At 51.9% G+C, this 224,577-nt stretch overlaps 2 protein-coding genes and 1 long non-coding RNA gene across 5 annotated transcripts; 1 reads left to right on the top strand and 2 right to left on the bottom strand.

The window, feature by feature from the left end:
* Positions 1 to 24,261: 24,261 nt before the first annotated feature.
* CEBPG (CCAAT enhancer binding protein gamma) lies at positions 24,262 to 34,434 on the top strand. Of its 2 annotated transcripts, none has more exons than XM_045442524.1 (2): positions 24,262 to 24,378; positions 30,842 to 34,434. In XM_045442524.1, the coding sequence occupies exon 2, from the start codon at positions 30,938 to 30,940 to the stop codon at positions 31,379 to 31,381; it is 444 nt and encodes a 147-aa protein (XP_045298480.1). In that variant the 5' UTR covers positions 24,262 to 24,378; positions 30,842 to 30,937; the 3' UTR covers positions 31,382 to 34,434. The 2 variants fall into 2 exon arrangements, with proteins under 2 accessions (XP_045298480.1, XP_045298482.1); XM_045442526.1 differs by lacking the exon at positions 24,262 to 24,378 and adding an exon at positions 27,175 to 27,574.
* Positions 34,435 to 37,626: 3,192 nt separating this feature from the next.
* On the bottom strand, positions 37,627 to 149,216 carry PEPD (peptidase D). Of its 2 annotated transcripts, none has more exons than XM_045442523.1 (15): positions 149,110 to 149,216; positions 140,441 to 140,624; positions 138,328 to 138,455; positions 130,343 to 130,406; positions 124,466 to 124,513; positions 122,799 to 122,860; positions 114,837 to 114,881; positions 105,797 to 105,872; positions 104,814 to 104,860; positions 61,001 to 61,069; positions 59,271 to 59,348; positions 49,410 to 49,558; positions 41,653 to 41,837; positions 38,495 to 38,686; positions 37,627 to 38,129 (listed from the first exon to the last, which is right to left on the bottom strand). In XM_045442523.1, the coding sequence occupies exons 1-15, from the start codon at positions 149,124 to 149,126 to the stop codon at positions 37,992 to 37,994; spliced, it is 1,482 nt and encodes a 493-aa protein (XP_045298479.1). In that variant the 5' UTR covers positions 149,127 to 149,216; the 3' UTR covers positions 37,627 to 37,991. The 2 variants fall into 2 exon arrangements, with proteins under 2 accessions (XP_045298479.1, XP_045298478.1); XM_045442522.1 differs by lacking the exon at positions 149,110 to 149,216 and adding an exon at positions 141,451 to 141,601.
* Positions 149,217 to 211,078: 61,862 nt separating this feature from the next.
* Positions 211,079 to 213,400, bottom strand: LOC123578381. The gene is made up of 2 exons (XR_006702348.1): positions 213,267 to 213,400; positions 211,079 to 211,991 (listed from the first exon to the last, which is right to left on the bottom strand). It is a non-coding gene; the product is annotated as an uncharacterized LOC123578381 (long non-coding RNA).
* Between the last annotated feature and the right edge of the window lie 11,177 nt (positions 213,401 to 224,577).

Below are 224,577 nucleotides of genomic sequence, written 5' to 3'. Positions count from 1 at the left end.
CAAAGACTACACCTCTCATGATCAAAGGAACATTACGTTGACTATTCTTAGAAAGAGGAGCTTAGATGAGGGAATACTTTTTATGATGGCATTGAGGAGGGATTCGGGAAAGAAAAGAGCTTGGGTAAACAAGACGAGAATAGAGTTCAACAAATTTACCCAGACAACGTCTTGATCCCCGAAGGATCTAAAACTCATTTTCAGCTCAGATCCCTCTTAAGGGCTTGGATTCTTTATTCCCAACTGATTATTCAGCTGAATTTGGGCATTAGGTGTCCCAAAGCTGGCTGAGTGTGCCGTTTCCAAAGCCCTCTCTTCCCCACCTCTTTCTGGGGCCACAGGGCAGAGCTGAGCGCTGGGAGCTGAGGCTGTCAGTGTCTCTAGTTTTGATGTAACAGGATAAACAACAACAACAACAACAACAAACCGAGCTAACTGGAGTTACCTTTAGAACACTTAAGATTTGGCATCTGTGTTCCTCATGTTGATTCTGGGAGGGTTCTATATCAAAACTAGAATTATTTTCATAATAATCTCGGTTTTATGAATATCCCAGTAATTGCAGGTGGGGATTTCCTTCTATGCTGGTGCCTCCTTGGCCCAAGGCCATGACTCCTGCTTTTCCAGGTTAAGGAGAGCAAAATCCTGGCAAGGGTCAAGGGTGCCTTTGGAAATAGGGATGATGGGTCCTAAACCCGTACAAGAGGACAATCTATTCCCAGGTGTATCCCACTCACTCTTGTTTGGACACACTTTGGATCAACAGGCCCCTTGTAAAACAGAATTCATTAAGTATGTAATTTGGGGGGGTTTACTTAAAATTTCAAAATTTTACAAAAATCTCCCCGCAGGAACAAATTTCATGTCAAGAGGCAGGAATGTGCTTTTTTCCTTAGTATAAGTCAGGCTGCCTCTCTGAGCACATATCCATATATAATCCTTGGGAAAGAGGGCTGGGAGGAAGGGGGAAGACATTTCCCCAAAGAATGACTGTAATTACATCCACGATACCACGTCCTAAGAGGAAAAAACGAACCTGGCAGCTTTCAGAGTAATGTGACACCTGCAGAAAGCCATTCTAGATCATTGTTTTCTTTTGGCACATTTGGGGGGGGGTTTGATTTTCTTGATTGATCTACACGTCTGCTCCCACATGGCCTTCTCACCCAGGCCCGCCTTCACCATGTTACTTAAATGTACTCAGTGCCACAACCTTTCCTCCTTACGCTGTTCCTCTTCCCACCCACAGTATTTACCACCTTTTACTACAGTGATGAATGTGACCCCAGGAAGGCAAGGACCTCCTTCCGGATTGTACATACTGGTACATACTAAATGCCTAGGAGTGAGCCTTGCACACAACGAGCGCTCAGTAGATGCTTGCGGACAACTTGAGAATTCAGTACCTTCATTAACCGAGTGCCATGCCTCCTCGTCTTCTTGCCTCATCTCAAACTGAAAACTTTGATGAAAAACTCTTTGCTGGAAAGCAGAAATAGACCCATACATACAGAGAGCAAACTGATGGTGGCCAGAGGGAAAGGGCGGGGGGGGGGGGGCGGAAATGGGGAAGGGGAGTAGGAGATACAGGCTTCCCGTAATGAGATGAGTCAGTCACAGAGAACGGAAGGTACAGCATAGGGGACATAGCCAATGGTACTATAACAGTGTTGTGTGGTGACAGACGGTAGCTAGACCTGAGGTGACCATAGCATAACGTATCGATGTGTCCAATCACTATGCTGTACGCCTGAAACTAACATAACATTGTATGTCAATTGTACTTCAATGAAAGAAAGAAGTCTTTGTTGTTATCCAAAGGATATGGATATTTTCCAGATACAGATCAGGTTGCACTTCCCCCCTTTTCCAATATCTTTTAAAATATTTTTTTAATGTTTATTTATTTTTGTGAGAGAGAGAGAGAGAGAATGGGGAAGGGGCAGAGAGAGAGAGAGAGAGAGAGAGAGAGAGGATCCAGAACGGGCTCCATGCTGACAGTAGCAGAGAGCCCAATGTGAGGCTCAGACTCATGAACCACGAGATCATGACCTGTGCTGAAGTCAGACACTTAACCGGTTGAGCCGCCCAGGCACCCCTAAAATAAATTACTAATAAATGCTAATCTCATATTAAGGTATAAAAATCTGGAAATTAAAAAAAACCTTATGTATGTAATACATACATCCTCTGTGATGTAAAGCAAATTTGGGGTTAAACGAAGATTCTCTAAAGACGAGCTCAAAGACACAACACATTTGTCTTTAATCACGGCATGAAGTGTCTGTTTGAGGAACACCATATGAAACAGCCCATATCCAATTATCATTGTTAAAATTGTGCATTGGATGCCTGGTATGTGCCAGGCCTCACATTTCCCCAACACCCTTCAGGATAGGTATTATCATCTATAGGTGAGGAAACTGAGGCCCCCAAAGAAGAAATAACGGGCCCAAGGTCACGTGGATTTCAGACGATAATATGGTTTGTTCAACTCCAGGGTTTACCCGCAGACACTGGCTAGCTCTCCAGAAAAGCGCTCAATGCCCTTTCACGTGATATTCACATATGTCATTGGTTTCATATTCTTAGTCAACACATATGTTTTGAGTAATTGTTGTGTTCTCAGCACTGTGCGGGCTTCCTTGGAGATCACTGTAAGAAGCTTGCCATCTCGCTGGGAGGCACTCACGAACCCCGGGGAGACCATGTGAACGGATGGATGAGTGGGACCCACGTGGATGCTATAAGAGTTCTGAAGAGGGAGGAGCCCTCATGGGCCGGGCTCCCAGCCTTAATCATGGGGTGCCCCTTTGCCATCTCGGCCAGGCAGGGCCATGGGTTGAGTTTGGAGCCCAGCTTCTATCCCCCCTCACAGTGGCACCTCAATCCTCATGGGAAGTGACCTTTCCCACCGCTTAGTCTCTCCACGGGGGTGACCCTAGGTCACTGCCTCCTGCTGAAATCCTTCCTCTCTTGGATACTGGTGGGGTGAGGGGGCATGGGACAGCTGACAGATCTTGAGTGAGTGACACAAGGATGGCAGGCCACCCGTAGGCAGCAATGACTGTGGTGGGTAGAAGTTAAACCCAACCAGCCACACCTTGATTGGCTGCTCCGGGGATGAAACAGTGACGCAGGCACCCCCTCCCCCCCGCCCCGCCTCAGAACAGGTTCATCCCCTATCAAGTCTGGGAGCCCACGAGATCTTCCCGCCAACCCCTTTGCAGTTGTCCTAAATTTATTGTCCATTCTTTACTGGAAAGGAGTATTTTTCCGTTATCCTTTGTCCTGAACTTAACATTGATGGTTATGGTTCACGAAAAAGAACATTCTAGAGACGCCCATCACTGAATCAGAGGGTGAAGCCTGCTTTTAGGAAAATTGTTGGTCACTTACTCAGATGCTTTCTCCACCAGTTGAAGTGTGTCTGATTCTTACTGAATAAAGCTGAGAAATTTCAGCGTTTTCTTTATTCCCCTGAAGTTACCTGAAGCTTGGTGAGCACGGAAGAAGCCACCAGGAGTCACGGAGTCATGAGGGCCCTCAGGCCCTCCAAGCGGACCGGGGCACTGGCTGAGGTGGCAAGGAAGGTAATGCCAGGGCCAGGGTGCCGGGGCGGGGGGGGGGGGGGTGGGGGGAGGTGCTGCTCATCTTGCCCTGTCCGATAGTGCAGGGAGAGGCTTTCCTATATTTTGGGCCCAGATCACAAGATCTTATCTGCAAAACCATGGCACTCTGCCTGGTCTTGAAACCATCAAAGAACTAAGCCCGGAATGACCCACTTACTGGGTGAATGAAGGCTGCTTGCCCTGGCACCGTTCATTACCTTCCACGGTGTGATGTGTTCATTCACAGAGTATATTTTCAGAGCACATCTGCCCCTTTAAATGCTCTGTACCCGTAACTACAGCGTGGAACTATAATTTGAATTCATCAAAGCCAATTATTCCAGTTCCTTTTTTTTCAACTCAGAGTTTTTTCTTTTTTATTTTAAGTTGTCATGGGAAAATAATTCTTAATAAATCCCTTTAAGCACAGGCAACTAGGGCAATTACTGACATTTTAAGAATTATTGAAACATTTTAAGGTTTTATGATTTATGTTCCAAAAGACATAAGCAATCCTTTCTTCTTCTTCTTCTTCTTCTTTTTGGAAGAGCTTCAGTTAATTTCAAGGACAGACACTGGGCACACAGACTGTTCAAATCTAATTAATTATCTGGCTTTGCCCACAATAGTCACACCTTCAAAACATTGAGGTTGTAGCTAATCATCTGAAATTCTCCCACACTGAAACAATTGCACACACCCTTTTGGGTCATGACAGATATATGTACTGGGTGAATTACAAGAAGGAAAGGCACACCCCCAGAGGGAAATCAAGTTTTGTTTGTTAGTGACTCATCAATTTAGTCATGTATTAAATATTCAATATCTGATGTAAAACATTTAAATCCTGAGGTAGTACCTTGAAGCAAAAATATACAAGTCTGGGTGTGCCTGGGTGGCTCAGTCGGTTGAGCATCCAACTCTTGATTTCAGCTCCAGTCATGATCCCAGGGTCATGGGATAGAGCCCTGCATTGGGGGTCCGTGCTGAGCATGGAGACTGCTTGGGATTCTCTCTCTCTCTCTCTCTCTCTCTCTCTCTCTCCTCTTCCTCCCCCTCCTCTGCCCTTCCCCCTGCTTGCATGCAGGTGCACGCAGGTTCTCTCTCTCTAAAATAAAAGGAAGAAAAAGAATATACAAGTTGGGTTATCCAACTGTATTAGTTTTTTATACCCTAAATTAGATTAGAAAATCCCACATCTGGGGAAAGCAATGCTGGAAAGGTCCCACGGATGGCATGACTCAGAAATCCATGGGTGACCAAACCCGGTGAGGCTGGATGGTGGGTTCCTTTCAGTTTCTGATCAACAGGAAGCTGAAGGCCAGTGACCATTGACCATCGAAGATATCTACCCTATGCCCAAATGGCATTCACTTGGCGTTAATTTACTGCATTAGAATGTGCATCGAGAAACGAACAGGTTATGACTCATACTTGCATTTAACCTAAAAAATACTTTATTTTTCCATGCATCGAGACATTTCAGAAATAGAATAAGAGAAAAACAAAATTGACCGTGAAACCTAAAAACTAGAATGTGGCAGCCATACGTTAATCACTGTTGACAGCCAAACCCTTCCAGTCTACCCTGTGAAAAGACAGTACACCAGGCTAAAAAATATACCATAAATTCTGTCAGAGTCACAGCTGAGTGGTGGTATGTAGGTCTGGAGTACAAATACAAAAATAAGTGCTAGAACAGGCCATGACATGCCACGTGCACTATCAGAGGCCTCTTTTCTTTGGCACAGAAGTTTGGAATCCACTGCTCCACGGAAAAAAATGCCTGTCAATCCAAACTCTGGACACGGATACTGGATGCCATCTCAGTGATAACTTTCATGTGCGAATCAAGTGGTTTCTAAAAGGCAAGAGAGCTGTCCCTGTGAGGCTTAGATACTGCTGCCAAGGGGGCATCGTCCAGCCCTGTTTCCTACACCTGTCAGCTAGAATCAAGAGAAGCTGGTTTCCACTGACGAGGATGGTCAGGCAAGGGAGAGATGAGCAGCTAAGGTTAGGCATATTAATACAAAAGCTGGACATAGCAGGCAAAAGACTGAGTTCCACCTGATTATCACTGATGATTCAGGAGAAATCAGTGTTTGGGTCCGCATGGCTGAAAATCTGCCATACTGTCTATAGGGCTTGGGACTGCCTGGGGCCCATCTTCCATTTTCCAGTGCACGGTGGGCCAGGAGGCCACCCCAGCGCCAAGCCCTTCTGGTGGGGGGCCAGGGCAGTAGTTAACTGCATCTTCGAGTTGTTCCCCTGGTCCCAAAGTGCCCCAGCCTCTTGCCTTCACCTTTACAGCAATCAGAACTTCACACTAAGCAACCAGTTGTTGAAAAAAGGTTCATTTGTGGGAGGGCCTCATTATCCTAGGATAAATAATACTACATGAACACGAGCGCGCGTGCGTGCGCGCGCGCGCGCGCGCGCGCGCGCACACACACACACACACACAATTGGAGTGAATCTACTTAAGACAGGAACCAATATTTCATAATATAGTGAAAAAAGATATGATGGGGCTTTGCTTTGAAAATTAAACAAGCATTACAAAAGTCAATTTTATTTTACATTTCAGAAAACTTGGGGTATAATTGCAATTATGCACAGTTCTTAAAATGTTGATGGGGGAGGTTCCACTTATGGTGCGTGATGGTACTGTTTGGATTTCCCCTTAGACTGTCTCAGCGTGATGACAAAGGGGACACTTTATTACTTTTCCCAAGAGCTTCCCTTTGCTTTAAACTCATTCTCTTCCATGCCAGTATTCTTTATCTCTCGGTTTCCCTTCCTCAGTTGGTAACCTGCCTGAATTTTGCCCCATCCATCCCGGTTGTGGACTCTGCTTGTGATACAATCAATATGGCTTTCACAGACTGTGTGAAATCTGGCCCTTTTCTGCAATGTCACATCAGGTTAGATTTGTTGTATGTGTATACCAGTCCATTGCCAAGGAGACTGACCCTTCGAAATGGTCACACGAAAAACAAGATCACTCCCCTGTTGGGTCAGGAGATGTGTAAGGGAAAATTCATTTTAACCATGGCAAACTCATCATCCGTGGCCATTCATATTTTCATGTCATGATTATCTTGGATTCTCTGAGCAACTTTGTAAATATCGGGCTTCGGATAAAGAAATCCCCTTTTACTTCCCAGAACTGAAAGATGACCCATTTATTCTTTTCCAACAATACAAGCCTAATCTTGAACCAAAGCCTAAAACTATAAATTTTCCTGAGTAACTAAAGCTTTGGCTCTATCATCAAAATTTATTATATACTGTTCTCATAATTATTTTCTAAGCATAACTGAAATTGCCATTTTTTATTATATCCAAAAGACATATTCTACCCGAAAGATTTTTTTAAATTTTTTTTTTCAATGTTTCTTTATTTTTGGGACAGAGAGAGACAGAGCATGAACGGGGGAGGGGCAGAGAGAGAGACACAGAATCGGAAACAGGCTCCAGGCTCTGAGCCATCAGCCCAGAGCCCGACGCGGGGCTCGAACCCACGGACCGCGAGATCGTGACCTGGCTGAAGTCGGACGCCCAACCGACTGCGCCACCCAGGCGCCCCCCGAAAGATTCTTTTAAAGACTATTTTTCTTTTGATTGGTAAGTTATTTGATTATTTTCTTGGTTCTTTTATTTAATATCTAGTTTTATTGCATTGTAGACAATAGAAGTTCTACTTTTTTGGAACATATTCACATTTACTTTCTTGCCTAATGTAAATTTTTATGTGTGTGAATGCTTCATGGGTATTTGAAAAGAATGTGTGTTCTTTGACCAGTGCAGCACTGATACATTTTATGTGTTAAATCACAGTTATATGTTGTTATTCAGCCTTCCGTGTCTTTTTAAAATAATATACTTCTTGAGACACAATTCACATACCATCCCATTCACTGATTTGAGGTACATAATTCAAAGTTTTCTGGTGCACTCACAAGGCTGTACAACAACCACCATATCCTAATTTTAACCCAACATCAAAATCTACTTCAGATTTATAATGACTTAGTCCCAATGAAATAGAGACATTTTAATCCTAAAAAGCTTCATTCTGTCCCCTCTTTATGCTATTATTATTACAAATATTATGTCTTTATATGTTAAAAGCTCAATAATGCATTGTTAAAATTAATGCATTATGTTGTCTCATGCATTTGAAAGAAACAGAGAAGAAAGAAAGCAAGTACACTTGACCCTTGAACAACTCAGGTTTGAACTGCACGGGTCCACTGAGAGGCAGATTTTTTACAGTACAGTCCTGAAAATGTATTTTCTCCTCCTTATGATTTTCTTAATAACATTTTCTTTTCCCTAGCTTACTTTATTGTAAGGATATAGTATATAGAACATATAACATACAAAACATGTGTTAGTCGATGGTATATGCTTTCAGTAAGGCTTCTGGGCAACAGTAGGCTATTAGTAGTTAAGTCTGAGAAGAATCCAAAGTTATATGCAGATTTTCAACTGCACTGGGGTCAGTGCCCCTCACCCCTGCATTGTTCAAGGGAAAGCTGTATATATTTGTAGAGTTGTTGTATTACCTTCTTATTTCCCCTTTCTGGTTCTCTTATTACTGTAAGATTTGGATTATCCCCTTCTGTCCTTTCCTTACCCCTATATAGCTTTGCTCCCACTTTCCTTCCATGTAAAGTTATTGTCAAGTATATTCTATTTCTATATCTTGTAGACTAACAATACAATTATATACACATTGCTTTACAAATCAGTTTAGGGAAAACAGGAGAAGAAATATACAGTTATATGCTGTCTTTTGCAATTGCTGAGTAATTACCTTTACCAAGGCTCTGTGTGTGTGTGTGTGTGTGTGTGCACATGTGCACATTCAATTTACTGTGTGAAATCACTTACTTCTGTCTGAATGCTTTTTGTCAGCCAGGTGTGCTATCAACAAATTCTCTCAGGTTTTGTGTATCTGGGAATGTCTTTATTTTGTCTTCATTTTTTTTTTTCAACGTTTATTTATTTTTTTGGGACAGAGAGACAGAGCATGAACGGGGGAGGGTCAGAGAGAGAGAGGGAGACACAGAATCGGAAACAGGCTCCAGGCTCCGAGCCATCAGCCCAGAGCCCGACGCGGGGCTCGAACTCACGGACCGTGATATCGTGACCTGGCTGAAGTCGGACGCTTAACCGACTGCGCCACCCAGGCGCCCCTTGTCTTCATTTTTTAAAGATAATTTTACTGGGTATAAGATTATTGTTTGACAATATTTTACTTTCAGCACTTCGAATATATCATCCCACTTATCTCCAGCTTCCACTCTTTCTGATTAAAACTCTGCTGCTAATCTTCCTAGGGACTCCTTGTACATGATGAGCTGTTTTCTTTTGTTGCTTTAATGATTTTATCTTTGTCTTTGTCCTGCAACATTTTTACTCTGATGCGTCTGGGTGTGGATATCTTTGTTTATCATACTTGGATACATAGATTCATGTCTTTCATCAAATTTGGGAAGTTTTAGCCATTGTTTTTACAAATACTTTTAATATTCCTTTCTCTCTATTTCAGCAAATTCCTTTATGTGTATGTTGGTGCATATAATGCTGTCTCACATTTTCCCAAGACTCTGTTAATATTTTTGCTTTCTTCTTTATTATTATTATTTTCTTACTCTCTGTGGATAGATATTGATCTATCTTTAATTTTGCTGATTTACTTCTGCCAACTCAAATCTTTTGTTGAGCCTGCCTCTCTAGAGAAGTTTTTGTTTTGATGATTGTACTTCTCAACTCCAGAATTTCTGTGTTGCTGCTTAAGTAATTTTCTCTTTATTGCTGTTCTCTATTTGATGAGACATTGCTATCATCCTCTCCTTGAATTCTTTTTTTTTTTTAATTTTTTAATGTTTACTTATTTTTGAGAGAGAGACAGAGTGTGACCGGGGGAGGAGCAGAGACAGAATGGGGGACACAGAATACAAAGCAGGCTTCAGGCTCTGAGCTGTCAGCACGGAGCCCCACTCAGGGCTCAAACTCATGGACTGCGAGATCATGACCTGAGTTGAAGTTGGACGCCTAACCAACTGAGCCTTCCAGGCACCCCTCCTTGAATTCTTCAAGCATGATCTCCTTTAGGTCTTTGAACAGATTTAAAATAACTGCTTTTAAGTTTTTGTCTATTTCACCATCTAGGCCCCTTCGTTTCTGTATCTTTTAAAATATTTATCTCCTTGACCTGTCCAAAAAACAAGAGGTATACTAAAATATCCCACTAAAAATGTAGTTTTGGATTTTCCCCTTATATTTCTAACTTCTAGCTTTACAAATTTTGATCCTGTTACTGGGGAAAAAAATATTTTTCTTTTCATTTTGGTGTTTATTATTATTATTTTAATGTTTATTTATTTATTTTTAGAGAGGGGGGAAGGGGAAGAGAGAGAGAGGGAAAGAGAGAATCCCAAGCAGGCTCTACACTGTCAGTGCAGAGTCCAGTGTGGGGCTTGAACTCACGAACCATGAGATCATGACCTGAGCTGAAATCAAGAGTCAGATGCTGAGCCAGGACTGAGCCACTCGGGCACCCCTCTATTTTGGTATTTTTAAACACTGAGCAGCTATAAATTAATATTTGACATAATGAATAGCAGACTATGTACCCATCAAATTTAAGGAAAAGAACATTTTTTTTTCTAATTTTTTCACTTTTTATTTGAAAGAATGATTTTGGAACATTTATAATACCAGATATAAAAACATTATTATGCTACCATAATATATCATCATGCTATTAGCACAAGCATAGACAAACAGACCAATGGAACACAACAGAGAGTCTGGAAATAAATCCACACATATACGGACACCTCATTAATAATTGGGGCGCCTGGGTGGTGCAGTCGGTTAAGCGTCCAACTTCAGCCAGGTCACGATCTCCCGGTCCGGGAGTTCGAGCCCTGCGTCGGGCTCTGGGCTGATGGCTCAGAGCCTGGAGCCTGTTTCTGATTCTGTGTCTCCCTCTCTCTCTGCCCCTCCCCCGTTCATGCTCTGTCTCTCTCTGTCCCAAAAATAAATAAACGTTGAAAAAAAAATTAAAAAAAAAATAATAAAAGCGACACATGCCAAGTAGTAGATTTGATTTATAGAAGCTCATATATTAACAGTCATCCTGTGTGTGTTATATACGTTACAAATATTTTCTCCCAGTTTCTTTTCTTGGTTATACATTGTTTTGTGTTTGTTTTTTTTTAGTTTGTACGTGGTCAAATTTATTGATATTTTCTTTTTGGAATTCTAGGTCTCATGAATTATTTAGGAGAAACTTCCCCGATCTGTGTACGTAGGAAAATATTTTACTCTATTGACCTGGAAAGTTTTTTCCAACACTTGGATCCTTGATTCGTCCAGAACTTCTTTCCTGAATAATGTGTGATAGGCACCTAACAAATACCAGTTGTCACTTCCACGTCTATTGGCTGATCCTTTTCTCCCCTCAGGAGCTTAAAGGGCCACATTTTTCGTCTTCTAAATTCCCACATGTAACTGCTGCTTTGGAGTTTTCTATTCTGTTCCACTGGTCTATCCGTCTAGTCTTGGGCCAATATCACACTGTTTCAGTAGCTACGACTTAACGATATAGTTTGATTTTTTTTAGTAGGACAATGTCTCTTCAGTACTTTTTCCTAAGCCTGTAGTGAATCCAGAGGGTACCGTCTACGGTCTCCTGAGTCTAGATACACTGAGGCCAGGCAGAACACGTAGATTAGATTTAAGAGAAATATCTTTGGTGCTGGCCTTCATAGCGATGTGGTCCCGCGCCCTCCCTTCCCCTCAGGGAACAGCTCCTGTCCGTCCTGTGTTTAAACATGCCTGTCCCTCTCGCTCTCTCACACACACACCCTCTCACTCCAGACTTCCCTGCAGCAATCCTGCCACCACCTCTTCCTCAAAGTCACACTTGTAGAAAAAAGTTGTCCAAACTCATCGTTTCTCCTCCTCCCACTCATTTCTCAGTCTGCTGCAAAAGTCACCTGTCACCTGTTTAATCTTTACTAATATTCTTGCCTCTGATCTTGCTTTCCTTCGATCTGCTTCTCACTGTAGCAGCCAGAATAATCCTTTTAAGATGCAAATCTGGACACATTATCCCCTTCCTTGAAATGCTTTCATGACTTCTTATTAATCTCAAGATAAGATCCCGGGTGCCTGGGTGGCTCAGTCGCTAAGCGTCGGACTTCAGCTCAGGTCGTGATCTCAAGGTTCGTGGGTTGAAGCCCCACGTCAGGCTCTGTGCTGACAGCTCAGAGCCTGGAGCCTGCTTCGGATTCTGTGCCTCCCTCTCTCTCTGCTCTTTACCCACTCACTCTCTCTCTCTCTCTCTCTTAAAGATGAATAAACATTAAAAATAATAATAATAAAAGATAAGATCCAAACTCCTTGGCAAGGCCTCCACCATCAGTCTCGTTCATCTCCTCAGCTTTCTCCAGCCCTGGACTCTGATCACACCTTGCTTCTCACTGTCCCTGACACGCTCCCTGTGCCTCATCTGGTCTTTCATTCTGCACCTGTGCCCAGCTAACCCACACTGACCTCCTGCACTTCAGCAAGAAGATGGGAAGACTTTCCTGATCACCACTCCAAGACCAAGTGACGCCTCCTTTTTTGTGTCTCCCTAGCACCTCGTACTTATCCCTTGTACTCATCCTTACCGTATCACACTGTTTATTTCTCTCTGCCTGCAGCAAGACTGAAAACTCTAGAGAGCAGGGATCATTTATTTCTTAACCACCATCTAATACCAACAACTAGCAAAGTGTTTAGCACGTAGCAGGTGGACTACAGATATCAAAATAAATGAATAAATAACTCCTGTGATAGCTTGGAAGGTCAACATCATCTGTGACCTTTTTTTTTTTTTTTTAAACTAAAGATGGTTCTTTATTTTTATTGTGGTGAAAAACACATACCATAAAAGTGTACCATCTTAACCATTTTTTAAAAGTTTTTATTTATTTATTTTGAGGGAGAGCAAGCACGAGTGGGGGAGGGGCAGAGAGAGAGGGAGGGAGAGAATCCCAAGTAGGCTCCCTGCTGACAATATGGAGCCTGAGGCAGGGCTCGAACCCACAAACCGTGAGATCGTGACCTCAGCCAGAATCCAGAGTCCGACGCTTAAGGGACTGAGCCACCCAGGTGCCCCAGCCATCTTAACCATTTTTAAAGGTACAGTTGAGTAGGGTGAAAGAATATTTACATTGTTGCAAAATAGATCTCCAGAACTTCCTTACACAACAATTACTCTTTTTCCTCTTCTGCCAGCCCCTTGTAACCACCGCATTACAGTCCTGTATCTATGAATTTGACTCCTTTAGATACCTCATGCAGTGGGATTGTTCAGTATTTGTCATTTTGTGACAGACCTATTTCACTTAGCATCATAACTCCAAGTTTCAGCCATGTAGCATGTTTATAGGATTTTCCCTTTCTTTCTTTCTTTCTTTCTTTCTTTCTTTCTTTCTTCTTTCTTCCTTTCTCTCAAGAGCAAGTGGGGGAGGGGCAAAGGGAGAGGGAGAGAGGGAATCTTAAGCAGGCTCCACACCGAGCACAGAGCCCGACTCAGGGCTCGATCATGACCTGAGCCAAAATCAAGAGCTGGACGCTTCAATGACTGAGCCACCCAGTTGCCCCTGGATTTCAAGGCTGCACAGTATTCTATCGTATAGATGTAACACATTTTGTTTATCCATTTATCCCCTGATGGATATTTGGTTTTCTTCCACCCATTGATGACTTTTTATGATTTTCTGCAGTATTTACAATTCTGTTTTTTAAAATAAGTTTCTGATCCTGCAACATTCAAATATAGTACTTTAGAAAATATAAGCATACATATGCCTTCTAGATATACAAAAGGCTTTATTGAATATAATATTTTGTTATTGTTATAAAATTATTCATGCTCTTTCTAATTAGAATATTATCACTATAATGCATATATTTTAATATATATTTCACTCTATACATCCTTGTTAAAAACAAGAACACTTAGATAAGATTAGGTATCAGGGGCGCCTGGGTGGCTCAGTCGGTTGAGCGTCTGACTTCGGCTCAGGTCATGATCTCACGGTCAGTGGGTTCGAGCCCCGCATCGGGCTCTGGGCTGACAGCTCAGAGCCTGGAGCCCATTTCAGATTCTGTGTCTCCGTCTCTCTCTGCCCCTCCCCTGTTCATGCTCTGTCTCTCTCTGTCTCAAAAATAAATAAACTTTAAAAAATTAAAAAAAAAAAGATTAGGTATCAATCAGTTAAATTTACATAGAAGAGTGAATCTACAAAGATTTATCTTTATAAGGTCAATCTAACTTCTTAGAAGTATAAAATTCTTACCTGAGAATCTGCAACTATATATATAACTATAATATAAATATATAATATATAAATACGTGTATAGAAAATCATTCAATAATTGGGACATAATATCACATATGATATACAATACATTTGTAGATATCTTCCAAAGCTAAGTGTGTATCTCTTTTTGAAAGAAGGAACACACGTAATTAATCTTGATTTTGTTCAAACAACAGACAGCCCAGAGGAGAACATTTTTAATCAACACCTGAGATCAGGTGGGGAAGGATAGAGTTCCGTGCACTAATGGTCAAATTATAGTGAAATCCATACAAATAGGAATTCGGTTCCTCAAGGGATAAAAAGACAAAAGAAAGAAAGATGACTTAAAAAAAAATCCAGTCACAATCCTGTTCCTTTAAGGCAATTACCCACATTAGGCATATCTCTTTCCAAGCATCACCTTCATTTCTTCTTGTTGGTTTTTGAGAATTTGGTCACCACTGGTTGGGGCTAATTCAAATGGACATTTAGATCAGTTCTTTATCTGCTGTTGTAAACAATGATGTAATGTACCTCCTTGTACCTTTGCATGCATGTGTAATGATATTCTTAGAATAAATGGCCAGGTCAAAGGGTATGTGCACCTCTAAGATTTTTATCGCAAATTGCCAAACGGCCTTCCAGAAAGATTTTTAAAAATTACTTTCCCACTGACCATATTTGAAGTGCCAACTTACCTTCTCACTAATGTGATTTATTAATATTCTTTTTGATTATTTATAATCACAGATAGAGTATGATATCTCATTGATTTAATTTGCATTTGCTTAATAATAAGATATTTTTTCGTGTCTCAGGCCATTAGTATTTCTTGTGAAATGCTTGTTCATGTCGCCTACCTTTGTTAATATCAGGGTGTTCATCTTCTGATGATTGATCTTCAAGTTTCTGGCATGATTAGGAAATTTATACCTTGTTATATGCTGCCAATACTGCTCCAGCTTCTCAGTGGTTACTAATTTTATTTATAGTATTTTTTTATATCTGGAAGTTTTAACTATTTTGATAAATTTTGTCAATGGTTTCCTTTGTCTTTTTTTTTTTTTTTTTTTTTTTTTGAACTGGGAGTCAACGTTAAGCAACCTCCATGTGGTGGGTGCCTGTCCCATAGGGAAGCAACTTGCTGGCCTCTAAGAGAGCTTTGGGGCAGGAGCTGGGTGCTAATCAGGGAAATTTTTCTTGCTGTCTTTTGCGCTTTCAGAAAGTCTTACTTCCTGCTGGCCAATTGGCTCCTCTCTGGCAGCGATAACCAGTGATATCTGCCTAACAACGCAGTGGGTGGCACAGGGGGTGAGGGAGGGGTACCTGTCTCTTCAGTACAATGGCTGCTTCTATTCCCGAACCCCCAGCAAAAGTTGATCTGACCACGGAACAAGGATCAAAATTAGAAAATTAACACTGACAAGGTACTACTAACAAATCTATAGATCCAATTCCGTTTTCCCCGGTTACTCCACTAATGCTCTTTTTCATTACTTCACTAATGTTGCACGATTGAGTCTAGCATTCCATATTGCCTTTAGGTGCCATGCTCCTTAGTTTCCTCTAATCTGGGAGAATTTCTCAGCTTTTCTTTGTCTTTCATGACGTTAACATTTTTTAAGAGTCCTGGGCACTTATTTTATAGAAGACTCCTCAATTTGAGTTTCTCTGGCATTTTCTCATGATCAGATTGAGGTTATGCCACAAGAGCCATATGCCTTTCTCAGTGCATAACTTTGGGCACTTGGTTAAGAAAGTATCCTCCAGGTTTCTCCAATGTAAGGTTATTATTTTCCCCATTGTGATTAATAAGTATCTTGTGGGGAGGTACTTTGAGAATTGGCAAACATCTTGTTTCTCATTATATTTTCACCCATTGATTTTAACGGTCATTGATAATTCACTCCCACAGTGGTTATTACGGTGGTGTTTGTCTAAAGGTGATTTGCTATTTCAATAATTCTTTCTACATTTACGAATTGGAATTTGCTGTAAGGAAGAGCTGTTTTTTTCCTGTGATTTATTTGGCTATTCAGTTATTTATTTATGTCAGTGTGAACCATAGCTATTTCGTTTACTCTGCAACTTATAATTCATTACTATTATTTATTTTGTTAGTCACGTGCCCCAGATTTGGCCATTGGGAAACTCCTTCAAATCAACTCCTATAATTCTTGTGATATATGCCTCCATCATTTTTTGAGCATTTCTTTACTTCCTGGCACTACAAGATGTTCCAGATTCTTCTTGTGTTTTCCCTGCCCAGTTCTAGAATCAACCACTTTACCGATGAACCCTAGTTCCTCTCCTTGAAGGAAGATATTTAGACACCATGATTTGGTCTCTAGGTGGGATCATTGCTACCAGGGTGTTTTTGTTTTTAGATCCTTTCAGTGGACAAGGCTAGAGCATATACATAACTATATTCTCACATACACCTATACACATCTGTATTTATTTCTAGATCCTTCAATCTGTATATATACTACAAATCATGAATTCATTCTGATAACCTCAGATTCCAGCCCCACACCAACCGGATTCATTCTAGCTTTCCTTTCCCCTTATTAGTAATTTCTTTCTCCAACGGTGAGAAATGTGCTCTTGTTACTCAAATGTATTTACGTGTTTGCTCAGTCCAAGCATGTACATAAAATAGTTTCACAACCGCTACCATGCCCCTTTGAAAAATTTAGCAACTAGTGAATATTATTTGCATACAGTTCTTTTTGTATTTAGCCTTATCCAAAAAAATACTACTTTCTAACGTTATTCAGGTTAGTTCTTTTCTTTGCCACAGCATGGTTATGTTGTTCATTGGTAGTGCAGTTAGGTTCATTGGTTACTATTTGTATTTTACTTTGGGTTCTTCCCTCACCCTGTTTGGTGTTGACTATCTTTTTATTTCTAGGGCATGTGAAACTTTACCATGGCTCTCAGAATCAGAGCTATACAGAAAGGTACACTTACTCTCCCCCTCATCTGTTCTACCCCTTTTCCAACTCCCATCCACCCTTGTAGATAATCCATCTCATTAGTTTCTGGTTTATTCGTCCTGTATTTCAGTTGCATAAATGATCCCCTCCCTAATCTTGATGGCAAATGGACAAATATCATAGCCAAGGCTTAAAAGGACATGCCATTGAAGAGTACACATTTCTCAAGGTAGAAGGTGTGGGTCAGTTCAACAGGTAAGCTACTTAGACCAGAAGAGGTGCTAGGCAAGGGTGAGGAAACTCTAGGATGGGTGGTAGGGGAGGCAGGTGATGAACATTGATGTAGCTTTGAGGTCATCTGCAGCATTAGGAACTGTAAATCATCTACTAGCTCTCTTCTGGGAAATTCTTCCAGAAAATGAGACCATCCAGAATCCTAGAGAAACTATTCACAGGTGAGATTAATGTATTATTAGTAATAAGTGGATTCATGCCATGCAACAGGTGGACAATAGCAGGAGTCATGGTGAACTCCCAGGTTTCAGGTTCTCCATTCAAGACAGAGACACTCATTCCCCCGGCTGTGTTTTCTAAAGCCTCCTAAGTACCTGGCAGAGTGTTATGTACATAAAACAGAATCTTCCCTTTCTATAAGAACAGAGTATAACAGACAAGACAATAGCTGAAGGCACAAGAGTGTGCATGTTACTATTACATCACATGCCACCGAGAAGAAAAAGGAGGGCCAGCAAGAACTTGAACGGCCAGCACAGTTGAGACGTGGCCTTGGGGCTTGAGGGGTGGGGAGGATTTGGACACATAGGACTGGGAAGGAAGGGCCCACTGGGTGGGAACCAAGATTAGGGGGCATTTCTAGCTCTCCTCCATCATTTTCCACTTCCCTTCCCCTTTGTTCTCTGCCCGAGACACACTCTGACCTCATAATCTGTTCTGGCTGCTGCACCTTTGGTTTCACCTATAGTTTAGTCAAGAGAAATCCACAATTTTTTGAAAGGAAATGTACTATTCTGGCTCTCAAGTTTGTCTAGGCCCTCCCATGTATAGGTTCATTTGGGTCTTTTTAACAGTAATAAAACAAATCTCCAACCTCCATCACCAAGATTTCTTAGCCAGCTCCCGGAACCTCACCATCAACATCTCCTATCATCAAAGTCTCTTGAAGACAGGCCCTTGAGCACAGCCTCTGCTTCAGCCTCTTCTTTGCAGAGTTGATCCCACAGGCCAAGGGGCTTGAGTCCTGACCTTTACAAGAGCACAAATTCTAGAGGCATCAAAGTAGCTCCACTGGGCTGAAGAAATGGGGTCATTCACAGAGGTGGGGGGAAATGTTCCTCTCTTCATAAGGACTGTGAAATAGTGCTTGCTTCTCCAAATCTCAGATTTCCCCCCAGAAACCTTTGCAAAGAAAAAGGAAATGACAAATCCCGCCTTCCTCTTCCAGCCAAAACCTTGAGATTTGTGTGCATGGATGGATGCTACTGGCTCCACCCACCGAGCCCAGGCAAATCTGAATCCCAGTTTAGGATCACACAGGAACTGATTATTACTACAGGAATCTAAAAGAAAAGTAAAATGAAAATGGAAGAAACAGTGACAAAGACCTAGCAGCGGACACAGATTCCTGATTCTAAGCCAAGGAATATGGCCTACAAGCCCACCTAGCCCGGCTTGTGCTTCCTCGACCTTATTCTTGTCTGTTGAGCACCAGCCCCCTGCCTCCCCAGCCCCAGCACCTTGCTCTGTAGGATGGCCAGCACTGGCACAGAGTGGGGACTCTTCATCACTAGAGACAGATGAGAAAGAGGGAGGAACGAGTCAACGAGGGCAACCGCATCCCTCTGTCTGGTGGCTTCTCAGCTCAGCCTTGCGGCTTCCAGTGATCCACCTGGCATCTGGACCTTAGCGTGGGGATGGGGCTTCCTCGCTAGCCCAAAGATGGCTCCCAAGGCTTCAGCATGATCTCGCAGACCCCAGGTGGTCTCCCTCCACCTTGTCTTCCCTCTTTCCCACTTTCCTCCTCTCCTGGAGGAGCTCCTATAATTCTGTTGACCCTCTGGTTCCATTTCTCTGTACGTCTTGGGTTTGCCAAGCAAAAGCACAGTCACCATTAGTGGTCAAAGTAAGAAGTGGGGCTCTAGGATCTTCCACTGAGTTCAACTTCTTACCCATTTGGCTGAAGTCTGGGCTTAATCTGATGTTAATGTTTTCAAGTGTCCTGTTTTATGTTAATATTAATGCTGCAGTGTACCACAAATGCTTTTTTAAAAATCTAAATATTCTTTTTTTAGGATAATTTTAGATTTAAAAATATTGAGAAGATAGGACTGAGATTTCCCATTTACTCTGAAGCCAGTTTCCCCTATGATTAACCTCTTACATGAGTTTTTGTTATAACGAACCAATTTTGGCAAGTCAGCAAATAAATAAATAAATAAATAAAGTACATACTTATTGGGATTTCCTTAATTTTTACCCAGTAGCCCTTTTTGGTTGCAGGATTCCATCTGGGATATCACGTTACATTTAGTTGTCATGTCTCCTTAGGATTCTCCAGACGTCCTCTTTCCTTTTTTTTTTTTTTTTAATTTTTTTAGGAACGCTGCGGTCTTTCTGAGATCATGATGGGTGACTTTGTTTCTTTTTTTTAAACTTTTTTTTTCAACGTTTATTTATTTTTGAGATAGAGACAGACAGAGCATGAACGGGAGGAGCAGAGAGAGACGGAGACACAGAATCTGAAACAGGCTCCAGGCTCTGAGCTGTCAGCACAGAGCCCGACGCAGGGCTCGAACTCACGGACCGTGAGATCATGACCTGAGCCGAAGTTGGACGCTTAACCGACCAAGCCACCCAGGCGCCCCTGACTTTCCTTGTTTTTTGTGATGTTGGCAGTTTTGAGGAGTATTGCTTAGGTATTCTGTGGAATGCCCTTCTGTTGGAATTTGTCTGGTGTTTTTCTCACGGTTAGACTGAGGTTGTGAGGTCTGGGGAGGAAAATCGAAGAGGTCAAGTGCCATCTTCACCTCATTATACCAACAGAGCTTACGACCATTGATGTTGACCTTGGTCACCTGGCTGTAGTAGTGATTGTGTTTTCTCTGCTGTAAAGTTCCTCTTTATTTTTCCTTTTCACGCTCTACTTTCCAGAAGGAAGTCGCTGTGTGTAGCCCACTTAAGGTGTCGGGAGTTACACTCCACCATCTATGGGTGGAGTATTTCTGTAAACTATGTGGAATTCTTCTGCATGGGAGATTTGTCTCTTCTTTGACATTTATTTGCTCAATCACTTATTTATATCAACATAGATATTTATTTTATACTTTGGATTGTAATCCAATACCACGTCATTTATTTTGCCACTCAAATTGGCATTGGGTCTCTTTGGGCACCGGGGCCTCTTTCATTTGGCTCCTGTGACCTTTGACATACTATTGTGGAGTCAATGTTTGTGCCCTTCCCCATGTAAATGTTGGAGCCCTGCAGATGTGATGGCATTTAGAAATTAGGAGAATTCCAAGGAGGCTCCATACTCAGCGCAGAGCCCAATGCAGGAATTGATCCCATGACCATGAGATTGTGACCTGAGCTGAAACCAAGAGATGGCCACTCAACCGAATGAACCCAGGTGCCCCCGGCAGATGACATTCTTAAATGCACAAGTGACATATCTTAACTCACATGATAATGAAATCTGACATGTGGTAAAGTGCTTTATAATGGACATTCATACTATGTACTTACTAACTGTTCAAGTTTAAATTATGTCAGATTTTTCTCTTTTATGAACTGGGCCGGTTATGAAAGTTAGGGTGTCCTAAGGATAGGGAGCATATCACATGGGAAAGAACGTAGCAGTCAGCCTGAGTGACTAAGACTCCATCAGAGTGACCACAGTTTGATCTGCCATTTGAAGTGGATATTGATGGATTTGTCTGCTCAACACACCTTTTCCCCAAAGGAAGTGCCTCTTCTACTCCCTCCAGAGCCATCATGTTAGTAGATCGTGACCTGTTCCTGGCCATTTGATTATTCCAGGGATAAGCACTAGACCCAGCTGGGCCAATTCCAGAGTCCTTACTTAAGACTTTTGTAACAGGAACTTAAAAAGAGAGTTGGCTTTATTTTAGTGACCAAAACTGTGGACATTGAGGCTGTCAGTGATCAGGTGAAGAAAGCTGGTGTGCAAGCAGGAAGAATAATAAAACCAACAGGCACACACACACACACACACACACACACACACACAGAGAAAGACAGAGGCAGAAATGAAGACATTTGATTATTTGAGTTCTTGATTCTGATATGGCATGGGTATTTCATGAAGTATGCCCTCAAATCTTTAACCAAGTCCTTCTTTATGCTCAGGCTAGTCAGGGATGGTTTTCAGTTACTTTCAATCAAAAGAGCCCTTACCAATGCGGAATGATTGACAATCACTGTCATATTATTGCTAATATACCATGATAAACATCTACTGAGATGCAACCCGGTGACATTGTTTCAATATTCAAAATACAGATATGACCCAGATCTCCTATCAAAGACAGTTAATTTTGTATATTATTTTTCAGAAAGTTTCCAAATATAAATCTATGATAAGTACTTAAGTATTCTCATAACTACTTAAGACACATTTTCGATAAATGCTAAAGTTTACATAGCAAACTTTTATTGATCTGGCTTTCTAAACAGTAAGAGATTTGGAATTATTAAAATTGTCCTCACTCTACTTTATGGAAACTAATGAACTAAGATGTGGTAACTAAGGAAAAAAACATTCTAAAAAACACCTTTTGGGATACACTATAGGGTCAACATCAGCACCTTTGATAGTATGTGTATGTCAGTGACTGAATCATCAAAGCTGTATTAAGCACAGCTTGCCCTTGTTTTGAACTGTATTTTAGTGTACTATAATTCTACACTGTAACTTGATAATTCATCATGGTAATAATAGCTACCGTGTACCAGACAGGCACTGTTCTAGGGGCCAAACACATATTAACTTTTTAACCCCCCACAGCAATCTTATTGGGTAGATACTGTTGTTATGCCCATTTACAGGTGATGGAGAGGTTACGTAATTTACCCAAGGTCACACAACCATTAAGAGGGTAAGCACAGGGCGATCCCGGCAGGTAACTAAGATAGTTAATCACAGTCGCTGTCAGGTAAATGGCGTAATCAACTAACAAGACATCCTACTTCTAAGGTCCTTTAGAGGAGATTTTAATGTACTACTTGCTTACAAATTCTTTGGGTTTGTAGACTACGACTTGGGTATCAGTGAGGCAGAGCTCTGTGCAGGAGATCTTTTGTTATGAGAGCTTAGGGCCCTGTGACTTGGAAGAAAGCCCCACTGTGGATCTCAAGCCAGAGACAGCCTCCACCAGGCTCTGTTCGTTTCCTCACAGTGAGAGCAAATCTTTCCAAGGCCTTCCATCTCTCCTAGGGTAGAAATCAGAACCTTTCCTGGGCCACAGGCTTTATCAATCTCACCAGTCTCCACTGGGACACTGTGCCTCGGCCACTCTGGCTTCACACTTCTCCCATCATAAAACCTTTAGAGAAGACATTCCCTCTGATTGGTCTGTCCTCTTCATCCACACCCCACAGCCAAATCCAACTCGTCTTTCAGGCCTTCCCTGCCCCACAGACCACATTTGGTTCCTTTCTTTTGATCTCACAGCATCTTATTTATGAAAATAGCAACAGAAAAATTGTGGAAGTACTGAATGTCTGTCTCCTTGGCTGTAAGGGTGAACTTCATGTAGGCAAGGGCTATGTTTTGCTTGTTCGTTGCTGAATCCCCATCACTTAGCCCACAGCTTAGCACGTAGTTGGCACCAAATAAATACTTGTAAACTAAGGAGACTTTCCAGCCACCACCTGAAGAGGAGATAAATATTAGAGTCTCCTTGGCATTGACTAGACCTGCTCTGCTGAGTGTGGAAGAAGGCCTGCCCAGAGAATGCTAGAGCAGCTTGGCAGAGTGGTTAGCAAGCCACAGGAAAATGAGTATATCTATATAAAAAAAAAATTCTCCCTGTATAACTTGCGATTAACAAATGGTGAGGGTAAAAATTATGATTTTTGTGAGCAATGAAACAATCCAGTGTTCATAGTGCTAACATCTCAATCAAAGAAATTTCAAATCAGAACACTGAGGGTCAAAGTAAAAGAAACAGTGGTTTTGGTGATACTGTGTCTTGCCTACCGAGGATGGTTCTATGGTTATCGCTGTTCACTTTTTAGTTGCACCACTTTTTTTATCTTTTTTTTTTTCAAGGGTTTTATCATCTCTTTAACTGATTCCTCGAAACAATCTTGTGCGGAGAGCCGGTGCCATGGCCTGGGCGATGAAGAAATGTTTCCTCTTTCAAAGACTCTTATTTTTTGGACGATAAGAATTGCTAAAGAGGAAGCAATCAAACCTATCGCGCTGGCTCTGCCCTCCGCCCAGCGCGCTGCTGCTTCCTGGTTTTAAAACGCTTTCAGATCCTCCTGTGAAGTGTCTTGGTTACGTTAAACTGGACTGCCCCGCGTTTTTTGAGATCCCGTCTCTCATCCTGTCCACCTGGCACACGGCACACGGGAATCGATCGCGTAAATCCGATCGTTCCCTGGTGACAACGAACCTCGGTCTGCCGCGCTCACCAATGTGATATCAGCACTACCCCTACGCTGGGAAAACGCCACTTCACTTGTTTCCCGGCAAGCTTGCAGCTGCCGTCAGTGCTGCGAAGTCCTGCCCTGTCCTCCAAGCTCCGTCGGGCGCCGGGCGTCCCGGGAGGGCGTCTCGGGGGCCGCTCTGGGGACCGTTCAGGCGAGGGGCGCCCAGAGGGCCTCCCAGAGGACTCGGCGAAACCCAGGCGAACGTCGGTGATTCAAAAACACCTCAGGAAGTCGTGCTTCCCAAAGACAGGTGCTGCCTTCGCAAGGCTACAACTCCCCAGCGCCTCCAGCTCTCACAGATCTTCTCTCGCCTCTGGCTTCCCACAGCCCGGGGCCGCCGCTCCGCGCGAACAGCGAAGGATGCGGGCGGTGCCAGGAGCTGCTGGCCTACCCCCGCCACACCCTCCGGCCTTGCCGCGGCGCGGCCAACGCCTCCGCCACGTGCCCGCCTTCCGCAGCCAGGACGCCCGCGATTGGCTGGCGGCGCTGCCCGTCGTGAGGGGAGGGCGTGGCGCCCGCAGGCCGGCGCGCCTATTGGTCGTGGCGGCGGCAGCAGCGCGCGCTGTCGGCGTGAGGAGGGGAAGCCGGTGGCGGCGGCGGCGGCGGCGGAACGGGCGGAGGCTGCCGGTTTCGTAACCGTCGCTCCTCCTCGCTGGCTCGCTCGCGGGCTGCGAGGCCTGGGTCCATCGGGCCGCGCCGCGCGGGGCCGCTCGGAGTGGAGGCCGCCTGGGGGCGGGCGGGCTGGAGGCGCAGGTAAGGAGGCCGCGGGCGGGCGGGATGAGGGAAGAGGAGGAGGCCGCGGCGGAGCCGGCCGCTCGCGTGGGCGCCGGCCGGGCCCGAGGAACCTCGGCCCGGCCTGAGGAGGCCGGCTCGCCGGGAAGGCCCCGCGCGGCCCGCGGCGCGGGCGGCGGCCCCGCGCGGCGTCTGATGCAACCTGCCGGCAACACCCGGCGGGGCCGCTGAGCTCATCCCTGGCCGTGGCCCAGGGCCGCGGCGCCGCCCGCCGACCCCCGCGCTCCTCCCGGGCGCCCCTCGCTGCCGGCCCGGGACAGGACGGGGTGGGGGACGAGGTGTGCCCCCTCCGGAACCCGGCCTCTTTTGGGGAAACGGGCATTGGTGACAAGCTAGGCTCGTATTGGCCCCCGAGGATAAAGGGTGTTCCCAGAATAGCAAGAGGAGGACCGTGCCTTACCGTAGCGCCACTTCGGAAATTGCCCGCCCCTCCAGAACTGCTTGGCCAGGGGTAGGCGAGACTTCTGTTCAGAAGTTAGGAGGGTGATAAAGTGGGCAGGGAAGGCGGCTGATTTTTATTAAATACACGACTTTACAGAAATGATCCTGCGCTTACTTAGGGAGCTGTAATTTGAATATCCTGCAGTTGACTGCTGAATATAGGTTAGATGAACGGGCAGCAACCACGAGTTGAATAGAAAAGAGAAGGGCAAGGAATGAAGCGCTTCATTAGCATGTTGGAGGGAACACAGTAAAGAAAATCGCTAGCAGAGGTGTCTAGATGAACGGAATGGAAATGCGTATTTGGGGGGGAAGGATAATCTGTTCTTCCAAGGAGGCTTGTATGTTTTCATTTTTGAGAAGGTTTGTTTCGTTTTCCTTTTGTCTGAGGTTTGTGCTGTAATCTGGCACCTTAAAATGTGTCAGTTTCAGAAAGGTTTTAAGGTTAGTGGGTTACACAAAAATTGGTAGTTTTCTCTCCCGAGCCTACACTCAGGGAATCCTTATGTGAAGAGATTGTCCTAAATTCAGATAGGATATGCGACTCCCAAATAAAGTTTGGAAAGAAAATACTACAGGGGTTTGCTTTCCTAAGAAATTGTACCTCTAAAAGTTCTTGATATTGAAAAGTTAAAATCTGGTCACTGTTACCACTTGATTAGTATTTGGCATGAGCTATTCCTAAAGTCGATTCTCTGTTTCTGGAAACACTTACTGTAAACATGGCTAAATAATTACAGGATGCTAGTGAGCTGAAGAATTTCTCAGTTTCTTGGTTTCCTGCTTCTGGTGGGTCTACTTGGCTTAATCAGTCACTTGTAAATACCTGCCTAAAAAACAGGTGAAAACAAAATTTCATTTTTTTCATAATATCCTTTAAATTCTCAAGAGCACATCATTGACTGTCAGCAATTGTCTGATCTTGGAGAGGTGGGTTCGTCTGTAGGGATTTGAACAGCACATGGTGAGGTCCTGGTAAAGGCAACTAGGACCTCATGGGGCTGAATTAGGTCTTATGGTCTAGGATTGCCTCACCTGATCACAGTAATGTAAATATAGGTAGCCACAATTCCAAATTTATTGGGTATTCTTGGGAGGGAGTGCTTCCATGGGTTCATTGGTTTCCTACCTTTTTGGCTTTCCAGCCCTGTTGGTTAAAAAAAAAATTTTTTTAAGCATGATTTCCTAATAGAGGTATATTTATAAACAATGTGTGTACTTTTTTTTTCTTTGTATGTTGTAAACCATAACAGAAATAGATTAAAAAGGTAACGTTAAAAAAAAAGACAAGTGAACATACATTTGCTCCATATTCTAGTGGACTGCTTATGTACCCCCAAAGGGATGTACCCTCCTTCGTGGACCCCTGTTTTGGGTCATGAAGCAAGCAGTGGCAACTAAATAGAAATCCTGCTCCTTTGGGCATGTATGGACTTTGCTTACCTTTACATCTCTTGCAGTATGGAGTTGTCAGACCCTGGCAACAGATGCCTAAGAACTTGAGATTATTAATTGGAACGCATAACTGGGCTAAGTAGAAAAGCAAGTTCTCAACTGAAATAAAGCAAAGACCAGACTAGAAATGATGTTCACTGCATAGACTGGGTACTCAAAGGAGCAAGTGGAATTCTATTTTTATTTTCATGTACACCTTTAAGAAAGACCAAGAACCTAAGGAAGTAAGACCATAATATCTTAACACTCCTGATTTAATTGTGGTTGTTTTAAGAGATTCCAGTACTAGAGAACCTATCTCACTTCTGTATATGATGTTTATAAAAATAAATATTTTCTTTTAGCCTCTGAGCTAGTATTTGACAAGTGTTTCCCCTTTTTAAAATTATTTTCATTTTATTTTATTCCTTTTTATTATTTAAAAAAACTTTTTTTTAATGTTTATTTATTTTTGAGAGAGAGAGAGAGAGAGAGAGAATCCGAAGCAGGCTCCAGGTTCTGAGCTGTCAGCACAGAGCCCGATGAAGGGCTCGAACTCATGAACTGTGAGATCATGACCTGAGCAGAAGTCGGACGCTTGGTATGGTTTACAACATACAAAAAAAACCCGACTGAGCCACCCAGGCGCCCCTCATCATATTTATTTTAGGTAGAGAGAGAGTGAAAGTGGGGGAGAGGCGAGGAGGGAGAGGGAGGGAGGGAGGGAAGGAGAGAGAGAGAGACAGAATATGAATGAATGAATGAATGGATGAATCTTAAGCAGGCTCTACACTGAGCGTGGAGCCTGATACAGGGTTCGATCCCATGACTCTGGGGTTAAGACCTGAACTGAAATCAAGAGTGGGACACTCAGTCGACTGAGCCAGCCAGGAGCCCTTTGACAGATATTTCTTGGGCACCACCACTATATGGCTCACCCTGCACTACTAGATGCTGAGCGTGTGGACATGAAGACAGATCGCTGCCTCTAGCTTAGTCTCCAGGGAGAGCTGGCATTGACAGAGAAATGGGGGAACCACCTGGACAGCAGCACAAAGAAAAGAGAATGCAGGACCATTTAGGGGGTTGATAGTGGTTCCGTGTTGTTGAGGTGTGAAGTGTAAGGGAGCAAGGGCTGGAGAGAGAGTTGTTACCTTCAATCTGATCCTATACACTGGAGCAGGTCGGAGTGTTCGATTGCTCTGGAGGCAGTGGTTGGAGGGATCACAGCTAAACCAGAGGCTGGAGACCAGTGCCCCTTGAGAGATGATGTCAGCCTGAGGTAATTAATTCTGTGGCATTCGGATGGAGAAGGTGGTGGGTTGTAAGTTTTTGGGAGCTGGGTGGGTAGCCATGTCACATACCAGTGATTGTAAAGATTTGGTGTCAGGGAGAAACATCTATAGTGTTTTGGAGTGTGGACATTCACTGAGGAGATTGGAGTTAAAAGTTTATTTTGGGGGGCATGGGGAGGAATATCTGGTTGTACATATGTGAAAAAAGATGACAGGAGGATTAGGAAAATTCTTGATAAGTTTATTTTCCCAAATGAAACTTGAGAGAAATTTGTTTTACTCATTCTGGCTGCTCTGCGTTTTCAGTGTGTTGCTGATTTGAATGAACACTCCTTGAATTAAAAAATTTGAATTAAAAAAAAAATGCACCTCCTCATTGTGAATCTGAGCAGTGGCTCTCACACTTCATCACTTCAGGGTCCCGTTGAAACAGGATTGCCTGGGCCTATTTCTGGAGCACCCAATCCTTCTGTCTGGGCAGCCTGAGAATTTGCATTTCTCACAAGTTCCCAAATGCTGCTGCTGCTGGTCCGCACTTTGAGAATTACTGCTCAGTTTTTCTGCTCCTCCCTGCTCGAATGATTCACATGTAAGGAAATAAGGCGCCACCCTGCTTCCTGTAGAATGAACTTTGGAATAGTATTTGTCTACGCAGGAGCCAGACTTTCATTTGGGATTGAATATCCAGGTTTGAAATAAACTAGTATTTTTTTGCCCATTGTAGGTGCTCAATAAGTGTTTGTGGAAGGAACAAGAGCGTAAGTGACAGTGTAAACTGGGCAACTTTTGGAGGCAGCTATTTTGCTTGTGTAAAAACAGTTGATACTCTGGAGTCAGCTTTTTTGGACCACTTGGCTCTGACCCCCTTTACTTGATTCATTTTCCTTAATGGATATTTTTTTCACTTAAACTTTCTTGGCTTTGGTTGAGGAACTTTAAAACAACAACATTTTTAAAGTTCTTAATATTTCTAAGTTTCCCTTGCTTACGTTTTTACCAATTTGATAATTACTCTTTGTTTTTCAAGCCAAAGGGCACATTTTCAAAGTCCCCCCTAGTATGTTCAGCCTACTATGTTCAGCCCCTCTACTGTGAGTCAGACTGAGGTAAAAAGAGCTCTTCTCTATTCCTGTATCTCTGGGTACCAAAATGGACATGAACGTCACTGAATTTGGAACCTGTGTTAAAATCTTTTAGTGATTTGGGCATAAAAAGCCGAGCATAAGGCAGGAAGAAAAGACTTTTTAGTACTGAAGTTCGTGGTATATTTTCAGAGTCAGAAGGCATCTTACCATTCTACATCCCTCATTTGCAGATGGGGAAATCAAGTCCCCAAGAAGGAAAGGATATAGGTTCCGAGCAAAAGAGGAGAGCCAGAGCCAAGACAGTATTGACCTGGTTCCTCCTGGTCTGTACTTCTTTGGATCACTCTTATCTTTGTGTTGTCTATAGATTAGTTGTAAAGATTAAAAACATAATTGGCATATGAAAAGTTAAAAAGTTAAAGAAGATGACCATGATTATGATAGTTGAAACAATCCCAGGAGAAGTGTTAAACATGTTTTTAAAAATTGACTAAAATATTATGCCCACTTTACACCAAATAAGCAATAATGTTGATGGCCACTAACACTTTTAGTGGTAAGGTGGCTCAAATTAATACTGAACTGCCACTGTTTAACTGGAAGAAAAATAGGCAACATAGTAAATTATCAAAGGAGATTGTGAAATGTCCACTACTGAAGATAGACTTGGAGTAGATATCGTCCATGGTTTGGAAGGAAGCTTTCTTTTTTGCCTTATATTGGAGTGAGAACAGATGGCTCACTAGCTCAGGGCTGCCTGCATGGCTTTGGAGACCATTGAAAGTAAGGATATAGCAACTTTCTAAAAGGAAAGATTTTTAAAAAGCAGGCCAGTAAACAGTGTTTTATACGGAAGTGCCCAGCTAAAAGTTTGGGTGAAGCTTCTGGTGTTTACTAACTGAGCTTAAGAACTATGAGATGTACTCATTTGAGGCATTTCAGAATTCTGGCCCCAGGTTTTTTCCACTGATGTAGTTTTGGCAGTTTTGTGAAAAGAAGACAGGATAGTTTTATGGTTCATAACATCGCTTTCTGAATTTCCAAGAGTAATTTGATTTCTTGCTGGACGTGGCTCAGCAGCTTAGTCAGTTTGTCTTGAAGTGGCCTCAGGATAGGATAGGTATCCTTTTGACACCTCTTGAGGCAATTGTAGGGGCCTGGTTGGACTCACAGTCATCCACACACGACCAGTTTCCGAAACTGTGGCTTCATTTCTACGGGCGGCACTGCCGTGGCACTTGGAGTCGGCGTTTCCCCTGAGCCCCTTCTTCAGTGGGCCGTGGGTGTGGGCACTGCCGCTGCTCGGCCTCTGTCTGGCCTCAGCCCCAGGCTTGCTCTGCCTTGGATGCATCTTTAAGGCTTTTATGTCTTTCGTTGCTGTTCAGGTTGCCCATGTTTAGATGTGTTTATTACGTCAAGAAGAAAAAAAGCACTGTTAGAAGAAGCATGGTGGGGTGGGACAGCAGACTGGGTGTCTCAGAGCTCCTAAATCTAGGATCCAAGAAACAAACTTAGGAAATCTATGTAAACTACTTCTCTTTGAGGCAATAAAATAAATAAATAAATAAATACAAGCCAACACCGCCCGCCCCCGCTTTTCAGAATATCCCATAAAGATGTACTCTGGGAGGAGAGGCAAGTCCTCGATGACTCCGTCCCTGTATGTCGGCAGGCCCTGTGTGTGGCGGCCCTGATGAGTAGTGGGGACCGGGCGCTGCGCTGCAGTACGCTCGTTTGACGTGAGCCGACAATCGAAACTTTTCTCCCCTTCTTTGCAGGTGTCTCTTCTATCATAATTGAACTCAGGTTTTCCATGTTTAACCCAAACATCTCATTTCTCTCTGGCAGATTGCCAAGTGCTATTAGTTCATATGTGCTACCTAATTAGCGGTATTCTTTTGTTTTTCCTTCCATTTTTGATAACAGTCACAGATGGGTAGTACCCTCAGGGGTTCAGGTGGGCTGGATTTGGCCTTATGGTGCTTCTGTACTAACTCACCTTTCTAAATTAAATGATTTAGACTTCTGAAACATTGGAACAGTTGGCAGTTGCTGTAGACTTTTCTCAGCATAATCAATTAATGTTGGCCTGCTGTTAGGTACTTGCAAGTTTAATCTCATTTGATCTTGTCATTTCAAACATTTTAATGCAATTTATTTTTTAACTAGGTACATGTGAAGATTTCTTGGCAGCTTAGTGTGGAAATCATTGATCACCTTGCCCTCATTTCTACCTGTTCCGTGTCAGCAAGAGAGCGTGCCCAAATGAGCAAGATAGCACAGCAGAACAGTACTCCTGGAATAAGTGTTATTCATACTCAGGCTCATGCCAGCGGCTTACAGCAGGTTCCTCAGCTGGTGCCTGCAGGCTCTGGGGGAGGGGGCAAAGCCGCGCCTCCGAGCAAGCAAAGCAAAAAGAGCTCGCCCATGGATCGAAACAGTGATGAGTATCGGCAGCGCAGAGAGAGGAACAACATGGCTGTGAAAAAGAGCAGGTTGAAAAGCAAGCAGAAGGCACAGGATACACTGCAGAGGGTGAATCAGCTCAAAGAAGAGAATGAACGGTTGGAAGCAAAAATTAAATTGCTGACTAAGGAATTAAGCGTACTGAAAGACTTGTTTCTTGAGCACGCACACAACCTTGCAGATAACGTGCAACCCGGTGGCACTGAAAATACAACAACAACTCCTGATAATGCAGGACAGTAGACCTCACCCCTTCCAAGTTCACGGTTTGTGGCTTGAACGTTAAAGGTGTGACTACTTACACCACTCGTATCAATGGCCGAACGTTGTCTTGTTCCATTATTCAAAGATCCATTGAAGGTTGTTTTCTAGGATCATCAGCACTGAAGAGTTGATTAGCTAAAAATGTTAGCCATGTAATTTGAATATCTAGTTTTAAATGATACGGATTTTTTTGTGGGGATAAAACAAAGTTTTAAGGTATATGGTAAAAAAAAAAAAAAAAATCCTGGACCTCGATGTTCTTAATAAATCCTCACTTCCCAAGAAATGCTTCTTTTCTAGGTTGATAAAAGGAACAGGGAACCGGCAGGTCCTGCAGGAGGTTCTTGGTTTTATTGGAGATGGTTAATTGGACTAAGAAAGTTGAATGCCATTTGGTTGATCTATTTGTGATTTTTTTTTTGTTTCTAAATTATGTACTAAAATTCCTTAGGGCTATAGAAATCAATCACTTTGTGATTTGGAGTGATTCTGTGTATAGCATAACCCTTGTTTTAGCACAATTAGTATTGTTTCCCCAACAAGTACAAGTTTCTGAGTAGCAATGCCATGTTAAATAAGCCCCATTGTGTTTTAAAGGCAGTATACAACCAGTTGGCTTAAAAATACAAATAATTAGGAGGTGAATAGGTTTTTTAAAAATAAGAGTAAAGCATATTAGAATTATGCTTTTGGGACACCTTTGGGTTATTGGATTGGTGTTATTTTGTTTTCTAACAACAACAATAAACCGAAAGACAGCTCTGGTTTAGAGAAACTTGTGCACCAAAATTTTTGTTTCTGTAGATGCTAGTCAAGTAAGCATTTTTAAGTTACCATTTTGACAGCCAGGTTAGTAGACAGAATGCCTTGTTTACCAATTGAGATTTAGGTAGTTTCTTCTATGTCCAAATATCTGCAATGGGGCCATGATTTTTAAAGGCAGAAATGTCTTGGTAAGGATCATTTGGCATTTGATCCTAACCAGGTGATTATTAGAAAAATACATCATCAACTCTAGGCCATCTCCCCAAATAGTATAGTCTAAGAAAACTTGAAAATGTAAGGTTTAACCTTTAATTTATTTCACATAAATACATCTTTTTATATTGTTCTTGTGACATTTCTTTTTCTAGTTAGTGGGCTATTCTAGACTTTTTGTACCACTGCTTCTGTTTGTTTATTTGTATGCTTTGTGTCCCATAAATTATTTTAGAAAGAAAATACCGATAAAACTCAGGATATTGACATTTTTGTCGAGACTAAAAAATGGCGATTACTAAAGTTGGGGAATCTCTAGAGTTTGGTTTGTATCAGTGTTGGTAGTTTTGATTGTCCGTGTTGATTTCTCTTCTTTTTTCTTTCTTTCTTCCTTTTTTTTTTTTTTTTTTTTAGCACAATTCTAGCTCAGATTTGTTGGTGTGTGTGTGTCGGTGTGTGTGTGTCAGTGTCAGTCTAGGCTGGTGACAAGAGTCTGAGTCACCTCTGAGTCACCTCTGGTTAAAACATTTGTGTTACCAGGTATCTCATTTGAACATGGTCACCTTTTGGCCACATTGTTGTTTTGCGCTAGGACTTGGAACAGTTTAACCAGGATGTAACTCAGGTCGCACCCTTAGGTTGGTCTGTGCTCTTTTGGGCAGGCGAAGATAGCACGGTGACCTGCGATTCAACAGAGCCATCACTGAGTCCATGGAGCCTCTTCCGCATGTGACTAGGACCCAGTGCTGTTCCAGGAGAGCCACCGTCCCCGGAGGCTTCACTCCCTGGACAGCCAGGAGACAGGATCGGGGTTTCTATTAGGGTCCAACCCCAATATACTTTGGCTTGAGTATCAGTGTACTTACAGGTTGATGGATTTTTTTTTTTTTTGCCTAACTAGGAGATAGCCCCAGAATCCTACTGAATCTATAATAGCTGACCCATGTTCTATAATTAACCTTATTAGAGGTACAGTTAGGCCACTTGAATCTTTAAGCACCTAGAAAGGTGTTACATTAAATCTCTTGTTTACTAAAAACTGTGTTTCAGAAGTTGATGTCCCTATGGAATTTATGGTTACCAATTATATGGATTGAGTTAACTTGGAAAAAGAAGTTGTAGGGAAGTCATCAGGCGTGTACACTTGATATTTCAAATCAGAACATAAGATTGAAACTTTTGGAAAAATTGACTCAAGCTGTTACCTATGCAAACAAGAACTTTAGCACAAACAGTCATTTATTCGTAGAACAAAAATGTTAACTGTTGTCTTGACTGTCTTACTGAAGTGTTTGGGATTGGAAGTTTTTAGTTTGATAGATTCATTAGTGTAAAATTGAGGGAAACCAAGTATGGGGAATGGGTACGTTTAGAGCTTTGGGAATTGTAAAATGACTTCTGTAACTTTTGTTCTGTAGGTTACATATGAACCGTTAGGATTTGATCTGCCTTTGCAGGCGGGTCCAGTGGTTTAGGAATTAGGCTTTCGTGTAAATTTCTAGCTGCGTCTGAGTCTCCGGAGATAGGCGCTCTCTGGCCGGTGTTGGCTGCAGGTGGGGAGATCGGAGCTCTTCTGCTGTCTGGCCCCTTTCAGTTATTGGGATGTGAGCTTAGATACTTAGGATTCTTACTAAGAAGTAGTAAGACGTTAACAGCATATGACCAGATTTTTGAAATTCGGGTCATGAGTGTGAAATTCTGAAATTTACGTTTAAAAAAAGGTAGTATGTGCAATTTAATATTTGGTATTAAAAGAAATCAGCTTTTGATGTTTCTTAATCCTCATTAGAGGCTTGAAACTTTGTACCTGAACCACCCAGTTAGCACTCAGAGTGCTTTTTGATGCCTTAGAAATAGGAAGCAATTTTTTGTTTGACAAAAGCTAGGGAGGAGAAAGTTCATTCTATAGCTGTTAGATCTGCCTCTCAGGAAAAAGCCCTTAACTTGTTCTTTTGTTCCTGGCTTTCCTCAGTTTGTGAGATTACTCTATTTTTTTAAATATAATTTTATTTCTTTCAATGAATATGAAATAAAAACACACTTTGGAATAATGACGGCATTTCACTGTGGGTTTCTTTATGTTCGATACCAGGGAAGTAGTCCTCTGCAGAGCAGGCGGAGCGGTCTCTCCCGTTTCCAGCCCAGGGCAGGGGTGAAGGCAGGGGAGCGTGGGGGACAAGCAGGGGTGCTTCTGTCCAAGCCTAGATTTCCCTGAATGGCCAGGAACATCATCTCCTGCGAAGATGGAGCGCCTCTCTAGTCACATGCTTTGTCGCATGGTCTAATCCCCGCGAGTGTGCTAGACTAGGGGAGGCCGAGCTGGCGTTTCCTGCGCAGACACCTGGTGTCTCTGTGTGTGGTTCCCATTCACACAGTGGTAGGAAGTTCGTTCTTCAGGCTCTGAGGTAGACGGGGATGTCTTTCCCCTAACAGTGCAATTTGTGGTACGTACACCGTCTTCATTTACATGGTGCCAGTGTCTACAAAAGTGAATAAATACTGAATCCATGCTGACTTGAGTGTCTCAAGGGAAGATGTCATTTAGATACGTCTGTGATCCTTCAGCTGTTCTCAGGTCTTGGGAAATAGATTTCCACTCACCGCCTCTTAATGAAAATTGTAGTGCAGTAATTATTTCTGTGGGTAGGACGTCCTGTCTTGAGTTTTATATAGAGGTGATTTGTGAAGGTGCCAGCTGTTTTTTAATAAAAGCACTTTTGGACCTGCTCGGTCAGTGTGTAGAGTCCATATGGCTTTTACTTGTCTTCAGACCACCAATCCTGAATGTTCTTTCACTGCCACACCCACTCCTCCAAGAGCTCTAGGCCTGCAAGTTAGGCAGGGGTGCCCCGGGGGGGCTGGGGTTGCAGAACTGGGCTTCGAGGCAGAGGGGGTTGTGCTGGTTTGTAGCTCAGATAACTGGGTCTGGCCGCACCCTCTGAAGCAGCTGTTAGAGCCAGGCGCCTTCCCACATCCCCGCCTCTCAGTCCTACCCCCTAAATGTGCCTCTCGAACCTGTCTGCTCCCCTCCCCTCCCCCGCCTTCTGCAGAGCCAGCATCCGCTCCTGTCTGAACTTTGTCTCCTTGGACCATTGCATGCTCTCCAGAACCTTCTGTCATTCCCCACTGCACCCAGTGAGGCCCGGTCTCCTTGCGATGTGGCTCCATTTGGTCTTGTTGACTTAACATCCCTCCATTTTCTAGCCCTCGTTTCTTTGCTGTGGCTGCAGGGCTTTTCCAAGCTCTCTTTACTCCTTGGAACAGCTCAGGTCTGGATGCCTCCTCTTTGCCTTGCTTTTCACTTTGAACCCTTCCTATCTCAGCCCCACCCTGGCTTTCTAGACAAGGTCAGTCCTGTTACTTCCCTTCATGGCACTTTCAGTGTATAAGATCATGTATTTGCAGCCTCCTTGGGATTCTCTCTCCCTCTCTGCCCCTCCGCTGCTCGTGCGTACTCTCTCAAAATAAACAAACTTAAAAAAAAAAAAGATATTTGTGCTTGTTTGTTCAAGGCGGCAAAGTCTCTCAGTAAACTACAGGCTTGGAGAGCAGGGAATCATGTTTTTATACTACACTGGCACATAGTGGATGTTCAATTATTTATTTAATGAATACCTAGACCCTTCCAGGGTTTCAGAAAGCCTTGTTTAGTGCTGTTCAGCTTTTTGGAAGCGTCTCTAATGCATTTCTGAAGCTGTATGGATTTTTGCAGAGGTTTGGAGACTTGAGTTGGGTGCTCCCTCCGGAACACGGGGTGGAGGGGAGATGTTGCTGCCCCCCCCCCCCACCCCGAGCCCTGCACCAGCAGAGAATGCCCTTTGCCTTACTGACCTGGGCAAAAGCAGTCATACTATGCTCCCAGTGTCCCTCTTGGACAAAGAACATTCAGTGACTGAGATTTTTCTTTATGCTTTTTACCTTCTTGAGAATCATGGGAAATGGGCAGTTTGGAGAGGAGATGTCCCAAGGAAAGGAAGGACAAAGATATATAATACACTCAGCTATGTTTTTTAGTGAACACCAACTAAACTATCCATTTTCAGTTTCCACCTAACCGCCACTGATTCTGTCCTGGCGGTGGGCGAATTGAAACCCTGTATGCCACAATGTGTCTCAGGTACAGCTGGGCTGGAGAAACGTTTGGTGAACTCAAACTCCTGACACTAAAGACTGTCGTTACTCAAACCGCTCAGCGTCACCAAGAACTTAGGGGCTGTCTGTGCACCAGCAGAAAACCTGAAAAGGTGGTTACAAATCTCAGAAGCAGGGTGCCTGCGTGGCTCAGTCGGCTAAGCATCTGACTCTCGATTTGGGCTCAGGTCACGATCTCACGGCTGGTGAGTTCGAGCCCCACATTGGGCTCTGCGCGGATAGCGTGGGGCCTGCTTGGGACTCCCTCTCCCTCCCTCTCTGCTCCTCCCCAGCTCACACATAAGATAAACTTAAGAAAAAAAAAAAGTCTGAGAAGCAAACAGGAAAAATGGTTTCGTTTTAACTTGGTCACTTCATGAGCACTTTTGCGTGCCCGTCGCAGGAAGAAATCATCTGTACTAAATGCTTCAGTGACTTTTCAAGGCATCTAGCTTGGGCCACAGAGTTTTCCACCCCATGGTGGTTTCACCTCTGGTGTCCTGTCTTCTCATGTGCCCTTCATCTTGGCTTGGAAACTCCTGGATGACGGCACCGTGAGGAGACAAACCTGGACCGGTTTGGCACAGAATCCCCCAGCCCCGGGTTCTGTGGGAGCGCGGAGCTGGGCCAGCAGAGGTAAGGACAGGCATTCTGCCCTCGGCAGGGACCAGGCCTTGAAGTCTCCTTGCCGGAGAGGAATCTGGCCCGTGGGTTTACGCTTAGGGAAGACGTGGTCTCAGCAAACACGGAGGCCACGAGAAAGCTCACCTCTGCCGTGGAGCTGAGCTGGGGGGCAGTGTCTCTCGGGCAGATGCCGGCTTGGCCAGCACGTCCGGTGTGAAAAGGAAGTCAAGGCAGGGAATCTCTGCAAGTCTCAAGTTTTAACTATGCCTTAAGTGCCCCCTTCAGAAACGCAGCTTTGAGGCCGTAGCCGTATCAGAAAGGCTTCTTCCTCTACCGCTTCACCTTCTCCCGTGCAAAGGCGCGTGGAGGCCGGCCCCAGCTACGCGCCCAGCACCCGGTGCTCTGCACCGTCAGCGCCCACGTCCTAGGTCCGGCCACGCGTGCTCATCTGCAAAGGGAGAAAGGACAGAGAGGGAGCCGCGCACAAAGGCCCATTTTTGGAAACTTTTTATTGCAAGTTCCATTCTGCATATTGATTTTTGAGAGAAAACACTGGAAATGGATCTTCCCTGAGCAGAGGAATACAAATGACAGCAAGACACATTTTAGTTGCCATTAAAGAACAGAACTGTTTTCCATTAGCATTTCAAAAGCCACTGTCATTCAAGCAAAGTAATAGCAGACTGAGGTGTGATCTTGCAGAAGGTTAAGAAAGATTTTCCCCCGAGGAAACAGCATGATCAAACACGGACCCAGCCACGTGATTTCCGAGCGCCCATCTGGCCGCCGGAGGGCCCGTCGTGAAGAAAGGTTGCCAGGCTGGGTCCCTGGTCCCACTGGGTGCTCCCAGCTGGCTCTATTTGGGGCCAGAGAAGGGAGTAAAGGCCTTGTCGCTGCCTGCCATGCACGCTTCGATCTCCTCCACTGTGCGGGGCACACAGGTCAGCAGTTCCATGCCGCTGTCGGTCACCACGACGTCCTCCTCGATACGGACCTGGCTCGGAACGGCAGACGCTCAGTATTCCTGAGCTTGGCCTCGTGCACCAGATTAGAGGGTCAGAGGGGCCCCTTCTCAGGAGCGGTCTGTCCTGCCCCTGATGGAAGGGGCTGGCCTCCGGGCTTCCGGGGGAGGCCGCCGAGGGGAAGGCTCCTCCCATGGGGCCATCTGCTCCCGCCACCTGCCCACCCCGTCTGCGACAGACCAGGAGAAAGGACGGGCCCGGGTCCTTGTCAAGTGAGGAAGCGAAGATCATCCCTCCTCCCGCTAGGGCTCCTGTGTCAGGACAAAGAGGTGACCCGCGGCAGCGTGCGCTAGGGGGATGTTCTGGAATCAGAGACCCGGGGCCTGTGGGCACTCACCCCGCCAAATCCGCGGAAGCGCTGCAGGACCTCACGGTTGAAGAAGCAGGCGCGGGCCGGGTCCGCCAGGGCCTCGTCCAGGAGGTGGTCGATGAAGTAGATGCCCGGCTCCACGGTGAGCACCATGCCGGGCTCCAGGTGCCGAGTGGTGCGCAGGCTGCGCAGGCCGGGCTCATCGATGCGCTCCACGCCCTGCGCGGACAGGAAGGCCACGGGGGCCTGAGGAGGGCTGGCTCCACCCCGAGCGTCTGCACTCCCCGGAGCTGCGAGGGAGGCTTTGTGCCCCGGAGGGGCTCTGGCCCAGGCTGCTCCTTGCTGGGCCGTGCCCCGAGCGCTTCGGTAAGACCCTCTACTCCCTGCAGACTCTGCCCGCCTCCCCCCGCACCCAATACCCCCGGAAGCGCCTGCGGGAGCCCCGGGGACAACCGGCGCGCACACACCCAGGGCCGCCCGCCCGTGCTGGCCGTGCGGCCGCCTGGGGTCCGGCTGCCTTCACGCAGGCCTCTCCTCGCCAGAGGAACGGCAGAAGCCAAACTCGTGAAGCCAAAAAAGCTCTTAGGGAGGCTGCGAGGCTTCCCGCGCCACATCTTTTCCTTCCAGGCGGCTCACTTGGAAAGCGGCCCCGGCGGTGCTGGGCGCTGCTCCCCCAGGCCCAGGTCTCCCGTGTGGCCTTCCAAGGAGGGGGGCCAGGTGCTGTCAGCAGGATGGCCCCACGCACATGCTCAGATGCACGTGGAGGAGGCCACGTGGGCGCCCCTAGGGAACGGCTGCCCGCCTCCCTGCAGAGGCACCCTCTCCCCACAAACGCACACCTGGCCCGGGCCTCTCGACTCTCACGGCGTAGCCAACACCCGTGTCCCCGGGTCCCTGAGGCCCGGGGCCAGGGAGCAAGCGGGCAGCGAGCAAGCTCTGGGGCCGGGCTGCGGGCTTGCCCCGCCCCGCCCGCGGCTCTTCCCTGGAAGCCCAGCTGCTGGACACGGAGCTGTCATTTCTGACTGTTTAGGGGCCAAGAACATCAGACTTCAATTAGCGGTTCATGTAAGGTAACCAGAAACAGGCTGGCTCGGCCTCCACAGCTGGGCACAGCAGGGAAGGCTGTGACCGGGATTCCACGAGGGTGGGGACAGAAATGCGTGTGCAGCCACTCTGGCATGAGCTGGGCTGGGGCGGAGGTGATGAGGGGACGTTAAGGCACTGTGACCCCTGATGAGTCATGCTTTGGGTACAGATGCCTATCTGGTGTGGTACCGGGTCCCGTGACACTTTTTGCCCGGATGGGCTGGCGACACGGAAGGGCCCAGCCTGGAATGTCGGTCCCCGTGCTCAGGTGAGAGGTGCTTGCAGGGCAGGGCCTTCTGCCACCTGAAGTCTGTGGCTGCCCCCGGGCACCCTCTCCCTGTCCCTTACCTTCGTGCCACCCGAGCACCTATCCCTTTCCCTCCACTCCAAGGGCGGCAAAGCCAGGGCCCTGGCAGAGACAGAAACCTGGCCAGGTCGTGTCTCCCCGTCCTCCTTTGGTCACTGTGTGCCCGCACCGAGCCACTCCGTGGGTGTGCCCAGGGGAGGGGCCGTCTACGCAGGCCTCCGGAAAATTCCAGGACCACCACCCAGACTGCAGGTGAGGGGGGGGAAGGGACCCTGGGGGCAGGAGACTATGCTGGCCCTGACCTCTACCCCTTCAGAGCACTGGCTCTCAGGAGTCTCCCCACAAGAACGCCCGTCCGAGCGGGGCCGGGAGAAGCATGGGGGCTGGGCAGGGGAGAGCAGGCCCCACGAAGGGGAGAGGCCGAAGCCCCGGCCCCTCCAGCCCAGGGACCCGAGCCTTGTGGGGAGCGGGGGCGCCTGCCCGTGCCGCACCCACACCGGCTTCCGCTGGGGCAGAGGGCTGGATGGGGCCTCCGCTTTGACTGGGCTCTGAGCAGAGGGGACCCAGATGTGTCTGCAGGCCTGAAATAAAACAAATGACTTTTATAGGAAAAGCCATATTTTTTCTACAATGTTTATCTGTCAAAAGAATAGACTCTGTGAGCACAAAGGGCTGCTTACTGGAAAAGATAAAAGCAGTTTGCTGCCAATTTTCTCTGGTGGAAAAAAAGAGTCCTGGCGACTAATGAATAACGAACCTCAGTTAACAATGTCTGGAAGGCCCTGCTCTTGGCTCCCTGTACACAGTGTGATGGATAGAAATTAGGAAATTAAAACTGATTTTGTTTCTCCAAATTTAACTGTTTACACTTGAGGAAAAAATAATTGAATAATAATGCTTCTCTTGAGCAATTTTTCCCCCCAAAAATCGTTCTTGGTGCTTTCAAAATACCCTGCAGCCAACAGGCCAAGCCTAGTCTTGGCTAACTGGCTGGTGGGCCCCAGGGTGTGCACCGATTGCATAATCAGCCCCCTGCACCTTGGGCACCGGGCCAGGCGGCAGGGCCGGGCTCACCCCCACCCACCCGGGGCCCGGAAAGACCGCAGCCACCTGCCGGGCAGGGCCTCCCCAAGGCTGGCTGCAGGCACCCTCTGGGTGGTCCTTTCGAGACTCGGTTGGTAGGAGGGGGAGGGGAAAGCCTCGTCTGGAAATGCCCACGGAAGCCTCCCTCCCCTGCCAAGGGTGCCTCGAGCGCCTGCAGACGAGGAGGCCACGGGGTGTGCTGGCCCAGGGGCTGGGTCTGCTGCTGGGCTTGTGAGGGGTGCTGGGCTCTGCTAGTCCCAGGAAGGTCCAGGGCCAGCCATGGTGCCTCACCACCCCCACCGAAAGAAGCCAGAGGCAGGGGACAAAAGGGCCGCAGCGCCAGCCCCATCACTAAGAGCCAGCTCTGGGGTGCCCACTGCTCTCTGGGGACCCCGCGTGCTGCACACTGGCCACCTCCCACCCTTCGGGGCAACTGTCACCCCCAAGCGCACAGCCTGGGGCTCACCAGGCAGGGCACACCCACCTGGCACTAGGTCCTGAGGTGGCAGCCACCAGGGGAGGCTCACTCCGGGAAATACCCCCGCAGGGCCTGAACCAGGACCGACCAATGGGTGGAGGGACAGGAGGGGTGGGGGGCCTTGTGGGACCCACTACACCGCAGCTGATCCCAGAGCCCCGACCCACCGTGGGCAGGGCCAGCTCAGCTACCGCTCACGGGCAGGCCCCTGGCTGACGTGTCCACACTGACCTCGGGGTAGCCTCCCACGTCGTGCACGTCAATGCCCAGGAAGTGGCCGAGCCCGTGAGGCATGAACACAGCTCCCAGGTGGGCCTGGACCATGGCGTCGACGCTACCGCTCAGGACTCCGATTCGGGCCAGCTCCTCCAGGTGGATGCGGTCAGCCAGGCGGTGCATGTCAGGCCACCAGACCCCTGCGGCTCCAAAGGAGGCTGCAATGAGCTGCGGGGACTGGCAGTCCGGCTGGGGCTCCCCAAGGGAAAGTTTGGGGCACACGTGGAGCCCTTGCACTGGCTGAGGCAGGACGGCCGGAAGTGAGTGGTGAGGGTGCCGCAGCTGGGGACCCCGAGACCCTTCCTCTGTCTCCGTTGTGCCCTCAGGGGCAGGCTCCTGTCACCCGTGGCCGGGCGTCCAGCTTAGGTCTACTCCCCAGCCCGTGGCGTGTCTGCCCGCGGCCAGTGCGTGCTTCCGGGGCCAGCGAGCCCAGAAAGGTTCCTGAGCATCAGGAGGAGAAAAGCACATGTCCCCCACAGATGTGGGTGGGGCTGCCTCAGTGAGCCCCAAATCAAAGCTCAGGGCCTCAGGCTGTGGGGCGAGGGCATGGCTGCGCACCCCCAGGCGGGGCTGAATCACCCCTGGAGCCACTGTGGGGAGCAAAGGTTTCGGGGTGAAGGTGCAGCTAGCACGAGCTAGCACGGCCTCGTGGGCTGGCCGGCAGGGGTCTGTGGCTCCGCCTGCCACGAGCCAGGGTTGACCGTCTCCACGGCAGCCCAGACATCCAGGCCCCAGACTGCTAATCCAACTCATCTTTGCCCCACGCTTCTGGGGCAAAGGTCACCGGGGAGAGCATGTCCCCAGGCACTGAGTTTCGAGGCAAGCAAGCTCAGGGGCTCTGTCCAAGGTTCTCAGGCAGCCACCCTCAAACAGCCTTGGCCATCGCGGGGGTACGCCGGCCCTCCCCACTGGGCTGGCGGGGTCCCACTCCAACCTCACTCCAGGGCACTGGGCACTCCACCTTAGTACCACACAAGGACTGAGGTTGGTGAAGCTCCCTGCCCCACGCCACAGGGCTGATTTGGGGGCAGGCCACATGCTGGCTGAGGCCGTGGGCCAGGACACGTGGGGCCAGGCAGACGTGGGGGCGTACACCCCTCAGCAGTGATCCAGCCAGAGGGGGCCAGCGCCAACCCTTGTGGCCTCCTCCCTGTGGGGAGCGACACTGGCTCCCAAGTGGCACCCCCATGACGCCCTGCCCTCCACATCCACCAGCACGGATGATGGCAGCTGCAGAGGGGCGCCCTGGCATCCCGCACCATTGGGAACCTGCACGGACCCCGCGCCCGCAAGGGCTGGACCAGCAGGTCTGGGCTCAGGGCTCCGAACCTCTGTGGCTGGCAGAAGGTAGCCCAAGGGCTCAATCCAGGGGTACAGAGGGGGGCCCACTCTGGGACACAGGGCATCACCCTTCAGGCACTTGCTGGGCACCAGTCCTCCACCTGGGCCCCCTTCCCCGCCAGGGATGGAGACCCCACAGTTGGGGTCTTGGGCTGGCTGGAGGCACAGCGCTGACCCATCCTCCTGGATCCCTGCGGGCCAGGCTCTGAGCAGGTGGCCAGGGCTGCACCCCAGCCAGTTCATAGGGCGGGAGTCGGCCCAGGGCCCAAGGTGCAGGGAGGCCGAGGGGGGAAGCTCCGTCTCTAGAGACAGACAGCCTTCTTGGAGTCCAGCTCCTGAGGCCTGACCTGCCTCGGCCCACAGAGTGCCAGGGTAGTGGCGGCATCCTAGGGTCTGGCTTTACCCACTCAAGCAGCGGGGAGAGCCCGGTTCAAAGCCCTGACGGCCGAGTCAAGGTGGGCGGCTTTCCTCCGAAAGTTGGACATCCTGAAATGGAGGGCTGGGTACTGGATCCCAGCTCAGCTGCTAATGCACTTCTGGGAGCCTCAGATGCCTCCCTTTGTCAAACAGCTGCAATGCTGGCCCTAGAAGACTGGCCACAGAGACTCTGGCATCTACTGGGGGACCGGGTCAGTAACCCCCGCAAACTGTCGGCCAATATTCATCTGTTGCTTATGGCCCAGCCAGACCCTACTTCAACGCTGGATGTCCGCCGTGCTCCTGGGGTACCAGCCAAGCCTGCCCCGGCCTCGGCTCCCAGCTCCCCCGAGGCCGACGCACCCCACCTCGCCCTCCCCAGGCCGGGCCACCTGTTACAGCCGCACACAGGCCGCTTGGAGTGAGACCCACTGCTCAGGTCTCGACATATGTGGGCCCTGCCCTGGAGGGACCTTCCCGAGCACTCTCTCCACCGTCCTGGTTATTGGCCTCCTAGCACCTTGTTCCCTGGACGGGTCTGCCTGCTGGCTCCTCGCACCTCAGGACCAGAGAGCTTGCTGGTTCAGGGGCAAAAGCACCGCAGCTCTTCCGCAAGTTGTGCTCCCGCCCAGATCCCCTGGGCCTGAAAGTGCCCCCAGGCAGCTCTGCAAACTCTCCCGGCCCGTCTGGCCCTGGGGCTGAGGAAGGGCATCCTGCACCCCGACTCCAGAGCAGCTCCGTTTCTCTTGGAAAGGGGCCTTTTCCGGTGGCCAAAGGGAAGCCCCAGGAAGCGGCCTGACGTCAAGCCTGGCTGGCTTCCAAGTGGGCTGCGGCCTCGGCAGAGCGGAGTCAGGTATAAATCATGCTCGGCCGGCAGCTCGGCTCCTCTCCTGTCCTCTTGGGGCCAGACGCGAGGGCCCAGGCGGTCCCCACGGCGCCTCCAGTCTTCTTCGCCTGTGTCCTCGGGGCCGGCCCTGCACACGCTCTCGTGGCTGGCAGTGGGGCTGCTGCCTGTGTGTGGTTAGGGTTGTGACAGTGATCCAACCTCCAGCAACTTGGCCTCAGCGTCTGGCCCGGATGGTGGTTACGACACCCTCCGCCAGGACAGGGGCCCTGAAGTGTGTGAAGGTTGCCGTCCTTGGGCTGGGTCGGAGGAGTGGATGCAAACCAGGGGACCTCAGGCTCCCCCACAACCTCAGCAGCTCACAGGCACCTCGGGGCCCATGTGGCCAGCTCGAAGCTCAGCGGTCCCCTAAGCCTGCTCGGGTTGGGGATGCCACACTGGGGACCACACTGCAGACTGGGCGTCGGTGGCCCTGCCCGCACTCCCACCTCCGGGAAGCCCCAAAGCTTTGTCCCACCTTCCCTGAAACATCTCTGGAATCTAGACCCTGACCTTTCCTGGACTCCTGCCTGTTTCCTCCCCAACCCTTGCAAGGCCTCATTTCCCTGCATCCTGCTTAGAACGCGGGAGCATCCTGCCCTGAGGACAGAGCCACGTACGTGTACCTCAGCCTGGCCTTCTCCAGGCTCACTGCCCTCCACCCCTGGGCCCACGACCCTCGTGCCGGCGCTTCCCTGTGCTTTCCACCTGCTGGCCCCTCAGCTGGTACCACCTCTCCAAAGTCCTCACCTTCTCACACTCTCTCCTGTGAGCCTCTGTGTTAAGGCCTTCTCCAGGAAGCCCTCCCTGACTGCCCCTTCCTGTGCTGTCAGAGCTCTTCCCACCAGTGGACAGCACGCTGGCCAGCTGTGGCTTGGTCAAAGCCTCTGAGCCCTGGGAGGAGGGCCCTGTGTCCTGTTCCATGCCTGGCAAATGTGTGGCCTGAGCAGGAGCCCCGGCCCCCCTCATGGCTCTCTCCTGCAGCCAGTGCTGTGACCTCATGGGTCCAGAATCCAGGTGTGACCCCCCCCCCCACACTGCTCCTCTGTGCACTCAGACCCTGGGGTGCCAGGGTAGCATCTAGGTTTGTGCCCGTAATCTGGCCGTTGGCTCAGAGAGACCAGAGAGCCCTGGGGCCCGGGCCCCAGGTCACAGGCTGATCTGTGCCCACCTGGCCCCCTTTCCCCACACCTTTCCCCAACGGGCCAGGGTCCAGGTTGGCCCCTGGGAGCCTCAGCGGCATCCCTCACCGCCTGAGGCCTCCCGTCCAGAGTGCAGCAGCCCCAGGGGCTCGGCCAGAGCTCAGCCAGGAGGGCCCGGAGAGCTGAATCCTCACTGCTACTTCCAGACAAAGAGCTCACTTCATCCAAAGACAATGGCCCTCGGGAGACCACGTGTGCGCCAGACCCTGGGGGTGCCGCAAGGAAGGCGCAGGGCCTGGTCCCAGGGCAGGCCCCGTGGGCTGCAGGGAGCCGTCTGGTGGGCCAAACTGGCGCAGGGCTGAGGGCCTCCAGCCCACCCCACCGCAGACCCGGCTGCTGCCAGGGCCTCCGGGGACCCATTCACCCTGCGGAAGGGCAGGGGGCGGCATGCGCCCTGGGGCTGCAGGCGCCTCGATGCTGAGTGGAGCGCGGTTGCCTCTCAAAGTCTCCACACGCTTCCCCTCCCCGCACCCCCCAACCTTGGCCAACAGCCTGAGGGAGTAAATGAGGCCAGGGAGGGTGGGAACTTGTCCACCATCCTCCAGCCAGCAGGGGGGCCTCTCAGGGCCCTCCCCAGACAGCCTCCTCTGTCCGGGCTCTTGCCACAGAGGGCGCCCGCAGACTGGGAGGCACACTGTCCCCGCACCCTTCCGCTCCTAGCCATCTCCAAGAAGGGGCCTGAGGGGAGCCCAGCCACTCCTGACCCTGTTCCCACCCGGCAGGGAGGCAGAGCTGGCAAAGGCACCCAGACCACAGGCCACAGCCGACACGCGTTGTGCCACGCGGGCCGGCACAGCTCTGGGTGCCCTCCTCCTGCTTGGTCACCTGGTGGCTCCACAGCGTCCTCTCTTGCCACCTGGGCTGCCCTGGGGGCAGTCTGCTTCTGACTCTGTGCTGGCTGCACCGGCCCCCGCCCCCAGGTGGCCAGAGCCCGGACACCAGCCGGGCCAGGAGCTGCACACAACTGCACGGGCGCCAACGATGAAGGGCTTGTTCATACAGACCCGCCGCTTTCACAGCCGTGGGCAGCGGGGCCCAGAGCTGAGCGAGCAGTCTACACTGCCTCTGTGGGGCCCTGTGGCGGTGCGGGCTCAGGAGGGCGGACCTGTAGCCTAAGCGGGGGAGGCCAGGGCGGGCAGGTGAGCACAGAGGGACATGGAGGGGAATCGAGTGCTGGAAGCGGCAAGAAGTGCCCTCAGCGCTCCATGGTGGCCGGAGGGACGAGGGACGGAGAATGCACGATGGACAGCAGTCTTTCGGGCGCTCCTGCTTGGGTTCACCCCAGGCCTCCCTCACGGGCACCCATGGAGACTCCCTGGTACCCATGGAGACAGGGTGGTCTGCACGGGGTGGGCCGCTTGCCCCAACACAGGAGCCAGGGAGAGCTTCAGTTCCACCCAGCCATGGCGGCCAGGCCCCTGCCGTAGGACTGGCGTGGGGGACACCTTCCCAGGTACGGCCCCTCTGAGTGGGCTCAGCCACCCTCCCCTGGCTGTCTGGGTGACAGGGAGGGAGGCCCCGACGCTGACCCGGGGTTCTGTGTGTTCTGACACACAGACGCCTTCGGGGTTCTAGTCCTTCTGCGCTTCTCCTCTGGGCATCTCACTGCTACTCTGGTGTCTTTATTTCCGCTTCCCTGGAAGGTCGTCGGAAGCAGCCGTGCAGTCTCAGCGGGTGTGTGTCTTGGCCCAGCAGCCGGACCCACAAACCAGGGGCATTTCCGCTAGGACAGGACATGGGGCTGACCTGGCCACGGCCTCCTCGCGGCTCTGGGGAGATGAGCTGTCCCCAGGTGAGCAGCTCTGTGGGCATAGCTCGGCCTGCCTGGCGTGGGAGCCGACAGAGTCGGCCCTCGGGCACTGTCAGTTGTGTCGCGATCCCCAGTATCCGTGGGAGAGGTGGGGGCTACAGCAGGGATCCGTTCCCACCCCGCACCCAAGGGAACCTCCAGGCCCCGGCACAGGCCCAGCCCGTGCCCCGCTGTGCGCTGGGGGAGGACCACCCCACCCAGTCTGTGCAGACCAGCTCCGCCGAGCCCAGCCTTCTGCCTGCCCCCAGAGGGACACGGCCAGGCACGTCCAGGGCACAGAGCACCAGGCCTTTCTCAGTGCAACTGGCTGGGGGCCCTGGGGACAGCGGGCCCGACTACTTTCTAGGCAGAATGAGGACCGATTTGTCAGCCGTCGGCCAGGACGCCTACCTGGGAAGCGCTACCCAGGTGTGAGCAGACTTTCCCGAGGGTGGGGGTGCTGCCAGGTAGGCTGGGCTGGGGGCACAGTGTGGGGAGCACAGCAGAGGGAGCCCCTGGCCCAGTCCTGGAGGTATGCCCAGGGGCTGCGGGCGGCTGTGCTCACAGACGCCAGGGAGCACACCGCAGCCCACGGCTAGTGTTGTTCAAAACTGAACAAACCCTTCTCATTGTGGTGTAGAGGGAGCAGGAAGGGCCATGCCCCTCGGGGTGACCGGTGACCGCTTCTTGAGGCTGGACCTCACTGGGAATAGGGGATGTGTTCCCTGGTTTAAAGGTCAGAAACACCCCGCGCCCACCAGCACACTCTTCTGCTGCCCGGCTTCCAGCGCCCCTCCTACGCCTCCTCCGTGGGTTTGCAGGCACTTTTACACTCCCTTCTTTTACACAAAAGGGGGCCATTGGCCACTCCATCCTCCACTTTTCTGACAACTCAACAACCATCCTGGAGGTTCCCATGTTAATACTCAGTGGCCGCCAAGGCTTAAAAAAAAAATTTTTTTTAAGTAGGCATCATGCCTAGCATGTGTGGGGCTCGAACTCACGACCCTGAGATCAAGACCTGAGCCAAGATCAAGAGTTGGACACTCAACCGACTGAGTCACCTAGGTGCCCCGTGACCTTGGCTTTTTCAAAAATTAACAGAAGATTCTGCTTCCTTCTGCAGCTGCTGAAACACGCAGGTCCCATCACCTCGTCACTCCAGCAGGGGCTTAACTTTTAAGCTTTCCTTTCGGGTTGAGCTCCCCGTATTGGGACCACCGAGCTCTGTTCTTGCTGGATGAGTGTGGGGGCCGGGCTGGGGTCTGCCAGTGTCCCTCTGTGGTTCCCTAACCTCTAGTGGGGTTAGGTGGGGGGCTCTGCGGCCAGACGGGGGCCATCCGGAAAGGCCCGCTCAGTTTGCCTCCGAAAGTGACAGTTGCCGAGGAACCCTCAAAAGCAGCTCTTGGCCTGATGACCGAGGCTGTAACTCATCCCAACAACGGGCAGTGGGGGCCCCGGGGCCGTTTAGCCAACACAGGGCCATCAGCCTCAAGAGGCCACATCCTGGGGATTTTATAGTTTGGGGATCTTTTCTTTTCCTGAATAAAGGCTCCATGGAGGGATGCCAGTCTGACTGCCATAGTCCCTCTGAGTTCAGAATGAGCTGAGAGTCCAGCCTTCGAGGGTGTCATGGCCAGGTCCCCAGAGGGCTCTGTGGCAGCCACTCACCATTCCCCAGACACTGGGGAGACACTCGGCCCACGCCAGAGCCAGCTGCGGCCTGAACAGAAGGGCGCCCTGACGTCCAACCAAATGCCAGTGTTGGCATTTGCTGATCAAGCCCTCTCTGGAGTGGACCCTGCTCCAGGAGAGGACAGCGGACATGCTGACATTCCAGTGGCCACTGCGACCAGGGGTTCTTGCTGGTGGAGAGTAGCAGGTGGGACTTGGGGTGACCTTGGGCTGAGCTCCCCGATTCCCAGCTCTGTCTCTCCTTGCTGGCCGGCCCCCTTTCCTAGGACTGCTCCTGGGGATCTGACACCGCCTGGAGTCTTGGCCAGCTGAGCTCCTCCGGTGACGGGGGACCGAGTCAGGCTGTGCAGTGCAGGACCTGCCCCACAACCGCCAGTGCCCTCACCTGGCTTCATGGCGCTCATGACAGCGCGGCAGCTCCGCAGCACCGCCTCATAGATGGCCTTCTGGTCTGCGGTGAACTTGCCGTTGGCGGGGAAGGAGCAGGTGATGTCGGAAGAGAAGCAGTAATACTCCCCACCCATGTCGAACAGGCTGCAGGGAGAGGAAGGTGTGAGGTAGGGGGTCCAACTCTCCACCGCGCGGCTCAAGGGCAGCCTGTCGGACCCTGGAGGCGCCGGGCGCTGAGCCCGAGCCATCGTGCTGGGTCACCAGCGCAGGAAGCAGTATGGGGCCTCCCACCCCAGTGCATCCTCACGGTGCCATCAGCAGAGACCCCTGACCCCAGAGCAGGGAAGCCTGGAGTGGGGCCGATCCCACACACATATCCCTGCCCTCCAAGGCCTATGGACGCCCAGCTGTGGGGACTGACTTGGAGAATGAGGAAGGGACAGACAGGTCCCCAGGCCCTGATGCAGCATCTGGCCTCCATGCACTGCTCATGGGAGCCGTGCAGAGGCCGTGGGGAGGAATGCCCCCATCCAACAGCACCACCCAGCTCTCCTGGGCCTTGGTGTCTGAGTGAAAGCTCAGCCAGTGGCTCTGTCCCAGCACGGAGGTCCCCCGACTGGAGGACCCTGCTGGGATAGCACAGATGTGCTCTTCCAGGCCCTGAGGGAAGAGCAGGGAGGACCTGGCAGAGGACGGTCCTCACACGCAGCAGGGTGCCCTGGCATCCCAGTGGCAGGGGAGGGACCAGGGGCCACAGGCAGAGGTGGAGAGTAGGAAGGCTGCAGAGGCCCTGAGCCGGGGTCTGTGAGCCAGCAAGCAGGATGGCCAGAGTCCGGAGGACAGGCCGGCTGGGCCTGCCCTCTGGACCCCCTGTGACAGGGCCCAGTGTGGCAGGGCCAGGAGGGGGTGGGGTGGGCCACTCCACCACCCTTGCTGCCTGCCCGGGCCTCAGGGCCCTCGCGGGTCACGGGCAGGAAGGAATCCTGCCCTGCACCCCCATGGCGGAACGCAGCAGGTCATGCGAAGGGCTGCTGGGTCACCACGCCAGAGGGGCCCCGGATGAGAGCAGTGAGGGGGGCACAGACCGAGCCCCCCTCCACATCCCATCCCACCCGAGCACCTCGGCAGGGTGTTTGGCAGCAGGCACACAGGGGGCCCCACCAGCACCCCCAGCCACTTCATCAGCCAAGCCATGACGCTCATGGTGACAAAACCGATTGAGGGCCACTGGTCTAGCCCCAGGCCCAGGATTCTGCTGAGTCTTCAGTGCCAGGTGGCCACAGAGTCGGGAGGAGCTGAGGGGTGGTGGGGCTGCCCTCTGCGACAGTGCCCGGCTCTGTCCTCAGCTTCTCCTGGGGGTTGGTCTGCAGCTGCACAGGTCCTGGCAAACCTGAGCCAGGGGCAGAGCTGTCCCTTCCACCAGGGCCTCTCCCCAAAACCCAAATCCTCGGGGTGAACACCACCATCCACAAACATTCCAGGGGCTGCCTGCGAGCCTGCCTTTGGGGCCCTGACCCCAAATGACACAGCAGGGGGTCCCTGGCCCTGCTGGTGGAGCAGGGGGTCGGGTCATGTGGCCTGACAGGAAGCACCAGCTACTCCAAAGAAACAGATCTTTGGAGAAGAAAAACTTGAATGCTCAGGATCCCTGGACACTTTGCTGGAATCCAAAGTCCCCAGCCAGGCACTTTTTAATCTCCTGTCTTTTTCCTATTGCAAAACACCATAAACAGTGTCAACAGTGCAAAAAGCAGGAGATAACACCTCAGGTGATTCTCCAGGAGTGGGGGGAGCCGCAACCAGGATGGCACAGGAACTTCAGGCTGGGTCAAAGTCATAGACTCCAGCAGACTCTGCTTGGGGCAGGCTGATGGGGAGGACCTGGGCCTCACTAGAGGTGACTTGAAGATGAAACAGAGAGGCCTTGAGCAGACACGCCCAGGCATCTGCTCCCTGGGAAGCTCCAGATGCAACAGGGTGTTTGGGCCAACAGCTGCCTGTAGCTTTACTCCTGCCAGGGGCACACTCACAGAGCTGGGTGGGAGGACGGCTTAGCCCTAACCTGCTGGGAAAGTGAGGCTCTGAACACTGATCCAGCAAAGTCCCATGTCGGGGTCAGAAGCTCAGAGCCCAGGGATGGGCTCTCTTGTCCTGGCTCCAGCACTGGGTCTCAGGGCCTCAGCTTTGCTTCCTTTAAGATGAAGATGCCTCCATGGCTGCAGGTTTGTGTCCTTTTAGGGCCGATGTATGGAAAGGCGTGGGGAGCAGGTCTGTGTGGGGCCATGGTCCAGTTTCACTCGGGGAGCAGAGTATTTTCATTGGGGCCCCTCAGAGGCAAGAAAAGAAAAATCGTTTGTGGTTTGTGGATTCAGAACGTCCAAGAATGGCCTGAGCAGACAGGACAGAGCTGGGAGCTTGGGGGACACAGACTCCTGGGGGCCACCACATCGGCAGCACCCCCCCCCCCCCCAGCAGAGGGCTCTATTGGTCCGTCTGGTCTCAAACAAAAACAGAAATTGAACTATTTAAAAAACGAGGAAGCCCACAAAAGCGCATGGAACACTGGAGTCATCTAGAGCAGCAAAAACAAGACGCTTCTCCTCGGCAGACAAGACCCCTGACCAAGTTTTCCAAAAACTCTCCTCAAAAACACAGAACATGGGACAGTGGGTGCTGGGAGCTCCTCAGCCAGCCTGGCCTTACTGTTCAGATTCTAGAAGAAGACTTTGCTTGTATTTTTTGTTTGAAAATCATCTGCTTACTGTAGAAGGAAGTATACGCCCAGTCGGCCAGCTCCATCCTGCCCAGCGACGCGCGGGGCACGGGGCTGGAGTCTATTTTCGTGTTCTCAGTTCCCTATCTTTCTCTGCACCCCCCTTTTTTTTTCTAAACCCCCCTCAGAGTTCCTACACACATAAGTTATTCACATTCAAGCTGCTCTGGAATCCAGGGACGAAAGCTATCTCTTTCATAAGTCATCTCCCTCCAGCTCCTCTGTGTCCATTTCATCCGCCCTCTGAGCGCAAAGTGACAATGGGGAATTCGGTCATACTTTGGCTCCACCAAGCGCTCAGGATCCCTCCTCCCCGGCTGCCTGGGGACACCCACCAGGGCCGCTACCATCCTTGGCCGAGTGAACGCGTACGATAATCTAAGACATCTGGGGAGATATTACACATCTCTAAGCAATACGCTGGCGTCTCTTTCCTCACATGTGTTTATCTGGTTCTATTTCTGGCCGGGATGAGAGGTTCTGTCTGCCCTTGGCTCCTCCCCAGCAGCCTCATGCCCGGGCTACCCGCCACCATTGGCTCAGCCAGACCCTCCCTAAGCCCCTACCTCAGCTCCCCTGGCCCCACCGCAGAGGCCGGCCGGCCTACAGGCAGAAGGCCTCTGAGATGGTTCGGCCAGCTTGGGCCGCATCTTGGGGGAAATGCTGCTGTGCACGGACAAGGCTCCCTGCGCTTAGTAGGGAGCCTTCACTTCAACCTCCCGAGCTGTGGCCCAGCCCTCGGCCACCTCTCACTCAGGACCGGCACTGTGCATGCACACAGGCCTCTATGCGATGGCAGGAGCATTTCAGATCCCAATTTGCAGTTGCCCCAGCCTGCGTTCCAGGCGAGGCCAGGGGATTTCTGAGAAGTCGGAAACTCCTGCTTCCCTCCAGGCCTCAGGGTGAGAGAGGAAGACGTACTAGTCGCTTTCCCGCTGATGTACTCCAGCGGGCAGCCCCTCCAGATGAAGCACACGGGCTGCCTGCCCGCCTCCAGCCCAACCTTCTGTGGAGTGCCAAGGCCCTGATGGGACCAGCGGGGCAAAGGCCATCACTTGGAGGCCGCAGGCTGACTCATCAAGCAGACCTCTCCCACACCTTCTAGGCATCCCTGCTCCACACCCTGCTCCACGGGGCGACTGCTCCCATGGGGCCCAGGCAGACAGGAAAGTTGCCCAAGCAACCACCCCCGGGAACCCAGAGCTGGTGATCCCTGGTACCCATGGTAACAAAAGCAGGCACAGGCTGGGGGCGTCCTGTGTGTCTGGAGAGAACTGCTATTCCCATTCTACGGATGACGTGGAGAGAAGCAGAGCACTGGTGAGGGGTCAAGTCCCCAGGAAGGACACTGCATGGCACCAGGCCTGATATGTGGGCGGGACACAGCGCCCACCCAAGCCCTTGCCGCCACCGAAGCACCGTGGACAAAGCCTGGGCGTCAGGGCAGCGGCCTCCGCCAAGGAGGGACTCAGTCGGTGTCACGAGCACAGCACATGGTTCATTTCACTTTTTTGGAGTGCAGTGTCCCATGATGTGTGTGAGCACCCAGGCTGTCTGGACCAGTGCTTTTCAAACTGTGGGTGGTGAAGTCAACAGAGTGTGGGGTACAGGCCAGGATGTAACAGACAGAAAGCATGTGGTAGGGGGATCTGATTATAACTGGGGCTGGGTTAGAACATCAAGGATACATCTAACTGGGCGGAAGGCTGAAGGTTACAGCCACCGGTCTGGCTGTCCAGGCTAGCAGGGCCTGTGCCCTCCTGACAGTGTTCTCTTGCCCTGAGGCCTGGGCACGTCCGTAAGACCATCAAAAACTCAGGATGGGGCTGCCGGCTGAAAATCAAGTGTTCCCCTGTGCAACCAGCAAGGGGAGAGGGGTCTGGGCTGTGCCTGGCACCAGGGAGTAGGCCCTGGAGGTGACACTTGTTCTCTGAGGTCAGCCAGGGCATCAGGCACCAGGACAAGTGGGGCCTAGAGCCCAGCCCAGACGTTCCACCAGCTGGGGAGGAGCCCCCAGGCACAGACTCACCCCTCCCTGTGGCCGCAGAACTGTCCGGTCAGCCTGTGGGATGCCAAGGGGGCTGCTGGGGCCCTGGATGAACGGCAGCCCCCCTCCCCCATGGCCTGCAGGGTGTCCCATGGAGGCAGGCTGCTGCCCATGGTACGGTGGCCCAGGATAGAGGGAGCGAGGTAGGGTCACTTCCGCAAGCAGTTTCACGCCTAGCCCACATCTAACCTGCGGGACTGACTGGGAATGAGACAAGGGAAGGAAGGAGTTGGCAGTAATGGTGCTGGTGGCAGGAAAAGGTGGCCAGGTAGGGAAAGAGCCTACCTGGGCCATGGCCCCTCACAGGCCAGTCCCCTCATCTATGGAAGGAAAGGACGGGGCAGCTTGGGGCTGTGACATGGGCAGCAGGAGCAGTAGCATGTGTCACTGACATGCCAGCAATAGGTCAGAGGTCTCCAGAGGCTTCCCTGTGAGGAAAACCCTGGTTTCTCCAGGCAAAAAGAAGGGGGCTTTGGCCACTGTGTGCTGTGTCCCCACCTCTGCGTTAGCAGGGTAAGGCAAGAGAGAACCAGGGCTTCAGGCTGACCATGATCAGGGCAAAGAGAAACAGGGGTCCCTGTCTGCTGACAGGAGAGGAGGCGGGGGGGGGGGGGGGGGGGAGAGGATACTGCATAGGGCCGGACAGGCCTCTCTCCCTGAAAGTGGGCTGGCTCCCATGCCCCAGGGGCACACAGAACTGCCGGCAGGGAGGAGGCCCGCCCACACATCCTGAGACAACACTGCCCTCTTCTGGCCAGTGCTGGGAGATCCGGCTCGGCACCCACATGCTGCCTGCAGCTGGGCCACCCAGGCCTGGTGATCCTTAGGTGTTCTAGAAGGTTCTCAGAGGGAACACAGGGCATGCTACCTCAGGAACCATTGCTCCGCTCCCTGATCAAATGGACGGAAGCAGCAGCTGAGGAGGGGTGTCCTGGCCGTTTTCCAAATCAGAACCCACTGGAGGCACAGCCTGGCTCCCTCCTGCTGAGGGCCCCAGGGGAGGTGGGAAGGCTGCCAGGCCAGCCTCAGACCCAGGAGTTCAGCACAAGAGAGGGTCCAACCCTGGGTGTACTGCTTCCGGGCAGACTTGAACATGGACAGTGGTGCTCCCTGGGTGCACCTCCATCCACTTTGGGACTTTGGTTTCTGGGAAGCCAGTGCAGTACATGGGAGCTATGTCTCTCCTCACACCCACCTGGCAGGGGCTGATTTGGTGAGAAGGGGTCTTCTGGGGATCCCCCCCAGGATGGGTGTCCAATGACAGTAGCCACCACCCCTTGTGTGAGCATGTGAAGAGCGTTAATCAGCAAGTTTCCCACACTCCTGCCACCCTGGTTTATAAGGTCTGCCACTTGCCTCAAACTCCAAAACAGAAAGCAGCTAATGGCTCCTCTGGGATAGTGACGGGGAGATGGGGTTCCTGGTGAAAGGGCTCTAAGCCCAGGGCAAAGCCCCAAGAGGTCCCACAAGAGGCCTCACGGTTCTGAGTGACCTGAGTACTAGGGCCCCAGCGATCTGAAGCCACATCAAGGTCATGCAGAGCAAGCAGGACAGCATCTAGCAGAGAGAAATGGGAAGGGGCCCACGGAGTCGGCAGGCCCTTACTTCTCAGCTCTGGGTGACAAAGATGATGTGCAGGGAGAAGCAGCATGCCTAACCTATAAGCCCCAATTCACAGGGAGACGACGGAGGCCAACAGCGGTCATGGCCCAGCTCCTAGGAAGGTGCTGGTACTGGAGGGACAGAGGCATGGGCGGTGGGCCGGGCCCGGCTGGCTTCATGCTCTACTTGGCACACACCTTGAGGACAGGGCTGGGGCTGAAAACATACAACAGGCCTTGAGACTCGAGAGCTGTCTGGCTCAGAGTCTGCCGGTGGCTCTCACCGCCAGTCTGTCATGGAGCCAGCTACTGGAAAATGGCCTCAGGGCCCCGGAGCACAGGTATAAGCCCCAGACTGCTGGCTCTGAGGATGGCCACCATCGCAGCTCTCACCTGCCAAGGCCATGCTGTGCCAGGCTCCCCACTCAACACTGTGTATTCTCCCAGAGATAGGTGCCCTATCACCCCGTGACTGATGGAGAAGCTGAGGCTCAGGGTACCAGCCACTCAGCTGGGGAGGGGGAGGGCAGGGGCATCATCACACAGCCCGGGCTCTCTAAGGCTCCCTGTAGGGGTGCGGGGGCACGTGTGGGACTGCGAGGAGAAGGATGGAAAGGCTGGCTGCCTCAGCCCTACCCCACCTTCTCCAGTACAGCCTGACTGCCCCGGCCCAGCTCTGACCCCAAACAGCCCCTCACTAAACGTTCAAACATCTCTGGGGCATTTTCCCCTGACTTCAGGGGACTGAAGCACCCAGAGCGTGCCAGCCGGTGGGCACCTGGAATAGCCGTGGCTCTGGGAGACACTCAGCTTCAGGAGAAACTCTGTGCTATGCTCATATTTTGGTTTCATACCTTATGATAAAGTATCGTGGCTTTTATGTTGGGATAACAGAGTGATTTATTATTTACCGAACACAGTAGGCGCTCGGCAGATCAATTTCAATAAAACAATGGATTATAAACGCCGCCAGCAATCTGGCAGCAGCAGTAATCAACAAAACATGTTGTTCTAAATGCTGCATAATAAATTGACTATAATAAACTCATAATTATTCTACTGGCTACATTTCAAAGTTAGTACGAGAAAAATAAAATCACCAATTTGGACTTGGCATTAACATCCGTGGGATTCCTGGATCGCTCTCCTCTCTTAGCTGCAAGCGGCAGATGCAGGTGCCATGTGCTCCCACGAGGGCCAAGGCCACATCTGGGCCGTGTGGAAACCTGATCTACGCTGCGCCCCGGTCAGCCGGGCCCCTCCCCAGCAGTGGCCACCCCAGGAACACAGCCGTGACCAGCCTCTCCTGGGGTGAGGATCGTACTGGGGGCAGATAAAGAGGAGAGCAGAGAAGCAGACAGTCCTCTGGGGTATGCCAAACGCACAGAGGAGAAAAACTCACGGCCACATGATGCTGCCACAGGGCCCTCCGGCAGGCCAGAGCTGGTCCAATGACAGCTGAAACCTGCTGGTAGGGCTAGGTCTCTGCCTCTGCCCGAGGACTGATTCCCACATCCTGGCCTCCAGGCCCAGCCAGAATGGGCTGCACAAAGAGCATTAGGAAATGTTGCAGGAGGCAAGAGTGCCTGGGGATGCCAGGTGGTTTCTTGGGGCCACGAGTGGCTCAGCCATGGCCCAGAGGGCAGAGCCCTCCCCTGTCTTTCCTTTGTCTCCAGCTGAGCCAAGTCTGAAGCAGCCAACTCCCTCCCCAAATCCTTCCGGCTCTGCACCTGGACCCTCCTTGTGTCTCAGTGACCTCACCTACACATGGAAATGGGCAGTGGGACACAGGGTGGGGACAGGGTGAGAAAATCTACCCAAAGGGGTGTCCCTGGTGCCAGGCACTGGGGAGACTCCTGTCAGGGTTTTTGCATGCCCTTGGCCCCTATGCCTAGAATGACTCAGGAAGGGTGCAGCCACTTTGGGTGCCCCCCTCTGTATGTTCTGGTCCCTGCCCTGCCGGCCCAGGCCCCTGGGAAAGGGCACGTGAGCTCAGCACCTGCGTTTCTGACATGTCTCTTCCATCCCTCCATGTAGTCTTGAGAGGCATGTGCCACCTCCACCAACAGAAAAGTAAACTGAGGCTCTGGGAGGGAGCTAAGTGACTCTGTTTCCTCCCAGAAGGCTGAGCTGGGCTCTTGCCAACAGTGGCCCTACCCAGAACATCCCGTCCAGCCGCTGACCCGGGTGAGCGCAGCTAGTCACGGAGCCTGCTGTGCCCCTGGCAAGGACACCCTGGGATTGGGTGGGCTTCTGCAAACACATAGCGACAGCTCAGAACATGGCTCATGCCCCCCAGTGGATGTGGACCAGGGACCCCTGCGTGCAGGCTCCCCTCCGCCCCAATGCAGGGCTGAGCTACACGCGCATGAAGCCAGGTTCAGGTTCAGGCTAGCGTGCAGGGATCGCCAGAGCTCTAGCTCGGGAACTGAGCCCAGCAGGGCAACGCCCACACTCTGAGAAGCAGCAAGATACCGACTGGAAGCAGGCTTGCTGAAATCTTGCTCAGGTGCCCCGGCAACCAGGAGGCGAAGGCACCAGAGAACCAGGTGGGACAGTCCGTGTCCCCCACTCCGCCCATGTGTCGGTGACCACAGCAAAGATGCCTGCAGGCTAAGGCAGGGTGGCGACGCGCGGCTTGCAGCCTTTAACTGGTTCTCAGTAGCCCTGTGGCAGCCTGGGCTGACCCTGCCTGATATGTGGGTGCTGGAGAGGAGAAGCAGGGAATGCCCAGCGCCCATGAGCTGAAGAGAGAGCTGGTCCAGGTCAGCAAGGTCACAGACCCCTCCCGAGGCCTGGAGCAGCTGTCTGGAGAGGAGCAGCATATGCTCAGCATGAGCCCTACAGACCGGGGTCGTGGGCAAGATGTATGATTCTGCCAACAGGGGCCAGTCCATCGGAGGGGTGGGGGCTGCAGATCCCGCCCACGCCTGCTTAGTCAGGGCTCCACGGGGTGCTGTGAGCACTGTAAGCTGTGCTCAGAAAAGCCCTGCAAACAGTCTTGAAGGTCAAGCACTGCCTCTGACCTCCTGGGCTAATGGCCATTTATGGATGGCTGAGGCTGGCAGGATTCAGAGGGGGCGAGGCTCCCTCCGGGTCTTCCCTGATCCAGACTAGGTGCCCACCCTCCTGGTACTGAGACAGAGGTGTGAGTGTGGCAGGTACGGGGCAGGGGCTGGGGGCCACCTTGGGCCCCCAGCACAGGGCCCTCCACATCCTCTTTCCCTGATGATGGACAGAAGATGCCATGTAGGTGGGGGGCCCTGGCAAAGAAGTTTGGGCCCAGGGCAGGCCTGGGGGCCTCACTGTGCTCAGCCTTCCCAGGGTAGGGACCGAGAGATCCCAGTCTGTTCCCCTTGAGGTGGAGCCCCACTGCGGCCCTGCGGGTCACACGCAGAGCCAGGGCAGGGGCACCTCAGGGCTGGCCTCACTCACCACATGTCTCCGTCCTGGATGGTCCGGTCGTTGGGAGCCCCGGCATGTCCATAGTGCAGCACGGCCGAATTCTCACCACTGCACAGCAACCAGGGGAGGTCAACAGCCCATCTTCACCCAGCAGGCCCCGGAGGGGGCACCCCACCCTGCCCCGTGGGCACTACCGCCCACCCTCCAGCAGAGGCCCAGTGGGGGCTGTATCAGGCCCACAGTCTGAGGTGTGGGCGGGGAGCACACCGGCCCCGGCACCTGTAGCCATACAGCTGGTGGAAGCCTCTGAGTGCACGGTTCACAGCGCTGCCACCGTCAGGGCTTCCCCAGGTGAGTGCTGTTTGGGCAGGTGCCCTTGGGCCCGGGGATGTGGGGCTGGTGGGGGGGACAAGGGTCTGAAACCCAGGGAAGGGAGTTTGAGGAAGCCCTCTTGTCCTGGCGGAGGGAGAGGGGAGACCCATGTCAGGGGCCACCATGCTGCAAGGCTGGCTCCTCTGCTCGAGACTGCTTCCCTAATGAGCGATGCCTTTAAGAAAAAAAGGACTTTTAAGTCTGTCCAAAGGAAAAAAAAAAACCCACCTGGGTGTAATATTTATGGCCCTGTTCAGGAGTCTCAGGAATCATAAAAGTAGAAATAATGATTTTTCTCTCTATCCACCAGAGAAGAACATTTCCAAAGACTGAGATGTTCACATGTATTATTCATGTGCCGAGGACGTGCACATCAGCAGAGCTGCAGGCTCCGTCCTGGGTGGGCAGAGGCCAGACCCTCTGACCTAGGGGGGCAGAGCAGGGGGAGAGCGAGCCTGGGAGAGGAGGGGCCACCCGCAGCCAGGTTGTGCCCCTCAAAGACACACCTAGGGTGACACATGCAGACACACGGACACACCATACGGCACACTCGGGAAGCCTGGGTGGCTCGGTTGGTTAAGTGTCCAGCTTCGGCTCAGGTCATGATCTCATGGTTCGTGAGTTTGAGCCCCGTGTCGGGCTCTCTGCTGACAGCTCAGAGCCTGGAGCCTGCTTCCCATTCTGTGTCTCCCTCTCTCTCTGCCCCTTTCCTGCTCACACTGTGTCTCTCTCTCAAAAATAAATAAACATTTAAAAAAATATATAAAAAAAAATAGTGCACACTAACAACCATGAGCCGCCCCATACTCATGGTCATTTGTACCCCATGCCTCCAGCCACCGTGCAGGTGACACACACACAGAGACTCAGAGCTCCCTGCCTCAGACACAATGTGCCACATGCAGAGGTACCTAGAGTGACACCCCCTACTGCAGAGACCCAGACTCAACCACAGTGGTGATGTTCCTTACACAGCCACACTGACAACCATGCATGTGTGTGCGCGCGCGCGCACACGCACACACACACACACACACACACACAACCACGGCCTCCTGCACTGACAGAGCTCCTTCCACCTCTGCTGCACACAAAAGCCATCACAGGGCAAAGTCACGTCCTGGCCCCCACATGCTGGGTGTGTGCTTGTGTGGAGGGACGAGGAAGGCCAGCCAGCAGCCCAGGGGAGTGGCCACCCTAGAGGAGGCCAGGAAGGGCACGGCAGTGAGGGGGCCACCCCAGCTGGGGGCCTCAGGAGAGGAGAACAATTTCCAAGTGTAAGCAGGCACTCATGTGGGCACGGTAGTGAGCAGGCATGCCTGAGCTCAGGGGGGCAGCGGGGTCTCCTCGCCTTCTCACGACCTCCTTCCTCCATTGTTCCCACTTACCTGCCGCAGATGCAGGTGTAGGAGCTGTGGCGCATGCCGCCCCGGGAGTAGCAGTAGTGCTCGAAGAGGCTGCAGAGGAAGGAAGGAAGGAAGGAAGTCAGGGTGCGGTTGCCAGAGCGTGCACAGCCCCCACCCCAGGAAATCCTTCAGCCCAAGCCTTGCTTGGCTGCACCCGCAGGAAGGCCTGAGTGACCCTGCATGGGTCCACGGGGCTCATAGCCTAGAGCCCAGGGTTGGCCACAGGCCACAAGAGCACAGAGGCCGGTGAGGACAGGGAGCAAAACTAGAGAAGCCACCCCACCTCCTGGGCCCACTGGGAAGCGGGGGCTACCGCTGTTTCTGCGGGTCTCCCTGTGACTCCCAGGTCCAGTGGCCACGACCCACTCCACCAGAAGGGGCTGGACACATGGCCCGGGAGGGACATGAACTCTCCAGGCCCCAAGCTGGACTCAGATGGCCCTGGGCCTGACCCTGGGGAGGGGCACAGGGAAAAGAGAGCAGGAACCACTGGGCACTGGCCTGGGGGACAGGATTGAGGGGCAGGCCCTCATGCAGACCGAGCAGGGCAGAGCCGTCTCTGGTCACAGGTAGAGGGGGTGGAGAGAGGCAGGGTCTGAGGACAGGCCCTGCTTCCCATCCTCAGGCCAAGCAACAAACAGGCTGGCCTCCTGGACCAGCTCCTAGCCTGGGAAGGGGAGGCCAGAAACAAAGTCTGAAGGGAAAGATGAGACCTTAGAGGGGGCAGCCAGCCCCCAGGCCGAGCCCAGAACCAGAGCCTGGGGAGGCCTCCAGGCGTGCAGGATGTCTGCAGACCCCTGAAAGCCCAGGAATGTAACAAAGGTCAGAGGGTAAGCCACCCTTGGCAAAGGTCTGGGCCCTGCCCCTGTCCCCCGCCCCTGTCCCCCTGACCCCACCCAAGGGGCAGATCCTGGAGATGACTGCAGGGGCTATTGGACCCGACCAGCCACATCAACACCACATTAGGAGCAATGAACCCCAGGGGGCCACGCTGCCAAGAGCTCTGGGGAGGCCACGACCCTGCCCATACCCCCACCATAAGCCCCAGGATCTGGGGTAGGAGCTCGTCTTGGCATGGGACGCTGTGCTCCAAGAGCTCAGTGTCTCCAGGCCTCGCCCCCTTCCTCAGGTCCAGCCCTCCCGCATCCCTGGCAGAGAAGCAGGTCCGGGGGGGGGGGGGGGCCCACCCCTACCCCACCCACCGGCCACCAGGGCAGGGGACCAAGCACGGGGCTGTGCCGCTGTCCCTGTCCTCAGCACACCGAGGCCGCCCGTGGGCACGCTAAGCAGCAATCCTGCCCTGTGCATTCTAGGCCTGTTTTGGAGAATGTCTGTATGGAGGAGTCTAATCTTCCAGGCACTGTAAACACCAATTATGTATAATTGTGATGACTGGGTATTAAGTAGTTGTCATGCAGGAGTGGTTCTGCTACATTCAGTCGGCTTTCAGACTTGCTTTACAAACCTCCCGGGATAATTGGGTATCTGCGAGCGAACTATTTCCTCAACATAAAGGATTTCAGGAACTGCCAGGGAGGCGAGGAAGGGCGCACACGTCCTCTTATCAGTGCCCTGTATTCACCAGAGAAAGCACTCTGGTGGCTCTGGTGGCTGCCACCGACTCCCACCTCCGTCCCAGAGACCACGGGGGGCGGCAAGACTGAGTCACAGCCCCAAGTGTGGCCACAGCCTGGCCTGTTCCTCCATGGGGCAGGCAAGCCTGCCCCGGGCAGCCTTGGACACCAGGCTTCCACACAGCGAGCCCACAGTGAGTGGAGAAGGCCCAAGCCACCACGGAGCTGTAATGCTCCCTTAGCTTTGGAAGACACAACCGTGCCTGGTCAGAAGCAGACCTTGGGGCTGCACGGCCATTCTCCAGGTGATGGGAACAGCGGGCCTCTCCTGGGGTCAGGGGACAGGCAGACAAGTGCAGGCTGTGGGAGCCACCAGCGTCAGGAAGGACAGGCAGAGGGACAGCTGTGCCACCTGCACGTGCAGGTGACTAAACAGGAACATTCTGCGGCAGCCTGAGGACGAGGGGTGGGTGGCTTGTCTCCCTCCTCTGCAGCCAGACTCAGTGGCCTGCCATGTAATCTACTCAGTGGAAGCAGCCCTCGCGGCACACCCCTGGCTTCCATTTAAGAAAAAAGGACTTTCGGGGGCACCTGCGTGGCTCAGTAGGTTAAGCGTCCGGCTTCAGCTCAGGTCATGATCTCACGAGTCGTGGGTTCAGGCCCTGCATCAAGCTCTGTGCTGACAGCTCGGAGCCTGGAGCCTGCTTTGGATTCTGTGTTTCCCTCTCTCTCTGCCCATCCCCTGCTCATGCTCTGTCTCTCTGAGTCTCTCAAAAACAAACAAACATTAAAAAAAAGAAAAAAGAAAAAGAAAAAGAAAAAGAAAAAAGGACTTTTGGGTAAAAGGCGTAGCTTACAGAAGCACCAAACTAAGCAATGGCTGACCCAGTTTTCACCCGCAGATTGCAGCCCGGCTCTGGGTCATTCTCCAGACACAGGGACAATCCCACACAGTGATAAGGAAGAGGAGAACCGCCACAAGCCGAAAAGTCGCTCTAGCTGAAAATGATTTGAAGTTCTTCAAACTGGACTTCAGCACCTAATTTAACTTTTCTGATATGATGTGAGGACCAACTGGTGACGATAACAGGTGAATGCAACAGGCCCACATTTTCTGCTCCCACACCTCGGAGGCCCCTCTCTCTGGGACCTCGGGTGTTCAAGTTCTGGGACAAGTGCAATGGCTCAGGGGGCTCATGGAGAGATGTGAGTCCGACATATTTCTGATTTTCAAGGGGTAGAGGTGAGCAGTGGGGTGCTCCAAGCTGGGGCCACATCGGTGACACGAAGTTCCTGCAGAGCGTGGTAAGCATCGGCCACGAGGACAGACCACAGCAGAGCCACCTGTTCCCACTGCACAGTTCACAGACCAAGGCGGCAATAGAAGGGCAATTACTAAAGATCCTTCTAGAACCTTACGGAAAATATGGCAAACTGTGAACCGGATGAGGGTCCACGTGACTTATAACCATAGGAGCTTAACTACGGACTGACGCAAGTCTGCAGCCAAATTCGGCCATAGGCTACCAATTAGCCCCTCTGGAGCCACAAGGAAATGACAGCAGAGTCCGCGGCTGGAAATCCTCCTTCTCCCACACTCAGAGGTGCTACGTAAAAGAGAATACGCAGAGCCACGTTCATAGGACAGGAAGGAAGGTGGGGCCAGAAGGAAGAGGGAGCTGTCAATCTTGGGAAGCTGGAGTCCTTGGCCTTGCACTGCCATGTGGGGATGGCGACAAGGCCTCAGGGACATAAGAAGCAGCTGAACAGAACTGAGACCCCGCCCCCACACGCGGCTGTGGCCCCGGGCAGGGATGCACCCTCAGCAGAAGGGCAGGCTTGGAGAAAACTCGCCAGCGTCATAACAGGCAATCAGGAAGCCTGCCTGGGCTTTGGGAATAAAACAAAATGCATGCCCTCCCTCAGAATTCATAGTGTAGGCCTGTCCTCCATGGGGTTCAGGTTCCTGGTTTTGGAAACCCCCACCCCCACCGCAAGCCAAGAAATGAGCAGAAAACTATGTTCCTGACTGGTGATGCCTGGAGCACCCGCACCCGGCAGGGGCAGACACAGAACCAACTGGGCCGTCACACCCTCGACCCAGGCCAGCCAAGATCTGTGCACACGGACACGCACATGCACATGTGCACACACACACACACACACACTGAGGATGAACTCACAATCCGAAAATAGTCCACAAGAGCTGTCTTCTGCTAACAGAACCGTCAGATGGAGACTGTACACGTCGTTTAAAATAACTGGCGCCTAAACCTGGAGCATACAGACAGAACAGGCAGGGCTTGTGAAGAACCACAGCGAAACTCCTGGAGGTGACCAGTCTGTCCATAAGGAGACGGGGGCAAGAGGCCAGGCAGTGGTGCTGGAGGCCCAGAGATCACCTCTGCTTGCTCTTTCCATCTGTGGCTCTCCCGTGTGTCACAGTGTCCTGCCGGGCCTGACTGCCCTGCTCCCTCCTGCTCTACCTGCACAGAGCACCTGACCAGGCACCGGGCATGTGGCCCAGCCACCACTGCCTCCCCCCCCACCCCCGCCTCCCGCAGCAGGAGGGCTTCCTGAGGAGCAGCGGGAAGCAGGGGTCTCTCACACACCTGCCACTCTGTGGCCCCTGAAGCTCCCCCAGCATGGCCATTCCCCAAACTGTAAATTTATACTCCTTGCCTATAAATTTCTCCCAAGAAAGACACAAGTGGAAAATGCTTTGTATCCAGGCATCAATGAGAACCTTTCAGTAACCTGGGAGAGTCTGTGCTGTGAATAACGAGGTGGATGGAGCCACCACAGCGACAGAGGGGCAGGCCCATTTGTCAGTGCCTAGAGTGACGAATGGGGCAGGGAGAGCAGATGGCCTCGGCCGGATCTGCAGGAAAGGTGTCTCCAGGGACAGCACTGTGGGTCTCCGCCGGGGCCTGCAAATCCAGCCCATGGAACCTTCCTGGGCACACGGCCCAGCTCCTGCCCCCTGAGGTTTATCACCTGATGAGGAGATAGCCACAGCCCTATAAAAATGCATGAGCTGCCCAAGATAATGGCAGAAGGGCTGCCCCGGGCAGCCCGTGTCAGTGAGCTATCAGTGCAAGCGTGAGCGCTGGCAGGCCAGCCAGGGAGGTCAGCGGGGGCCACATCAGCCCCCTCCCAGGCGGGGCCCTGATGCACGTCGGTTCCCGGGAGACCAAGCCAGGAACAGGAGAGTGCAAGGGAAGCTGAGCAGGCTGGTGCAGGCCACTCGTCTGAGCTGCGGGTCTAGGAGAGTGAGCAGTGAGGACACAGGGTTATTGTGTGTGGGCCGAGGCACTCCGAGCTAAATGCGGGGTCCTCCTGGGTCAGGGTGCACCCCACACCCACTGTTACTGCGGTCTCAGGTGGGTGCCCCACGTTTTCTCCTGGCAGAGGCAGGTTCCAGTTGCTCAGACCTGTAGGTTACCCACCCGAAGTCCTCGCTCTGGGCCACATGCCTCCCGGGGCACTGTTCCGTACTGACACTGAAGTCAAATCCTAGCTCTCTGCCACTTACCAGCTGTATGGCGGTTCCGTGACTCAGTTTCCTTATCTGTAAAATAGCATGAGAGTACCTCCCACAGAGTTGTTGTATCACTTAGGTGACATTATACATATAAAGTACATAACACACCAAGCCCTATGTACAGGACGCATTAGCTGTCACTGTTGTCATGGTTCAGGGGCCTCAAAGGGAGTCACACAGCAAGGATCCCTCGCTGAAGGAAAAGAGGCTGGGCTTGGACCGTCTCTTGCCTACTCCTTTAAAGCCAAACAGAATCCCTCCATGGCCGGACACTGGCGCCCGCATATTCCAGAGCAGCCAGGGTCTCCATGGGCGCCCACCAGCCCCACACGCAGGTGGACACGTGCAGCATCCCTATGACCAACATGCACACGTGGCTTCCCCTGACACGGGGCATCTCAGCCGCCTCTGTCCTGCTCACACATCCTGAAGTCTCCCCTCCTCGGGGAAGAACCAGGGCCTCGGGGAATAAGAAGAGAGAGGAGTGGGGGTGTCTCATGATGTTTGGGGCAATGACTATGCTCTGTGCAGTTATCACAGCACTGAGTTACTTTTCATTCACATTTCTTCTGTTTAATTACTCTTAGTTTTGGGGTAGAAATGACCACAGCTGTGTAATGAATGTGATATTGCCTTTTGCAGACCTAGGTACTAAAAGAAAATCCTTGATAAGTAAGGAAACCACAGTCCCACAGAGAGGAGTCATGACATCCACCCGGAGGCGACTAGAGGGTTTTCCTGTTTTCCCAAAGTGGAGGCAGCAGCCAAAGAGGATCCAGACCCAGAGGAGAGGTTTCTAGTAGGATGAGAACAGCTTTCCCGGGGAGCCGGAAGCACAGACCACATTGTTTTTGAATTTCCGGGGAAGGGTGGATGCTGCTTGGCTCACTTCTTCCGAGGGTGATCAGATGTCATCAGAACGCACCCAGCAGGAGAGCCCCCATCCCGCCCTCATAATTGTTGCCATGCAGCGTGGTTCCAGCCACCCATCCAGGGCACGGCCCAAATTCCCGGGGGGATCCCAGCTTCCGTGACGGAGTTCTCTGTGGGCCTTCTCAGGGGTGGGTTCCGGGCTCGGTGGTGGTGAACTGAGAGGCTGTCCTGTCCGTCTCCCTCCCCAGAACCCCAGTGAAGAAGGACACAGGGCAAGCTAGGAAGCCACCGCCAAGGGGTTTTAAATGAGCGAGGAGCATCCACACAGTCTGTCACCAAGAAGGGACTGCCTTCAAGCCTTGGACTGAACCCAGACGTGCGTTAGTAATAAAACCAGAGCTCGAGGCACAGCTTGTGAGACTTGGCACCACCAGAGACACAGACCATGTGTAACGGCTGTGGTGGCTGTCTCCGTCAGCAGCAGTTCCTTCTGCCTGATGCTCCCCGAATCCCTTCCTGCTGCCCCACCTGGGTCCCGGACTGGGGACAATGACACCCTCCCGGCCAAGACCTCCCACGGCCCATAACAGAAACCGAACAGTCACCAGCAGCCTTCAGTTTTCGACAGTTGTTGGTGGGAAGGAGCGATGTTCCTACTTTGTGGATGGAAGAATCTGTGGCTCAGACAGGTGGCGTGCTGTGGTCAGGGAACCCACCGCATCTGTGTCTGAGCTTGGCGTCTCGGCAGGGTCTCTGACCCCGATGAGCCCGAAGCCTCAGGCCTGTTAGTGGTGCACGTGCGGGAACAGCACCTGCCTCGGCGGGGCGAGGCGACCCGCTCTGCAAATGCTGGTGGTGGATGGTGCCACACCGCGCCTTCCAGGGCCCTGGCCTCACACGTGTGCACAGGGCCCCACCCGATCCCGGGCCAAGGCCGGCCACCCTGGGACAGCGCCCCAGGCAGGACGGTGCAACATACGAGCTGGTGCTCCAGGAGAGGCCCCTGGGACGCGGAGGCCCCGCAAGGGAAGATTCCACCAACCAGAGGCAAGGGCAGCAGCAAAGACAGGGTCACGGCGGGAAGACGAGGAGCACCAGAGAGAAGCCACTCACTCTCTCCCCGAGAGCAGCGTTATCAAGGTACGAGATAATTAGCATTTTAATTGGATAATTGGGAATTCTAAATTGCCTATCTTGTATTAAGCATAACTGAGGACATAACATGACATTCAATTAACAAATATTCCTCTTTATTCTTGACATGCTTGATTAGGTTGAATTTCTGAGTTCTTCGGTATCAGTTACTGGATAAAGCCCTGGCCACGTCAGACTGCTAATAAATGCAAATCATATATATACATGTATGTATATATATGAATATATGTATACATATATGTATATATGTATATATATGAATATATGTATACATGCATGTATATATGTATATATGTATATATATGAATATATGTATACGTATATGTATATATGTATATATGTATACATATGAATATGTGTATATATATGAATATACATATATATATGTAAATATGGAAAAGATTTTAGAAATTCTCTACACAAAGAAAAAACTCACCCATAATCTTATGCCCCAGAGATAACCTCTATCAGATATTTTGTTGACTATCCTTCCAGGCATTTTTTTAATGCAATAAGCACAGATTTAAAATTTTTTTACATTTTATATTTCTAAAGCTTATTATTAATTTATTTTGAGAGAGAGAATGCACGTGTGAGTGGCGGAAGGGCAGAGAGAGAGAGAGAGGGAGAGAGAGAATCCCAAGCAGGCTCCACGATGTTGCAGGGTTCGAACTCACAAACTATGAGATCATGACCTGAGCCAAAATCAAGAGTTGGACACTTACTGACCAAGCCACCCAGGCACCCCTTAAACACAGATTTTCAAAAATAATAACTCTATACTAAAATAGTAAAACTGGTTTTTAAGTCACTTTTTGACTGATGTCTGATCTGACATGCATACAGGAAAGGACTACAATCAGGGCACCTGGGTGGTTCAGTAGGTTGAGCCTCTGACTCCCGATTTTGGCTCAGGTCGTGATCCCAGGGTTGTGGGATTGAGCCCCACATCTGGCTTGCTTTGCGCTGAGTGTGGAGCCTGCTTAAGATTCTCTCTCTCTCTCTCTCTCTCTCTCTCTCTCTCTCTCTCCCTCTCTCCCTCCCTCCCTCCCTCTGTCTCTCCCTCCCTCCGCCCCTGTCCCCCACTTGCACACTCTCTCTCTAAAACAAAAAATGAAAAAGAAAAGAAAAAGAAAATGACTACAGTCCTAAGGACCCAGCACGGTGACCTGTCACGAAGTGAGCACGCCCATCCAATGTGCCCAGCACCCAGGGGCCCCTCCCAGTCATACCTCACTCCCAGGGGGGTGGCCTGACTTCCAACACTGCAGGTTAATTTGGCCTGTTTTTGAACTTTATGTAAGTGGAATCAAACAGCATGGCCTCTCTGTCGGCTTCCTCCGTTGCTCCCCAGTAATGCTAGGTGGTGCCAGGTGGTGGGTACTTGTTGTCGTGCGTTCTCATTGTCGGTAGCGTTCCACTGGTTCCGCTCCGCTGCTGCTGAACATTTTGGCCGTTTCCAGACTGCAGCTCTCACAGGCGGTGCTGCTGTGGACATTCTGGATCGGTCTTTGGGGGGCAGGGCACATGCACCTCCACCGAGCACACTCCGGGGCGGACACGCTGTCACCGGATTTTGTGTGGGCTCGGGGTTAGCGGGTAACACCAGTCTCTCCAGGTACTGTATCAATTTATTCACCGGCTCATAACTTCCTCCTGTGCCCAGGGCCCTGTGCGCGGAGCCCAAAAGAGTGGAGAATGGCCCCACCCAGTCCTGGACGAAGGCTGGGATATTTCGGGGAAGGTTCTTGCTAAAGCAAGAATGTTTTCCCCTGTCAATAGATACATGTCTCTACTATTTTTATTTTTAGGGCTGTCCCTCTGTCCAGAATCTGACTACTTCTCCCCACTAATGCTGGTGCGGGCCACGTTCTTCTCTCGCAGGTTGATGGTGACATCGGTGTGGCTGGTCTCCCTGCTTCAGCCCTTGTCCTCTACAGAGGGCTCCTTCTTCATGGAGTCCTGGCTTCCCAGGAGCTGCCCACCTTCCTCTCACTTCCCAGTCTCCCCTCATCTTCTCCATCTGTCTCCTTGCTATTCCTGGGACCGCTGGGCAAGCTCCCACCTCAGCACCACTAGATGAGCCCCATTCTCTCTGCCTGGAATGTCTGCCCCACAGATCCATAGATTGCTCCCTACTTCAGGACTCTCCTCCAATGTCCCCTTCTCAGGGATGCCTGTCCTGAGCTTCTTGGATAAAGGACTCCCTCCCCTATAGCCCTCACCATCTAACTTTTATCCATCCGGCCTTACCTCCATTAGGCTAGGGTTCTATTTTACATTCACTCTAGTATCTCCTGGGCCCAGAATAGTGCCTGGCACACAGGCGCTTCTCGGTACGTTTCTGTTCAGTGGCTGAATAGTAAATGCTTGCGTGGGCAATACCACGGCCTATAATTTACTCAACCAATTTCACGCTGTTGGATATCTAGGTTGCTTCCACCTCCGTGTTACAATGGACACCCATGGCCATACGCCTGTCGCCGTCTTTGGACTAAATTCCTAGAAGGAGAATTACAGGGGCACATTTGGAGCCTCAGAGCCTGTTGTGCCAAACAGACCCCAAAAGGTTCATAAGGATTTTCAGGGTCCTGAACGATGCCCCATGGGGCCTGTCTGCCCACTGAACCGTGAATCTGGTGGGCAAAACACAAAAGTATTTTGCTTTTCATTGATTAAGTGGCAAGTTTACATGTTTATTTCCTCATATTTCTTCCTTGCTGAATGGCTCATTTCTTTTTTAGGAAGCTAGACGCTCAGTTTTCTCTTATTGATCCTTACGGGATTTATATATGAAGGATACTAGCTAATGGTTTTGACCATCATCTATGTAGCAAGCAGCCGGCCCATGCTGACCCTCTCTAGTGCCTTCTTGGATGATTCCCTGGAAGAAGGGCATGGCAGCCGGGGCAGGGGCTACACACAAGGGCAGGGATGACTGGTGCCCTGAGTGTGACAACATACAGGAAGACAAAACCTGGAGCCTGCAGCGCACGGCTCAAGTGGAAAGTTCTGTATCTGTGAGCCCCGACCCCTTTGGGGCTGACGCCTTGAACAAGGGAGAGGGCCCCAGCTTTGGGAGGCCCCTGGAGAGCTTTGCAAACGTTTACCGGTGCAACTGACAACGATCTGCCTTAATCTGGGATCGGTGTCTGCTCACATCCGACCCAACCTCACCAGCCCTTGCCGATGTCATCAATAACACCCTTTTCAGCCCCAAACGGAAAACTCTCCCTTGAAAAAATGCACCAGGCCATGCTAGGAATCATTCACGGAGGCTTAACGTATGAGCAGGAAGGGGTAGAGGGAGATTAATACTTATTCAACACAGTCTAGAGGCTACTCTCCCTCCAACGGATGCTTGCACCCCCACCTCCCCTCCCCAGAAAGGTGCAGGGGAAGGAAGCAGGCACATGGGGCACCTTCAGGAAGAATGATGAGGGGTGGGGGGGGGGGGGCTTCCTGTGAGCTAGTATTTCCCACGGCATGACAAAAGTCCACGAGATGACATTATAGGGTAGACTGACAAACAGGTTTTATGCATTAGGTATTTATTTTAAAGTGTTCCGCTCCATTTATGGCAAATTATACTGAGTTTCACTCACGACAGGGATATAAAGCTCTCTTTTAAAGGATATTTAAAGAAAAAAAAAAAAAGCAAAGAAACTATTAAGCAAATAGTACTACAAGTGAGACCAGGAGTTGGCAGATGGTGAGAGCGTGTCACATGCCCGATGCTGGGGGTTTCTGCTTCTCTGAGGAAAAGCCCGTTTTTAGTTCTGGGTGGGAATATATTGGTCCAGAAGCTCCCTGCCAGAGAGCACCTGCTGGTCTTTGGAAAACAGCTGGTGGGAGGGACTCCAACAGAACCCAGTCTTTCCTGTACCCCCACTTGCTCCTGTCCCTGGCCCAGCAGCCTTGGACCCTGGGCCACCGCAGACCCCATAGGGCAAATGCCACACGGGCTCCTCTGTCCTTAGCACCTGGGGTGAGGAGAGGTGTCGGGGAACAAGGCCAAGTCCAGCAAATCTGGCCGCCAAGGGCCTCGGACGAGCAGATGCCAAGTTCGTACCACGTTGCTCTGCTCCACCACTGACTGAAGACGAGGAAGAGCTTCCCCGTGGCCTGAATCCTGGCTGGAGCCTTACTTGGCACTGTTTCCGCCTTCCTTTATTTAATAGCTCCTCACAAAGCCGGGTCATTAGACAGAGGCTGTTCAGGGCAATGACTCTCTCGAACGCCCACGCGGGACCACGGGTGAACAGCACCTCGGGTGCCTGGCGGCTCCCGCTCGCCTGCGGCTCCCTTTGGAGGCACCACTCGCCAGGAGGTCCCACGCCCCAAATTCCCGCCACCACCAGTGGAAGAAGCAAAACTTGGGCTCTTTCACCACACGGGTGCTTCCTCAATACCAATCCTGCGGAAGACGGGGGTCCGGGATTCCACTCGGTGCACTCAGGACAAGACCCCTCGTCATCCCTTCTAGAGAGAGGGCTTTGCTCCTCGAATGCCCCCAGGGTGGGTGTCTTGGTTCTACAGAGCCCGGTGCTACTTGATTTCCAAACATCGAAATTTCTTTCTCAGTCCCATAATCTTAAAGTATTTCATAAATTTGCCGTTTCCCACGTAACTTTCCTGGAAAGCACCATTTCACGTCAATGCCTTTCTAAAGTGGCACTCCAAAGTATCGGCTGGCTCTCCCCATCCCGTCTCCAGCTCTGGCCAGCCCTCTGGGGCTCGCTCTCCTCTTCTGAATGAGTCACCCTCTGGGTCTCACTGGTGTCCGCATGTTGCCTCCCAAATGCCCTCTGCTCCAGGCTCTGACGCCAGCCGGGCCCAGCTGCGCACACACAGACCATTTGAGGTGTTTGAAGCACAGGACACTAAATACAGGGACCTGGCAGGGAGGATCGCTGCGCAGCAGAAGGCTGGGGCCACCTTTAGGCGGGAGGACCCAGGAGAGTCCCGTCACTGCAGGATCCTGGTCACTTGCAAGAAGTGAGAAGCATGGCCGCCTCACCAGGTGAGCACTCCCCCAGGGACCTAAGACACAGTGTGTCCTCTTTGAGAACATTCTCCCAAGCTCCCGGGAACCACAAAGCCCACGTTGGAGCCAAACCGGCAATGGAAGGAGGCCCAGACACCGTCGGGCAGGCCTGGATGGGCCCTTGGTGGAGACAGCCCTTTCTACTCCAGCATATGGGCTACTCTGCCTGGGCTGCCGAAAACCCTCTTCTAACGAGCCTTCGCGTCCCCGCTCACAACTCCAAACGTTATTTCAGACACACTTGGCTGAAGGAACAACGGCAATGCTATTTATCACTTTGAAAGTCTTTATCCACTTAAGATGATAAATGGGGAAAGCATTCAGGCTGCCCCTGTAGAAAGATCAGCCCTGAAAAGAGGAGGCACTGCTACGGGGGACGCTCCACAAGCACGGGGCTGGGGAGGGGGGCGGACAACGGGGCAGCGGGCTTGACTTTCCCGGGCCCCAGGGCCTCAGCACCAGCTCATGTCACATGGGCAGGTGGTGGCTGGGGGGACGGCCACGGGTGCTCTCCACCTGCTCCCAACCTGTTGCAGGATGTCCACTCTGGGTCCATAGGGAACAGGTGAGGTGACTTAACAACTCGTTCTCCTACTCTGGGCCTTTCCCCTGCTGAGTTCCTGCAGATGAAGGCCAGGTTCCTGAAAGTACTCCCCCAACCCCCGTGAACTAAAAATTTCTGTAACGTAAACCTATTTATCAATAGCTAATTAATAAGGTCTAAGTCCTATGATGACAGGGTGATTAAAGGGTTTCTGAAATAATCCATTTTTAATTAAAATGCGACCCTCTCTTGGTTTCTGGATAGATTCAAAAGAAAGCCTTAACAGATGTCTTGTTTTTAAATACACATTATATGAAGCCAATAATTAGAAGAATTCATGCTTTTAATTATATTTTAATTATTCTTTGCCTATTGATGCAAAGTTAAATATTCTTTCTTTATGGTACTAATACTGCTAACCAAAGCCAGCAGACAGCTAGCAGGAATTTTTGCAGGTGTGAGTCCCATTTCAGAGAGCTGTGTAGCAGCAAAGGCACTTTGGAACTCTGCCTTCATCTGGATGGCAATCTACTTCTGGTGAACCGCATGGTCTGGGGGCGCTCTCCTGGCTCCTGGTCTGTAAGAGTCAAGCTCCAGGGCAGAAGCACCAGCCACGTGATAGGAGGGTCTGGGTCTCCCCTTCTCCTGTCCAGCCACGAGGCAGAAAAGTCCCGTGGCTTCTCCATCTCCTTCCTGCACATACCATGAAGCACCTCACCAGGGCAACCCACACAAGCAACCAAATCACCCACCAAAATTCAAGAAGCTTACAAAATGCGATGAGAACTTGGAGGGGGCAGAGGGAGTGACAGTGTCATGGTGTGCTTCCCCGTCTGCCATGCTGGCCACTGTGGGGAGCATCCATACAGCCCAGCGTGCCCTGAGCACTCTGTCCCAGGGTCTCCCCGACTCCAGCGCGAGCCCTGCCCCCACTGCAGCACGCTGTTGGCTCCCCTCCCACCAGGATTGCTGCAGCCCCACCTCACTGGTCCCTTGAGTCCAACTGGCTGCTCTGCTGGCCTTGAACCAGGTCCCCTCATCGCCCACCTGCCTGCCCAAGAGGTGGTGGCTGGGGGAAGTTCTCAGTGGCCTCTCCCCCCTTTCACCATCAAAAGCCCTTCCTAGGCTAGGTCAGCCTCCTTCTCCTCCCTCACCACACACCCTTCATGGCTTTCACTTTTGCATATGGCTATGCCATGGCACCTGTCCTTTTTCCTTACTGGTCTCAAAGGGAACCCCTAGACGTAGGCCCAAGGCACCCTATACCTGAGGCTGGGCACACAGTAGGTCCTCAGTAAACATCCGAGCAAAGGATAACAGATGGCAGGGACAGCTGGCCTGAACATACCTAATGGTCAAAACAGAACACACACACACACACACACACACGAGCACATGCACGTGTACACACACATACACGTGGCATTAACCCCCAGGTTCCCAGGAGGTGCCCTGGGCAGAGACTTGGATGTGTAGCTCACTGTCTTCCTGTAGTCAGTGGGACCACGTGATGGGCTCTCACCAAAGGGAGTATGAGCAGAAGTGACGTGTGCCGCATCCGGGCAAGGCTCCTAAGAGCAGATATAAGCTCTCCATGCTTTCTCTCTCCCCTGTCAGCAGGGGCAGAGTTGGGCAACGGAAGCAGCCCTGACACTGGTGAAGGACAGCCGTGGGGCCTGCTTCAGGCTACAGCATGGCCGGGAATAAACAGTCACTGCGCTGATCCAGTGAGATTTGGGTTTTTGTTGTTAGTGCAGCAAAGGCTATCCTATGCTGACTAACACATGTAGTGGGCTTACCTGCCAATTCACAGGGGGCAAAAATGTCAGCATCCTTCTTACTCGTTACTTTTAAATGCACTGTAGGTAGACTAAAGAGTATAAGTATAAAAAACAAAACCATGTGGACGCATGGATTTGTCATACTATCCACACCAGTGTTGAAATATTTCATAACTGTAAAGTTTCTAAAGAAACTCATAAAATCATAAGGATAGGAGAAGGCATATGCAAATAGTTGAATTGTTTAGAGGCAGCAGAAGAGGCCTACGTACTCATGCAAAAGACACCAACTCTACAGGAAAGGATGAATTTAACCATTTATCAAATGGTCAAAGCTATGTAACAAACTAGGAAAAATATTTTGACAAATAAAACTGAACATGAAAAGCACATGAAGTGCTCTTACAGATCAGTGAGTCAACCATGAATGTCCCAATAGCAGATTGTGCCAAGGACAGACAAGCCACAAAGACAAACGCCAGAGAAATACCCGCAAGAGAAGTGTCACCTCTCCGGTAATCATGGTTTCCCTTATCGGATTGGTAAAGATGAAAAACAATAAAAACAGCACAGTTAACTTTGAGGGCCAAGTGCACTCGTGTGTGTGTGTGTGTGTGTGCACCCGGCTCAGTGTTAGAGAGCATGGGTTCTACAGAGAGGCTGCCTGGCTCCTCCAAGACCCATCTGGCCGCTGTGGGATCGTGGGCCAGTTGCTGAAAGCCTTGGCCCTTACAGGCTTGGTGTCCGATCAAGTGCAGAAGGTAGGTCTCCTCACCTCAGGGGATTAGATGAGAAAATTTCCAGGAAGCACACAGTATGTGCTCACCGGACATGAACGTCATTGACAGCTATGAGGGAGAACAAGTTCCAGAGGACCAGATGGGCTCCGTGCATCAAAATTTCCCCCAGCGATTCCACTTGCGGAACCTACCCCGAAGACATGACCGGCTGAGATGGAGAAGAGATGGAGAGATAAGGTCGATCGCTGCAGTGTCGTTCACACTGGGAAGCCACTGCCGGCACAGGACCTGTGTGAGCGGAGATGGCGGGGCCCCACAGGTGCGCCGTGCCCTGGCTCAGAGACGGAGGAGACAGCCACTTTGCACAGGAGGAAGAACAAACTCTGCCCTAGCGTGATCCCAGAAGATCAAAGTCCGTTTGTCTGTGCCCCTGATGAGACCCAGAAGCATGTTTGCTAGAGCAACAGGGGTTAGCGAGCCTCTGCATCACAGGGTTTTCTTGTATCTTGTTCATAATGTTCTGTACTGACTAATTTTCCTACTGGAACAGGTAATATCCTTTTGTGAGACAAAGCCATTTCACTTTGAAAAAATATTGTTTTGGAAGAGACGGAAGCTCCTTGTTAAAGACCAGCTGGCCTACACCCAGACTTGTCCTGCTGGCCTGCCCAGGACTGGCGAGGTGCTGGCCCAGCGGACACAACCCACGCAGCCGTGATCTGGGACAACTCCGCAAAGCTGCCACAAGGGGTCGCCAATGCACACCGCCTGCCACTGCTGGCACAGAGCATCGGGAGAAACCTCAGCCAGGCTTGAGGGCCTGCAAGGCAGAAACTAACTCTGTAGGCAAGACTCTCTGGTATGGGGTGTGGAGAATCCGAGCCACAAGAAGGTCTTGCCAGTGAGCCCTGCTTCAAAAGCGCACTCAACTTCCTTTCTTCTCTGGAGTCAGATTCTGTGGCCAAACCCCTGTCTGCACAGAGGTCTCCCTCCTGCACGGGGACACTTGGGGATGTCAGAGACTGGCTGGAAAACAGTGCTGCCTGCTTCTGCTGGCTGCCCACTGCACAAATGCTGCCCACCCCTCAGGGAAACACAGAGGGCTTGGGACCCCCCTGGAGTGAAGGGAGCAAGAGACAGGATGGGGCCAGACGTGCAGCCTGGAAGGACAGAATTAAGACGCAAATCTGCCTCCCGTGCTCTCCATCTCCCTTAGGGGCAGAAGGAAGCTTTCCTGCCCAGGGGGACTGTGCTGCTCCACAGAAGCAAGCCTGCCATTGTAAACAGATTCAGCAGGCACAGGGCAAATCACCTAGAATATACACAACATGACATTCACCAAATGCTCCTGGAAAGAACTCGGATTCAGCAAACAGCTCAGATCTGAGTGGACTTCCATTCACAGCTTCGGAATCCCCTAATGGAATGCACTGGGGCCTGGCAAAGGTGGGATGCCGGGGCTCCCTGCACAGGCAGCCCGGAGACAGTGGCCCTAACGTTGCCCAGTCACAGGCACACATCCCCCAGAGGCGCCCTGCCCCCGCCCCCCTGCCGTACTGACCCACAGCCACGCCGGGTGAGGGGTGTCAGCCCCCCAGCGCCTGCAGCAGGGTGCTGTGGGGGCAAACACTTGAAGGGAATTGTTTCTACCCCACTAGTTCTGGAACGACCAGGGATCCCCAGGGCCCTGGGAGCTACACAAACACTTCTATCCCGTGTGAACTGGCTTGCCTTTCCTGGCCTTCCTCGCCTCGGGCACAGAACAAACTCGGCGATGCCTCAAAGCGCCAGCCTGCCCGGAAACTTCAATAACTAGGGAAGGAGAGTTCTTTATGAAATTTTTGTAGTCTGGCTGCTAGTTCTCACCTCTTTCAGTGTGAGCAGGTGTTTTATCCTTAAACTACAGAGCCAGAGCTCTCCCTCCCTACTAAGGGGGCATTCCCACTGAACAAATACAGGGCACACCAAGGCCCTTGAGACTGTCTTAGAATAATGATGCCCATTTTGTACCTCCAGGGGACTTAACTAATTTAACAGGCAATTTTAATAATAAGTATATATTAATTCTACATTCCCTTTTTACCTATTTCTGTGACTATGAACTGTTAGGAATTAGGCAATATATTACAATAGGCTTCTAGGGACTTTTTATTAACTAATGCCCCATATTTAAAAACCTTCCTGTCAAATGAGAAACATTAAGAAATGCGGTCCCTTTTATAATTGCTTCTAATAGACTCAATATTCAGGTCCTGGCCTTAACAGACAGCCGGGGAGGTACTTCCCTAAATTGCATTTAACTTTTCATTTTCTTTCTGTCACTGGCCAATGGAATAATTCTGAAAGCACACAAATGGTCATTTTACTATGTCAGCCTGTAGCTCTCGAGAGGCCTATAAATTTGCAGAGTATGAGGACGGCTCACGATAAGGGACAGACAGCAGCCTTCCTACCCAGACTGTCACTGCAGTCACCCTGCTTTGTAGGTTTGCTCTTTGCTTTTTGGTTTCTTTGGTAAACCTATTTATTGAAATAGAACACCTACAGAAGAGTACAAACATCTTAGGTGTCCCAGACTGATGACAGTTCACAAACAGATCCCTTTGATCAAGATCCAGAACATTCCCGGTTTGGCAGGTGCCGACCCCGCCTCTTCCCCCTGCCCCTCTGCTCCTCCACCACACTGAAGTTTTGCCTGTTGGGGAGCTTCATGTAAGTGGGGTGATACAGCAGAGGCCCTTGAGTTTGGCTTCTCGTGCCAGACACGGCCCGCATGAGAGCTGTCCGCCCGTGGTCTTGTGCACAGCGACAACCTGGCTGTCCCCACCACTCAGCAGTACTCGTCGAATGAACACGCCACAGTTTATTCATCTCTGTGGGAAGGCTTTGGGTGCCCCCGGTGTTAGAGTACGCCCTGTCCGTGTACGGAACGTTCTCGCACACATCTCTGGCCGTGTCTGCTGTGTACTAAGCGGAAACGCTGGTTGCCAGGCATGGAGTGCTCAGCTTTGGTGATGCTGCTGGCTCTCTCCCAGTGATGGTTCCGGCACCTCTGCTCTTTATGTTCACTATTCTTCCTTAACAGGGAAGAAGGTTTCAAGCCCGTGCCTTTATGAACCAGAGGCTTGAACCTGAGTGTGAGGCACCAGAGTCCCTGGGAGCTGCAGGGACCCTCCTGCCTTCCTTGACCATCTTTCCCGTGGCAAGACCTTTCCCATAGGACAACAGCGCAGTGGCCTTCCCTCCACCCCAGGGCAGGACCACACATTTGTAAGAAACACAGAGCTGCGGATGGCTTCCGATGCCCCCTCGGAGGTACCTGTCTTTCCACCAGTAGACGCCTCAGCAGAAATGGAAACTTAATCAGGAATAAGGAAGGGGGAGTGAAACACACAAACCAGTTCAACTACAGAAGAAAGCTGCCAGCTGAGGGCACCCAGAAGCGGCTGGGAAAGGTCACACCTCAGGAACAGGGTCAGGAAGGAGCCAGGTGGAGGAAGAGGACGTCCAGCAGGCAGCAAGTGAGGCCCAGTCCTCTCAGGCCTGCCCTCCCTGCTTCCGATAAAGGACTGAGATGGGGCAGGCGGGGGCTGTAACACTAGATGGTCATAGACATTTGAGGACAGCAGAGACAAGGAGCCCAGACAGACATCAGCTCCCACGGGGAAGGAGCCCCAGGGCGCGAGTCTGTTGCACCATGAGGGACAGGGAGGGATGCTCAGTGGTGGGGTGGGACAAAGGAGGTGTTGGGGCAGCCAAGTTCGGGCAGCTGAGGTGACGGTTCCCTTGTCTACTCCGCACTTTCAGGCAGAGGAGAGAAAAGGCCCAGCCCCCCAGGACTGTCCCAGTAAAGCCACCAAGCTGAGGAGGATCCTTTGTTTTCATTTCCAAATTCAAAGGGCCCTGGGCTAGGCTAAGCCAGCGTCTGATCCTGACTCAAAGCCATAAGGGACCCTGGTGAGCCCAACACAGAGGAGCCTCAGCTGTGGCAGCCCAGGGGGCTGGGAAAATTGAGGCCCCAGAAGCCAGTTTCAGAAGTTTATGAATAATAAATGCAATTAATGTGATGGAAAACAGAATCTGGAAGCTAAGCTGAGGCCCCAGGGCGGGTGACTCACCAGGTCACCCTCCCTTGTCACATCTCTGCCCTAGACTCTCAGAATAGACAGGTGGTATGGAGGCGGGGCATCAATCCCTCATCTGGCTATAGCCCAGAACAAAGGACAATTGAGGCCTGGGTCTGGCTAGAGGACAAAGGCTAGAGAACCACGCCCCCTTCTCTAGCCCTGGGCACAGTACACCAGGTGGTAGGCTCCTAGCCCGAATATGTCTCCCGGTCTCAGTTCCCTTCACTGTCAAATGGGGATGACAAACATACTTTGGATGTTGTCACGTAAGTGCTGACCTCAGAATCTCCAAAGGCTGCAAGCAGAGGACTGCCCCACGCCCTCACACGACATTCCCGTGGTGTCCCCCACTTGGGCTCTGACACCAGCTCCACATTGAGGGCCTCCTGCTAGTCTGAGGCCCATTCGCATGGCGGTGTCCCCTTCAGGTTCTCAGTAGGTCCTCTGCCTGCCTCGTGCAGGAGGAGGGGAGCAGGTGTGGAGGAAGGTGCTGGCCTCCAGGAAGCAGTGAGGAAGAAAACAGGCGGGAAGAGCAGGGGGAGGAGAGGAAGAACCTGAGGTTCAACCGGCCCAGAGCTCCCCCTGACTTCCCAACCCCAGGCTGGTTTCAGGGTTCTGCTCTGGCCTAGGGGAAGTGGGGGAGAAGGATGGGGTGGGCGGAGGGACGGGCTCTAAGTGCCTCACTTGAGGCTGGCACGAGCTTTCTTCTGTGTCTCCCACTGGCCCAGGGCAGGGTGCTCCTGCTTGACAGGCTGGGCACAGCCACGAGCTCCAGGCGGCCTGAGGCTGAGGAGACACCTACCCCACCATGAGCCACAAGCCTGGTGCCCCCGGGAGGCCTCGGCAGATGCCGCAGACCCTCCTCACTCTCCCCACGAGGGCGCCAGGGCCGTCCATGAAGATGGGTGAGGTATTACCAGGAAGGCTCTCTCACTTACTACAAATTGCGCCTTTATGGGAAAATCAATGACACTGCCTCCTTGGTCTTCCACACTTGTTGCCGGTCTAAAGTAATTACTCGGCAGGGCGACAGGCCGGAACTGGGCTGGTGTTCCCGGGAGCGCCCGCTGGCCCCCAGCCCCGCAGCCTGGGGAGCCCAGGAAGGGAAGCTGTCTGGAGAGCTCCATCCATCACACCCGGCTCTCTGTGCTTGTTCCTTGGGTCTGCTGGGAACACACGTACTGTGTGCCAGCCACGAGGTGCCGTGATCGCGGGGTGAGCAGGGCGGATCCAGGCCCTCTGTCCAGAGAAAGACAGAGGTTCCCTGAGTGAAGGTGCACAAGGCAGAAACCATGTGGGGAGGGGACCCGTGGGAAGACTCCCTGGAGGAGGAGGTCAGCAGAGAGGGCAGAGCAAATGGGAAATCCAGAGGCAGAGAGAAGTAGGGCATGTGAAAGGAACAGCAGCAAGGCCCGAGGAGACAGCCGGAGCTCGGGGGGTGGCACAGAAAGCAAAGAGGCGGGGGACCCGAGGATGTGGCCTGGGAGGCCAGAGGAAAAAAACCCCTTCCGTCTCCGAACCTCAGAATGGCCGTGGCAACCCTTCCCGGCAAGGCCACTCTGAACGCTAACTTCTCGCTATGGTCTACCTCTTTCTTCCAAGATTTCTTTAAATGATAGCTTGTTTAACTACCAACATCAATTGGCCAGCAATTCCATGAACAAATGCTTCTCTGCTTGTCTCCAAGTTCAGCCACTTTTATTTGTCCCCGAGTATTTGGCAGGAACCAGTTACATCAATAAAGAAACGTCAATTTTTAACAGCCACATGAGATGCAAAAGCTTCAGATGGATTTTTCGTCAGCAAACAGGGCGCCTGGAGGAACAGTTATTAACAGCCATTGGAGACACACGGGCAGGCCCGGGAGACAGGGCTCCAGATTTAGCCTGGATTAAGGAGCCACTGCAGGCACCGGACCTCTCGACATCATAAATAATGCTGAAATTTTACACTGTGGTTGAACTCCTCGTTGTCACATCGTTTAGTCGCGGGGTGTGTGACGCTCTATAGCAAAATGACAAATCTCTTTCTCAACTGCTAAGTGGATAGAGCCCATCGGAATAAATCCAACCAGATTGCCCGCTACAGGTGAGCAGGCAGCGACACGAGGGAGAGAATGTGTAGAGGGTGGTGGCATCAGAAACAGCTTGGACAGTGATTTCCGGAGGCACCTGGACTGTGCGGTGAGGGGCCTGTCTTCTCGGTGCCCCTCGCCACTTACTGCCACATTGCCTCATGGTTGGAAGAGGTGGGGTTGCAAACCCTCAATAAGACAGGAGTCTGAAGCCCAGGCTCTCCCCCAAAACAACCAGGTCGCAGCTGAGCTAATGACAGGGCAGAGAAAAGTAATATAGGCAGAATAATGTAGAGATGTGTCTCACCGTGAAATAATGAGGATGGGGAAGTGTGTTCATATAACGGGTGATTCTCCTGGAGAGCCGGAAATAACCCTCTGAGTCCTACAGGCTGGACCGCTGCCCAGACGGAAGTCCCACGGATATCACTGACCAAAGAGACTTCAGGAAGCATTGGGGGAACTGAGGCAGGATCTCAGAGGGCAGCCTCTGGGCACTGGGTTTCTGGTACACACACTCAGCTGAGCACAGGGTAAAGAGACCCATCTGCTCCCTGGGACAGGAGAAGCGTCCCAGCGGCAGGGATGCTACACCCCAATGGGGCACCCCCTCTGCCAGGCCCACGCGATGCCTGTTCGGCGGGAGAAAGAGTGCCCGTCTTACGATCCCACCCTGGCTCAGAGCCCCAACCAACACAGCGGGGTGCTTCCTCTCTTGGGCCAGACTGGCCTGACTTTGTGGTCATCAGACAATGGAACCTGCAGGGCACCAAGAGGCAGATCAAAGGGTTCCACTGGCCCTGCAGCCCGATAACATGAAAAGGCCAGACCACACCGACAGCCCAGCTCTGGCAGGGCAGCTGTCCTGGAGGAAAATGTTCTTCCTGCACTGGTTGCTCTCCTCAGAGTGGTAGAGTGGAGCCTCATGATGGCAGATCTCTGGGACTGACGGGTGGTGGTCCCTCCCCATTCTTCAACAGGAACACAGGAAACAAGCAGAATGCTTTCCAGCAAAAAGGGATCTGTTCTCCAGGACAAGCTGGTGGCACCACTCTCCTCCCTGAAGTGCAAAAGTGTCTGTTCTTGGAAGGGACCTGGAGTAGAGGTTTGGGGTCACGGCCCAAGGAGGAAAAAGTGTGGTATTGCTGGGGCCCCCATAACATGGCATGTCTCACATGCACTCACAGCCCCCAGAGTATTTGGGCTGGGGCTGGGTCCTGCACTTCCTGGCCCCGCACCTGCCCTGGGCTGGGCTCTTAAGCTTTCGGGGGCCATGACCTCTGCCTGGATTGGGAGCCTCCAAATCCTCTCCCAGAGGGGCCAAACCTCAGGCAAAGTTGGGTCAGCACCAAGGCTTTCTCCCCTGTGCACAAGGGCAGTGGGAAGGGGGGCCCAGGCACGGGCAGGCTGGACTCTGTGCAGACTGGCTGGAATGCCTATTGAACCCCCCTGGGCATCTGGGTCTACTGCGGGACCCAAGCCATTGGTCTTAGCTTCTGAGAGCTCTCTGCAAAGGAGATGCTCAAGGTAAAAGGGACCTGGAGCAAACATGACCGCTACAGCTGGTTCCTCCTCTGTCTGCAGTCACGGAGCGCATCAGTGTCCTCCTGAAGGGCGCTGGCGCCCCCGACGGTCAGCCTGCTCTGTGACTACATCGGCTCACTTCCTCTCAGGTGCTACGGCCCTCAGGCTTCGATTAATGCCTCGTATAAACCCTCCAGGGCAAATGCCAAACTTTACAAGATGAGGTTCCAAGAAGTGTCCTTAATGATTTTATGCTGGCTTTTCCTCAAGCACAGCAATGGTCCATTTATAACGACTCTAAATGACATCCAGTGGGACCTGTCGTAAGATGGGTGACCTTGGCTGGAAAGGAACTTGCCCCACATGCTCCTCTGATCTTCCACTGCTGCCTCAACTTCTCCAGGCACAGGTGGTCTGGACTCTTCTTCCAGCGTTCCCCACCTCACTTAGTAGCAACTCCATCCTTCCACGTGCTCAAGTCAAAAACCCTGGAGTCACCCTTGATGTGACAGCAAATGTTGCTGGCTCTACCCGGTCCGGAGTGGATTTCCTGAGCATCGCTGGGCCACCAGGTTCACCAGGCCTGGCGTAAAACATGCCCAGAACTTGCCCGCTTCTCCCCTCCGACACTCTGACCCCGGGCCGGTGCCCTGTCACCTGTCAGCCCTTAGGGACCTCCTCACTGGCCCCCCCTGCAGTCAGCTCTCCAGTGACCACCAGACCAAGTCCCTCCTCTGCTCGACCTCCAGCCCCAGCCCCGGTCCCTCTTCTCTGCCACTCAGGCCTCTCCTGACACCCCAGGGCTCAGCCCCCCAGCACCCCCAGGTCTTGTTGGACCTCTACGCAAGGCCTTCAATGCCACCCTACTCAAAACCGCACATCGCTCCCAGGACTCCCTCTGTTATCTTTCCTGGTTTTATTCTTCCCTGGTATTTGCTACCACCAAAAATGCTGTACATTTTACTTATTTATTTTGTTTATCTCCCCTCTGGAGCTTCACAGACAGGTTTTCCTCTGTTCTGTCTCCCTGCTCCTAGAACAGTGCCTGGCAGCTGTAGTTACCCAATAAATTTTTATAACCCAACGAACTGGCACAGGCAGGCTGGGAATGAGCCAGTACTCACTGGCCCACACGTGACCTGCTTGCCAAGAACAGAGGTGTGTGGCAGGGGGTGGAGGGGGGGAGGGCATGTGTCAGCCTGCTCGGCCGAGAGCTACAAGAAAGTCAAGAGAGCTTCTGCTGTGCTCCAGGCAAGCCATCTGCATGATCGAATCGGAGCTCCCTGAGCTGGACAACTCTAGGTGCAATTCCTAGCAAGGTTTGGCTGCACCGACTACATCTGGAAATGTTTTGGAAAATCCTGGTCTTGTAGGGACAATGAGTCCGGTTTATGCAGGTTCCATCAAGCCCACAGAGATCAGCTCTGGCTTTCCCAGACCTCCTGAGATGGCATCGTAAATCTGCCTTCAAAAATGCCCTGGCATTTCACCTCTTGCTCGTCAGCCTGGCCAGCCCTGGGACCACCTGTGAGCGATTGCCACACGTGCCACATTGCAACACCAGCACACGCCCCTTATCTGCCAGCACAGGGGCACAGATCCAATTCCCCGATAACCACTGGGCCGTCGGGTTCACCAGGGCCGGTGACCACATCCACAGGAAGGGAGGCTGCCTGGAAGGGTGCACGGCCAGGGGTGAGGTGGGGGGGGTGGGGCACGACCTTGTTCTGACACACATGATTTTGGCCCCAGTCGGGTGGACGCTACTTGGACCCTGAGTCCTCCGAGGGTTGAGTGAGGAGCCATCCTTCCTTCCCTACCACCAGAGGAGGAACAGGAACGTTTATTGAGCACCTGCTCTGTGCCAGGCCACCCTAGGCCCTGGGGCCCTGACTGCAGCCTGGAACCTGCTGGGCCTGGGCTCCTGGGACACTGTCCATCCCTGCCAGTGACCTCTGCCTACCCCTCCAACTGCTTTGTTCCAGACCCGTTACCTGTGCAGGGTCACAGACAAGAGGCTGCAGCAACCTCTGAAGGCCACACCTGGCTCTCAGGCAACGGCTCCTGGGCTTTCTGGCTGAGGCTGACCCTGGCCGGGGTGGGGGCAGGGGTGAGCTAAGCCTCCTACCCCTTCCTAGGCAGGGGTGGAAACTTCTACCTTAGGTCGAGGTGGCCAGATTCTGCCCCGATTCTGGCTTTAGGTTATATGTCACCATAATTCAGACCATCAACATTTTGTCCGAATTTTTACAGGTGTTTTAAAAACCAGGACCCTTCCCCTCCCCCCACCCCCCCAAACGAGACAACTGGGCCTCTGTGGTGCCCTGCGCCCTACAGTGGGAGCTGCTAGGCTTTGAATCCTGGCTCATCTGCCTGCCAAAGGTATGACCTCATCAAGTGACTCGGCCTCTTTGTCCCGCACTTTCCTGGCCCACGGAAGGGACTGAACAGTAGTCCCTACCCTTGAGCACAGAAGAGCAAGGGGCCCAGACCAGGCTGCTGTGTGATCAGACCTCAGAAAATGCTGCCACCACTGCTGCTGTCCCCGGAACTACACCCCACGGAAGCAGGGCCATCCCTTTGCGTTGTGTCCCCAGAGCTCGGGACAACGGCAAACGCTTGTGAGAGAGGAGTGGTCTGACCAAGGGGACATGCCCCGGCCTCATGGGTTTTGCGTCTTACATGCTGGTCCAAGAACTCCTCCTCAACCTCCCCTTGCCCCTCCTGGAAATCACCACCTTCCTGTCCCCACATGTCACCACTGTGTCACTTCTAAGACCCCAGAACTACTGCCCCTGGCTCCTCCCTGCTCTTCTACCTGGATGGCGACCCCAGATTTGTACCCTGTCCCCGCAAAAGTTGTTGAGTGTTGTCAAAAGACCCACCTACTGCCTGCCCTGGTTCCTGTGCCTCTCGCCCAGGGCCAAGGGGGCCTCCAAGGGCCAAGCCTGTGCGCACACACACACACACACACACGCCTGTGGCCCCAGGCAGGGGGTGTGAGGAGGTGTGCTTAGTGGGTATGCACACCACACACACACTTGTTGGAGGCTGGGGCACTGAAATACAGCCAGGCCCTGACTGAAAGAACAGCACCAGGGCCCGGGGGATCTCTCTCCTTTCCAAATCCAAGGGCCTCATAAAAGCACAGCCCGAAGGCAGAGTCTGTGCCATTTTAGGCAGGAAATACGACTGGGAGGCAGGAGGCAGGAGGCAGGAGGCAGGACAGAAACCAGACAATGGGCGCCAGGGGGAGCAAAACCAGGTCTGCGCAGCACAGCCCGAAGCCACCAGGCAGCCAAGCAAGAAGTGGGGGACTCACTGCCATTCCTCCTCTCCCCTCTCCCCGCCGTCTGGGAGTCCTCAGCTCCAGCTCCAAACTCACCCCCCGCCCGCCCTCTCCTCCCACAGCAGCCTCCCTGCTGCCCTCCTGCTGCCCTCTGTCTACTTGCCACCCAAAGCCACAGTTTCAGCTGGTCAGGTCCCTCCCCAGTCACAGAAACCTCTGAGGGGCATCTCACTGAGACCTCGCCCCGCCACCAACTCCTCTCGTACCTGCCAGGCCCCACCCACTGTGCCCTCTGACCACCCGGCAAGTGCCGGCTAGCTCCTCGCCCCCTCTCAGTCTCAGCTTGAGGGTCAGGCTGGGCCAAGACAGCTCCCTGTTCTTTCCTGGACTCCAACTTACCACCATGTGTCTGTCTCCCCCTCTGGAATATCAGCTGGGAATCTGCCCCCCACCACCCACCCACCCTGGGCCAGCCCAAGCCCTTCAGAATGCCAGTACTGCTGAGTTACCCAATGAACCAGCAGACAGGAAACCAGGCCTGATTTCTCCAGGGAGCAAAGGCAGTTATGTATGGGCTGAGTTGTGTCCCCAAGAATTCTTATGTGGAAGTCCTAACCCCACTCCTTCAGAATGTGACCGTATTGGGAGATGGGCCTTTAAAGAGGGGATTAAGTTAAACTGAAATCTTTAGTGGGGCCCTAATCCAGCCTGACTGGTGTCCTTATAAGAAGAGGAAATTAACACAGAGACACCAGGATGTGTGCCCATGGAGGAAAGGCCACGTGAGGACACCAAGAGAAGGCAGCCTTCTGCTGGCCAGGGGGATAGGCCTCAGAAGAAATCAAATTGACTGACACCTTGATCTGAAACTTCTAGCCTCCAGGACTACAGGAAAATAAATTTCTGTTGTTTAAGCCCCTCCGTCTATGGTACGTTGTAATGGCAACCCTAGCAAACAAGGTACCTTCGGGACAGAGGGATGAGAATGGGCTCCAGAGGGAGGGAGGCTGTGGCCACAAACCACCAGGCCTGAAATCACCCATGACCTGAAAGCTGAACTAGAGTCCTGCCAGGGTCAAAGCCAAGACCTTGGAGGAGGGGGGAGGAGGGGGAAGGGGAGGAGGAGGGAGAGGAGAAGGAGGGGGAAGGGGAGGAGGAGGGAGAGGAGGAGGAGGAGGGGGAAGGGGAGGGGGAGGGAGAGGAGGGAGAGGAGGGGGAGGTGGAGAAGGAGGAGGAGGAGGGGGGAGGGAGAGGGAGAAGAGGAGGGGGAGGGGAGGGGGAGGGAGAGGCGGAGGAGGAGGGGGAAGGGGAGGGGGAGGGAGAGGAGGGGGAGGGGGAGGCGGCAGGGAGACGGAGGATGTGAGGAGCCCCTCCCTCAGGCCAGCTCCAGCCACAGCTGTGTGGCCTGCAAGGAGGGGCCGGGATCTCTGTGGCAGAAAAGTGAAGTGGACCCACCGCCAGCCCGTCCCCAGCCCCACAAGGAAGGACTGCCAGTGCAGAGCGTGCAGACCGTAACCTCTTGGAGATTCATTTCTTGCCTCTTCAAAGCATTATAGATTGATTGCCAAGTCTTGCCGTAAATCAAAAGAAAGTCACTACTCATTACCTACTTAGAATTCCCTGAGTTCTTCCTGGGAAACCATTTCTCAGCTGTTTGATCTCTGAGCCACCAGCACTATCTCTAGGCATGCCACCCATCACGGCAGCCACCAGACACTTTCTTCTTCCAGGCTCCTTTCTCAGCACCTAGATGAATTTCCACCTTTCTCAGTTTCAAGAAGAGCTGCCAAGACAAATGATTCAAAGACTCCAGGACTCCAGCTCACGCTGAAAATATATGGACTGCGTACAGCCTGTTCAGAAACACCCCACGCCGGAGGGAAAGGCACGAACCACACTCGTTTCGGACAGGGCCGGGCCCCAGACTGGGACACCAGGACACCAGGACACTCTCTTGTGTCCTCTTGCTTGTGGGTCAGTGACACTTGTCCAGCTTCAGCTAGCAGCAGCTGCCCTTTCCCTGGCCAAGACCCTCCTACCCCTGAGCAGAACGTCCCCAAGGGCCCCAGGAACTCACTAGCTGGCCGGGGCTAGTAGGAGCAAGGAAGTGCCTCACTGGAAACTGTGCATCCAGGAGGGGCCTCCTTCCCAGTCCTGCAGCCGGTACCATCTTCCCAAGGAACCCCTGCCCCAAAAGGGTTCCTTCACCCCTCAAGAGGTGCTCGGCCGCCATCAGCTTTCCCCACCCAGAGTGTCTGTCTCTACAGCCACCAGCCCGGCTCCAGCAAGAGCAGTCAAACCCCACTTCTCTTGCTGGGATGAACAGCAAGACAAAGTAACACAGCAAAAACCAAGTCCGGCCGGGCCCTGACCCTTAACAGCCACCAGGCGTGTGCTGTGGCGGGGGGCCGGACGGGCAGGGCCTTCCACCAACGAGCCCCAGTCACCCCTGGCTGGAGGGCAGGGGACAGTGCACCTGGATCTTGCCAGGAAACCACAGTGCTGTTCCTGAAGGTCACGAAATGGGGGCAGACACAGGTCAACAACCACCACTCACGAACAGGGGAGCCAAAGTACTGTCACACGTGCAGTCCATTCAGCTGGCGAGGGTGTGTGGCACACTCACAGAGGGCGGCCCCAGGGGAAGGCACAACGCAAGAGCAGAGGGGGCGGGGGAGGTGCGGGCGCTTGTGCTGCGCCACCAGAGCACCGTCTTTTCTAACAAAACCGTAGAATAAACATGAACGCGGCCGGCTGGGCCTGTGAGGAGTGGTGCCGGAGCTGGGAGAAGCCAGCCTTCACGGCCGGGGTCTCGCCCAAGGGCAGTGGCTGCCATCTCATTCCGCTCGGAGAAGCGGGGAGCAGGAGAAGACCTTGGAGCACGGCAGCGCCAGAGGCCCGGGAGGAGCCTGCGATGTTCCACGGTGACAACGTGGAAGCCCAGACCCCCTGGCCTGCCACCACCAGCAGCCATCAGTGGCCTGGCTTGCAGACCCCTGCATCTCTCCTGGACCCAAGTACCACGTGTGGGGTCCCGCATCGGCGAGGGCTGCAGGAGAACAGCAGTAGAGTGGGGCAGAGCTGCCCCAGCCCCTCTGACCGGCCACCCCGACCCCGCACCCTCCTCTGGGGCAGCTGCAAGTGGAGGCAGCCGGGGCGAGGACGGCAGCCTGGACTTCGACGACCACTGGAGGAAGCCGGAAGGCTCGCACTGACTGCACGCACCATCTATAGAGCCTGCACACCAGAGACCGAGGAGAGCCGCGACGCAGGCCAGCAGCTGGTCTGGCCCGGGGCTGGGGGCCCTGGGCGACTTGTGTGGGACACGAGCCTGGCTTCACAGAGAACCCAGCACCCAGAGCCTGTTGTTGGGGCCTCTAAGTGGAAAATCCCTCTCTGTGGTTTCATCAAAAACCACCTCCAGGTTTCAAGAGCAGACATGCCTGCTGGCAGATAGGGAAACGGGCTTTCTGAGTTCCTGGATTCAACCCTTCATGACATCTACAGAATTCTGAGTTAGGAGGGGAAAACTCCCAGTCCAGAATAATTGCTCCCACAGGGAGCATCTTTCTGCACCAGCATGTAATAGGCCGGGATGAGAATTTTCTAAAGACCGGCACCAAACCTCACCATATGACCACAACTCTCTGCCTACTCTGGGCGCGACACCCGGACAAAGGCTCCTACTGGACAGCTCTGCGCTGACGCTCCTGGGACTTGGGAGCCCTGCTCTCTGGTGGTCAGAACTGAACAGGACTATTCCCCCTCCCCGATGGACACGGGTCCACAGGCCGCATCCCCACCCCTCCTGCCTGTCACTGGGCTCCTTCAGAGGGTGCAGGGAAAGAAAGGCTCTTCCGGGGTGGGGGTGAGGCCTGGGGGCGCCTGGCAGGTAACCTGTAAAAGACTGAAGCCAACCAGAAATTTACACACGAAACATGAGAAACAGTCTTTTTTTCCCCCTACAGCTCTCCCATTTTTCTTAAAATACATGACCCTTTGGCACTTATTTTTCCTGCTTTTGATAGAGACGTTGGTATGAGAAATCTTTCTTGACTCTGAAAGCAGCTGCGGCCTCAGAGTGATGAAAAGGGTGATGGAAGAGGGCCGCCTGGCGCTGGGGGGAGTGGGGAGTGACAGGGTGGGGTGGGGTCTGTGGTGGGTGCCTGTAGCTACTCAGTGCCCACTGGGTTGCTACTCCTTGGGAACTCCAGCCCAAGGTTACCATTCATTTCAATTTCTAGGAAAAGCCAGAAAAGTCTCCCGAGTTCTCATTATTGAGGCTAAACAACCAGAACAAACCCAAAAACCCCACTGTGTGAGCCCAAGGAAAGCCGCCTATGTCCTAGAGTCTAGCCCAGAGGCTACCAGTTTACAAACTCTGGCCTTTATCTTGCTAGAAAATTCCTCCTTGGGAGTGAGAAGTGGGGACACCCAGGGTCTTCCCACCAGGACCCTAACCTGACAGAAGCTTCTGGAAGCCCACGGGAGCTACAGGCAAGTCTCACATGGGCCCCAGAGGGGAAGGCAGGCCAGCTAATGGGGTGTGGCCAAAGCCAACTCAGCCAACTCAATGATCCGCTACAGAGAAGAGGTCTCCTACTGCCACCAAGAGAAGGCTCAGCATTGCTACAGCCAGACCAAAGTCGTGGTAGCCAAGTCATAAAACAAGGATAATTAGTGAGCAGTAGAGCCGGTGTATGGCGGTTACCATAAGTGAATGGGAAGAGAAGCAGGAGAACTTTCTACTGGTACAGAAGTGGGAATCATGACAGAAAAGATAAGGGCCAGAGGAGGCATCCAGGGGACCCCATGCAGAGCAGGAAATTAAAAGGAAGAGCCTGAAGTGAGGAAAGGTTTCATTGTTCAGATTAAAGAACCAGATCTTGGGGCGCCTGGGTGGCTCAGTTGGTTAAGCATCGCACTCTTGATTTCGGCTCAGGTCATGATCCCAGGGTCGCGGGATTGAGCTCCATGTCGGGCACCATGCTGAGCACGGAGCCTGCTTGGGTTTCTTTCTTTCCTCTCTGCCCCCACCCCTCATGTTTTCTCTCTCTCAAAATAAATGAACATTAAAAAAAAAAAAAAAGAAAAAGAACCAGATCCTAGGCTCACAGGGACAACTCTAATCCTGTCTGCATGGCTTCTGGCCCCCAAACAGGTCACCACATTAGCTCCTGTAACTGAGAAGGAAGCCACAGAGAAACTGGGGAGTGACGTCTGTCAGAGTGACATGATAAATGATAGTTTCCCAGGTCTCGGATAACGTGACCCAAGAGGATAAATGCCCCTGGGGAGTGACCAGGGAGATAACAGGAAACACACAGGCGTGATATTCCCACTTGAGTGTGCAAACAGCCACCACTGCTGGCCTGTCCTGCATGGACAGACCAGCCTCGCTTGTGGCCAAGCTGCTCCTGACTCCACAGCGCTGTTGCTGACATCACAGGACCTATCACCTAGATCACAGTCAACCTGCTGTGTCCTCTACCCCGTCTGGTCTGTGTGTGACGTATGATGCTCTACCCGCCACTGGCCTAAGTCAGAACACACCTGATCTATGTCTCGACACTTGAACCGTGTGGCCCTCCGTACCCCCCAAGACCCTTGCTGACCACTGGCTGCAGAACCGTATGCTAACGCAAAGAGCTCACACCTCTTCTCAAGGGGACGCCTTCGCCTGGGCCTTCAGGCCAGCTGGCAAGGCCGGTGGGATTCTGACTCCCTAAGTACGGCTGGAGCCCAGACCAGCACCAAGAAACAGCACCAATCCTTGGGAAATCCCGTCACCCTCAGAATAAAGAAAGACTCCTATAAGCATCCAGGCAAGAAAATTACAAAGTTCCCTAGAAAGGAGAAAGAAGACGATTTGCCTAAGATCTCTGGCAACAATGGAGGGTATGGTTTCATGGAATGAAGATTCAATACCCAGTGAAACCATCCTTCACAGAGGAGGCAGCAGAAAAACTCTCTGATGTGCAAGGTCAAAGCGAAAGCATTTAAGGAAAGGAAAAACATGGTACAAAACAGGGGTCCACACTGGATTCAGTGAGTGCTAATTCTGAACTGTTACAAACATGATTATAAAACAACACAAATGTTGAAAATAACTGCTGGAAAGAGAAGTTAGATAGTAAAAAACTGGAAGGCAGAGGTGGTGGGGGAGGATAAAGAGTAAAACCATGCTGAATGTCTCATTTTTCAAAGTGAAGAATCGATATTTTTCACAGAGGCAGAGACTATAGAGAAACCCAGGGCCTTTCTTCTTAATTTAAAAGTAACTCTACACCAAAAGTGGAATGTGTAGAACAAAGAAAACTTCAGCAACTTTCCAGGATGACAAAAAAATTTAAAATCCTGAAAGGTGGTATAGAGCCAGAAAGCACCAAAGTGCATGAGAGAGGAAACCTCCTGGTCATCAAGACGGATGCAAATGGCTCTCCTAACACCTAGGGGCCCTCCATCTGGAACACAAAAACTGCAGCTGAGAAAGTTAAAAGCAAGAGTAAGCAAAGATACACCAGGAAAATGCAAACACACACACACACACACACACACACACACACACACACACACTTAATATCAAAACCAGTAGCAGATAAAGTCAAATTCAAGACAAAAAAGATTAATTAGGTCAACAGGGGTTCCTCGAAGCTGTACAAAGGTAAAATACACAATAAAAAAACATAACAACCATGGGAATGAATAAAACACAAAAATCTGTTAAGAACCACAGAGGAATTCATAAAACCACCTCTCTTAATCCTAGAGAAAATGTACAAAATTAAGGGACGAGGCCGAAAACTGGAATAAGATGAGAAACCATACATCAAAGTATGTACTCTAAAAATAAAAAATTAACATTTTCCAATAAATGTTTAATGTTTGATTTTATCCCACAAAATACTGACAAAAATAATTTTAAATAGGTCACAAAGAAAAATCTCAAAATTAAGAAAAATAAAATGTACAGACTACACTTTTTTTTCTTAATTTTTTTTTTTAACATTTATTTGTTTTCAAGAGATGGAAAGAGACAGAGTGTGAGTGGGGGAGGGGCAGAGAGAGAAGGAGACATCGAATCCGAAACAGGCTCCAGGCTCTGAGCTGTCAGTGCAGAGCCCAATATGGGGCTCGAACCCACTAACCGTGAGATCATGACCTGAGCTTAAGTCGGATGCTTAACCAACTGAGCCACCCAGGTGCCTCTACATTTTCTAACTCCAGTGGAAACCAGTAACCAAAAGTGAACCAAGAAAATTAACCAACCACATCTATCTGGAAATGAGAAGAAATGCTCTTAGTCCATTTCTTAGGTCAAAAATCAAATCAGCTAAAACTTCGTAGGATATGGTAAAGGCAGCATCAAAAATATATGAGCCAAAATTCATTTATTACTCAACAAGAAGAAGATTGGAAAAAAAATGAAGTTTCAGCTGAATAAGTTTAAAGACAGATGTTCATAACGAGATCAGGAAGGGAGGAGAAAGGAACAAGCATAAAACTGGGGATCTAGGAGGCAGATCAGCAGTGGAGCTGATAATTACATCTGGAAGCTGATTGTATGAAGATACCATCAAAGTGGCCACACAAAGCTTCCCCATACAGAAAGAGCAGACAGTCAGGAACAGGAAAGGAAACATAACTAACAGACACAGAGCAGGTTTTCACATTTAACATAATAAAATAACCCGGTTCTAATAAGTTCAAAATTCTTGATGAGAATAAAAACGTTCCAAGAACTAGTTTAATATTACATGTCAACTATACTTCAGTTTAGAAAAATAGATAAGGGGTGCCTGGGCGGCTCAGTCGGTTAAACGTCCGACTTCAGCTCAGGTCACAATCTTGCAGTTCGTGGGTTCGAGCCCTGCATCGGGCTCTGTGCTGACAGCTTGGAGCCTGGAACCTGCTTAGGATTCTGTCTCTCTCTCTCTCTCTCTCTCTCTCTCTCTGCCCCTCCCCGACTCATGCTCTGTCTCTCTTGCTCTCAAAAATAAATTTAAAAAAAATTAAACATAAATAAATAAAAAGATGGGGCGCCAGGGTGGCTCAGTCAGTTAAGCATCTGACTTCAGCTCAGGTCATGATCTCACGGTTCGTGGGTCAAGCCCCACATTGGACTCTGCTGTCAGCACAGAGCTCACTTCAGATTCTCTGTCCCTCTCTCTCTGCCCCTTCCCCATTCATTCTTTCTTAAAATAAATTTGAAAGAAAGAAAGAAACAAACAAACAAAGAAACAAAGAAAGAAACAAAGAAAGAAAGAAAATGATAAAAAAGAAAAACACCCTTCCAGGAAAATGTACTATACTAACTCTAAGAGGAATAAAGGACAAAGTCAGACTGAAACAATGCCTTAGGAAAACCTGAAAAAGTTGTCCAAGAAATCCTCCCCCCAAGAAACAATAAGTTCTGATAGTATCGAAGGATTTCTTTAAACGTTCAAGGAATAGACATGCCTCTTTGCCTTCTTTTTCTTTAATTTTAATTTTAATTCCAATAAAGACAGCATACAATATTGTATGAGTTTCAGGTGTACAATAAAGTGATTCGACAGTCCTATACATGCCTCAGTCCTCGTCACCACAAGCGTACTCCTTAATCCCCATCGTCTATTTCATCCCCCTCTGGAACCATCAGTTTCTTCTCTATAGTTAAGAGTCTCTTGGTTTCTCTCTCTCTCTCTCTCTCTCTCTCCTTTCCCTTTGTTTGCTTGCTTTGCTTCTTAAATTCCACAGGGGTGAAATCATATGGTATTTGTCTTTCCCTGACTGACTTATTTCACTTAGCATAATACTCTCCAACTCTATCCATGTTGTTGCAAAGCCCCTCTGCTTTCTAAACTGTTCTAGAAAACAGAAAAATGTGAAGAACTTCCCAAATCACAATCTCAAAAACGCTGTTCTCAAAATATGGCAAAGGGAGTTAAAAAAAAAAAAAAATGTGTAGCTCAATCCTCTACTTTGAGCCTTTATAGTAAAAGAGTAACAGCAAAACAGTCCTGGTGATGCGGACTAGATGCCAGGCCTGCTCTACATACTGTCCACATAACGATTCACTGGGTCCTCCGAATCATCCTATGAAACGCTGTTATTACCTTTTTCCCAGATGAGGAAACTGAGGCACAATGAGTGGCAGAACTGGTATTCAGATGCGGGGCGCACCAGTCTCCGGAGGCCGTGCTCTAACCACCACTCTTTACTGCCTCCCCATCTCAGTCATGCGGCTTGTTACAGCAGAAATCCGCCGTGACGAAGCAGTGCGTGACACAGACGCCACACTAGCTCCCCACCAGGAAGTCCCCGCAGAAAATCCACCTAAGGTACACCTAGTGCCCGATCCTGGCGTCTCATGCCCCGCTCCGATAAAAGGAACTGCGGCTCCTCGGAGAAATGGCTGATTCTAGGGCTGGAGCGGGGAACACACAAAATGAGCCTGGAGCATCCTGCCGAGCCAGAAAGTAAGACAGAGCTCAGAAAGCAAACTGACCGGGGGTGGGTGATGTCAGAGGGACACAGGAGCCTAACTGAAAGAGCCCCCGATGCCCAAAGCTAGAATGATTTGAGCAAGAAAATAAATAACACCAGATTCTAACTCAAAGTAGAAAATAATCAGCTATGAGTCCATATAGATAGAAAATAGGCCATAAATGAGTGATTCAGCAAATACATAAACGGAGAAGAAGAGACAAATCCCTACACAGAAGAATCACAGACAGCATACGTAGACGCGGACAGAGCACAACGCGGTACGGGAGGGGGGAAAGAGAAGCTTATGGTGGAGAAACTTGACAAACGCTGCCTGTTAGGTGAGGGAGGTCAACACCAGGGATAAGTGAGGTTGACAGCACGGAGCCCTGATACGACACGATGCCAAGAGGCACTCTGCTTCTGTGGTCTTCCTCCCAGTGACCCATGACCCCAGTGTAACCCTGAGAAAGACATCAGAAAAACGAAAACTGAAGGATCTTGTACAAAGTATCTGACCAGCATGCCTCAAAACTGTCAAGGTCATCAAAAGTAAGGGCGTCTGGGAAACTGTCACAGCCAAGAGGAGCCTAAGGAGACCGGACAACCAAAGGCAGGGGGTGTCCTGGGTGGGATCCTGGAACAGGAAAGGACTATCAGGTAAAAGGTAAGGAAAACGGAATAAAGTGTGGACTTCAGATAGTAATAATGTGTCAACGTTGTCCACGAGCTGTGACGAATGTGCCAATCATGTTAACGACAGGGGGAAATGGGTATGGGGTATGCCTGAACTAGCTAATATACTTGTAACTTTTCTGTGATCCAAAACTATCATAAAATTAAAAGTTTATCAATTCCTCGAAACACATATACACAAAAAGGCCAAGGGAGACGCCAAAAAGGCATCTGACAAAATTCAACATCTTTTCCTGATAAAATCTTCTCATAGGTCAGGAAGAAAATACTACTTCCTTAAGCTGATGATATCTATTTATGAGAAGTCAACGGTCAGAATCGGGTTCAATGGTGAAATACTACAGGAAAATCCATACAGATGCCTGCGGGCACCGCTGTTACTTACCAGGATTCTCAGGGGGCAATTTCCCGGGCATTTGAAGAGTAAATGCCTATTTCTATTGGCTTTGTCCCCAAAAGCTCTAACTAGGGCTGCATCAACCAGGCTGCTTATTTGCAGGAAGCCTTTCTCTCTGGTTCTTTGTCTACATTTTCCGGTCGAATACCAGACCTGTTTGCACCCTAAATGCACCCATTTTCCAGTTACTCTTGTGGGCAAAACGCACTACCTTGCTTTAAGCCTCAGAGGCCCACAGCCCCTCCACCACCAAGGTCCCAGCTACACTTTCAGACACGGGGTCTGCTGAACCTCACAGAGAGAGCTACTCCCCTCCCTCATGTCTGGGCGTGCGGACAGAGAAGGCTGGTGGGCACGCGGGACCTGCCCTGCCCAGTACGGGATGGCCCAGGATGAGGCAAAGCCTATTCTGAACACTGAGGAATTGTCTCCCCAGGGTGGGCCTGCCTCTTAGAAAGGGCTCGCTCAGCTCATTGAGGTACAGCCAGCTGGGTGCAGTTTCGTGGGCTGCCTTCCTGAAGGGTGTACCAAACAGATGGGGGTTTCCTGACCCCTCTCGTGGTAGGCCGAGTGTGGCCTGCCTCCAACAGCCAAGGAAGTGCTGGCAGGAAACCTGCATCAGCCTCACAACACAAGGCAAAGAACGGGTTCCGCCACACCCAGACCTGGGGTCTCAGCAGGCCCTTTATGAGCCAGCCGTGCCGTGGCTTCGTCCCTCAAGGTGGCCAGTGGACAGAGGATGTGTCTGCCATGGAGGGGACAGGATATGCCCACGACAGTGACCAGGCCCACAGAGAAGGCCTGTCACATCCGTTCTCACCCAGGGGGGCTCAGGGTCAGAGGCTGACTGGACCCACACCTGCCCCAAAGGCCCCGAGCAAAACTCTAGCACCTTCATGGAGGAAAGTAAACTGAGGGTGGCCTTACTGACACCCAGGCTTGCCTAGAGGGAGACCACATTAGATGGCCCACTCCCAGGGGACTGAAAGCTATACATCTCCAGAGCCTCCAAGAAGGAGGAGAATACGGGCTTCCTGGTAACATCCATCACCAGTGAAACCTGGATCCTCTGCACGACCCATAAGGGGCACGGCCAGAGCCATACAGGGCCATGTCTGACCACCACATCCAGCACGGAGAGCCCCCGGCAAGACCCAGAGTCAGAGTGGGGCCCGCGGGTCCAGGCACCTGAGAGATGGTCCTTCGGGGATTACAGTGCACCGGGAGGGCTGGACAAAGAGGGAGCTAATCTGAGAAAGCCTGGCGGTCTCAGGACACCTGGAAATGCAGCCCCTGCAGATACAACAGAGAAGCCGGGGAGTCTGGGGGTCCCGTGGGGGAGCTGGGAGTGAGGGATGAGCTCGGGGGTCACCTGTGCCTGGTGAGGCCTAGGGCTCGGGTCAGGGGGCAGGACAGGGAAAAGCAGCTTGTCTGTGCCAGCTGCCTGTGTTTCTACAGCCATAATCGCCGCGAGTTAGTAGGCTTGTGGTTGTGGCGTTTTCCTGCAAACTCTCCCATCTTCCAATTATCCTCACTGCAGTTAAGCGTTCTAGTCCTCAGAAAAAGAAAAAAAAAAAAAAAAAAAACGGACATTTTACAACAACACAGCAAGGGTTCTGCAACCTGCTCCCTGGGGTGGGTGAACTGAAAGACCCAGCACCGCACAGCTTACGTGGAAAGAGAGAGAGTGTGTGAGTGTGAGTGTGTGTGTGTGTGTGTGTGTGTGGTGTATATGTGGGTGCAGGTGTGAGTGTATATGGTGTGTGAGCGGTGTGGTGTACAAGGTGGTGCACGATGTGGGGGGGGGTGTGCACAGTACTTTGTAACTGTGTGTGTGATACGTGCGTCTGTGTGGTGTGAGTGATGGGGCGTGTAGTGTGCGTATGTGTGGCATATGTATGCGTGGTATAGGTGGGTGGTGTGGGGGGGTGTATAGGTCTGTGGGGAGTGTGTGTGGTGTCAGTGGGTGATGTCTGTGTGCGTGCACACACAGGCACACAGCGTCAGGGGAGGAGACCCTTCCGCTTGGCCCCCATCTCCCATGCCCGGTCTGGACTCAGAGGGCACACCGAGCGCACAGAATCGTGACTCACTCGGTCCTGCCGGAGGGCAGGGGAGGTAAGATGACCTCAGAGCGGCCAGCACAGCGGAGCGAGTTCTTCAGCAACCAAGGAGGCTACTGGTGTGGGCTGCTGTGGGGACACAACAGCAGGGGAAAACCCAGGCTTTGTCAAGGGTCTCCAGGCAGGTCGGGGGCATCCGCCAAGAAGGACCCCAGCCCGGGGAGGAGGACGGACAGCCATGCAGTCCCCCAGCACACCTCACAGGCCTTCTGCCTTTAAATCCCTCCCATGACCCCCACGGAAGTGGTCACGGGAGAGCCCCAAATGCCCCATTCACAGCCTGGAGAGAAAGCATAATTTCAATTAAGGTCCCAGGCTGTCCAAAACATCGTTATTAATCTCCTTGTGGCAAACGTGAGCCGGGACCTGCTTACGCAGCCAATTAAGCCTGCTCTAAATTAGCGTTTGCAGGTAACTGGTTCTGCCGCCAGTCCCACGCCAGCCGGCCACAAGCTGGTTACGCCTCTAACGTGAAATAATATGAGGCGGTAAAATGGACTGCCTGGTTGGGCCTGCACTCAGGTGCCCTTGGCGCCCGATTTACCCACACATTAACGTCTTCCCGCTTTAACACAATTTACTATACCTCAACTGCAGAAAATGATGTTCGTTCCCTCTGAAAACCCTACTCACAGGCACAGCCCAGAGGAGAGGGGGATCCTAATAAATGCCATCAGCTCACTTTTTCTTTTAACATGCCCTCAAGATTTTATAACAAACCTTTGATTATAAAACAGACAAACAAAGATGAGGACCGGTTTCCAGGCCAGCATCTCTTTGGCCTGAGTCTGGGCACCACTGCCCTGATGGTCTGCCCTCTTCTGAGAAAATCAGCCCGTCTCAACCCCCCATCCCCTGCTCCCACCCTGCCCCCAAGTCCTGACACACAGGAGTCCTTGCTCGTCTTGCCCTGTGTCCCTCTGTGGGGCTGGTCAGGCTCCTGGCACAATGTCCAGCAGGTTCCAGGGATGCTCTTTTGGGCCCGTGGGTCAGCAGCCTGCACAGGAACCTGGGCTCCCTGGGCCTTCCCGGGCATCGGTCCAGCCTGGCATTAAAAGGGCCACACCCCATGGGGAAACAATACCTGCTTCAGAGAGGATTTTATACTCCCCACCTAGTTAAGAAAAGAATTCTAAAAGTTCATGGTGGCATAGAGGACAGCAAAAAATAGCTCAGGACATTTTCTTCTATCTCCCATCCATCCATCCAACTCACCCACACATATCTCCTGACACCAACTGTGGGGCAGACACTGGGGATAAAGGAGACAGGACTTCAAGAAGCCTCCAGCCTCCCAAGGACACCAACCACAAAACTGTGTCACAGAGTCACCTGGGCAATGACAGAGAAACGTGCCTGTGGGGAGGAAGCTTGAGGCAGAGAGAAGTCAGCCCATCTCACCACAGCACGTGTCCCCAGGGGCTTCAGCTGGCACTGGCCTCCTCAAATCTGGCCTGGGACATCCCAAAGGTTAACAATGATAACCATCTTCCCACTGCCTTCGGGGGTGACACCCTCAGCCCCCAAAGGTCACCCTGCTCACCTGTCCTTCAGGAACAGATCCCGCCTGGTTCTCATCTTCTCTGCCTCAGCTTTTCCCCAGCACAGTCCCAATCCCCCAGTGCTGTGCCCCAGGAACGTCCCTGTTCTCAGCTTCCCATGTGCACCTCCTGCAGCCAGCCGTAGCGTGTGCAAGGCATACAGTAGGTGCACGATAGCAGGCACACCTGGTGCATCCAGTCAAGCTGAATTAATGCCACTTGGCATCCTCAGGACAGCTGCTCTGCTGTGAGCTTCAGGCTCATGTTTCTGATCCACAGAGGAGGTGGCCGTGGGGCCGAGGGACTGGAGGGCGGGGGCACTGAGCAGTTTGAAGACAAGGCATGGTGTCCCCAGAGCTCAGCTTAATTAAGACCCCTTCAAAGAACAGCCAAACTCAACGTGGAGACTCCGGATCTTGATGCAAACAGACCAGCGTGGACTAGGTATTAGTAAGATTAAAGAATTACTGTTAATTTGGTTAGATGTGATAATGATGTGGTGGTTACATAAAGGGAAAAAAACCCTCATCAGCTGAGACATCTACTGCTGTATGTACAGGTGAAATGACATCACGTCTGGAGTTGGTTTTAACTTTTTTTAATGTCTATTTATATTTGGGGGGGGCGGGCAGAGAGACAGGGAGACACAGAATCCGAAGCAGGCTCCAGGCTCCAATCTGTCAGCACAGAGCCTGACGCGGGGCTTGAACCCACAAACCGTGAGATCATGACCTGAGCCGAAGTGGAACGCTTAACTGACTGAGCCATCCAGGTGCCCCGTGGGGGTTGGTTTTAAATATAACTATAGCAAAACAAAAGGAAACACAAACTCTGCTGGGGACTTTCAGGCTCATTATACTATTCTTTTCTCTTTTTGCATAGGGTGGTGGATTTCTGAACTTTCTCATGAAAAGAGAAAAAAAAACCCTGCGCTGCCTTGGGTCGGGGAGCAAGGAGCTGGGGGAAGCATTCCGAGGGCCGCTGGCCAGAGCTCACACACAGGCCCACCTGGGCTGCAGCGGCCTCAGACTCTGGACAGTGGGTGGGAGGGCAGCTCATGTCCCTCCCAGGAGCCAGCTTTGGAGCTGGACTTCCGGCAGCTTAGGACACGGGGCTGCCACCGCACAGAAGACGTTAGGGCTCCACCCTGGGGCAAGCTAGTCCTGCTCTAATTTCTGGGTTATTTTTATTTGAGGCATCAGCTATGGGCCGATTCAGCAGGGAACAGATTTGTGAGGGCAGTGCCAATCTGGGGGACCGCTGCCCGGCCCACCTCCCAGGTAGCCCTGTAGAACCCCTCCTGGCCCTGATCCTGGCGGGGGGCAGGGGCCGCGGGACTACCAGAGCAGATACCGCACTGCAGCAGACCACGTGGAGGCAAAAGCTGGGACAGCTCTGCGTGCCTGTCCCTGTCCTCCTCCAGCGTGACAGAGCTGGGTCCTTGATGAAGCACTTGTTCCGTGCCCCCTCCTGGGACTGCACAGCAACAAGGGCCCTCAAGGCCATGTTAACCTCTCACTACTCGGGGTAAGAGGAGAGAAACACAGAGGCCCTCTGTTCTGGACTCCTTTCAGGGTTAGACTTTGAAAATGATGCTGATCCCCAAGCCACATGAGGTGAACAGAAATGCCCACAGCGTCCACTGCTGATTCTGTCTGCACTTCAGCCTCACCCCACACTGACAAAGCAGGCAGGCCAGAAAGGCTGAGAGAGGGACGTGGAGGCACAGCGGGCCCCGAGAGCACCCGGGTGGACTCAGCAAAGTGGGGAAGGGGTGACAGTACCAAACCCGTACAAGGGGCACCCCGCCATGGGGCGGGCAGGATAAAGGTGAAACTCTTTTCTGTACGTACACTTCTGACACCAAATGTGAGTGACACCGAGCAATCTTCCAATTCTCTGTGGTCACCAAATGGACGTCCTACAATTTAGTTCTGACACATGAACGGCCAGAGTGAGTACAGACCTCCCAGTCCCACAAGCCTGCCCCCACTCCAGACACCAATCGCAAGTCCAGGCCTCTGGTACTTCTGGCTGACTGGCTATAAACTGGGGGTTTCTGTGACCCCCTCCCTTGGGTTTGATAATTTGCTAGAATGGCTCACAGAACCCAGGAAAGTGTTTTACTTACTATTACCACTTTATTAGAAAGGATACGACTCAAGAAGAGCCAAACAGAAGAGGGAGGCACAGAGCAAAGTATGGGGGAAGGGCAAGGAGCTTCCATGCCCCCTCCAGGTTGCCACCCTTCCAGCAGCCCCCCACGTGTCCACCAACCCCACTGTGTAAGGTTTCTATGCACGTTCCCTTCTGCAGGCACGACTGAGTACATCACTGGTCAGAAGTCCACCTCCAGCCGCTCTCCCCCTCCCTGGAGTTTGAGGGGGGGGCTGCAAGTTCCAACCCCCTAATCTCAGCAGTGGTTCCTCCAGCAACCAGCCCCCACCTGCCACAAGTCACCATATTAGCATAAACTCAGGTGCCCTTGAAAGGGGCTTATTATGAATAATTCAAGAATTCCAAGGGTTCTAGAAGCTCTGTGCCAGGAGATGGGGGCAGAGACCAAATATGTGTTTCTTATTATGTCACAGGGGGTGTCCTCTCCCCAGTGGAGCTTCTAGCCGGTACTGTCACTGGCGGGAGACCCGGGACTGGGGGCCTCCTGCCCCAGGACCTGGGTGGGAGGAGGGCCACAGGAGCAGTTTGGGTCTGACCCAAGGGCTTCCTCATGCCATGGGCAGCAACCTGCTGACCCCTGGGTCTTGGAGAGGGGCTGAGGTGCTGGCCAGGCCACACCCCTCATGCTGGGCAGCCCCGGGAAGCGCTCCAGTGGGGCGCTATAGCCTAATTGGAGCCCAAGGTCAATGGAGTTCTCCAGAATGCTTTACGAGCCACTTAACCATTCCTCGACCCAGTCATCCAAGCACAGCAGACATAATGGCAGTGTTTACACATAAAAATGGCAAGCTTTCTTTACTAGCGGCTTTCAGAGTCACAATAGCAGCTATTTGGTAAAGTTTCCTGCAAATTGCAGAAACAAAGTCCAAGAGTGGAATGATGGGGCACTAAACCATCCTGAAAAGTAATCAGAGACTATTACCATCAAACACTCCGCCGAGAGCCGGGGAGGTGGCCACAGTCGGAAGACAAATCCTCTGCCCACGATGCCAAAGCCCTGCTCACGATCCCCACTCAATCTGTGCGCGGGGCTGCGGCGCCTCATCTGTTACTTGCTCAGGGAACATAAATTACTGTTTTTTACATTTTAATCTTTACCCAGAGAAACACGGCAGCTTACCTTTCCATCTCATATTCTTTCATTCCCACTTTTACAGCCTTCATTACCTGGAGGATGGATATTAAGCAAAGACATTTGTATTAAGGAGATAAGTAACACTGCCTTATAAATAATGTATAGCACTTTTTCAAAAGAATCTCTTCTTTGAAAAAAAAAAAAAAAGAGTGATATGTGCACACAGTGGTGCAGAAATGTAACAAATTAGAACTTTTTTAAAGCTCCGAAAGCCGCACAGTTTATTTAAACCACTCTGGAGCACTTCCATTTGGAAGCCAGTGGGCATCCAGCACCCAGCTCTACGGCACAGGCAGCGGCAGACCGAGGGCGGCAAAGATTTGATCCAGATGCCTGGTGAATACTTGATGCTCAGAGAGCGACAGTGACCGTCCTAAAAGGTTTCCTTTGTTTAGCCGTCATAGAACGTGCAGAAAATGAAACGCATACAAGAGGCTGTGGCTCACAAACGCACAAAGCCAAGACCACCACTAAGCAGGCACCAGGCCACCCGTCACCCTGACCGTCCTGCAAGAAATGCACCTCCTTACTTGCTCTGGCTCCTCAGGTAAAGTGGGAAGGTTTGGGAAGGAGGACAGTTTTTGGAAAACGGAGGACAGTAATCCACGTGCTTGAATCATGGGTGAGGACGAGAGAGTCTTGAAAAGCAGGTGGAACCTGCCGGAGTGCTGGGAAGGAGAGCCCTGCCCTCTTGGAAGTGGGGGACTTGTGGCTGGGAAATGCCCTGAGGGTGGGTGCCTTAAGGTGAGGAAGGGGCAGAGCCTCTCTTGTCCCTGCCCCCACGGGGGAAGAGAGAAAAGCCATCACGAGTCTCTGCTGGAAGGGACACCTGCTGCCTGTTCATGGGGCACTTGGGACTAAAGCTCCCCAAGACCACCCATCCCAATGGGGCCCTCCTGCCCCGCTCAGAGCAACGCCACTCGCCCACCCCAGCTACCAGCACCCCAACGAGCCTGTGCCCAACTTACCTCCCGGTGGGCCTCACTGGAGATTCTGTTGGTGTAACGCAAAACCTCCAGCTCCATGTCCGTTTTAAAGACCCGGCTTCAGAGAGAACAAAGCGGCAGGTCAGTGACTCCCAGCAGGGGCTGGCTGAACGAGCCCCCTCCACCACCGCCTCCACCCCACGCACCCCCGCCAGGGAGACCTCGGGGCCCGGCACACCTTGCACAGCCTGGGAAGGACCACAGGGCCGGCTCGCGCCCAGCCAGGCTGCAGATGGGCCGCCAAGGCCCAGGATGGATACGCTGCGCTAAGCACCGCCCATCCTGATTTAATGCCAGCCTTGGGTGTGCAGGCTGTTTCCAGTTTCAAGATCTGGAACCCACCGTGGGTGGTGGAAGAGGCCCAAATTCTGTAGCCAGACACGCCCTACCTCACTGAGACTCAGTTTCCCCATCCATAAAAGGGATAAAATCTACCTGGCAAGGCTCTTAGACCTGAATCAACTGTGCTGACTCCGGGGCTCTGCCCAGTTCGCTGAAGAGGTCTCCCGTTTCCTCCCTACCCCACCCGCCTGCCCTCGGGGCAGCCCAGGAATACCCCCTGACTCTGAGCCAGGGGTGGGAGTGGGGACAGCAGGTGGTGCAGCCACTTCCAGCTGTGAGTGCAGGTAAGAATTGTGGAAACAGCTGGTCTGCAGAGAGGAGACCAGGAAGACACGAGAAGAGAGGGGGTGCTGTGTGGGGCAGGCAGGCACAACCCAGAGACCCTCCTGTCCTTCTGACACTTAGCTGTGCCTCCTGCCACTGGACTCCAGGGGGTCCTGGGGTCCTCACAGTAAATTCATGTTAGTTTGCCCAGATCTGCTTAGGTCTTTTTGTAATCGATCTCATTGCCAAGTAAGACTCAACCAGAGAAGCTACAGAAATACTGGTTGTCTACCCCTCCACTTCGAATAAGCAACTCTAGGCCATGGGCAGTGGTGGCTGTGACCAGTCACTAACAGCCCAGCATCCTCGGTGCATCCCCCATGGCCGGCTTCACCAAAATTCCCCTCCCTCTCACGAAGGGGACACATTCGAGCAACCTCCGGATCAGCAAAGCCAGAGTGTCTGACAATGGCCTGCCCCTCTGTTCACAGTGTATCTGTCTCTCATCCGGCCGCCATCTGTGCCCTGAAGCCCGACCCGGGCCAAGGATGGCAGCGAAGGTGCCCCCACCTCCATCAGGGGCAGCAAACCTCTGGAGACTGCCCAGAAGTAGCCGCAGTCAGCCACTGACTCATGCCGTCTGCATGGTGCCATCCAGCTGGGACAGCCAGCCATCTGCCACGGGGAAGTGACAAAGGTATCCTGCAGCACCGAGATGCCCTCCTAAGACCGTAAAGCTTTCTGGGGGGTGTGGAAAATATAAACCCCTAAGCCCAGTGAGACTTTTCCCAAATGAACATCCTTTCTTTCTTGAGAAGGAGTCCCTGAAGGCTGACATTTGGCTCTTTATCATCATAAGGTGTCTCTGATTCTCCACCAGGACACTGGGAGCAGCCCACCTGGGGACCAGAAAGCTGCTTCCTGTGCCCTGGAGGTGAGGGCCCAAAGCCAGAGCAGGACTCAGGTGAGTGGCTCAGGCTCCTCAGGCCCAAATCCACTCACAGGATAACCTAGCAGCCTGATGCTTTGCTCCCCACTGCCGCCTGCTCGGTTCCAGCCTGAGCGACTGGTAAGCAAGGAGCGGGCCTCTCTGTTCTCAAATGCGGTGATGACCAGAGTAACAACACAGGTGGGAACCAGGCCCAGGCTGTGCCTGCCTCCAGCCCTCTGACCCTCTGTTGGGCTTAGACCTCTGGTCCAACCTGCCAGCTACCACTCCTGCCAAAATTCCAGACCCCCAGGCCCTGTGCCCACCCATCCGCGTGGCCTTGACCAAACCCTCACGAGGGATGAGCCAGAGCCCGTGCCTGCTGCCCCCATGTTCCAGGGCCATGAAGGCCTTGGGAAACCGCGGCCGGGTGGATGGCACAGCAAAAGCTCCCAGTCACCAGCCCCACCAGTCTCACCACGGCCCCAGTTCTGTGAGTTGCACGGGGGCATGCAGGGCGGGAGGGCTCCTCTTAACTTTATCTCCCCAAGATCTCTCCCTTCCCCTCCTTGGGCCCCCTCCCCTGCTCAGTGCATAAATGCACTCCTCTCTCTCTCCTCCTCTCCAAATTCTCAAGCCTTCCCCTCCCCACTCACGTCCTCCTCCCCACCCACTTACAAGGGAAGGGGTGGATCAGGCTCAGCACCCCAACACACACCTGGGTTCGGAGCCCACGTGGCCCCCATTACTGGGAGCTCTACGACCATCCACTTTCCTCCTCACACCCCCCCCCCCCCCGTCTTCCTCCTCCAGCCAAGCTCTATCCTCTGCTACTCTGCCACGTTTCTGGAAGGGAAACCACAACTGTCCTTGCTTTAGGCGGGGAGCAAGAGGAGCTTTCGTGTTTGATCTCAGAGCTCTCCCCCATCCCCTTCCCTCCTCTCTCCCCTCTCCTCTTCTCCCTTCAGCCCACCCCTACCCCCTGCCAGCCCCCCTCTCACAATGTGTGGGAGGACCCCAGGCTGCCAAATTCAGAGGCCTTCCCTGAGTGCGGAGAGGAAGCAGCACAGTGACCCCCGCCTCCCCTGGCACCGCTGGGCTGCTCCCATCTCCCGATAAGGCCTCCCTCCCTCCCCCTCTCCACTCTGCCTCTGCACCTGCTCCCGAATGGCTGTCTGTGGCACAGGCCTCTCAGCCGCTCCTCCACCCGCAGGTCCCCCAGGCACCTCCAGCTCGGCGGGACGCCAACTCCCTCACCTCACCCCACAGCTGCAGCGCCCCCCGCCACTTACAACAGAGACCTGCGTGCCATCCCAGATCCCTTTCTGTCCCCTATCCATTGCTCCCCCATCCAAGTGATGACCAAGGGCTGCAATTCCACCTCTATACCCTCTCTCAGACCCTCTGTTTCTCTCCATCCAGACCCCACTGCCTCCGGCCTGGACAACCTCTCTGGCCTCTTCGTGCCTCCAGGCCCATGTGCTCAGGGACAGCGGCTGCGGATCTTTGGTAAACGCAAATGTGATCGTGCTTTTCCTTGCTTAAAAGCTTTGGTGGCCATTGGCTTCTCCTCCAAGGGGACCTGGACCGGAACCACATTCTCTTCTCATCAGAGACGCAAGCACTTCCAGCCATGGAGGCCACGTCCTGTTTTCTGGCCCAATTTGAGTTTGTGGAAGATGACACATGAGGCTTCTAGCTGCTTTACTCAGGACTTACTTGTAAGTCATGTTTTAAAAAAAGGGGGCTTTCTGAGTGGCTCAGCTGGTTGAGCATCTGACTTCGGTTCAGGTCATGATCTCACGGTTCAAGCCCTGCGTCAGGCTCTGGGCTGACACCTTGGAGCCTGGAGCCTGCTTTGGGTGTCTCCCTCTCTCTCTGCCCCTCCCCTGCTTGCACTCTGTCTCCTTCTCAAAAACAAACATTAGAAGGACGGAAGGAAGGAAGGAAGGAAGGAAGGAAGGAAGGAAGGAAAGAAAGGAGGAAAAGAAAGAGAAAAGAAAAGAAAAAAGAAAGAAGTCAAACTGAATCAGGACAAACTATGCCACAAAGGCAGTTCTCCAACGAAACCGGCCTGGCCCAAATGAATCCAAGCTTTAAAGACCCCGAGAACAGATGCCTGTATGCTGGCTCACCTGATTATCCACAGGGCACTCTGGGCCTAAGTCTTGTCCAGGTGCCGGGCGTTCAGCCTGGCCCCCTTATCTCCAGGACACAAGCACCAGAAACGGTTTTTAAGATTACTGTAAAAAAATAACAAGACTTTCCAGCATCTGGCAATTTCTCGCTATCTTCGGGAAGGACTGACTACCCTGAGCCTGAGGAGGCTATTTCCATTACTCGTGGGCAGGAAAAGATAAGGAAAAAGGGATTCCACCACGGCCCCGCCTCTGTTGTCCCAGCGGCCTCCGGGGTGAGGGATGCCTAGTGTCACACTCGGCCCCAGCCTTGTTTGGCCCCGGGATGTGTGGGGTGGCAACAAGCAATATAATCTGCAAGTTTTCTATCCCCAAGAAGGGACCGAGGCTGCCTCCTCCACGAGGCATCAGAGGACCCAGGCTTAGGACAGGACAAGATGCAGTTAACAAGTCTGCGCTGGAAACAGCTCAGGCTCCTCGACTAGCAAGAGGAGGTGGCTGATGTGTACAGGCGATGCGGCACTCGTGCAGAGTCCCCAGGCCTGCGGCCACACCCGTGAGCATCATCACAGCCAGCGGGCCACTCAGGGGGAAGGCAGCGCTATGGGCAGGGGAGCAGGAGTGGGGAGAAAGTCCCTTCACTACGCCAGGCCCAGAGTCCCCTGCAACAGGCCAGAAATGACAAAAACCGGACTAGGTTGAGATTTTTTTTTTGTGCAATCTGTTTTTTTTCCCCTTAAATATGCATAGGTCACAAAACTGCCTCTGGGCATTAAACCCAGGATTAAGGCATTAATGAACTGAGGTTTGAATGCTCCACTAATTCAAATAGTAGCAAGACAGAATGAAGTATTTCCAAAATCAGTGTCTAAGTGTCAAAGTGCCACCGTGTTGAACAAAACCCATCTGAAGGGACAAGTATTCCATCCCTCCTGGAGATGAATGTGCAGGGGATGGGTCTGTGGGAGCAGGCGGGCAGAGTTCAATGCCACAGGACCCCACATCCATTCCCTCTATACCCCATGACCTGGTGTTGCAAAGGATAAAATCCCAGAACAACAGGAGGGACAGAAAGGAAAGAGCTAGTTGGAATTACATGTCTTCAGGAGGCTCAATCAATAAGCCCTCTCAAAGAAATCAGAGCCATGAAGAAAATAGCGGTTTCGCTCAGCAGTGAGCTGAGTGTGCTTGAGACGTGGCGTGGGCCGCGTGCAGGGGAGGCATGGGAGGGTCCACCTCTGCGTTTGCTGACTGGGGCCCGGCCACGCCTTCCCCTCTGCCTGATGTGCCCACACCCCATCTGCTGCCTTCTGGAGCACAGTCACTCTGCCCTAGGATCCCTACTGTCCACTTGGCTTTCCTGTTAACGTAGGGTTAAATGCCTCTTCCTCAGGAGACAAAGGCAGCAACCCTACTGGAAGACTTTTCACGTACACACCAAGAATCTAGGTCATCATCTACGTATCTTTTCTAATTCGGGACGTGTTACCAGGATGCAGGGTCCTGCTGTGCCATCCACACCTCACCATCTCCTGCGCACAGAAAGCCAGGGGAAGGAGAAACAGGTATGTTATTCCACTGCCGGATTGATACATGCAGGACACCTTCACTCTGTGTAATTAACAGTTCTAAAATCGGCGTGTGACTCAATTTAACACAGTCTCTCTTAAAACCCAAGAAGGCACACGGCAATTGCTGACATGCTTGCTCTTCTGTGACGCTCCCAGTGGTACTTAACTGAAATCCAAGGCGCCGAGCTATTAAGACTGCACAAAAGTATCTCCTTTTATTTCCTAACCTGCCTTCAGATCAATTTAATCATCTGCAGAACAGGAAAGGAGAACCACAGCCTAAATTATGGAAGTGAGACGCCTGCTCTTAAGTTTCAACTTTTGACCTCCACATCCAAACTGCAATACCCAGCACAAGAAAAGAAATTATCAGTTATGATCTTATGTTTCTGGGGAAGAGTATGATGATAGAGGAATTTACAGGAAATCAAAAAGGCACTGCTTGAGAGAATGGAAAACAATAAAGCAGTCACAGAAAGGAAATGAATGACGCCCAAACAAACACTAGGAAGGAAGCGTCCTCTGTGCTAGCAGAGGCTGCTCCTTGCCTATCAGACAGGCTCTGGGAGGAATCCCAGATCCCCAGCCCAGCAGCTAACCAGGAGCCGGGGTGCATGAGTGGCAGGGGGCATGGTGCTGAAGGAGGCTTAGCCACACAGCCCTGTGCACCTACCTGCACACGCTGACCTCACACAAGACCCATGCCGGGGCCTCTGAGCACCCCTGCATCTGCAGTGGCCTAGAGGGGACTTCGAAATGGCTGAAACTCAGGCACCCCTCCCCTCCCCCCCCACTCCTCCAGGGTGCCCCTCAGATATACAAGGGGCAGCACAAGATCCGGGAACTACCGACCTGGGCTCAGCCCCTGGCTTTTCCTCAGGCAAATCATCTCCCTGTGCCTCAGTTTCCTTATCTGTAGAATGGGGATAATCAGAGCACCTAGCTTAAAGCATAAATATCTCTTTGAATGAGGTGACATATGTCAAGTGCTTAGCACAGTGCCTTGCACACAAGAAATCTCAAAAGGTGACATTTTATTAAGCTGAGTTAGCACTTGACTTCTACTCTCATTCAAGCCTTGAGCCATCATCCACCAAGGGAGACCACTTCTGTTTTGCAGGTGAGGAAACTGAGGCTCCATGCTATAGGCTGAATATCTGTCTCCCCCCACAAAACTGGTATGTTGAAACCTAATCTCCAACGTGTCGGCATGCAGAGGTGGGGCCTTTGGGAGGTGATGAGGCCATGAGGGCAGAGCTCTTGTGATTGGGATTGGTGCTCTGATAAAAGAGACCCCAGAGAGCTCCCTGTCTCTCCTGCCATGTGAGGGCACTGCAAGAAAATGGCCACCTCGGGACCAGAAAGTCTGTTCCCACCAGACACGGAGTGTGCTAGCACTTGGATTTCCAAGGTTCTAGAACTGTGAGAAATACATTTCTGTTGTTTATAAGCCACTCATGATGGTAAATGCTATGGCAGCCTGCATAATCTAAGACACTTGGTGAATCTTCACAAGTGAGGTATTACTACAAGCTCACTGACAGATGTAGCTGAGGCTCAGAAAAGTTAAGTGACTTCCCAAGGGGTGCAAGCTGGGGTGAGAGTTTGGATTTGCTTGCGTGGAGGGTTTTTCTGTCACCCCAGGCAGTCCCTCTCCATGAGGCCTAGACAGAGGGGGTGATGAAAGCATTCAGGATGCAGGGGCCCAAAGATGTACCAGTGAGTCATAATTTAACATCACAGAAAACCCTCTCCTATAAATGAGGGACCAGCCTGCCATTGCACCCAGAATCCTTCCTTCGCTTACTTGAAGAGGGCAGTGATCAAGACCACCATGGATCTCACCCGAGAATGACTGCAGTCACTACAGAGGCCAGAACCCATGCTATTAAAACACACCCTTGAAGCAGGAAGGACAGTGTGACATTTCTAAAATAGTTCTACTGCCATCAAATGCCAAATAAGTCCTTTCTGCTGCTGGCTTTGATAAAGTTGGGAAGTATTCTTATGAATGCAGAATCCACCTCAGAGCCTTGGAAGTGTCACTAGAATTAAAGTGTGCTTGTTCCAAAGTAACGAGCTAATGGCTGATCCCTCAGGAGATGCCAGAGCGGATAACCCAGCCCGGTCTCCAAAGCACCCGAACTGTTAGCAGCCGTGAGGGAATGTCATCTGCGGGGTGTAAGTGGGTCCTGGGTATCCAGGATTTAGTCTTCTGTCCACTGGGAGCTACAGATGGGCCAGGCGTCTGTTACTTTACAAAAACAAGAAAAGGAGGCTGTGAACGAATAGGACCCAGGTCCCATCCTCTGAGGGCGCGCGGCTGCCGACAGAGCTGGGCTGGCCAGCCTGCCCTCCGGTGAGCGCTCCCAAGGGGTCAGTCCCGATGCCAGTCCCGATGGCCCTCGGATTTCCACCTCTGGCCCAGCCTCTCTCCCACCGGAACCTGCTTCAAACTCAACATGCCCCAAACAAGTCCCCGATCTGTCACGGCACCTGCTCTTCCCAGCCATCCTCATCTCAGTGACACACCACCCAGCTGTTTAGGACAAAAAAACGGAGTCACCTTCAACTCCATCCTTCAGTCGTGTCACAGCCGGCTCCTCCCAGGGGCGTTCCCCTGGACTGCCACGCCACTCTCAGCTCTGTCACACCGCCTTTCCCCTGCCACCTGGGCCCTGCAGCAGCCTCCCAGCTGGCAGCCTGTGCCCTCTCTTGCCCTAGAATTGAGTCTCCAGACTGAGGCCAAAGCGATTGTTTAAAACACAAACACAATCCTACCATTCTCCTGCTTAAATTCGTCAAAGGTTTCCCACGGTTCCCGTTTCTCTCAAGATCAAGTCCAAGAGGACACCGTAGCCAACTTAGCCCCCTGCCCATCTCTCTGACTGCCCTCAAGGCCTCGGAACACGCGGCCCCTGGACCTGCATCATCTTCTCCTTCTTCCTGATGGAGCTTCCCCTAGTCGGAAGGTGCCCAAACTCCAAGACTAGGTGAGCAAGACCTCCCAACCAGATGGGGAAACACGACCACAAGGTCATAGCATCAGACACGAAAGGTCCGCGCACCTCCCCGCTGTCAGGTGATGAGGTGCCAAAGGCCCCACCTCGCCGCTCTTCTACATTCAGAGTAAGTGCAGCCTTAGAACCAATAAAACACGTGTTATTGCTGAGCAACTCGATGGCTTAGGAAGAAAACTGGCGGCACGTCAGAGCCGGAGGGCCACTTCCAGGGCCCACGGAGGCGATGCCCAACCCGAGAAGGTTGGCCTTGCTGTGACCTAACAGAAACCAGTCGTGCTGCAGGACCGGGCTGCCAGTATCAGCAAGGGAGGAAACTAGGCAACACAAGAACACATACAAAAGGATGGCAACTTGTCAGGACACAGATGCCACAGGAGGAAAACACGTTTACCTTTCTGGTAATAGCATTATGGATGATGTCTGTTTTTCTCTTTTCATTATCTACTTTAAGTGAGCTATGTAAGTGTGGCTCGCTTAGGGTAGGAGTTTTTAAAAGACTGCTTAACAAAGGAAAACATAAATTTAATTGACATTCAAGTGATTTATGCCCTTTCAGAAAAACAGACCAACTGGCGCGCGCGCGCACACACACACACACACACACACACACACACACACAACCAGAGAAGAGAGCTGTTCTGGGGACTGTCTTGTCTGAGGGGCTCTCTGAGATGGAGCAGGTGGCGACAGCCGGGTCTCTGAGCTTCCTGAGCGGAAGCACAACCAACAGCCAAAGCAGCCACAGGCAATACTCACCACTCCACGATCTCTGGATGAAGAATGGTGTTGTTGACATTAAACCTGCAGAGGAAACACAAAGCAAGCCTATTAGTTCAATGGCCCATCATCTCCCAGCAAGAGATACCTCTTTCAAGACATACCAAGAGAGGACATGACCCAAAGAGGGCCGCAAACTATAACTCCAAGACCCTCCGGCCCACAGAAGACCTGCCGCCCGCTGCTTGCAGCAGACATGCGGCCGCACCGAGCCCCCTAAGTGCTGTCACTTGGGAGAGCAAGCTGCTCGGCTGCGAAACTACCCTCCACTCTTGCCAGGCAGACCTAGCCTCCTCTGTCAAGTGTACCAACACACTTACAACAGGAGTCCCAGAAGAAAAGGAGAGATGAAGGAGAAGAATATTTGAAAAAATAATAGCCCAAAATGTCATCGATTTAATGAAAAACATTAATCTACACATCCATAAGGCCCAATAAACTCCAAACAGGATAAGTCCCAAGAGATCCACACTCAGACATATTATAATCAAACTTTCAAAGGACAAAGAGAAAATCCTGAAAGCAGTAAGAGGGGAAGAGAAAAAAAAAAAAAAAAAAAAAAAAGCATGACATACAAGGAACCCTCAATAAGATTAATGGCTGATTTCTCATCAGAAACTATAAAGGCCAGAAGACAGTGGGATGAAAGAAAAAAAAGTGTCAACCAACATTCTATATCCAGCAAAGCTGTGTTTCAAAGATGAAAGAAAAATTAAAACAGTCCCAGATAAACAACCTGAGAGAATTCATCGCTAGAAGACCTATCCTACCAGAAATACTAAAGGGAATCTTTCAGACTATAGTGAAAGAACCCTAGACTCACTCAAATCCACGTGAAGAAAATGAAGGCATTGAAAAAAGTAATTACATAGGCAAGTACAGAGACAGTGTAAATGTATTTTGTGTAACTCCTTTTTTCTCCTCTCTGACTTAAAAGACAACTGCAAAAAGCAACAATCATAAATCTGTGTGGACCAACACAACATACGAAGATGCAATCTGTATGCAACAACAGCACAAAGGAGGGGACAAAACAAAGCTACATAGAAGCAAATTTGTTGTAGACTACTGAAATTGACATTAATGCAAACTAGACTGTTATCAGTTTAAGAGGTCATTTGTAATCCCCCAGGTAACAACTAAAAATATAATTAAAACAAGGGCACCTGGGTGGCTCAGTTGGTTAAGCCTCCAAATTGGGATCAGGTCATGATCTCATAGTTCATGAGTTCAAGTCCCACATCAGGCTCTGTGCTGTCAGTGCAGAGCCTGATTTGATTCTCTGTCTCCCTCTGTCTCTGCCCCTCCCCAACTTGCTCGCTCACGCGCGCACTCTCTCTCTTTCAAAATTAAAAAAAAAAAATAGCTTAACGAACTGAGCTCATCAGCATATAAAAAGGATACACACCATGACCAAGTCCAATTTAGCTCAGGAATATAAGGTTACTCTGACAGACAAAAATAATCAGTGTAATATGCTCTAATGTATTAATTATATTAATAATTTATATCAACAGAATACAGAACAAAACCACATAGATACAGAAAAAGGATCTTACAAAATCCAACAACCTTTCGTGATAAAAAAAAAAACTCAGTAAACTAGGCAGAGAAGGAAACTGCCTCAACCTGATAAAGATATCTACAAGAAACCCACAGCCTACATCATAGTTAGTGGTCAAAGAGGAAAAGCTTTCCCCTAAGATGAGAAGCAAGGCAAGGATTTCCTTTCTCTCCACTTCTCTTCAATATTGTACGCAAGAAACATCTGTCACAGTGATCATACACTGGAAGTCTCAAGAAATTTCAAAGCACTGAGATACAGAAAATATACACTGATTACAGTAGAATTAAACTAGAAATCAGTAACAGAAAGAAAACTATAAAATCCCAAATTGTTTGGAAGTTAAGCAACAAACTTCTAAAGACCCACTGTTCAAAAAAGAAATAACAAAATTAGAAACTAAAAGCATGAAAAATCAGAACTGGTGAAATGCAGCTAAAACAGCACCCAGAGGAAAACTAATAGCTCCAAAACGTACTTAGTGGAAAAGAACACTGAAAACAATGATCTAAGCTCCCATCCCAAGAATGTCCCTTTCTTCTCTCTCAAGAAGCTAGAGAAAGAACAAACAAACCTGAAGAAATTAAAAGGAAATGAAAATGTACAGAAATCAATGAAATAAAAGGCAGACATAAAAATAAAGAAAAATCTACAAAGTCAAAATGTGTTCTTTGATAAGATAAACATAACTGACAAGGGGACCCCAGAAGACAAAAAGATCAGGTCGGGGTACATCATGTGTGACCCAGAGCCCAAGCTGTCAGTGGGAAAGCTGGGGAAGCCTGGCATGGCCCAGCACAAAGCACAGGCCTCAGCAGAGAAGCTCCAGCAAGCCTTCAACCCTTTGGATTCTGAGCCCTGCTCCATCTCAGGTCAGGATATTACACACAGGGCATGCTGGCTTGTGACCAGGCAAGGACTCTCCATGGCCCCATTACCAGGGTTTGAAAAACACCTATCTAATGCCATGGTTGTGCAGCTGGTACCCCCACTGCTGGCTGAGCCCATCGAAGAAGGAGGGACAGAGGAGAGAAGGGAGAAGGGGGCATTAGCAGGCCGGGAGGATTCTAGCTCTCCAAAGCTGTTGGGAATCCTAGCTACACAAATTCAAAGTCACCTGACTAATTCAAAGTCACCTGAAATGCTGTAGAATCAAAGCCCTACTTGTGAAATATCAAAGAGACCTCAGGCAGCCAACATGGTTTGGAGTCAAGAGCAGAGCAGCAAATGACATAAATCAAGACGACAACCCAGGCTCTGCCTCCCATTTCCCCAAATGTCACTTTGACATTAGGAAAAGCAATGGCCTATCTACTCAGCAGGCAAACACAGCAGTAAAATCTCACTTTATAAAATGTACATACGTATGCACACGTGCACCCGTGCACACACAAGCAGCAGAGTGACCCAGCGCACAGGTAACATGGATATAAAGAGACAGGTAAGATGAACACACACACAGGCAGGCATGCGCTTAGGAAGAGATGCACGTAGACACACACAGATGTGTATGCAACACACACACACACACACACACACACACACACACACACAGGCATGTAGATGCACCCAGACTAATACACAAAGATCCACCCCTAAATATACACACATAAACCCACAGATGCACATAAATGCACACTCAGATACAAAAACACTCAATACAGGGGCACCTGAGTGGTTCAGTCGGTTAAGCGTCTGACTTCGGCTCAGGTCATGATCTCATGGTTTGTGGGTTCGAGCCCCACATTGGGCTCTGTGCTGACAGCTCAGAGCCTGGAGTCTGCTTTGGATTCTGTCTCTCCCTCCCTCTCTGCCCCTCCCCCACTCACGCTTTGTGTGTGTGTCTCTCTCCTCAAAAATAAACAGTAAAAAAAATTAAAATTAAAATAAAAAAAACCCCACAAAAACCAAAAACACTCAAGACACACACAGAAGAGTCCAAAAGACATTCACCGCAGCATTGGCGGGGTTTAACTTGGGGTGATGAAATTTGGGTATTACCTCTGTGTAGTCAGCATTTTCTATGATGAGCATGTATCAACTGGGTAAAAACAACAACAAACCCATCAGTGCCTATGAGGGTGGGGAGCGCGTATCCTAGAAGCAGAGGGTAATTCCCTGATGGGCTCTGCCTGAGAGACGGGTGACAAAGGGTGAGCAGTATGGGCCCAACCGTCCCTGTCCCTGTCCCTGTCCTCCTCCCTGCAGTTTCTAACCCAAGGAGGGAGGCAAGGCTTGCCGGAGAACAGGCCCTAGAAGGGCCCCCCACTGCCCACCCTTGCTAGGGGCTGGGGTTGGTTCCTATCTCCTCATGGAGACTCCATGGGCCATAATGAGAAGCCCACACCTCACAATGATACACAAGTTAACAGTAACCACAATGCCAAGTCCCCAAGCCACAGACCAGCATTTTGTTGCGATCATCAGGTTTTAAATAAAGTCCCTCTATTTCCTGGGTTTAAAAATTCACATCTTTGAATATTAATACTCCTACATTAGCAACCCCCAAATTCAGCAATTTCGTATTTAACTGCTTATTTAAATGGAATTCATTTGTAACCAATTGTCTTCAAATATGCAAGGCAATTTAAGTAAATGCCAGAAGATAAGAGATATGCTTGTCCTGAATAACCAGCTGATGTGAAATATCGACCATATTTCTCTCTCAGACAATGGCATGACACTGAGCCCTCAGTAACTCACTGCCCTGGCCTAGGGCTCCTGGGCAGTCTGCCTACTTTGAAGGGAACTATTTTATGCCAAGAAGGCACCCCCATGGGCCACTTGGCCCCCACAGATCATCTTCTCCTTCATGGTCAGTCTCTTTCTCTCTCAGGAAAACCTGCTCTAAAATCTACCTCCTCGGATGCTAACAAAGATTTATCACGCCTGCCTCTGCTCCCAGGCTACAGGAACCAACCTCTCCAGGCAGCTGTGGGAGGGAGCCCACGGGGAGACCTCACATCCCCCCACTCCTGCACAACCAACCTCTTCACCTCAGCTCTGGCTCACCCCAGCCACAGAACAGTCCTGGCCATGCCCTCCCCAGGACCTGGCAAGAAGTACCCGACCCCACTCTCCAGCCAGAGTCCATGGGGTGTCTGATCCTTCCACATCTTCTGTGGGACTTATCCCTGCACCAGTGTGGCCACACGTGGAGCCGTGGCCTGCACCAGAGCCCAAACTCAGCACAAAGCCCAGCAGACTCTCCCCACCTGTTCCCGTCATCCCAGAGAGAATAGACACACTTCTCGGTGACCCCAGGGGCTCCAGGCCATCAGGAGGCCCCGGTGCATGTCTACCCTTCCCACCTCACCCTTGTCTTCCTGTTCCCTCTGCTCCTGTTCTCTACCATCACCACCACTGCGAGACCAGCCACATTCCCCGACGTGGGTAGCAAGCAGCCTGACCCTGATCTGAGAAGGCTGAGACAGGTCTGAGGTCTCCCAGAACCAAACCCACAGCCCCACCAAGGTCACAGACCCAGAGGCAGCCAGCCCCGAGGAGCCATACTTGGAGAGAAGGTCGCAGGCCAACTGTCCACCTGGACCAGTGCCCAGGGGGTCTGGACTGGGTGGACATGTTGAGGCCACCATTCTACTATAAGCTCCTTCCTCCCCTCAGGCCAAGGGATAAAGATGGCCTGGGATGGCCCATCAGCATAAACCAAGAAGCGAAACCGGAACTTCTGCCACAGCAGGTCAATCAAAAATCCAAGACGCGAGGTGTTTCAGAGAAGTTCAAAAGGGTCAAAACCAAAACCTCCGGGAATAAGGTGCTTTATTATAACCGATGATAGAAGCTGATGGAAAGTAGGACAATAGCAAGATTCACCTTGCTTAGGAAACAGGCTATTATTAGCCCCAGCAAACAGCTGGAGACAAGGCAGGCAGGTGAACATAGTGGCTGAGCCGCAGCAGCCCTCAAGGACAATGGCAGAAGTCAGGAGGAGGTAGAGTCAAGGCGCTGGCAGCCAGGATGGTGGGAGGCAGGGGTCTGAGCTGCACCCAGAGCCCAGGAATACAGACATGACTTTCTGTACGGAAGCCACTGGCGGGCAGCTGGAGGCAGAGACTGGGGCCCAAGGTCATACCCGTGGCGTGTGGGGTGGGGGCACCTACCACAGGCTCCTCCCCAACAGAACCCCTGAGGGTGGAGCTGCTCAAAGGGTGCCCCAGTGGGATGAGAGGCCCAGAGGGAAGGGAGGGAGTACCACGGGCAGGCCAGGGGACTCCAAGGCAGAGAAGCCCAGGGGAGGCCTCTCACCAGCAGTGCATCAGCCAAGGCACACGGGTACAGAAGCCAATCCCTCAGCACCGGCAAGCAGGAGCAGGCTCTCAGCCCAGTAGTGAGGGGCCTGGCAGTATCCCAGAGTCAGCCCCGCCTGGACTGGACTACAGATTAGAGGGGGCCCAGTCCAGTGCCTGGGGAGAACATGCAACATTAAGGCAGTCCTGGCTCTCCAAAAAAGCTTCCAGATGCTGACCAGGTGGGGTGGGGGTTTGGCAGAGCAGAGGCTCCTCTGGGCTCTTGGCAGGGGCTAAGGAGTCCCAGGGAGCAAAAGGGGACAGAGGCTGAGGTCTGCCTACTGAAGGGAGGTCATGTTCGCAGCAGGACTCCTAGCAGGGAAGGGGAAAAGGTCTCGGCTTCCACTGCCCCCTGACTGTGAGGTCCCTGGAATCTCCCCATGCCTCTTCTCTGGGAAAACTTGGGGAACAGCCAGCAGAGCTCTGCTCTCAGGGGCCACATCGTGAGCTGCCTCCCAGGAACCACACCTGCCACAGCACCTGCCAGACCTGTTCCTGGGGTGCTAAGGAGGTTCTCGGCATCAGAAACTCTGGAGGGGGCAAAGAACCCACAGCTCACTGGTACTGGGAACCTTATAATCAGTGATCCTGAAGTCCACCTGGCTCACTACATAGATGGGGAGACCAAGGCTCAGGAGGCAACGGGGGGGGGGGGGGGGACTTGATGGGGGTGTGCTTGTGAACAACTGTTTACTGAGCGCCAGCTCCGTGCCAGGCTCTGGGGGAGCAGGATCCCGTTTCACCCCCAGGGCAAGCCCAGGCAACACCACGCTACACGTGGGGGAGCTGAGGCTCAGAGGGCAAGCTCTGTTTAGTTCATAGCACCAGTCAGTGAGGTGATCACCAGGGCTCCCTGCTCCCACTCAGGGCCTTCCCCACCAGGCAGAGACCGATGAGAAGCTGGAGGGGCCAGCCCACGGGAACACAGACGTTGGTGTTGGTCAAGATGGGTGAGCAGGGCAGCGGCACGTCCACAGTGCTGGGGGACCGGGGGAGGCTGGGCCCAGGATAGGCCACGGTGGGCTGGGCCCCACACCTCCCCCTCCGGGGCCTGGGGAGAAATGGCAGCTCCACAGCCAGCATTTCAGAGAGCGAGCGCGTGGCGTGGCCGTTCTGAGGAAACTCCCAGGAGGACGCAGGGATTTGAGCAATGAGAAGCAAACCTGATACCCGCCCCCGTCCCATTGCTCTGATCATTGGGGGAGTGATACATATTTATGAGCTCATAATCCTTCCTAATCACCCCTATATCACACAGCCACACAAACTCCCTGTGGCTCAGGCTCATACATAATTATAAGGCACTTCCTCTGTCACCGCCTCAGTCCACCAAAGGACGACAGGACGCGGTGGCAGTGGTGCAGAGTTAGGCTCCAGTGGGGGAGGAGCTAGGAATGGAGGCCCAGGAGCAAGGCTGGGAGCTGTCCACACTCAGCAGCCTGTAGGAACAGGTGCCTCCATTCAAGGGCTCCTCTGCTGCAGCCTGGGGCCCCACAGACGCCCCAGGGCCAGGCACGAGCCGGCCCAGGGACACAGCACAGCTAGCAGGTGGCACTCTCCAGGGGCCTTGGCGTGAAGGGGACAAGGAGGGCAAAGTGCTCTCTCTGGGCCCCACATCTGCCTTCCTGCCCGGAGAGGTCCAGGAGGGGAAGCAGGGATTGAAGACTCTTCCTGGAGCTAAATGGGGGAGTAAGGGCAGGTAAGGGGGTCCCTGAGACTGGGGCAGCAGGGGACTCAGTCTGGGAGAGGTTAGCAGCCAAGAATAAGAAGGGGCTGAGAAGAGCAAAGACCACAGAGCTCAGAGCAGGTGTCCAGAGGGAGAGCAGGCCCCCGCCTGTGTGTGCTCCCCAAGCCTGGGCAGGTCTGCACTTGCATTATGGAGCTCAACAGAGAAGAAGTTGAAGTGATTTTCGGCAGATTATTTTCTAAACATTTCCTCAAAATGCCCAACTAACTCCTTAGCCTCTTCCTGTTCACGTACTTTATGTCTAGTTTGTAGACAGGGCAAGGCCTGCTGGTGAGATGTGAGGGGGGCAGGACGGACACCATTCTGGGGGCCCCAGGACTCACCTGCTGATGCCCTCGAAGGAGGCCTCCCTGCAGACACTGCCGCTGTCGGTGTTGACACCACGCTGCAGAGACAGAGGGAGCGTTAAGGGTAGACTCGTCACACGAGGCCACGGCGCAGGTCCCCACAGCCTGCGTGGGAGTGCCTGCCTCCTCCATCCAGCCTTAGGACTGGGGAAGAACCTAGAGCCCCCACCCCTGCCCGGCAAACATATCCATCCCTTCCTGCCTGTCAGGTAGCTCCCAGCCAACCTCCCCCTCCCCACAAAGGCAGGCAGTTCCTTTCTCTGCCGCAGCTTGAAAAAGGAGGAAGGGGCCACACAAACAGTGTCCCCGGGGCACAGGAGCCTCCTTTATCAGATCACTTTGCCGAAACCAGCTCAGGCTGTGCAGGCACAGATGGGGGCGACAGGACCAGGCTCCACCACCGATCTGCTCTCCCGGGCCGGCCTCATCTCCCTCACACACATATGTGTACACACGCTCCCCGCTAACGGGGTCCAAACAGCACTGTCAGATCCAGCCCTCCCGAGATGCAGGTAGGACCCAACTCAGGCATGACAGGCCCTCCCCGGTGACACGAGGAAGCTGCACTACATCTCTTCTTTCTCTAGCTGTAAGGAGACTCCAGGTGGAAAGGACAGGAGACAGACCAAGGGACTCAGAGAAGAGTGTGCCATCCCCACAGAGACAAGGCCTTCTGACCCACCCTCTGCCCCCAGGAACCGCAGGCCGATGTTTAATAACGGCCCCCAGAGAAAACACACCGGACCGTCTCTGACCACAACCATCTCACGGAATCTTCCTTCTTGGCCATCAAAAGAGCAGAGCGGAACAAAGAGAACATGTGAAGGGCTCAAGTAAATAAATAAATAAATAAGCAAGAAGAACCATTTCTGAAGAAGGACCGATTAACAAGGGAGAGAAAGGTCACTTTGGGAGGGAAGAAGGGTTGTACACTCTCCATATTTGAAACTCCCCAAGGTCAAAAAAGCGCAAGACAGCAGTCTTCTTCTCTGAGCCACTCCGCAGCCCCAGTGCCCCCACAGCCCTATTTAAGGCACCACAGGCCCATCGCGCACCCCACCCAGCCCCAGGTGGCACCAGGGACCCACCACACACCCTGCCCCACGTGGTACTAAGGACCCACCATGCTCCCTACCCCACCCCACCCCATGTGGTACCAGGGGCCAGCCATGCACCCCACCCCACCCTCAGGCTGTGGCAGGCCCTTGGTCATTCAGTGTACCCGATTCTAAATCTGATGCCACAAGCCCAGCAACCTCGTGGGCAGATGCCACAGGTGCATCTTTAAAATCCTATTAACAATGGAGGAGACACAGGGTGGAAGCACATTGATATTCTACATCCACGGATTCCAGGAGCTCAGCCTGACACAAATACATTCTCCGGCTGGGTTTTATTTTAACCCTTAGAGTAGGTATCTTGTCACAGCGGCCTTCTGCCAGAACACAGCACATCCCAGGGACACGGGAGAATTGAGGTTGTGACCCTGGACACGTTCAGCCACCCCGGATGAGAAGGTGTCGCTCTGTGTCACCGATGACCATTCCTCTAGGTTCTCAATCCTCCCCTATGCCTCTGCTGGGACAGGCAGCTCCCCGAAACCCTTCCCCGTGGTGTCCGGTCCCTGGATACCAGCCACTTACCAAAGTGAGGAGCACAGAGGGGCCTTGTGATGTCAGGACACTGGCAATCTGAAAGGTCAGAAAGAAAAATCCACTTTTGAGCAACCGTGAAGACGTTCGATGGAGATGATACACCACCATTACTTAATCATGGCGGCTCACATTTATGGAGCACAGTGTTAAAACGGGCAGTGACGTTGCTGTCCCCATCCTGCCGCTGAGGACTCTGAAGCTCACAGAGGCCAAGGGACTTCTGAAAGCCACACGGCTATCAACTGGCAGGGATTCAAACCCAAACATGGCACACATTCCCACATGCTGCCCCACCTCCAGGCCCCACACACATCCCAGGCTCCAAACCGCCAGACCTGCCCACCCTGCGAGGCCAGCACCTCTGTCCATCTGCCAGTCCCGCCTAAAAGACCTGTTCGTAAGAGCTCTTAGGCACTGATCCCAACAGCCTCCTGTCCCCAGGGCAGACACTTTCCTCCCTGTCCCCTATTCATCTCCTAGACCCTGTCTACCCTCTGTCCCCCATCCTACATCCCTACTCTCCATCCCTGCTCCCCCTTGACCCATGCAGGCCTCTTGCCCCTGCATGTTGGTTGCTTTGCACCCCGACGCCATGAAGGAGCGTGTCCTGCAACCCCATCTCTCCACGCCTTTGCCTGGGCTCTCACCTCTGCCGGGCGCGCCTCCTCCCCACCTCATCAGTGCGTACTGAGAACCGAGGCCCTCCGGCCCCCCAAGACAGGCTCGCTCATTCTCTCCTCTTCTGCCCCATTCCTTCAGCAAAGCACCTACCACCCTGCATTAGCCATGACATCTGTACCCCAAGAACGCCAACCACCCCAGTGGGAGCACTTTCTCCCTCTCCTGGCCCCCACTCCTCAGTCTGCCCTGCATCTTGGCTACTGTAGCTCCTACTGCATTTGAGCCACCCCCCCCCCACCCTAAACTCCTTCACACCCCGACACAGGGCGAGAGTGAGGAAGATTTGTGTCTTAAACAGCCTTACTGAGCTACCACTGACATACTCTATAATGCACATATTTAAAGTGCACATTTTGATAAGTTTTGACATATGTATATCTATACGTGATTTTTTAATACTGAGAGGCTCCCAGAGAAAACCTGGAATATACTGAAAAGTATAAGAAGATAAAATACACCTACAATCCCATCCCCAGAGACTTTTTTTTTTTTTTACCTCTGCACATAAAAACAGAGATCTGTAATGACATTTGGATCATAAGGAGTTACACACTTCACTTATTTCCTGAGATTAAGTACTCTTCAGCCACGTGACTCCCACCAGTCACTACGGCCGGGGATGGTAAACAGCCAATGAGCCCCTGATCACGGCCTGCGCCAGTCCTCCAGACATCATCTCATTTCGCCACCCGTGAAGCTGGTGCTACAAATGTCCAGATTTCACATATGAGAAAGACTATGGGTTCGCTCATTTGTTGAGGTTCACAGTTAAAAAAGAGCAAGCCTCGGAGCTGAACATACGGCTGCATGGCCCTCTCTCAATAGATACGGCACACGATTTACTTACTCATTCCTCCACTGGACACTTAAGCAATTTCTCATGGTTAACCAGTATAAGTAATGCCTGAGGAACATTCTTCTACACGTGTTTATTTCCTTAACATAAATTCCTTTAAAAATTTATTTCCTTAAAAACAAAATTAGACCCAGTGAGACTGCTAGGTGAAACGCCATATACGCCATATACGTTGACCTTTTTGATGCCACTGGCCGGGTTACTCTCCACATGTGCACCAACCGTCTTCCCACCACGGTGCACAAGGCTCCCTCCCCACCCGGACCCTCCCCTCTGACTCGGAACCGCTCTGAACACTGAATCGCCCACCTCTGTGCTGCACAAACCAACGGCTTGGCTGAATCCCCGCCACTCCCGCAGGCCCTCCTGGAGGAGTGGGGGGCGGGGGGGGGGTACTCATTAAAAGAACAAGAGCTGTGCATGTCAGGCCCCTGGGTGTGTTGTCACGTCGATGTGAAGGGTCTACATTCATCAGCACAGAATGATTCCGTCAATTACGGCAGCAGCACCGGAGAGCAAGCAGGCACTTGGGGATTGTATGTGCTACTGTCCTTGGGAGAGGGGAGCCACATAACAAATGTGTGGTCTGACGGTTTTTCTCTTGGCAACGGCTCAGGACGTGCCAGTTAGGAATAATGCAGAAAGCAGTCCTCTCTGCACTGCCTGATGTGCAGGCGGGTCGAGCCCCGACACCGAGCAGGCTGGGCGTCTGCTACTTCTGGCAGGGCAGCGTCTTTCATCGACCACGGCTGCTTGAGCGGGCCCTGGTTACCTTTGCAGTTGCAAAACCTCCCCCAGCCTGGCAGGTCCACCCGCCCTTCCCCATGGACACCCATTAGCAGTACATTCTCATCAGCAGACCCTGATTCCAGGCCTGGCGATGAAGGAGACAGGACGCGCCTGTGTGTCGCCAGCTCAAAATGCAGCTCCGGCACACGGGACGGCACGGCTCTGTCAGCACAGGGCCTCATTTCCACGGAGCGGTGGTCACTGGGGACCCATCAGCTCTCACAAACCAGTGCCATTAAATGCCCCTGACTTGCTTCGTACCACGGCCAGCATCGATTTCCCGGGCAGCCGGGCCTCTCTGGCAGGTCGAGGTAGATGGCACACACAGAATTTAGCAGGGCCTTGTGCACAGGGACCCTCCCCACCTTGGGGACAATCAGAGGCTTCCCGAGGACATCTTATGCGCCTTCATGTCCAGGGCCCCAACCAGGCCTGAAGGCTACTCTTCATGGGTGATGATCCAGAGAAAGGGGCAGGACAGTCCTTAAATGGTGCTGGTAAGAAAGCCTGCGCTGCTCTAGGGAGCTGGACCTTGCAAGCATCTGAGCTTTTAAAAATGAACTCTTTTCCATGGCAGTCAAAAACAGGGGTGCAACTTGGTGGCTGGGAATGCATTTAAAAACATGAACTTGTTTCAAAAATTTAGGTATCAGGAAAGATCACAAACCACATGGATTTGCAGCCACTCCTGACAAAATGAAGTTTCCAGCAACTCTGGACCAGCAGTCCAGATGTAGCAGCCATCCCCACAGGGCCCCCACACCCCTGCCCTCAGACCCCGCCATTCCCTGATGCCTCTCCACACCGAGGCCGAGAGGCAGGCAGCATCTGTCTCTGTGCCACCACAATGGTATCTCTTTCATCCATCCGGCCTGCATCTGAGCCAGTGACCCTGGCACCTCCCAACACATGCCCGGCACCACAAAGGAGAGCAAGGGCACGAAACGTGCCCTCCACCCTGCAGCTGCCCTCCCATGAGGAATGCCAGCCTCTGCACCGCACTTGAGTGAGATGTCTTGAAGCACTTGCCAAGGTTCTCCTGAGCACCCCGTTCTCAGGGAGGCACCATTTGCTCTACCTTCCTAATAATTCACATCAGGTCATCTGTGGGGATGAAAGGAACCAGGCAGCCATGTTTCCTATATCAGACGCCTGCATTTTATACATGACGTCAAGTGACCAGCCACAGCCTGGGGTGCGAGCCTTCCTGCCTTCTTTCAGAAAAGACAAGTGAGCTGCTTCCCATCTGTGATTTGTCACAAATAACCAAGGCTGCCCAAAGCCAGTTGGGGCTCGGCACCATAGAAGTGGCCTGAGGAGTCCTTTCCTGATCCAAGGGGCTTCCTGTCACCGTCTATGATGGAGCAGGTCCCAAGCACCTCAAGGGCCCCCCAGCACAGGTGTCTTAATCCAGTAGTCTATATTGTCAGGCTCCATTTCGAGCCACAGAAAATCGAAGTCACTTGGGAGCCTATGTCATCCCCTTTGTCTGACAGGGCAAATGCAGAAGTGGAGGGTCTCTGGGGTCCAAAGGTCCTGGGGTTGCCCTCTAACTCTGCTGCTTCCCCGGCTAAGGGCCCACAGTTAGGGCCTTTCACCTTGGCCTTGGCTTCCTCTGCAATGGGGCAGGGGCTGTGGCCTGCATGGGATAGGGCACAAGGGATGTTGCTGGAATCAGCAGGTGCCACCCCAGAGTGAAGCATTTGATGAGCTGTTAACAGTGAGCCTCGTGTCCAGTAAGAACCACAGTGGCAACAGTGATGATGAGAGTACTGATTAACGATGACAGCAGCGATGATGGGACACAGAAAAAGCTCCTGGACCTGAGATCCTGTCCTCTGAACTCCTCTGAAGACCTCATTTAATATTCTGCTTTGTACATACAGACTCAGAGTGAGCTGCTCTCTGGGGCTGTAATTCTACACTATCACTACCGGCTCTCCTGTCCCGCCACTCCAGACTCTGTTTCACTGCATTTGGAGGTCAGTTCTACTCTTCTCCCCCCAGATCACAGTACAAACGGAGTTGAGTTTCCCCCAGCCATAAAAGCAAAAATGTCAGAATGCAGCTGGGGAGGCTGCAGTGAAGAGATGCTCTGACTTGGTGAGTCCCAGGCTGCCCCCTCCAAATTTCTGGAAAGGTCAAGGTCCCCAAGGACGATAATGTTAAAATGCAGTTTATAGAGGCAGGAAGGATGCACTTGCCAAGGAGAGGGTCAGGAACAAAATCAGAACGAAGGATGAGTGGGTCCCTCGCTCCCTGGTACTTAGAGATGCAAGGTAAGTAGCAAATGACCTCATTAGGAGCACGTGAGTAAATGTTCAGGCTATTTGAGATCCTATACCCAAAGAAATCAATACAACAGGTCACAAGTGTATTAACCGACTCTTTACATGCTATGAGTTGCCCCCCAGTAACTCAGTATTGAAATCCAAGGACAAAAAGAAAGATCAAAAGCCACCCTCTCTCCACAACCCAACCAGGCAGAAGGTGCTGCAGAAACAGGTGCCCGTGGCCCTGGGCGCATGGGTGCAAGCCGCACTCCTTCACCAAGGCCCCCCTGACCAGGCACCGAGGGCCACAGTCACCCTCTGCACCAGACCGTGTCCTGGCTACGGAGTTCAGCCCTGGGTCCCAGCAAGCTCTGATGCCCACACACCCCTGGAACATTTACTCAAGCTGGCTGGCTGGCTCCTCTGCTGCTTCCACAATGACCCCCAGCACTTAATGTATGTCCACGTGCCACCTTGGTCTGGGGAAATCGGCATGCGAGGGCCCCATCCCGCCAATCCTGCCAGGCTGGCGGTAGGCCTGGAGCAGCAGGCACTGACGTGCTTGGGCCACGGGGCCTGTAATACAGGCCTCCCTGTGTACCTGGCAGTGGCTGCAGTGTTGGAGGCCTTGGTCCCCCAAGGAGACCATGGGGGCGCACGGCTGTGCGCTCACCTCTGCCCCAGTCCTGCCCCATCAGCAATGAAAGTCAGGGGCAGCCCCTTGTGACTGTCTGGATTCGGGACAGATGCAGAGTCCCAGAAGGACAGTCATTCACCTACCCAGGCCACATGACACCCCTGGGCACCCACGTTGGGAAGTAGATTAAATCCGGGGGCCTCCAACTGCACCCCACCCACAGGTCTCTCAAAGTCTGGGGTTTTTCTGACAGCAGCATCTGCAGCCGGCAATGGTCTGTGGGGAAGCACCTCCCCACACGTGAAGGCCCCGGGCTGAGCCCGAGGGGCGCTTAGATCAGACCTCCCAGAGCTGTCCTCCCACTGGGAAGCTCAGCAGCCACAACCCAGGTACAGAGGCCTCCAGCTGCCGAGTCAGGGCACCGCCCAGGCACCTCCCCTTCAGGGAGGTCTGAGGTACACACTTCCCATCTGCTCTCTGCAAACGTGGGCACTGCCGAGGTGGCTGGCAGCCGGGCGGTGGCATCCCACAACACACAGCCAGGCTATGGCAGCGAGAGGAAGGGGATGCCGGAACGGAGGGGTGACGGAAGCCCTGACCTGCACAGAGAGGAGCCGGCTGCTACTGACCTCGTCTGCATACTGGACGTCATCCACGGCATACTTCTCCTTGAAATACTCCTTGGAGTGGATCCTCAAAGGGAAGCACAAAGAACACCAGGGTCAGGGTTTGGCCACACTCGGCACGGGCTGCCTTCCCGCTCTCAAGCCCAGACCATAAAGCCCCGGGGCCCATTCCCGCCCGGACACAGAGCAGGCACAGACTCGGATGGCAAGGGGCACTGGGCCACAGATTTAATGCTGAACCGTCTGCCTCTCCTGACCTCCCCAGCTGACCTCCACTCGTCCTTGGAGCCCGTGACCCTGGCCACCCGCAGCAAGCATCTGCAGACCAAACTTCACCCTCCACCACCAGCAAGAGCCCACCAGGCAGCCAGCCAGCATACCCTTTGGGGCATGAAATAAGCTGCCTCCCAGGAGCTGCCCCCCATGGAGCCTCTTTAAAGGAAAGTTTTAAAATTAACATTTTAAAGAAGTCAATATCAGTATTACTCATTGTGATGAGAACATTCAAGCTTACTCATCATCTCTGAAAAATCAGCCATGAGAAGACAGACAAAGGAAGGAGGAGGTTGGGCCATCTCCCGGAGGGCTCCCAGTCATGGTCACGGTCACAGTCAATGGTCCAGCCAGCACCCCCCCATCCCCCCGCCTCCCGGCAGGTGGGTGAGTTGATGTCACTGCTGGTGACAGAACTCACATGAAGTGGAGCACTAGCCACACGAGGGGAGGGTGTCACAAGCCAAGTCTATTGACGCACACACGCCATCCTGCGCCATCCCACGCCTGGGCACCACATCAGCACAGGGGATATACCCCCCCAGCCTGCCTGTGATCACATGGTATTCTAGTCATCGAGTGTTAGATCCGAAAGCGGCCTCGGGAGAAAACAGCAGATGGTTTTCAGACTGTGCTTCCTGGACTCGCAAGGGTGAGCAGATGACAGGGGGGTGAGGGTGCCAAGGGCAGTGTGCCTGGGGACGCCCAGAGGGGGCAGGGGAGGGAGCACACTTCCAGACTTGGAGATGACCACCTCCAAGAGCAAGCTCCATGTGCCTTTAAGACATCAGTGACCAGGGTCACTGCCCGGGAAACAGAAGCCCACTACCCTCCCTGAGCCCTGCACGGCTTCCCTCTCCACTCAAGCATGCGCCAGACAGATCATGGCCAGGAAGCAGAGAGCATGGACCTGGGGGGCAGATGGGTGGGCCTCAGGGATCAGCAAGGAGCTCACAGCCCCACACGGCGAGCAGGACTGAAGAGATGACGGTCTCACTGCAGCGAGCCGCTCAGTGCCCCAGAATGCTCTTTGCTTTATCTCTCTTTTGGCTTCTCTGAAGTGGGCACTGGGTGTCAAGCTCTTGCTGTTAATTAAATTTGCACAATCCAGTCACATTAGCTTCCACGCCTGAGTCAGGACTCAAACGTCAAATGGCCAAAGTCTGGCACCACCAGCAGTACCACCTGAAGGAGCTACGGGGCAGGAACAGATGACAGGCACCTGGATGCGGGAGGCCCCGGTTCTCCGCTTACTGCGGACAGCTCACTGACCCTCGGCTACGAAGCGGTGACACTCTCAGCCGTGCGCAAAAGCACATGCCAGAAGGGAGGGGTGGGGCCGTCAGTGTCATCACCACGTCCACCCGCGACTGCACCAGCTTCGGTCTCAGCTCCAGGACGGATGCCCTGCATCCTCAGCAGGTCCCCAGTCCACCTCTGGTCCCCAGCCACTTCATCGCTTGCAGCTGTGGCAGGGACCCAACGCCAACTCCCAGCAGATTTGGGAAGTGCAAAGGGCCTGCTTTCAGGGGATGCTCCCTACAGGTGGGCATCTCAGCCATTACCCCAGGGAATGTGTGCCTGCCTGCCTGCCCTGCCTGGGAGTCTCGGTGGTCAGGCTTTAGCACAGACCTAGACTGGAGACCTGAGAACATCTCCACACACTCAGCCTGAGGTCAAGGTCTTCGCGATACGGAACCAGGGGAGATGGGAGGAGGAGGCGTAATGGCGAGGCAAACACGAGGTAGCTGTGACCTGTGGGTGGCCCCAGGGCTGTGCGCTCACCTGTCCACCCCTCGCCTACCAGCCATAAGCCGCTCCACTTGCCACAGGGGCTGAGGAGCAGCCAGGGCCAGCCAGCCCACACGAGAGCCTGCTGCCGCCACCCTGATTATCTGGGAGGAAGGCAGGGCAGGAGTCAGTCCCACCACGTGCCCCTTGCCCTCCTCAAAGAAGTCGAATGACACAGTCCTGAGCACCCACTGGGCCTCAAGGGTCAAAATCACTGACGAGCCACAGGCCTGGTTCGTAACAGGAACGATCACTTCACAGATACAATGTGAAAAGCATCTTTTCTGGCACTTCGCCTGCCATTCTTTCCTAAAGGGCACAGATAATTAAGTTTGAATACTACTTGTTTTTCATGTTTTGAGGCTAATTATAGTAAAAATAATTTAAATGTCACCCTAAGGGAGACGTGTGCCAGGCCATCGCATCAAGCCAGCCACCAGAGATTCAGCCGTGATGACTTGGTGGGGTCGACCAGGGAAGGAGCGGCTGCTCCAAGAGCCCCGCTGGACAGGCAAGAGAGGTCAGCAGGCAGCTACAGGACCCACTGGGGGCCAGGCTGGCGGCAGCCACACGGAGGGCCTGCACTCTGCCCTGTCTGGGGTTCGGGGTCCAGCGGGGCAGCTCATGCCAGATCCCATCACATGGCAGATCCAGAAAAAAAAACCACTGGACCAGGGGAGAGTGGGTCAGCAGAGAAGCTGACCTCACCCTAGAAACTGTCCCTTCAAAGGGAAGGGACGGCTTTGGCAGGAGAGAAGAGAGAGCGCCCCACTCAAAGCGGTTTGTGACTTCACCACCAGCAGCCGGGGCCAGCATGAGTTAGAGGTGGCCTTTCCCAGAACTCAAGGTCAGGGTTGACACTGTGAGTACCCACGCCCCGTGCAGGGCCTCCTGTGGGAAGGAGACATTAAGTGAATGCCTGTGGTGTAGACACAATGGAACCCTTCAGAATATGAAATTTCCAAGCACAGGTCTTGCCAGCTAGCTGCCCACCTGTGTGCGGTTAATGAATAAATAACAGGACCAAATTACAGCAGTCGCCATCAATTTCAGCGGCCAGAGTCTGCCTTCAGCTACACGCAACGCTGCTGCCTCTCATCCTGCTCACAGCACAGCGCTGGCACTCGCTCCCAACGTGGGTCGGCAACCACTGCAACATTCCAGTGGCTCGTCAGAGAACAGGTCTCTCCAAAGCAGTGCAGGTTCCTGATCCTGGGGATCACAGCCGTGAGGCAGTGCTGGGCATCAGGGGAGCCAGGGCTCCGGAGGTGATCAAAAGGAGGCCCGTGATCAGCAGAGCCAGAGCCCCGGGAAAGGTGCCCAAGGGTTCTGGCAAACGCTTAGCCAGGCCTCGGGCTGCCTGAGATCAGGCTCCCCCAACCCCGGACTGCCTGGGGTAAGAGCCAAAGGGGCTCCCTCAGCCTCCTCGGGAAGGCCTGCACCTCTGTCAGTGCCCCTCCCTGAAGACGGAGGGACAGGGTGAGGCCACCAGGTGGGCTGAGGTGGCCTCAGTCCTCCTGACCCAGGTGTGTGTACAGGGTGTGGAACGGTAGCTGTGAGAAACCGCTCACAACATACACAACCCGCAATATGCACACATACCACATCACACCCTACCACACCCCCCCGCACACCCCATCCCACACGTGCACATACACACCGCATACCGCATACACCCAAACCACACCCACCCACAACCACTCCCCTGGCACCCACACACACATCACAGCACATGCGCATCAGCTCCCATACCAGAAAGAGCAAGGCTCAGGCCCTGAGGCCCTGAGCCCGGGGCGAAACTCCCCCTCACCACTCCTGGGCAGGGCCCTCAGTAGGATAAGCACCCTCCTCCCTGAAAACCCCACACCAGGCCCACTGTCTCCCATACCAAGCCACAGTCTCAGCCAGGAGACAACATGAGCAGAACACGGTCAAGCTGCAAAGGTTCTAGTAGGGACCCCCAGACCCCGCAGGCCCAAAGTCACTCACCCTCTCTGGGCGCTGAGGCTGCCCGGTATTGAGTTACGGAGACAATTTTAGAGGACCCCAGACACCCCGGCAGCCAAAGCTGCCACCAGCTAAGCCTGATTCTCACAAGACATGATGGGAAACACTCTCACATCCAAAGGCCCCGGACTTTTGTCAGCAAAGATTCCAAATGAAAACAAATGAGAAGCTACCCTACCCCTGTACCCAAAAGGCCCAGGGTGAGGAACAGGCCGGGCAGCAGGCAGACCCCTCGGCGTCTGCTGCCCTGACAACGGGACAGGCCCTCTGTGCAGGAAGTGGCAGATCCGCAGATGGGGGTGGTGTTTCCCTGGACGACTGTGGATTGCAGGATCTGCCAGACGGATTTTCAAAAGCCATCAGAGACTGAAAAGGAAGCTGAGGAGCTGAAGGTCAAATGTTCAGGCTGGTGGGTTTTGATTGCAAAGGCCAGGTAATCCCGCAGCCTCGCTCCTGAGCCCTATTGATTATGAGTGTCTGGAAATAGCCACATGCAATCAGATCCGGCCATTCCCCAGCTCCAGCCCCAAACAACCAACTCATTTACCACTGCCCCACTATAACTGAGCCTTCTCTCCCAAAGGCTGGGGACATGGGGACCGGGAAAGGGGCACGCCAGAACAGAGGAAGGGAAAGGCCTGCCCAGGTGGCCACAGTGGGGAGCCAGGTTTATAGGAAACCAGGGTCGAGCTCTCTGCTGTGGAGCCAGAAGGCCCCTGGGGACCAACCTGCTCATTCCGGCCCACCCAGCATGGAGCCTTTCCTACTGGGAGACCCACACTGCAGACCCATTTCTATACTCAAAGGCTGCACAAGCAGCTGTGTCTGCACCAGACAATCAGCTGGCTTGGCAAAGCAGGGACAGACTGAAGGAGAACTTTTAACAGTGGTCCTGAAAGTCAGCCATGACCGAAGCACAGAATATTATTCCTGTATTATTGAAGATTATGCTTCAGAATAGCCAACTGCTAACAGCTGTTCCCTGACCAATCAGGTCCTGGGTTTTAAACCCTCCAGTCAAGTGCCATGTGGCTCCCCAGATGGTGGCTGTGGGGAAACATAGTGAGATTTGCTCAGATTTTCCCACTGGATGGTAGAGTCCCTAAGGCAGGGACAGGCCTTTCCTCCCACTGCCCCAAAAGACATCCACCCTCCAGGACAGGCACTCCCCAGTTTCACACAAGAGTCAGCCCTACATAAAAAGCAAGCAGACAGAAGAGAAAATGCACTCAGAGGCTCCCCTACATTTCCAGACAGAAACTCCAGTGAGGCCCTGCTCACACCCTCCCCTAGCCCCCCGCCCCCCCCCAGGCCCACGTCTCCGACTGCAGGACCGGCACTCCTGGAGCCAGTAGGGAGCCACAGGGAGGATTACAGCCAGCCAGCTCACAACCCCGGGTGCTGCAGAGGGGCCCCGGCTCTTTGTGGGGTATGCCACTGGCAGCTAAGTGACCACCTAGAGTGCAGGAAGGGTCTGGAAGGAATCTTCTTACCAAGACCAGACCTACACTCTCACCAGGAACCTTCTCACCACAGCTGAACCAGTCACCAGGGTTTTGTAGCAAACCATACTGACACTCTTCACTTTCACGGACCCTGAAGGTCTGGGCTTGCGACAGAGCCCAGAGTGGACAGCTTATCTCTGCTCCACAAGGTCTGGGACCTCAGCAGCAGGACCCAAGGGCTGGGACTTGGGAGTCACCTGTTCTGATGGGTGGTCTGGCTGTCAGCTGGGCCTCCGCTCCTCTCCATGAGGTCCCGCCTACATGGGCCCCCTCACGGCATGGCAGCCGGGTTCAAGGGCCAGTGTCCCTGAGCAGAACCACAGTGCACTTTATCGTCTGTCTACAAGATGACCCTGCCACACTCACACATCGAGGCAGTCACCAGGTCCTGACCCGAGTCAAGCAGGAGGGGACAGATTCCACCTCTGCATAGGGAATGGCCACAAATATTGCTGTGGTCATTTTTGGACATTACAAGCTGCCTGTCCCTGCCATCTACCACCTCACTTCAGTGTCACAAACATAACCGTCCCCACAGTGACCATCACTCTGACGACAGCCCTGGCGGTGCCTCACGAGCAGCACTGTCACTGTTCCCCAGATAAGGAATCAGAGGCCCCAGCAGTGGCGAGACCTGCTCCACAAAGGGGCCGTGCTGAGCCGTCCGGCAAGCTTCCAGCAAGACGGGCCCACAGGACCTGCACAGGCCACACCACCACACTGCTGTTTCCTTTCAAAGCAGGGCAGTTGTACGGATTCAACCAGGAATTTGATGAAGACTGACTATAAAGGCTACAACAGGATGGAGAGGTGGAACCCACCCTCCCAGGAGTACCCATGTCTCCAGGCCCGGATATGCTGATCTAACAGGAGGAGGCGTCCAGGAAGAATGGACTGAGGAAGGCCTGCCCCAGGCCAAACCCGAGGCCAGTTTCTCTGCAGGTACAAGACACTGTGGCAAGGCAGGCAGGGAGGTCCAGAGGACAGAGCAGACATCTACCTCTGCACTCCCCCACATACCCCCACCCAGGCCTGGGCAGTGTAGAGCCTCTGGGGGCTCTCACTGGGCCTGGCTCACCTTGACCAAGGTGCCGCCCCATCCCTCTGGGAAGAAGACAGTACAATCTTCCGTGTCCACCCTGACCCGGGTATGGAGGCCAGTGGGAACCTGCACGTTACAGCAGGGACACATTTACGCCATCTGCCCTGAGGCCTCTGAGAGGGCCAGAACCTACGTGGCTGCTCAGTCACGCACTCCAGAGGCCAAGTGGATCAGGCATGGCCACTTCCCACCCTCCTCCCCCAGAGGCAAGCAGGAGAATGTCCTCCAGGGAAGCACAGCCCACTTCTCTTCTGCCGTGAGTGCTGCCTAAAGCTGTCTTTACGGCAAAGCTGAAGGCCTGGGGCCAGGAAGCCCCAAAGGAGAAACGTTACCAACCTGTGAGCCTGGATCCCTTGCCCCAAGATGACAGAAGAGGGATCTCTCAGGCCAACCAAAGAAGCTATGGAGTCTGCACTGAAGGGCTGGTGGGGAAGGGTGCTGCATGAGGCACACAGAGGCCCTGTCCTGGGGTCTGCACAGAGCAGCTCCCTGTAGCAGCCACAGGCCCGCCAGCCCACCTGGTAATGAGTGATCGAGGACACTAGGCAGCGAGGGCTGCAATTCAGATGTTTGCCCAGAATGACCACCCTCCAGGCAGGAACGGCATGCTGAAGGTGATGAGCATTTTCCGGGATCCCCTGAGCACCTCAAGCACCCATGGTGAAGTACAGCGTCTGACTCAGCACCTCTGTGCAGGCAGGATGGCTCCCAAGGTGGGTGGACATGGCCAAGGGCCCTGGAGCTGGTAGAGGCCGTGGATGATGGGGAGGAGGCCTCTGAGCACAGCTCAGCCCTGGTCCCACACTCCTCACACAGCACAAGCCTAGAGCCACTGACCTGTCTCATGGGTGAGCCAACTGAGGCAGGGCCTCCATCTGAGCCAGAGACGGGCACATGACAGGCATCCCGCAATGCCACATTAGCGATGGGCCTCAGAGAATGGTCCCAGGCTGCCCTCTCTGACCCGAGCCAACCCCCACGACACCCAAGGTGGGGCCGCCTCCCACTGATGCCATGCAGGAGTGATGGTTCACTGGGGCCACAGCCTCTGACATTTTAACAAAGCTGAGAATCCAGAATTTCAAGATTAATAAATAGTACCTCCAAACAAACATGACCACAGTCTGTGGCTCTGACACCCCTTCCCAACCAAGGCCGCAGGCTCTGGCCCCGAGCAGACAGTCAATGGGCCTGACCACTGAACCCCGCCCCCCATCCCCGGCTACTCTTTCCCTCCTTGTCACCACAGGCCAGACCCTTCCCCCTGCCCCAACCCCAGCGGTGGTCAGCAGGCCCAGACTGCTCCTTACTTTCCCATCCAGGTGGCATAGCTGGCAGGAAGCCTGGGCACAAATAGGGTTGACTTCCCGGTGCCGACATCAATTGTGCCGTAGCAGCCTGGATCCGTGACGCCAAACGCCCAGTGAAAGAAGGACTCCTGTGGTGAGAACAAGGACCCTGGTTACCCGGTCAGCAGGACAAAAACATGAGGCACAGGGAGAGGTGTGGGGTGTCGGAGCGAGCACCGAGCACCCTGGAAAGTCAGCTCGGGGCCCCCCAGCCCCACACAGTTGTCCATCTATCCACTCTGTCCCCTGACAGCTGCGGGCTGTCTCCCACTTCCGGGATTTGGCATGGGGCAGCCCGGCTGGCTCCTCCCACCCTGCTTTCAGCTTTCTCTGATGATGCACATTTCACGACATGCCCCAGCCCCACCTGCACCCCTCCCCGGCAACACCCTCATGCCCCCGGCAGGGCACCCTAGGGCACGCCAGGACACGGGTGCCCATGAGCACCACGGGTCCGGCTCAGCCCTGCCCGCGCCTCTCTGCTGCCCCCATGCCCGAAGGTGGGCAAGATGCCACTCTGACTTAGACACCGAGGCCAGACATCTGCACGGAAAGGAGTCCTCCATTTAGGACTTCTTACTTCCTTCTCCCACCCCCGGGGCAGCTGATGACTTCAGTGTTTAGCAATAAACATTGAGCTAAAATAATGTTCGAAAGGTATGAAGTGGAGGAGGATCTCTTCTAAAATTAACCTTGCATAACAGCAGTCAGGGAGCCAAAGGCTGAATTTAGGAGATCGATTTTTAAACCACAAAATACGTAAACCTCAGGAAGCATCAAGACTAGGCAGAAAAGCCTTACTGAGACCTCCACGTCTCTAGCAACCAGGGGACTGCAGGCTTGCAGCTGCAAGAACAATGTGGCATGGGAAATGTGCAGCGGGAGCCACTTGCGGCATAAAAACACCACAATGGCTCTCAGCAGCCGACAGCCCATCTGTGTCCTGTGCAGGGGACACAGCCCAGCTGGGGAGGCCACCACTTGCCGCCCCTCCACACTCAGGTCCCCTTCACATTTCCCTGACTCCTCCTGGCCTGGATGCTGGATAGCCATGTCCCCAGGGAGGTTCCGGAGTTCCCAGGGTGCCAGGCCCCAGATCTGCAAGTGGCAGGGAGGAGAAGAGAGCCCTATACTTGGAGTCCAGAGATGCGACTCTAATTAGTCCCAGCTCCCCCTCTGGCAAGTCATTTCCTCTCGGAGCCTCGGTTGCATCATCTATAGAGTAAGTGCAATGCTAAGATCGATGAGTGGGGCTGGCTCAGGGCGTCTCCGGCTTTCTGGGTGAGCCTCTCTGCTCAGTGCCTTTGCTCCTGTTCCTGGGAACTGAGTGATGCTAGCGATTCCCAGCCAAGGCCGCCACATCCAGGCTGCAGCTAGGCTACCCCTACTACCCTCCCCCGCACAGGGTTCCAGATCCTTAAGGAGTCCCTAGTCTACTTCCCAGGTCAGGAAACTGAAGCCCGGTGAGGGTCAGTGAGTCAGCAATGGCCAAACCATGACGAATGCCTGGGCCTCCTACTCCTGCTCAGCACCCTGTTCACACGCCCCTTCCCGGACGTCTGCAGCCCCCTGCAGCCCCCGTCTTCCCTAGCACAGGAAGAATCTGGCCCCAGGAAGTCAGACCTCCCCATCTGCACCTCTGCCCAGCCCACCCTCTTACCACCCACCCCTGTGGACACTACCCTCCTCCCCAGCCTGGAACACCCACACCCAACTACACTTGTCAGAATTCACCCTGGCCTTCAAGGGCCCACACCGAATACTGCCTCTTCCGTGAGGCCTTCTTGCCTACTTGCTCCCCCAAAAATGTCATCTTTCTGTATTCTGACCTAAGAGCTGAGACTGGCTGGCATCAGCTCTGCCTTCAACCACAGCTAGGAGGGATCTGCCCCTCCAGACTATTGGGTATGGGCTTCCTGGGTGCCCACGCCTCGACCTGCCCTCAGAGAGCCTCTGCAGGGTCCCCTTGGGGGTAAAGCTGCCCAGGGCCTACCAGGCCCGATGGTGGAGGAGGGTGGGCAGCCCACAGAAGGCCTGGGTGCACGCTTACAGGAAGCTACCAGGGCGGGCTCACCTGGCGGAAGAGGACCCCGGTGTCGGTGCAGTAGCGCTGTGTATCCTCCCCGCCCTGCAGCAGCACCACAGAGCCCGCCTGCACAGCCGGGTTCTTCCGCAGCCGCTCACACAGGCGCCGCCTGTTCAGGGCAAAGAGTGCCAACGGCACCTTCAAGGTTTCATTCCCCAGCCAAAACGAAGGTCTGCAAGACACGAACACACATTGCCACATAGGCTCTGTTAGCGCCACCAAGCACATCCGCCACCCGTGGCCTCAGGTGACTGGAGGGCCGAGCCTGCTGTGGGACCCCCATTAGCATGGGGCAAGCTGGTCTAACCTCAATCTGCTTGACCTAGAGACAGCCCCTCGCTGGGCTGCCGGAGACCACAGGGCCCCCTCGGCCGCACCCTCCCCTGCTGTCCCCTAGCGCCGGGCCCTGAGAGCAGATGAGGGAAAACAGCATCTGTTTAACCAGCTGGCAGGTGAGGCCCATGGAGGGAAGCCTACAATGGCTTGGAGACGCACTCAACTTCTGCCCTCAAGGATCCTACTATCCATGCAAGAAAGAGCTGTAATCTGGCCCAGACAACACTGGATCCCTGCCCAGTGCCTTCATAATGCTGTCTTCTCAAGTCACAGACCCAGCATCCTGGGCCGGGACACCCACCTGGCCCCAGCACACACACACACAGGACACCCAGCACCAGGGCCTGAAGTGAGTCTGTGCCGAGGGGATCATGGTGAGATGGACTGGGCAGTGGCAGCCCTCAGGGTGCTCTCCTGAAGGACCCACATCACAGGAGAGCAGGTGGATGTCTCTCCCCACCCCCACCCCAATCCCCTCTGCACTGAGAAAACAGCTCACCCTCCCAGCACCTACCCCCCAAAGCCCACCTGCCTCCAGACCCTGCATCCCATGTCTATTCCCCGGTTGCTCCAGCATCAAGTTTTCCCTCTCAGGATCGCTCTTTGTAACCAGTGTACAGGAACCTCACCCTTGTAAAAAATAAATAAGGAAAAACACTTACTTCCCTTGACCGCAACGCCCCTCCAGCAGTTGATGTCTCTGTCCCCTTTGCAGGAAATATCCTCTGCAGTCACTCAAGTCCACTGTTCTACTGCCCATGCTCTCCTCGATCCCCTCCCTGGCCTTGGCCGGGTCACAGTGACCCCTGCTCCTGAACCTGCACCCAAAATCCTCATGTGGCTTCCCAGTCCTCGCCTAGCTTCTGGGTTCCTAGGCACCTGGGGGCCACTCTTTCCACAGCCCCCCACCAGGCTCAGGCTCGCTCCCCCCTCAGCGCCACCTCCAGCTGGAGGAACCCCTCTCCTGCCTGGACAACCACAGGGAACTCTCCAGGCTCTCTCAGTCCCAGCTTCCCCCAACCAGAGGGACACTTTACAATGCAAATCGGAGCAGGCCCTCCCCTGCCCACCCCCTCTGCTACCTAGTGTACTTGGCCCAGAGCTACCAGGCACTGAGGGGATGCAGCCCCACTCTGCCTGCACTGGCACTCCAGTTCTTCCCCAAACAACAAGAACACTCCCCAGGGGCCTGGATGGCTCCCGTTCTCACTGTATCCGGGCCTCTGCAGAAACGGCCACACTTTCCAGAAGCTTTCCAATGCTCTGTCCAAGACTTATCCCCTACTCTCCTCACTCCTCTCTAGAGCACAGGGCACTGGCTGACATCATTTATTTACTTGCTCATGGTCTCCCCAGGTAAAACGTAAGCTCTAGGAGGGCAGGAACCTCACCTTCTTTCCGAAAGAATGACCAAATGGAGGACAGGGGACGGAAGACAGAGGTAACATCCTAGCAAGTGTGCTGGGGGCTAGGAAGGCTGCCGGGCCAGGCCCAGGGGGCGGCAGGAGAGTCAGGCAAGTGCATGTGGTGTGTGCCCCAGGGAAGGGGGCAGCAGGTGAGCACGCAGGCCCAAGAGGGCAGAAACAGCCCAGAGCTGGTTGAGAAAGAAGGCTCTTCCAGGGACCACAATGAGAGCCAGGCACCGCACTCACCTGGCCATGGGCCCCTCGGAGACGGGGACATATGAGCAGGTGACACCCCCATGCACATCATGGCTTAAAAGCCACCGCATTCTGGTCTTCCCCGGCTTTCCTCTTTACACGTACAGCTCTCTCCTCTCTCCCCCCACTTAGCACCCTCCAGATCCACTTTCCCTGCCCCGCCCAGGTCCCCCTAGCACTTCAGTAAGGCTCCAGGTGGATTTAGCCGCTGGGAGGCAGGGCAGGAGACTAAAGGGTGGAGGGAGGACACAGAATCCATTCCCTGCTCTCCCTGGTGAGCTGGAACCTGATGGCTGGTTGTCCCGCCCCGCAAGACCACAGCTTGGCTTCCCTGGCTCCTGACCAGCTTCCCTCCTCTTCTCTCCCAGATCCCCTTAACCTGCCCACAGCTCTGTAAACTGACCCTGCATGAAACTCTCTTCATCACCCTTTTGAGTGAGGCCCTGCCAGGTCCCTGGCTGAAATGACACATCTACCTTCTTTTTTATTTTATTTTAATTTTTTAATGTGTATTTATTTTTGAGAGAGAGAGAGACAGAGTGTGTGTGTGTGTGTGTGTGTGTGTGAGAGAGAGAGAGAGAGAGAGAGAGAGCGAGCAGGGGAGAGGCAGAGAGAGACAGAGAGACAGAATCCGAAGCAGGTTCTAGGCTCTGAGCTGTCAGCAGAGCCCAACGCAGGGATTGAACCTGTGAACCACGAGATCATGACCTGAGCCGAAATCAGGTGCTTAACCAACTGAGCCACCCAGGTGCCCCCACACATCCACCTTCTGACACATAGGCAATCTGTATGTACTGGTGCTCACTGGGGAGGTCCGCCTCCACGCACAAGAAAGTAATCCCATGGAGACAGATCTGGGCCTGCTCTGGTCGCTGCCACCCCAGTGCCTAGCACTCCGCTTGGCACACAGCAAGTACTCAATAAATATCTGCTGAGTAAACAACGGTCACAATGTGGGGCCACCCACACAGTTGTGCAGATCAGAAGTTGCCACGTCGGCTCCAGTGGGGCAGGAAGCAGGACCCTTGGGCCCACCCTGGCCCAGAAAGGGAGGAAGGGTCACGCACACCCCACACGTGTCGACAGGGCTAGAGCTCCCCACCCCAGTCCCTGGGCCTCGCCCTTACAGAAGGGTTGTACAGGGGCCAGGACTTCCTCTGAGCTGGGCTGCTTTTCTGCTGTGCTCAGCCACAAGGATCAAAGGGCAGAGGTGACAGCTCGTGAACATGCCTGCATCCCAGCTGGCCATGCAGTCAGGAACCGAAAGTGCAGCCACCAGCACCCGCACGGCCCCCCACACTCTTTCCCCTCACTCAGCAAATCCCAGGGAGGGGATGGCACAGGGAAGAACCTCATCTCTACAGACTCCCCAGTGGCCCAGCGGGAGCATCACTAAGACACTGCTGCAGGTGGCCTTGGCCAAAGTTGCCCGGATGCACGAAGACTCCATAGCACAACTGGCTGAAAATGCCCAGTTGCAGCCAGCACCCATCCCCTCGCCCAGCCCACCTCATCCCCCACCACTCCTCACCCCTCTCCCTGACCCTCTCTCCTTAAACACACCAGACACTAGGTCCACCTGGCCTGCCACCATGCCCCCACCAGGAAGGCTCTCAGAAGAAGAGCTGGGCTTCCTCTTGTCCAGAACCTTCTGAGAGGCCTACATGTTTCAGAGCATCTGGACTGGGACCTTCTGGCCCAAGGGCCAAGCAGCCCAGAACAAGACAGGTAACTTGTTAAGAATCCTCTCTAGGAGCGTCAGCTGTTATTGTGAAGAAAACGTGCAATACTCCCTAAGTCTCCATGGGTCTCAGCCCGAACGGAGAAGGGCAGCCCAGGCCAGCCCAGGAGCTGCATTACTGCAGGGCACCCCCAGAATCAAGGTTTATAGAGACGCGCCCTTTAATTTCTCCTGACGTAAACCAACCCTCTCCCCCCATCCCCAACAGAACATGGGGCCCAGAGCCAGTGCAGGTGACTTCCCGCAAGCTCAGCAAAAGCAGCACCAATAAAACGCCCCCACCTAGTTTCCACTGGCGCTTTCACAGATCCCCAGGATTGAAAAGGCAAAAGCCAGGTCATCCCCAAGTGCCAGCGTAAATAAGCCAGCAGAGGCTGGCACACCAGCTCTGGGGCACCGGAGAGACCCAGAGAACAAACTCCGGTCCCCACAGGCCAGCCCACCCCTACCAACCGCCAGGGCCCAGGAAGCAGCCAGTGACCAGGAGCGGGGCCAGCCTCGGGGAGAGTGTGACGCTGCTGTCCCTGCAACCCATTCCTATCCCCCCAAACCATACTGAGCCACCCCCTCCTTTGCCTCAGTGGCCACCTGCGGGGTTCTCACCCACGGGGGATTCACCCATGAGGATTCACGCACAGAACTTAGGGACTCCATCTTCTTGGGTGGGGAAAAAGTATATCTTTCTTGCCTTTAACCTCTCATTCAACTGTACGTTTTCTTCAGTTATTATTAATGTAAGGAACTAACCACGGCAGCATCAGCAGTGTATGAATCTGTCACCAGCAACAATCATATGTGTTTTCCTATCATATTACCGATGTCACGGGATCTCAAAATATCACTCTTGTTCATCGCTACTTCATAATTAGGGTGGTCATTAGGCCTGCTGTTTTTATGACTTAATGTGTTAATAAAGAAGCATGTATTACTATACAGCAAATTTATTAACATTTTGATAATTGTATTTCAATGTAATTAGTTTTCCTTGTAATTCTCTGTATTTTATTTTATACATTTAAAAAATTTTTTTCATGTTTATTTATTTTTGAGAGACAGAGAAAGAGAACAAGCGGGCATGGGCGGGGGTGGGGGGGAGGGGGGCAGAGAGACAGTGAGACACAGGATCTGAAGCAGGCTCCAGGCTCTAAGCTGTCAGCACAGAGCCCGACTCGGGGCTCGAAACCACAAACTGTGGGATCACGGCCTGAGCCGAAGTAGGACACTTAACCGACTGAGCCACCCAGGAGCCCCTATTTCATGCATTTAAAAACATGTTGAGAAGGGTGCACAGGCCTCACCAATGGGCATGGGGTCCACGGCACAGACAAGAACAAGATCCCCGCACTAGAATGTAATGCCACTTCTAGATGGGGCCCACACTGCTAAGTTCCCAGCAAGAAAGACTAGCCATGGGCCTCTGCTTCCTCACCCTCAGCCTTCGGCTTGGGCTGGGCCCCAAGCCCACTGGCTGGCTGTCAGCGAGGGCAACCCACTCACCCTGGCTGGAGGGGCCTAGAGGCAGCTGACCAACACTCCCTCACCCTGCCTCCCTCTTTCCCGGGAAGGGTCAGGGGGGTCTAAGCATACACAGAGACCAAGAGAGAGAGAGAGCTATGGAGTCAGGACCAGGCCTGGAAAAGGGCCAGAGGAGGGCAAAGGAGCACTCAAAGGCCAGCCTGCCTCCCACAGACCCACCCCTACCCACCCACCAGCGTCAGCCTGACACCTCTTCTCCAGGAGCAAAAGGTTCGTATCAGGGTGGGGACAGGCTTTGATCCAGAACCTGACTCCTCCAGTTACTTTCTCTCCCTAAAAATGCTGACTCCGGCATGACCTATGACCCAACAGGTACACACCGAGGGCAGCTCATCTGCTTTTCCTCACTGGCAAAGGCTCCCTGGGAAGCAGCTCCCTGGGAGCCACTCGGTTAAAGAATTAAAGGTATTTCTTGGGGTGCCTGGGGTAGCTCAGTTGACTAAGTGTCCGACTTCGGCTCAGGTCAGGATCTGGCTGGCTGGGAGTTCGAGCCCCGCGTTGGGCTCTGTGCTGACAGCTTGGAGCCTGGAACCCGCTTCGGATTCTGTGTCCCCCTCTCTCTCCGCCCCACTCCTTCTTGTGCTCTGTCTCTGTCTTTCAAAAATGAATAAACGTTAAAAAATTTTTTTTTAAGGTATTTCTTCATCTTACTTGGAATTCTGTCCCCCCGCCACATTTCCTTTCCTCAATCACTGAGAGCCTCCTTGCAAAGCAGGACAGCACAATGCATTAATTTAAAGTTCCCCTTTTATTCATTAGGCATCACGTCACCCAGCACCAATCACAGGGTGGCCAAATGGCCCTGAAGGTACAAAATGACCTGATCCCTGGGATCCAAGGATGCCAGAAGAGGCATAAAGGGAAGCAACATCTCAACCACAACTGGCAGGTGTGCTGACACAGAAAAGCATCCTACTAGTGGAGAAAACTGGGAGTCTCTGGAGTTCTGAGCAGGAAGCTTGTATCAGAGGTCAGGAGGGAGGGCAGTCAGGAAAGGTTTCTAGGAGGAGGAATCATCATCTAAGCTGGGCCTGCACGTATGTGAATAGTTCCATCGGAGGCCAAGGGCACTCCAGGGCCAGCAGGTGAGTGGGCACAGCCAAGAAGACAAAGGAAAAAGCCAGGTGAGGGAGGAGAGGCAGGCAGCTCTGGCTGCAGCCAAGTCTCATCTCTGACCACGGAAGGCTCAGGCATGGCTCAAAGAGGGGGCACCAAGTGCTATGGGATGAGGGGTCGAGCGGTGAGGGAGGGCTTCAGAGCAGACCCTCTGGGGGCTATGGGACCCTCCATCTCATACATGACGTCCCTGCCCAAGCTGGTAGGACAGAGCAGGGTCAGCCCTGAAACACTCCCCAGGGGAGTTTCTTATTGCACCTGGTCTTCTAGTTGAATCTGAGATGCTATTTTAGGGCTTCCAGTGCTCCCCAAATCACACGCAGCACACTCCAGTCCCTGAGACTCTCACAGCCTCCCCTGGCCCAGGCTCTGGAGGACCCTGCAGGCAACCAAATCCAACCCCCCGAGGAGCCCATGACCATGACTTGATGGCATAGTGCCTCATTACGTCTGACACCCTGATCTGTCCTGTGTGTGCAGATGGGCAGAATTTTGCTGGAAACACACTCAGAACCTACCCCTCCTTAAAGAAGTTGCTAGGGTTTGACCTCAGATTCAAAGTGTCCGGCAGGATAGTCCCACACCACGGCCTGGGATGGCTCCTGCCAAGGAGGCCCTGTCAAGCTCCGGAAGCTCCCTGCACTTCCAGTGGTGCACCTCTGCAAGAACCCTGTCACTTTGTGTCACCTCCCTCACCATCCAGCCCAACCCCCCCCCCCCCCCCCCCCCCCCACCAAGGCCCAGAGGATCAGCTTTGCTGTAAGAGCCCTCCTTCCAGGATTCGGCCAGCTCCAGGCTCACGCCCATCCAATCAAGGAGTCTGGCTTCTCTGTACCTCTGGCTTGCTCTGAACCCAAATGCAGCCCCTGGAACTCGCTGTGGCCACCTAACTAGCCCAGATATAAAAACAGACCCACATCTGGACACTGGCCTACACTTGCTCACTCTGCTCCTTCAGACAGGGTCATAGGCTGGGTTCAAGGATCTGACCCTGGGTTTTTTAACACTCATCTGGGATTGTGCATGCACAGTTCTCTGCCTGAGGGGCACCCAGAGACTGGTACACACGTCATCCATTAAAGGTCGGCCCAGTACTGTCCCCAGAATACAGCAAGTGCCCAATAAATGTTTGATCTGTATGTCTCTCAACCGTGGGGGCTACTTGAGGGGGCCATTTTCTGTTGCCATTCTCCCCGCCTTCCAAAAAGAGAAATGCAGTCAGTCCCCACTCTGATCTCAGTTCCTAGCAGGGCATTTGGGGCAGTGCCCCCTAGCTATGACTTCCTCTCCTAGCCCCCAGCACCACCGGGCCCATTTGCCCTACCCATTACTGGGCCTCCCCTTGAACTCACACACAGTCCAGGGTAGCAATCGTCTAAAGAGCACATATGATTAGATTAAACACTTGGAAAGCTCCAGCCCCTCGGGACAAAGTCTGGAGAAGCCAACTGGGACACCACGCCCTCCAGCACAAGGATGCACCCCACTCTCCCCTGTCCCCAGCAGTCTTAACTCTCAACCTTTGTCACTCGCCCTTTGTTCAGCTGTTCCCTCCTCTGGTACACTCCTCCCAACGCTGCAATGAACCCATCTGTCCACGCTTCCTCCCAGCAGGACCACTCACCCATTTTTTCCTGCAGCAGAATTTAGGAAGCACCTACTGCGTGCAAGGCACTTACTAGTGAGATCCAGGAGTGAACCAGCGAGAGGCCCTGACCTTACTTTCAAATGAGAAGACGAGAAACAAGTAAAATAAATGTACTATATAGTTTATCAGGAGCTGATAAGGGCTGCAGAAGTAAGATAAGTGCTAAGGGAAAGCGTCTCCGAGGTGACGTTTGGGCCCCGAAGGAAGCGGGAAAGTGGCCCTCTCGGGAGGGAATTCCAAGCCCTTTTCAAACACCGCCTCCTCCCGGGAGCACTGCGTCCCGGACGCCGGGGCAACGCCGCCTTCCCATCTGAGGGTCGTGGCAGTGAACGCGCCTGCAGACGCGAGCCCCTGCCTCGGCCACACAGCCGGGCCGCCACGCGCGCGGGTGTGTCTGAGCGCCAGGGTGATCCCGAGGACCACCCTGCAGCGGGCAGGGGAGCTCAGCTGCCCCTGACTCGGAGCGCGCAGCCAGCCCCCCGCGCGACGAAGCACGCTGTCCACGGCCACACAACTCAACCAGCGGGGCCGCCGCCCGGCGGCGGGGGCTATTGACCGGGAGACCCAGGCCCCCTCTCCGCGCCGCCTGCCAACGGCCAGGGACAGGAGCAGCACTCACCCGGTGGCCGCCGCCATGTTCGCTCGGCACCAGCGTCACGTGAAGTGAGGCATCAGCTGAGCCCGGCCAGGTCCCACCGCCGGAGGCAGGACCGGGGCGGGGCCGGGGCGGGGGCGGGGCGGGGCCGGTTGTCCACGCCCCGCCCCCTCCAGCGTCTAGCTCCTGGAGACCCAGAGGAACTGAGCCTGCCAGAGAGGAGGATCCTTCTACTCACCGGCAACCCGCTGTACTCGAGGGGCAGGGCCGGAGTAGGGGGCAGGGGTCTTCCCAGGGTAGGAGGGAATGTCCCCAGGCAACGGATACATTGATTCAACCCCCCACCGGGCGTCTCAGCGCCCACCCCGGGGAGGACACCCTGGGAGAGAGAGAGACCTTGACCCAATCTAGGGACAGGGAAGAGGTGATAACTGTAGCTTAAGAAGGGAAATGACCTGAGCAGAGGCCAGGACTACCGGAGTAACCAAAAAGTTCAGTGTCCAGGAGAGGGGATGTGGGAGTGAGAGGTAAGACCTCAGAGGTAAGCAAGGGTCAGATCCTGTAGGGCCTTGGAGATGGGGCTGGGAAGTTAGGTCTGGTAGGACCTTTTCAAGCTCCCTCAACTGCAGGATGGAGAAGGGCCCAGAGGCAGGGAAGCCAGTGAGGAGGGCTGGGGAGAAGTGGACACAAGGAGGGCACAGTTCAGGAGGGAGAATCTACCAGAAGGTATCTCCCTTTGCTCTGCTGGGCACTGCTGTTGGGTGCAGGGTCCCCCAAAGAGTTGGAGGAAGGGGTGCCAAGGAGGGAGATGGGAAGCAGATGTTCTAAGGGAGCAACCTAAGCTGCAGGTGTTCTGGAATAACAGTAATGATAACAACTACTGCCAACAGGTACAGAGCACTTACTGTTACCCAATGCTTTGCAGAGTTAGCTCACTGAGTCCTCACAAGAGCTCTGCGCAGCAGTCTCTGTTCTTAATGCGTTTTAACAGATGAGGAAACTGAGGCCTGGAGAGGCAAGCAACTCACTTGAACTCACGCAGGAGGCGAGTTTATGCAGCCACACCACTGACTAGTTACCCATGCTGTCTCTGTCAAGGAAAGGGGCCCAGGGCTGGGGTGGGGTGCCCCTGGGATCCTGGGCCACGTGAGGGTGTGCATATGTGTGAGGTCAGGAAGTAGAGCCCAGCACAGGCCCACAGGGATCCTGACCCGAGCCCCCAACTGTCTCAAAGCTGGAAGTAGCTTCTGGTTGAAAGGCTTGGGTTTGGGGTACCTCTTGTTTCTTTGACAAGGATGTGGGTCACTGTGGCCAGGCTGGGGGGCCCCAGAGGCTATGAGATGGAGAGGGAGAGAGAGCTACTATGTGTTTCCACAAAGCTGGGAAGAGAAGAGGGGGAAGAACCAAGCCAGACCATAAGCAGAGTGGGTGACACAGCATGGCCACTTTGGATCCCATCACCACCCCCGGTTGCCTCATCTGTCAGGTGAGATCTAATGGTACCACCTTGCAGGGCTGTTGTAGGGTTTCATAAGCAAACCTCCAGGCATTGTTAGCCTGTGGCACAGCCGAAGAGGTCAAAGCCGTGAGGAGGAAGGCGTCACCTCCAAACAGCTCTTCACACCTCCCTGACCCAGTTAAGAAAGAGGAGAATTGAAGGAAGAGGGGCCCCCATCCTCCCTCCCCCTTCCTAGTACATATATAACAGTTCTCAGGGGTCTCTGTCCCCCAGGTAGGACTCCCCCAGAGAGGGTCTATCAGCCCCCTTGTGAGTTTCCAGGGAGAAGAGCAGAGGTACCAGGCTCTATAGCTTACCACCTGGCCCTGGGCCCCCGAAATCTTAAACCCCTCCTTCAGCAGTTCCTCCACCTTCAGCCAAGGAAACTCAGTTCCCTAAAAAGAGACACTCATTAAAATTAACAAAGGGTGAGCAGAATGAGCTTTTCATGTTCCTTTGTAGAAGGAACACCTGCCCCTGAGCTAATTACAACCCCTCCACCATTTCTTTTGACGTAAACTATGTCAAAATTAAGCCAACTGTCAGCTCAGAGTGTTTATTAATATGAAAAAGAAGCAATTATCCTAAACATCCACACAATAATAGAGGGAGGGCACCTATCAACTCAGTGAAGCTCCCTGGTGTGTGGGCAGTAATAGGAGGGACCTGCCAGTGACTCCTGTACACCCAGGCCCGTCTGGACCGAGGCCTCCCCTGCCAGTGTCACAGGAGCCTGGCCTAGGGGACTACCCGTCACCACTCACCCCTCCCTCCCCATCAGAGGCTCTGGGAGGGCTATTCCCCACCCCACCTGCACCCCCCCACCATCTGAGCTCCGGCAGGGCTGGTCCCCACCCCCACCCTTCCCCATCAGGAGCCGGGGCTCCAGGAGATGCAGCCCTCGGAGTGGGAGAAGATTGCATAGTTACTCATGCAGGGCAGATCCGGACGCTGTTGGGAGCCAGGAGGCAATTGGAGAAAGATTGATTTTAGGGAGTTGGAGCAGGAGTGTGTAAATCAGCAAGGGAGAACACTAGGCAGCACACTCAGGCCTTAAGCGATGTCATGTCCGAGGTCACAGGCCCTTGGCTGAAACAGTCTCCCATAGTTGTGACCTATGGTGTGTGTGTGGGGGGGGGGGGGGGGGGGTGGTGTTTGTGCTCGGCCATCTCAGCAGCCAGAGCATCATAACTCTCCAGAAGTGCCCTGCCCCAGCCAGACACTCACCAGAAACCTGGTCCCAGGAAGGCTCCTCCTGGGAGCTTCTGTGGCTCCTTTTGTCCCTAAGACACTGTGTCCTTCCAGGTTTCCCTGCTCCACCCACCCCTCTCAACCTAGCCACATGTTCTTGCAGCCCCATAGACAGTGATGACGGTTGGCTGCCAGGCGATGGCAGCCCCAGCAGCGTTGGCCAGCCAGATGGACATGTGAGCCACCCTTGGGGCCTTGAAGGGGTGTCCCCTGGCAGAGCTGGGACTTGGGCCCCGTCCATCTTCGGCTGCATACTGAGGACACTGGTCTTCTGGAAGGCTCTGTGGGACCATGCTGGAGGTGGCCTGGATGCTGGCTCTGACCCTGGCTACCAAGCTGTCCCCCTTGGTGCCACTCTGTGACTGGTCACACTATGAGGGGTCAAGGCCCAGACCCTGCCCTGGATGTCCCAGGACAGAGGAAGAAGAGGAGCCCACCATTGGGAAAGCTGCTGTTTCCTCCTGCAATCAGAGGGGGGGTTCCTGATTCTGGGCAGGAAAGCAGGGGGGCCAAGCTCATGTGTAGGGCTCGAGCTCAGGAGGGTCACAGGATGGACCCAGAAAGAAGCCAGCAAGAGACCCTGTGCCAACCACATGGGAACACCAGCCTCAGGGTGTGGCATGTGACATGGGGTGTCATTTGGGGTATCCTTGATCGCTTCGCTTCTGCCGAGAACGGAAGACGGGGCTCAGAAAACCAGCACCAAATAGACTGAACAGAAGGAGTAGAGGGGGCGGGAATGGCACGTTGCTACCCGACCTCTCCGCCAGGGAGGAAAGATGGAAATGAAATGCCGGGAGGCTGCCTCTCCATCACCGCGCTGGCAGGTCCCAGCCTTCAGCCTCTGCAAAGTCAGCAGGGGTAGCAGCCGCAGGCCTCCCACCCACCCCACCCCCCGAGGCCCGCGTGGCCAGCTCCTTCCTCCAGGCCCACGCCAGGGCTATCACCCCCATCCGCCAGCCCCCCACAGGAGCCCCCACATCACGGCACACTCCGCCTGCCCTTCCTCCCCACCTGCCTGCCTGCGTATCCGTCTTCCTGCAGAAAAGAGGCGGCAGCGACTGAGGGGCCCTCCCTAGGAAGCCCGTCACCACGTCAGATGAAGTGGTCCCTGCTGAGTGCTTTGCCAGGGTCTACGAGGCAATTCAAGATGAGAAATGGAATGGTGGCTTCGGAAAGGCAAATCATTCCAACAGCACCTTAAAAACATCGACGGAAACAAGCTCTTTGTGTGTGTGTGAAAATGGGGAATATATTGTTTTTCACTGTTTGGAAGACTGTTTTCTCATCTTGAAATCTGTTTTCTTCCAGAGAGACTTATAAATACATCCAATTATCGACATTCAATATAGGAAATAAAGTTCTGGAATGGTTTTCTTCCGTACATGCGGAGTGGGCCGGCCAGGTTGCGCAGGTGATAATGACTTTTATTTCTTGTGAGTTGCATCCGCGCAGAGTGGCTGGTCTCTGCACCTTTTATTGCTTTCACCTTTATTACATTTCCCGTGTTGTGCTGGGCTCTTCATTGGTGTAACCTTATTACCGCTTTCAAAATCTTGATAAAAATGAATGAGAGTCCTAATTTCAAAAGTAGGAGTGTGGGGTCCCAGAGCAAGGGGATTTGCTTAGGTGGCCTGTGTCCTGCAGAGAAATCTCCCTGGCGGGGGACGGCTCTCCAGCTGTCCAGCTCCAAGTACTGAACTTGTTCTGCTGACATTCACAATGGCCCTCTCCCATATTCCGGTCGGTGTGGCATTTTAAGGAGGGCACGTTTGGCCCTTCATGAAATCACCCCCAGACTGTGTCCCCAGCGGCCATTAACCTATCCATGCCACTGTTAAGGCTGGGGTCGCCTGTGGCTCTGCCTTTTCCTGACCTCATGCCTATCACCCCTTCCTCTTCAGTGCCTTGTCCCTCCCATGCCTCTTCCTTCCTGAGGGCCTTTGTCACCACACCCCCATGTGACTGCCAAGGCTCCCCGGCTGCCTGCCTGCCTTCAGTCTCTCCCCATTCAGAGCCCCCATGCTCATCAGGATTCTTGGTAGCAAACAGCCCCTGAGTCTGTCTATCTCAAGCAGAAGAGGGATGGAAGGATGTCAGGCAGCACATTTGAAGGAGAGGAAGGCTCAGAAAACAGGCAGGAGCTGGGCGGTTGGTAGCCAGACCAGGCCACACCACATGCTGCTGCCCAGGACCCTTGCCATTACCTCTGCCCTTGGACATAAACTTGGACTGACACAGTATCCTGGCTTCCGTGCCCCCCATGGCCAAAGCCCTTGACGGGCAGTTCAGCCCATTACCAAGTCCAAGCCTTGTGCCCACTCTGGTTATCTCATCCCTTTCGGCTTCAGGGCAGGAGGCAGAAGGGGAGTATTGGCTACCTAGCATCTCACCGAGGCCCATTCACCAAACAGGCGGGGGTTAGATCCTGCTATGTATACACAAAGCCTTATGACATACAGTGATGGCTCAGCTTGAGGACTAGCAACTCCTCCTCAATGAAACCTTGAGAAGTCCACAACTTGGACAGACTAGTCCTGAGTATTGTGAGCCAAAAGCCTAGAATGCAATTATTTCCATTTCAGCGCTGTGGGGAATAAGCTTAGAAACTCCCTGGGCTTACACCAATGGGTTAACAAGGCATAAAGAATTACAAAGCCATAGGGTGTTCTCACCCAAGCTTGAGTGAACAAGATAAGACCCCCAGAATGAAGTGGGGGGGGGCAAAGGCCCCAGAATATGCCACAAAGGTAATATGCCAAAGCAAGATTAGGCAATTCAGGGCGAAAACGCCCCCCAATTTAGTACTATAGCAGAAAGCTGCTTTCACAGGAAGGAAGGACCAAATTAGGTAAGCTGGTAAATAGGACTATAGACCGCTGCTGCTGTGGGCGATGCTGCCCAGAGCGGAGCTGATTAACAAAGGAGAAGGTGCCTTGATGACCCTGAGGTTATTTGCCCTATCTGTCTTATCCCCTAGGCTAGCTAAGATAAACAGACGCGGCGCCTCCTGTCTGCCATTAACAACCATCTGCCCATCTGCCCGGCGCCAGGATTTTGTTTTATATTGACCCAAACCCCAACACCGTATATCTTCAAACCCCCTTTTCCCTCATGCCCATGAGTTAATGTTCACCGATTGTCTCTTTGTGCACACCCATTACGTTTGTAAGCCTTCTGATCTTAATAAATACGGAGCAAGGACCCTTGTTTGGGGCGCTTGTCTTTTCCGGGACATTAGTCATCTCTCACTTTAATCCTGCATCCCGCTCTTTAGCTTGACAAGAGAGAACTTTAGACTCAGAGTCTGTGACACAGCACAAGTGTGAATTTCTTGTTCCATGGTTTTTATTTTCAGATTACATGGGAAGGTGTACAATCTTCACTTCTTCGGCTCTAAAGATCTTTCCTGGAAGCCCTGCCTCTGTCTCACTGACAAACAAAGATCCCCACATGCATAGTGGCCCATTAGAAATCACTTCGTGTGGAAAGAAGCGCGTGGCCTTCAGAGTCAGAAGGTTGGTCCTCTGACTTCCTTCTCTGGTCCTCACTCTTTCCATTTGGAATTGGACCCAAGATGCCTTTGCCTCCATATGGGGCAATTCCAGGGGTCAAATGAGGACTTGGGAGACAGTTTATACAAATGTGGCAGTAGTCGCTTGCGTTATTATGATACTTCTTATTAGAGAACATTTACACACGGTGGTTAGGAATGTACAATACCAGGTCCAGTTCCTGGCTTTGCCGTTTACTCACTGTGTGGCATTAGGAAAGTTACTCGACCTCTCTGAGCCTCAGCTTCCTTGTTGGTCAAGTGGGGGTGATGGGTCTCAGCCTGGAGGATTATTGAGGAGATGAGAAAGGGTGGTCCTATGAACCACAGCACAGCCCCTGGCTCATGATGGCCACTATCCTTATTTCAATGATCAGGCAAGAAGTAGGAACATCAGGAAAGGACTAGGACCCTTATCCCATGCCCCGTGAGGTCACTCTCGGCCCCGTCCACCTACAGAACACTTTTACACAAATAAGTGAATCCATAACCCCAAGGCCAGATGGCCAGGGCTCACTCCCTTCGGGAGGACTGGCTGGCTGAGTGCTGGGGCTGCCTGGCCACCTTGAACCAGCCCTGGGCTCCCTGTGTGTGGGCTGGCAGTCCAGCCAAACCCAGCGATATGGAAGAGCATCTTGCAGGGAAACTGAGTGAATGGGGAAAACTGCAGGGAGGGTGTTCCTGGCTGCACCCCGGACCTCTGACCCAGCCTGGAGCTTCAGTCTGCAGGGCTCCGCTAGGAGGCACGGATTTGCATGTGTAGGGAAGAGGGTCTGATGGGAGGTTTGTGAGAGGGGCTAAGGACGTATAATAGATTGCAAAATTGGCCTCAAATTCTTGCTGCGTCCACCCCCGTGCTTAGTGATGCTGTGGCCCCTCCCACCTGGAAGTGGGGTCTATTTCACCAGCCCTTGAATCCGGGGTGGCCACTTGACTTATCTTGGATAATAGGACGTTAGCAAAAGCAGAGGCCTTCGAAGGTGCTCGCCTACTGGGGCTCACCCTCTTGCAGCTCGGATGCCCTGCCACCTTGTAAAGACGCGCTAGCTACTCTGAAGGAGCATAAGATGCCTGTTGGACAGCCTGCATACAGCAGACATACAGGCTACGTTGGCCTAGATTATCAGCCTCCAGCCAACCCGATGGCTGAGTGCCATCGCACGAATGAGTGCACGAATGAGTCCAGCAGAGACCAGTTGAGCTGACCCCTGGAATCCTGAGCTATACAAATGACTGTTTTGAACCGTTATGTGGAGTGACCTGTTGTACCAGTTTATCAGAACAGACACAGGGCAGAGGGAGGAGATCCTGGGGCTCTCCCTACAGCCGGGGCCGCGGACAGATGCTGTTTTCAGGGGCTGTTTTCACAAGGAGCTCTGGGGGATGCAGGTCCAAGCAACACTGCGGTGGGGCCCTGAGGAGAAAGTGTGACGTTCACCTCACCCCTGCCTGGAGCACAGCCTAGCTTCGGCTTGGAGAAGGTTGCGGGGACGCTGATTCTGCCCCAGCACTCTGTGGTTGCACTACCGTGGGGGCCCCAAAAGGCACCATTTCCCAAAGCTGCTTTTCTGCAGGCGGCTGGGCAGTGGTAGTGTAGAGAAGTGGGCAGCAGGCTTGAAGCACAGGAAGTGGGAGAACGCTGTGAGCTTCTGTAAGAATCCTTCTGGGGACCCCTGGGGACACCTGGAACAGATTTTCAAGGAGACTGGCAGGTCCATGGAATAGAGATGGGGCTGGAGCCAATTAAATCGAAATGATTCTGTCGATGGAACAATGTGTGCACCAAAAACCAATCAGTGAGCCTGGCCTGGGGGCTTGGCCTGCGCTGTCACATCCCAGAGCAAGGCTGGCATGGGGCACCCACAACATGGGATTGTACCGGGTGGCCTGGATGCGTGCCTGAGAAGTGACAGTCAGCAGGGAGTTCACCCCTAGGTTAGCCTTGCTCAGACAGACTCAAACCTCATGGGTGCCAAGCATATGAAAACAAAGGTCCTGCCGCAGAGACACCTGCCCAAGTCTAAGGCTGAGACTGTCCAAGCTGAGCGCCCTCCTTCACCTCTGAGCGCTGGCCGTTATATTCTGAGCCTCTTTGACAGAGATTAATAGACACTCCAGAAGGTGCCACTACTGTGCTCAGTCCAGACAGTAGCATGGTCTCTGCATCAGACGTCAAGTTCACCAGTGGTCTGATGAGCCAGCCGGGGTCTCGCTCCCCTCCCCATTTTTTTTTCTGATCATTCCATTCAAACAGGCTTTGGGAAAATCACAATTTTATTTCCAGATCTCAGAGATCAATATTTAGGGCTTGAGGGAGAATTTACTGGAAATCATCTCGCAGTGGAAACAGCAGAGGCAGGAGCTTCCGTCCATGCGGCTTCCCCGAACAGGCGTCTTGTCTCAGTTCCCAGACCATGAATTCACCTGTAGGACCAAGCTACCAGGGGGTCTCCCAGCCTCCTCCCTCCCGGGTGGGCTGCCAGAGCCTCAGCACCAGTGCCGGTTGGGGGACGGCAGCCGGGCCTTTCTTCACAGAACTCTGGGAGGTGAAGGGACTGAAAACTTGCATCAGGCACCACCTCTGTTTGAGGGACAAAGAGGCCCAAACCGAGCTTGAGAAGAGCTCCTGAAATCTTTGTGGCTGTTCCCCAAACTCTGGTCTGCAGAACCGGCTGCACCGAAAACCAGTTTTCACTTTGGATCTGGCACCAGGGGCAGACTTTGTCACTTCTGTCACTAGGGGACACTGGTTATGTGAAAATTATGGGCCTTTTCTTCTGGGTTCACATCCTCTGGGGACTTGGACAAGCTCCAAGCTCCTTCTGTGTGGTTTTGGGGGGTGGGGTTGCAGAGGCGGGTAATATTCAGGCCACCCTGGCTGGGCTGAGGGGGGCCCTGCCGGCTGCCCCTCCAGGGATGAGGCGTAGGCACTGGTCATCAATCCTGAGTTCATCGGCCTCCAGCACCCACACGCTTATCCCCTTCCTTCCCCACAGTGAGGGCCCTTCTTGCCCAAGTCTCACTCAAGTCCCGCTTCCCTGGGAGGCCCATTCCTGCCCTTCCCATGGCCTAGTCAAGAAAGTTCACTGGCCTGGCCAAGGCACCTGTGGCACCCACAGGGGGCCCCAGCCTGCTGGCCCGAGAGCCCGCTAGCCCATCACTCCCCTCCAAGACTGCCATGAGGTAAAGCTTGCTGAGACAAATGTTAAGAGGCTGTGGAGAAATAAATTGAAATGGCCACTTTGGAGAGCACTTTAGAAATATCTATTAAAACCAAAAAAATTAAAACGAAGCTTTCTGACCCATAATTGCAACTCTCATGATCTACCCTAAGGCTCCCCCTCCACATGAGCGGGAGATAGAAGCCAGAGCCCTCACTGCAGGATTATCTGTGATAGCGAAAAATTGAAAGCAATCTGAGTTCATAACTCTCTCCAGCTCGCGTGCTGTGAGAGCAGTTAGAGGGAATGTTCTAGATCTACAGGTATCCATGTGGAGAAATCTCAACAGCACTTTGTGGAGTGAAAAGCGAAGGCATAGAGCATACCTTGTTATGTCGTTAATGTTTACAAACCCATAAAACAATGGACTGTTCTATGAATTCTCTGTGGGCACACGTTTATGTTGTAAAAGCACTTACAAGGTCCGGAGGAAGATAAAAACCAAAGGTTGTCTTCAGGGAGTGGGGGAGGGTGCTGCGAGAGAAATCGAAAGGGAATGCAACTTTATTTAGTGGTCTAATTTCGTAAAAAGGAGAACATAATCATGCGTTCGTGTTGTCAAAAATAAATAAAACTACTTTAAAAAAGAAAATGCCTATCTCTGGGGCACCTGGGTGGCTCAGTCGGTTGGGCGTCCGACTTCAGCTCAGGTCATGATCTCACACTCTGTGGGTTCGAGCCCCGCGTCAGGCTCTGTGCTGACAGCTCAGACCCTGGAGCCTGCTTTGGGTTCTGTGTCTCCCTCTCTCTCTGCCCCTCCCCTGCTCATGCTCTCTCTCTGTCTCAAAAATAAATAAAAACATTTTTTAAAAAAATTTTTTAAAAGGAAGAAAATGTCTATCTCAAGGAAGCACCGCAACCTGTAGGGGTCCCTTGCAAACTGAGGAGCTTGTTTTAATCCAGAATCTGTTGGAGGCTCCCAGCTAGCACCGGCACCCCCCACTCTGGCCCATCCCCACCACTGTGCTTCCCTCCCCACACCCCGCTCCTGGCTCTGAAATCACGGTCAGACTCTACCAGGAAAAGGAGGCAGGTTGGTTTGTGTTTTGACGGAAAAGGCCTGGTTATCATTTACGAGGCTCATATGCAGAGCGTTCCAGGGCAGTGCCCAGAGAATAGTTGTGATGCTGGCCGGCTGGGTCTGAGAACCCAGGGGAGGCTCCCACAGGACCAGCCAAGAGCGTCCTTGGCTTGACGCAGGGTAGATATCAAACACGAGCCAGAGGAAGTGAAAACAGAATTTATTGAAGAGCGTAAGTGACAGGTGGAGAATAGCACACGGCGCATCTTGAGAGACTTGGAGAGGAGAGGAAAAAGAGTCTCATCGTTGTTTGGGGCTGGGGGTTTATATCAGAGGAAGGTCTAGGGTACGTGTTCCTCCAGGAATCCGGGGTAGGGTCTGGTCAAAGGCGAGCGTCAGGTGAACAAGCGACATTACTCCGTAAAGCACTGAAGGCAGGTGTATTGATGCGGGTGTCAGCCGAGGTTCCATGATGTCCTGGCACATGTTTGGGATCTGACTCTTCTTAGGTGTTACCAGGTGTTTGGGGCCTAGGATAAAACTCAGAGAATGATTAATTTTCTTGCTTTCCACCCTGAAGCGGGAACATAGCTTCTCTCGCTTATTCAGAGGCATGATATGGGACACGAGTAAATGGGACCTAACTGAAAAACAGCAGAGATGGGGCCTTTCTAAACTGGAATCCCTCGAAAGCTTCCCTACTTCAGTTGGGTAGTTGGGGCTGTTGGGTGGGGGGACTACTCTGGCTCATGAGAGCCCACACCCCATGTGCCACCCCTGTCCCCCACCATGACTCCCCACCCCACCCTCCTGCCAATCTCCACCTCCTCCCTCCTCATGCCATCTCCCAGTTTCCACCTCCGCCCCAGATTCCCTACCCTCAACACTTCACCGCCACTGACCCCTGAACTTTACCCCCACCTCCACTGCACCAATGGCTACCTGATCCTCAGTCCCCCAACCCCCGTTTCCCCTCTCCTCTCTCCCTATCCTGACCCTTGCCCCCCAACCCAGGGCCTGCAAACTGCTCCCAAAGAGAGAATCTTCCCGCCCTTGTTTTGCAGACCTTGAGTGAAACTGGTGGCCAGTCCTCTGGTGCAATGGCTGCCAGTGAAAGAGAAACAGTGTTTTAGGCATTTACTCATCAAGAAAGGGAGTCCTCCTCCCCCTCCCCAGGATTTGCAAGACAGAGCTCAGCCCCCTCCTCCCTTCTGATTTCCAGCTTTCTCTGTGGTTTCCATGGATTCCAAGATTGCTCCCAGCACCTGAGCCCAGAGGGAGGGGGAGGAGTGATGGAGCAGCCCAGACAGCCAGGGGAGGGCAGGGGAAGTTGCTCAGCGGCAGTCCCCCCTCAGGCCCACCTGCCTGACCCTCCTCCCAGAGAACCCAGAGGTTGGAGGGACACCTGGGCTCCCAGCGGGCCTGTCTCCTCCTCATTCTGGAAGGCCCAGGGCATTCCAGGAAACACACCCTACCTTGAATGACTTCAAAGCCAGCTCACTGAGGGGCTGTCACTCCCAATAAGAAAATGCCAACTGTGGCCACAGCAAGAGGGGACAGTGTCCACACTGGCTGGTAAGGATCACACTATTAGTGAGAAGAGCCGGAGGTTTTAGGGAAGTGGACAAGGACATCCCTGGGTCAGTCTCTGTTCCGCGGGACCCAGGGTAGCAGAGAGCTCACTTGGGTTCCATGTTCCTGGGGCTCTAGGGGCTAGCTGCAGAATCTGGACCACCGGAGAGAAGGTAAAAAAGGTTAATGATGGAGAATCACTGACCATCGTTCACCTGGGGGTATCCATCGTGCCCTGTTTAGTCCCTTCCAGAACATTCTTCACCCCACTCCCATCCTGCCAGAGCCCATGGGGCGCTGTGACTGTGGCTGCTCGGCACCCCAACATCCTTTCTCCCTTGAGCACAACTGTGCAGACCCCAAGCATGGCCGGGCCAGTGCCCCGCTCAGCCAGAAAGGCTTCAGCGGGCTTCTGGAGCGCTGCAGTCAGAGCCAGGGCAGGCAGCTGCGTGGGCTACAAAAGGAGCCAGTAGTCCCTGTGGGGCCTCTAGGCAGAGGCTGTCCTTCCTGGGTCCTCCCCCAGCCTGGCCCCAAGTTCTGAGAGCTGCCTCACACCCTTCCAGTGAGGTCCTTGTCACCTTTGTTTGCCCAAGTCCACCTTTGAGAGCCCTGCCTGACATGTGTGCCCGTGGGTGGGTGGTCTCCACTGGTAGGTAGATGCTTGGGAATCCATTGTGATATCAGGGACCTGCCACTATCAAGACCTCTTCGTGTTCTGCCTCAGCTTCCAGAAAAATCTCCCAGAGAGTCTTTAAAAGCTCGTGCCTGGCTTCACCCCAGACCAAGTGAATCAGAATTCCTAGAATGGAGACAGCACACTGGGATTTTTGAAAACTCCCTGGTTGATGCTATTGAAAGTCAGGACTGAGAGAGCTTTGGAACAGAGTCTTCCCCAGATTTGTTGATGGGGACGGTAGGGTAAGGGTCCTACCTGACCGACTTCACAGCCATATCCCCACTGGGTCCACATCCCTCAACTCTGCTCCAGCCTCTGGAAGGCTGCCCCCGGGCCCGGCCTCCTCCTCCTCCTCCTCCTTGTTCCTTTCCCTGAAATCCCAAATCCTTAAGGCACACTGCTCACCTCTGATCCGGCAACCCCACTCCCAGGATCGCGCCCAAGGGGAAGCCTGAGAGTGTGTCTATCAGCAGGCACTGGCCAGCCTGCTGGAGGCTGAGCTGCTCCGAACAGAGCCGCGGACTGGGGCGACCCAGGGGCCTGTCAACGATAGGTTGGATAAATAAAGTCGTGTTCTCATACAGAGGAATGCACGCCAGGAAGAGGAGGAATCTCAGAAGCACAGTGAGGAGTGACATCAGCCAGACACAGACGAGAACATGCTGGATAATTCCATGGCTGCCTTGCTCTCCGCAGTATCGAGTAACTGCCACAGAGACCGCAGGGCCTGCAAGCCTAAAATATTTATTACTTGACCCTTTACAGAAAAATTTGCCAACCCCTGACCCACATGGGAGGCAGAATGGAAAGAGACAGGGAGGGAAGCAAGACTTCTCAATGTGTACCCTCTTTTCTATCACTTTGGGTTTTGTTTTTTTTTTTTTTAAGTTTATTTATTCTGAGACAGACAGAGAGAGACAGAGAGACAGCACGACTGGGGGAGAGGCAGAGAGGGAGGGAGAGACAGAAGTCCAAGCAGGCTCTACACTGTCGGCACGGAGCCTGATGTGGGACTCGAACTCACAAACCATGAGATCGTGACCTGAGCCGAAGTCAAGAGTCTGATGCTTAACTGACTGAGCCACCCAGATGCCCCTCACTGGTTTTTTGAACTTGTCAATCAATGTATGGCCTGTTTACTTAAAACAAAAAATACGGTAAAAACAAGATCAATGAAAAAACATTTTTAAAGAGCACTAGAAAATTCATCTAAACTGTGGGAAATACGAATAATGGCCACCCACGGCTCACAGGGCCTGGAGGGGGCATGGGAGAAACTTTGGCCCTGGTGGTGATACTGGGTTTAACTCCTCCAGGCGGCCGCATGGGCGCATTCAGTTTGTGAAAACGCATGGGCTGTATAGGTAGGATGTATGCACTTTGCCCGGGGTACACTTGTATACACTTTTGCTAAACATAAACAAAGCGTTGCAGTCATTGATGGGGATGCCCTCTGGGAAGATGGGGGAAGTATCTGCAGTCCCTCTTACTAAGGCAGGAAAGAAAAGGAACCTAAACTTTCAGGTGCATTTTAAAGTCAGCGGAATATTTGCATCCTGCTGGGGATCTGTCCCTCTGAGCCCCCAAAGCCACCTTGTACCCTACCACCTAGGTGCTGGGAGGTACGGACTGGAGGAGAGCCAGAGCAACCCAACCCCCGATCCTTGTCCCCCTGCAAGGCACCCCCGGGTGCCTTTCAACCTTGTCTTACGTAGCCTCTTGACACCATGGGGTGCTGGGGTCCACTCTCTCCTCCTCGAAACTCTCCCTGCTGTGTCTCCCGCCTGCCCTCCCTCTGTGGAGACTCAGCCCAGCCCTCACACCAAGGGCACCCCCTCCCCGGGTTCTGCTGCAGACCATACATCCTTATAACTGCTGCCCGCACGCTAGCGGCCACAGCTTTATCTCTGGTTTAGATTCTTCCCTTGGTTCCATTTCTGTGTTGCCCAGTGGAATCATGGGGCCTCTCGGGAATCATCGGGCAAGACAAACAGCCTCAAACAGTCACTCCTTATCCTCCATTGTTATTCCCCACCTCAGTGACTGTGCAGCCAGCTGTCCACACAGAAATCTGGTGTCACCTCACCTTCATGGATACATCCCATCTGTCACCAAACGCAGCCAGCTCTCCCCTAAATATTTCTGGAATCCTCGCCCCTCCCACACCCACTGCTCTGGAACAAGCTCCCTCTCTCTTCACCAGGGTTATCGCTAGAACCTTCAACAAGGCTCTCCCTGCGGCATCTGCCCAGGAATCCTTTAAATAAAAGAGATCTAATCTTGTCCCTCCCGGCTGCTCACAGCACTTCAACCCTTAGGCTAACGCAGGGAGGTGTCAGGCAGGGCTTCATTTTAGAATCGCCTGGAGAGCTTTTAACAATGTTGTATCCCACCTTACCCCAAAACCCCAACTGACCCCAGTCTGGGGCCCCAAACATTAGTACAACTCCTCCTGCTTCCTGCTGTCGGCCCCATCTTTCTCTGGGCCCACCTCACCCCCTGCCCCCCTTCCCTAATTCCACATTCCTGGCACCCTGACTCTTATGGTGCCAACCCTCACCCACCAAGTACGCTGCTCCCCCAGCCTCGGACGCTTGTCTTCCCTCCACCCCCTGCAGGGACCACCTGGACCCTTTCCCTCCTCCTGTTTACTGAGGAGTCCTTCCCCCGTGTACCCCCTGCTCTGGTCTTTTCCTCCTTATCCCTCCCCGTGAGCCCTGCTCTCTGTCTTCCCCACTAGGACCGCACTCCAAGAGGGCACTGCTCATGTCTGCCTCCGTCTCCTTGACAGAGACTCTCTCTTTGCCTAAACTCCAGCTCCTCTGACCCCCTTCTCGACTAGGCCCCAACCCTGGCCTGTAAGGGCTGCAGACCACCCCCCATCCCAACCCCACCCCCCCTCCCGAGAGACTTGAGCACACTCTGGCATGATTTCTGACAGCTCAACGCCCTAGTCCTGCACAGCCCAGCCTCCCTTAAGCTCCTGCCCGGGAAAGCTGAAGGCTGCCTTAGAAATGTGCCCTTTGCTCCTGCCAATGTCTGAGGGTAGGGCCCCCTCTCCCAGTTTCTGGGGGAGGATAGGAGCCTATTTCAGTGAGCCCCAGTTAGCAACAACCACCTGCTTTAGGCCATTTTGCACTTCCCTGACTGCCCCAGCCCTGCTTGCTGGCCCTCCCCATGCCTCCCCCTTTAAACACCCAGTCACCTCCACCCAGAGGAGTTGAGTTCAGTTATACCCGTGGCTCTTTCTCCTTTTCTAGGGGCTACGGAGATCGGTCTTTACTGCCTTCACCTAGCCTCCCTCTGTCTCTCTTGTGCATATTCTGCTACCTTTTCTTGAGAGAAAGGCAGGCAGGGTGTAAGCAGGCTGGTTCCCACGTTTCTGATGAGGATCTGAGGCCCCAGACTCTGCACATGGCCAAGCCCACTCAGGAGGGAGTGCCCCTGCCCCTAAGTGAGCACCCCAAGGGTATTGATCTCCAAGGGCTGCTCTAACAATTCACCACACACGGGGTGGCTCTAAACAACAGAATTTGTTCTCTCATGGTTTGGGAGGTCAGCAGCAAATTGGGCTGTCTGTAGGGTTGGTTCCTTCTGGAGGCTCTGAAGGAGAATTGTTCCATGCCTCTTCCCTAGCTTCTGGTGGCTTGCGGAAGCCCTCGGCCTCCTTGGTTTGTGGTGGCATGGCTCCAGTCTCGGCCCCCCATCTAGCATGGCCTTCTCCCCTGGGCTGTGTCTTCTCTCTTCCTGTCCCTTATAAGGACACTTGTCATCGGATTTAGGGCCCGTCTGGATTCAGGATGATCTCGTCTTGAGATCCTTAACTTAGTAACCTTCACAAAGACTCTTATTCCAAATCTGGTCACATTCTGAGGTTCCGGGCGGGCATGCCTTTTGGGGACCACCATCCAACTCACTAGACCTAGGGCATGGTGGGCACCCCACCCTCCTTGCTGGTACTCACACCAGCATCACCAGGGTGATAAGACAGATCCATGGGGGAGAGGGCCAGGCAGGGAAGGTCTCAGGAGTATGGGATGGCCTGAGACAGAGGGTCTGAGAACCCCACATTCCAGCAGACAAACCCTCCCGTCCTCTGTCAACTCCTCCCCACAGATGAGTACTCAGCTCAGACAGAGTCAGGACACCTGGGTTTGAGGCCTGGCTCTGCCCCTCTACTCACTGTGATCTCTGGCAAGCAGGTCCGCTCTCCAGGCAAGATGAGCCCCCACCCCGCCCCTTGCAGCTTGGCTCCAGGACTGTGAATGTGAACCACAGTACGTCCTTCTCACATCTCAGAGAGTCAGGTCTCCCCCACACATCCCAGCCCGGGAAGGGGGAGAAAGAGTGGCTGGGTGTGCCTGGGGGTGGGATATGCCTGAACTGGTCATGCAGCATGATTTGGGGAGCCCTAAACTTCCCAGATGGTCATGTCCCCACCGTGGTTTGTGCAGATGGCTTCTTCCAGCATCCATTGAGTCCCCTGCAGACAGCAGGGGAGGACACATGTGGCCAAGCACAGAGCAGGATGCAGTAAGCCAGACACCATGGGGAGTCCTCTGGGAACAAGGGTGGGGTTGTGAGCCCACTCAGCAAGGTGTCCTGGAAATCCATCAGTGGGGTTTGATGTCCACACAGGATATCAGGGGACTCGTCTGCACAGGAGCCCATGGGGCAGAGAGGACCCAGATGGAAACAAGAGATCCGTACCCACGACACTTGCATGGACCTCAGACCTGTCCTAAGGTGTGCAGAGGAAGAGCACATACCTGTCCACCCTCACCCCCACACTGAGACATGTGACCTTTCCGGTTCTGGGGTGATGCCAATACCCAGGATTGGGCCCAGAGTTGGGCCATCCACATTCTCTTGTTGGAATATTCAGGTCATGGAGTGCAGCCACGACCAGGGTGTGTGTGGCTATGTTTGTGCAGGGGCTAAGCCGGGGTGGGGGTGGTGGGAGTGAGGTGGGGGGGGTGGTGGAGGGAGAGGACTGATACTCATTCAGTTCCAACTCATTTCGGTCTCATAACGCACTGATGACATAAGTACCATTAGTATTCCCATTTTATAGATGAATACACTAAGGCTCAGAGAGTCTAAATAACTAGCCTAGGATCACACAGCTCTTCAACAAATAAGACAGGCTTCCAACCTGGTTCGTCTGGCTTCCAAGTTGCTTTTTACCACCTCGGCCAAGGCCCAGGGCAAGCCATGAATGGCATAATGAACACATCACGTGGGCTTATCAGCCAAGACCAAAGACTCTGCCATGATGGTCCCCAAATAACATTTTCAACAATGGTTGTATTAGGGTTGTGGGACTGTAAGGGACATTCTTCTCTGTTTTCCAAGTGTTTGTTAATGTGCTGATGTTATCTTTAAAAAGCTAAACATTGAAAAATTATCTCCCCAGTTGCTCTTGTCGAGAGTACAGCTAGGATAATTATCATTCAGAAGCGGGTGCTCAGGGACAAGCTGGCCATTCACAGATTCTGCAAGCCCGATTTCCCCCATTTCAATTCAGAGCGCCAGAAGGTTCCACACCAGTACTGCCTTTCTGCACGTTCACACAGAGCCGTTTCTACCAACCCACAACTTAATGCTGTGCCCTCAGTTTCTGCTAAGGATAAATAGACACAATCCAAACGTGTAGATAGTCTCTGCATTTTCCATAAAACTGCTCTCACAGACACCATCTGCTGTGTTGTTCACATCCCTTGCAAAGATCCAGTTGACAAACCCCAATTCATAGTGGGAGGAAACACTCTCTTGATCAACCTGTAAACTCCTGAAGAGCTCAACTATGCCTGTTTCATTCACATAGTTTTCATTGTTTTCAAATGACCAGTGCTACACTGGGCATTTACTAAGTGCTCAAGCATTATTTGTAGAATGAAAAAAATAATAATGTATTGACTTGCACAACCAAGAAGTCCAAAGGTATGTCTTGCCTCAGGTACAGCTGGATCCAGGCATCCAAATAGTATCGTTAGGTGTCCACCCTCCCATCCTTGGTTCTGCTTTCTTGTGTTGTTTGCCTCCTTTCTCAGGAAGGCTGAGTCCTTATGGCAGCCAAGACAACCACAAGAATTTCCAAAGTTATTTCTACACACCAGCTTGTGATCCCATAGAAAGAGGGTACTTCATTCCTCCAAAGACCTAGGGAGGACTCTGGTCAGCTGGCATGGGCCACATGCACATCAAGAAACCAACCAGGATGGCTAAGGGAATGAGGTCCTCTCATTGGCCAGGTCTGGGTCATGTCCCACCCCTGAAGTAAGGGGGAGGAGTCAGCTGCAGACCACTCTGAGACACAGAGCCTCTTCTGCCTAGCGAGGACAAGCTCTAGCACTAGAAGATGTGGAGGGAAGCTTGGTGAGTCGGGGCCACCCCCAAGCCCTACAATGCCCCAACCCCGACTCCAGATTTTTCCCCCTCTGTCCTGTACTTCCCCATCCTGATAAATGGTACAACTACCAACTATTCAGTTCCTAGAGCCTGAAAAGTTCAGATTATCCTTTGCTCTTTCTTTCCCTCTCCTGTGGGCTTACGGAAACTTGAGACATGTGGCCACATGGGCCCAGCCACCCAGCAGTCCAGCCTTGGCCCAGCAGCTGCTTGACCAGGCCTTTCACAGCCCAGGAACAAAGAAGTCATTATGCCCATTCTATGGAGAAATACACCAAGGTCAGGCTGGGCTAATGATGCCTCTCCTAAGGATATGCAGAATCAAGGCAGAGTCCAGGTCTCCCAAGACTGAGTTGAGAAATACACCCCCTACTGCACCACACCTTGGCTCGTGGCCCTGTTTGCAAATGACCACCTGTACCAACAGGCCATGGCCCAAGGTCTCTGGCTTGGGAGCACTGGGTTCTCTCACTGTGGGATAGGAGGAGACAAGGTTCCTGTGTGGAGAGGGACTGGTGGCCACCACTGGTTGGCACTGAGCACATCTTTCCTCAGGAGCTCCTGGGCTTGGGTTCTGAGGCTAGCCATCACCATAACAGGCTTCTGGACACCCGGGAAGCTGCCAGATGTGTCTGCACACAGGCTAGGCTCTCAGTAAAGCAGGACCCCACATGGTGGAGGGTAGGAAGGCCTCCAGACAGGGCCAGTTGTTCCTGGAGACAAACATGCCTTTGCTCATGGGCTCCTTGGATTTGGGGGAATTTTAGTCTCTGATACAGAAGAAAGGCTGTACTTTGATTTAGAGAATCCAACTCAGCTCACATCACCTGAGCCCCACAAGGTGTCTGGCAGGTGCGAGGTGCAACTCTGGGCAGTGCTGCGCTCAGTTCCTGTGCACGGTGACCCCGGGAATTGTGCATCCTGGCCTGGCGTTCTCATTTACATTATTACATATTACATCATTACATTAAATTATCTCATTCCAACCTCCCTGAAGCCCCATGATAGCCTGGTCATCTGGGCCAGTCGGGTCCTCCAGGAAGTGGAAACCGAGATGGAGTTAGGGGTGCAACAGGTTTATTGAGGGCAATGTCTGTGAGAGATAGCAGGAGATGAAGTGATTGGGCAGGGAGAGCCTCAGATCCCAGTGGAGATGTGACAAGATCTCAGCCAACCTTACAGGGAGCTGCACAGCAAACACCGCCCACTAGCGGAGTCCTGCATGGACCCAAACAGCCAGGTCCTAGTACCCCTGCTGTGCTCGGTCACAGCCAAGGGTTGCCCAGGAAGAGCCTGGCTGTGGCTTGCAAGTTCTTTGCAGCTCAATGACAATCCCTGAAGGGGACAGGAGGACTTTCATGGCAGCCTTGTGACCATTTCGCAGATGCAGATGCCTGTGCCAAGAGAGGTGAGTGACTCCCAGAGACGTGTAGCTGGCAGGTGGCAGAGACAGGCCAGTGAGGGACTGCCTGGCTCAGACCATGCCCTTGTCAAGCATAGGCTATGCCCGGCTCTTAGCTGGTGAGACGCCATTTTCTGCCATTGGTCAGGACTCCGGGACACATTCCCTTCTCATTCTCTGGAAGAATGACTGCTGCAGCCAACTGAGGCAATGGCCTGTCAAAAGCCCCAGGTCCCTGATAAGCCTTGCCCAAAGCTCCTGTCCCTGGGAAATGTGAGCAGGGACAACAGGCAGAAATTCAGTCTTCCTGAACATCACAAAACTCTTGCTGTGTAATGAGAAGCCACTTGGATGTGGAGGCTCCGGTTCTAACAGGGATTCATCAGAAAGCCATAGTGTTCCCCCACTCTTCCCAGGGCCATTCTGAGCCATCTACCTGTCACCCACAGAGGTGTCTTCTCACTCCCACCTGCCCTACTGCCTGTGACACAACACGAGAGGTGATTTTATGGCTGCCTTTTCACCCTACCCCGTTGCCAGCTGCCATGATTGTCCAGAAATGCTTCTGGTTTGGGTTTTAAGAACTGGGGAAGGCAAAGCTTTTGATCCCCGTGTGTCCCACAGATGGAAAGCTGACTCCTCTAAAGGGAAGCTCAGACACACGTAAGTTCATTCTCCGACCCCAGACTTTTTTCTCCAGCCCCCCAATTCCCCCTTTCAGCAAATGGTTCCACCCTCAGCCCCATTGCTCAATCTAAAACTTCAGAAGTCAGTACTACTCCCTCGACTTAGCTTCCCCTCCCCTGATCTCAAGGAATGAGGAGCAGACCAGCAAACCCTGTGGTTCTGCATACCCTGGGGTTACCCCTCTCTCAGTGGCTCCACTGCTGGTCTGCCTGCTTCAGCTTGAAACCTATGAAGCCGCTCTTCACCCTGGAACTGGAGGGGCCTGGTTACATTTTACATCCGGTCACCCTCCTCTGGTGGGTCTTCTGGCACTCACAGTGATAGCAGACCATGAGGTCCTCAACCCTGGCTGCACATTTCAAAATTGCAATGTCAAGATCTCACCCCTGAAATTGGTCTGGAGTGGGGCCTAGACCTTGGAATTTATGAAGCCCAGGATGCCCGAGTGGCTCAGCCGGTTAAGCATCTGACTTCATCTCAGGTCATGATCTTGCAGTTCATGAGTTCGAGTCCCACATTGGGCTCTGTGCTGACAGCTCATAGCCTGGAACCTGCTTCAGATTCTGTCTCTCTCTCTCTCTCTCTCTCTCTCTCTCTGCCCCTCCCCCACTCATGCTCTGTCTCTCTGTCTCTCTCAAAAATAAACATTGAAAAAAAAAAAAAAGAATTTATGAAGCCCTCCAGGAAGGCTAGCTTTTATGTGCATGCAACCAGGACAATGGCATAGAGCCCCATGCTCAAAGAGGGCCCCGTGCTTGGGGCTGAATCTCTGCAGCCACTGTCTTGAAATTCCTAATAATTTTTATCCTTGAACTGGTGTTTTATTTTGTAAATCAAGTCCAAAGAGACAATGGCAGGCAAGTGGTGGCTCAGTCGGTTGAGCATCCAACTCTTGATTTCAACTCAGGTCATGATCCCAGGGTGGTGGGATTGAGATGCATGTCAGGCTCTGTGCTGAACATGGAACCTGCTTAAGATTCTTTCCCTCTCTCTCTGCCTCTCTCCCCCACTCGCACACCTACTCTCCCTCTCTCTCTAAAATAAATAAATAAAAATAAATAAAAATTTAACAAATTAAGTATTTCACCATGCATATCTTCTTTTTAAAATGTGACAATAGAACATGTGCTGAGGGCTTGGAGTGTCCCACTTTTATCATCTCCCCATATCCCAGGACGGGTTCCCAGATGCCTACTCCCCAGCCCCACCCAGCAACTGCTGTCACCTTCCACTCCCTGGGGACCTGAGCAGAGTCAACGGGGGTTGGGAGTCAGTGTTGGGCTGCAGGATGGGGCCTGGGGGCCTCTGAGGATCTGCATTCATCCCACAAGTATCGCCTATGTCCAAGGGAGGGAGGCATTAAATAGCAAAATAATAAAAACAAACAAACAAACAAAAACCCATCAAGAAAGGAGGAAATGTTTCCTGCTCTTTGAGCCAGCTTGCTTGCTTGCTTTCTCTTTCTTTCTTGCACTGGGCCCTGCAATAATGTAGCCCTGCCTCCAGGGGTCGCTGTTGGTGCTGGTGCTCACCATCTGAACTTATACTGGATCTCTCTACTGACAGCACCATGGCGCCTTCCCAGGGGCCTTTCTCTGGGAGAAGATGGGGCAACCACAGCTGCAGGAGAGTCTAACGGGGCAGATGGAGGACTATCACCCTTTACCCGCTTGTCTGTCAACCTCTCTGAGCTCCAGTCCTCTGCTTCCCCCTCACTCCCTACCCATCAACCCCTGGCCTTCTTTCCACCCTCTCCCACCCCTCTGTGTCCCCTTTGCTTGGACTGCTCCTTCCAGCCTTTTCCATGGCTGGCTCCTTGGGCTTTCTTTCAGAGGGGCCCTCCTGAGCCCTGTTGCATTTCCTCCACGGCTCATGACTATCTCTGAAAGTCTATTTCATTATGTGTCTGTGGGTGCTCTGCCTGTCCACTTTCCCTCCCTGCTTCCTGAGGGCAGGACTCTTTCTGTGTGGCTCACTGACATGTCCCCAGCACAGTGCTGGACACAGAGTCGGAGCCCAGTAAACATCTGGTAAAGAGACAAGCGAGCAGAGGACTAGGTTAGCATTTGAGCTAAGCTCCATCTAATGGAGACTCCATGAGTCTCCATCTAAGGAATGACTTCCAAGGTGCTAGGCCAAGACCCGACTGGACAGACCCTGTCCGGCTGGCCCACGCAGGGTGCGATGTGGAGCTGACCAGACCCACTGTGAAATGTTCAGCTTGTGCCATAATCCACTCTCGGCAAGGTGGCGGGGAACACCAGCGGCCCAGAGGGAAAACCACGGCGGCTTCAGCTCGAATGACGAGGGAGGAGGTGAGGTGTTGGATACACTCAATTATTACCCCAAACCCTATCATCGCTCATAATCTGCCTGAGATAAATCACAGGCAGGTAATTATTATGTCAGGCCAGGTAGCAGGGAGAAGTTTTAAAATAGCAATCAAAGAACTTCCTGGTTAATTCAAATCTACCCTGACTCCCTCCAGGGGATAGAAGTGCTTTGGCTGTAGAATTGGCCGGGCGCGGAGAAACGCAATTGCTCAATGCAAAACAGGGACTCCTGGACTGAATGTTTCTCTCTGTCAGGTTTCAGACTAGCACACCTGTCAAGAGTCCTAAATCAATGATCACCCATCCAGAGTAAATCATATTGCAGTGGCGTCCTATATTTTGGGTGTCAAACCCATACGTCCCAGCCTGCTTGCCAGAAGTCACCTGCCTCTGCTCCAGTCAGGCCCCAGGACTCAGGCCCCTCCTCTTAGTGCTACCTCTGGCCTTTGGCCCCTGGGTTTCTCACACTAGCATGCCCTCCCCACCCCCCATCCAAATGCCAGCTCAAAGCCACCTGGGCCCTGGGCATCCTGTACCCCAGGCATGTCCCTGCACCTCAGGAGCTCCCACGTGCCATCCCTACCCTCAGAAGACAGTGCTGGGTTATCTGTCCCTGTACTGGTCAGAACCCTGGGCTTTTCTAGAGCTGAGGCTCCCCATTCTCGTTCACTTGAACAATACAGCCCTCTGGGACTGGCTCTGCCCAGCCGCAGAAACCAGTGTGGGCTCACGTAAGCCAGAAAAGAGGGGTGGGTTGACTGCAAGGGTGCTGGGCAGGGAAAGGTCTCGTGGGGTGGCAAGCACAGAACACCCAACCCACTCTGGGCCAAGGACACCCTTTCCAGGCAGGCAGGCCTCGGGCTGGGCTGGATTCAGCCACTACCTCTGGGCTCTGGGCTCTGGTTGACTCTCCTGGTGGCATGCCTGGGCTCCACGTGGTGGCAAGGTAGGTGTTCACACCTGTCCAGGTGCAGGCCCACTAGGACATGGTGGACAGTGCTCCCCCTTACTCAGATAAAAGCCCTGGGGTTAGTTCTAGTGGGACCTGTGTGGCCAGAGTCACATGTGCGCCCCAGAGCCAATCACTGCGGCACGGGAGAGCAGGGTTCTGATGGGTTTGGGCCCTGAGTCACATGCCATCCTGTGACAAAGCGTGCAGGCTGAGAACGTGGGACAGCTGGGGTCTTCCCAGAGAAGGGGGAAAGGGCTTTGAGCCGGCAGGATGCTGTCACCGCTGCAACCCGGCCCGCCTGAACTTTGTTTTCCAAATTAATAATTACATGGTTTTCCTTGTAGCTTGTGCTGTAATTCCATGGTGGTGAATTATCCGAGTGGAAAAGTGCCCTTGGAGTGCATCCTCCCCTGGCCTGGAGCTCGGGCTAGCCAAAGGCACTGCAGCAACAAGGGGGTGGGTTGTCCATTTTCTCCCTCATCGTCGGGTGGGGCAGAATTTACCCGGGATTTGTAACTGGTCAGATCAGAATGCCGCTAAGCGAGGGGGAGTGGGCAATCCCACAGAAGGCCCTCAGTACCCCGGCCCCACCCAATGGGAGCGATTTTACGCACAGGCCTGAGCCCCTCACCCTCAGCCTGAGACCCTCCAGATGAAGTCCAAGCCCATTACTTCGGTCCTCCAAAGCCCCCATCTGCCCGCAGCCCTGTGTCCTCTCCAGTCCAGCCTCAAATCCTGCCCTGGCTGGACCCCAGATTTGGGTGGTCAGTGCTCCTTTCACACCTCTGGGCTGCTGTTCCTTCACCTGGCACGTTCTTCTGGACTTGTCCACCAGGTAACCCCTACCTGTCCCTCACCACAGAGCCAGGTGAGAGAGACTGCTCTTACCTGAGCCTAGCAGCACCCCTGCCAGCCCCCCATTCCTGGGTCCCCCCCAGGAAACAGACAGGAGCATTGGTGCCACTGGGGGGCTCTGCAGCGAGCCTTGGCAGGTGCGCATGCTCTGGGGGCTCTTAGGGACCCATCTCCGGGGCCTCCCTGAGAAGCTGGAGGTGACCTCTCTACCCACAGACTTGTTTAAATGAGGGCTCTTGGCCAACATAATAAGACTACAAATAAAGAAAGAGAAAAGCAGCACAAAGATTAGAAAGGAAGAGACAGTATTATCATTCTTGGCAGACAATATGTTTATGTTTACCTAGAAAATCCATGCCCATTAACTGCACAACAATTAGAGCCACTGAGAGAGCCTGGGAGAGTGGTTTGCTGGAAGATAAATTGGGAAAAATCCACAGCTTCCCACATACCAGTGGAGGGCCGACTGGAAAATGAAATGAAAAAGGGGCCTCGTTCACAACATTGATGAAGCTACAAATTCTGTAAACTTGACATGACCCATGCAGGACCCAGAGGAAGAAACCATACAACATTAACAAGGACAACAGGATGTGCCTGGTTGGAGAGAAATGGTTCTTTTGGACGGGGAGACCTACTATTGTAAAGATTCCAGCACTCTCCACATTTATCTGTGTTTTTACTGCAATTCCACTTAAAAAAAAAAAAAAAATCCCAAAACAAACTTGCTGGCGTTTGAGAGGAAAATGCACAAGTTCATCAGCAGCCATAACCCCCCCGCGGGGACATCACGGCCAGCGCTCCTTGCACGACCACATGGCACCGTGGCACCGGGGGTGTTCTGGCTCCATGATCTCTGGCCTTGGTGCTGTCCCCTGGGTGGGTGACCGAGGACAGACAAGGTTGCCTACAGTGTGTTCTGAATCTGTGATGGGTAGGTGACAATCTCCTGAGGGGAAGGGTGGCGGGCCCAGGGGAGGGGACTCCATGGTGGAGTCTAGACCAGGGAGGATGGCTGCCTGGTGACGATGTCTCTTTGGGCCCTCAGGGCTCCCAGCGCTGTGCAGACGTGCAGGGAAGAAGCAAGTAGGTCAGGGCACAGAGGACTCCACCTCTGTCCTGATGCTCTTCTGCGGCTTCCTGACACTGGGAGGCAGAGATCGGATCCCCTTGGTCTGCCACTCCTTTAGCTGTGACCCTGGACCACTCTGCCCCTCATGTTTCTCCGTCTCCCCATCTGTAATATGGCGGGCGGCTGCATCTCAGGGACTGGGGCTCTCCAGCAGGGCCTCCTTTCTTGGCAGGTGGAAACTGCCTTCAGATAAAGGGAAATTCGGATGTCCAGCTGGCTGGGGGGTTGGGGGGGAGGCGGACCAGAGCTGAAAGCCTGGGACAGCCTGGGAGAGAGGTCCAGAGCAGGCCACTCATCCTTCTGCAGAGGGACGGACAGACAAACAGGCTGTAGGGAGGGGGCGTGGACTGGTGAGTGGGTCTGTGTCCTCAACCCTACATCCGGCCTTCCCGCAAGCCTGGAAGATCCCGTTTTCCCGATAAGCCTGGGAACTGCGGTTGGAGTTGGGGCCTTGCACTGGTGGCCCAGGGAGCGCCCTTTCTTTCTCTCCCCTGACCTGCTGCCCCCATGCTGGAATTGGGGACGTTTTGCCGCAGGATGCATGATGGGGCTGGGCGGGGGCTGCAAGTTCCGCCTCAGAACTTAGGTTACTCTCAGATTCATGGGATCCATAAACCCGCGCCCTATTTCTGCTCTAATTGAGGCTATTTGTATTGTGACTAAAATAATCAGAGACAATTTTATTGGTATGTTCTAAAAAATAATTACATCCCATAGATTTAAGTTACGTAACCACAGTGACAATCCGACTGGGGACCCCAGGGCCCCAGCTTGGAGGCTCTGTGCCAGAGGAGCCCTGTCCTGGCTCCAGCACCCGACACCTCCCCAGAATCAAGAGCAGACGTGTCACTGACGGAAATGCATCCCTAAGACCTGCGGCACAGTCAGGGGCCCTCCAGAAGACGGCCAGTAAAGATTTGAGGGCGGGCATGCCAGCCCAGTGACCCCAGAGCGCTGCAGGAAAGCAGAAAGAGGGGTTCTCTGGATCCCGCTCAGACCTGGGCCCGAATCTCGCCTTCAGGGTGGACATCTCAGCTTTGCCGCTCCGCAAGGAGTAATCTGCCTTCTGGTCACCCCATTCCCATCTGGGGACCCCCCCCCCACTCTTTGCCCTCCAGCTTCTGCAGAAGCTGACTGTCCCGCCAGCTCTGGAGCAGGCCAATCAGAGCGTGGTATTCCCCAACCATGGCAACCGGTTCAGTGTTAGCTAAGCGTGTTACCTACTCAGAGACCTGGAGCCCCAGGGCTATCCCCGGATTTCTCCCATACACGAGCCAGCGCATCCCACTTTGGGTTAAGTATGTTCGAGCTGGGCCTTTGTCCCTATGACCCGAGGAGTTCCAAGGATGTGATTTGCATAAGGGAGGGCAATAGCCTTCATCCATGCGAAGATGCGTGGAGGTGAGTCACGTGCGGCGCCAGGCACAGCGCCACCATAAACAGTGGCTGTAACTGTTGTCAGGGGCATCATGGAGCACTCGTCACTGGTGCGAGGAGATAGGGAGGGGCTGGGAGGGCACCCTGCAGCCCAAGAGGGGCCTCTTGTTGGGAGGTTCTGGCCCACGTGTTCATGGGAGGCAGGAAGGGTTTTCCTGCTGGTTTGGCTGTGCCCCTTGCTTTCTTCCTCGGGGCCCTCCTGCGTGGGCCTAACACAGCCGATTGTGCTCAGCCATGGCCCTGGGTCACCGGAGGCCCTCAACTAGGCTGCTGCTCCCCTTTCCTCCTCAGAATCCCTCCGCTCTCAGCAGAGCTGACTGATGGACGCCTCAGCATTCCCAGTGGGCGCCGCGAAGCCCTCTGGGCCCTGCATTTGGAGCCGAGCAGGGTCTGGTGCGTGTGCCTGCCAGCCCCACAACGCTACCAGAAGCAAATCTAAACTCCCAGCTGCTGGGAGCCGGTTCTCTCTCCCACAGCAGCCGCTCCCCCTCCCCCCGACTCCCCAGGAAGCCACATTTGTCAAAGCTGCTGGCAGATGGTGGGAGCCTTGCCACCCTGCCCAAGAAAGCCTTCCGTCTGCTGGACTCAAACCGTCTTGATCTTAGGGAGAAAGCCCACTGTCTACCTGGTGGGGGCGACACCTTCTACTCCCGGGTCTTCTCTGGTGGGTCCACTGCCTGGGGAAGGACCAAGAGACATGCTGGGGCTGGAACACCCCTGGGGACCCCTAGTCCCCCAGACCACATGGTTCAGTGGAGACGCTCACGCTTGCACGTGTGCATACTCACGTGTGCACACCCATGCACACTCACATGCCCTGAAACTCTTGCTTGTTCTGCCCACACCAGAGCAGAGAAAGTTCGGCAGGCACCCCTCTATGGAGCTCCACAGCACCCACATGTCCCGGGCTCTATGTGATGTAAGCCCAGGAGACCACCTGCTTCTGGACGTCCTTGTCCTCCCTGTCCTCGGGGTCCCCAGCCTGATGGGTAGGTTGTAGCTACTAGCATCCTTGGTCCTTGTGAGTGTTGGGCCCACCTTCTCCATGGGACATTTTCTCTTTCCAGCTGCAGGAGCCTTGCCAGAGATCCCTGATTTCATTCCTTCCTGTGGTCAGCCCATACGTGCCAGAGACGGCTTTGAAAATCCAGCTACCCTCACAGGCCCAAATGTGAAGGTGCAGAGGAATCCAGGCCCACGGCCTCAGGGAGACATGCAGACCCAAGGTACCTTTGGTACAACCAGTCCCTGGAGTTCAGTGTGTGTGCATGTGCGTGTATGTGCGTGTGTGTGATGGAGGCACCCTCACCTCTGGGTCTGGGTTACAGGTCTCCCCTTCTTTGAGTCCTAGAGGGCACAGCCTGGCAGTGCACATACCCCTCTCTCCCCCACCAGTGGCAGCCCCTTTCTCCCAGTGATGGCCTCAGGGATTCCCCACTCCTACCTACCTGCTCCCACAGAGCCGTCCTCAAGACAAGGGGACTCCTGGACAACTTCCCACAAGCATCTGCTCACCCAGGACAGGCAGTGCCTTCCTCAAGCCACAGTGTAGGGCTCCCGTGCCCTGTGTCATCTCTGATCATGAAGAACATGAGTCTACCTGACCTTAGACACTACAGGGGGCACCTGAGAGTCCGTTCTCAAGAGACCTCCCCTCTCCAGCCCAATGTCAAGGAGCCAGGCCCTTCCAGTGCAGCCCCACCAAGTGGGACCCTTGTGTCTCCTGCCAATAGCCTAGTCAGCCAGGCCTGCTCAGCTCTTCCCTGACTTAGCTGTGCAGGAATCGAGAAAGACGGGAGTGCCCTGTGGGCCCAGATGAGCCAAGAAGCCTTCATGCAGGAAGCCCTCTGGCTCCTCCCTTGGCCTCCAGGCCAGCTGGAGACCTGGGTCATGGTCAACCAGAACCTGGAGCATGTGCAGCCTCAGGCAGTGGGCAGGGGGCTGGGCCTGCAGGAATGTGGAGCCCCGAGGTCCCGTCTTCGGGCTCCCAATGTGCACCCCTCAGGGGGCTTTGGGAGACACCATCCTCGTTCCCTGCTGGTAGAAGGGTAGCACAGACAACCTGGAAAGATGTAGAAGAGAGGAGGAAGGAGGGAGGAAGAGAAAGAGTAGGAGGGGGAGAGGGAAGGGAAGGGAGGGAGAGAGGGAGAGAGAGAAAGAGAGATTGAGAGTCCCTCAGAGGTATCTGGGGAAGCTGCCAGGCAGACTGGGAGCTGTCAAGGAGCAAGGGGAGTCCAGGTGGGGCTGCTAGAGGGACAGACAAACAGCATCTGGGTCCCACAGGAGACAGATAGGTCCACCCTAAAAACCAACCTTAAGACATCTGTGCGAACAGCCCTAAAGACCTCACTCCACCCCATCCCCACTCCTTGTTCATTTTTGTTAATGTCTATTTATTTTTGAGAGAGAGAGACAGAGAGAGACAGAGAGAGAGAATGAGTGGGGAAGGGGCAGAGAGAGAAGGAGACCACAGAATCTGCAGCAGGCTCCAGGCTCTGAGTTGTCAGTGCAGAGCCTGACACGGGGCTCGAACTCACGAACCGTGAGATCATGGCCTGAGCCAAAGTCGGATGCTTAACTGGCTGAGAGGCCCGGGCGCCCTCCCCCACTCCTTGTTCAGAGGAGGAAACTGAGGCAGGCGGAGCTGTTCCAGGTTCCACTGTGGGCCGTGGGTGTTCTAAAACCCAGACCTCTAGACTCCTAGTCCGGTGCTGGGCTCTCGCCAGCGACTGCCCCACACCACGGCACCCGTCCATCCCTCCACTCTCCATCTGCAGGATGGGGGTGTCGAGCCAGAAAGTTGCAGATGCCCCTTCTGGCTTGGATATCCCGAGACTTCAGACCCCTCCCTCCGAGTCTTGGGGAGCCCAGCAGGAGCTCTGACAGGCCCAGAGTCCCCTCCCCTCTCATCAGTCAGCACCGGATCATTTTTTCAAATTAGCTCTGTCAATTACAAAAGTAATACCTGCCGGCTCGTTAACCTATTTCACACAGCACAGAAAATACAAGGTGGAAGCTGGAAGTAAGTGCCTCCCACCCCGGTCTGTCTCCACTAGGTGCCAAGTGTTCTGTGCAAACAACGAGCAAACCCTTCTCTATCTCTTTAGGCTCTTCTTCCTGCAGCATCAAAGAAGACAGTCCGGAGTGGGTGAGCCAGGGACAGTCCTGAGGCCAGGCCCAGCGATCCCACACCCGAGCCAGCCCCTGCCCCCTGCCTGCACCGGCCCCTCCCCGCGCCAGCCCCCTGCGCTGAGCCCAGGGACAGGGGCTCATTATCCCATCCTGTCTGCCTTGGATGCCGCAGAGTGACAGCTGTTCCGTGTTTAATTACTGATGGGCTGCGGCTATGCCAACCCATGAATAAAATTACAAGTTGTTCTGCAATGCAAATACCACGCCGCTAAGTCTGAGGGTCTGCGAGGTGCTTATTTTGATTGGCTGGCTTTTTTAATGAGAAAAGTTTCATTACACTTTAAAGAACATTAGTAATGATGAAACTCACACACCTAAAGATTTATATAGCACCGCAAACAAGTAGCAAGGAGAAGGGAAGTTATTTATAACTTCAAATATGCTCCTGCTCGGCTGATTGCATTGTTTTAGGGAGCGGAGCATTTTTAGCTGATAATTGCTTTAATGATAAATGTGGAAACTCAGGAACCAAAATATCTGAAGTGTCTTTAAAAGGCAAAAACCTCAGCTAAGATTGGGATGAGCTGACCTAATTTAGGGGAGGGGGCTGGAGAAAGGGGAGGGTGACCTCAGCAGGGCACGAGGGATAAGAATAAATTACAAACCGTGGGCACTGGGGGGGACTAGCCACCTGTGGGTGCCACCGGGGACAAGTTCAGCCTGTGGAACTGAACCGGAGTCGTGAGCTTCTCCTGTTGAAGCCGCCACTGCCTGGACCGCCGGACCATTTCTCCTCTGTGGTTGGGCCAGTCCCTTCCGAGTGATGCACCCACGCTCTGCGTGACCAGACATCTCCTCTGAGCCACAGCTGGATGCTAATACAAAGTGTGGATACGTGATCTAAAATCCACAGAGATCTGAAGACAGAACATCTGATCCGGCTTCCCCTCTCCCGCGAACATGGAGCTTCCCCTGGGAAGGCGGGCATTCGCCGATTCATGGGCCTGGGAGTTGTCATTTCCCTCACTAAGTTTTCCACGGAGATCCTTCGCTCTGCAGACACAGCTGAGCAGCACTATAGCTGCTCCCGCTGGCCTGGGTCCTCGTCTCCAAACGGAACAGAGCTGACAAACGTACATTCTTTGTACCAGCCTCTGGTACATTCTTTTGTTCACTCATTCTGCCAGCGTGTGTTTGTTGGGGGTTTACCATGGGGCCAGACGAGGAGGATAGAGCCTGAGCCTCCAGAAGCAGCCAAATGGGGATGGCAGAGACAAGCCGAGCCCCATTAGGGGGCGATAATGGAGGTATGGATGCCCAGCTCAGGGGCAGCAGAGGAGAAGGACCCAGCTCTGCCTGGCGGGAGGAGGGGGCATCAGGGAAGGGGTCATCCAAGCCAGCCTAAGAGTTTGCTGCAGGCACCCGCCGTCTCCAGGGCTGTGGAAGGGAAGGGGACTTTTAGGCCAGGAGCACAGGGTGGTGTCTGTGAGGGGGGTGATTTGGGGCGAGGTGGAGTGTCAGGGCAATGCACCATGGCTTGTCCTGGAGCGCACCTTTGCAGCTCAGAGCTGGGGTTCAGAGAGGCCCCGAGGTGGCTCTGATGGGGGCAGGGAGGGAGCCTGGAGCACGGGGCGGGCCAGCGGGCGGACCCGTTTAAAATAGTGAGCAGGTCGAGTCAGTGTTTTCTGCTTCCTTTCCCCGAGAGGTCAGCCAAGCAGGGTGTCTCCTGTCCCCTCGGCCAAGGACCCCATCCTGGCACGGAGAAACGGAAGAAAATGGGGCAGGAATCCCAACCCAGCTTGGGAACGTGTGCGCCTGCAGTCTTGCTTCTGTGCATGCGTCCACCTGTGTGCATGTCCGTGTGTGTATTGTGTGTGTGTTCCCATGTGTGCACACGACCGTACACGCGTATGTGGGTGCGTGGCGTGTGTATGCATGTCTGTGAAAAAGTGTACGGGGTGCCCACATCTGTGTGAGCGTGTGTGCGGGTGTCAGTGTGTGTGTGTCTCTCGTGTGTGAGCATGCACGCTGTGCCAATGTGTGCCCGCGTGTGCATCTGAGATGTGTGTGTGTGTGTGCGCGCTCGCCAGAAGATCCACGTCTAGAGCAGACGCTGCGTTGTTTTAATAAAGCCTGACACTCTGGGATCAACTCGGTCTGACACCGTGTTTGGAGCCTCTCAAATGAATCTGGTGCAGCCACGCACACAGCTCGTTCCCTTGGGCAGCTCAGGTTGCCGGAGTCTCCTCGGTGAGGGAAGCAAATAACCCGTAACTACCACTGCTGCCCCTGGGACAGCCCACGCCAGGCTCGGGGGAAGGCAAGGGCGAGAGGGCATCTAAGGAGAGCCGGACCAGGTCCCCCCACCCGGGCCCACGCAGCCTTCAGCCTCAGGGCCCCTGAAGACAGGATAGGTGCCCCAAAGCCCAAGTGTCTGTGTACGTGCACATGGGTGTGTGGGGCGTGCACACACATATACATAAGAGTATACGTGTACAGGGGCGCCTGGGTGGCTTCAGTTGGTTGACTGTGCGACTCCTGATTTCAGCTCAGGTCATGATCTCACGGTTCGTGAGTCTGAGTCCCACGTTGGGCTCTGTGCCGGCAGTGAGGAGCCCGCTTGGGATTCTTTCTCTCTTTCCCTCTCTCTGTGCCCCTTTCCTGCTCACGCTCTTTCTCTCTCTCTCTCTCTAAATAAATAAATAAATAAATAAAGCATTTTTAAAAAAGGGTGTACATGTGCATATCCGTGCAGGGTGTGTGTGTGTGTGTGTGTGTGTGTGGTGTGGGTGTGTGCGTGCGCATGACCTGTGTTCCCTAATCCAGAAACAACCATCTTCGTTGACCACAGATTTACTCAAAGTCACGTCCGAGGGGCGTGGGGAGGGGGAGAGCTCTCTGACCCGCCAGTGTCAGAACTGCCCAGGCAACAGAGAGGTTGCTCCGTGAAATCGGGACAAGCCCCCGGCCCTGTGCACCATGCCACGGTGGGAGGGGAATTCACGGCCCGCAGTGGAGGCCTGGTCTCTTCCTACTGGCTTGTTGGAGGTTAGCGGGCAACAAAGCCCGCAGGGACGGGGTCATTATTGGCTTTGAGGAGTCTTTCTTGGGCAGCCAAGTCATGCAAGCTTTGTTTCCTCTTCCCTCCTCAAGGCTGGGGCAGGCGAAGGGCTGGGAACCAGGGTGTGGCTGAGGGATTGGGAGACTGACTGAGTGGAACTTGCTGATTTTGGTGACAGCAGCGTGCCGCAGTTGTGACACGGCGGCCTGAGTGGGCCGAGTATCAGGGATGCACTAGACAGAGACAAAAGTGTAGACCACTTGCCAAGCCGCAGGGCCAGAGGCAGAGGGGAGGTAACCCAGTGGGCGGATGGACAGAGCGGATCCAGCTACGGAACACCTCTCACCACAGACTGTCTTCACCCAGGAGCGGTGTCGTGAGCTCATTTCACAGGCAAGAAACCGAAGCTCAGAGACATTGTACAGTGGCCTGTGGCCACTCAGCACGCCTGCTCAGAGCTCTGGTCTGCACTGAGATCCTAAGCCCACGGTGCTGCCTCCTCCATGCAGCCCTCCTCTCTTGTCACTCCAGCCAGGTAGTAGAGCCAGGGGGGCCAACAGGACCTTGAGCTGGAAAATGCACAAGGTTTTCCTTTCACCTCAGCCCCAAGCCGCAGATCCTCATTTGCTGAATGATCTTCATTTGCAAATTGTGCTCTAAGGGGGGGGGGGGGGGGGGAAATGCCTTACTTTGCATTTTAAGGAAAGGCATTAGTGAAGTGGTGGGTAGAGATCTGGGCTGTGAGGCTGCATTTCAGAGGCTCTGCAGGAAGAAGAGACTGACTCTGGGTCCCAAAAAGGAGCCCAAATTATACTCAATTTTGTGAAAGGATAAAATATTAGGTGTTAATTAGTCCCTCTAAAGTCACTACCCGGTGTGTGTGTGTGTGTGTGCGCGCGCGCGCGTGCGTGCACAAGCCTCGTGTACGCATATAAATACATGTATGCATATATCTACGTGTATATACGTATATATGTGTGTGCATATATATGTGTATATACATAAATTATTATTCCTAGATGAGTTTGGGGCGAGATTAGTTTTACAGCATAAACCTAAATAGCATAGTGGTGGTTTTTTCCCCTTGGAAGGAATATGCTTATCCACCAATGTTCTCTAGTAAAAGCTTGACTTTGAGGTAAAAAGATAATCCCAACCTTAGGCTTTCTGTATTTTCGAGACTTGCTGCATGCATCCCTCACTGTAAATATGGAAACACAGAATGCGATTTCACCATAACACAGGATTGAATCAGGGACGTCAGGTTGTAACAGGAATACGAGTGACAACTTTTATTCTGATAAAGAAAGCCTAAGCCTCACTCACTGATCTCCTCCGGCACTGATCGAAAGGCTTTGCGGATATTCATTGTCTTAATGAATTCAAGCCATGGAACCTGAAGTGGCTGTTAGTTTTCCCGTCTTCAGACAAAGGAGCTGGGCCTTCTTTATCTCCACATTTCCCAGAGACATACCATCGACTTTATCATAAGAAAAATATGTTTGCCCCTTGTTACCATTCACAGGGGGTTGGGGGGGAATGACTCCTCAAACCCTAGCCATCGACGCGTGTGGTGAAGAAGTATTCAGAGGGTCTTAGCTGACGGAGCACGTTACTTACCAGGCGTGGGCTGTGTGCGCGGAGATGGTGGTGGAAGGAGGCCTCAGATCCCTCCCCGAAATGAGAAAAATGTAAAGACGCAGACTGGAACGCCCTGCTGATGTTCAAGAGAAGCCGCAGCCGTGTTTTGCAGACTTCCGAGGAGTTTCTGCCGGGTGCTGGGCAGCTGAGCCAGATGCGGTGGTTGCTTGGTGTGGACCCAGAGTCCTCCTTCCTGGGTGTGGAAAGAAGTGAAAGAGAAGGGTGGTGACAGGGAAAGTGAGCAGATGCTGGAGGACATGATACATGTCTTCTGCTCTCCGGGGTGAGGCTTGTGGTGAGCGCAGTCACCTGGAGGTGGGGGCCAGTACCCGCTACATCCCCAGGGCCCTCGGGGGCCCCAGCCACAAGGCCATGAGCACATCCCTGGCTGCACCAGGACAAAGCCCTGGGTGCTGGGTGGTTTATCTGACCTGGGCATTAACTGGTGTGGAGGAACTCCTTCCAGCACTTTCTAACTCAGGGAGCACCTCTTGTCCCAGGGACCACCAGCCACGAGGCAGCTGTGCCTGGCCTGGACTGCCTGAGTGTCCACACCATGCTGAGTTCTGTAGCCGGGCTCTTATCTTAATTGCCCCTTCCCCACTGCAGTGGGCTTATCTGTTCTGGAGAACGCCTTTCCAGAACAAGACGGATGCACCTCATTCACGCAGTGGGATGAAGCATACCCCAACTTGGAGGCAGAGACCCGGGAGTGAGGGTGAACTCCGTCACACAAGAGCTGAAGAAAAGGTGGATGGAACAGAAAACCATATTGTGCTAATATCAAGGAAGGAGAAAGAAAAAACCAAACTTTAAAAATATTTACTCCAGTGACAGTAAATATCTGGAGAGGCCCCATGGATGGTTGACTCAGACGAGTGACACGGAGAGTGAGTTTGAGAGGATTTTTCGGAATGCAGCAAAAAAGGACCAGACGAGGGAGAGGTAATCAGAGAAGGGACGACACCATGGAAGGCAAGATATTGGGAATCCAATAAGGGTGAGGAGTGCCAATGAAGAATAGAGCACAATTAGCAGAAACGAAAAACATTCAAAAATGCAAAAGAGGAAAACTTGCTGAATCGAGACAGATGTGACCCGTGTGTTGAAAGGGTTCCCTGTACACCTAGACAAAATAAATAAACATCAAAGGACGGCTGGTGGAAGGATCTAAGCTCTTGGATTAAGGTGGAATAAGGGCCTCCCGTGACAAACATACCAGACTGGCCTCACATTGTCCACCTTCTTGTCTTCCTTGGAGTGAGCCTTGCCCTGACCTTTTGGCTTCTCTTTCTCGGCTCTCCCTGCCCCTGCTGTCAACCCATCATCACTAATCCCAGTGCAATGTACTTGCACTTCTCCTGGCCCTGCCCCTGGGCTGCCCAGAGGCCCCAGGTGGGACACGAGTCCTCAGTGCCCAACAGGCAGAGTCTCAGCCAGTCAGGCTTTCCCAGACCAGGACCCCTATCTGCAAGTAGGATCTGGGTAGTCAGAGGGGAGAGACCCATTCTTCTTTAAATCTGGATTTAAAGAACAGCAGAAGACACAGAACTATTGGACCACATTGTAGACCAAATGTGTGACCTGCTGCCCCAAGTCAGTGGGCCCACTGAGAGTGTGCCCAGGCTAACCCAGATGCCACCAGTCAGGGCTGCCAAGTCCCTGACGATCTACCTACCTACCCCATGACCCAGCGAGGGAAATGGCCTGCTCACCAGTCTCTTCCGCAGCAACTGTCTCCCAGAAGGACGAGAAACATAATTAAAATCTCAGGTGCCTTTACCCAAGGGTCATTCCAGCTGGAGAGCCTAAATATCATACAGTGCATGAATGTGCTGCATTTATTATTTTCACCATGGAGACGTCCAAGGAAACTGACCTTTTCAGCTTCAATAAAAACGGATTTTCCTGTAGGTCCTTTGACAGCAGCTGTGATGGTGAGCCAGGCTGAAACTCAATATTAAGCACCAAAGAACAGAAAAGGAGGTGCCTTCTCTTGGCCTGGGGAGGGTGGCGGGGAGTTATTGACTCTCATCTGCAGTTACATATGGGAAAGGATGTGGGGGCCTGAGCCCTGCTCTGAGGAGAGGCCTACCACTCCTCTTGGACCCTGATTGTTTAGACACCCCTCAGCATCAAAAGTGCCTGTTATTCAAGCACTCGGTTCAAGGAGGATTATATTCAAAACAAAGCCACAATAGTGGGCTGTTTTGGAATTCAGAAGGGCTGGGTCTGACTTGCTCAGGATGCAATATCCCCTCTTGTAAAGTGCCCGAGAGCCCCCAGATATCCGACTTTGACCCATATTCCCCTAAAATGCAGCCTGGGGCTGGCCATCTTTCTGCTGCTTGGTCACACTGATGGGAGAAAAACTTGCAGACTTTCTGCCCCACCATAATAGCCAATACATAGATGAAAAATTAACAGTCAACTGGCAACAAGGCTGCCTTGCACTGAAACAAGATGTTTAACAGTAGCAAAACCTGGATTTCCTGTTAAAAATCGGTGGCTTGGTTGGGGGATGGATGACAGTTCCAGAGTTACCACAACATGATACTCAGAATGTCTAGGTCTCCATGAAAAAGGTGAAGGAGATTAAAAAGTAAAATCTTCCAACTATAAAATAAATAAGATGGGAGGGGGCAGCTCCTGGGTGGCTCAGTCAGTTAAATTTCTGACTCTTGATTTCAGCTCAGGTCATGATCTCATGGTTTGTGAGTTCAAGCCCAACATAGGGGCCACTGGCAGCACAGAACCTGCTTGAGATTCCCTCTCTCCCTCTGTGTGCCCCTCCCCTGCTCATGCTCTCTCTCTCTCTCTCTCTCTCTCTCTCTCTCTCCCCCTCTCTCAAAATAAATAAATAAAACTTAAAAGGAATAAAAATCAAATAAATAAGATGTGGGGATATGTGGGGATAAGATGTGGGGATAAAGATGTGGGGATATGTGGGGATAAAGATGTGGGGATATGTGGGGATAAGATATGGGGATAAAGATGTGGGGATATGTGGGGATAAGATGTGGGGATATACACAAATAAATAAGATGTGGGGAAGTACAGTATAAGGAACAGAGTCAGTAACATTGTAACAACTTTGTATGGTGATGGTTGGTAACTTAACATTGTAAGAGGACCATTTTATAATGTGTATAAATGTCTCATCACTATGTTGTGCACCTGAAATTAATACAATATGGTATGCCAATTATTCTTCAATGAAAAGCAAAACAAAACAAACAGTGGCTTGACCTCAGGCATTTCCTCCTCCCCCTCCCAACCCAGCCACAATGAAAGTGAATAAATTTTAAAAGGTAAAACCAACAAGGACAAACATAGATGAGGAAGCAAGAGCAGAGAGGGATTTCAGTGAATTCTGCAAGGCAGAAAGAACAGGAAGAGTGAAATCTGAGAGAGCAGAGCAGAGAAAGTAACACTGGAGGCACCTTGGAGGGGACACTGGTGAGCATGACTCCACAAAGCACAGGATGCCCACGCTCAGGTGTGGAGGAGCTGTGTTCCTGGAGCTGGGAATGGGAGAGAGCTGTAGGGGGGATTAAAAACAGGGCAATTGAGGAATATCACAGAAGATGGCAGGGTAGGAAGCTGTCCCTTCATCCAAGTAACTATTGAGCTGTCAGGAGCTCTCTGAAACTGCTGTCATGAAGACAACAGCCCACATTTATGCTCCTGGTGTGGCTTACAAGTGCCAGGGTGGACAATAAGGAACTTGTCCCCTAAACATCAGGGTTGTGGGGTTTAAAATTTTTTTTTAATGTTTATTCATTTTTGAGAGACAGAGAGAGACAGAGGGTGAGCAGAGGAGAGGCAGAGAGAGAGGGAGACACAGAATCCCAAACAGGCTCCAGACTCTGAGCTGTCAGCACAGAGGGCAATGTGGGGCTTGAACTCACGAACCACAAGATCATGACCTGAGCTGAAGTCAGACACTTAACCAACTGAGCCACCCAGGAGCCCTCAAGGTTGTGTATTTTGATTGCTGATTGCTGCTTTAGATCACTGAGGTACTGGCAAGTCATTGCTTGAAACTCCGTGGGCTGAAGCAGTTTTCCCATCATGAGAGAATTTAAAGAGATAGTACTCCACCCCAGCCATTTAACTGAATGACCACAGAGACAACAGAATAGAAACTTTAGTGACCATCCACAATAAGGAATACACACTTTGCAGAAATAGTTTGGGAAACTCACACATTGATGCTCCCAGCCCTCAAAAAGCAAACTCCAACGATCTCTGGGGATTGGGAGAATTAAAGTTCCAGAATTACTATAACATGATATTCAAAATGTCCAGTTCTCAAAAACAACAACAACAACAACAACAACAACAAACTACAAAACATACAAAGAAATGAGAAGGTATGGCCTATTGACAGGGGAAAAAAAATAATTTAATGGAAACCATCTCCAGGAAGACCAGGCATAGGAATTATTAATCAAAGGCATTAAATTGACCGTCTTTAATATATTCAATGAGCCAAATGAAATGTGCAAAAGAAATAAAGAAAACAAGGGAAATGATGTAGAAAACTTGAGACTATCAACAAAGAGAAATTATAAAAAAGGAACCAAACAGAAATTTTGAAGCTAAAAAATACAATAATTGATATGAAAACGTGCAGGAGGGTTTGACAACAGATTTGAATAAATAGAAGAAAGGTTCGGTGAACTTCAAGATGAGACCATTGAAATTATCCAGCCTGAAAAGCAGAAAGTAAAAAGAATGAAGGAAAATGAACAGGGCCTGAGGGAATTGTGGGATACCATCAATATAACACAGAAGAGAAAGGGGCAGAAAAAATATTTGAAGAAATAATGGTGAAAACTTCCTAAATCTGATGAAAGACATGGTATAAACACTCAAGAAGTTCAACAAACTCCAAGCAGGATAAACTCAAAGAGATGCACGCCGAGACATATTATATTCAAAATTCCAAAGACAAAGAAAACAAATTGGAAGTGACTAAGAGAGAAGTAAATGGTCATGTACAAGCGTTGTTCTCTGATTTATCATCAGAGATCGTGGAGGCCAGGAGGCACTGGGATATATTTAAAGTCCCGAAAGAAAAAAAAGAAAAGCTCAATCAAGATTTCTATACTTGGTAAAACTATTCTTCAAGCATGAGGGATAAATTAAGACATTTATAAATAAACAAAATCTTAGAGAAAATCTTTACCAACAGACCTTCCCTATAAGACATGCTAAAGGGAATCCTTCAGTTTGAAATAAAAATACACTAGGTAGTAACTACAAGCCATAAGAAGAAATAACACCAGTAATTCATAGATAAATATAAAAGCCAGTATTATTATAGTTTGGATTTGGGTTGTAACTTTTCCTTTTTCTTATATGATTAAAAAGAAATGCATAAATTATTAATAGTAAATCTATATTAATGGGCATACAATGTGTAAAAATATGATCTGTGGCAGTAATAATGTAAAGGAGAGGGATGGAGATGTATAGGAACAGAGTGTTTACATACTATTGAAACTAAGTTGTTATTATTTAGATTCTTATAAATTTAAGGTGTTAATTATAATCCCCAAGGTTTATAATTGATTGATTATAATTGATAGGGACTAACTAAGGGACTAACTAAAAAATATACAAGAAAGAGAATCAAAATGGAACACATGCAAAAAAAATCAAACTAAATTTTAAAAAGGCAGTAATGGGAGAATTGAGGAACAAAAACATGTCAGACATATAAAGAACAAATAGACACATATTTGTTTCTATTTACAGAAATGGAGAGATTATAGAAAACAAATACAGAAAATGGTAGAAGTCCTTCTCTATCATTAAATGTAAATGGATCAAATTCTCTTACCAAAAGACAGGCGTTGGAAAATTGAATAACTAAAATAAGATCCATTAATATACAGTCTACAAGAAATGCACTGTATATACAAAGACAAAAGAAATAGAAAGTAAAAGGATGGGAAAAGATATTACAGCAAATAATAAGTGAAAGAGAGCTGGGTGTCTATATTATTGCAGATAAATGTGACAAAACTTTATCTAAACTAAGAAAAAAAAGTGAGAAGACTCAAATTTCTAACATAAGAATTTAAAGTGGACACATTTCTATAGATTTTATAGAAGGAAAAAGTGTTTTAAAACAATACTGTCAATGCGAACAATTTGGAGAACCTAGACAAAATGGAAAAATTTCTGGAGGCACACAATCTACCAAAACACACTCAGAAAGAAATAGGAAATCTCAACAGACCAATAACTAGTAAGATTGGATCAATATTCAAAAATCTCCAACAAAGAAAATCCCAAGACCAGATGTCTTCACTGGTGAATTCTATCAAACATTCAATGAATTAACACTAATTTTCCCTAAACTCTTCCAAGAAATTGAACAGGAGGGAATACTGCCTAACTCATTCTAGGAGGCCAACACTATACTTACACCAAAGTCAGAAAAAGACTCTTATAAGTATCATGTCAAATTCTCAATAAAATAGTGGTAAACTAAATTCAGCAGCATATTAAAAGGCTTATACATCATGGCTAAGTAAAATTTATTCCCAGAATGTAAGGATGGTTCAACATACAAGAAAGAAAATCAATCAGTAGAATACACCATATTAATAGAATAAAGGAAAAAAACATGTGAACATCTCAATTGATGCAGAAAAAGCATTTTACAAGATTCAGCACGATCAAAACACTCAATAAACCAGGAATAGGAGAGAAGTTCTCCAATATGCGAAAGGCTATGTAAGAAAAACCCACAGCTAACATTATATTCAGTGGTGAAATACTGAAAACTCTTCTCCTGAGACCAGAAAGAAGACAAAGACACCTGCTTTACCATGTCTATTGAATTGCTATTCACAACTTCTATTCAGTTGTAGTGCAGGTTCTCGCCAGAGCAATTATGCAAGAAAAAGAAATAAAAGCTATTCATATTGGAAAAGAAGAAGTAAAATGAATTCTGTACACAGATGACAAGATCTGATAGGGAGGAAATTCTAAAAATACACACAAGCAATTAGACCTAATACAAATTTGGAAAAGAGGCAGAATCTAAAATCAACATGAAAAAAATAAGTATGTCTGTATACCTGTAATGAACAATTCAAAAATGAAATTAAGAAAACAACTCCAGGGGCGCCTGGGTGGCTCAGTCGGTTGAGCGTCCAACTTCAGCTCAGGTCACGATCTCGCGGTCCGCGAGTTCGAGCCCCGCGTCGGGCTCTGGGCTGATGGCTCAGAGCCTGGAGCCTGCTTCCAATTCTGTGTCTCCCTCTCTCTCTGCCCCTCCCCCGTTCATGCTGTGTCTCTCTCTGTCTCAAAAATAAATAAACGTTAAAAAAAAATTAAAAAAAAAGAAAACAACTCCATTTACTATAACACCAAAAAGAATATTTAAGAATAAGATTTGTACACTGAAAACTATAAAACATTGTTAAAATAAATTAAAGGAGATCTTAGTAAATAGAAAGACATCATATGCTTATGGATTGGGATAATATTATTAAAATGACACTACCCAAAGTGAACCACAGATTCAAAGTAATCCCTATGAAAATCCCAATTGTACTTTTTATAGAAACATGAAAAGCCATTCTAAAGTTCATATAGAATCTCAAGGGACCTGAAAAGCTAAAACAATCTTGGGGAAAAAAACCGAAGCTGGAAGACCCACACTTTCTGAATTGAAAACTTAATAGAAAGCTACAGGAATGAAAAGAGTGTGGTACCTCCTTAAGAAAAAACATTAAGACCAATGCAGTAGAGTAGAGAACACAGAAATCAACCTTGAGGGCATGACCAGTTGACTTTCAGCAAGGGTGCCAAGATGACTCAATGGAGGAAAGGCAATGTTTTCAACAATGTCTGCAACAGATGTCATCCAAAGAACCAGAAGTGAGAATGGCATCAGACTTTTCAATAATAATAGTAAAAACTAGAACACCATGGAAGAATGTTTTTAAAACTTTGAGAAAGAATTCTTTTCAATCTAAGATTCTATACCCAGCCATACTATCAATCAAGAATGAAAGCAGAATAAAGACATTTTCAGACCTTCAGACACTAAAATTATTTTCCAAATACCCTTCAGGAAGCCAAAGAACATGGCACTGAAGAACATGTCCCAGCAAAATGAGAAAGAACAAAAATGGCATCACAGGATCAAGGGAATGGGGGATCCATACAGGAGAAGACTAAAGGCTGCTCCTAAGCAACAGCTTCACACAGATCGCAGCAAGAGACAGAAAGTTCCAGAAGGGAAGTCCTCAGGAATGAGACAGAATGAATGTGTCAGAGCTGAGGCTCCCAGATTTTCTTGGTTCGTGGTGTCCTTGTCTTGGTCATTTTTTTCTTGGTGCTCTTAGGCTAAAAGACACACCTAACATTTCTGTTTATTAAATACTTAGGCCCAAACAACATAATCAATATTTATGTCCTAACAACTGAGTAGCCATTTGAAAACCTAATGCACATTAATTGAAAGAAAAATATTCGAGGGTGCCTGGCTCAGTCAGTTAAGCGTCCGACTCTTGATTTTGGCTCAGGTGATGACCTCCCGGACGTGAGATCCATGCCCTGCCCCTTCCTGGTCTGCTGTCAGCACAGAGCCTGCTTGGGATTCTCTCTGCCCCTCTCTGCTTCTCTCTCTTTCAAAATAAATAAATAAACACTTAAAAAAGAAAGAAAAATACTTGAATTCCATTATTTAATAACTACAGTTACTTCCTAATGGGATGTGTGTCCCTGTTGGACACTGCACAGCTTCTCGAACCTTTGACTCAGGTATACACCTCCACCCTCATTTTCTGTTTTGCATCCATATTTGCCCAATACTTGCTTTCTATCATAGTAATTACCAAAAACCCAGCTTTGCAAACATGGGGCATGATTGAAAGGAATGTAGTTTACACTATCACTGAAACAGTGAACTACTTTGTGCTAGTAGTTTGTGATATCTAACAAATACCCAGTACCACTGTGTTGCCCTCAAAACTTTAAAACGTCCCATGGTGCTTCTGTGTATTCACTACAACATCCTGGGGTGCCTTGGTGCAAATTGGGAATTGTGATATTAAAGTGTATCAAAAAATATGTTCCATAGGCTTGTGGCAGGGATTTCAAAATATGTGGAAAAAAATAATGATGGGTGTACTGAACACCAGGCAAATGAAAAAGTGAAGCAATTGCCAACTCTAGAGGGAACGCAAAGTTTGGACAAGAAAGGAGATGAGGCGATACTTCTTGATTCAACAACAAGCAATACTTGCAAAGTCATAATAACATAAATACTGACTGCAGTCTTAACCAGAAGAGGGACCCAGGATGGTGGAGACACAGCAGGGAGGGGGGCCCTAGGAACGCTAGAAACTCATTCACACGGTGGGATGTTAATACGGAACAACAGACCCCATGAATGAAGACAGAGCCGGGATTGTGACTGCGGATTGGAAACGTGGAGGGAAACACGGGGGGAGCAGGTGTAAGAGGTAAAAACGTTGTCTCTGGGAGCAAGATTGGGACGTAGGGAAGTAGAACGTTGTTCCTTATTATAAATCTTTTGGTAATACTTGACCTTGGAACCATGTGCATGCATTGCTTTGATAACAACATTTAAAAATTAAACAAAACAATACTAAAACCTAACAGATGTAACCCAGATGCCCCTTACGATCTGGATAATATTTCACATGCAACAGAAAGTCTAGGAACTCTCCTGAGATTTGTGCAGCTCTGAGCCCGAGAGTGGCAGAGATGGATTATATTCTCACGGTGCTCCAGGCCCCGGCAGACGCTTCTCTCACTTGTCCTCTGCTTGCCATCCCAGCCCGCCTTCCCCAGCTGCCCCAGCCTCTCCAAGCCAACAAGGCCGAAGCCTGTGAATGTGTGAATGTGTGGACATCCGAAGAGGGGGTGCTGATTGGACACCCCTTTTTTCCACGCCAGGCCTGGGCTCTCCCACTCCAGCTGGCCCTCTGACCCCGAACCCCCACCCCAGCCTGTGCCAGCGACGTTAGCCCCCAGTATCTCGGCCCCCAGCCCACTGTGGCTGTGCACAGACATACACGCAGACACATGCACTTGTACCCACACACAGGCTTCTGCACAAAGAGCAGACCCTCTGAGAAGAACCTGGAATGGTCATCTTTCCTTCACCGGATTCCAACCTCCCAGAAGAGAGTGGTGGTTTGAAGCAGCAAATTTTTCCTCCACTTCAGTCATCCCCCCCTCCGACACTGCTAAGCACAAGAATAACAGTGACTGTGGGCTGTGACTCACGGTGGTCCGACAACGTGATGGTAACAAAGCTCTTCCCTGGCAGCTCACGATCCCCAGGCTCTACGTGTTTGCACGCAGGGAGCCACGCAGAGAGCCACGCAGGGTGGCCTGGCCACCATCCACCTTAGCCGAATACAAGATTAGCGCTGAATGCACTTACATTTCCGTGATCCAGAAATGCAGAATGACTCGGTGGGATCCTGATAGGAAGCCTGTGGTCAGGTGTTTTCGGTGTAAGGAGCTGTGCCTCATTCACCCAGAATAGCTGAGAAAGGACTTGCAGCCCCTGATGAGAGTCTCCTTCCCGTGTGGGCCAAGGACTCTGTTCGAAGGGCATGTCTGTGCCTACGGCATTACCCCAAGCTCTTGGGAAACAGCACTCTGCATTTCTCTCCCATCTCCCCGGTGGCATTGTCACAGCCCTGGGGAAAATCTGGAGTCTAATGCCTCTTCAGGGGGTGGCCAGGACCCACCTTTGGTCCTCCTGGCCTTCCTGAGGACACTGTCCACACAGATGTTCCAGAGAGGTGCTGCCTCCAGCTGGGCGTCACCAGGATGAAGCTACAAGTCTCCCCACGGACAGGGCAGCCTGTGGGAAAGGACCCGCTGCCCTTCCATGTGACCCATACTGAAGTGATCCTCTCTACTCCGCCATGCGGGGCCCTGAGGAGAGGGCAGTGGAGGGCTCCAGGGAAACGTTCAACCTCCATGGTAAAGCCAGACCTCCAGCGTCGGCAATGAAGTCAGCATCCTTGCGACAACCAGTGACCACGTGACCTAGCCACACCGACCTCCATTTGAGCCCAAGTGTGGATGCATGGCCTTTCCCTTAGGACTCCAGAGGACAGAGCTAGGACAATAAAAGAGGACCAAGGCCAGCACACCCAGGCAGCTTGGGCTCCTTCTTGGGCCTGAGGGCTTTGGGCTCTCCTCCCACCTCCTGGGCCATCTCGTGGGCATCATCATCTTTGAACCTGTCCTCTGGAGGCCACTTATCGGAGTTTTTGCCTTCTTTGGAATCTGCCTGCCCTCCCTCTCCATGCCCCTCCTGCCTCCTGCCTGGGCAGACACAGCCTTCTCCTCTTGTCCAAGGTTCCCTGAATGAGGGCCTGAAGGACACTGAAATAGTTCTCTCTTTAGGCTGAGACTCCACACTCCCGCCCCCTTCCCCACCGCGGCAGGACCCCCTGAAAACTCAAGTGCCACAGGTCAGAGGAAGGGGAGCCAAGAGTCACTGAGGATGGCATGCCAGAGTCCCATCACATCCACATCTCGAATATTCTCCCTGGAGCAGGTCAGTCTTGCAGCCATCACCAGAATCCTGGGGCATGTGGCCTGGTGTCATCCTACTGAGGCAGGATCTGGGTCATCCTACTGAGGCAGGATATGTGTGTTGGGCAGGCACTGGGCTGGGTCCCCAGTGCTCTCCTGAGCTAGATGCACAAGGACTGTTGCCTCCCACTTCCTGGAAACCCCTTGCCCAAGTCCTCCACCGAAATTCCCTTTTGCTGGGGGCCTGGCCTTGAACTTCAAACACATCAGCTATGACTGCCTGAATAGCCAGCCCTGTGCCCTGGCCGAAGAATAGGATGGCGGGGAAGCACATACTGTCCAGAGACGTTCTGCGTCGATTGAAACCTTCAGTGTCTGGGAAGCAGGAAATGCTGTCTCCTTCCACAAGCGAGTCTGGTCTTCACTGGTCTCAATGCCACCGCAGGGCCGGGATCAATACCTGTGAGAGTGGAGCTGCGTCCTGAGTTGTTAGTTGTCCTTCTTGGTTTGGAGCATAATCCATAATGCTTGGCTCCCGGTGCCTGGCTCCCCACCAGCTCTGGGGATTACTGAGGAGTGGGGCATCCAGTCAGGGTCGGGGCACAGGGTCCTGGGGGCAGTTCTGGGAGAATAAGGAGGAGCAGGAGGCTGAGCTGACTGTCAGCCTCTCCAGCAAGGAGCCTGGCTGCCCCTGATCTAGAGGACACACTCATCCCTCTCCCCCCAGCACCAGGTGCCCGGCCCCTCCCCAGACCTCCTCATGCAGCTGAGCAGCCCACACATCCCTGTCTGTCAAACTTGCCAAGGACAATTTGTTAAGAACCGTCTGTGCAGCCATAATGAGACTTGGCCCTTCCGCTCCAGTCCTGGTCGGGGGTGTTCCAGGGAAACAGGCTTTCCAGGGATGCTTAGGCATGGCCGTGCCGTATCCTGGCAACCAGACCCAAAGCCAAGTTCTCCTGAGACCCTGGCTCCAGCCCAGCGCTGGGCAGAGTGGTGACTGGCAGCGGTGCAGGGCTGCCCTCACTGCCCACCCCACCCCTCGGCTGGACCCGAACGGTGCAGGAGTCCACACCCCTCCTTGGGCAGCCAGCCACCCCCTGCCCTGGCCTGCTTTTCCACCATCTCCTCTCTGGGCTCCCGGGGCTGTCCTGGGGGCACCCCCGTAAGGGGGTTGGAGGGGTGACACTATTCCTCCAGTGTCCACCCACGGACCCATGGCTCCCTAGCTGCCCCCACCCTTCTGCCACTTCTCATTCTCTGGACAATTTGTTTAATAGCAACAGGTGACCAGGATCAGCAGTCGAGGTGACTGTGGTACCTGCAGACCTCCAGCCACAGAGCTCCCTGCCCTCAAGGCAGACCTTGTCTCCAAGCTCGGCCAGGCCATCTTCTGTGGACACCTCTGTCTGCCCTTCTGATCCAGGAGCTGGAAAGGGAAGCAGCAAGCTCCCGGCCACAGACCACCCACCCTCTGTGGGAGGCCTTTTCAAGCGGGTGACGTTGCCCACAGCCCATGCAGTAGCCCAGAGGTGCAGGCCCCTCGCTGCACTGCTGTCCACCTGCTCAAGCCCACTGACCAGTCCATCAAACTACCTCCCCTCCCACAGCAAAGCTTTGGGGAGACAGGCCCCGGGCTGGAGCGGCACCCCCACTCCAGGGCTTCACGTTTGGCCTCTAGTGTTCCCACTCACCAGGCTTCTGAGAGCATCTCTGATATCTCTGCCATAGGCAGCTCTGCCCCCAGGGTCTGTGGTGGGCCTCCCCACCCCCACCTCCTCTGGGCTCCAGGGAGAGGACCTCCTGGCGGAGCGGGCCCACCCAATGGCCTCTGATCTGTTGTTCCCTGGGCTCCCCCTCAGCCCCTGTCCTCGCTGAGTCACAGCAGCTAGGAGCCTGCAGGAGAGGAGAAGGCCCATCCCCGTGGAGTGGACACCATGGCGCTCCATCCAGACCCTTCTCCACGGCTGGTGCGCCCACCTCGGGCTGGGAATATTGCTGTGTACTTCCCCTGGAATCATCTCGGCAGCCAGGATGCACCTCTCCCAAGGTTATGCCCCTCGGGGGCGATCCTGCATCCTGGATGAGGAGGGGGTACAGAGGCCTGTTCCTTGCCTCAATTTGGGGTCGACTCTGAAGGGCACCTCTGGTGCTGTCTGTGGGACTGGCTGTGGGCCTCACTTGTGACCCCACTTCTCTCTCTGCCCACTCCTGCTCCCCTCATGTCCTTACAGGGGTCCCTCCTGAGAGCCCTCAGTATAAACCCTGTGCCCCAAACTCCCCACCTCAGTCTGCTTCCAGGAAACTCAGCCTAAGATGGCACTGGGCTCTGGGGCCAGTGGGTCGTGGGGATGAGGGGCTTGTGCTCCCATCCTGTTGGAATCTTCACTGCAAGCTCAGAGTTGTAACTCCAGGTCTTGACCTCCAGCTAACCAAGGTATGGGTCTGACCCCCACGGGCCTGCCCTGGCTCACCACCTCTGTGAAAGTCTCCCTCCGTGGTGAACACTATTAATGCTCCCCCAGACCCTCTGTGATCCCCTTTGCACATCTGGGCATTGGTGCCCCAATTATAGGAGCTGCACCAGCAACTTCTCAAAGGGCTGCCCCAGGGGACGGGAGCTGCTTTGCCCACAGGCCCAGGGAGTCCGTGTTCCTTGGGTAGCCCTTGGGGGTTTGTTGTTGTTTTACAAACACAAGAACAAAGCTTTCAATATCTTGTAGCTAAAACATTCTGGAAGGGAAATCAGCTCTTACAGTGCACTGACAACCAACCCGCCTGGAGTCAGCCTCATCCAGTCCCTGACTTACAGCTTGCAGGAGCCAGCTAAGCTCTTCTGTCATCAGCGGGGAACCCACGGAGGTGGAGGGAGGAAGGCCCACCAAGGCCCACACAGTGGCTGGGGCAGGAGTGTGAAAGCCCAGCTCCTTGCTTCAAGATGGCAACAGCTGGGACTTTGTCCAAGATGGCGGTCTTGTCTGGCCCCCTCCCTGCCCTGCCCTCTTCCCTTCCAGCCCGTCCCTGGGACCACGTGTGTGCTCACCTGGGGTCTGCTCCTGAGAAGCCCCACCGGAGACCTTCTTCTTTTATCAGAGAGAAAGCAGAGCCCAGAGAGGACTGACACACACACACACACACACACACACACACACACACACACTCAAGCCTGTGGGCCTGTGGGATTTCCACGTTTGTGTCAGGTGGGAAAGAACTTTCTCCCACTCAAGGATCCACCATGTGAAGGTTGCTCGCCCACGTTTTCCTCCATGATTTTTGAAAGCTTCGCTTGTTATAATTAAATCTTTAATCCACTGCTTGGAATTTATTTTGGTGCATAGTATAGGAAAGGAAACCAATTTAATATTTTTTCATAAACAGTTAACTAATTATCACAGCACTGCTTATTTATTTATGTGGTTTTTAAATTAAAAATGAATTAGTACATGAAATGATTGCCAAGATATTAAGTAAAAAAAAAAAAGAAAACATAGTGCAGAACAGTGTGTATAATAAGCCCTTATTTGTTTAGAAAACGACATGCATGGACAGTTCCTTAAAGGATTTATAGAGAGCCTTTCTATAAACCGTTAATGGTCGTTGCCTCCAGAGAGAGGGACAGGGGTCTGGAGTGGATATCTACTTTTCACTGAATGCCCTTTGACTTATTTGAATTTTTTATCATGTGCAACTATGACCTTTTTAGTAAAAAATAAATTAATTTTAAAAATTTAAGACTCTGTAAGTTGCAAGCAAGAAAACATAGCTGAGTTAACTTAAGCATAAAGGGACGCCTATTTTGAAGGATGTGGTGATCACCCACAGAGCCCAAGGGCAGGAGGGCTGCCGGTGTTGAAATGCCTGGAACCAGGGATGCAAATCTAACAGGACAGCCCTTCCTGCCTGTCCAACTGTCCCCATCCTAGATCAGAGCACTTTCTCCCAATGAAAGTGTCTAAAACCCACCTGTCCCTGCCCTCTCCTTCTTCACTCAGGCAGTCACAAGGCTCCTTCTTCTTGGAGCCCACCTTCCTTTCACAGGGTGCAGGTCATTTAACTACTCTATCTGTGCCTGGCTCCTGTGGTGCCACCCGTAGGCTGAGTGATGACAAATCCCATGGAGAGTGGTAAGTTTCATTTAGAAGAGGTGACATGTTAAGAATCTTCTAGAACAGGGCTGCACCCCACTCAGTTGCCAGTCTAAAGGAGATACCATTTCTTCCTGCCTAGGAGGAATACGGGGGTGATGGGACCAATGAATTCTTGCCTTCCACAGTTCTCTGGTGGCTTGCTTCCCTGGCCAGCAGTCGCCCCAAGGTCATGAGGGGAATTCTCGACCCAGTGTTTTATGGGGTCATTCCAGAAAAGAGCACTGGGGAAGATCCCCTTGAGGAGGCCAACTGCCTTGATAGTTTATTCCCAGCTAGACCCGGAGCTGAGAACTGTGGATTTCCTGAGGGAGTGAGAAGCAATAGGCTCCTGTTGACCAGGTTTTCTCTTTCCCAGCAATACATCTCTTGTGAAAATCCGAGCTGTGCAACTACAGGAGTCCCTTATGGCTTTACTCTCTGTTGGCCCTTCACCCTAGACCCAAGAGCCAACAAGCATTAGAGGGGCTAATATGTAGCTCCTCTAATGTTGACGGGTTTCTCAGTGTTAGGCGTGAAGTCCTCACTGTTGACTTCCTCACTCACAACCTGCCTCAGTCAGCTCATTGTCTTTCAAGGACTGTCTACTTACAACTCCACTTCTGGTACCAAGGTTGATATCTGTTACTATTCTTCTGATTACACCATCCAACTAGAATAGGCTTAAACAAAAATATAGTTTTTTATTTTTATTTTTTTTTTAATTTTTTTTTAACGTTTATTTATTTTTGAGACAGAGAGAGACAGAGCATGAATGGGGGAGGGGCAGAGAGAGAAGGAGACACAGAATCGGAAACAGGCTCCAGGCTCTGAGCCATCAGCCCAGAGCCCGATGCGGGGCTCGAACTCACGGACCGCGAGATCGTGACCTGAGCTGAAGTCGGACGCTTAACCGACTGCGCCACCCAGGCGCCCCAAAAATATAGTTTTTTAAAGGCTGTAGAACTAGGGAACAGAAACTCAGGTCTCAGGAAGATCCACCGCTCAGAGCCTGGACTTCCATTGCCACATGGTTGAAAACATGGCCGCCAAACTTTCCTGGCTGTTTAAGTTACATATTTAGTCACATGAAAGACTGACTTTCTCGAATTCCTGGCCAGAAGATCTTGACAGGCCTACCCTGGGTTAGTGCCCACCCCAACTCAACCCCTCAGGCAAAGCTGGAGGTAGGGTTGAGGGTTGGGGAGAAGACAGGCACATTGTACAAGATGGCTGCTAGGCACTCACCAACTCTGTCAAAATAAGGGGCTACGACTGGAGATTATTTTGAGCTAGAAGACACCTCTCAAAGATGGACAAAATCTAATGGAATAAAGTTTGTTTTTCTTTATGTATGAGACATATATGTGAATTACAGAAAAATCATTGAATCCAGGAAAACAGGAAACATCCTTGGTCTCATCTACTGAAACAATTACCATTAACAGGTTGGTGTTCAACTCTCTCACCCCCTCCTCCACTACATCCTTGGGTGGACATCCTTCCAGTCTTTTTTCTCTATATTTATAATAAATTTTACGTATATGTCATACCACAGTATGAATGCTCAGTCAGCTTTATTAGAGAATCCAAAGTCTTTGATCTTTTTTTTCTTCTCTGTTGCATTAGAGACGGAATGCAAATATTTCATCTCTCCTGCAGGAAGGTTTGCATATTAAGCCCTTCCTGCCCTTGAGGAAAGAAAGGGTAACCAGATTTTTGGCTGCTAAATGATGGGCTTAATGGCTCATCAAATCAAGCCTATTGTGAAAGAATGAGAGAAGATGAGGGGTTTGTTGGCATTTGAGGTGAGCAATAAACAATACCCTTCTCTCCCCATCAAGTTTTGAACCAACCGAACAATAAAACTCAGTAATCAGGCAGATGGAGATGAAATTGTCAGCTTCAGTTTTGATGAGGCTGATGTGAAGTCCCTAGGCTCTGCAGCCCCTGTGGGGTTTCCTAATATTACACCCACCACCAGTCCCTTCCCTACCAGCTAGAACAGTGGTTAGTGACACCCCCCTGCATAAGTATCTACAAAAATGGATCATACCATATACACTTTGCTCTGAAACCTGCTTTGTCCTTTATCAATACCCTTTGCTTTATAAATCTTTAATTGGGGTGCCTGGGTGGCTCAGTCGGTTAACCAACTTCAGCTCAGGTCATGATCCCATGGTCCTTGAGTTCGAGCCTCACATCGGGCTCTGTGCTAACATCTCAGAGCCTGGACCCCACTTCTGATTCTGTGTCTCCCCCTCTCTCTGCCCCTCCCCTGCTTGTGCTCTCTCTCTCTCAAAAATAAATAAACATTAAAAAAAATAAATCTCCTTTAATTGGCATCTCAGTTGTTTTAACATAGGGACTACTATGAACATCCTTATTTATATATTGTTTTTAACCTGTTTGATGATTTCCTTATGATAAATTCCAAGAAGTGGATTACATTAAAATTGTGTATGCATATTGCTACAATGGTCTCAGAAAGATGGTAACAATTCAGAATCTGCCTAACAAGGTATGAAAGTTCCTGTTTCCCAATAGCATTGGTAATTATCCTTTTTTGCTCTTTGCAAATAGAAAAGACCAGAAATGTATTGTTTTAACTAAAAAAAAATTTTTTTTTATTTGAGAGAGAGAGAGAGTAGGGGAGAGAGGCAGAGGGGGAGAGAGAGAGAGAGAGAGAGAGAGAGAGAGGCTCTTAAGCAGGCTCCATGTTCAGTGCAGAACCCAACACAGGGCTCAGTCCCATGACTCTGGGATCATAACCTGAGCCGAAATCAAGAAATCGGACACTCAACTGACTGAGCCACCTAGGCGCCCCAGAAACATATTGTTTTAATACATATTTCTAACAGTCGCTAAAGTTGAATGTCTTTTAATGTTTATTGAGGTTTTTTTGAGTAAGTAAACTTTTTAAAATATAATTTATTGATTGCCAAATTGGCTAACATACAGTGTATACAGTGTGCTCTTGGCTTCGGGAGTATATTCCCGTGGTTCATCGCTTACATACAACACCTAGTGCTCATCCCAACAAGTGTCCTCCTCATTGCCCATCACCCATTTTCCCCTCTCCCCCACGCCCGCATCCACCCTCAGTTTGTTCTCTGTATTTAAGAGTCTCTAATGGTTTGCCTCTCTCCCTCTCTGTTTGTAACTATTTTTTCCCCTTCCCTTCCCCCATGGTCTTCTGTTAAGTTTCTCAAGTTCCACACGTGAATGAAAACATATGATATCTGTTTTTCTCTGACTGACTTATTTCACTTAGCATAATAGCTTCCAATTCTATCCACATTTGCTGCAAATGGCATGATTTTATTCTTTCTCATTGTCATGTAGTACTCCATTGTATATATAAGCCACATCTTCTTTATCCATTCGTCAGTTGATGGACATTTAGGCTCTTTCCATAGTTTGGCTATTGTTGAAAGTGCTGCTACAAACATTGGGGTACGTGTGCCCCTGTGAATCAGCACTCCTGTATCCTTTGGATAAACTCCTAGTAGTGCTATTGCTGGGTCATAGGGTAGATCTATTTTTAATTTTTTGACAAACCTCCACACTGTTTTCTGGAGTGGCTGCACCAGTTTCCATTCCCACCAACAGTGCAAGAGGGTTCGCATTTCTCCACATCCTTGCCAGCATCTGTGGTTTCCTGAGTTGTTAATTTTAGCCACTCTAACCAGTGTGAGGTGATATCTCAGTGTAGCTTTGATTTGTATTTCCCTGATGATGAGTGATGTTGAGCATATGCATTTCTTTTGGAAGATTGCATTTGTTTTTTCATTGTTTTCTCATTGATTTTTAAGAGCTCTTTATATGTTGAGGACAATAACTTTTTGCTCATTGTAATGTATTGCAAATCACGTCCCATATACACTCCCTGTCAAATTTTGTTTTCTGGTTTTATGGATGGTGTATGGGAATCATTTGGAAATTCTTCACCATACACATGTTAGGTACATTTATGAAGTACTTACTATATACCAGGCACTGTTCTAATTGATTCACATGTATTAAATTATTTAATCAATACAACAATAACCCTGTGAGGTATATACTATTATTGTACCAATTGTACAGATGCAGAGACAGGCACAGAGAGGTTAAATAACTTGCCCAAGGGCACATAATCAGGAATTAGGACTCAAGTCCATTGCCTGGCTGTGAAGTCCTTGATCTAATCATAACCTAATGCTGCATTTATTTACTGTAAACCCTGGAGAATCTGAAACATTTCCTTGGTTTGTGGCTGGCATATGAATGTTGAAAGTCTCCCCAGGCAGTTTTGTCATACCCCAAGGATGAGCACCAGTGATTAGTGGTGTTTTATTTGTGTTTTGCCCTACAGAAGTTTTAAATTTTCATGTAGTCAAATTTGTCCTATTTCTATTTTTCTTTAGTACTGCATTAAGAAAAAAAGCCTTCCTCGGCCCAAATCTGTCAGTTATCAATTGCTGCACAACACTTCACTCTCATGCATAGTGGCCTAAAACAATAAATATCTATTAGTGTTTATGACTCTCTGGACAGCATTTGGGCAAAGCTCTGCTGGATGGTTTCTCTGCTGGTCTCACCAAGGATCACTCACGTGGTTAAAACTGGCAGTTGGTTCTGGCTTTTGGCTCAGATGCCTTGGTTCTCTACCACATCACCTGTCTTCTTCCAAGAACTTAGGCTGGCCTCCATCATGGCACAGTGGTCTTCTAGCTATGAGAGGGCTAAGTAGAAGCTGCCATGTCTCTTAAGGCAGAAGCTCCAGACCTGGTCCAGTGACACTTCCCTACACTATGCTGGCCAAAGCAAGTTATGAGGCCAGCCCAGATTCAAGGGGTGGAGAGACAGACTCCACTTGTTGATGGAAAGAACATCCAAAGAACATTGCAAAGGGCCACAGACACAGGAAGATAGATTCATGGGAGGACACTGTTGTAACAATCTACCATACGATGTTAAAATCGCTCTTCTACCGTGTCTTCTAGTACTTTTTTTGAGGGAAAATTCACACAACATAGAATTAACGATTAACCATTTTAAAGTGTACAATTCATGGGGCGCCTGGGTGGCACAGTCGGTTAAGCGTCCGACTTCAGCCAGGTCACGATCTCGCGGTCTGTGAGTTCGAGCCCCGCGTCAGGCTCTGGGCTGATGGCTCAGAGCCTGGAGCCTGTTTCCGATTCTGTGTCTCCCTCTCTCTCTGCCCCTCCCCCGTTCATGCTCTGTCTCTCTCTGTCCCAAAAATAAATAAACGTTGAAAAAAAATTAAAAATAAATAAATAAATAAAGTGTACAATTCAGTGGCAGTTAGTATATTTGCAGTGTGGGGAAACCAACATCTCTCTCTAGTTCCGAGATATCTTCATCACCCCCGAAGGAAAACCCATACCTACTGATAGAGCCATTATTCCTTAATCTCCTTCTATGCAGATCCTGGAAACCAATGCATTCTGCCTGTATAGATTTACCATTCAGGATGTTTCCTATAAATGGCATCATACAACATTTGGTCTTCTGCATCTCACTTCTTCCACGTGGCATCATGTTTTCAAGGTTCATGCACGTTGTGGCGCATGACCGATGCTCCATTCCTTTTTATAACTGAATAAAATGCCACGGTATGGACATGCCACATTTCGTGTATTCATTCATCGTTTGACGATGTTTGGGTTGTTTCCACCTTTTGGCTTTCAAGAATAGCGCTGCTATGAGCATCTAGCACTCTTGATTCTTCTCACGTTGAAATTTTGCCCACATCTGGGGTTCAGTTGTACACAGTTTGAGGTAGAAATCAGGTTCTTCCTTTTACCCCAATGGCATGTGTTTATAGACCATCCTCCTTACACCAGTGTTATCTGCCACCCTTATTGTCATGTGATGGCATGTGCTCTTGGGCAAGTTGCAGAACCTCTATTGTGCTTTAGTTTCCTCATCTGTAACTTGGGGTAGTAGTAGTAACCAACCTCACAGGGTTATTGCTGGCATTAAGCGGATTCATACCTGTCAAATGCTTTGAACAGGGCCTGGGACGTGGGAAGTGTCCATTATTATTCTTAGTATTCCCAAATTTCTACGTATGCAAGAATCCACTGTGGACTCCTTCCTGTCCAATCATTTTCTTTGTCTGTTTCCATTTGTAATGAGCATTGATTTATATTTGTTTTAATTTCCCATAAACCGAGACTACCTTCATTGTTCTTTTTTTAAAAAAGTTCTTAGTTTATCTTGGCCTTTTGGAATTCTTCCAATTGAATTTTATCCGATTCTTCCCCCTAAATCCTGCTGGGATTTTTATTGGAGTTACTTTTATAGATTAATTTAGGGAGAATTGAAATATTTTTATTACCAAGTCTTCCTATGCCATAATATGTATCTTCACTTATTAAACTCTTATTTTATATATCACAGTACAATTTTGTAGATTTTTCCATATAGATATTATAGATTTCTTTTGGTTTATCCCTGGATATTTTATATTTTTGTTGCTATGGTAAATGGGATTTTTTTCATTATATTTAAGTAGTTACTATTTGTATACAAAGAAACTATGGATCTCGGTTTTTGTGTTGTTGATGTTCTGGTGGCTTTCCTTTTTTTTTTTTTTAAAAAAGCACATCTTTGGGGCACCTGGGTGGCTCAGTCAGTTAAGCATCTGATGTCAGCTCAGATCATGATATCACGGTTCATGAATTTGAGCCCCACATCGGGCTCTGTGCTGACAGCTCAGAGCCTGGAGCCTGCTTCGGATTCTGTATCTCCCTCTCTCTCTCCCTCCCTGCTTGCACTCTTTCTCTCAAAAATAAATAAACCTTAAAAATTTTAAAAATATATAAAAAAGAAAAAAGCATGTCTTGGAACAATTGCCTTCTTTTCTATTTTTTCCATCATTTTATCTCTTTTTTTTCTTGACTTATTGCACAGACTAAGCCTCTCAGGTAACAGGCATCGCAGGCATGAGGGAGTATTGAGGAGTGGCAGTGGATGGCAGTGAAGGTGTTCCAGTGGAACAGTGTGAATGGGAGTTTGCAGGAAGAAAAGTGGTGGTGTGTTTAGAGAATGGTGCAAAGAGAGGAGAAACTGGTCTTGAATGCCAGGGTGAGGATTATGGATTTGACTTGACAATGGTGGACATCAGACTGGTGTGGTCGGGTTGTATTTTGGAAGCACGGCTCAGACCGTCTGGCAGGTGAGACCCAGACAGAATGGCCGGTTAAGTCCTCAGGGATCATCAAATGAGTGGTGGTAAGGACGGGAGCTGGGTAAGAGTGTCTGCTGGTGCCCTTTGTGATGAGGGACACCAGGTCTTCTGTTGGATCAGGTCCTACGATCCTGGAGCCCTATGTAGTCTGGGGAGCACACCCAGAATGAAAGTCCATGCTTCTCCTAAAGAGGTTCAGGTTTGTCAGAACCAAGCTAATGGCTCTGCACCCCCTCCAGAAGAATGTCTACACTCAGTTATGCCTTCTAGAGGGCATGGGGTTTTGTGGGTTTTGTTCTTGTTTTTGTTATTAATTGTTGGATGTAACATAAAGAGCAACCATAAAAACTCAAGATTCCAGGCCTCAAAGGGATATGGTTCCACCCTTTAGGGTAAACTCATCTCACACATCAATGGTGGTGACTTCCTCATTCTGAGGTCAAGGCATCTCCAGTCCCCTCCTCCATCATCTGACTTTGGTTTGCTCAGCCCCATAAGGGTCTGGGATCACAGTGGTCATCTCCAGGTTTGTGGGGATGGCTGGGGAGCAGGCCTAGGAGACAGTGACCAATGTGGGACCAGTACTTCCCCACTACCCCCCCTCTACCTAGTATCCCCAGGACGGCCATCCAGACTTCTTCCCTACCCTCCCTATCCAGCCGTCATCAAGCAGAAGGGCATGAGGTGGCCAGAGGAGGAGACCCCATCTGGAGACTAGAGAGGAGAAGTCAGCTCAACACCCATAGTAGCAAGAGCAACATGGAGCAAATAGGCAACTAATAGGCAAGAAAAGAAGGGACAGCTCTGGGGCCAGAGGAGAGCAGATTGATGGGCACTGGGGGGGGGGGGGGCCTGTGAGGAGTTTGGGCAGCGGGGCATGTGCTTAAAAATGGGAGTTTGACTGGGAAAACAGGAACACTTCAAAGTCCTCAAGGGAAATCAACACGGGGGAGGACAAACCCTGGTGGAGAGCCCTTTGCTCCCCTGACCCCAAACTCCACTAAGGAACCCGAGCCCTGGTGGTGAGGAGCCTACCTGGACCACATTCTCAAGCCTCACCCTGGTTCTGCTGGGCTTTCTGTGGGGTCTGCCTGCCTTTTGTCATCTTGATTCACACAAGCATGAGAGCAATGCAAGTGTCCCTGGCTTCTGGGACACCAAAGCCCAAGAGTGATGGTGGACAGGGGGCAAATCCTGATTTTCTGCCCAAGCCTAGCCCTGGATTCCCAGCTGGGACTTTGATGTGGTAGGTGGCAAAATGGTATCCAGTAGAGATGCAGGTGATGGGCTGCTGGGTAGTCAGGACTGCTCCACCCACACCTGCTGGTGCTCAGCAGCCCCACCTGGTGGTGCTTGAGTTCACCCTGGCAGGGTAGAAACCCAGCTCTATCTCTGGTAACAGAAGGTGTAGAATTTTCCAAGTTATCCTGGGCAGACCCCAGACTCCAAACAAGGTGGGAGGCCGTTCACCCCTCAAGCTGCTCATTCTGATTATGGGGATCCTGGGCCCTGCCTCAAGGAGGTCACCAAAGTTGCAGTCCCTCTTTCCATGACAGATCTGGGCTGGCAGGCCATGCTCCCACCCCATCTCTGCTTGGCTGGTTGCTCACAGTGGATGAGAAGACCCAATCCAAGCCTGGCGTCAGCTTTATTTCTACGCATTCACATTTGCTGGGAGGAGAGCCTATCGGAAATCAGCATGGACGGAGCATTTTAATTAACGGAGCTGGTCTGAAACATTAGGCTGACGCAAGTTTGCTCGGTGCTGAGGATGATCACAGTTTAACGTCAGGAGAGAAAAAGCAATGAAGGAGATAGATTGGATGAGGCAATATTGGGAGTTTACGAATCCTGTGCATCTTCTTGTGGCTTCACAGTGATCGCTTTTAAACTGGCTGTCACCCATGCGTGAATTATCGTCTGAACCTGGGCGCATGGGGAGGCGGACAAGACATACACCCTCACACAGGACATGGGCACCCGCCCGGCTCATAATTCTTTCTTATGCTGCAGAAGTGGAGAGTGCTGCGATAGCAAAGAGAGATGTGACCCTTGTGATGTCTTTGGGAAAAAAAAAAGAAGAAGAAGAAGATAGAAAAAAACCAACCCCGAGGGCAGGAGAGGAAAGAGGAGAGCTAAGAAATAAATAACAAAGCAAGATGCTATTTACATACCCAGAGAAGGCCTCTGAGACTGAGCTCAGTGCCTTGGATGTCAGTAATAACTCGGTGATGGAAATAAAGAGACTACTGCAAACCCACATCACCCGAGATGGTATCAGCACTGTCTTTGCCTTTGTTTCCAGGCAAATTCCAGCACAGCAGTGGGCAAGACAGGCCTGTTTCGGGGAAGTGTGAGGTGGGTGGGGTGGTGAGTCCAGTGGTCCCCATGAAGACTCAATTATGTTGGCTGTGAAGAGATTAATTAGAATTGAATTTCCTATTGATGTAAAACTGCCTTTTGCACCTGCTGCTGGCATCCTCATTACTGGTTTTCTATTACAGGGGATTATAAGATGCAGTGAAAGAAAGTTTATGCTTCCTGAGCGATACTTGTAAAGCAGGTTTACTGTACTTTAACTGGTGGAGAAGAGGGTTACCTGGGAGAAATAGGATTGAACCCATTTTCCCCTTCTCCTTCTCCTTCCTTCTCCTTCTCCTTCTTCTCCTCCTTCTTTCTCCTTCTCCTTCTAGACAAAGGCACCTCCACCCGCTTCCGGAAATTTAAGGCACAGAGGTTTTAATGTCCGCTGCCCAGGTGATGAGCTGTGTGAGGGGAGGCCCGGGCTTCTCTTGCTCACTCTGTGCCTTGACACTTACCAGGATGATGAAGTGGGTGGAATCAGGGGTTCCCTGCACTCGGAGAAGTCACGGCCAGTGACTCTCTGGAAGAGAGCACCCAGAGATCTGAAGTAGGGAACTGGAGCCCCTGGGATTTCTGTAAGGGGCTGGAGGTGCGTGTGGAGGCAGCATCTGTGGTCTGGGGAGAGCTGGCAAACAAATGCCAGGAGAGCGAAAGCTGCCTCCTTTCCCTCAAACTATGTGCTCCTCCCTTCCAAAGTCAAGTTTGGGAGGCACTGCTTGGGAGTGGGACCATCCCTGCCCAGGTTAGGCTCAGTAAATGTGCATTAAATGGGAAACAGAGGTATCACCCTCAAGAGCCCTTTATCCTCTCCAACTGGGGTAATGACTAACCTCTTGGCCTCTTGTCCTAGCTGTTAAATGGGTAGAAACCAGGATGGAGGAGGCTCTGGGGAGCAAATCATTCTCAGCAATTTTGTGTAAATCTGAATTTCATTGAAATCACCATAAACGATGCTACCTTCCAAACATGCCTTGCATTTGGGTCTGAGAGGAGGAAGGCTGTACCTCACGTTCTTACAACGGTGCACCTCACATCCCGGTTTTCTTGGGGCCCCCAGGAGTGGGAGTTGGGGGCCTAGATGGGAAGCAGGAGCAGCAGAGGGCCCGCCCACACTTGCACAGACCTGTGCTATCTTTCCCTGGTATTTGGGGGATGAACCCGTCTTGAGCCCCAGAGCCCGCAGATGTCCTTGCTTCTTCCGAGTAGCCATCATGGTGAATGCTTCCCCAGGGAGGGGAATTGGGGGTTGGCCATAGTCCTTGCGTCTCTGAAGCGTCACCAAACTGGCTCAGAATTAAGGCAAAAGGACTATCCGGCGCCTCCCCTGGCTGGGCCAGTCCCTCTCTGGTCTTCCTCTGGAAGCAGCAAGGCATCCTTCGCAAAAGTGGTTCACCAAGGAACCTCCTGCAGCTCCTCAGCCACCTGACCCACGCGGTGGGAGCGCTGGTATCCAAAAGGGTCAGGAAGCGACCTCAGAGGTAAAGATACGACTCACTCAGAAACAGAGAGGAGCCAAGCTCTTGTGGTGGAGTTGCAGTGTCTTTTATATGACTGACGATGCTATACTCTTCATCCTGTCAAAGCGAGACCTCTGTCATGCAGTCATTCGATGAATATTGAGCACCTACCAAATGCCGGGGGAAGCCAGGAATACAGCAGCGAACTTGGCAGACACAGTCTCTGAAGTTCCCGAGCTTATATTCCGGTGGGTCAGTGGGGCCTTCTAATTAGACAACGCGGTGTCCTTACTCTGGAGCTAGAGCCCTAAGGGAAATCTGTCACAGCCACAACCATTGCCTCTGGGCTTGTGGAGGATGAAGAAGCTGTGGAATGAGAAATTGTTTTAAAGAAATATTTTTATTGTAAAATGAAGCAGACAGAAAAAAAGAAGCCAAATAAATGTATAGCCTAAGGAGTTATTATGGAGACCATCACCATATCGAGGAACCGAACGTCACTCGTCCCCAGAAGTCCATCATGCGCCTATCAATCTCAACTGCCTTTCTCCCTGGAAAAGTGACACCACCCCCCCCCCCCCCCCCCCCCCGCTGACTCGTGCTCTGTTCTCCGGCTTTCTTTATAGTGCCTCACTTGAGTGTGCCTTCCTAGATGTATGAGGTAGTCTTGCCCATTTTAAGAGGTCAGATCTAAGGATGCCTGGGTGGCTCAGTCAGTTAAGTGCCCAACTTTGGCTCAGGGCATGATCTCATGGTTTGTGAGTTCGAGTCTTGCATTGGGCTCTGTGCTGACGGCTCAGAGTCTGGAGCCTGCTTCTGTGTCTCCCTCTCTCCTTGCCCCTCCCTGGCTCATGCTCTGTCTCTCTCTCACACACAAATAAATAAACATTTAAAAAACTCAGAGCTATCTTTTGATATATTTTTTTTAATGTATAGGTTTCCCCCTTCCCTTTCTTTCCTTTCCAATTTATCTGTTGACGAATCTGAGCCTTTTGGCTCACGGTTTCCCTCAGTTGGGATTCTGCTGATTGATACCCTGGATGCCATTCAAGAGCGTTCCTCTGCGTTTCCTGCAAATTGGCAGATGAATCCAGAGGTTAGATCAGCCTCAGGTTCAGTCACTTTGGCAAGACCACAGGTAGTGATGTGTTCTTTCATCAGGAGGCACGCGATGCCTGTTCGCCTCTCGCCTCTCTTTTTGAGGAGTTAACGGGGCCTGCCGGCCCGTTGCTTCTCAATACCTAGATCTGTTCTGTCACCGGGGGTTTTGAAATGGTGATATTCTAATTTCATCGCTTCCTTTGATATGTCAACTTGAGTACTTCTATAAAGAGACGCTCCCACTAGTCTCCCCTGTGGCTACCCAGTGGTACAATTCACATAATAAAGGCAGGATAAATGTTTCTTTCCTTTTATTTACCCGTTTTTTGAGAGAATAACTTTGTTTCTTATCCTCTGAAGGCGGTGGTATTTTAAGAAGTGTTATGAATTAAAGGTTTAAATATATCTGATGGGTTTAATCCATTATAATTATAATCTTCATTGAAGCTCAAATGGTCCCATATTTGGCCACTGGGAGCCTCTCGCAGACGGCTCACGTGTCCTTTTGACACAATCTTTTAGTCCCTGCTATCGTGCTACCTGTTGTGGCAAGATGTGTCTGGCTCATCTCACGCATTCCTCACTCCAGACTTGAGACGCGATCAGCCATGGAGAAGTCACACCTGGAGAAATCAGCCATTTCTCCAAGAAGTCATGGTGTCTATTAGCGGGGAATCTCTTCTTTTAGAAAAACAAACAAACACAAAATGTCAAGAGTATGAGAAGACAAGCCACAGACTGGGAGAAAACATTGTAAAAGACATATCTGATAGAGGGCTGCTATCCCAAATACCCAAAGAAATAAAAAGAAATGAGCTATCGAGCCACAAAAAGACGTGAAGGGAACTTAAATGCATATTGCTAAGTGAAGGAAGCCAATTTGAAAAGGCTACATCCCTCTGATTCCAACGATATGGCATTCTGGAAAAGGCAAAATTATGGAGACTGTAAAAAAAAGATCGGTGGTTGCCAGGGGTTAATGGGGAGAAAGGGAAGGAAGGGGGGGATGGAGAGATAGAGCACAGGGGATATTTAGGGTAGTGAAACTATTCCGTGTGATACTATGAGGGTGGATATGTGTCCTTATACATTTATCAAGACCCATGGAACATACAACCCAAAGAGTGAACCCCAATATAAACAAGGGACTTGGGTTGACGTTAGTCAATATTTGGATGTTGATTGTTGTAAATATACCACACCAACGCTGGGTGTTGTTGGTAGGGGAGGCTGTGTGTGTGTGTGGAGGGGATTTAGGGGAAAATGTCCTTTCCACTCAATTTTGCAGTGAACCTAAAACAGCTCTAAAAAATAAATTCTGTGAATTACTAAAAAAAGATTAAAAACCCCATGAATGTATACTGATTCTTAAATTCAAATTCAGAGTTATTGGGTGTTTATCTAACCTCTTCTTTTTTATACCTGAATTTCTTTCTCTCCCCTGACTCATTTCACTCTGTAGCATACGCACAACAGTCTCAGTGTAAAACATTATTATTTCCTCAGTCAACATCTTCCCTGAAAACAGGTAACATTTTTCCCTGTGCTACCTCATTCTCTTATCCCTCCCATTCAACAGGGGAGGGGCAGAACGAGAGAGGGAGAGAGAGAATCCCAAGCAGGCTCCACTGTCAGTGCAGAGCCCAATGCAGGGCTCGAACCCGTGAACCATGAGATCATGACCTGAGCCGAAATCAAGAGTCGGATGCTTAACTGACTGAGCCACCCTGGGTGGCCCATAATTTATTTTTCAAGTAGGTTTCATGCCCAGCATGGAGCCCAACATGGGACTCACAACTGTGAGATTAAGACCTGGTCAACTGACTGAGTCACCCAGTCACCCCTGCTATACGCTTTCTTTTTTAAATCCTCGTTTATTCTTACATCTATAGATAATTGTCTTAAATCTTTATTTATTTTTGAGAGGGAGAGAAAGAGCAAGCAGGGGAAGGGCAGAGAGAGAGGGAGACACAGAATCTGAAGCAGGCTCCAGGCTCTGAGCTGTCAGCACAGAGCCCAATGCAGGGCTGGAGCTCACGAACTGCAAGATCATGACCTGAGCTGAAGTCGGACGCTCAACCGACTGAGCCACTCAGGCGCCCCTAGATAATTTTTTAAAAGTGCTTATTATTGACAAAGAGAGAGAGAGAGGGAGAGACAGAGAGAGAGAGAGCACACGCACGTGCATGAGCCAGGGAGGGGCAGAGAGAGTGAGAAACAGAGGATCTACAGCAGGCTCTGCACTGACAGCAAAGAGCCTGGCGTGGGGCTCGAACTCACAAACTGTGAGATCGCAACCTGAGCCAAGGTGGGAGGCCCAACCGACTGAGCCACACACAGGTGCCCTCTTCTATAGATAATTTCAATTTAATGTTCACCTCCTTATGTTGATGTCACTCTTTGGCCCTCTGAGGCTCATTTCCTAGTGGATTCCTCAGGAAGTTCTCATGGGGACAATATTTCCTGAATTTTTGCATGTTGATGTGAGTTTATACCCTTTGCACTTGACAGTCAGTTTCCCTAGATATAAGATCCTTGGTTCATATTTTATGTTCTTGAGTATCTTAAATATAGTATTCTACTTGTTTGTGGCATGTGTTGCCATCAAAAAGTTGATGGTAATCCAATCTGCTAAATCGTGCTATTTTCGCCTAGCTACTTGCAGGATTCTTTTTCTCTAAAGTCTCATATTAAACTAAAATTATGGCTTGGTTTTGGTCACTCTGGGTCAATATTTTCAGGAGTGTGGTGTGACCTTTCAATATGTAGTTTCAACCCTTTCTTATTCCTGCAAGATTTTCTGGAACTGTGGCATTTGTTATTGGTTGTGTTCCCTGTTTGCTTGCTTGCTTTTCTTTCTTTCTTTCTTTTTTTTGTTTGGTCTTCAGGGACTCCTATTCTCTGTGTGTTGGGTGGTCTTTACCTAGCTTTAAGATTTGTCACTTTTTCTTAAATCCTTGTTCATTTCTTTTTGATTTCTCAACAGTTCCGTTCCCCCCGTACCCTCTACTCCTGTCGTGTGTGTCCATCCTTGTATTCTTTCTAATTTAATTTCTCAAAATTACTTCTTTTAGACCCAGTTCTTTCCTTAGTTTGTCATTTCACTTCTGAGCTTTTCTGTTTCTGATTTATGTTGTTTGTTCATATATCAGTTCCTTAATTTATTCTAGCTCTTTTTGAAATAGTAGGTTATAGCTTTTTATTTGCTTGGTAGGCATGCCTTTCTGGTGTGCTTTTCACTGTCTGTAGAGATGGCATTCTACTGCTCATTCTCTTTTTTCTTAAAACAACTTTGTGTGGGATATGACCTTGATCCCTTTCTCTTGCCCGTTTTTGCAAAGGTGAAATTAATTTTTCTGGGCTTTTAAAAGGAGGTTTTGTTCGAGATAGCTTTTCTAACTTCCAACTTTCTAACTTCACAAAGCTCCCTGTTTCGTTTCATGCAGTTGAAAGGCAGGTCTCCACTTTCATCTGGCTCTTCTGTGTGCTTCCTCTCTGTTCTTGCTGTGTTCAGTTTTGATCCTTCCTTCAGCAGGGTCTCCCCAGTGTGGGGCTCTGTCCTGGAAGGAGGACCTGGCTGGTCGGCTTCAGGACTTCCCAGGGGCTGGGCTGCTCCGTCCCCTTTAAGTGTTCTTACCTGATGACCCTTTGCACTTTGCACGCTCTCAGAACGGGCAAAATGCCTCCTGGTTTCAGCTGCTGTTCTAAAACCAGAGCTCTGGGCTTTCCAGTGAGCACCTATTGGCTATTCTGGGGCGCTTCTGTTCTCAGGCCTGACAAGCACCCCGTTTCTTCCTTTTGCCACTATCCTGATGTTTTGGGGGATACATTGCCCACGAGTTTTATTGTGAATGTTTCCCACAGGTGTTTGGTCTTCCTACCGAGTCGGGCTGTTTTTATTAGGGGATTCAAGGGTATTCAAAATTATAATCCCCTAGCACTGCCACCATTTCCTCAGAAATACCCCAGGGAGAACTTTTAACGTCGTCACTTTAATACCACCAAGGTGTGCTTTATCACAACCAGACCAGAGGAGAAGAACTATGTAAACAGTAATTTATGTAGAACGTCTTGTGCTGATGATGACATTGTAGCAGGCCCTGTCGATCCCCTCAGCACATCCGAATTCAACCCAGGGGACAGTTCCAAACTCCAGCTTCTACACCTCTCCTCATCTCTCTCTAGAGCTTTCCCACCAAAGCACATTGGCTTGCTTTATGCTTCCTGAGATCACTCTCAGATAAAGTACCTGAGCCTGGATGCTTGTCTTGGGTCTGCTTTGGGGGGAATACAACCCAAGACAGACACTAAACTGTGTTCCAGGAGCCTTGCCTGTCTCAAACATCTCTTGTGTGGTATAACCTGCTTATGATTTTCAAAAATGGAGTGATGTTGGCTTAATATTTTCAAGAGTCTTTGGTGAGAGATATTTTTATTCTACACAAGTGAAATGCTTGCCTCTCCTGTCTACACACCCCTTTATTCCCTCAAAGGGCCCTGGTTGATTAGCTGTTTCCCCTAGACATTGTCTTTCCTAAATGCTAAGTCTGTTTTCTTGAATTCGGCAACCCTATTCTCTAATTGTAGAGTCTACCCTTTTTCTGGGCACGAAAACGAGAGTCCTTTATCTTTAGACATAGAGTATTCTTTGTGTTTAACCAAACGTATATTGAATTATCTCCGGTTCTTTGTGGCCGGAAGTCTTATGAATGAGGTCAGGCCAGGTGAGATAGGTCAGGTCAAATGCCACCTCTTCCATGAAGCCCTCACTGATGCCCCAGGGAAGACCACTCAGCCACGTCTCTCGTGCCTCCACCATAATCTGCCTTGCATTCTAGTCTGTCTGTCTGCCCATCTGTCTGCCTTACTCCTTGACTGTGAGCGGCCCTCCCCTGTCCTGGCCCTAGCAGGCCCTCAACAAAGGCTGTGCTGGGCAGTCTAAGCCTGAAGGCAGGTGGTCCAGACACCTGTACAAGAGGCTGGGGCTTCACCCTCGAGCCTGCCTCCACCTGGTCCACCATGTCAAGCACGCCCCTAACCAGGGCTGAGCCGGGCCCCTGCGCTGCTCCCCTGATCTGGGGACAAGGCACCAAGTCTGGAACAGGCACAAAGGGTGGATGGACTCATTTGAGCCCAAGCCATCACCGCTATGAGCAAGCAGACAGGAAGCTCTGTCTGAGGACAGGATGGGGAACAGAGTGTGACAGGCTCCATGCTGGGACCTGCGGGGCTGCCTTCGTGCCACAGGGCCCTTCGTGTGGTGTCAAAAGAGGAGATTGTTGGTTTTTTTTTTTTTTAACCTAACTTTAAACACTATTGACAGCAAGATGTCTCCAGCACGAAAGCCAACAGGGAGGCAATGGCTCTGTGTTTCCATAGCTACCGACAGGACGCCACTGGGCACTGCTCTGAACTCTAGAGCATCTTGGGCTCTGCCTGCAGGATGAAGTTTCCTGGGCTCTGGGAGAACTCAGCAATGAAGTGGCAGTTGCTTAGCTCAGTTGCTGCTGCTGTTGCCACTGCCTTCTATTTTCAGTGACGGGGTTTCACTTCTCCAGGTGTCCAAGGATGTCTGCTCGGAACACTCCTGCACCCAGGAATCCTGGGAAGCCGGAGATATTCCTTGCCCCACAAATCTTCTGCAGGGCATGGCATCTGCTTCCAAAGCCTGGTGGCCTTGGTGCCTTCTTGGCCCTGAGGGGTGGTTTGGCAAGGCTGGGAAGGCAGTTTCCTGGGTGGCTGGCTGGCTTTCAGTGACGGGTTGGGCACGGGAATGGAGAAGCGGATGATACGTTTTAGCATCACCCGCTTCCAGTCTGGAAAACCCTTTGGAAGGACTGCAGAACCAAACCCTCTCGGGCTTTTCCGGTTTCTCCTTGAGAGGGGACCTGCAGATGCTTCTTTCCAAGGATACTTGGATATTTCCCGTGGAGGCATCTTCACACAGAGGAGTGGGCTGCATGGGGACAGGCATTCCTGATCTTCTGCCCTCGTGGGTCCCACAGAGAGACATGCCGCCTGATTGACGGGCTCCTTCTGGTCTCGTTTCCTTGGATGCGTCATGCACCAGGCTTTTGTTTTGAGTCCCGGTAGAGAGATTCATGCCGCCAGGCGTTGTGTGGGCTCCCGGCACAGTGTGAAAATACCACTTGCTCAGGATCGCCTGGAGAAGCAGGGAGGTACCTGTCGCTGTTTTCCCTCTCTGCTCAGGCCGCCCACGTGGACTGTGTGGCTCGACCTGCCTGTGCTAAAGGGGTCTGAGAAACCCTTGAGCAGAACTGACTGCTTTGGGGAGATTTTTGTCTCTCCCGGGACAAGCAACAATCGCTACTGATCTTAGTGACCCCTTTGCTTTTCCAGCTCTGAGGACAAAGACCTGTGGCTCCTCCAGAATGAGGTCCCCCGCCTGGCTGTGAAATTGCCACGTGTGTGACCTCTATCTTTGTGTCACATTTCTGAGCTCATCTGATTATAAACCTCCCAAGTCAGGGAAGTCTCAAGGTACATATCCTTCCCCGATGGCATGCTCCCAGTGGCATTTGATAAAGGTTTTTGGAATGTTCCTATGGCAATAGTTTGTTCTGCTCAAAACAATCCTTTCTTTCTTTTTAAAATCTTCAAGCCCAATTCTTAATAGTAAGCATTAGATGTAGAATAGCATTCAAGTTCGCATCTAAAAAAAATGCTTTTAGCTAGCTCAGGAACTCAGAAGACACTTAAGCCCCACTTTCCTACCACACGATAGAAAGATGTGAGTGGATTTATAACCCTTGGTAAGAGCACAAGGAGTTTTGAAACTGCGCTCTGGGCTGATGATGCTGGAGAGGCGATCCTGCCCTGAGAGGCCCCACTGCCCCTCTCAGACCCCACGGAGCACTCGGTGATGTCGAAAACCTTGTGCAGCCGCCGTGCTCTGGGGAGCGACCAGCAAGCTGAGATGTGCCGACCCGGGCGAGGCCAGAGGGAGACCTAGAGAATCAGCAAGCCCTCCCGATTAGGCAGCCTTTAAAAAGAAGGGCCATGGGGCACCTGGGTGGCTCAGTTAAGCGTCCAACTCTTGATCTCAGCTCAGGTCACGATCTCACGGTTTGTGACATCAAGCCCCACATCAGTCTCTGTGCACTGACCTCGTGGAGTCTGCTTGGGATTCTCTCTCCCCCTCTATCTCTCTGCCTGCTCCCCGCTTGCTCTCTCTCTCTCTCTGTCTCTCAAAATAAATAAATAAACTTAAAAAAAAAGAAGTGCCATGAATTGATTTCATACAGTAATCTCCTTATTTTAATAGTCACCTCAGTTAATAATGAACAACACAACACATAGCCAGAAAAGGAGGGTCGGCGATGTCAAGGTGATGGAATAGAGAATTATGCATAATGAGCTTGTCTGTATCTGGATGTAGATAGATGCACGGCACCACCACAGTGGCAACAGCAGTCAAAGCCGTTTACCATCTCGGTGGAGGAGACCGCCCCCCTGCAAGCCTAATTCCCACTGTCTTTGACTGACAGTGAGAAAGTCAACTTCAGCCCCATCCTGCATGACACGAATGCTGAGTTAGTTTGGTCCCAATGAAATACCACTAACTGAATTGTGCCGTATAAATAGTCTGGAATTTTAAATTCTTTACCCCAAAGCAAAAAAGAAAAATCTCTGTACCGCTTATGCTCAGGGTCTCTTGGACCCCCTCCTGCAGGGAACCCCCACCTTTGTGTCCTCTCCCCATGATGGACAGGCCACCGGAGGAGGACTGGGCTCAAGGATCTGCGGGAACTGAAGGAAGGGGCAGCAGACCGCCCCAGTGGTGTTTTGTTTGTGTTTTGTTTTGTTTTGTTTTGTTTTGTTTTAATTAAGAAGCACTAAAATGAACTTGAGCTTGGCAAGACCTCAAGACCTCAGGCTGGCTCTGAGCCCAGTTCGCACGGATGGGCTGGACTTGGACTTGGGCCTGGCTCCCTCCTAGGCTGTGGGGTCAACAGGAGCGTGTCTGTAGACCCTCTCATCTTCGACCGGGGGAGGAGGGCTCCCTTCCTGGAGACCCCAGGGGTCCCCTAGCCCTCTGGCCTGGTTGCTGCCGACCTCCCTCCGGATGCTCAGCTCCCTACTTGGCTCTGTGAGACACCCTCCCTGCCCCACACCCCCCCCATCAAAAGGACCTTTCAAGAAGTCCTTTTTTGCTCAAGGTAGCCACAGTTTTTATTACACGCTACCCAGAAAAGCCTATCTGCTCACCAATTCTCATTTGTGTTAAGGGTGGACCCTCGCATCACTGTAGCCTGTGGCAGAAACCTACTCTTAATTTTATTTATTTATTTGTGGGAGACAGAGAGACAGAGTGCAGGTGTCTGGGATGTGGGATTGCCTGGAACCCCCAGCAGCATTGCTCATGTAAAGGGCGTTCACACCGGCATCCTGGCATCAGGAAATTTCAGGCTACTCAACAAAGAAGGAAACAAAGGGACCCATTCCTTCCAACTTCTCCAAAGCCCAAGGGGTGACAAGAAAGGCGAATCGGGTCATAGGGAGAGGAGGAAAAGGGGCAGGGAGGGGACATTCATCTAACATGGTCCCACATGGCCAAGGGAACCTCTCTGGGCCTTCCTTTGGGTGAAGGATTTTTAGGAATTGTGGCATCACAATGCAAGCCTGGAGGGGTCTCAAGAGCCTGGGCTATACTCCCCTTACTGCTCAAATGGGAAGGAAAGGCTTGGCCACCGTCCCACACCAAGGCCACAGCAGAGGCAGTTGGGGAAGGCAGCTGTGTCCCCAGGGAAGGGACCCCCATCTGAATGATGCCATGGTCAGCATGTCACAGTGCAGCGAATTAACTTTGGGAAGCCCCGTGGTCACAATACTTCAGAGGCCAGTGCAGGACAAGATGCTTGACACCCACGTCTTGAGGGGGCTGACCTGAGTGACCCAGAGCAGGCCAGCCTTGCGATTCTGCTTTCCAAAATGTTCTCACACCCGTCACCTTATCTGTGGGTCCCTGCTGCCCTGAGCAGGGTGGAGTCTATTTTTGCAAATCAGGAAACAGGCTGGGAAGGGCTAGGAGACACGCACAACACCACCCAGCCCATGCCTTGGAAAGCTGAAACACCCCCCACCTCCGACCCCCCGTCCATGCCTTTATTCTATTCTTTCTCCCATGGGATGCAAGGAGATAGGTGTTCCGGGATCTGCTGCTCCAGACGGCTCCCACCCCTTCCCTGGAACCCTGCTCTAATTCTCACAGAATGGAAGGTATAGGACTCAAGACTCAGCCTTGCCAGATTCATAAGCCCTTCATCAAACACAAGATGCTGCCCGACTGTCCTGCCTTCAGCTCCCCCGCCTCCCCCACAAAGGTAGGCGAGAATCTTCCCTCAAGGGAATGGTCCGGGGATCTGGAGCCCAGGGAGGGGATGGTTCGCCTGCCACCCTCAGTCGAACCTGGTCGGGCCCCCTCCTCCTGCCTCTTTGACAACAAACAGAGTGGCTTCTGAACCTCTCCGTGACCTCCTCTGGGGCCTGGGGTGTGGACTTGTGGGGGGGATCTAATGTAAATGTCTTTTCACCTTAGTTGGGATGAAGGGAGAAGTTTGCCACTAATCTTACAGCGGAGACACACGTGTCAGAAACTGCAAGCAAGCACACAGGGCTTCACGCCGGAAATTTACAGCGTTTCTCCGCCTCCCTCGCTGCAGAGGCCAAACCTGACTTTCAAAAAAGGGACACGCAGCCCTTGGCAGATCCCGAGGAGGAAAACACAGGGCATGTTGGTGCCAGGGGCCTCGGGCCCACTTTGGGGATTTCCCCGAGGGCCTCTCAAAATAAGAAGCAAGTCTGAGTGACGAATTGAAAATGTAGCGTATGTCAAAGGAATGCAGCCCTGTTGATTCCTAGCAATGTCTGCCTGAATATTAGATGCAAATAAGTGCTAATAAGTACAGTTGGAAGCGCTAATGGAAAAACCGTCCTTCCCAGGAGGATCACTGCACACAGATGTAGGGGGAGCTGAGAGGGCCTGGCGGGCCCCACTTGCTGCTAGCTTGGTCCTGGTAAAGCCTGTGTAGACATGTCCCGTGCAAGTGGAGCTTGTGTGGACTCATCCAGGGGAGGCGCTTGTGGTTCAGAGCCTCCTCCTGGCTATAAGGCTGGGCTCAGGGGATGGGAACCCCTCTCCCCATTCCCTCCCCGCTGCCTCGTGACTGTGTGCGTGTGTTTGCCTGCAGGAGTATGCATGGTACTGAAGACGTTCCCTGGACCACCAGGCTTCTTTGGCAGGTGCCCAGCCAACTAGTGGCCGGGACCCTGGGTGGTGAGAAGGGACAGGGACTGGAGGTGTGGAGACAAGCGGGCCCAGGGGCAGGTACAGGGCCAGTGTTCTCTGGGCTCATTAGGCAAGTAGCTTTCTGCTCACTTCACCCCCACCCTCGCCTTTGTTCACCATCTTCTTTCGCCCCAATCTGCTCTGATAGCTTTTGGATAAGGATGCCACTGCCCTGTCTTTCCTGACACTTGAGTCCTTGTCCCTGATATTCTGTTCATCCAATCTATACCTGACTGAGGAGGAGTAGGGCACTTTCAGCCACACACATACCCCACCCCTTCTTTTTGCAAACACAACACACATCCAGTGGTGCACAGCTAGGCCTAGCACCCTGGGTCTGGAACAGTCTCTGAGCTCAGGATCTTGGAGAGGGCATCCCACTGAACCCCTTCCACTTGGGAATCAGTAGCCCCACCCTGGCTCCAGCACCCTCCAGAGGTGTAGACTCCAGCAGCCTGGTGGCATCCTTGTATCTTGGTTCCCTCAACCATGAACAGAAGTAATAGTGCTTACTTTGTTGTTGCAAGAATTAAGGAAGATCATCATAGTGTTGGGCTGCTAAAGTTTGTCTTCTCACCTTTCCTGTTCTCTCTTTGAATGTGCTGAACTCACCTGGGGCATTAAGGAGGGCTCAGGGCTGCCCTGGGCAGCCTGAGTGCCACCCAAGCCTTCCAGAGCCCTACTGCTGGGGGCTCCTTGGCCTTCCTCAAGGAGTGGCTCTGCTCCCTGCCAGGTCTGCCCCCAGCTGTCCCCTCCCTGGTCAATCAAAGGCCATGAGCCTACCCCACTCCCCAATTCCATCCTACACTCTGAGTCAGCAGGGTGGAGACATGAGGCCAACCAAACAGCAGATACAATGAGAGGAGGGTGAACATCCTGTATTTTACTAAAGCGTTCTCTGCAGCTTCTTCAAAATACTGGGGTTCCCCTAAAGATTAAGGGGTGACTGATTTTACAGTTTCATCAAGTTCCTGTGAGAAGCCAGCCTGCCTTCCTTCCCAGAACCTGCTTGCCCCCTGCAGGTGGGGGCTGCCTCTTCTCAGGAAAAAAACAGGACTGGAGTCAGAACCCCTGCTCTCCCCTTCACATCCCTGCTCTGTCCTGGTGCTCTGTGTGGCTGTGGATCCGTCGCTTCCCCACTGTGTTGTTGATGGCATGTACAGGGAGCAGTCGGCTAACCCACGTTGACCACGTTCACGACTCCCCTCCCCCACCAGATCTCAGGACGTGACCCAACCAGGACTTCAAGAGGTAGCCCTCGAGGGAGAGCCTGGGTCAGCAGAATCCAGAGCCCAGGAATTCAGGGAACGGTGAAGACACTAGGGACCGCCCAGGACCTTGACCAAATTCCACTGAGGCTGAGGCCCAGGGATCCCCCAGAATGTACCTAGGGATCGGTCCTCTGCGTTTCACCAGCCCCACGCCCCCGCAGCGTCGGGTCCTGAGCGTGCGCCCCTGCCCAGCGGCGGTCACGGCCCGCTCCGGTGACGCCTTGTCATTTTCCCAGGTCGGCGCCGGCGTGCGACCCACCGAGGCAGCGGC

Source organism: Leopardus geoffroyi, chromosome E2 (genome assembly GCF_018350155.1).
Source record: "Leopardus geoffroyi isolate Oge1 chromosome E2, O.geoffroyi_Oge1_pat1.0, whole genome shotgun sequence".
Classification (NCBI taxonomy): Eukaryota; Metazoa; Chordata; class Mammalia; order Carnivora; family Felidae; genus Leopardus; species Leopardus geoffroyi.
This window is presented reverse-complemented; position numbering and strand designations above follow the sequence as displayed.

Excerpts from the sequence above, each read along its gene's own strand:
- CEBPG (XM_045442524.1), top strand. The coding sequence starts at position 30,938 with ATGAGCAAGATAGCACAGCAGAACAGTACTCCTGGAATAAGTGTTATT.
- PEPD (XM_045442522.1), bottom strand. The coding sequence starts at position 141,548 with ATGGGCAGTAGAACAGTGGACTTGAGTGACTGCAGAGGATATTTCCTG. Across the intron at positions 122,861-124,465 it reads CCTCTGTGCTCCTCACTTTG|CGTGGTGTCAACACCGACAG; the intron begins GTAAGTGGCTGG and ends CTGTCTCTGCAG. Across the intron at positions 59,349-61,000 it reads TACACCTGCATCTGCGGCAG|TGGTGAGAATTCGGCCGTGC; the intron begins GTAAGTGGGAAC and ends GTTGCTGTGCAG.